We start from the raw sequence: 279,010 nt of genomic DNA, 5'->3' as shown, positions 1-279,010 counted from the left end.
ACAACAAAGTTTGGGGAACTCTGATTTAGGTGAAGAACGTTTTTTTTATAGTTCATATATGCCCTTGTTAGAATAATTAAAATTGAATCGTTATACATTTAATTATATTCAAATAAATCTCCGATAACTGTAGCGACTAAAATCAATATTTTAATAATGAAAAAATATTTCATACAAAGGCATACTTAATTAACTTAGAATTATTTCTTTAAATTTTGATAGCTTGGTTTTGTTTTCATTCCACTTTTCAGCCGATAGAAGCCTAAAGCTATGCAAAGGCTATCACCAAAGATCGCCACGATGCGTCTTGCGCTGCCATCATCTAGCGGCTTCCCGCGATCTTAATTACGTTCCATTGGGGGCCTACCTACGCCGCCACTCAAAATCCCTTCAGTCCAACGGCCTTTGTACTCTCGAGCGATACGCATCTCTTACTGCCATTTCAGACGAGCAATTCTTGAGATATGTCAGTAACCTTGTTGCTTCTGCGAATCACCCCATTTGTTTTGTTAATAAGTATTAATTTAAGAAGATTTAAGGAATAATTGTAAGCCTATTATCGAATGCATATATGTACGTCATTTATTTCTCATAAATAAGACTGCGTGAAATATAGCTATTGACGCCATTTTACTGAAAGATATTAAATCTAAAATTAATCTTTAAAATTAATTGGTTTACATTTTATTGCACAATACATGTTTCAGTTTACATGTAATTATTGTCCACATGTTTGTCGGGGCTCCAGCATTCACTAAAATAGAACTGCTGAACTAAATTCACCACCCCGTATACAGTTGATAAATATATTTAATATTCATTTAATTATGTAGCAATCTTGACTAGTCAAACAACTCGTGTAACATAACACTTTTTAACCATTTAAGGTAATTATACTTGTCTTAAAAGAAGAATAAAATATAACATAGATAAAGTAAAGACAATTAAGTCAATTCTTTTACCAATAGATAATAATTCGGAACATATATATTATAAATATAACGGTATACTGATTCTCTACTGTCGCATCTTGTTATCTCCCTTGCATAACAAAATCAAAATATCTTTCAATATTTAAAAGAAATCTTCCGATCCGTCGAATCAATTCCGGTATTTCATAGTCGCTTGAATGAACAGTAGGTACTCAATACGTAACAGGACTTACACGAAAACTTCGAAACTACAACGCGCACGTAAAATTATTACTAGTAATCATGTTTAAGAGAAAAAATAAAACTCTAGATTGAATTTCATCATTAAATAAGATGATAGTTTACGAAATACGCGTGACAGTTTCTATATGTCGCTCGCCGGTATCCGGGCCGAACTGGAACGACGAACTTCCGAATGCGGTGTGACTCTTCCTTTCCGCATGACCATAAGAGAAAACTACTCCTCTTTTCTTTGTACATACGATATATTCCGCATGATCGTTAGGAAAATCACTATGCGAATATAACGCCCGCTTATGGTTGGACATATTGCGCTATGCTTGCTGGTCTCTGGTCTGTGGTCTGGTCTGTGGTCTCGGACTCCAGAACGTTAAAGTCTCAGCGGCCATCTGTTCCACGCACGAAAATTTTTGAATATGAAATGGCGAACCTTTTATAATTGTCAGAATTGTTGATATGTACTAACAAGGATGAAACTCCAAACTAAAATTGAAGGTTATTTAAAAAAAACGTTAAGAATTTTTACGTGTTAATAAAGCCGTAATGTAGACGGACGTCTTTTTAAAATTAATTAATAAATGAATCATTATATCTAACAAAATATTGAACGTGATGTAAAAATAAATGATTTAATAACATGCTTTTACCATTGTATTAATAACATGTGCTTGATTTCGTAAGATTTAACAGTAGCTAATAAAAACCTATATTACAACGAACACTTCTATCGTGACGCACGCAGACTTATGGATAGTTTATGATACATATTACCAGCGAATCATAACTTTTACAGAAACCAGAAATAAATTTCCGTATATCGATATAAAACTGGCCGGACGCTATACGTTCACATTGATTTCAAGGTCAATAGAAATGATTAAAAATAATTGATTAGAAAAAGATTTTATTGTGTGTATTAAGACACATTATGTTTCACTCGTGTTCATGTACAGCGGCTCGACTATATTTGAGATTTTTTTATGTACTCACTTCAGCTGTCGACCGTTTGGAATCAAAATAAGCGTTTATAGCTGTAAACAAACAAAAATATCAGGTGCCAACATACAAATCCAATTATATGCATCAATGACATATTTTTTATTTAGGAATCTTGTATATAATATTGCATAAATCCGCAGTCCGGTCACATTCCATTATACATTTATATACCTGTCATAGGTAACTTCTATTAGATTTCAAATCAGTGGTAAATACCAATCATCTTATAATGGAATCTGACTGGATGAATGTGTCGAATTTTATATTCATATCTGAGCTAAAATAAAAAGAAAACACAAATCCGCTAAAATTAAAAAAATTCGTAACTATTTTTTAAGGTACGGCTAGAAAATCAGTAAACTTCTGGAAATTTTATTATCTTAACAACAAGTAGCATGCATTTCTACACGTGAGATAGTTCATAAATAATGTTTTGACTTAGCGATGTCCATTGCAAACCAATCCTTGCTTTCACGGGTAACGCGTATGGTTGGATCTTCATTTTTACTGAGGTATATTGAACGTGTATATGTTTCATAGTTTTCTCAACGATTCTCAGTCAAGTTGGATTTAACGATTAGTATCTTTCTTCAAATTGGTCTTACCCAGTTTTTGACATACTTTTTAGATTTCATTTTATTTTTAGTGTTCATAATAAATTATACATATCAATTATTTATATCGTATACTTTTAGATTTAAGGTTTAGAAAGGTACCTTTAAATGCTAGAAAAATAGCTAATGTGATTTTTTACGACATCGAACTCGGAATGACAGGGATCCATAGACCAACGAAAAGTAACAGAGAAAGCCAAGGGAATTGGCAAGTCGGTCAAAATAGATGGAGCCTAAAGGTTCTTAGGTGGAGACCACAGCTCGGCTAGCGCAGCGTAGGACGTTTACCCTCTTTTTTAGGTGAGGAACATTAGTTTTTAAACAAGCTTTATATATATTTTAATATTAGGGCCGGAAAAGTAATGCCGTTTCTGTCAATATACTTTACAGAAAAACCGATTGATTTTTACTGCACCAGCATTGAACATTTCTATACTAGACGAGAAAACCTTGATGATTGATGATTGTAACGTTGCATGTTCACAACGCGTCCTGTCAACTACCAGCGCTACTTGTTTCGACCTGCTGCCGCCTGAACACTCACGGGAGATCGAGCAGCTGTTTACCACCACCATCATTGGAGTACCGACCTGCGGTATGAAATCAGGCCTTCTTACCATTACCTTTTTGAATTAAATATATTTTTCTTCTGTTGCCGATTTCGCTGTTTTCTTTTACCTTCCTCACCTTAGGCAGGCTAAAAGATAGAACCGGTACATAATATATTGTTGATTATAAATAAAAACTTGTTGAAAATGTAGTCGTGTGAATTTAACTTAAGAAAGTGACATTACTTTGTGTTCCACTAATATATTTCCGCTTTGTATTCCCATTTATGTCCGCATGAAGAAATCGATTTAATGTTTATATTGTTAAAGAAGAATTAGCAAAGGAAATAACGTCAATAGAAAAGAAATAACGTGATTGAGCTGAATTAGTAATAAAATTAAACAAATAGGCATGATCCTTAACATTCCATTATTTTGATGTGCAATTCAATAAAGCCGCCTCGATGATGGAGCAATAAAATATTTTTACGAGCCTTGCCCAGTAAATCAAACGACGCCTGGACTGTTGCTAGTCGACTGTCGATAAAGTAATCAATACAGATTTTGCGAATTTAAATAGAAATACCTAATTCTTACTAAATTGGGTATCTATGTTACGTGATATATATAGTGTACCTTTTATTTATCTATTTTTGCACTCGGCCTCAAAGACGAAAGGACTGGTATATATTGAACTTTAACCGATTGAAAGCTCTACGATGTTCCTCCGTCGATGTATTACAGGACCGTGAAGCCTGGGCTGGTTGTTTAATTTCGTCCCTAGGCATACTTAATCACAATACATTCCTAATGAAAATTTCGCAGGAATCTTACCCTTCTTCGATTAGAAAATGTAATAATGTTATTATTGCCTTTCGATAGGCGCCCATTTATACGTGTCTGTTTTTGAGACATAAAAAAAAACACAATTAACAAACTATTAAAATGTTATAATTTAAAAAAAATGCAACGCAGACATTAAATTGTTTTAAGAATAATTTTAATGTTCTCAAACATGATATTAAGTTGCAGATATTTATTTGTAACTTAAAAATACACATAAATATTCTTTGATCAATTATCGAGAAAAAATTATGAAAACAAAATTAGTAACTCGAACGTGTGCCGAATTCCGTGTTTCAAACTTTTCACATTAAGAAAGTTTATAATAAGATTTGTTATAAATTTGCGTGACGGTAATGTGCTGATTTTTGTGAAATAATTTTTAAAATATTACGCAACAATATTTAGTGCAACGTGTTTTAGATATGGCTAGAGTATTTGGATTTTCTTTTGTATAGATAAATATTAACGTTACATTTTATTTATAAAAATGTAATATGTAATGTAATGTGTGTGTGATTGTACTAAATACAGAATTATGGGTAAAATATTTCATTGTAGCTAATATTGTAACAAACAGATAAACTGACTATGGCTCACTAACGCCTATTTTTGTGTAGGTAGTAGCATAATGGATCATAATAACAAATATTTAAATGTGTACGAATACAGAGAAAACAATTAATAATTAAAAAGAAAACGATAAATGAAAAGGAATAAAAATAAAAGTACAATTAACATGAGTGTTTTATTTACTAGAACTAATCCTGTAATTTTATTTATAAAAAGTAATAGTAAAAATGTATATATTTAGACTGAGAATTATTAGATTTAATAGCACAGCGGTAAAAGGCAGAGATTTTCGATCGTAGGTCGCGGGTTTGAATTTAATATACATTTTTCATTCACATTTTACTCATGAATCATATAGGATTGCCACTGCTCACAAGCTAGTTTGCGGCGGATGGGCAGCCGCGTTCTAAACGTACCGGAATACCGAACTGCCGATTAGTCTGCCAAGTGTGGCGATTATGGAAATTCAACCTATAGATATCTTTGAAGGAGATTTATGCTTCGCAATAGGCGTCTTAAGTATGAAATGACAAAAAAGTATAATAACAAAGTGTACAGTATGTATATATTTAGATTAACATAATCACTTATAAACACGAAAAAATAATTAAAAATTCTTTTACAGACAAAATTAATCTTCACCTTTTTCTTTTACTTATTGACAACTCCACATTGCCATCTATCTTAAAAGAATGCCAGATAATTGCATAAAAGAACGTACACATTAGTCACCCTCATCTCACAAACATTAGTAAATTTTAAAATCAATTATGTTTTACTGGTGACTCTTTACTTTGTAAAACACAAAGACAATTCATTTTAACAGAAATATATACAGTAAAAAATGAAAATATCATATGCTTTACTACGCGTTTGTCTTCGCGATCCTTCTATGATCCGAGAGGCTTAAATGTCAGTCATATACCGTAGAAACTTTTTCGTGTTAAAAATATTGTGTGGCAATACCGCTATATAGCCAAAATCATCTTAATAATAAACACTAGAGTTAATAAAAATAGTAGGTGGCATGATCGTACTCAAGATATTTATAAATTAATATTTTGATTACAATTTAACATCACCAAGGTAATGTTGCAATGGGACGGCCACGTAGCGCAGGAAGGCTTGCAGGTAGAGCCTTAATATTATGGTATCGAGAACACGGACCTCCTAGCACAGCGTTGGACATCTCATAAGACAGATAAATAACTTTATAAAGGTAGTCAGAGGAAGTTGGATTTAGACCGCTTCCAACCAGTTCTATTGCAGGTTTATGTCAAGCATTGGAAGTCCTACGTCTGAAATGATGATTATGATGATGGTGGTGGTGGTGGCGGTGATGATTATGATGGTGATGGTGATGATGGTGATGGTGATGATGATGATGATGATGACGATTCTGAACAAATTATCTTAAAACCTCCGAATAATAATATTCCAAGAAGCTGTTCAAATACAATTTTTTAAATGTAAATAATAGAATCATTTAATTTATAACGCTATAAAAATTATAATAAATATCCGTTTTTAAGTAATATCCTTTTACTCAAACAACTACTAATACATGTCTAACTATACTTTGCGAGACATCTGCAAACCCCAACAAGTGATTCGATTATGTATAACAAAAAAAGTTATTTTCGACTTTGTTGCTTTGTTTCAAGAGCCATTATGACTGCACAGTAAAACTTTTCCTTTTTATTATGCTTATTTTACATTTAACTTGGTCCGACAAAGTTGGAAAGCAATTTATTGAAGTTTTAAGTGGCAAGAGTTACAGAAACAAAAGGTTTCCTTAAATGCCTTAAATGTTTTACAATGAGTTGAAACATTTTGTTCTATCTGTCTCCAGCATTGTTCTTTATACAAGCATGTAAACAGTAACTCTCATGAAGTACTGAAAGTATCTCAACATTTCCAAGTTTCAAATTTTTGAAACGGGCCACTAATGCAAACTTGGCAGAACCATTTTAAAAATTTAAAAAACAGGGAGGGAATTCAGTTCGGTCTGGATGGACGATAAAGTATTGAAAGGTGGTATAATCTGTAAATCTGCTGCGCGGGCCGTCAGCCCCGAGAACTGTATTCGCTCTCTCGGCCTATAGCGCGGTGGACACGCATGGTACTTCATGGTAACCGTATTATATATATTTAAATTATGATAGAGTTAAATATTTATGTATGTGGCTATAGACAGAGATTATAAGATTATCTAAGTCCAAAAATGTTTTTTTGTCCTATTTTGTATTTACTATCTATTTAGGATTTTTTAATTAGAGTTTGTACAATCAATCACATTGAATATCAATCATTTATTTATTAAACATATATAACATAACTCATCACAATAAGATATCCTTATAAATTCTTCTGTAAAGACATAAAACAAAGCTACTTTTAGTTATATATTCAAAAGCTAATTACCTATTTCCTTAACATTGTTGAGCAGCAGAGAGCTAAGGAGATAGCTATTCGGATGCCCTTATGAAGGAGATTTAAGTAAACATAATAAAAAAAATGAAGATTTATTATAAATATTTGGAGACGTAAAACAAAGAATTTTCAACGAATATTTGCTCGTTTTATTTTAGCAGGCGTTCAAACAAAAACATTGATAATTGTTTATCTAATGCTATGTTAAAAATAAATATTCTTGCAAATTTTATTTTCTCGTTGCGAATTTCTCGAGAAAATAAACAATGTTTTTAAAAATAAATTCAGGACTAATTAATCAAAGAATTTCTATTTCAGGCGACGATATCCAAGACTTCTGTAGGAAAGAAAAACATTTTTATTTATCAACTATTTTTTAATTTGTTTTTGAATATTTATAACATAAATAGTAATAAAATATTTTTTTTTTATGTAATGGTATGTTTTTTATTACTAATAAACATGTTTATGTCATTGTTAAATGTAAATTTAAAACCGTGTATCTGTCTCATAAGTTATTAAGGACAAGCGTTCATATAATATCATCTTTCAAAACTTTATGGGTAGTTGGTTTTCCACAATGATCGTTGAATCTAATACAGATATTTATAGCGATTGTAATGTATACTGCAATTACAGGTCGGATGGATAAATTATGAGGTACGCAGTTTTTACTTAAAATATTGTAAGTTGCAATGAGTGTTGTATGTTTACACTGTTCTGTTTGGACCAAAGGCCTGCCTCGGAAAGAAGCTACGGTACTTAATGTTTTTGATGCTAATTGACTTATATATATTATATATATATTGAATTATACGTATACACAAATCATAATACGAGTGTGATGCAAGTATACAGAATGATTCGTTAGAGTTGAGAAAGATTTAAAGGGGTAGGTAAGTACGATAAAGGTGGTATAACTCATTTTCTGTATATGGTATATGGGGGAGGCATACGCGGTATTGGGCGTCTAACAGTTGACACAAATGAATTTATCTATGGCACACTTTATCTAAATATCAATGATTTCCTAAATAATATATAACGTAATGATAATGCAGTAAGAAAAAGCTTTTTCAAAATTAGAATAAATACGTATTAAAATTAACTATTGTTTAATATTTGTCTCTCCTTACTTTGTACTGTCAGAAGTTATTGGCCTGATGCATTACAATAGAAAAAAAAATATAACTAATCTGAGTTAGGAGTAAAATATTTAAAGATGTTTTGTGATAGAAGAGTTTAAACTACTTAAAGAGAGTTTTACCCTTTTAAATTTTAACACCTATAACAAATCAGCTCGTGTGTATACATGTATTGGTGCACTAATTCCTGATAGAGCTCAAGTCTTCGGTTAGTAAGAAGGTACAACACTTAATCTACATACAGCTAAATCTCTCTTTAGCACCAAGACGAACATTAGCTGATTGCAGGGACCGGCTGCGATAGCAGGATTGGTAGGTTCATTTAAAATTTGTTCGTGTAAAATGAGGAGGAGTCTGGTTGGCGGAGTTTGACGACAAAGTATTGTAAGACCTCCTTAAACCTAAGTAAGAAAAGGACCAATATTTAGCCACTTCCGCACATGTAGTGACAGTCATGCAACAAAGTGCACCGCCCGCCAGCCCAGATAAATGCGTATGTGGCAAACAATGCGAATCACACAACCGCCACCGCCAAATTACTCATTATATATTACATATTTGATGCCAAATATTGGTCTTTTTCTTACTTAGGATGGACTTCCGCAAGGTAACGATTGATTCCATTAAATACTCCTTAAATCTGTAACGATAATCGCTAGCGCCGAGCACTATACGTGGCCCCTTTTCTTTATGGAGAGTATGCCGGAAATATAATTTTTGCTCCATATTTTTTCAGCAGTCGCGGTATTATTCGTGTAACTCGTATAGAATGCACTACGTTCTATGCGGGTTCTCACACAAGCTTTTTAATAATTATTATTTATACATATCAATATTCATAAATGTAATTAGAATCGTAATGAATAAAAAGATCTCGTGATTTTTGAAACTGTATTCGATTTATTTTTAAAAATTGGCATGTTCGTTAATTAAGATTAAGAAAAAAAATCATTTTTTTTTCGCCGTCGTCATAAGCCCGCTACTATGCTCATGTTTATTCTGGCGTATACATAATTCGGCGATAATTGCAATCGTCGGTATTCCATTTCGCGTGACAATGATGCCGTGTAGGATACTTTCCACATCGTCTACTAACTAGACCGTCGATGGTTCGAAAGTGTTTTTTTTTTCTATTAAATTTTCTCCGCTGTAATGCCGATGTTAAATATTCATGTGCCATGTGTGGACGTATCGACTCTCCTTCATAATTACATTTATTTTTATTACGGTATGTATATTAAGATCTGTTTTATATTCTATTTTCAAATGACGTTGACATATGTGTACGCACGTTGTCTTTTTACATTTATAACAACTCTTTTTAAATACTGAATGTTTTTTTTTTAAATTGACGGAATTACCACATATTTTTTTCCTGCTAGTTTATTTTACTTTTCTTTAAAATTCATATAACGGTTAATGAACAGATAGTGCAATGTCTCAGTGTTACACTGCCAATAAATAAATATTTGTAGATAATAATACAGAGCACAATTATTATACACACTTCTTTCAGAGTAATATGCAGGTTGATTAATTTAAGGTGTAAAGGCTTCAAAGAGTTTAAAATACAGTTCAATTGTCAGAAAAAAGTTTTTGGCTTTTATATCTATTTCCAATTACACGTATATGTGAAATTAAGATGATAACACTTTTTCTAACTATATTATCTTATCATTACAAGTCATTTATTATTTCTAAAACCATTCATTTTCGGATAGGGGTACACCCTATGTACAATAATTGGCAGCAAATGAGTTATACATTCAGCACTTCAAACTTCTTTTACCCCGCGATAGATGACCGATACTTGCGAGCGTAGGTCGCAGGTTTGATTCTCGGGATAAAATTTTATATAATTCACATTTTGAGTATAAACTTTAAATGATTGCTACTGCTCGAAAACAAGTTTCCAGAAGACGCGTAGCAGCATTCTCTGTGAACAGTAATACCACACTGCGACCGCCAACCCATCTGCCAAGCGTGGCGATCATGGTAAATATCATAGATATCTTTGGAGAATGCTTTGCAGTGGGCGTCCATAGGTCGAAACGACGAATGTTTAACAATAATAAAAGTAATTTGTATTTCTTTTTAACATGGTTTTTGAGTATTAGCACGTAATAATTATTTGGTATATTATTATTTAAGTATATATTTCTTCACAAGAAATTCGTTTGTATATTACTTACAATATTATATTTATAATAAAAATAAAAGTAGTTTAATATGATTAGCAGTAGCGGTAAAATTAGTTTCACAAGATATGTTTTACGTTTTCGTATACCGATATTGGGAACACGTCTCTTCATATGAGGCTTGATTATAATAGTAATATATTTTTTTTATTAAAGCGAGAACAAAAGTAATTACAAGAAAAAAAATCGTTTTCTTTTTTATTGCACTTAAAATAAATTAAGTCTACTGCAAAAATTTGCTGTAAATGTTTTTTATATTTATAAAACATTGTTGTAATATTTTAAGCTGTTGCTTAAAACTAATTTTAATGATCTCATATTATTAAACAGTTATAATTTTGACTTTGACTTTTATGTAGCCAGGGGCATTCAACGACAATGCCGGTGAATACGGCTAAGTGCGTATACGAGAAGAAAACTCCCGATCATCCTAAGTAAAAGCCTTTCAGGAGTTCCTTAGTCACTTTATCTTCAAATGCAAGCACTTTTCAAATTACTATTGAGTGTCAGCCAAACGTGCAGTCCCTTTTTGGGTATTCTGCTATGCATGACTTTTATTTATACTTTAAACAGATATATATCTTGCAGATAAGTACACTACAATGCAGAGAAAAATATAAATAAATATATGTATTATTTTTTATACTTATTTATTAGAATAACCTTATGTTGCAGATATACAACACAATGCATTTACTGTACACTATTGTATTCAAAGTGGTATGTTGCAGTTTTTCATCATTATGCATTTAAGATTTAAAGATCTAAGACCTCGGGACCTTTTCTTTTTTTTTGGCCAGACTGTCACTGTTGCCCAAAGGCATTTGTAGATGGCAAAGATACTGTCTAGCCTATAACTCTTTTAAGGTAGAAAATTTTTAGGGCTCCCAGTGGCAGCGGCCTTTTAATCCAGTAATATTTTAGATAACATATGTAATGGTCCCAACCGAGGTTTCGGAGAAATCCTTTGAGCTAAGTTACATGTAAAAGCTTTCTATAAGAGCTTTCACTACTGGATTATTCCGAAAGAGTGTACGGTGGCACAAGGCATATATTCGCGTATCCGATTTTTCTACCTCTAATATTGCGACACGTACATTTTCTAAGCGTGGTAAACATTTTACTTTTAATAACATTACTTTTATTGGCATGAATAGAATCCTTGATTTCATTGACCGTTAACTTGGGTAATCGTTCATAGCTTAGCGATTAACGTAATACGCGGTTCCACCGTGTGTAATCAGATGTATGATCAAATGTTATTAAATGATAATTATCTCTAGGTGAAAACTCGCGAAAAAGTTCGTTTTATGTAAGTCATATTTAAAGTTGATATGCATAAAGGCTATAGATGTCCAATTTCACATGTCATTAAGTTGTATACCAGATATCTAACTTATGGTCTAAAAATATTTCAAGTATTATTAGGTTTTTTTACGTAACGTTTATTTTACACTAAATCTTCACATTTTTAATTTATTTTTCGACATTCTTTAATAATAAACATACGATGTATTATATATATTATTGACATCAATTACTGCCTTATAAACTGATCTGATGGTTAAGTCTATATTGTAATATAGGCGCCAAGAGGCTGACGAATATATCCCGAGACGTGATATTTTTTATGAAGACATTTAATAATGCTTAGTTAATATTTCCTATTATTTACTATATATATAAATGTTATTTACTGTATATAACATATATATACATGTGTGTATCTGTGTATATGTAATAAAAATGAGAGTAATATATTTTGTGCTATGAATGGCACAAAGCAGAGCAATATTTGAAGTTCATGAAAATTGTAATGAATCATTTGCACTCGATTCTTTGTTGTTTGAAAAAAAAACTTGTAAACTTGTATCGACAGAAGCCTGCTAAGTACACAGCACTAATGGTCCGTGAGTACTATAACACTTTAATATCGAGTGTTTGTATTATAAATGGCAATGTTGCGTTCTATTTTTAAATCTAAAGTGTAACCATAAAACAGTGACGCAGAATTTAAAAACACTGTTGAAAACACCACAACGCCAATTTGAATGTATTACATTTAACTTTTCTCAGTAAATATAACAAATGTACACGTATAAGATAGAAGATTTATTATGTAAAAATATGGAATGAACATTAATAACAAGTTTCTTGATACTTAAGCCGTTTTAGATGATTCTAATGTTAAACTTCACTGTCTTTCTATAATAAAGTTTATTAAGAATAGTTAGTATTTAAAACCATGAAAATCTTTCGAATACTACATTACTGTATTTCACTACTACTACTACATTTCAGTAGCGTTTCAACCCCTTATTATAAAGATGCGAGTAGCATTAGATCGCGCCCAGGGTCCAGAATATATGGCCAGAATAACTTTCTGCAACATCCATGTCTTTGTTTGCTGGTGAGAAGCTCTAACATTGTACCATGAAGTCCCTTATCTTAAAATGAAGCTATGACGGTGCCTTACGCGTCTTAATTTGAGTAGAGTATATAAATAACTAAGCGGAATTTTTATAGTCATCAATATAATTTGTACTTTATTTAAAGCAATTTACTACTGTGATCTTGTCATTTAAAACTCGCGGGCATTAGGAAGGCAGGTATATACCTTAGATTGCAGGTCTGTCTACAGCATTTGCCAAGCATCATTTTGTCAAAAGTTGGAATATCATTTGGGTCAGTTCAAAACATTTTGTATAAAGTTTTATGTGTCAAACGCATCAAGTTTCTATTGGTACCAAATTCGCAAACTTTTTTGAAAAGAATCGAGAAAAATTCGTCTCATATCGTTCAGTAACCACCGTATTTGTTTGATTAGTGACTTTTGGATATGCATTAAACTCAAAAGGACAATGCGGTGGCGCCATTTTGAAACGATGCAAGACATAAAAATGGAAACGAAGATCTCGAAGGCTGTACCGGAAAAAGACCATTCCGATTGATTTGATAGAAAAAAAACTTTCGCTAAAGTGCTTTTTCTTGGGCGGGGATTACTTGAAAAGGGATGGAATTGATATGGTAAATTAAAAAAAGAGTTTTCATTTTATGAACGTATTCACCTCATTATTTTATCATCGCTTACATAATCAAATGGAATTTTTAGTAATGTTTAAATTTTTGATTAATGTTTACTCATAAATGCTTTTCAGTATCTAACGTACTTGAGAAGACCCAGACTTTATTTTTAGTTTGTCTGCCTCTACCGTTATGGCTCACATACCTTAGTAGGTGACAGTCGTACTTCTATTAAAGCTATTTTACTTATTGTCGTCATATCAGCTATCCGATGCCCATTGCAAGGCCTCCTCCCCCAAAGATGTATAGTCCTACACCCCCCCATCAGACGACTTTCTGCGACTTTGGCTACATCATAGTGAATACGTGATTGGCACTTGTAAATCTTTCCGCCCCACCGATCATCGGTTGCACGAGAGATGTGCCCCGTCCAATGCTACTTTAAATGAGCAAATGAGCAATTCTTCGTCATTACGTCTTTGGTTTGAACATACTCATTTCTGACTCGATCCCGCATTAAAACCCCGATCAATGCTCATTATAATCGACTACTTCTCGCATCCGTAAGTCATCACTGGCAACACACACTCAAAGAATTTCATCTGTAGGCATTGCGGTATTATGGATGGGAATATGTTTCGGAGCTTTTTCGGAGTCCATCCGATTTGTATTCAGATTATTTATTAAAATAAAAACTACATGTTTATTCAGATCTTTTTTGCGCCAATGAGTGCCACAAAACAATAATTAGTTTATTAGTTATTACTGTGTTCTTTTATAAGGTATATATAGTAACATGGTTTTGAGCGCAAATGTAACCATGATTCAATCAGAGGGTTTCGTACCACAAACTTTTCTTAATTGCTGCGCACATGAGGTGATATCATCATTTCAATCGTAAGACATTCGCTGCAGAACATACGCCTCCGAAGATTTCCAGTAGGACCGGTAGGAAATAGCCTGGATCTAGTATTCTCCTACAGAATTTGTAGGAGTCAGTCGTCATAAAGTGACGTAAAAATAAATTATATCAAGAAACCGAAGACATCGTAACATAAACAATTTATCTTCGCACTGTTTCCACTGGTTTATGTTTATTGAAGCAAGGACGGGGTATAAAATTTTATGCCAGCAATTATGTCATTAGTTAGGGGGAATTACGGGTGCTTATGCAAGCTTTGGCTTCAAATTTATTTGTTTACAAGTTTTGTCCCTTAACCTAATTTGATTTCGCGCTTATAGAATGATGTTGTATACGAAAGCTCAATTGTCGCACAGGGATTCTTCTTTGTGCATTTACATGTAACACGAGAGGGAATTTAGGATTAGATTATTTTTTTTTTAATTCGTAATGGGCCTTTATGCAAAACAATACACGAGAAATAAATCACAAGAAAATTTTAATCCTTCTTTACGTTATATGATTAGTCTGTAGCATCAATCTTGTAAATTCATGTTTACCAAATGATCGATTGCAAATCGCCTGTGTCCGTGTTCAAGTATGAAGTATCAAATGCAAGTATCAACTTAGTTTTATTTTTTTTAAATCGCGAAATCCGAAAATCTCCCGCTGAAAGGCCATGTGCTAACGTCATCTAGCGACTTTCCGTGACAATCTGTAAAACTGTCGTCGGTCCATTTACTGGAACGCCTACCTACGAGACATCTAATGGCACTATATTACGAATATTTATCGTAAAGTCAGACATTTTCATATATCATATGACTCCTGCAGTATAGTAACATATATTTCAATGCGGATTGTTTCTTACATATCTAAGCTTAGCTTTTGGATATATGAAAATCGACCAGCACTTATTACTGGAATCTTATATTGACAAATAGCGAGAATTTGGTTGCGCTTTTACTAACTAATAGCTAAGCACGTTTGTCCATGCACGCGTTCCACGGGGTTTTATCTTTTCTTCTAGTGTTATCATGACCGCCGCGTTTCTACATCGATCAATATGAATTGTGTATTTTTTGTTTTTGATGTATTTGACCTCGTGATATTTTATATATGATATCAGTGCCCTTGTTAAATATAATTGAATAAACGTATAAAGCAATATTCGTAAGCAAGGTACTCAATGAGCCTAATGGAAAATTTAGAATTTTAAAATGTAAGCAATATGTTAAAGATTATAACTAATGGATTTTAAAAAAAATATGAAAGTATATAAAATCTAATAAGTAAGATAGACGAAAAGGAGAAAAATGCCAAATATATAAGAAATAAAAAACTGTACTGTGACATAAAGAAGTAACCTACTGTAATATTTAGAGAGCAGAAGAAAGGGAACGAAGGTGATGTGTTTATAAAGACATGTAAGCAAGGAGAATGTAAATATTGTGAAGACGAATGAATGAAATCGTGAAGAATACAAGGAGAGAAAAAAAATTAAAACATGTACGTGAAAAAATTATTTAATAGAATAAACGACTCTGTTTCTCCCAAGATTAGGATATACTACTAAACGAGTTTATTGGATAGCTAATGAAGTTTGCCTGTCCTTTTTTTTCAACAATAACTTCTCTTTTAAGGCTGCCAGTATTCCTACGGTGTGTCGTCAATTTGTGATTATACTTTTTTTGACTCAGTTAAACACTGCCTTTTGGAGAAACGTACATTTACCTTTTTGATGAATTTATTTATCGCATCGTCATCGTCGCCTATCAACATAAAAGCTTCTAGAAATTGTATATAACGTCAATAAATAATCTCTTTGAAAGTCATGCAGCCGGTTTAGGTCACTAGGTCCTTTAAACAGATCCCACTCATACAAACAAAGCTTTTTATTTGATCATTTATTTTGCTGACGACAATGAAACGAAATAATCGGCGTTATTGTTCCCAGCGTTAAGAGGGCATCTTCAAATGTAGTGAATAGGCTGGTCGCTGTAGTACTGATATGTTTCACGCACTAATACGTTAATCAATATAAAGATGTATCGAGATAAAGCTTTTAGGTGAAATATAAATATTAGTTATCTGAATTGAGTTTTGTCTTTAAAAGGTTAAACTATATGTAAACCTACAGACGTCCGAAGAACCATGGAGATGACCATGCTTCGAAATCGAACCAGAAATGTTGTAGATGAAGGTACATAATCGATACAGCCTTGCGGGTTAGCAAGTTGAAGTGGCAGTAGCCGCGAAGCCTATCGAGGCCGCTTTAGCTTTAAGGCTCTTTTTTCTGTATTTTTTTAGTACTCCTTCTTCTTAACTTTGATTGAGTCAGGGACGATGCAATGCGGGTGTATGGTGATGTATATATTTTTATTGGTTTTAATTTTAATTATTGCTCTTGTTTTGAAATATGGGTGGCGATTCTTTTCTGTTTCACTTTCTTGCCGATTTCAACCTCGAAATCAAGCTTTAAGGTGGAGAGCAGACCATGGACTAGTGAGCGCAGCATAGAAAGTCTAACCAAAAAATTGACAAAATACCCGTTTTCCACCAGTCTTATTGGAAATCAATATGACTTAGAGAGTCATCAACATAATGAAACCATATAAATATTTTGTTTCTTTTGCTCCATTTTGATTCTAGTCTTAAATTTAGTGCAGCTGATAAGTCTACCTATTTTTTATTATTTATTCATAGTTGTTAATGTCACCGCTATAAGTGATATGAAGAAATATTCTATGAGAGTTTTTGTATTATTTATTTATAAATAGTAAGTTAACTTTATCAGTATTTTTGGTTTCCGTTAAAATTCCGCGGATACCGTTGTGAAATTTAGGAAAAGTCATTCTAAAAGGAACAAAATAAAGAAACGGATAGCAAGAGGGAGCCGGGCCGTGCGGTGGACAGGATGTTAAAGCACCAGAAATGCAGAAGACTGTGTCACATAAAGAAAAGTCATAAAAGAAAATATATAGATATTCTACCGATTTAATGAAACAAGAGGATTTGAAGAGAAGAACTAGAAACTCTATTTTCTCGGCATATACAATCGAATATAGTTTTAAAACGTGTTTAGTGTAACTACACATTGAACTCGTTAAACTTGTACTATACTTACAAGATTGATTTATTAATACGCAGTTCAAATAGAAATCGATATCTCAATCACTATGAAATGAAAATTCTAGAGTAAAAACCATTCGATACTATAAAGAAAAGCAGGTGTGTAGCATATATTAAATAAGTACAACCCCACTGCGTGTTCAGTGAAGCGATGTCATATAAAACAGTAATACTCGATGCACTTCTGCATTTGCTATATACAACTTAAAGTGCGCCAGTTGTAGACCTGCGACGGTGTACGTAACTATAAAATCGATTAAGTGACAGCACTTTAGTGCTAGTGAAGTGATAGCGGACTTTATTATCGATAAAATGAAGAGCTCGATTCTAATATCGATTCTTTTAATCGGAATCGTATGTTCAAGTGAGGTCGATAATGAGGTGAGTGAATTTTCGCCCAGAATGCGAGAATTAAATCTTTTTTAAAATTAACTTTTTAATGCTAACAGACATGATAACGCATTGACGATGCAATGGATTTTTTACATATCATATGCTTACTTCCTGCTGTCTCAAATTACTAGTGAATATGAATTATTATTAAATAAAATAATCCAAATTTAGTATTCGCATTATTTTATTACTAACCGATGTAAATCTACGTTTTATGACAAAACTGCATTAACACGTACGAAATATAATTTCATGTTTAAAAGTTATTTCACAAAAGTTGTGTGTACGAAATAATTTTTTTTTAAAAACAATTTTATTAATTTGGACAATTTACCTTGTAGGTAATTTATTTTTCTACACTGTTGGATGCGATAGCCGTTTCTTAGTTTCTTTACAGAAATATCAATTGGAAATATAAAATATCCCTTGAATAGAAACAATATTAATTTAGCTACTTTGAAAAGATCCCGAGTTTTTTTTAAAAAAAAAACAACGTGACGAATGTATACTTGAAATAGCAATGGCCGTATTTTTATAATTTATTTGTCTACCTTTGGTACAACCACTTGGGTGCCTTGGTTTCTTCTACAATCATTCTCCATAGATCTTGGCAGTCTATGTGCAGGTGTAACTCTCTTCTCCTTTTCAGGGTTTCTTCCCTTCAGTTCCACAGCAATTTCGGCATTTTGTTGCTTGTATGTAAAAGTATCTACTTTGTTAATTATTTAAGCGCAGATAATATTAATTTTGAATAATATGAAATATGTTGTGAGTAATGTACTATATATATATATAGATATTACATGTAAATCAGTATTTTTTTAAAAGTTCTCGTGTAAAATGGTATAATAAGCCAACTGTCTATTTCTGGCTTAATATATCCTCCATTTAGATTTTGAAAAAATAAAAAAAATACTTTATCGCTTCGCTTAACAGTACAGATGCTCGTTCTTTAACTGCTTTTTATCCCGGCCTAAGGAGCTTAGAGTGAGCAGCTCTCAATAGATTGGCTTAAGTATGAAATTTCGCCTATATTGCCTTTAATAAATTACACTAAAATGTTCTTAGATTAGAAAAATATATACTCAAAGTTCATCCAGTGATAAATAACGCCAGATGTCTGCATATATCGCTTTCTTTGACAGAAAATAATGATCTAAACAAAAACAGAACGCATATTGGCTTTATCTCCATAAGAAGTACGATGCTAACCTATTTCTTACTTTTATATTCTTTTTAATACTATGAACTGTACTGACAATATCTAAGGTCAAACAGTGTTATCTCGTGAAAAATAATCTTACTGTTCCAAATGAAGACTCCTGAGTTGTACATATTCTATAGGAGCCAAATAATTTCTTACACGACAAAGCTGTGGCTATTGCAGATGGTCTTGCCTTTAGCAAACAGTAAATTGTTTAGACTTCAGCAAAATATAAGTAAAAACAAGGTGATTAAGGTAATCGAAATACGCTGGATGTAGATGCTTCCAACTCATCCTATACGTAATTCATAAGGGATCCGTATGTCAAGTAGTGGACATCTTGCGTCTGAAATCATGAAGTTGATAAAATTCCACCAATTTATAATTTTAATATGGCTTTTACTAAATGATTTAATCAACTGCACAGTAAATTATCCGTTATAAATAAATTGAGACATTTTTTAGTTCAAAACTCATTTGATTTTCCTATGGAAAGCTTAAATATTATATACATTGTAATTGTGAAATAGTTTGTGGAAGTCTCTTGGAATTTGAATTTATTTACCCCATCTTGAGAATATTTCTTAAAGTTATAGTTTAAAATTTCTTAACGCAAAGGTAAGACAACAACGCCTCCTTAATTAAACGAAACGAAAGCTGTCAGACATTCCTGGAATATTTCAGGAAGCTGATAAGTGGAGTAATGAAAGACAACAAAACGCAACAATAGTCAAAGTCAAGAAAAATCTGTGTAAGGAAATTAGCAATAAAAACTGTGATATAGACAGAAGTTGTAATAATAAAAAATATATAAAGCTGAAATGTAAGAAATACGGATAAAGAAATTAATACAAAAATGGTGAATTAAAAGTGGTGATATATGAATGGTAATGGAATGAAAAGGAATGAATGATTATGTGAGGGAAAAAAGAGAAACGAGTGAAAGAAATTGATAAGAACGAAAGAAAAGCGAGAAAATAAAATTAGAAAGTAAGTACATTATTTGGAAAAATTCCTCTAACTACCCAAGACAGGGCATGCACAAGAGGCCACCAATAACAAGAGCTACTCAAAAATAAACCCAAGTTAAGAGTCAGCGTTTTTTCAAGTAAGTATCTCATTCTGAGATTATGGTGACATTATATAAAAGATTAGGATTATAAGCATGAGCACACCCTCAAGGCTCGTGTCAATATAATTACTGAAATTTTGACTTAACTGAACTATCTAAAATATATTTACTTAACGAAAAAAGCGCTAAAAATATGAATTATCTAGTTCTTGGATAGAAACGACACCATTCTCTACTAGCGATATATACGTATTTAGGTAATAGCTGAAAAAGAATTTTTAAAGTTTGTAAAGTATTAAAAGTATGCTGTAGTAAGTTCCTAGAGTGTACTATTTAATTAAAACTCATTGTAATTTTGGTAATTACTAGTTCCTCACAAATCAAAAATCTTTAGAAGGAGTCAGTTATTGAAAATATATATTGAGTGTATAAAGATTCATGCATAACCTCTAGAATAAAAAGTAGGGTACACAAAAAACACCTAATAAGACATACTAATTAGTCGCTTTATCGACTAAAAAATATGTCTTATTTATTTATAAAGAGAATGCAGTTGGAACACCAGAGGCAAGGCAGTCGTCCAATTAAGTACTGCGACAACAATGCACTCGAACTTTATCTTTGATAATAAACTATGTCTTTAAGCGACCAATTAAACTGTGCTAGACATCTTTATTAAATAGATGATGTTTGACAATGTGATGTAAAATTTTATAGAAAAGATTTAAAGCCAGTAGATAAAGGAATTTGAAAAACACTTTGCAAACTTTACACGAATATTCTTCATGAAATCACTGAAAACTGAGAGTAATATAGATAAGACGTAAAGATTTAGGCGCGAGCTTAGTTTAGTGACTTAAGTAGAATTTCTGAACTTAGTAAGCCTATAAGTTTGGATAAGACGTAGTTGACTAATGTCCATGTCGTGCCTACTGAAGAAGCTGTTGGAGGTGCTATGCTCGAAATTGTAGATGGTTATATATACCTGGAACAAACCGTCTAGCTTGTGAGTCCAACTTCCAGAAAAATATTACTCGCCGAATTTAATCACAGCGTTCTGGAAGCTCTAGAAAATCTTTTAGTCGAAAATACCGCAATCTCTAACGAAGTCTTTGTACCATCGTATGTTGCCAGATATGACTTACGGAATCGTCACGTGGTTGCTTACAGTGGGCTTTATAAGATGGCTCAATATCACCCAGAGAGCAACGGAGAAGGCTATTTTTGAGATTTCCTTGTAAAAACAAATCATAAATGAGTCAGCGACGTATCTCGAAGAATCGCTGGTCTGTAGTGGCAGTACATGGAGCATATCTTTTCTACAATTGATAGCTGTTGGAGCCAAAAGGTTCTTGAGCGGCGGTCATGGGCATGGGTAGCTTCCCCGCTAAGTGGACCGACGACATAGTTTGGGTCGCAGGAAGTCACTGTGTGATGTCACCGTGACAATCTTTGGTTAAAGTCTTTGAGTGGGCTTGTATTGGCTGATAATATGATGATGGTGATGAAGTTACTAAAGTGATTTCTCTCATTGCGGTTTACATTGGCAAGCTCATAGTACACGAGCCATGGAGAGAGTAACAGGCAGGAATGAGGAATTCCGTAGACAAAGAAAGGTACTGACATAGCGTGTAGAATAGATCGCAGCTGGGGCCTTAAGATTCTAGAGTGAGGACGTAGAACATCCACCTAAAAGATGGACAGACGATCTTGATAACATTACACGCTGGATGCAGGCCGCTTTAAATTAGCCCTATTGGATACTTATGTGTGGAGCTTTTATCGAGTAGTGAATAAAATGATGATGATAATGAAGTGACTAAAGTATCTAATTGTAGAACATTTTTAAAAAATTCTCCGGAACACAATGTATAAGCAATCATGCACAGTGAAATCTTAATGTTGATGATTGATGTTCACGCATTCCTTGCCGCATGGAACCGTTGAAACGATTAAATTTATCACCTGTCTCAAATGAATAACGGCGCGATGTTAAACATGCGTATGCGCGAATTAATCTTCTTGTTCTTCATCCATCGTATCGTCGTGTGTTAATGAAGTGTTAACGTGATCTAAGACATGCGAAAATTTTATATACATTAATTTAGTGTGTAAATAAAATTTTATAGAAAAGATTTGTTAATTTAGAGCTATCATTTTTAAATAAATATATTAAAAAACTACGAAGGTAAACGAATATTAATGCTTCTGATTTAATTAATTTTTCTCACGATTGATATATCGATTTATTAGATTAGTTTCTATAAAACTTAGATTTTATCTTATATTTGTATGACGTTAGTGTTACGATCTTTTACTTAAATATTTATTTTTACATATGAAATGTTCAGAATTATATTTTCAATTTGGGTTTTTAAATTTACAATATTGTTTTTTTATCTGCTAATAGTTTTATTTTAGTTCTTTTAAAATATTTTTATTGATGGAGTTATTATAAATTATAATTTCGTGTGTGAATATATTTAGTAACAAAGCTACATTTCTAGTAATAGCTGGTTGGTTGTCTGAATGCAAGTCGCTTGGAACCGGTCTTATTTTAGATCTACGGAGGAGGGCAATATCTAACACCTCTTAAGTTTGAAATGATAATGACGATGAGGAATGCTTCCTAAGAAACTTTCGGAATGAATAAAATGTAAAAAACATTTATAATACCATTTGTCGAAATAATTAATTAAATAAAATTCATATTTGTTTTTACATACATAAATTTTGAAATAAACACACAAAATACTAAAAACGTGGAAAGGTTAGTTAGTTAGTTTATTTTTTAATCGAACTAATTTTGTGTAGATTGGTACGAAATAAATTTTCAGTACGCGAATCTCCTGTTTCCGCGGACTCGATTTCGATTAAGCTGTACAAAGCCTAAATCGGCGAGTAGCATAAATTCAAACACATCAAATGCAATGATACGAAAGACTTTTATTATGCAAACATATGGAATAATTAGTGTTGGTATCTACTACGTAAATACTTAATAAATCATGTAGATGTTTTAGTAATAATATACCAATATTATAAACAAATAATGTAAAAAAAAACCGTTAAATGTTTGTCGAATATAATACTGTTTACATGTTTATTATTTGTGGATATTTTTAATTTCATTAAAAATATGTGTTTGTTGATGTATATATGTAGATGTACGAGTATGTATTGTTTAGGTTGCTTTCTACTATTATCTTTGGATTTCATCGTCACAGCCCATAGACTCCCTCTAAAAAGCATAAGCCTCTTTCAAAGGTATCTATAGGAGCACGTATCCATGGAGGGCGAATTGGCGATCGTAGTATAGTGTTACGGTATGCAGAGGACGATGTTGCACATCCTCTGGAAACTTATTTGTGAGTTGTGGTAGTCCGGAAAACGTATTTTTACGTGCTTTACAGTGTGTTACCGGAGCGTTTTATTTTTTTTTAAATAATCATACAAAATATACTTAAGTTTAACACAAAAAAGTTTTGTTCGTGTAAATGAAGTGGTTTTCGATTTTTCTGAGTAATCAAATATCCGCACGCTTCACGGAAAAGCACATGCTTAGAGTTGATGCATAAAGAGTGAATTATATATTTTAACATTGCATCCAGTCTAACATTGCATCAAGTCTTAATCTTTTACTAGGCTAATACTACTATTTAGATTTAAATCTTTCATTTTAATTTGTGCATCTAATTAGATTGAATTTACTAGTGGGATCAGAAGTTAATGTCGCTTTCGTAAGTTAAATTCACACGACTGTATTATAACAAGTTTTATTTATTATCATCTATATATTCGCATTCATTATCAACAATCTTTTGCCATCTAGTATGCAATGCCGGAGCGATAAAAATCAATCGGATTTTCTGTAAAATAAGACGACAGAAATGACGTTACTGTTTCCCTAATATATATAACGAACATTGGTTTTATCACAACATACTTTCATCGTATAATAGATTAATATCGTTTAATAGACATGTGTGTTGCACTGTTGCTATAGCGGATCTTGTTAACAACTGTTAATTGTTTTTTATCGGTCCATTTGTTATATAGAACGCGATACCCCTCGGTAATTAGTAAGAAAGGTTTCTAATACAATGTTTTCTATTCTAATGGATTTTAGTAATTGTGTTGCTTTCACTTACATTTCCCGAACTTTGATACTAAAAAATATATTAGTTCGGTTATTCTTCAGGTATATTATTTGGTACATCATAATTACGTAAAATATGTCCACTAGTGACAATAGTGACTCTTAAAATAATCAAAACATGAAGAAGCATGCTTACATGATAAAAGATTATGAAAATAGACGCCAATTTTGTGCACACAACTTGTAAGTGTTTTAGGAAAGGACCAATATTAAGCTACTTCCGCCAATGCAGTAGTAGTCGTGCAATAAGTGCACCGCCCGCTAGCCCGCTGATAAATGCGCATGCGGCAAAAAATGCGAATTACACAACTACCACTGTTAAATCACTCAACACGTGTTTTACGCCTCCACGGGGCATCTTCAGGCGTAATGTTACACCGATTAGTGCCAAACACAGAGTCAAACTCACACTCACACTCTTTGTAAGTATTTGTTGTTAAATATAATAAGTACAGGATGGCATCGTCATTATAATTTTAGCAGTATAACTTCAACGTTCACGGCTGGACATCTCCTTCATAAATTTCTTTTACGACCGCTTCGAAGCGAGCTTCCGACAGCTTTATCAAGGTCTGTTTACTTTATTGATTCAAGTCCTACTCAAATCGGTACTCCAAAACTCTATGAACCCAGAGGGCATTTGTTCTGTTTGCTATGTGGCTTTCCTACTGCCGCTTAAATAAACCAATCTGCTGGGTCATATTGTTACTTTTGTACGTATATATTATTCTCATACCCGATTTCATCTCATAGGGAAATTCCAAGTAAGACCATCTCCATGATTCTGACTGTAAGTTTGCCATTGAGGCTTGTAAGAAATTGTATCTATGTCAATTTAACCGATTGTATAATTTTTTAGTTGAAGATCTCATTTAAACTAGAAATTAACTTATTTGTGCACCTGGTATTATATTTTACAATGTTAAGTGTCTTCATTTACTTTATCAGTTTTATACCTGTTTTATGTCTCTCGTTTATTGCTTAATATTCCTTAATTAATTTTTGTCTTCAAAAAAATTAATTCTTTGTATGAATTTGAAAAGATGCTGCTATAAGTTGCTATTTTATCGATAGTGTATATCGCCTTCCAGAGTTTCTCATATACCATCAACATATCTTATTGCTTCTGTTCTTTATAACTTAATATATCATTTTATTGTTCAAATATGTGAGATGTAGATAGTAATAATTTTTAATATAAAACAATTTTAACAATGAATGACAATTCCTTCGACCAAATTTCAATTTCGCAGTATCGTAACCACAAGCGAGCTATGAAATCCGTGACTAATGAGATTGTGTCCAAGTTAAAAGCGAAAATATTTATTTATATTTTTGATCATTTTTAATTCACATGGAATTTTATAGTCCTATAGGTCGTAACAATTATAAACAACCATAGTATAAGTAAGAAAAGGACCAATACTTAACCACTTCTGCCAGACTCTGTGTTTGGCACTAATCGGTGTAACCTGAAGTTACCTGAAGATGTCCGTGGAGGGGTGAAACACGTGTTGAGTAATTTGGCGGTGGCGGTTGTGTGATTTGAATTGTTTGCCGCATATGCATTTATTAGCGGGCTGGCGGGCGGTGCACTTTATTGCACGACTACCACTGCATGTTCGGAAGTGGTTAAATATTGGTCCTTTTCTTACTTAGGATGGACTTCCGCGAGGTAACGCCTGATTCCATTAAATAACCATAGTATAGAAACAGAATAAGGGTAGCCGACAAGTACTCCGCTCCGCAAACTCAGTACGGAGCTAAGCTCAGTAAGCTGTAAAAGCCTTAGGGCTGACATCATTAACATCATCAGAAAAAAAGCAAGCCGACAAGTACATTATATGAAACAGTATTCAATATTATTTTAATAGTAAAACCCATAGTACTAAAAATCAAACGTACTCTTATTAATATAATTGAAAATATATGTTGAAATTGTGTAAGTGATAACAATGAATAAATTACTGATGGCCGTTGGGGTTTTTGGGTTGTGGAGACCACCAGACTGGCAAAGACAGCGTAAGACGTCCACCACGTAGGTTAAGAGACGACATTATTCTTTCCAACTAGTCTAGTCTATTTGAAATCCATGGACAAGCCCATTTACAGCAAAGGATGACCTGTAGTGAAAATGATGATAATAGGAGTATATCTTTATAAGACAATTATAGAAAATCCTCAATTAAAGGATTAATATTATAGTTCTAGATAGGTAATCATGTCCAAATGGCTCAAACACTTCGCTCTCACTCTCCGAGTCTCTATCAAACGTATATATATAGTAGTAACACTAACATATTTGCTGATTTTTATACATTTTATACATATATACAAGAACTAAACCAATTATAAAAAATATTTATCACGATACATACAGAAGGATATCACGGTAAATTATAGTGAATCAATAAAGTCGTCGTTTCAGCCCACAGACTCCTACTCCAAGGGCCAAAAGGTCTCCCCCAAAGATATCTATGGGATGAAATACCATAAAAACCACGCTTGGCAGGCGGTTTGTTGATATCAGTATGGTATTATGGTACGCAGAGCACGCTGTTGCTCATCCTCTAAAAACTTGTTTGTTGATAGTGGCAATCCGTTTTAAATAAAGCACATGGTGTGAATTATATAGTACTATATTCTGGTAATCTAGCCCACGATCTGCGATCGCAAGACAGTCTTCTACCGCTTGGCTACCACTGCTCTGTTTTATATAAATTAATTAAGTAATTATAATTAAAACAAATGTACAGAGAGGGCCATGAAGTAGTTAATATTTTTTAAAATTCTTAAAATAAATAGTTGAATACATTTTAAGATTTGTTTATTTGCAGGAAAGGTAATTAGTTGGTATTAAATTTTAAAAAGGTATATGAAATAAATGTGGTAAAAAATAGATTATCTTATTTATTTCTTTGCTTATTGTGGTGTACTTTTTGTTTTTTTTTATACTTATATGTTGGGCGACACATGATAGTAGTAAACCTAATATAATGAAATATAAATCATATGTATGATATAAAAAGCCTTAAATACGTATATAATAGATCCGGTTGTAATAAAAGTAGGAGATAGCACTCTCTACCGTTTCTAATTTGGGTCATGCTGTCAATCTATACAAGGTATCAATTATACATGGAAAGTGGAAAACTGGTTCAACACCGACAATTCCCAGAGTGATTGGCTTCGCATCGTGTTAAGGCGGAGTTCTCACTCTATTAATCACGTTGACAAGTTAACTAAAACTGATTGTTTAAGGACCTTATTAATTAATAATCACATCATTATTATATACACAAGTTTTGACAATTTTTTTCAAAGCAATAGGTAAAATTATTGTGAAGGGATGTTATTATTTCTAAAATAAAGTTAGAAATTGTGCAGAAACTTCATAAAACTCCGAGAATATAATTACTATTGAAACTGTGAATTTGACAGTTCGACGTGAACTTCGTTTGACAGTTCACGTGCAATAAATTTATTTTATGGTTTAACAGCATCATCTATCAACATTAGCAATCACAGCATTAATTTATTTATTACACGCATTTAATTAATAAATAAAATGATCACGATAAGAATGCGACAGGGGAATTACTTAATATAGTTTGTCGGGGCAGCTAGTACAAACATAAAAATATTAATTTAAAGAGTTTTACTACACCTTTACAATTTAATTTACTCTTAATTCAACGTATTTAGGTAAACCGTTGCTAACTGTATTCAATATCTCTCTTTAATTAAATTTCCATTTCATAGATGCATCGTATTTAAGCTATACGTGAGAATTATTCAATAAATTCCGTTGTTGAAAATAGTACATATATATATATATATATATATATATATATATATATATATATATATATATATATATAAAAATATATATATACATATATATATTTATATATATAAATATATACATACATAGATATATACAAGCTTATATATAAAGTTTTAAGATTATCATGTGATCAATAATTTTTTTTAACTTTGATATTGGCTAAGCCTTAATATAAGTTGACAGTGAACGCCGCCACTTGTACAGCTTGTTATGATTTCTTGCCTTACCTTCACTTAATTTCCAACCTTGACATTGGCATCCCCATCCTCATATCATACATTGAACATTGAACTTTATGACTATTGCATAAAGTCAAGTTTATATAAATAGTTTATTTCATAGGTAAAAAAAAGACGTTACGCTCAGAAAGTGATTGTAATATGTATGTAGTTGTTTCATTCGTTGAAAGTGAGTTATGAATTCATTTCTATAGGTTCTGGAGAATTTTTATGTTCGTTTTTCCCACTCTCGCTTTCTTTTCTCCTTTTTTCTTTCTTGTTATGAATAGAACAAAAATTCACTTTCTTATTGATGTCGATCATTTATTACAGTTTTAAAATGAAATATAGACAATTATAAGTCGCTATGCTTGAAATTTTTTGCAATAAAATATTAAGTTGTATGTACAAAAGAATTAGTCATCGGATATTAATACGAATGGATCAAATCGCCATTAGTTGGTCATAGGTGCATTGGTAAAACCAGTTGCCAATGACACTATAAGAATAATATGACTGATACTCTTCCAGGGTTTCCGATTTTTTTGCATCGGTGAGCCATATTCCCAAGTCCTTTTAGGAAAACCACATGACTTTTTCTAAATATTTGTTCTTTCCAGCCATAAGCAGCTCTTTGAAAATTGTACCTTTCGATAAATCTACCGAAGTTCTCATGTGATTGTGTTATATTTTAAAAAATTTATATAATAAAAACATATTACATAATATTACATGTTAAAAAAGTATTATTAAGCCTTTTAAATATCTGTCAACAAATTTATGACTAAGATCAATGTTGTAAAAAAAAATTATTTAATGGCGTAATCATTTGATTCTGGACTGATGTTGAATTTGTGAGCTTTCGTAGAGTCAGAAAATTGAAATTGTGATATAGAACTAACGATTAGTATCACTATTGCTTTCATCTCATTCAAAAATATTTTTTGTGCAATAAACCATTTCATTACCTTTTCAATGTATTGCACACCGACGCGAAAATTCACAGGATATTTTTATTTTAACATGTATTTTTGTTTCCATTATGAAACATTCGTTGGACATCGACAGGTGTTTTAATTTACTAGTTGGTAGGTGTCGGAATATTTACTGTCGATAGAATTTACATTCCCAATCTGGTAGTAGTGTATGGAGGCAATAGGGATTAAAATATGTATGAATACATATTTAAAAGTGCATCATGTCTTGACTTTTCGAAGGTGTTTAGTAAATTTTATTTATTGTTTCATTGTCTATATAGATAGATGTTAATAGGTATTTTATAAGTTAAGTTTTTGGAAGAAATTATTAATAATATGTTTATATACAATTGTTTCAGATGCGATCCGAAGAATCGGTGAAACGTGTCCTAACCAACAAATGCGTGGCGAGAGAAACCTCATCATGTCTTGCCGTAGAACTAATGGGGTACACGGACAAAATTCTGAAGACTGCTTCGATTCAGTTAACAGACGAAGTGATGATCGTCGATGAAAGGTAGAGTAAATAAAAATATCCAGTTTATTTTATTAATAAATAAGACACTCATACTACGTAAGGAGACAACGAGGAAATTATGATGTCTCCGTTGAATATTCTTTCTTTCTAACATCTATTCTTGATTCCCGTCTATTTTTTTATCTCGAATATACTACTGCTTATGTGACATATGCAGCTTCCGATTCAACGGTGAAGGGCACAGATGGCATAAAGCCTAAATCTCTCTTATAAGTAGCAATATCCAGACATTTTTTTATGTACTATGCTACTGATCTCTTTGCTTCGGTGGCCGCTGTTTCGAGTGATCTAGAGCAAAGGCCAACGAATAAGTGAAGTCGGTCTGTTACTCTATACCCACTAAGCATTCCGATTTTATCGAACTCAAGAAGGTCGAACTTCAATTTAGTCGGTTGTTATTGCTTGGCCAACATTACTATACCTTTAAAAATAATATCAGGAGAAATGGCCGAAGAAAGTATAGCAATGCTTCTATCTAATATCTCCAGGCATTATGATTCAACATAGCCAACAAGGTAGCTAGGTTTACGAATAATCATCATTATGTCATTCAATAGACGTTCACTGCATGGCATAGGCCTTCCCCAAATATTACAACAACGGGTCCTGCACTGCCAGCATTTAGCGACTTTCCACAGCATTGTCTATGACGTTGTACTACCTAGGTGGAGGTAAGATTTTCGTACGACTGTGAAATATTTCGTACGTAGCTGGTCTACATCGCTAACTAATTAACTAATTAATAATTTAATTTTAAATAACCACAAACTAATAAACAGGAAAAAATGTCATACGTGTAATTTAGTGATTTTCTTTATTTTTATCATAGGTTGTGTAGGAGGCCTATTTGCTATATATATCGGAAGAAGTTAATTATAAACAACAAACCTTGTAGGATCGATATCGATGACGTAATATGATACTGTAAAATTAAATATTCTTGAACGACCACGAACCTTTATACGTAAATCAAACATTGTTACGAGTGTACCGTGCCCACACTTGCAAACGCTCTGTGGAAATTTCGAGAGTAAATTCGGTTAAATGATTTTGTGTGGCTTCAAAAAGGTGAAAATTTAATAAAATATCACAAGCACTCGGTTTTAGCTATTGATGGAGGAAAATTTATATAAAAATTTCGTTTAAAATGACTAACTTTTAAAATGACGTCTTGTTTAGGTTATAAATAACCGGAGGTTTTCTAAAGTTCTTTAAGTGTTTTCAACAAAAACGATAAAATTAAACATAATAACTTAACAAATTATTCGTACACGTGTTTTTCAATTAAGAGACCATAGCATGCACAATTTGTTTTGTAATATAAAATCTTAAAACGTTTTTACTTTATGAAAATCAAATATAGAACAATTACAAATCAACAACATATTCTTTTCATAACGTAATAGTATAATTTTATGTTACGTTATATATGTTAATGATATTTTGTACTACGTGTTTTTAAAGGCTCTATAATGATAAGTGTAATAATATAGGATAGTAATATTTATAACGCTTAATGCCGGCCATCAGCCAAGCGGAACTCATGCAAATTTATATTTTTGATATTATGAATTCGGTAATATTGCGTGGGACGAAACGATCTAAGTAGAGGGAGCCCTCAAGTTTTGTTATGTAAACGAGATTTAGGCTATGCACTTTTCACGTTCTGCCTCCTCACGCTCGCGGGATCTGTAAATATAATGTCTTTAGACAGTGTAGATATAACTTAAAAAATTGTTAAATATATAAAATTCTAGTCTAAAGACTATAGACATACAACATGTTATTTCATTCTATGTGATCACAGTAAATAATAAATAATAAATAAAATATTTGTTAATCACTTCATACAAAATTATTTAATGAAATTATTAATGTTACATTGTGTTTATAATTAAAGTTAGAAATACTCATAGTTAAATAAATATACAATTTAACTATATCCTTTTACTTAATAGATATCAATTAGAAAACCTTGTTTACAATAACCAGTTGAAATAAGTCATTCATAAAATAAGGGAGCGTCCTATGTAAATTTTAAAAACGTACCTTATCTATAATTTTTAATAGGTCTACAGTATATTTTTGGTATACCGGATCAATCTCTAAATGTTTCATCATCACTTATATGGTGCTGAGCATAAACATAAAAACCGTTGGACATAAGCATTTTCTCGCCCTGTGGAAGCGGCTTGCACCTAGCGTCTTCTGGGGACCTTTATAAGGTCGTCTGTTCATCTTGTAGGTGGACTCCCACGTTGCACTTGCCGATCCGTAATTGTCGCTGCAGAAATTTAGTTGTTCATTATTCTTTACAGCGATGGAGCGGCAGCGAAAATGCCGATAAAATCAGAATCTCTTGCGCGAGCTGGTACATCTCTTGAAGATAAAGCGCAGCAAATTATCATGGATAAACTGTGGTACTTTGCCACTACGAGATCACTAAGATACAGACTTCTGGACAATGCTGATGTTGTGATTTCTGGTAAACAAGAACAAGATGGAAGCTTAGGCGTTGGTAAGTAATAGCAATCTAGACATGTAGCGTTTGATATTATTAATATTCACAATTCCCTATAATACTCTTATTTATAAATTTCATTAGCTAATTACGGGTATTTATATGAGATTAAAGTAGAAAGAGAAGGTTGTCATCGTTTCAGTCCGTAAATACCTACTGCAAAGCTTAGGATTCCTAAAGATATATATAGGGACACTGAATAATCGCCACTCTTAGCAGACGGTTGGCGATCGAACTGTGTTATTATGGTACGGAAAAGAAGCTGTTGCCTATCCTCAGGATATTTGATTGTGGATGGAGGCACTCCTATGTAATATAACGGGTTGATTACCAGGATAAATTCTTATTATATGTGAATTATAAGATTTTATCCATAATCTTTATCATAATTCGTAATCAAACCCGCAACTTACGATCGCCAGTCTCAGTCTTTACCGCTGAGCTATCACTGCTCAAAAGCGATAAGTATAAAAGCCCATTTCTCTTAAACCTGTTGAAGAATTTATACTTGTGAGCGAACATAGTTATGACAATAACAAGCGCGTTACTGATCGTACAGAATAATAATTATTGTGCATACCGTCAGATAACGCATAGCTTTTATCCGATATAAAATTTAATTTGATTAAACTAAGCAAATAGATATACTTTGCATTTTGATCCTATTTATAAGTTCTCGTGTTAATAATTATGAGAAAGTAAAAATAAATTTCACTGTTATTTTGATTTTTATTTCTAGCGATAATTAAGTAAGCTTTTGATAATTAATGTTTGGATATAATAAGTAATTAGAAGCTTATTAAGGATTAAAATAAATCACGAAAAACATGGCAATTTATGTATCATAATTTTATATCTTATTTTTGAAACAGTTGCGCATGAGTTATGGGCCATAAATTTAAATTAAGAACTCACTGAAGGGTTTCTCCGAAGAGGCATTTTGTTTTTATTTAAGTCAAAATTATTCATTATATCCTGAAGCAATAGATCGATAGTACTTCATAGACTTAACTAAATGTAAACACAACATTCTTATGTCAAACATGATTTATGAAGAGGCGTTGAACATTCTCTTTTTGTTAAAACTACACAAGTTCTTTTTTTATACATGTTTAAAACTGTATAATAAGAATTGCTTGTATGTGAAAGTCAAGGATATTTTTATTGCATTTATATATAGCTCGTACCAGGCTTAACAAAATTATTCAATTTCAAATAAAAGAGTTTGGATAGAACAGAACAGTCACGGAAAGAATCAAATAGATATAGAAATTTACAACAAAACTACAAAATTCGTAAAAACAAAATTATACACGCAAAAGAAAACAAACCATAATCCATTAAGGTATGTGTCGTAATAAATAATTAAAAAAATACATCTTTCAGGTGTTTCAATGAAGGCTCCAAAACCAATGGAAACAGGAAGGGCGAGAAACAAGAATATGGGGCCGTTCTTGGCTGCAGCGGCTCTGAAGTTTGGACTCCTTGGAGCTCTGACATTTAAAGGCCTCTATTTAATGGTTGGAAAGGCACTTCTGGTTTCCAAGATAGCACTTCTGTTGGCTACAATAATTGGACTCAAAAAGTTATTCTCTCCTCAGGTGACCGACTAGATTTATTGATTTAATCTGCATGAATTGTTATTTATTTCAACTGATGAATGATTGAAATCTTTTCATAAAGATTTTATTTTTCATCAGTTTTTTGCATGAATGAATGCATGTGCATGAATAAATTTATTTCGTAATGCATGTTTTTTCTTTCCTTAATAAAAAAAAAAACTGTTAAACCAAACATTAATGTAAAAGTTCATCTGCTACTTACCCTAAAACTTTAAGAATTTATATCAATAACTAAAAAATAAAAAAATCTGAACGCGCTTGCAACTTTAATTTTAACTTGAAAATGCTAGAACATGTGATATTAAATAGTATAGATACAGTCAAGGAAGCAAAAACTGTAAATAGTAATGTACCTCATGATTCGGGTGTTTTAGTCGAAAGAGACCGAAAATATCACTGTCTCTCTTCATTAACCCACCATCCACGTGATGTGTATACAATAATTATACTTTTTATTTTACAAAAACTCTCACCCCATACCTTCTACTTAATGTCACGCACACTCACATTCACACATGATTCGTAACAAAAATCTATGCAAGTATTGACGCTCATCTATTCACATCTATTTACTTATATAAATGGTTTTCTAAGATGCAGGCTCCAGGTAATTTACAAAATTCTGGCAACGTATTTTTTTAATATTCATGTTTTTCCTAAAGCATTAAGAAAAAACTACACTCTTTTTTCACCTTTCGTCTCAGCAGTACAACTTCCACTGCTGGTAATAGGCCTCCTCCATAAATTTTCAATAGAATTGGTACTAAAAAAATACGTTTTTTGATAAACAGATGTCGCAACGGCTAATAGCAGACAGATACTAAGATAGATAATTGTAGAAAAAACTCCTATGAGGAACAAAGATAATATATTAGTTTTAATTTTCGAATCACGAAATTGAAATTATTTAGAGAGTAATTACGAACTGTTCTTAGTATTCTCTGCATCAATTTAAGAGAATCTTTTATAAATATATTTATTGACTCATGTATGTCAAATTTTTCTAAATATGACGATAAAGATATTTTAGATTTCTCTGAATATTTTTAGAGTACTTTTTCAAATACATCTCGAACAATACTGTAAGAAATTTTTATAGTTATATAATTATAAAGTTTTCAATGCCCTTAGGAGAGTTAAGGCTAGTTTTTGAGGGTTATATCTTCTTGGAACATTTCATTTCTTAACTATATTTGTGGTAATTTTTAAGATATTTTCGTATTCCTTGGTTATTTGTTTGCGAAGGCAATTACTATCGATTCGTTTTTTTCATTTTGCTATCATATTTAAGTATGTAAATTGTACAGTATGGTATATATATAATAAATATGTTGGCATTTGCATTGACATGGAACGCGCATATGGTTAGTTCATTATTTCACAAATTTCAAAAAATTCGGTTACAATTAAAGAAATGCAAAATAACAAACAAATCATCATTGCCTTAAAACATGGTAACAGTTATAATTATCAGTGTTATCTTATAGTTACGATGCAAATGAACTGAACTAATAGGTGTAGTGAGCTATCTTAGTCCGCTATTCGAGCCTCGCCTAGTCGTTTCTAATGAATAAAGAAGTCAAAGGTAGAAAAGTCAGTCAATGAGTAAAGGCATACTTTCGGCTTGTTTGAGTACGTGACACGGCCAAACCGACACACACTGATGATCACCCGAGGTTTTAAACTGAACCTTGTATGTTCGGTCTTTTGGTTTTCTCTTCTCCTGTTCTTGTTTATGAAGACGTGAAAGGGTATTTCTTGCTTCACCAACTTCTCAACGAATGTCTCAAAAGGTTTTTGGCAGTGCGTTTAGAAGTATGTAAATACAATGTAAAATATTTGGTCGTTTTATTTATTCTTTTACTGCTTCTATATATGAAAACGCGTTAAGGCATTTTTTTCCATCACCAACTTTTCAACGAATATCTCAAAAGGTTTCGGGCAGTACGAATAGAAATGCAAATGCATAGTAAATTATTTGTTCATTTAATTTAAACTTCTACTCGTCTTGTTTATGAAGATGCTTTAAACCATTTCCTTCCTCATCAACTTCTCAACGAAAGCTTTAAAAGGTTTCTGTTAGTACTTATAGAAGCATGTACATACATTGGAAAATATTTATTATGTTATTTATTCCTCTTCTGCTCCTGTATATGAAGAAGTGTGATGGTACTTCTTTTATCACTAATTGCTCAAAGATATTTAAAGTTTCTAGCAGTGCATATAGAAGTAGATGTATTGTAAGATATTTAAGGGATTTACCTACTCCTTCCAGAATGGCGTAGCTGTGACTGGGACGACTGTAGACAACCACTAGATTGGGATTTTGGAAACTTGTTAAACTAGAGGGTTGCTTTTTAAAATTCGAATTAAATTTGCAAACACTTTACAGGCTATCAACAAAAAGGACTAAACATTCGGGTGAATGAGACCTGATCGGAGATTGTGGCGAGTGGTTAGGATATTACCTCAACTTTCTTTAAAATAATCAGCAATTGACAAGAAACTGGTTTAATAAAAATTAACATACAATGAGGCGATTGACATAAAAATGTTTGTTATTCTTAATCAGTTTCTTGTCAATTTTGATGTTAATTTTTGGATTTTTAAACATGTAAATATAAAAAATATTTATTTATTTAATAAACATAGTTATGTACTCGACTTGTACAATATAAGATCTTTCGCATTTAACAATACGCTAAGTATTTGGGGATATGTTAATTTATATTGTTTAATTTTTTGCTTATCTGTACTAACATTTATTTATTGTTGATTAAATGATTAAAATCATAACAAACTAATCTTTATATTAACCTTTAACATGGATTTATTGATATAGTACCAACAAAACATACGCTACCGCATATTGTCGAAAAGGTTATTCTATTTTAGATTTTCAAAGTTTCTAGGTATAACAGCATCTACATCTAGTATATATATAAATATAATTTATATAAATATAATAAATAATAAAATCCACCTACCGTGATAATTCCGTCTGCTTGTCAAGCAACAGCTCCCGAACCTTCGCTTTAAATGCGCGACGATTCCTGATCATCCTAATATCAATATCGATGAGAGCGCATTGCAGAGAAGAATAGCTTGTATTAAAAAGAAGGAGAGTAAAGTCGGTACCATGGGGGGGAGGAGGGCATCTAAGTAGACGATTGTTCGAGGAGCGAAGTGTTTTTTCTTGTGTACTGGCTACGAACTGGAATTGAGATATTAAGTAGGCAGGTAAAGCGTGAGAAAAGAATAAAGAGAAAAGTATAGTTAGTGCACACAAAGAACGATGTTAATAGAACATCGTTAGAAAAAGCTCTTAATAATATTGAAATAATGCTCTTAAAAACTCCGGCTTAATCTGCACGAGGCGTTCAAAGATTTTTCTTTTTATACATGACTAATTATTTTACAGCTTTTCAATAATAAAAGGAAATTTCAATTAATTAATTCTGATTTAAATCTTTTCAATAAGAAAATAAAATTCATTATGAAATATTTTCAATCGAATGAAAGAAGGACTTGTAATCAATCAATACAGATTATATTTATTTATTTACATCAATATCAAATTTTAGGATCCAAATGGATATAACCTAGAATTAGATTCAGCTCTCCTATAATAGCATCCTTACGATTTTAAATTCATCCATAACAAAATATTTTTTTTTTTACAAATTTATGTTTAATAAATCTTAGTATATTACATAATTCAGGGTGATTGGTGGAAGTCTATTTTAATATCGTACTAAGTTACCCACAAAAGAGTTACTAATTTAATGAAACCTAAAGTAAGGTAACAAGCTTATCTTTATTTCTCTAAAACAATAAAGCCATGGTGTACGAAGCTCACAGATTAATGCTTGGTATTTATAACAAACAAATGCGGAAGAATTTTAAGCCTGTAGTGAAATTTTCGGCGGAGCGTACCGGAGCTTTTCTACTACGTTTAAGCACGTCCTAAAGTAGGATTAGTTATAGACGAAAATTAGCTGCTAAATATTCAAGCGCTTTCTCCAGCAAAAACGTAGACAAACAGCTAACGCTATTCATTTAATTTAGCCTTAATTAAAATGAAAAAAGAAATTAAAGTAATTTAAATAAGTTTTTGTTATTTTTAACACGTTCACTGCGGCTTGAGGTCGATTCAGCCTCATGGTAGACTTTGCACTGGTGCGGCGCGTAAAACTCGTGTTTTCTCTCTAGTGCGGCGGTTGTTTACACTCAACCGTATGAGGTATGACAAAGACAAATATAGATTTCTTTATGTCTGCGAAGCATTGACTCAATATTGATGAACATGAGGCAGAAAAGGCCTCAACCGCACTACTAGGAAGTTCAGCTTGAGGCTGATTCGACCTCAGCCGCACCAGCTGAAAGTTCTTCAAAATTGGGCCCTCAGTGAACGTGTTAACGAGAAATCTAGAGAGAAGTTATTGGCCTGTTGTATTCCAATAATAAAATTCATTCTTCTTCTTCTTGCAAGGTATAGACCTAAACCAATGACCACCGTAGGGATCGGTGTTCAGCTGCTCGCATCTAGCGACTTCTTCATTATATCTTAACTATTTTGTCGGTCCACTTCGTGAGGGCTTGCCCACGCCACGTTTACCGCCTCATAGTAGGCAACAGCCGTTGGTTGCATGAGCGATCTGTCCCGCCCACTCTCACCTCGACGAGCAATTATTAGACCTTCGTCGATGACTTTGGTGCTACGGGTCACCTAATTTCTGATTCAATATCACAGTGAAACTCAAAGCGCAGCCTTCTGCATTGCTCTCTGGGCGATCTTGAGCATTTATATGAGTAAGTGACCGTCTCAGATCTTTGAGTTATCACTGGCAACAGGCAATAATTAAAAACCTTTGTGTGTTGCTGGTGACAGCCTAATATGTGATATTCATTTAACCGGTCTAGATACCATATCAATTTATTTATTTAAAATGTAGCATCATCATAATTAAAACATGTAAATCTACCAAAAACTTTTATATTTTGTTCCCACAAATTTAAAAAAAACATAACATTAAAAGTAAATTTATTATAATTCTGTGATTAAATTTATTTATAATTAAGATTGTAAAAGTCTCAAATTTAGGGTTTTAACGTGAACATTTTGTTGCTATGAAATTTATTGAAAATAAATCTAAGCATGTAATTATACAACGAAGTTGTTAAAAGTGTAAAACAGGTGGGAGTTAACCATTAAAGTATTATATAATGAATTTATTTAACAATTATTGAATTTTTAATGTCTGTATAAACTATTTTAAATATTTCTTCAGCCGAAAGATGTCCACGTGGAAGTATTTACTGACGCAGATCAATATCAAGACTGGAACGACAGAACCTCGGAGGATTTAGTTGAATATGGTAATCATTATAAACATCGACATAATAAGTATTATGAATAAATAATTTTTGCCATGGTTTTATTTTATTTGTTTCATGTACTTCTTCTAGAAGTTAACGTTTTGGAATACAATACACTATGACGAATCGAAACGATAATTTTTGTATCTCATGCAAAGCGCAATTTTACATAATAATATCTTTAACAGTAATGAAGCGAAAACATGTCATGTAGACTCAAATGAATTTAGTCCTCTACTCTGCTCAATGTGATTGTTTGACATCTTTTAATTTTTCCCAATATTGAGATAATTAACAATGCAGGCTAGTTGACGTATAATTTTTTTTTGTCTGTTCGCCAAAAATTTATTTTTACGGGTAGTGTGATTATTTTTAACGTTTCCTTATCCGCGTTTATCAATCATTTGGTCTGATAGAAAGCGACGATGTGGTCAAAGACGAGGCACGTTGATTAAGTAGGTACTTATTCACTCTGATCCAGAAGAAATGTTGTATACAATGTAACCTTATACTTGACTTCATCGAGTTGGCAAATCTTTCAATAGAGAATTATAAATATATTTTTTTAATATGAATTCAGATAGTACGTTTAAAACTTCCATTGACTCATTTAAATAGATTATCGAGGACATCATACTGTATATGGCTTCGTAGAAGATATTTATTTATTTATTTCCCATTTTTGGTACACCATAGACAATAAATAGTGAAAAAAAAACAAGTCATAATGAGTCATCAAATTTCGAATCATAACTTCGTCACAAGATGACATCAAGCGCAAGACTGGCCATCTTAGCGATCTTTGGGGATGACAATGCCTTGCATTGGATGTCTATCAGCTAACATAATGATAATGATGAAGATAATTAAGCGTCCATATGATGTCAATTTTCTCATTATGATATATTTGAATGCTATTCACTAGGAAATTCGTTGACTCGCACGCTCCGTTGTGGCTTTGTGAAAGTTTGAGAGCAGACGATGTATCGCTTTGGCATGTGAATATTGCTTTCATGTATCAAACGCGCATCGCATGAAAATTGATACAAGTCGTATAAAGCTCCGAGCTATACGATCTTATGAATATCTGTGTTACATGTTTGTTATATTTTATACCGTTACCAAAGTTATATCAAATTCTCTTTTACCTTTATATATGCCTTAATATTAGGTGCCGAATAATGTATATATATTTATATATATCAAAAAAATGGAATGGAAAAGTTCAATCAACTTGGCTAAATTTTCTTTAAGCTCAAGGAAGATACTCATTCAAAGAAAACATATAAAAAAGGGAGTAAAGTTGCTAAGATTACTCTTTTTTCTCAGAATGCTCACAATATGATTTACAATAGTTCCTAGCTTACATAAAATTTTATTAATTTTTTTCGTACGACGTCCACTACTTGACTTATGCCTTCTCTTGCGTTTTCCAATAGGACTGGTTGGAAGCGGCTTGCATTAAACATTTGATGTGAGTTAAACCAAAAAAGGTATGTTTGAACAAGTCTTACATGGTACAAAAAAAAGGCTTTCTGCTTAATAATAATCGTATGACACGTAATTTTGTTAACAATGTGGCCCAGATGTAGGTAATAGCGATCCTGTTATCTGTGAGATAGAAGTGGGCGGCGCTAAGGTAGCAGACGACGATCGCTCTTTAGCTGCACTAGATAGCCAGTCTGATTTCAACCCTCATGATACAAAGTGTCCAGTAGCAGAACTCGCATTAAAATTAAAAATTTATTCATAATTGTTTGATAAGAGAGCAAAAATAAACACATACAGCTTTTTATTTGTGCGGGTGTATAAGTGTATTAAGTAATAAATCTGAAGTTCGTTACGGCACTTATTTTAAGAAAATTAATAAATTTTTTGGGCGGTACGAAGTTTGTCTTGAAGTACAGAGATTCATTAGTGGTGCTACTTAAAGACTTGGATGTGTACATTATACTTGGTACAGTACTATAATGTTTATGTATGTACATCGGATTTCCAATCTCTTCTACTATTTGATGACCGCTCGTTCTTTTTTTTCTTTACTATGTCCATCCAATAGTTATCTGGAAAAAGTTCGCGATTAAACCATTGTTCGCACTTCTTTGACTATATCTTTTTATATTATTATATTTTAATTAATAAAGAGTTAAATAATTTAAGATTTGAAAATCATTTTTATTTTCGTAAAACATTCGATTCTCAAATTAATAAAAAATATTTTGGCACACAATAAAAAACTGTTAAGATATTAAATAATATGTAAGAACGAATAGTGAATGCGGATGAGATAAATAAAACATTTCTTCCCTACAACTCGAGAACTTATTGTGATTTCAGGTTGTGTGTAAATATATCTGCACTTATGGCTCTTTACCGAGATATTTTACATTTGCGTGATGTGAATTCTTGTTAAGCGCTAATATGAGATTTGATGTCAATAGTTATAACCTTGGTGGTCGTAAGATGAAATGATAATTTTATAGCTACAATATATTTGTTGCGTCGTTATTGCTATAGAAATTATAAGGTTAACATAGGAATGTATCATTTTTATACTTCCAAAGATTTAAGTTTTTAATTCATTATCATCAACATTTTAACTGTACCACGTCCACTGCCTTCCCGTAGATTTTCAATAACACCTCTTGATAGCAGCCTGTATTTAACGTCTTCCGAAAAACTTATTCGATACCGATGTTATAAGATATTTTCGTATTTCAAATCACTAACAAAAATTTAGTTCTAGCACAGCTACACATCGCCTGCAATACAGAGACGTAAGTAAGTAAAAATAAACAAATATAATAAAACATAACATCAAGGTTCACAGCTTTCATTATTTTACTGCAGCTTAAAATTAATAGAAAAAGAATGGACTGGAATAGGGATTATATACACTGTAATCAAAAAGTAAAGTGAAATAGTCATTTAAAACTCCTGGGCATTAGTAAGGCAGGTATTTTGTTTTCCTAGGTTGGTAGGACTGTGTATAATATATGCCAACCGTGTGTTTGTCAAAAATTGAAATGGAAGGATGTTCTGTATCTCAAACGTATAAAGTCGCAAATTTTCTTGGAAAAAAAAGCGTCAAAAACCATATCATTTCGCAACTACCGTATTCATCTAATTTGGCTTCGTGTGACTGCTGGCTATTCAGCAAACTTAAAAGGCTTATGCGGGGATGCTATTTTGACACGATTGAGAAGATAAAAACAGAATCAACGGTGATCTTGAAGGCTATACTTAAAAGACTATTCCTGATGTTTAGAGGACTGGAAAAATCATCGGTGAAAGTGCGTTGTATGGGTCGGGGATTACTTTGAAGGGGGTGAAATTGATATGGGAAAATAAATAATGAATTTACATTTTATAAACAAATTCATTCTCATTTTTTGATCAAAATAGGCGAGTACATGATTTAAATATACATGTACACATTGTAACATAAAATTAATAAAAATCAGCGCTTTATAATAACTCTGTCGTTAGAAGTTTTGGAAATCGTAGAGAAGATAATCTTTATGTATAAAACTTCAGCAAAAAACCTATACCGGATTAATGATGGAAGCTTCGCTAAAACTCTGCCTACTAATTCAGTCTGCGATAACACTTTCCGAAGTGAAAGAGCTGTAGAAATTCCGTCTATTACTCGATAATAGCAACCGTCGAAGCAAGGCTCGAGCCTCTCTGTTAGCTAAGAATCTGAATGATAAATAAAATATAAGTGCCAGATCAAGTCAAGGTCGCTTATAAGGCCTGTTAACTCTGTATAACGTCTATTTATCTGAACTTCCATTTCGGAGAAATGAACAACGTTGCAGACCGTTGAGTTTAGTAAAGAGGTGTGTATATTAATTGCCGTCGGTGATCTTTCTCCTCAAAACTGATGAAATTATAAATTCCGGCATAGAAAACTAAAAAAAAATTAATAAAATGTAAGTCATTCGCAAAGTTAGTGCATATTAATGCCAATCTCAATCAATAAAACGGTGAATGGCGAATAATAAATTATGCAAGTTATACCATTCCGAAACGAAAAATTGATATTGTAACAGAACTTATGATATAGAATACAACGGAGTAATAAAGTCTTGATTGAAGTCCGGACATTGCGAAAAAGTAATTTATTTTACTCAGCAAACAGTCGTAAAAATATTTTACTGCCTACATACCGAGCCCGTTTTATTGCATACCACATCATTGTAACGAAACTTAAACATGATAAAACGTCTTTGTTTCCGATTCTATAAAGTAGTTTGTAATAATATTTGTTTATAGTCTCAGCGGTTGGTTTTTATGCGAAATTGAATTAGTCTACCTTAGAAATAGCGCATAAATATGTGGAGTAGTGTTAGTACAAGTTTTTTTTTTAATTATTAATGATCAAAAACGAAAATGTTAAAGAAAAAACTACACGATGGACGATAAGTGGTCTGAACCGATCATAACCTACCATAACTACAGAATTTAGTAATACAAAATACCGTCCAATATCTCACCTGGGCTTTTTTCTTAAATACAGAAGGCGGTACGATGTATTATGTATTATTATACGATGTATTCTTTTATTGATCGATTTAATACAAATTTTACATATCATAAAATATTAGTATGATCTTTTTTATGAAGTAAGGTTTTACATTTTTTAATTTATCCATTTCTCTTCCATAATTATACATCTGTTATACTCCAGAGCAATGTTTCACAACGTGGGGCCTGCGACCCACAGGGGCAAATCGATTATTAAGGGGGAATTTCGTTAGTGGACTCGACATGATTTTCCTATTCGTTTTAATTTTAAAAATATATGTATTACATTCCGGGTCGTAATAATTTTAAAAAGGCTAAAGTGTACAATACTGCTCTAGAGCATATTATTTTCTTTAAGTAAAAAAAAATATTGTCTTTCTGTTACTATAAGTAAGTACTTTAAATGTGTATAAGCTAAATAATTTTATAATCGATAAAAGTTCAAATTAAATTCAATTTACCCAGTCCCACTATCAACAAGGCTCCTGAAACGAAATTAAAAGTATTATATATCATTTAACATATAACAAATTTACAGTATAAGTTGAATAAAAGTTTGAATTTAAAAGTAAATCATGAACAAGGATGTTAATCTAGTTATTATTTGTGTGGTAACAATTAAAAAAAAATATGCAGTAGTATCGACGAAGTATCTTATTTATAGTAATTTTATTTATAAATTAAAATGTGTAATCTATGAGAAAGTGAGCTTTAAAATACATATGTTATATATTTTAAAGTTTTTAGTATGTTTTAAAATATATACCCCATAACAAATTTAGTATTGCATAGATAATAATCAAGTAATATTATTCACACGGCCGCTACCCTATACTGTAATATTTTTTTATAAATGTACAATATTTAGTTACTTTTATAACCTACTGGCTGAGCGGGTTTAGCTTTGAAAGATCAATTCCAAACGCAAAGCGAACTGTCAAACGCGTAAAATTTATGGCAACCTATTAAATGTACAAAGTTCAACAGTCACCTAATTTTCTAAAACATACTATTTATCTATAACAACGGTCCAAAAAGTATTAGAAAACTTTCAGTGGAGAACATAAAATAATTAAATTTATTTAGGTTTAAATTCTAATTTATACGGTAAAACATTATTTAATTCTGGCAACACAAATATTAGCAGCAACACTGACAACTGTCACTTCTCTAATTTTGCTTTGTAACGCAATGCATATATATTTAATAAATTTATATTTATTGTTAATAGCTAACAGAAGTTTTATTAAACCAAACTTATTAAAAAAGTTGAAAGAAATTAATTAAATGTTTCTCGGGTTATGTCGTCACTTAGAAATATGTTTATTTTTATACATAAAGATAACTTGAGTTGTTATTAATGTAAATTAATAGACTAATAATAAACTCACCGTTGTTTAACTTAAGTTTGTCTATTTTATACCTATCTCATCTCATATGGTTTCCTATTTCCCTCCACTTCCTTTATCGATAGAATCTGTAATTTTGTTCTTTTTATTTAGTCATGAATTATATACTCCTTTGACTATCTTTTGATCAACTTGTGAATGTTGGTGAGCTTTGTTATTGAAATTATTTTTGTCATTCCTATATTTAGATAGCGTTTAGTATAGTAGTTAAGCACTATAGATTATGATTGAACCTTTTAATAATAATTTAATTTATACACTCACAAAAAAGTGTATGATTGACAACACTGAATACAGACATTACATGATATACGTTTGACAAACATATGCCGTACATTTTATTAGAAAAAACGAGTAGGCAGGTTTGTGAATGTTAAAGTTAATAACACTTTTTAAAAAAAAATTAGTGCTTTTTACTTTTAGTGGTAATCATTCGTTTAAATTTAGGGGTAAGACCTTTTTGTTTTAACAGCGTCACCTAATTCACTGCTCTTCGATTTGAAATATACAGGCTAAAAGCCGTTAGTAAATAAATTTCATTGCTGACTTCAAAATCAATGTTACGTAAATATGTTCCCTTCAAAGACTCTCAAATCGGTGTCCTTTAATTGTGTTTGTATAAGAATAACCTGTTCAAGTTTAAACAGGACAAGGAGAATTTGCTATTTTCTGTAATATAGGGCACGGTTCATTTGAATAATCTGATAAACTTTCTTACTTGTACTATCTCATCAATATGATTATGGCCTACATTTTGATTGGTGTATACAGTTTGAAATCTCTTTGTTTGTGATAGAAAATATTATTAAGTTTCCTTTCATAATCTCCTATTAAATGTTAAAAGTTTCTTTTTTCTTGTTCAATTGTTGTTTCTATACTAATTAAACTTTTAGGTACGCAACTAAATTCTCGCTGGTTTTCTTTTTGTGGCTTCAGCAGTAAGTTTTGGTCGATTATTTCACATCTAAAACATTAAGAACCAAACTTAGACTTAGGGTAACAAAAGTTTCGAAGCGTTATGGATTTTATTGTAGTATACATTAAGTGTGACAATATCTGATTGTGTGCCCAATAAACGTCGTTTGCCAAAAGTGTCAATTTTTTATTTGATTCTAAGAAAAGACGCTTAAAGCGAATAGCGAGTTATAAAAAAGTTAACAGAAATATTGATCTTAGTGAAAAAATATACTTAAGAATTTTATTTAAGAAAGGAGTTCTTGTACTCGGTTAATTAGAAATATAAAATAAACTTGGTAAACCTTTACACACGTTGCTGTGCAGCATGCGTGCACCTTCTCACTTGCCAAAAACTTACATATCTGTCAGAGTCGATTAATACATAAGAAAATAACCGAATGACGTACAAAATCGTGCAAGAAATCTTCTTGTCTACCCTTTTTCTTCTTAAAAATAATAAACAAGGAAGAATAAAGGAAGTAGAAGTTATAGTGGGTAGATTTATCGTCTTAAGGTTTTAAAGTGGAGACATCGGATCGGCAGCGTAACCTAAACTGAACGGGCCGACCTTCTTAAGGTCGTCCAAAGATTATAGATACGGGCCGCTTCCAGCCGATGTTATTGAAAATCTATGAGGTAATCACATGTCCAATGGACACTGAAGCCGAAAATTCTCCAGCTGAAATGATGATAATCAGTTCCTTTTAGCTAAAATCGATGTTTTAGCTTAGATGACATGTCTACGTATACTTGTCTTTGCGACACTGCAGGTCTTATATGACACTTCCTTGCCTCCGAACGTGTAATACGAAACTTGCTCCGTCTTTAATATTTATGTCAGGTCACAAAAAGTCTTCATATATCCGCAACCACAACTGTGTAGTCTACCTATAAAGAAAGACAAAATGATTTCAAGGAAATATCTGCTAGAACATAATGAATATCACATCTCCGCCTTTGCACTTATTGTGGGCAACTGACTCTCTCAGACCTAGTGGTCAAGGGTACCAAAAGAATGATAACTCATGATTAAAACTTTCTCTTAGCTCACTAAATGTGGTCCATGAGTTGGCCGCCTAAAGCAGAGAGGCATATCGCAATACTGCCACTCCTCTCTTTCGCGACTCCACTCAGGAATTAGAGAAATAAAAAAGGTTCTCTTAACTCCAGACCTTTGTTGCATATCCCAACTGCTTGATTCCAAAATCTAGACTCATTTAGTACACTAGAAACGGCTGTCTCGGGCCAACCTTTCAGCATGGCTATTGCACCTCTATTACTATGTGACGAGAACTAATTCTGGGCAGAAGAGGTTTAGAGAGAATCCTGATTAATGGTTACAAAACTACATGTCATATGCGAGCGGGCTCTTGGTACATGATAATAAAGCTTAATGATCTAAATTTCCAAGAATATAAATCAAAAATTAAATCATTACATTTAATTGCAATTTTTCATTTAAATAAACTTATTTCATACTGAGTTAAATAGACGCAATTTAATATATTTGGAGAACGTCACGCGCGTGATGAAGCGATTTTACACGGCCACTATATCGTTTCTTGCATTTTTAATAACAGTCTACGATTTATAATTCTGGGCAATGTGTTCATAACATTTGTATAACTTTATGAAATTTTATTTATCAAGTTTTTCTAACCAAACAAACATACGTAACAGTTTCGATTTTTATTATCAGGTGATAATATGATAAAACCAATAACATACAAAAAAAAGTGAACGCTTTAAGGTATACTTGGTATCTACCTCGTGTTCGTCACGACAAAATGCTAGAAGAGTCCAATTTAATAGAAGTTAGAATCAGATTGAATTTTCCCATAAAAGTATATATCAAATTAAAGCTACAAATATTTTAAACTTGCTTTGTCCTGAGAACAGCCCCTAAAACTGATGGTTTTTAAATACCTGTAATATCTTTATGTCCTAAAATTATATTGTAACGCTGTGCACGGTTGTATATATATATATATATACATATATTTAAATTATCCCCATTTCTTAATCCTTGAAAATTTTCTCTGTTGCACAAAATTTGTATTAACTTCAGCAGCATCACGCTATAAAAGTAGAAAACCAACAATTGAATATAAGACGCGAAGATAAGCCAAAGTGGTTTGTAGAACGATAATATTTAAATCAATGGTTTCCTATTGACAGCTTCAAACATTTACATTTTAAAAAATTGCTCTAATTAATCGCCCTGTATATTGAACGATGAAATATCGAATTGGTAAATCAAGAATTTCTATATCTATTAGTCTTTATTAAATTTAATTAGTATACTAAAAGTTTAAGATATGACAGATCGGTGTTTTGTGATGCCATGACAATTTACAATACATTTAATGCTGTATATAGTATGAATATTTAAAAACGTTCTGTATACAATGAAATGTGACCAAATTTATTTAGGCCAAAGTAGTTATGTTTTATCGTCTAGAAGTTATTTATCCCAAGTGTACTTAGATAGAATTGTATTCTCTTTTACCTTAAGTAGTTTTACATAACGGAGCATTTCTTCCATTGTTAATGAAGACCCCGGGATAAAATGTTATTCTTATAAACGAAGGTCGACTTTGAATTCTTTTTGTAGGGTATTAGAATTAATGGTCTTTTATGAATGATTAAACGAGGATTATTCATCAGCTATCTATACATCAAAAATCATCATCACCATCATTTCAGTCATACGACGTCTGGTACAATTTCTCCCCTATAGGTTCCCGTGGTGGTTGAACGTCCCACGCTGTAAATGCCAGTTCCTCACCGCTACAGAACCTTAAAATCCCAGAGGTTATCTTGTTTGCGCACTGTGGCCTATTCACTACCACTTCATCTAAATCATTTCATCATTTTTTTGTTACTATAAAGATCGCAGGCTCTCGTAACATTAGATATTTCTCGAAGTTGAGAGTCTATCTTGTTCTGAAATCGCTTGAGCAGACGCTCATTCGACCGTAATTTGGCCGTGAAGAATCATTAGTCTTCACAAGAACACAGTAGCAACTTCCGTGTTGCGTTTAGTTGCAAATTGTAGAAAGAAAGGCATATCATAACACCATTACTCCTATATCTACGATTTAGCCTCAGCTGTGGGAACAATGGCGTTCAACCTCCGCTGCGCCTCTAAAGCGGCCTCCTCGAGTTCACGCAAAACTGCCATCTCGGGACAGACGGGCAGGTTGCTTTTACTTCATGGATGATAAGGCCTCAGATATTGAGCTCAACTCTACTGAGTTATTTATTATATTAAAATGACTTTGCAACTGACAGTAAGAAGATAAAAAAAGAATGTGATACATTACAAAAAGACATGTTTGGATTTAAATTTTTAATTTACTTACAATAATACAATAAATTAAATAATTTAATTAAACTAAAATAAATTATCAGTCAATAAATAGTTGTTAGTGATATCTTAAACATAATATTAACTTAATTTTGTTACATTCTTCATTTTTGGACGTCAATAAATATATGTTTATAAGTTAAAACTATGTAAATTTTTTGTTTGTTTAAATAAATCTAAAATTTATAGTTAACATTCTCACATTTATAAAAGAGACAAAAACCATAAATATCTTTTATACATTTTACAATAAAACTATTTCAAAAATACTTAAAAAATGCGGGTTCATTATGATGAACAATCAATATTTCACCAATCTTTAACTCTTTAATGTTTCTTCTCGAAACATTTATAATCTGTATGTAAGAAATATAATTTATATTAATTATAAGTAAATTAAATTTCGTTAACATATGAAAATAAAGATTAATTTTAGCCTGTACTTGTATTACCATAATTTAAATCAAAACTAATGTTTTTTCAAATGTACGTTACGTTCACATTTTAAATAACAAACGTAAAAGTTAAAGTTATATTACGTGATCTACGTAATAATTATATTTTAATAAAAACTTTGCCCTTTTCCATAAAATTAATTTGCTTTAAAATTCTTGCCTCTTTCTTACTTTAAATGTATTTTAAAAAGCCCCTTTCGAAGTTAATTACGTCAAATAAAACGAATTCCTAATTTCATTTTGAAGTTTTTACCTCTTTCTTCGGGTGATTTGATGAAAAATTTATTTTTTGACGTTGCCACTTGATTCTAACTCCTTAGATCGTCTGTTTTAAAAAGCAACGACATTATTATGATATGATCAATGCATTGCATTTTACAATAACAAGATTCCCCGTATCATCGACTACGAAACCCGCAATGTATACAATAAAAATAAAATTAAAACAATCAAGTCGAATTTGGTTACCCACTATGACCTTTATGTTTTACTTTGCAATTTATCAAATATACACATTTCTACTTACGTAATTAATTCATATATGTAAATGTTAAACGCAGCTTAATTACAAACATAGATAAAATTTTACAAAATGTTGTCTTAAGTGTGTAATATATATATAACAGTTTAGTAAATTTCCTTGAACTCTTCATATGTGTTAAATAGAGGTTCTCTAACCCGGTAAAGGAGGAAATTTTTTCTTATTTTTGGTTAACATTTTATAGTGTGGTCCAACATTTTCCTCTTTATATATTTTGTCCATATAGTAAAAAGAACCAGAGAATACATCAAAATTTTTATGTTAATATATTGATAAGTTCTATGAACATCAGTCCGTGTTGAGAATATAGTGAATTATAAATGTCCGATTATTTGAAATTTCTTTGAAATGTAACCATTTATGGAATTCTTATTATCAATAGAACTGGAATTAGTGCTTCTATACTCACAGGTGTAACGATTGAAACGGGGATTCTAATCAAACAGTATCTGATTTAAGATGTTCTTAAAACAAACCAATTGCTTTCAAATAAGTATACATAGCTAAGCGGTAGTGCCCGGTGCTGTTATGTACATTGGAGCAGGTGTTGGTCTGTGCTTCGGCAACAGGTAAGCCCTATTAGAAGCGTAGTCTTTCCCGTAACCTCCGCCTGCTGAGTACGCATAGCTACTGCCGTAGTCGGAGTTGAAGTCAGATGACCCGCCGTCGAAGTATGACGAGTAATGCGTCATTGGATGATGATGCTGTGAAAAAATAGGCAAGAATATTATAGTTGCTAATTTATCACACAATAGAAGTTTCTAGTAAGTTACAAGGTAAGTTGTAGTTACAAAATATCTAATGAACTTATTCTGCTTCCAGCGCATCAATCATTATTTTTCTATAATCATTGTTTAGTCATTAAAGTTCGATGGCTAAGACCACGGACCGGCCAGCTCAGTGTAGAAAGTCGAGTCATAATTGTCAGTAAAAGTTAAGCTAAATGAATTCGGCTTTCAACAAGTCCTATTGGAAATTTATGGTAGAGGCCTTTTTCCAGCTGTGGACGTCTTACAAATGAAATGATTATGATTAATATATTTTTTTTAATTATTAAATATTTTACTTTGAATCAGTTATACTGACGATTGGAGTATGTCAAGAAAAAAAGTACTTAATTTAATAGAAATTCGCATGAAAATAGTCTCCTCTGTAATGACATACCTCAACTTTAAATAAAGCTATGGGTTCCAAATGCATGCTGATGTGAAGAAGTTACTACAAATTCAACGAGAGTTTCTGTATCTTTTTTTCGTACCTTCTAAGTAAGCTAGTCATATGCGAATCTTTCATAAGCTATCTTAACAATCAAAAACTCGTTATGCGAACTCTTTGTGTTATATAACATTATTTTAAAACCAATATCCCAAATCTTATGTACTCCGGGTACATTAACGAGTATCTTTTTTTTAGAGGCTTAAAAGTAAGAAATCTCATACGGTGTTCGACCAAAATTATTTGAGTACTTTAGCTCAATAAAGACTTCATTAAGAAGAGACTCTTTCAATGTAGAACGATTGACACAAAATACAAAGGACGCCGTATATTAAAATGGACACACCAAATAATACCTCTCACCTCTAAATGTTTGTGTGCAAAATATATATCTAAATATGTGCCTCGATGGGAGAGAAATAGTGGAGACAGGAAAGAAATGACGCAAAACGCCCGAAAAATTCATAAATACTCTGTCAAGATTACACAACAAAGAAAAAGAAAGAAATGACATAATAATAATTAAATTAAATCATCATTTCAACTAGACGTCCATTGTAGGCCATATACCTCCGCAACCGTGGTCGTACCGGTGTATAGATCCAAACTCTATCTTTCCTTGGTTGCCGAAAGAGCCGGCTAAGGGAAAACCGTTCACGGACGATAGGCACCATAAATACTATTTCTTAAATCCAAAGCCTACCAATAGACGCAAGTATGTCAAGAAAATAAACGATGTTAACGTATAAATAAGTAAAATAAAAGTGTGTAGTAAAAATACCTACACGTAAGTCATAATATAAAATAAATTAATAAGACTTTTACAAACATTTCATAATTTCATGCAAAAAAATATAAAATCTAATTGACTGATACGTCACATTCTAATCTAATATATAAAATTCTCGTGTCACGGTGTTCGAACTTGAACTCCTCCGAAACGGCTCGACCGATTTTTACCAAATTTTATATTCGTATTCAGCAGGTCTGAGAATCGGCTACTATCTATTTTCTATATCCCTAAGTGATAAGAGTTGTTCACCTTAAAAAAATTTTTTTAATTTTTTGACGAATTTTTATTTTATTATTTATTTATCATACAGCATACAAAAATACATACAACCCTAAATTTTTACCCCTCTACGATAAACCGTTATTTTTTATTTGTTAATTAATTTTTTTTTTGCAAAACAACGTTTGCGGGATCAGCTAGTAATAATATATAAATAGAATGTGCGTAATAATAATTAAAAATTATAAACTAAACAATAGTAATTACCTATTAACTTTTTAAAATAGATTAAGGTATATAAGTAAACAGTAATAATATATTTAGGAATTTTTTTTTTTGTTTATCAGCCAGTTAACCGTTTGGGCGGTGCATAGATAAATTGACAAAGGTAGGTGAACTAGTTAATATCATAAAATACGACAAATAAAACAAAAAAAGTACATAAAAACCTTATATAAAAGCATATCATGTTTGTCTGTCATTAATATTGCAATCTAAGCTGTATTTTTAATTGCTTTATATTTGTAAAAAACAAAATATTGTTGGTAATAATTAATAAATAATATTCGTAAAATTTTATGTAATGTTTTATGTTTAGTAAGAGTAGTTGAATCCTTCAGAAATCATACAATGCGCCATCCACTCATCTACTACGACGAATACCGCTAAAGCTATCTGGGAATAAAACTTTCTGAGAACAAACTACAAAAGATAACAACCGACTCGAGTACACGTTCTATTCAAACTTAGTTTAACGCACTTTATATTCGTGGGTGCGCATTTATATATAAATAACATAAGAGCTACCCTTTTTAATACGTAATAGTTTTTGTTTCAAGTTTTATTTATATTGTCCGAAAACTTATCGACCAACCTTTAGAATTTAATCACCGTTACATCATGATTATCATATCGGCTTATAGACGTGCACTGCAAGACATTGGCCTCCCTCAAAAATTGCCACGAAGATCGTTCTTACGCATATGATGAGTATTGTTAACGAGCTATGGAGAGGGCTATACACGGGATTTCTTAATAACAGATTAAATCAGAGATAAAAAGCCCAGCTGATTGACGAATTGAAGTCGCGATAGGCAGACCACATGTTGTGTAAAATAGATGGCTGCTGGTGCCTTAAGTTTCTGGAATCAAGTCCACGGACTGGCAAGCGCAGCTAGGAGATACATCCACGAGATGGACAGATTCATTATTGGTGTGTGTTTATGTTAGCTTTTGTGTTTGCTGTTGAAATATATGTTTGTATATATGATAAATAATAAGTGTAAATATATATTAAGTATTAAAGTCGTCGAAAGACGGCGGTGACAGGCCGCTTCCAACCTAGCCTATGTCATGAAGTGGACATCCGTTTTTTTGATATTGGAAGGGATATCTGGATGGACACAAGATACCTTGCCGTCTGGGTGAAGGACAGGGTTATGTGGGATTTCTACTCAATAAAACCCCTGGTGGTCGTCTTCGGTATCCATAAAGGCCAGATCGTAAAATCACAGCCGCCCGTTAGTATTATGCCAAGGCACATCCCTGGAGGAAGCTGTGCTTCCCCCGGAATCCTCGCTGTACCGTAGCAACACGAGACCATTTCGCATTGCTGCTCTTCTTGGGTAGACATTGAGTGGACGATGAAGGCCATCACCTTCAAAGACCGCAAACCTGATGTCCTTATAGTCGCCTCTTATGACAGGCAGGGGATGCCTTAGCCCTATTCTAACTAACCTAGCTAAAATGGTGATGATGATGACTATACAAAATTATTTAAATATAATTTATGTTCTATATCGAGTAATGGAACTTAGAACCTCTTGAACTCGTTAGATTCGAGCTTTGTTATAAAATGGTTCTATTTTTGATTTCTATTTTACCAATGAAAATTATCTTGATAACGTTTCGATCACAATCAATAGAACTTACTCAACGTTACGTAGAGCATATTAATTTATGATGAGTGTAGTTACATAGTGCCCAATCCTAAACAAACACTTATCCTTTACCCACAATAGCTTCCAAGAAGTTACCTTTTAGGAAATCGAATTCTATTCAAACTTAATTCAACGTATTTGAAGTTAAACATAAACTATGTTTTAAATACGGGTTTTAGTTGTAATAAATTTTTTGAATATTTTCTAAATGAAATTTCGAATATTTTTTTCAAACAATTTAGAGTGAATTGCTATATAACAGAAAAATGTTATTTACGTGCCATTGCATTCTTTGTTTCAACATTTTTAGTCATATAAATTTCACGCAAGCTTTCTTCTGTTCGAAATTGTTGTACATGTAAAAAATACACTTAAAAAACTTTTAAGTTAAACGGTTTTTTGATACCCATATTGTGGTGGTTGTGGAAAAATAAACTATGTACCCAGTCCGCCATATTGGAACGGCGTCCATCTTGAATTTTAAATTTTGACATAATCATCGTGTTTTATTAGTGTAGCCCTTTCATTTGATACCCATATTGAGGGGGTTAAGGATAAATATGTAATCCGCCATTGTGTATCGGCAGCCATCTTAGATTTATAATGTTATTGATTTTATTATATTGTATTGTCATCTAAATTAAAAGTGTGTACCAAATTTCAGATCAATCTGACAACGGGAAGGTGCTTAAATTTCAATTTCTAATTTTGACCCAAATAAATAAACAAATAAATTCTGTACGGGTCGAACTAAATAAAACCGTTTAAAAATATTTAAAACTAACGCCATTGATACGACTTTATAGAAAAGTAATAGAGTATTTTTTTTAAGTATGTTTAATAGCACCAATTCTGAACGATCACCGTGTGGCCACCGCTTTCGATCTTACGTTGTGGGTTTGATTCCCGCCACACACATGTCATCTCTCTTCATTAACGGTTAAAGGTAACTTTATGATACCATCATATACTAGCACCAAATATTTGTCAGTAATGTTACAAAAGGAACTGTGTATTTTTGGACGCTGCTCTCCCGGGGCTGGGCTTATTAGACTAAACCTACTCTGCCTATAACAGTTGGGATATAATGCCTGACCTAGATATTTTCGGTGACCGAACTACATCAATTAGAAAAAACTCCAGTTGATATAAAATACCCTTAGTTTATTTATTGTCGCTTTTGCTGTTATTCTGTTTTTATATAATGTTTTTTGTTATTTATAAAAAACATTTTTTGTTATACCTGGTTTAAACATTAAATTCGTGAACACCTATTTATGCAGTTTGTAGTAGTTTTAAGATTTATTATTATGTTTTTGTATGTGTTTTTGTATAGTTACTCGATGTGTCCTATCTTTCAAAATCAGGAATTTGTGGTACACTTTTCAAATAAAAGATCTGATTAAAAATAAAAGTAGTTACTTACTTTACAAGACTTCAAAGTACTAAGGAGACTTGGTACTAGCAGAGCAGCTACCAGGAGAAGCTTCTTGATTAGTAGCACAGCGAGAAGAATTGGAATGAGAAGTAGCTTCGTCTTTAGAGTTGCCAGGAGATTGAGAAGTGGAATCATCACGGCTAGCTTTTTCTTTTTGCCGCGTGCTGAAAAAAAGTTTTTCTATGTTATTTTTTTTTGTTTTCATTTTTATTAGGATGCAGCATCCAGCAAAAGAAAGTTTCGGTTTTTGTTTGTTTATTCCAGAATTACAGAGGTAGACTGAGAATGCTTCATCATCACCATTTCAGCCACATGTGATCGACTGGACATAGGCCTGCCCAAAAAATACCATAAGTACCGGTTGGAAGGGGCCTGCATCAACCTTATTCCGACGACTTTAAAAAGGTTGTCTAACGATTCCACCCTGTGCTGCTGCATGAAAATAAAAATTCAATCAATAATACAAAATTTTTAAAACAAATAATTTAATTGTACACTATTGTACTTGTGTATAAAAAAATGAAATACCCAAATAATCAAATTTAAAATGTAAAAGACGCTGGTCTCTGGTATTGGTCTCTATCATGAACTGGTGAAATTAGAGACTTTAAATCTACAAACTATAACAAAGATTTTTTTCTACATTTAGTATCTTCCAAAAATACATTGTTTTATTACGTTTTGAAGTTTTTTAGGAACACTTTAAAATTCGTTTTTATTTCGTATCATTTTTTGATATCAAATCGTTTATAAATATGTTTTACACAGTTTGCATGTGTAGTATTTGTTGTGTCAATAAGCAAAACTTTCTAAGCATACATTGTTTTCAAATAAAGAACGATTGACTGTTAAGTAACCTTTATTACTTTATTAAAAATACAACCTGTAGAAGCTCATGAAAGGATTTCGTTCAATTTAATGTTCTTAAGAACATTAACACATTAACGGAAATGACGAAAGAGACAAAAAACCGTAAACTATTATGCAAATTGATAAATTATAAACTTCTAAGTTTCTAAACCTATAGTCTTAATACAAGGAAATCGCATTATAAAAAATGCATTAAGGATTATTTTTGGCTTAACAAATTTTGCTCATTACTAATGTAATATACTAAAGCGCTGCTGGTACCGCTGTACCGCGCCTTAAGTATCCGCGCGGAACCACAGAGGTGAGAGGGGGAGCAATCAACCGTCAGGAGTTGCGGCAGTAACTCTCATGTTCAATTTGCCCCGGACCCCACCTCGCCGCCTTTTTGTTAGGCGAGGGACAGCTATTTCGGTAGCACTGCATCCGATTTACATAGTAATATATTCTAATGAGAACGGTATGAAATTTCAGTTCGGTATGTTTTCAACACATAAAGGCTATTAGGGCCGCCTTGACTATTCAATCAAATATAAATTAGTTACGCAATTGCCCTATCTAGCCTTGACCGACCCGGAATCGAATCCCACGCTTTGCCCGATTTAATACAAACACGAAAGACGATCATAACAGTTTTAGTGGCACAGAATTCGTTAATCCATTAGTTGCAATTTTCATGGTCCAGTTTTATTTACTTGTTCCATAACCATTTATTTACGGGGTCACAGAATTAGTGGACCAAGTTAAGTCGAACATCAAATCGGAATGATGACGAATTTCGCTTTAATTAATGACAAACGATCGTTTCGCTAAATAAAATAAAAAATGTTTTATAAATTCTCTAAGACACTTAAATAGGAATAGTTTTAAAACCTGTATGAAAACATAAATAATAAGATATGAAGTATAAAAAATTAAAAATCTGTTCCACATCCAAGAAAGGAAAATTTTGATCTAAAATTATCTAAATAGTTTTACAAAACATTCTTAACGAAATTTAAACGATGTAATCTCAAGTTTTCTACTCATAGAGCGTTTTAAGTATCGGTAAAGTTCATTCAACATGTAAGGCGTTGTATAATCAAGTTAATATTATACAATTTCTAACTTTGACTTTAAATGGCATATTTCTTATGAATTAATACTTGTGCAAGATCGATACAAAATTGAGTAGATACGCAATAGAACCAATGTCAACGATGTAGATAGAGAAATTTCTCTTCTGAGGTGGTAATGGACAGGGCATATCACCCGTGGAACTGATGGTCGTAGGGACCGTCAGTAGAAGTAGTAGTCGGTAGATGCGACGAGAGGCCGACGACTCAACCAAAGTTTCGGGAAGTTTCTGGTTACAAGCAGCGTAAAACCGATCATCGTGATGATCTTTGGGGGAGACTTACGCCCTGCAGTGGGCAAAGGGCTAACATCATGATGATGATGATGTTCGGTTCGAAAGCTCCGTTATAAAAACACGATAATGCTCTTCTAGTGGTTCAACATGTTTACAGCATATATCAAAGAAAATAAAAAAATATTTTGGCCTTAACCAACTTCGTATTATCAATAGTTACAGCCCTATCTCATTCCAACATAAAATAATAAAAATATGGCCTATTGCAAACGTATCACATTTTTATTAATATTTTAATAACGAACAATGAATTAATATAATTTCTAAAATAAAATCATCAGTTATTCATTTTTCCATTCTTGTTATAGGATTCGATATGTTTTGATTGACATGAAATTTTGAAAAGTAGCCAAAAGTAGATTTTAGTTTAATACGATTTATATAGTAAAACAAAATATTTTTTTTATCTGCTTTTTTACTTTTTTTCTTTGTATAAGAACCTTATTTCTGCTTTTAAATCTGAAGAAAAAAATAGCTTATTAAGGCGAACCGTTCTGCAGTTTTGTGCTTAGTGTTTGACGATTCTTTATTTATACACTCGTAGGTAGTTTGTGTATTGCTAAATATGGTATAAAAGGAGCTGCAGTAACTAGTAGTGGAATAAATCAAGAAACGGAACGCCGAAAGCGACAGATAGTTGATCTAGTAACAAGACCAATCCCTGAATTTTGTCTTAAAACAGTCTTATGACACATTTTATTTTCTTTAGACACTAATCTATTGTCTCTTATACATATACATTATAGGTATACATTAATGTATTCTCTCCTAATGTTATTTACCTCAATGTCTCGTCGTTTACATAGTCTGAAGCTTTGTACAAAATGATGTGGAACGAGATAAATTGCGCGGTGTTAGCGGTGCCTCAGTTCGTAATTTGGTAATCCGGGGATTAACAGAAACCTCATGTGATATGTAGAGCGCGAATGACTAATTGCTTTCAACTAACTTCTGCTTGTCACTTCGTACATGTTAAATTTGTGTAGATAATCGTCCTTTTTTTTTCTTCTTTAGTCTCCTTGATTGTCATTTTACTGTTAGGCTTCTATTGTAATAAACAAGTAGGGTCGTCGTGTACATATCGACAAAGCATATATATATATATATATATATATATACACACAAACACACACACATATATATATATATATATATATATATATATATATATTTCACTATATATATTTATGTGTGTGTGTGTATTTATGTATAGTCTATATGTTTTAATAAATACGCTGTAATTTGATCCTTTTACTGCCTTTTAGTTTACTCCTTACTCTGCCAGAGTAGGTCTTTGAACACATTTTCTAAAACCATTTTAAAAAGTGTACCATAAATGACTAAAAATATAGTTTAAGACAAACTGCTGATGTACTGATCACGAATTTCGTAATGCGATTTAAAAACGAAATATATTAAATTTGTGGAATTCGCAAAATTACTCCGAATTATAAGAATTTCTCATTAATTATTTGCTTTACTGTACGTATAACGTCAGAATTTCTGCGAATAAAATCTGCTGTTATTTTACCTGGCACGGTATTACGCGGCTTAATTTGACATCACGCATATTAAAATTATTAAAATAACAAATTAACAAGTTTAAGGCAGAAATATAATAATACTCAGAGAATTCTAATTAACCACGACAAAGATGTGTGACCTTCTGTAAGGATTTTTTATTGATAAACAGAATTTAGAAGTTTTTTATTTAAGGCAATATAATAGGACAACATCTGCTTTAGCGGCCGTCTGTTCTGCGTGCTACGTGGCCTGATCGTTACAAGGTTCCTAATCCTCTGGGATATGTCGGTGACTTTCATTCATCTACAAATCATCTCATTTTGAATCATAATAATAGAGGAATTCCGTGAATAGTTGTTATACATTGCTTGCGGCATTAAGTGTATTTTATAAGCAAGATCTATCAAGGCGGAATTAACTCCAACAAATTTCACTATGTATGTTAATAAAGAGGATTGTTAAAATGTAACATTTTAAGACGAGGAGGGCAAAGATTAAAAATAGCTAATTATACACAAGTAACACGAAACGTGACGTTATGGCCCTGCTATAGTGATAATAAAACAAGGCTGTAATGTTTCTTTCACAAAAGCACTAGTCTCCCAATCGTTTTCCGAGTAAAATCCTTTAAACCAGTATTACTCCTCGTGTGACCCACGCCCCAAAGGGTGCCTCCTGTTATTTAATTACTAAGAGGGCAATTTTAAAGTCGATACGACACGAGTTTAACTCTATCGCTTTAACAAAGAAAACAAATAAGTTACATAGGGGGCGTAAGAATTTTAGAGAGGCTAAGAGGAGTCATGGTACGCAAAAAATTTAAAAATACTGTTGTAAATTGATTTTGAGTATATACGACAGGTGAATAGAGTGCAAAATAGATCATGTCCGGGAATAGGGAATGTTAAGTCAGGACGAAGGTCTATGTCAAGCAGAGGACGTCACACGTTTAAAATGATGATGATATCTCACTGAAACATTCAAAAAACTAAAAATTAAGGCAGTTATGACGTTTGAACAATTTGTTTTTCTAAATAGTTTTGTTGACATTCTATAATGCGATAGTGGGTAAAGAATCGAATTTTGAAATTATAACAGGCTAGTTATAAAAATTTTTAGTGTTAATAATGTACACTGTAACAATAGACATCATTATATACACCCGATAAAACAAATTACGTACCGGAGCTAAGTAACTATAAGTGAGATTTAGACTAGGCACTTTTCAAAGATATAGCTCTTTAAACAAATTGTCATTTGTCAGTGAGACTAAAAAGAACCTTTCTCCAAAAAAATCCGACGTGGAAATTAATGATTGTGACTTATATTTAGAACGCTAACATAATATCCCAAATTTTGCTTTATTTTAAGAAACAAGCTTCTATGTTAGATTAATATTTTGTTACAAAAATGATTATAAAGGAAATTGGAAAATTCATTATCTTCGTTAATTATTTTTGACAGCGGATTATAATTACGCATGAGATTTATAATTGTGGTTCATTATGGATTAAGGATTTCAATTTTAAACTAAACTAGAATTTAACTGCGGAAATTATTAAGCGTTTATTTTTAACATTTCTAATGTCTTCTTTTAATAAATTCGGTTTTTAAGATATTTATATAACTTTTTAATTGTATTTTCGATGTTGTTTGAATTGGTACATAAATATTAAAAACAAACGGAAGATATTAATGAGCAAGTACATGGTGAAAAATAAATTTTAGAAATATAGCTTTATTTGTAAAGTAAACGTGAATACATATATTTTTTGTTTGAACAAGCGATTCTTTAAACATTGAATGAATGTTAACGTTTGAATTTTTATTTCGTTTAACTCTCTTGATATTATTTTAATAGCAAACAATTTTAAATAATCCTAAATATTGTGTAATTTTTGTATAGTACAATCTACTCAAGTTTGGTCAAAATATCTGATTAAAATAAACTGTCATAATAGCGAATTTTATAATACAAAAGACCGCATTAGATCCCCATCGGACCTCCTGTTTGCGTGAACTCAATTCCGATGAAGCTGCACAAAGCCGCCGGCTTTGGCTTTGTGCAGCATATCATTACACAATTAACAAAGAAGAATCGATAACGACATAGTAATATTTATCTAGCAAAATATTTGCTACTTGATTATAATTTAAAGTTTTCATTTGAAATCATTGTGTATATTACCATTTAAATCTAAAATTAATTCTGCAGAAATGATTTTCATAATCAGTCTATTCACGTACAAAATTAGGTAGAAACTTGCATCAAATCGAGATGAACTATAATGACATCTTCGAGATACTATGACATTTCCTAATATTAAACAAAACGCCCGTAACAACATCGATTGGTTTTAGTGATATAACATTTCCTTTTACGCATTACTTAAAACGATAGTTATAATTCACAAAAACACTATCACAGGCAAACTATTCTACAGTATTACTGAACACATTAAAATATTAAGTGAATTTCTGTAGGAGCATATTTCATGAACTTTGACGAAATAAAAAGTGAAGATAAGAATATAAAAATGTTAACACGTACCTGGGATCAATAATAATAATTTAAATTTTTAATAATTATTTTTATGTTAAGTTACTTTATAAAAGGTGACGCAAAAGTAACGTCATAAGTGAAACTTAATTTTTAAATAGATACAGAGAGTCAGTTGTCATCAAGCAATGGAATATATCTATATATCTACATTCTAAATATCAAGGCAGTGATGTTAGGTGTCGCTAATAAAAACTAAGGCATGTTCACATTATGACATTACTTTTGGTAATATAGTAACACCTATAGCTTTGGTTCCATTTTTGAAATACCTAACGATTTTTTAAAAACTTATTACTTTTGTTTATTTTTAAAGAATTCGCTTCATTGTTTTTAATGAGAAATATATATTGCCTTCGTCGATAGTTACTTCCACATATGTACAATATAATTCTTCAGCATAAACAAAATCGCTAGAAGATATTTTCACCAATTGAGTCAAAACGAAAATAACTTGACCTTAATACAGAACTATCAAAATATAATATTATTTCTTACAGGATTATATTTTAAAATATAAAACTATTCAAGTCGTGCCGGTGACCGTACTCAGGCTATTCACATATTACAAAAGGCAAGGTGAACGCCCGAATATTAATACCATGGATAATATCGAACACCAATGGAGTATTAACAGATAAGCGAAGTTTATATCGAAAGGCAATTATTGAAGTAAACACGGTGCCGAAAGATAACGCTTTGTTTAAGAACTTCGGACAGAGATTAACCATAATGGAGTATATGAATAACTTAAAATGACAATCAACCGATTAAATGATTGATTTTCAGATATAAAATAAATCGTTGTCAAAGAGAAAATGTTCTAACATCGCAAACAAAAATCAAGTTAGTACAATACTATCGATAAACATAGAAACTTTCTATAATTTAATAAAGAATCGGTCATTAAACACAAATATAGTTTTATTTATTTTGTTATCATGTATACTGCCTGTTTATTTTGTAACGCAAAAACAAAGCAAATACTTAATAAAAGGTTTGTTACTCTGATCGCTTGGAAATTTGTCCCAATTTTTCATCTATTTTTGTAAGCCGGGCAAACATTTTGTATATAACAGAGTTCAAATATATTAAGTCACTTGTTAGTAACAATAAACAACTACACACCGACAATGACACCAAAGACTAAATTGCTTGGAATATTGGAGAATTAGACAAGATTTTCTAAAACTGTGATGTGCGATATGAAACGCAAATGAATATATAAGAGGGGTCAGTAAAACTGACAAAGGTCATATTTTTAACTGTTTACATTATGTTCACATTCAAAAAACCATAATGATAAAAGTAGGTTCATAACGGTTTAAACTCACCATCGTCATCTTCAGGCTCTTCAATTGTCCGCGCACCTTCAATCAGTTTCACCTTTAGACCTCTAGTTTTAAGAAATTGTTGTATTAATTGCTTCAAGTATTTAGTAAACTCAGCCCATTCGGATGATAAGCTTTTGGGCTCTGTCATTGATACTTCTACTTCTTCGTTATTCGTTGCTTCTTTAATCGTCTCATCGTCTAGATGTACAAAGCTTATCATTTTGTTAGCTCTGATTGTTTCATTTGAATTTAAATCCCCGAAGAATGTTTTTGTGGCAATTTTTAATGCTTTGTACTTCACGCAGGATAACGCCTCTCCTTTGATATAGCAGGCATCTTTGAGGTAACCTGGATATCCGTCTTCAATACTCTTCACTCGTTGAAGAGATAGCAGTAACAAAATGATTCGTGGTATTTGTGACATGACTTCTCGTAAGCGTTTATTCTAAAAAAGGAAATAAACTTTTTTAAATTTGAAATATGTCAAACGTATACATGTATGTAAAATGTAAATAAGTAAACGAAATATTTATAGTGAACATAGTGAAGTTATCACAAAATGATTTAGTATAGTTTTTAAGTAGACTCTATAGATTTCAATACATACATGCAGACACACGCACACACACACACACACATATATATATATATATATATATATATATATATATATATATGTTTACACAAACTTAACATAACACAGTCTTTACTTAACAAAGTCGTCTGTCCACCTTATTTGTTTTAAGTCAACATATTCTTTTATAATTAATTATGAAATTCTGAAGCTTTAAATGTATGTTATTGATATTATACGGAAATGCAGTAGAGCCATATGGCTCTGCTGAAAGTACATTTCCATATAATATCCAATATATATTGGAATATACTAATTCAGATCGATAAGTGGTAGCCCAGTGGTAGAGGAGTGAAACTTGCGATCATAGGTCGCGTGTTCGATTCCCGGGGTACAATCTTACATGGATCACATTTTGTGCATTCGTTACGTAGAATGGACACTGCTCACAAACAATTTTGCAGGGGTTGTGCAGCAGCAGTGCTACCTACCCATAATACCACAGTGCGATGTTTAATCCGCCCGCTAAAGTGGTGATTATAGTACATCCCCACATAGATATCTTTAGGGGTGGTATTTGCCTTGCAGTGGGTGTGTATGGACTTAAACGACGAGACTGGTTCATTCCGACTATATCCAATTTTTACACTTGATTTGGAATGCGAAACGCGTATTGGATGACAGTCAAAGCCGAGATACTTTTCCAGCCCTCTGTTCTAGTCAAATTTAAATTGACAGAATCTGAAAGTCTAATTCGGTGAAATATTTAATTAATCCGAGCTTACGTTTCTAGGATACCCCCGGACGTTAGATACTAATCAAAAGTTTACGAGGAAAGGTTAAGCGAAACTACACCTACACATTATTTCATAACATTTTGTCATAATAAAAAAGATCACCTATAATATATATTACGAACAACGAACACGTAATTAAAACATTTTTTAATATAACTGATTAAATAGATTAAAAAGAAGTCCTGTACAAAAATGCTTACTGTAACGCTACCGAAACCGCTGTACCGCGCCTTAGGTATATGCGGTGAGCAGCGGGGGAAACGCGAACAGCGCTCTTACTCTTTTCTTAGTCTTATTTACAAAATTTTCACGAAGTGAATATGAAATTTCACAAGTTGTCGACAAGCTGAGATAACATTTTTACATACATGCTTAAATAGATTATTCGTATATTAAAGTTAGCAAGAAAATCTTACAATAGTTTCCACTTTCCTACAAATTATAAATTAAATTTTAACTTATACATGCAAGGTGCATAGAAGTTCTACGGTAATGTCAACGCGTGAATGTTATTCGATGACAGTTCCGGGATTACGGAGCTTAATAAGTACCATGGCAGTTTAATTAAAAGTAAGAAAGCGGTACGTAGTTTCAGTTTAAAACTTAGGTCGTTAGCCCGGCACGACGCGTGCTATCAATAATAAACTTTACCTATCCCGGAACGTTGAGTGTTTCTTCGTTTTCATAACTTAATATCACTCTCTAATGTACATTTAATTACAGACAATTAATATAAATCCAACTATAATGATGTGTAGTCAACAGTACACAATGAGCTTATTGGGAAGCTTATAACTAAGGATATTGGTCTATCTCTTGCTTTTATAATATTAATCTAAAAACTAGTTTTTAATGCTGTCATATACCGCCACGTTTCTATGGTGTATCGCCATATTAACATTATACCAAATTATACACTGTGGAGAATCAAAAATAGTAATCTGTACATGCAAAAGTTATTGATCGTTTTAAAATCAGTGACATACTTATTATTCTTTTAATCCTGTTTGTTTTAATTATATAAGAATTTATTGTAAAAAAAACTCGATTCCTAAGAATTTGAATTTTGAGCCATTCGACTTAAACCGGAGCGCAATTTTGAGCAACTTACTTTTATTGAACTAATGCATGAAGTACAATAAAATACCTACTTTTGATATGACCATATTGTAGGGAGAAAAGAGCTCATAGTGTACATCCATGGCATCTTGTTCTGGTTCTTAGTTCTGGAAATTATTGAATAAAACCCGGGCCCTGGACATCAACTAGTGACTGAACATTAAACAGGTATGACGATAGGACTAGGCCTTAAATGATGCAAATGCGCCAATAGTGGAGACATTGTAATAAGAGATTTTCAAAAACAGGAACGTAAGGACACGGTAAAAGACATGGTGGCAGTATTACGTCATATTGTTACACATCTAAATAGATTCTTGTTAGAGACGCCACAATTAAATTCTGACTACCAAGATAACAGTAATAGACAGCTTATTTACATTTAGTTTCTCCAATAATTTAAGTTGCATTCGACAATTCGTATGATTACACTAAACGAGTTGCTCGAGTTTTCTATGTAAATATAGGTTCACGGTGATAGCAGTATTTATAAAATCGTATGTTTTAATGTATATTTAAATATGATAAATCACAAGTATCGTAGTATATTTCAAAGTGTCAATTGTCAAGAAAAAAAATAACAAACCCAACACCACAAAACCCAACCCCAAGAATTTCTCTCATCATCGAGCTATAGAAGCAAACTTTTGTATCTAGTTCATAGAAGGTACCAGGTATAGGAGAAAAAAGTTAAAAAACTAAAGATTTGTGCGCAATGTGATAAAAAGAACACGTAAAAAAAAACATTTCTTTTTATGAATGTTACTAAATTTTAAAATACGTGTCATAATTTTTTGTATTGTAATAAATTATGTGAATCTACTGGAAATATAGATGACCTTGTTAAAGTCATCCGAAAACACTAGACGCAGACTGGTGTCTAAAAGTCCAGTCCAGTAGGAAACCTTTGGGATTGACCCATGTCCACTAGTGGACGCCTTATGGCTAAATATTGATGACCATTATTTATATTTGTTATTCATCTTCATGTAATGATTTAATCAAAGTTTATGAAACTAAATATTTTAAATAGTACAATATTGACCACACTAATATCATGTTAATACAGGCATTCTATCAATACAGCATATTAATTACACTCTATTATCGACTGAAGGAATTTGCACAATACACTTAGGCTAGCCATTAATCACTCAATGCTGTACTTAACATGGTGATTAAAGACTACAACAGATCATGCCTCCCCCTTCCCTTTTTGATTTTTAAAATATTTTTGTATGAATGATATAATATTTACATTTCTTTAGAATAGTTAAAACAGAAGTATATTAGGTTCTACAACCCGATAATATACAAGCAGTTTTTCTACAAATTATTTATGGAAATGTCATTTGTTAGTTGAATGTTACTACAAATCTGTTTGAACTTCTTGACTACAAAAGACTTGTAAAGCGGTTGTGGAGCGCCCGCCGAAGCGGTCTAAGAGCTCGGCGACCTCCAAATCCGACAACTTAGTAGCATGTAGCGGTCCGAGCCGAGGCTTGAGCTTCATTACTTAAAAAAAGATCCTAGGCTTAGTGTGCATTGCCCCCTTCCGTCTTTATCCCGCGAAGTCTGCTAACGCCATTTGGTCGTTAGCGAGAGACTGGTTCAAAAAAAATTGTAAAGTAGCATTTTTTGTCAACGTCGTAGAATCTGTCTGCAGTGTTTCTGCTTTTGGGGTTTCGTCTTTATGTTGTAATATTTAGTAATTGTATATCAAAAAGTATTTTATTTCTATTAAATGCTAATTAATCCGGTAGAAGTTGTCATGTTTTAGCTATATAAAGTGAATTCGATTCTCAAAACATACAGCCAAACGCGCAAACTTTATAATGAAATGTGAAACGCGTAACGTTTCAATAGTCATTATAAATTCATCATTTTTTTTTGTCATAAAAACCTACACAAGTATTACAAAAGAAAATATGAAATTGATAAAGTAATATTCAAGTTCTTCTATTCATTCATTTATGTAAGCAAATAGACGCCCACTACAAGGCCTAGGCATTCTCCAAAGATCGCCACAATAATCACTCTTGCTCTGCCTGCATCTAATATTCCTCTTCCTGCATCAACCATTCCCGCAACCTTGTTTTAATCATCAGTCCATTTAGTGGGCAGCCTATAACCGCCGCTACTTGATCGTGGTCGTTTTCAAATTATGGCGTAACAATAGGAAAAGGGAATGTTTTTAAAATTAAAGAATACGATGTATATAATACATATTTGTTAATATTAAATGAGGTACAACATTACTTTATACATAGTATAATATTTCTTATTTAATATCACTCGATACGTTACTTTTGGACTTATAATATTTTCTAATCCATCGAAAAATCGATAGAAAATTGCGAAATGCGATAAAACTGCAAAGCAGTCTTTTCGGTTACAATATCTAATATATTAAAAACTATATTTTTGTAAGACTATGTTTAAGAGAGTATATTCAGAGCAACCGATTTAACTGTAACTTCTTAGCGTTCCACGGAATTACCGCGCGTGTGCCGGGTCTATTGAGTTGTAGTTAGAGGAGCCGTGTATCGTGCTCGACCCGTGAAGTAAGCTTGGTCACCTTGCAATGCATTCCTTATTCCACCTTCATTGTTCAGACTACTCTCTCCCTAATCAATATACATTCTTATTTTGCTACCATAGCCCGTTTCAGAAATGAGCTGATGCTTGTAGTCAAGGGCCTAAATTCTTTAAAACAGAATTATTGCAAAATATTCAAAATTAATGAGAGCATTAATGTATTTTTCACATTACGTATCACATATAATTACAAAAGAAAAATTAAATAGGCTATCAAACAAGCGATTAAAACTAATAACTCCTTCTTTGATATTATTACGTAAAAATTGAACTGGATAAATATTATTAATGGAAATATAAAAACACTTACATTTTCCTTTAAAGATTGATAATCACTTGTATACAATAACACTGGCTACTAATTAAACTGAACACTTTTAAATAAAAACAAAATTTTAATGCGCAGATGTCGATGTTTGACGGATCAATGTCAAGAACGCAGATCTGATTCGCTATTTAAATGATCCAGAAGCAAGCAGTGGAACATAGCTAATACGATCCGGATAATTTCCATGCCGTTACACTAGCTGTTTTCCTTCGACGCTGCTTATATTTAATGCATGATATATTTTAGTATATATACAGATAAACTAAGTAATCTTTCATATTTTAATTACGATTATAACTTTGCATGATATTTATTTTTTCAAATATCTTGTTAAGTGTAGGCGTTATTTTTTATACTATGGTATAATCTCAAAAAGGAATGAGGACATCATTAGGTATATTACGCTGACGATTATAAATGATTGTTACGATTTCATATAATAAAACTATTTTAACTTTGACTTTGATTGGAAAGGAACAAAAGTAACCTATAAAGTCCGGAGGATTGGTAGGACGTAATGGTAGCAGAACAGATGGCTCCTGGGCCTAAAGATCAAGGTCGTCTTCACTGATTTCCGCGGACCGGCAAGTGCAACGTGGAACATCCAACGACAGAGTGGATCAAAGACCTTGTTAAGGCCGTCGAAAGGCTTTGGGTGCAAGATGCTTGGTGCAACAGGTCCTGTTAGAAATTAATCGTAGAAGCCTATATCTAGTAAAGAAGAAGTTTGATAGAAACTTAAAACTCTCTACAAACTCAGACATTTTTGCTTGTGATACAATGATATCCTCTACACAGAATCACCCAATAAGAGTGTATTTCATTTAAAACATTAATAATGTACATACGTACAGAAATATGAAATATTATAACTCATTCCACATCGAAAGTGTAATATTATATACCCCGAGGTTTCCACCCTCTAGTTTAGATTTCACTTGCGTTTTCATTAGTCGTATCAAGTAACCGATCGTTAAAGGCAAACGCCCTTAGGTTGTTGGCATTCTCCCAATTTTTGCTTTCGAGAAATAATGAACCATATAATACTTTATCATAAATATTAAATTGAAATTCTTTTCAATCATATTAAAATATTTATAACATTATCTCGTGTGTTAACGTGTGAAATATGATTTATGGAAGATATTATTTCGTTTAGAGTCTCTATAGAATTACATTAGTGCTTCAATCATTTTAAGTGTTTTGATAACAGGTCTTTTGTAGTAGATATTTTTCGCAAAATACCACGTGTTTTTTGCATTATTTTATTTCAGTTTGTTAGATACATTCTTAGGTTATGACTTCAAGACTTGAATAGTTAAACGTAAATACGGAACTGCTCAAAATTAATCATTTCAAATATAAAAAAGTTTGGGAAAGAGCACATTGGTATAAAAAATGCATGTTATTTACTATAAAAAATACATTTTCTTACACTTTTATATCAATTTCTAAATATTTCGCCGTATTAAATATTTAGAAAAATCATTATCATTATATGTGCCGATAGAGGCCCTCTGCAAGGCTTAGTTCTCCCCCAAAAATCGCCACAATGACTGGTATAGCGCTGCCTGTATCCTGCGACTATCCTCAACCTTGACTATATTACCGGTTCACCAAAGGAGGAAAATAAACAAAAAATAGTGAGACCAAACTATTCTTTTACAAAATCAGCTTATAAAAACCATTATACATTATGCTATAATGCTAGGTTTCGTGACAACTTTTATTTGCGTGCTTCACATAGGTATAACAGCGGTAGTGATCAGCTAAAAATGGTTTTCATGTAAGAAGAATGGAGGAAGCATTCATAAAAAATGCACATATTGGAACTATAACTCATATAGGTATAAAATTGCCCGGAATTTTTTTTGGTTTTGTAAAAATTTTCTAACAAATTCACTCACAAAAGGCATTGCCATGCAAAGCGGGCGGGGGACAGATAATCATTAATACAACGTACATACATCAGTTTCAAAATTAACTTTATGAAAAGAATCTTTAACTTTATGTTTTCAATATAGGTTTTTACATAATAGGTAAAAAATATGGAAAAATTATCAATGCGTTTTATATGCAAATTGAAGATAAATTATTTTAAAAGGTTTATTTGACTGGAGTATTTGAATACCATTTTGTTAGATGATGTTTTAACATCTTGTAGGTACTGACATGATCTCGTTGTTATAATTTTTTTTAAACTTAGGATTAAAATGTTGTTTTGGTCCTCTGTTGTTGGTAATCTGTCATTAAAGAATTCTGAAAAGACCGGAACAATTGAAATTCTGAAGCTGTATACTGTCATACTACTCTACTGTATTAGTATTTCTTTCCACTTGCTTATTCTGTAGACTATTTTTAATAACGTCTTAGGTGCTTGTTATAAGTTACGCGTCACATCGCAAGCTACACGCATGTAACAATTTTCTTTCTCTTTCTCTGTTAAAAGCGTGTTTCTCGATAAATTATATTGATATACTAACATGTTTGCAAAATGCAAGCATATCTCCGTTTACAACAAGTTTTCTATAATTTGTGCGAAAGTGAGTACATTCAGTAAAAGTCACGTTGCGTTTAGTTTAATTGAGATGGAAATTAGTACAGTCATGCGGGAAAGTCATATTAACTTAATTTTGATTTCTTTTTTAATTGTGTACAATATAAACATATAACTACGTAGAGAAAATTAAACGAGGTTTTTGTCTTTTAAAGTTATATAACCAGCTATACTAATTTTAATATCAAGTGTTTAGATCGAAAAAATCGGTAATAGCATAAAAATAAAAACAGATTTTTAGTTTGTATTGTACTTAATAAAAAAGTTTAAAGTTAGGTTTAAAGAAAGTGTTCTAATAATATCGGGTGTTATTGATCACATACTTATAAAACGACAAATCTACATTGCTACATGTAAATTAATAAAATGGCATAAGAGTTTAGCTTTCTAATTGTAAAATAATCTCAATATTTCTTCAAATTATTGTCTACAACATTTTCCTCAACTTTTTGTATAAAAGCAATAAAGAAAGTTTTATGAATAAAGTTAAAAGTAATCTTTTTTGTATTCGATTGGCGTGACCTGCTACGGCAGGTCGATGCGACAGCAGATCGCAAATGGCGCGGCAAATAAAGCCTCGGTTTTGGTAGCAATGCTCCAGGGTTGCCTCAAGAATCTCGGATCTAGTCACAATATTTTACTTTATCTCCAAATTGGGAGGCAGAGCTTTTTGAGACTGTCACTCTCGGCGCTCGGGAGAGCTTTTCGCATTCACCATTTCTTCAACGGATATTCGTCATTTTGTTAATTTTTTTCTGACTGTACATTTAATAAAATTGTACTAAGTTAAAAGTTTTAAAATATTTCTATATATTTATTTCGCAAATCTCTTATTCACTCTTACGTAAGAAGTACTCTGAGGATTATAAAGAAGTAACGTATCGTATAATTAAGTTCATTTCATGATGTGCTTGATTGTACCTTCTTGTCTTATTATTTTTTTCAATCATTTATGCAATCGTAGACCGTTGAGATCTAAAGATTTTTGAGTGATGACCACGAGCTAGTAAACTTGGCGTGGGGAACCGACAATATAATAAAGGAAGTCGCAGCGGAAGACCGGTCACCTTCGCGATGTTTGGGGGAAGCATACGCCATGCAGTGGGCGGCTATAGGCTAAAAACTAGTAGAAGAAGAAGCAGTATCTGTTGGATGGTAAGACATTTAAGAATATAGACAACTAATCGATCATTTTATAAACTTGTAAATAAGGATTTATTTTAATGTTCGAAATCACTCAAGATTTGTACAAATTGAGTAAAATAAATGTAGACAATACCTTCTTTATTTTATTTGTACTCTATATTTCTGTATTTTATTATACACCACCTATAAATGGCTGGCTGGACCGGCAAGTGCAGCGCATGATGTTCACCATCAAGGTGAACAGAAGACCAGTTCATCAGAACACGGTGGAAAGAGGCCGCTACCAACCGGTTCTATTGGAAATCTATTAGGACGTGGATGCCCAGCAAACGATGTGCTGCGGTTGGAATTATAACGATGACCCATTAATGAAAATGTAAAAAGTAGTTTTATGTAAAAAGGTTGATATATAATCAAATCAGTACATTTTTACTCTAATCTACTCTCTCGTCATTTTGTAGAAAAAAGCAAAACTATGCTTTTAAAACTTTAAAATCACTTAAAACATATCACAGTAATTTAATTCTAAAAACAGTTCCATAGTGCGGACTTATTGTATAAGGTATAATGTCTCTAGAAAATAATGCTTTAACTTCATAGACAAGAAGATATTAAAAAGCTTTTACTTGTTATTAAACGTGAAAGAGCTTTGCTTCGTTTATGATACCATTCGATCGTTCCAGACTTAAATGTCGGAGTATCTCTTAAATAGATTTACAATTTAGTCCTGTTTATATTATGTAATTTTTGTTTATATTTTTATAAATTTGGAATAAGAGAACTTTGAAAAAATGGTATTGTGTGGTATTAGAATTCAGAGGTGCGCAACATTTTTAATCAAAGGTCCAATTTAAATTTTAAAAATTTTGTGGCAGGTCGCACGTAAAGTAACAATTAATAATAAGTTACAAAGCTTTCTTTGTAATAAACGTCAGAATAAAACAATATAAAAGCATAAGAAGTAAAAATTTTTCATACGAATTTTAATACACTCGTAAAATAAAAACAAAAAGAGAACACGAAAAACGAATTTACTTTAAATTTTTAAAAAGAAATTTGGGACAATTCTTTGATACAATGATCAACTTATATGAGCAACAATTGATGAGATAACTACACGTACGCGGTTTTCTAATCGCGCTTCTTTTAATATTGATCGCTGGTTGTTTTTGATTAACTTCAGGTTTAAAAGTAATCCTATGTGAACTTTTGCTTTGCATTTTGCGCCAAAAGCGAAAATTTCTTAGTACACACTTAAGATTTATTAAAATTTTCGATGTTTACTGGAAAAAATACCTTTTATTATCCGTATATATTAGTTTGACATAAAAAATGTTTCGGTTCAATAAGTACTGTATTTTATTATTATTAAATTTGTAACAATATATTGACGTGAGCAAGTCGATAAAATATATACAATTTGTAATAGAAATGCTTGGCGAGCCACATAAACGTGTTTAAAAGGCCGTCCTTTTTCGAACAGGGATTGACTGTCACATTTTTTTCAGATATTTCGTTATTCAGTTCTTAAGAAAAATATGCTTAACATGCTACTTATTTTTCGTGTCGTTTATTTTTGTTTATGTAGTGCTCTTGCTAAACATTCTTGGTCGAGAGTTCGACGAATTGCTTCCACATCTCTCTGTGATCTTCATTTCTGAGGGCATCCGGTATTATGAATTCCGTCATCACCCGCACGGAGTCGGTGATTGAATTGGTGATCGCCCTTTTGATTTGATTCCATCTACTTTTCCTACAACTAGCTTACGTGTAAATAATCAAAAAATATATAATTAGTTACAAAGCTCAATTAATTTTAAAATGTAAAGTAAATTTTAAACACACAAAAAATGAGAAAATAAATACTAAAAATAAAAATCTTAATCACAACTTGGTAACTATTTGATTCTTTTGAAGTTGAGTGAAATATTCTATGCAAATAAAGACTATCACTAAAAGATTTGCAAACACGATTAATGAAATTCTTTATGCAGTAGATACACCATATACATAAATTATTTTTGATTTAATTGATGAATCATGCACGTTTTATGCTTGTATGTCTTTTGTGCCTTTGAGATTCTGGAATGGATGGAATGGAGACCACGGATCGAGAAGCACAGTCTAGAACTTCCTCCCGCAAGGTAAACAAACGAACTTAATAAGGTCCCCGCAACACACGGGATACAGACCCCTTTCAATCGGTTCTATTGGAACTATATGGGAAGAAATATGCAGTAATGGGTGATACCCTGCGGCGGAAACAAAGTTAAATGATTTTATGTATAAACCTCTGATGGTTTACATCAAGTTTATAGTACTTGAATTTGAATTTATACTTTGCGGGATTAGCATCGGGAAATCAGTTAGATAGACCTAATCGCATATGTTTTTTCTGTAATGAATGGAGCAATATTCCGATATTACATTTCTTATTCTCTTGCGTTAATAAATATCTACTAAATAATTTCTTGCTATTTCAGTCAATGCTTGATGTTTCTCAGCCAATACTTGCGACCGGCATAAAGTTTCTTCGTTACTTTTTGCATCGTTAAAAGTTATTTTATAGATTTTATATTTTTAATACAATGGCTTACACGTTGAAGGTACTTGTGATTACATCATTTATATTCTGTTCAAAATGTAATGTAAAAAGTTTTAAATCTTAAATTTTCTTTTATTGACATGGAAGAGATTTTAAATTTTTCATACACATATTTTTTTTCTTTATGTTTTCATACATTTTACTTTATTCATACATTTAAAAAGGACCTTGCAACATAATTAGTTATTCTAACTACTGCAGTTAGGAACAATCATCAGTATAAAATTATTTTCATGTACATTTCTGTACCAAAAGAAGAAAATTTTCTTTATTTTAACCACAGTTTAACCTAATTTTACTCTACGAATACCTCAGGCAGATCTGTTCAATTCAAGTGCGACATTAATAGTCGTATATTCAATTTTATCTGACCCATAGATAACAGGTTGACCGGTAGAGATTGCTTATAAAACTTTCCTTACGCCATTACAAAAAATATAAAAACAGAAAATAAATTTGTAATATTTGGCAATGACGTATACTATTGATCTACAGGGTTATATAATAATAAATATATTAATAGGTGTAAAAGCGATAAAGGTATGAATGTATGAATCATTTGCTGTCAACTAATGTATAAATTCTATTCAAAAATCAATGTGAAAAAAAACGAAGAAAAAAAGGTTTTTACGAGGGTGAATCAAAAAATTCTTGGAATCAATATTAAAAAATGCAGAGATTTAAATAATAATATTTTATTTTTCTACATAATCTCCCTCCAATGCAATGCATTTAGAATAACGCGTTTCTAACTTCCTTATTCCTTGTGAAAAAAAAATTATTTTCTTGACTCTCGAAAAAGTCCTCTACGGCAGCTATTACCGCGTCATTATCGTGAAATTTTGTTCCACGAATTTCCTCTTTTAATTTTGGAAATAAGTGAAAATCACTTGGGGCTAAGTCCGGAGAATATGGTGGGTGGTCAAGGAGATTGAAGCCAGCACAGCGGATTGCGTTGAGTGCAACTTCCGATCGATAAGCAGGAGCGTTATCTTGAAGGAACAACACGCCCAACGACAGTTTTCCACGACGTTTTTCTTTAATCGCTTCATGCACTTTCGGGATTAAATTTGCATAATAGGGTCCAGTAATCGTCTGGCCTTTTGTCATGTAATCAATAAAAAGGATTCCTTCACTATCCCAGAACACAGAGGTCATAACTTTGCCAGCGGTAGGAGCAACTCGAAATTTCTTAATGGATGGAGAGGATGGTCGTTTCCAAGACATGCTTTGTCTTTTAGTTTCAGGATCAAAATGGTGGACCCACGTTTCATCCATGGTGACAAGACGACGGCAAAAATTATCCGAATCACGCTGAAACATTTCGAGATTACGCTTGGAAATTTCCAAACGTCGCTTTTTGTTTTCGTCGGTTAACATTCGTGGCATCCATCTTGCAGACACTTTTTTGAACCCCAGTGAATCAATTAAAATGGATTGAACGCTACCAAAAGATATCTTTAGGATCTCAGCTATATGTTTTATAGTCATTCTTCTGTCTTCCAAAACCAGATTCTCAACCTTTTTGACATTTTCTTCTGTAACGGAGGTTGAAGGCCGCCCAGAACGCGGGTCATCTTTACAGCTTGATCTACCTCTTTTAAATTCAGCCACCCAGTACGCAACCGTAGAATAGGGTACAGCATCACCCCCTAATGTCTGCTGAATGTCGAAAAAAATTTCCTTCGTAGACATTTTTTTCAAACTGAGATTTTTTATCACCGCACGTAACTCACTTTTATCCATAATTTTGACTTTTTAGCAACTCGTTGCACAAAAAAATTTATTACATGCGAACGAACTGACAAAAACAAGCGACAGTCTGCATAAATATAGTGTGATAGACACTCTTTAATTTGAATATCGAACTTGATCCAAAAAGGTTTCATATATATGCACTTCTAAGAACTTTTTGATTCACCCTGGTAAATTTCGCATTATGAGGTATAAAAAATGATTATTGTCTACCATCTGATCCAACAAAAGTACAGCCAAAAGTTATCAATCACTCGCATTATAATACTTGTAGACAAAATAAATTAATGTAACTTGTTTTAGACTAATATATTAGTTATAAAAACATTTATTGACAAATTATCCATACATTCCCCTTAAAAAATTTTATATCTTATAAACAATCACCTAGTGTAGCAAAATATGTATAAACTGATGAAGTAAGTCTAGACCGTAGAAGTACTGAGTATATCAGTTGTAAAGTTAAGACAAAATACGAATAAAAGACGTCACAGTGCGTTATTTACGTTTATGAACCTTAAAACAAGTTTTATACAAGAATTTTATGTAACTGCATAAAACAAAACACATAAATATGAGAAACCATATTTCACACTTTATTTTATGAAATTGTTTGGTAGTCTCGAGGGCGAAATAAATTTTCTTGAAAGATTGCATTTCACTTTGTTTTACCTTGACAATTTATACACCTTTATTGTAACGTATTTTGTTTTGTCACGGCTTTTAACAAAGGCTTGTCAGAAAATTAGTTGTTACTCTCTTTGACATACAATTTGAAAAAAAAAATAAGGTTAGAACCATACCAATTGAGATAATTTATACTGACTCTTTATGTACGTAATGACAAAAATGCAAGAAAAACAATAATTGATACAAACTACAATAGTTGAACTATCCTGTAATCTCATTATGACACGGATTAGTAAGTAAAGATAGCAGGAGGCGTGCCACAGAGTCCGCTAAACAAATGACCACTAGAGCCTTAAGGTTCCGCAAGTTGCAAAGAAAGAGCAAGTTGAGATCCTCGCAAGTCAATTCCAGTTGGTCCTATAGGAAATCTTTAAAGAAAGCCTATGCTGCATTCATACGGATAAAATCATAATGATAATGGTTTACTTTATTTTAAAGCTACAAACTGTATTTACAAGATTTATTTTCTTATAAAAATGATAGTACTACAAGATAAGTTTACTATGTTTTGTTTATAAGAAATTTCAAATTTCGTCGGTAAAGGTCATAATAGATGCACATTGCCTACCTCAATGGCATTTATGGAGCATATACCACAATCGCCCTTAGCAGTCAGGCTAGCGATTGCATTGTAGTATAATGGTATGCTGAACACGCTGCCGTCCATCCTTTAGAAATACGTGAGTGAGAAGTGGTAATCCTATATGTTTAATGCATAAAGTGTGAATTATATAGGATTGAGAATCGAATCCGTGACCTACGATCGTAAGTCTCAGTACCTGCCACTGGACTATCACAACTCATGAAAAAATCTAAATTTATTACTCAGTAATTCAGAGACATTGTACGGAAGTTTATTGTAAAACCTTACACAGTAGTTCACAATACAATTATTAATATTACGGTGCCCAGAGAAAGGATATCATTATTTCATACTTAACTTATGTACATATATAGTCAAGACTTTATACATATATGATATACAGGCATTGGATTTTTATATTTTTACGTATCCCTTATAATGTCTTTAGCCATTATGTTAAAAATTACAAAACAAATCTCTTCTGAAGTACAACAATCGTATCAAAATGAGCAGCATTAATGGCTTGTATGGGACATGTAACCCATATGATATAATGTTATGAAGCCCTGGCATAGCTACCTAAGCGTTTAGTGTACAAAACGATGCGGAACACTGCTTTCAATTTGAAACATGATACGACTAATACAGAAAAAATACAGAAAATTTATGTTTGGTACTTTGTCTATTTACTGTAATTGTGTAATGATATTTTATATAATCAGTTTTAAGTATAAAGCAATGTAAAAAAAAAAACAATAATAATATTTTTTTTTTAATTTTGCAACTCCATGTTTGTGCATAAACCATACCTTTAATGGCTTTGAAACCTAATACGCAAACTGCATCTTGCTTTACAGGAGTGACACAGGAAATTAACTGTCGTTTCAATTTTGCAAATTTATCGCCTAATATTTCACTCAATATTATAACAGTTGTAATACAAAACTATATTTACTTCCCTGTGATATATTTATAGTCGAATTTGTTTCGATAACTTCAATTTTATTTCCTTTAGCCGATTCTCAATAAAATTTATCGTGTTTATTGCCGACTTTTTGATGTAGTACTAGTTTGTTATTTCGACATCGGATTGTTAGAAACTTTTTTATTTACAGTTATGTGTCATATTAATGGTGGGTGCGTATTTGGAATTTATATATCCATATAGATAGGTTAAATATTTTATTATTATTTAAATCACATAGGTGAACGACACGACCTTGTTAAGGATGTTGGAAGATGTTGCAGACCGGTTGCAACAATAGGAAATCTATGGACAAAGTCTATGTTTAGCATTGGACACACTATGTCTGAATTGATAATGATGATATAATTGATAGAAATTATTGTTTCTTAGGAAACAAATACACCCAAGGACCGCACAATTAATTTGAAGAAGTACTACTATCGAACGATATATTAAAGACGGAAGAGTCAAAAGCTGGGAATAAAATTATAGTAAATTGGTCTGAGATGGAAATATGAATGAAACATAACAGAAATATCTGTGAAGTATCCTGTGAAGTATAAGTCAACAGCAAATATCGGCTAATGTTTTGAAACGTGATTCTAAAATAGCATTACTAGAATAACTTAAAATCTGATTAGGCGATGATAGGATAATCTATGAAATGGATTGATTGATAGTTAGCTGTATGTTAGAATTTGTTTTGTATATAAATTGAAATAACTATCGAAAGGTGAATAAGCGATGACTGAGCAGTTTTCTTAATTTATTTTTAATTTATTTTTTAATAAATAGCTTACAGACTAATAACAATATGACACTAAAAACAATTAAAATAGATTGCTATTAACAAGATTCTATTGTTTCTTGATGGTATGTTATAATGACGATCTTTTGCGGAGGCCTATGTCTTGCAATGGACGTATATCGGCTGAAAATAATAAAAAGATATTGTAATGAATTTAAATTTTCTGTTAAAGATTGTATAGTTCTTTTTTTTATAACCATTAAAGGCATAAGGGAATTATAATAAAAAAAATACTTTTTAGCAATAAACACTTCGTCAAAAATTACAGTTATATTTTTGTTGGGGCTAATGATGACGACAACGATATCAAAATACCGAAGACCGGTTATACAATACCCGAAAGACACACCGTTCTGGGCAACCGATTTCTTTGTAAAGGGATGTAGAAACTTTTTGGACGAATGCCCACCTACGTACAGGTTAGAAAATGTTTATTTTTTCTCTAGCTTTTTTTTCTTCTTTCTTTATTTCTCACTCTTAAGAAATATATATTTAATTTTGTCTTCATTTCTCTCCTCTTCATTATTCTTTCTTTTCTTTACTTCTTTCTCTCAGTTTTTTGGTTTTGCTATTTTTTATATCCATAATAACAATTTATATAATAATATGCATAATAAACAGCAAGGTAATGTAGGGTTTCTTTTGCTAATGATCATTTATCAAAGAGCTGAGGCATATTTTCAACAAAAACAACGGCGGGTGCACAAATACAAGTTGCAACACAGTTCTGCTCATGTCAATATGTTCTATTTATGACATATGCAATAACATATAGGTAAACTCACTTGAAGTTTATAAAAATCCTTAGTAATGATAAAAAAATATTTATCATTTACTTCAATTTCAGATATCAACATATTTGTGCAATAAGCTATAACGGAGATTTCCAAAACTTTAATAATTACTGTGAGATGCAGTATGAGAATTGCAACACTTGGCGGAGTAAGTAAAAACAAGATGATTTTAAAAGTTTTTATATACTTAAAAGAACTACTACATGATCCACAATTTATTTTCTAACTAGACGAAATATAGTTGTTAAATAATGGATCAGTAATAACATGGAATATGTTTAAATCTTTGATGCTACATTGTTTGTTTATAAGCAATAGGTGCTTTAATTACGTGGCGATTATTCAGCGCTTCCTTATTGTCTACATTCACAGAAAACACCATAAATCACAGAAATACTTCTATATTGATGTAGCTGTTACATAAAAATCACATTATATAAGCTGTACTATATTTGCAAAATAAAACAAACAAAAAAAACACAACTTCTCCGATTGCTTAGTCATTACAAGGATGCGTTTACAAGCGAGTAATATATCAGTCTACATTCGTCGTTTGCCCTATACGTATTCCTTTTCATGCTCTTACACTGATTGCTCTTGTTTCCCCTACTACATAGCTTGTTTTTAGAAAGATTTAACATGTTATTTGGCGTGTTATTGTTTTTTTAGTGTAATTACTAAGTTGTTGCATTTTTAGCACAATGGTAAGAATTGCTGGTCGAGAATTTATTATTAATACATTGATACGTAAACAGTGTACAATATAAATAGTGAGCAGTGGTTACCCGGCGGTAGAGAACTGAGACTTGCTATTGTAGATCGAGGGTTCAATTCCCGTAATACAGTCTTATGTAATTCACACTTTTATTTATGTGAAATTTCCAATGCCCCCAAACATGTTTCCAGAATAAGGCAGAACCTTCCCATGCGCACCATAATACCACACTGTGATCGCCAATTCGCCCTACAAGTATGGCGATTATGGTACTCGTAAATCCCCCTATAGATATCTTTGAATGGGGTCTATCTCTTGCGGTGAGTTTATAAGCTGAAAAGATAACGACGATGATGAAATAAATACAAACATTTTAACTTTTATATATGTTAGGTATATAAGGCGCAATTCAGCATAAAGACTCGATGTCTTCAAATTGTTAATAACACGTAATTAGAAATAAATAGCGGTTTATTTCTCTTCGAATTGTTAAAAAATGATGTAATTTGTTTTTACCTACTACATCGTCTCCCATGTTTCATTATCAAAGAAGAATTTATGCTTTTAAAAAACAATTCGTAACAAAACGAATAAAGTATTAAAACTTTTTTAATGTTTCAGACTGGCGAGTCTTCAAGCGTGAAAGATGTTGAAGACAAATCGTTGTGATACAATACTCACTTTGTAAACTGATGTAATGTTTCAAGTTAGGAATTTAACAAAAAAGTAATAAAAATTTATTAAAACTGTTTGTGTGCATTGTCTTAATGAAAGTTTCTTTTACTACTGTTGATTTTAAATCAGTTATCACATTATAGGAATGGGTTTCACTACACACATAGATCCATAGGGTGTTTATTAATTAATTTTTCAGTGTCAAATTTATTTGTAAATTACTCATAAACTAATTATTACCACCCTTAACGTAGAACAGGCTTAAATAACTAAACCGATAATATTTAAAGTATCGTGAATACCGTCATTGAAGCGGACAAATTTTCATGCAATGCATACAACGCTCGTAATGTACCTAATTTGCAAATGCTCGTTAAGCGCCCTCTAAAGCCCAAAACAAATGTGCAGCCCCGATTACTAACAGTCGCTAATGAGGATGAAGCGGCAATGGGCTATGTAGGCTGCAGATGCGATGTATAATGAGCAATGAAATAAACTACAATTACTGTATTTTAACCTTATTTTTTATTTTGTATTTGTACAGTTTGTTTATAGTTGGTTGTGCAATTTATTCTAAATTAGTTCGTTCGTTTTAACCCATAGATGCTCACTGCAAGGTATAGGCCCAAAGATATATTTAGAGGAACATACCATAATTGCCACGCTGTCAAGTCAGATTGGCGATCGCAGTATTTTATAGTACGCAGAGAACGCTATCGCTTATTCTCTCAAAACTTATCTATGAGAAGTGGCAATCCTATATAATTGATGCATAAAATTTGAATTATAAGATTGTATCCCGGGAAACGAACCTGTGACCTACGATTTCAAGTCTGAGTCCTCTATTGCTAGGCTATCACTGATCTATGTTTTTATCGTTATTGCAACTTAAAACTTATTTTTTTTTTATTTAGACGTCCAATTGCAACTTAAAACTTATTTTTTTTTATTTAGAAAAGTTAATTTATTAGTTAATCATAAGAAACTAAGGTTGCGTTTTCACGCGTTCTCTAGATATCTGAGTTAATTGTTTCTATTTGTCTAAGAATATGCGTATTTTTGTACCGATGAAAAATTTTAAAATTGTGCTGGATTTAATTCAACTGAGAAAACAAATGAAATTAAAAGATTTAGACTTTAATACTCACTTCTACAGTCTTTTTTAAAAAATCTCATATTATCCTTAAAATTACATACAAATACACGTTTTAACGGGCGCTTTGTTAACTCTATCTTACGAATAGAGCGTAGCTGTTTATCATGAGCAATTAAACCAAATTTCACTGTGAAGTCGACAATTTTCAAGTTACATTTATCAAGATGGCACAAGATTATGGGGATCGTGCCTTAGGGACATTCTTCAGCTCGAAATTGTCCGTTAAAATATGCGCCGCTCGAAACATTCCATTGTTAAGATCTGTAGTGAATACTTGATAAGAATACAAGGTTATAACCTTTGAATGTAAGTTGGTGCTCCTAGAGCTGAATGAGCTTTGTTTATTTTTTTTAGTAAAACATCGTTGTGTGAAATTCTTAAATTTTTAATCACAAAAAAGAGAACGAAACGCTTTGAAAGTTAAAAAAATGTATTTTTTTACAAGACGTTATGCCTTAAGAAAAACGAGAGTATTTTAAACTGTAATTTTAAATTAAGAATCAAGTTTTTTTGTCGTTTGACATCGTACGGATATAATACAGGAAAACATTTTACGGTCGCATAATCAAAATATAACAACTTATCGAATGGTCTTTTTAACAAAAATGTTTTACTATAAAAAATTATTCTTAAATAAGCGAATAATAAAAAACAATATTGAAGTTCTTGAGTTGCATTAAGGTCTGAAAAGTAAATATTTATTAATAAAATATCGACATAACTCACGTGGATGTTACGTCTATTGGTCAACTTTCTACCGGTCTTATTTTCATCAATACAATGTCAGGTTATTAATTGATTTACGTTGTTATTTCAAAAATTATTGCCTTTTCAACGTGGAAGCCAAACCATATTCCCGACCTCTAGCAAAAGAGATCTGTCATAAAATAGAAACATATTTAAATAAATACGCTTATTTTATGTCCTACAATATATCTTAAATTGCCATGTTCTTTGTATCAAGTAGTAGTCAAGTAAAACAAGTCATAAATAGTTTGTACACAAGTTAAGAATAATAAATAATTATTCATTTATTCACAATTTCTACAATCTTAGTAATGGCGAACTTATAGTGTTTAAGCATTCTCTACCAGTCAACCCAAGGTGATCCAAAAATAATTAGTAAGCCGGTTAATAAATGTTATAAAAAAATAATTAGTTGTACAAACATACGCGATTTGTATAAATACTATCTATACTAATTATAATTACTACACATATTGTTTTATGTATTTTAAAGTATTGGGAAACAGACTGATAATAACAAACATAAATACCACACACAAACAAAAAAACAAATACAAGATTATTTGTCACAAAACGAAGAAAAGTTTTAAAAAATAAATGAAACAGATATAAAAATGATCAACAAATTATTTCTATAAATTTCACAAAATTAACCAAAATCCAAAAATCATTCACCAGTATACAGTGATCATACCGAAAAAAAATCCAATTAAAATGCGACAGGCGAACAATTTCATGCAGTAACAATTTTGCAGAAACGGATAGTAAACAACCATTAATAATATATATTTTAATAATAATAAATTAATTAGTTTATAAAACGAATTTATAAAAAAACGTTTCTTCTTACCAAAATATTATTACGTTATTTATTATCTTGAATCTATTAATTTTTGGGTGAGGAATATACATTTATTGACAGCAAATTAGCCGTGAATTCACTTCCCTTTAAACCTTTTTTCCTATAACCAATCGCCTTATATAGATATATATATAAAATTATAGAAAGCTTTTTAAAAAAAATCTTTAAATTTTTAAGATACAAATATTTGACGTGGTACCTCATTTGCGCCTGTACTCAATTATATTTTTGCGGGTCGAATAACTCTATAAAAGTTACTTTTGGCAAATGAAACGAGGTTAACGAAGTCAAAATTTGGTTTGGTGCCAATCGTGTTAATGCTAACAGAGGGTTTCTTATAAAATAAAATACAGAATTAGTCTCCAAGTTTACGGAACCATTTATCTCAAGAATATGAACAACACGACTTAATTAGTTTTAGGCTCGTGAAGTCACTTGCTTTAGTAAATAAAAGGAAAAGTAATTTTTTAATCTAATTTACTATCTAGCCTTAATGAAATTAACATAAAACTTTACTTAGTTATAATTAAATGTTTATAATGTTTATTTACTTATGATCCTATTTCGCCGTGTGGCAAAAAGTGACCACAGACAATTTCCTCGTAGATTTATTTTGGGCTTCGCGCTTCACATAAACTTAGAAGATTTACAGGGTTTATCTATGATAGCCAAATGTAATTTAATATTCTTTACTGTTCACGCTAGAAGACATATAAATAGTTTCAAAATAATAAACAAAAAATTACAATGGGCGGTCTTATAACACGAGGCAATCTCTTCAAGAGCAATCATAATATGGAAACAGTAGAAGTATAAATAATGGGTTAAATACATTTTATGAATATAATACAATAGTAAATTAAACATCAGACTGACTTGGATCTCAGAAAGAATAAAGAAACAGAAAAAGAAATGAATTAGAGGATAAATAATCATAAAGTCAAGTCTAGTAAATAGTATTTAACTACATCCTTAAAAATAGGATGTGAGCCGGACTTCTATTCAGCTGTAAATCATTCCACAAGCGAACGGTCTATATGATAGAAGATTTGACCATAAACGAAGAAGAAGTTTAGTTACCCTAGAAAGTTTCTATCTAAGGCTTGCTTTGATGTATGGTTAGGAGATTTACGCAACGTGTGATCAATTTTACTTACGAAGTGTGATCTGTCATTCAACCTTGTATTCCCGGAATCCCTGAAGGACAGCTTTGAAGATATCACTATTTCAACATTTCCTAATAATTTGATTAGATTAAATTAATAATTCCTAATAATCATGGTATCATTTACTACGGATTATTTAAATAGCATAAAAATAGACCAGCGGTAGAGGACTGCGACTTGTGAATTAATTATAATGGATTGCAAATGCTCACAAACTAGTTTCCAGAGTATGAATTGCAGCGTTCTCTGCGTACCATAATACCACAATACGATCGTCAACCCGCCTGCCATGAGGCTCTGTAGGCTGTAAACTACGAAGCCAGATGAAAGAAATGGTGACATGGAACCAACTCGTTCGCTTTACCTATGAACATGCCTGAGCAAGCTCAAACTTCATTAATAAAAAAGACGACATAAAAGAAAAACTAATGACTTATGTAGATATATGGATGATTCTGTCATAGTTGTTGAGCAGTGATAATTATTTTTTGCTATAGTGTGTCCGCTTTTTAAGGCTTGAACTACTATACTGTGGCACTTTTCAAACATATTTCAGAAGATCCGTCTGAAAACACATTAAAACAAGCTAGAACGCTAATAACATTCAAACGATCATTTAGTCATCTAGTAGAATTTTGGTTAATAATTATCTTATAGATAATTTAAAATACCCAATTGAAAACTGGACTGGTAAATGCAGCGTAAGACTTTTAATACCGATAATCTGGATCTAGGCTTTTTCCAACCAGTCCTTTAGGAAATATGTGGGGGAGGCCTATGCTCTGCAGAGCACCTCCTACGACAGATGATAAATTAAATAATATATTGTTAATCAGATTTCTCAAAGACTAATAATTTTCCTCCTATTCTTATAAATAGAATATTAAATAACTTTTAGAATGTTTGATAATTAATTAACGTTATCACAAAATGATTCACTTAAATTATTCCTCACTGTCGTTTATTACTCCATCCAATTTAAGGTTTCGAAAACCGGGTTTATTATAGCGCAAGATAAATGATGGATTATGACAGATTTATCTACCCTCCAAATCGAATTAAATCAGGATAAGTATTGTGTATAATACAATATACATTAGATTTTCGTGGAAAGGAAACTTTCGTTAAAAATATCAAATTTCAGTTGTTTAGTAGGCGTAATATTGTAGAAGAGATACGTGACTGACGTCAGACGTATCTTTAATGTAAAAGTTTATTTCGTCCAAACTTTGCTTGAGTAAACTTTAACAAAGTTAAGAAATCATTATATTGTATAATTACGTATCTTCTTAATTTCCACATGTCTGAGAGTCATGGCCTGAGAATCATGTGAGTCTCCGATGCCATTTATTTCAAGGCTTTTTTAAGTTTCAATGTTACACACGGTGGTATTGTAAGCTTTTGTAACAGCGTTAGTCTAGCAAAAATATGACTGTCCTCTTGCGCTTTTATATACGTCATTGCAGACTTTAATGAACCTCAATTACACTAATAATAAAATTAAACCTTATTACTGATAACTTAAAAAACATTTTTGTTTAAAAATTATTAACATTATATGTCATTGTATTATTGCAAACCTACACTGGATATACGTCATTAAGTTTAGTCCAAATTTAACCTATTCTTAGGTTTAGTTCTCCATGCTTTTCAGGTGGCAGTGGATAAGGCATCGCTTGCAACCAATCACCGTTGATATCTAGAGACTCTCGAGTGGTGACAACGTACCGGTAGAAATGACGTAGGAAGGAGGAGACTTGACCGACGATATAGTCATGGTCACGGGAAGTCACTGGATACTGGTAACATAAGAGCGGAAGTAAGAAAAGGACCAATATTTAGCCACTTCCGTCAAACAAAGAGTCACTAATCGGTGTAACATAACTTCTGAAGATGCCCCGTAGAGGCGTGAAACACGTGTTGAGTGATTTAACGGTGGCAGTTGTGTAATAATTAGCATTGCTTGCCGCATACGCATTTATCAGCGGGCTGGCGGGCGGTGCACTTTGTTGCACGACTACCACTGCATGTGCGGAAGTGGTTAAATATTGGTCCTTTTCTTACTTAGGATGGACTTCCGCAAGGTAACGGCTGATTCTATTAAATGTATAAGAGCGGAAGACGCTTATGTAAAGTGCGTCTATCGTTTGACATGATGATCATGATGAAATTTCACAGTTCAACTACATTAATTATAAAAAAAAATTGTAGTTTGCTGTAGGCTATTCAAAAAAGCCTGTTTTAGCTGCATACATATTTTAAGCTGAGGGATGCTTTTGTAGATAAGGTCAATATGATCAATTTTTTATTGAGTCGGGTTCTTTAAACATTTTTGTCGTAAGTTAAAAAATTGTTTACTATAAAAAATCCAAAATATATAACAATAGAATAAATGAATATATTCGTCCAAAAGAATATTGATATATGTGTTTGATATTCTTGGCGCCGGAACCGCGAAACTTTCTTGGCTATCAATAAATAATATGAATCGAGTTCCACAGACCAAGTTCACACACATAAAGTTTTACTTGGCACATTAATTGTAAATTAACTTCCTTGTAGTTATAACATTTTTAGTTATTCTTACAAGGTAAAATTAAATATAAAATATTCGTCTAGAAAATACAGCCCATACGAAGTTTTTTTTATTGTTCTATTAAATTCATTATTTTAATAATATATTATTAAGCGTCGTAGTTCAAAATCTTATTTAAATATTAGTGATATGCACATGATAAATATAAGACAAAAATAAACTCGTAAATCTCGTTTTCAAAAACTTAACAAATGCTTCATGAATCTGAGTGTAGGCATATGTTATGTAATGAAGTTTCACGAAGATCTTCCAGGTCTAATATTTATAACGAACGAAAATAATCGTCATAAATGTTTTTAAAAGTATGTTATTAAATAATTATTATTACAACATTTAAGAGTTTTCATTGGTCGAAATGCATGGAACTTGATTGACATTTCCATGATCTATATTGTAACGTACACATAAAAAATTGTTTAATTTCATTTGAAGCAACAACTCTAGAGTTTCATGCCGGCTCTTCTCAAGAGATCAGCGTTCCGAGCCGGTGGTGGCTTACTATTTATGATGTTAAAATAATCGATGATTCAAAAGCGCATGTAAATTTCTATTTTCGTAAAGATTTTTGAATTTTGTATAACTTTCTTATCGTTAGGAGTTTAGAAGTGAGGTAAAGACTATCCGTGACAAATCTAAAAACTTGAAGATTACCAGATCATTAAAATATATTATATGACAGTGTGCTCTAAAGAAATATAAATATAAAAAAAATTTGATCATTGGTAAACCAGAGGTAGAGTAATGAGACTTGCGGTCGTAGATCGTGGGTTCGATTCCTGCTATATAATCTTATATTTGTTACACTTTGTATATTACGAGGGTCAAACTGAAAGTTCTTAGAAAATCAAAAACTAAGCATTCTAGCAAGTTATTAGTTTTATTATAACTTTTCAAAATAGCGTCCATTTACATCAATACATCGCTGCATTCGATGGAACCATTGAGAAAAGCACCTTGCCCACTCGGCCTTAGGGGTCTCTTCGACGGCGTTTTGAAACGCAGCCACTGCTTCTTCGGCGTCCATAAAATGTTTTCCTCGAAGTTTTTCTTTTATTTTCGGGAATAAATAAAAATCGCAGGGTGCGAGGTCGGGGCTATACGGCGGGTGACCCAGTAATTCCATGTCTGAGGTCGCCAAATAGTCGATCGTTTGCCTGGCGGTGTGCGACGAGGCATTGTCGTGATGAAGGAGGATCCTGCTGCGAGGTCGTTTCTCTCGAACTTTTTCCAAGACAAGTGGCAAACAGTTGTTAGTGTACCACTCTGCATTAACCGTTTTCTGATCTTCGGAAGGAAACACCCACTGAGCAGACTGTCTTTTGGTTTCCGGATCATAACAGTAAATCCAGCTTTCGTCACCCGTTAGTATGTCGAACACAGCATTTGAGTCACCTCCGTTAAATTTTTGGATCATTTCTCGGCACCAATCAACACGGCGGAGTTTTTGAGCCTCGGTCAAATTATGCGGTATCCAGCGGGCACAAAGCTTCCTGACCGCTAAATGTTCATGGAGGATTTTGTGCACTTGACTCATACCTATGCCTAGACATGTCCGAATCTGCTGATAGGTCACTCTTTTGTCAGTCTCTATCATACGCCGCACAACACTGATATTGTCTTCAGTCGTCGCTGTAGAAGGCCGTCCCTCACGCAAATCATCGGTGAGATTAGTTCGACCACGTTTGAATTCATTAAACCAGTTGTAAACTGTGGCACGAGATGGGGCTTCATCGTGAAAAGCCAATCGAAGTCTTCATAACTTTCTTGTTGGCTTATATGACATCGAAAGTCATAAAAAATCATTGCACGAAAATTTTCTCGGCTTAAATTCATTCTGACGTGCACAGACAATTTTCAATTTGCCGCCAAATCGTATTATATATTATTGGTAAAGAGTTCTATTTTCAAAATTTAAACTTATTTTTTTAATATAATGCTTTTAAGTTGCCAGTTCTAAAAACTTTCAGTTTGGCCCTCGTAATTATACAGGATTGCCACTGCTCACAAACAAGATTTCAGAGAATGAGTGGTAGTGTCTTCTGCATATTATAATAAAACACTGCGATCGCCAACCCACCTGCTTAGCGTGGCGATTATGGTACATGTCGTCTATACTCCATAGATATCTTTGGCGCAAGTTGTTTTACAGTGAGCGTTTATGGGCTGAAACGACAACTAGGGTATAGTTATTAGTTCCGCAGATACAGGTTGATCTTTTAATTTTTTAATTTTTCAATCTTAAATGATATTCACTTATTTATCTTTCACTTCGATTATTTTTCTTTGTATCGCTCAAAGGACTAATTGACAACGAATACCTCAGGCATTAAATTCACCATTATACTACGTATAATAAGTGTGAAAATAGACCTGAAATGTTTTTAATGACATTATAAATAAGAACACATCAAATTTCGATCAATCACTTTCAAATTAGCCTAAACAAAACACAGACGAAAAAAGAAATCTTATGAAAATTGTTTAAATTACAAAAGTGAAAGAAATAAAAATGTTACTAACTCTTCTTTAAATACGATTTCCCGGCACGAGGTACTTAACGCTCTAAAAGCTTTTATAGCTCCTTATTAATTGAATCCCGTAACAAGTCGCGTTCGCTGACTGTATTCCTACTGACGGAATTTTGAGATTTTAAATATAACCCATTCCATATTTAAAAACTTGAAATTTTCTTATTCATATAAGCAATGATTTTTCTATTGGATCTCTGGATATTTGGGGGCCTCTCAATCTTTCTTATCATATTCATGGGATAGAGCATTACAGTGCTATTAAATTTTTTTACAAAATCTTTCATTTGTTTGCACATCTTTCATTCGGCGTATCTTTCTTTTATTATTTTACGTTCTACAATTTTTCTAACATTTCATTGCATACTAATGTTCCTTTCAAAGGTCGCCTCTCTTTCATCACCGCATTCCTCTAACACCACAGATAGAGTTGTATATTATTTTTGTTTATATAATGCTTAAATATTCAATATCCTTCATTATTATACTTATTTAAATAACACATTTTATGACAGTTACACGATTTTTATTTATTTACATATTTTTCTGTTTTATTTAATTCTCTCTTTATTTTATTCCAGATTCGTGTTCTACTTTTCCTCCTTACACGAAGTTATAAGAAAAAAAAGCAGTAGTCAGAGAAGGCAAGTAAGATTCAAATACAGGGAATGATGTGAAAACAGAATTGAAATACATTAAAAATACTATTTAGAAGCATATGCAAATTGCGAAAAGATAGTCTAGCGTGCATCTGCCGTCAGCGAGTGGACTAACGAGTCAGCGGTGCAGCACCAGCATTGCGTGCGCATTAACTATTTTTACCTTATATGGTCATGTTTTCAAAAGAACGGATTAAGCGCGCCAAGCGTTAGTGTACTTCCCAGCTTCGTACAACAACGATCTAACTCGGGTTTGCTTATGAATGTTTTTAATTAACAATTAAAAATTATATAATTTGGACTAATCTGAAAAATACTACTAAGTCACTCGTAGAAAAAATATTTCAATAATTATCGTAGAAGTATCTAATATGCGATTCCCAAGTTATTCATTATTAAATGACTTCCTAGCAACCTTCGTGTTGTTCAAAATCCAAAGTAAAAATCGATCTAGCCATTTCAGAGATTAGCCGGAATAAAAAAAACAGGCATACAGACAAAAAATTAAAAATGTGGTTTCGGTATGTTTTCACATGCATTTAATAAAAAGCGGTTATTTTAATATTTCAAACAGACACTCCAATTTTATTTAATTGTATTGAAGGCTGATGTTAAAAATTGTGCATAATTTTACCGTGTTATATTACGTCACTTTCCCAAGTTTGTTGTTTATAGTAATTTGCTTCTTCCGATAAACAAATAAATGGGACATATAAATTTTCAAGTTACAATAATAATATAGAAAATATTTGCTTTACATATATTATTGTTTTTTCATTGTTTGACTATAAATCATTATATGTTCTCAGTGAGATAGTTATAAGGTAACAACTGTAACTAATTTTATATTTCTAAGCTTCTAAGTTTGAACTTTCTTAGTGCCTTTTGTTACTATCTCCAATAAAGTAAATAAAAAAATAAATATAGTATATTTTTGTGTTTTATTAGTTTGTGACAAGCGCAACGGTGGTCGTCCACCCACAAGATGGAAAAACTTAGTCGTTAATGTCGTTTGAATACCCTGGAAGCAGGCGTCTTTCAACCAGTCCTTTTGGAAATGTATGGCTGAACTTTATCACTAACAATAAACGTCCTGCGGCTGAAATGATTACGATGAAATGTTTAAATTTGTTGAATTATATTTCTTATGTACAAAAGAGTTTATCATAAAAGCGTACAGTGCAAAAATGCTTTGATAAAACAATGAATAACATATAACTAAATCAATGCTAGTGGCTTTGGGAATCGAGATGAAATGTGACATTAGCGTAATTAAAAAGCGTAAACAGGTACAGCCGCTTCATACTGAAATTATTTTGCAGAAAAATTTGTCCCGTAAAATCATAAACATAAATGTCATGAATAATTCGACGACACGAAAATAACTTGTAAAAATAAGTCTACCATTATTTATGCTTTAATTAAAAAAATAGCCTCAACTTAATATACGAAAACGTTAATAAATTGCTAAGAAAAATTCTACATTCCAATAAATTGCGCGTAAAAACGAAATTTGTCACTTGATTTATTGTGAAATTGCAATGGGCGGAAGGACAGGAAGGAAACCCAATTACCCTGTTTAAAATATAATTGGTTGTCCTTTTCGTCGCTTCATACGAGAGAAGTCTTTTAAAATAGACCTACTTAATCCTACTTATTGGTAGAGATATATCACAGTATTTGCTCTAAAGAGATTTATATTCTTACAGTTATGATTTACTTCACTTCAAATCTAAACAAAACCAAAAGTTTTTTTTTTTTTAAGTAATCAAAACCGTATTAAATAGCGACCACTGTGAATTATGTTAATATATATTTATTCGTATTATTTTTCACTTAAAAGCTCGAAAATAGAATCAACTTGAACTTCCCTATAATTGCATACTTCAACTTGCAAAGATATGAGGGTTCTTATTGTATATCGAGGCCGTCGGGGTTCGATGTGAGTCGTGTGTCCTGGGGTTGATACGGGGGAGCGGATATTATTTAAATTCCGCTTTAAGGGCGGCGAGTTATATAACTGTAAAACATAAACAAGTAATAAATGCAAACTGTACACAGTAAGAAGTTTATTTTATTTCTCCAAGAGTGGCGCTCACACCCTTATAACCCCTGTTCATTTTATAACTTCTCCATATTGTGATCTTGAGCTGCCCGATTTAAGTGATTTTTTTAACAAATTGATGATAAAGCAAAGTCTGTATAAGTGAGGCCGGGCAGTGGTAGCTCAGCAGGTACTGACTTTCACAATTATTGAAGACAGTTGCGTTTAGAGTTATACCCTAAAAACCTTCAAAGGAATTCTGATATCTCAACCTTCGAATTACTATATGTTTATTAACCCATGATAACTTATCTTAAAAGTGTTATTTTAAGCCACAATAAAATTACTGATTTATTAGTTAATTAACGATCATACAATTGCTACCATTTGTTATAATTAACCGCTATAAAACCATATAAATCTCTTTTGATGAAAATAAAAATATATCATCTAAAAATATTACGTTAGACAGTTTTACAAAAGGAGCTGTCAGTGCAATAAAAAGTGATTAAGTAGGCTGTCGGACCCTACTTCGAACGAAATTGTAGCATCGGTTTTATGTCTAACAATTCTTTCGTTATATTTTAAATAACATTTTTCATATTGAATTTACATTAATTCAATTTTACTCGGTACTTTTAAAATGTTGTTGATTATTACAGTTTATTATAAATGTCGCTTACATCTGCACATTGTGACACTTGTGTTAATTTTTTTTTTTTTTTATTTAACTGGTATTATTGAAAATATATGGCTGCTTGGTGGGTAAGCCAACATCAAGCAGTGGATGTTTTACAGCTGAAATCATCATGATGATGGTTAACGAATGATTTGACGACCGTTTAAAAATGCGTTAGTCATCCAGTTTTTATTTGATTGGTAGAAAGGTTTTCAGGAGTTTTATGCAGCTTCATTAATGTTATTTCTTTATAAGTCTATAGTCGCCTTATTACACATTTTAAATCATTATTATAACATTTTTTATACAAATTTAAACAAAAAAGATGGTTCCCTTACTTAGTTGCTATTCTAAAACATATTGTTTTTTATCACTCTTAACAGTTATCAACTACAATGGAGTCTAGACGAATTTAAAGAAATTGAAATGTTAATGAAACTATGTTGAGAACCTTTTAGAGTTGAAATTTTAAAGTTTTTTGTTTAACAAACTTGATTTGCAAAATATAAAATAAAATTATCTCCGAATATATTTCATATGTTCGTTATCGTGTATAATATATATATGAAATCCAGCAAATGGGCAGCAAGTTATATAATTTATACCACAATTTTGTAAAAGTAAACAATGCAATAACTACCATTGCAATTACGTGATGACATAACACAGAAAAAGAATACAAAAATGAAAAATTTCTTCTAGCAAAACATAAAGCGTTTATGTTATATACTATATGAATAAAACAAATGAAAGGCAACTCATATATATATACCAAGAAAACTACCGCCGATTTTGTAACAGACTCTGCAAAGGCCTTGTAAATCAATAAGTTACAAATTTTAAATTATTGTTTGTGTGAATTATAAGCTAAGTTATAAAATGTATATATGTCAAAGCGCAGGAGGGCCTTCATCAGAATCCATATCAGGAGGGCGTAGTAGTGGGAGTTAATGAAGATTTTAAAATTAAACTAATCTTACGATGATTCAAAATTATTCCAGTATTTTCTTTATAATCACTTTCTTTACACAATCAGATAATAATAAAGTAAGAAATATCCATGATTGATACAATATTGAGCGATTCGTCGCTGACGTGAGCTGGCAACCCTTCAATCAAAAACTGTCTGTTCGCTCGCTCCGCTAATAACTGACAATTCACTCTTGACGTTGACTTTGACAGCACGACGACGCGATTGCGCCGTCATGTGTATATTATATACATGATTTAAATAATACAACATTAGCAGTTTTACGATGACACCTTGAAGCATGTAAAAACTTATTTAATTGTGTAATGTGATTGAATTACATAGATAAAGAAGTAAACATTATATTTTAAATGTGTAATAATTTAAAATAATTCTTAAAAAAATCAATACCACCACGTAGTTGAAAGTAATTGAAGATAGCCATACCATTTTACGGTTATCATCCATCTTTTATTTTTAACCAAATATTGAAGGAAATGTTTTAGAAAAATAAAAACAATTAATTGTTATATATAAACAAAGACCATAACTTATTCATTTAAATGTTCTTTCATAAATATATTATTAAATCTAATATTTATGATTTGGCAGTGGCAGAAGCGAGTGGTATAGTAGCAAAATCCCAGTGCTGATGAAAGTTGAAACCATCAGTCGGACTTTGTCTCGAACGGGTTAATAGCCAACAAAAATAGCCAAGCATTAACAGAATAAATTAAAATTGGGTTAAGTACGGAGAGCAGAGTAATTAATGTAAGTAAACGGTAATGCATTGTAAGGTCTATCTAAATGCTACACGGGTCGACCTCCCCGAGCATTTTACCAGGAATGTATCCGAAAAACGCAATGGACCAGAAACTTCCATCCGGCAAGTCCATGAAATGCTAGGAAGTATATTTTACCTTTATTAGAACAGCAACCACTGCTTAATAGTTAGAGGCTGTAACCAAAGATTAAGAGACAGCATAAATTTTTGATCGGAGAACATTTTATGTGAATTTAACCTCACCTGCTTATAAGCTGTAAATAAAAATTTAGACAAAGTTACGGGCATAATTATTATTTAACAATAAGAAATATTTGTTACACTATTAGCCCACATTTGACTCGCGAGGACCATTCTTGATATACTTTCTTTAAAAGAACATTTAAATCACAATAGTGGGAAATTAAAAATATAGAATGATCATTCTAAATAGAATCGTTGCTGGTGTCTCTTCCACTACTTGTTTTCCCGGCAATAACGATTTTAAAATAGATAGTAGTTTTTATCGAATATAACAATGATAACGGATTAAGTCGCGATTCGGCCTGGTCGCACCTGAGCGGAAAGGTAGCTGACAGCTTATGTCGAAGTTCCCTTATGGGATCTATAGCACGTAGTAACTCTATAGAGAGCTTTCCTAAACGATTTAAAAGCTCAGCAGCCTCCCAATCTGGTGATAGCACATGTAATATAACAACCTGAGCCCTGGTTCCCGGGGGAGCACGTTATGTAGACTAGGTAGACGCCAGCAATCTGTAAATGCCAATAAGGCAACAGTGTGAATACATACTGAAATAAAAAAATGTGATTTTTCTATCAGTGTTATTTATATCAATAAAAATGTCAAAGCTTCTATCCAAAGACTATTGATAGCCACTAATCAAACATTTGCTTAGATTAATACGCAAACATACGTAAAGCAAATTAATGCAATTATACATAAACAGATTACACAAATAATGTACAAGTTAGTAATAAAAATACATTTAAAAAACTTTTAAGTTAAACGGTTTTTTGATACCCATATTGTGGTGGTTGTGAAAAAATATGTACCTAGTCCGCTATATTGGAACGGCATCCATCATGAATTTTAACTTTTGACATAATTATCGTGTTTTACTAGTGTAGCCCTTTCATTTGATACTCATATTGAGGGGGTTAAAGAAAAATACATAATCCGCCATTTTGTATCGGCGGCCATCTTAGATTTATAATGTTATTGATTTTATTATATTGTACTGTCATCTAAATTAAATGTGTGTTCCAAATTTCAGATCAAACTGACAACGGGAAGGTGCTTAAATTTCAATTTCTAATTTTGACCCAAACAAATAAACTCCGTAAGGGTCGAACTAAATAACACCGATTAAAAATAAAACAATCTCCGTATTTTATCCTTTATAAATAGACGAAATCGAAGAGAATCGATGCAAAAAATATGCCTTGCTGAATAACACTCACGATCACGAGTCGGACAGTCAATTAATGGTCCCTGTCACAGCGTCGGGGGATCTGTACTTCGTTAGAGTGGACAAGATATATCTGTCAAAAGATCTATCCAAAGTTGTAAAAAACCTAAGCGAAAAATATCTATACTCCCAATGGGAAATGTTTTTAGTTTTGTTTGTTAGGAAAAAGTTCGCGGAGTTGTGTTAATTCGCTAAAAGCAACGGTGTATTTTTGTTTGATTTCTTATTCTGTTACGTTTGTAACAAAACTGTTTGTATGATACTAAATGATCTGAAAGAGCCATAAATATAACTAACTGTAAATTAAGATAACATCTGGCGCGTCTGAAAATACGATTTCTATTATTTCTTTCGTAACTTTCACCTCCTAATCAATACTTGTTTCATAGTTTATTTATTCACATAGAAATTAAATCATAGGCTACGTTCAATAAGGATTGCTGATCGACGTTTCACATTCCAGGATAGTACAAGACTCTTGTTGTTGATGATTTTCATTTCAAGTAGCACATGTAATGTCTGCGTGGCGACAAAGCGCGGATTACGCTTAATCTAAACATCTTTTATAAGAAGCGAAGCTTAAAGACTCTTTTTAAGGCCTATATTTGGGTCCTCTCGTTCAATCCCTGTTATGGGTGGACTGGATCTTAATGTACGTAATAATTTTTTTACGTATTTACTTTTATTTCTATACTTATCTTTCGTCTCCCTCTTTCATTTTTTCCTCTAATTTTCTACACAATATCTTTCGTTTCTTTTCATATATCGCCTCACTTCCTTCGCCTTCCCCCAGGGTATTACAATTTTACATTTATTATTTTTATTTTTTAGTTTTCATAAAGTAGCTTTAACAATTTATTTATTCGTTATACTTATTTATTTTCGTATTATCTGAATTGCATTTAATTTACAATTCTATTATCGCAGCTATTTTCTCACTAACGTTTAATATTTTTATTATTCTTGTTCTCTTTTAATTTCTATTTATTTTTATTATTTTTTCCTATTACCTTTTCGCAGAACTCCAAAGGTCTTGCGTCATTGCTCCTTATACTTCTCTCTGCTAACGGAGATTCTCTCTCTGGTATTCTGCTCTTACTGCGAATAATACTCCACACATAATAGTCCACACCCGGATCTCAGATGCACGAAGGACCCTCTCTGTGTTTGTACCTACCAGGTACTTGGAGGATCCCCCTTGGTAGTTTATCTTCTGCAGGATATAGGCGTCTACCATAGATTTCAATAGGACCAGTTGGACAAATACTGCATTCATCATCCTCTGAAAGTATTAACAAGGTCCTCAGTCTACCTTATCCAACGAATCTGAACTTGCTTCATCAGCGGTCTCTACATCAGAACCTTAAGATCTGATCAGCTATCTGTTCTGGATGCTATGTAACCTGCTCACTGCCAACTGAACTAGCCAATCCGCTATGCTGATTCACATACTACGAATAAGCGTTATTATAAAACTATTCTACTATAAAATTGACATTGCAATTTCGCTAAGTTAATGGCACTCAATTTCACAGTAATGTACATTAATGAAGCATTGTTCAAATAAACAGAATATGACATATCGAATAGAGCAACGAGGAGGTCGTAACTACCTCTTGTTTTCAGTAACGAGATGCTAAATATTATAGTACCTGTGAATGCGTACGGTGGTAACATTGCATCGGAATATCAAATTTGACTTTTCGGTGGATTTATTGTGTATACTATAATGAAGCTTCAGAGTTTTTTTTTTAAAAAAAGCTGTCTTTAATCAGAGTAATTCCGACATCCCCTGCGATTTTCTTCGTCAACATCATCATTTCAGACCTAGGACACTCACTGTTGGATATAATCATCCCACATAGATTACCAATAGAAAAGTCCGAAAAAGGCATCCGGCTACGTCTAAGGACATGGTTTGTCCACCTTGTAAAATAGATGTCCTAACCTGTCTTTGCTGTGTTTTTTTACTAATAATTAATTCTTGTCATAAGTGTCATTCATAATGTTGTGCTAGAACATCGAGTGTCTGTGGTAAATTTTAGTTGAAAGTTTTGTAGAGGCTGATTATGTATGGGGCCTATTTGAAGTAGTTCTCTTAGATGAAAATTATATCGGTATTTGTTTTTGCCGTGATACCTTTTCTAAAGTATATCCAGAATGTAGTCGAGAGCTTTATTTTTTAATACATTTACTCTCCTAAACTACAAAAGAATTGGTATCATATTTCAGCAACTAAATATATCGTATACTGCAGGCCATTTTATAATTTAAAATTGTTTGGCGGACTTTAGATCAAGTACAAAACTATGTTAATAATAAACATTAGAATTAAAAATTTTAAAATTAAAAAAAGATTACTTCAATACAAAAGAAAATCGCGCAGACGCGTCGTCAATTTTTTCGACTGAAATTCAATTTTAAAATGCTAGGCGGGTCTCATAAACATGTTTAGGTTAGGGCTGCAAACGGCGCTCGGGCATTGTATCTCTCATCCACGGTATTACCATAAACTCTCAAGTTACGTCTCTGAATTATCAGAGAAGATTGTATTTCGGGAATCAAACCCGCGACTACCCGCTACTAATGCTAATTGATGGATGTCTAGTTCTCCTCGTGTAGGTCAACAGTTGTTCATTGGTCAAGAGATGTGAAATTGATCGCTGAACTTCTGGACACACACACAAATTAATGTTTGCAGTTTATCAAATAAAAACTTTAAAAAACTTTTTGGAATATTAAGGTCTTTTAACGTGATATTAATGCTCTGGAATTAAAAACAAAAACTGGCTTAGTTAATTAAAGGCTTTTCTGAAATCACGCTGCGTTTGGAACCCTCGTAGCTTTAAGTTAACAAATACCATTAGGGGAACTTAATAAAGTTTTAGTTTTTCTAACTGTGCCCTTTGGCAATCTTCCCATGACGTGACGTAAATATTAAGTTCTCCTACTTCGTGTTATTCTTAAATAGAATGTTATAAAAATAACTGTATCGTGCATTAAATTTTATGAAGTTTTTAAAACTCCCTTGTGAATGTAAGGGATGTATCGTACAATACAGATTTACTGCGCTTTGTATCTAAAAGGAAAATTGTGTTTCATTGTTCACCTTAAGCAGGATTTGTCTCCAAGTAAACGTCGTGAAGTCACAAATCTTTCATACTTTGTTATATTTTTAGAATTTCAATTTGTGAAAATCACAGTAAGGTATAGAACTATTAAAAATTTCACTGATTTCCACTTCAAAATAGTAGATTATGATAAACAAATTATAAGTGTATTTATATATATATATATGTCTATATATATATATATATATATATATATATATATATATATATATATATTTAATATGATTCGTTAGTCAGCGTTGATAGAGTATTTTATTTTAAAGATATGAAGATAATGGAGTTATATAGTTATGGTACCGACAACATTTTAAGGCGTTAATATTAACGTTTTTAAGTTCAAATTCACACGACTATATTTTTATCAAGTTTTTTTTTCTAATATCAATATTCACCTTCGTTATCAACAACCTTTTGCCATCCAGCGTACAAATTTTCAATTCCGGAGCGGTAAAAATGAATCAGTTTTTCTGTAAAACATGTCGACGGAAATCACATTATTTTCCGGTCCCTCTAATATTTGTGACACATTTTTAGATAAGTTTTCCGAAAATAATAAATAAGTTATCAGTAATATTTATTTATACATAATCAATGCCTTCTGTAAGTTTAAGATAGGCCAATGTATTTTTACTGATTAACCGAATCCATCCAATGGTTTTCTGAAAGAAATTTCCGTTCGCAATAAGACCGCCCTTTGTACTTAATTTTTTGCCTATCTCATCTGATTTCTTTTTATATCCAAGTGAAGTACAATAAACAGTATATAGATTAAAGAATTTAATAAAAAGGATGTATTTTCTTGTTTACAATAGGAGTCGATTACACTTTCAATATTTTTAAAAGTTAGCGAAAATGACGCTATTATAAACAAAAGAAGTATAATTTATTATAAAATTTCATAGCTTCTTAAGTTATGCAAATTGAAACAAATGTAGAGAAATTGAAAAAAAATAAAAGGTAAAATTTTAAATTTGAGCTTGTTTGCGGTTATTGAATGTCACCGTCCGCCGGTTTATCTGTTGTAAATATACATGCGATATTACTCACTGAAGGTTGAGCTTACAATAAATTGTCCTGGCCGTAGACAGAGATTTGAAATTTATTTAAATACATATAAATCGAGGATTTACTGTCGTGAGTTCTATATATTTTATAACATATGAAAACAATTTCATTGTATAATGATTTGTCCAACGTTTTTATGTATTAGTTATAATGTGTAAAACTTCTTAAATTTCTAGTAATTATTTGACAACGACTGTATTCTTTACGTTTTAGTTAAAAACTTGCAACTACATCTATCGTTGACGTTTCAACGCATAGTACCCACTGTAAGGCATATACTTCCCCCAAAGTTTTCTGCAAGGACATATCATAATCGCTTGGCCGGCAGGTTTGCGGTCTTAGCATGGTATACTTGTACTCTAGTGTCAGCTTGTTGGTAAACTGGTAATTCTATAAAATTAATGCAGAGTATGAATCCAACGCGCGACATACCGCTCATTCCATACCGCTGGGCTACCGGTGCACATTATATCAACATACGACTTAATTTAGGAAATGATTATAAAATCATTTTTTAATAACTGCTAGATGCTAGAGAATTAATATTTACTATCAAATATGTATTAATAATTATTTATTTTTATTAAATACAAACTCTTTGCTAATAATTTTTACACCTATTTGCAGTATCATATATGTATATTACTAAAATACTTTTATTTACTACATGCAAGAATTCTTCAGAGAGGCGTCAAGGACTTACTTCCAAGACGCCGTACACCACCTGAACCATCTGGTGGCCCTAGCGGCCGACTACGAGCCAGAAAAACAATAATCAACAACAAAGCGTAGACCACGCCACGCAGTGCCGGACAAGGACGCACGAACACCGAAAGGCATCAAAAGACGCCCCCTAAGAAGACCAAAGGGGGCCACTATCAAGAAAGTCACGCGCAAGGTGACAAGACACGCCCAAACAAGAGGGCGCACCGAATAGCAACTACCAGGAGGTAGTTGCGAGAAGAACAACGACATCAAGAAAAACATCGACGCCGACGCGAACTCCAACACCACCATCGAAGGAGAAAAGCAGCAGCAGCAACACAACAAGTCTCTCGCAGCGCACCGAAGCGCCGGGAGGCGCCGACTAGTATGAAGCAGTAGGCGGAAATTTTTTCCTTAGCTTGCGGGTCGAAGACCCGCGAGCCCTGAAATCGACGAAGTTGTAAAAGCCCCACAAGGCTAACAACAAGTGCAACAACCAGAATACAGAGATTTATTTACTCGTACACTTATTACTCTGTCTCGCACATATATACAAAAATACACATATACACACTGAAATTTTTTTATTATCCCTATAAAGCTAACTATATCTAATTTTACAAGAACTCCGCATCCAATGAAGATGACCATCGCAATTGACACGCACAGCGCTTACTTCTTAAGTTTCAGAAAATTAGAGAAAACTTTAATTGGTTTATGTTTAAATTAAATTCGTCATAATTCTTTAATTATGTATTGCTGTTAGTCTTTTCAATAAATAAATAAATGAATCGGCGTCAATTATATTAACATACATTTCGTGATAGATGGTTATAATTTGTATGGATCAGTTTTTCTACTAAATGTCGACACGAAAAATCCCATAAGAGTCCAATTAGCTACAAATTGGAATCAGATTAAGCAACCTTCTATGGCACTCTTAAATTGAACGCGTTCATATGTGAGTAGAATCCATTAAAAACACAGACGGGTACGTTTTACTTAACTTAAACTTTATACATGAAATTGCCGCAACTTAAGAATTTTTAATGATATTCTTTTAAATGTTTATATAATCAAAATTAAAGATTTCGAATACTAAACATTAAATTTTTCAATACGTCATGAGAGAGAATCGTGATAACTTGTTCAATGACTATCTTTTTCATGAATTTTTACGACCTATTACGGTTTTCTGCACTTCTAATCGCGACACAAAAAATATGTCTAGAATTTGGCCTGTCTATCGCTCGAGTGAGCTTTTGCTATTAATTTTTTTGCCTAGACGTGTGACTTTTTTTATAAACTACATACTTTTTCTAGGGGCTACTACAGTTAATTGTATTATTCTTATTAATAAAAACTTTCTCTTCATTTAATTATTTTTGTTAGCTATGGTTATCAACGATATTATACATTAAATTAAATATAAAAGTACATATTACTATACTAATCTAAATTCAAGTATAACGTCTTCTATTTGCACGATGAATGCAAAAATGTGCTTTTTTAAAATTCATGTCCAGTTAAACACGTAAAGATTAATATCAGTGCACAGACAACACTTGGCAACCTTAAATCGAAAGCTGACGCGTATTTTATAAGACAGTTGAAGCTAAGTTTCCCATTGAAGAGTTCTTATACTGGTTCATTTCTTGAACGTTTTTCCAAGCGATTTAAGACGATAGGTACCAATTCGGTGAGACATTCTTGGTTCAAGCTCAAGCTTCTTAAAAAGCACGATTTAAGTTATTAAAAACAGATAGAGACAAGTGTCTCTTCTTCTCTATCTACGGAAACTCCTAACGGAACTAAATTAACCAGTGACCTTTTTATTCTTTTCGGCTGAAAGACTCCCACTGCAAGGCGTAAGCTTTCCGTAAAGATCGCCACGATCGGTTTTGACCTGCCCTCAATCAGCGTCTACCCGCGGCTTTAACTATATTGTTGGTCCACATAGTAGAAAATTATGTACACAGTGTCAGCTTGTGGTCACAGCCCGTTGGCAATCGTTGGCACATGCGAAGTGTCCCACCCACTTTACTTCTGTCATTTCAGATGAGCAATTCTTACCCAAAACATTGACCTTGCATCAAGAAAAAAAAGTCATTTAAGAATTACTTACAATCTCATTTAAAATGCTACATGTAAAATAATACAGTTCTCTTAAATTTATAAATGTTAAATATTTCTTTTTAAAATTTCTAATTTTTCTTTGTGTGTATACTTTAGGAGAAAAACCGGAAAAGAAAATGGATGTCACAATAAACTACAATATTAGATTTTGGAATATCGAAGGTCGTAAAATTATTTTGTGATTAATCTAGCGTATCTCATTGCTTCAATATAAATCATTTCTGTATTTTTCTTTCAAGCTACAGACGATTGAGTTTAATGAGTTTCGTATCGTACAACCGAAACGATTCATTTGGCCGCTCTTCAACTTTGTCGGTTAATAATATATATGGTCTGTGTATTTTTTGTAATAAAATTTTCTTTTATTTATTATCATTGTCGTGAGAGAAAATGAAGTAAAAATGATCTTATTTACAATTTTCACTTTAAATAAATATTATTATTTTAAAAAATTAACACCGTCGCTTTTAAACTGCAGGGCAGATATTAACGTCCACCCACTCTAAACTAATGCATTAGTTTTGTAGTATACTAAGCATTTATTACACCCACTAATAGTACAAAGTTTTTATAATAAGAGGTTTAAAATAATGTGAAATGATATTTTTTGTTTCAGAGCTTTAGTCGATATTATTTTTTTTTAATTTCTATTATTTAACGTAAGAAACAACATAACATTATTATTTTTTAATCGTCACGAACTTAAATACATTTTTAAAGACTTACCACGATCTACTAACCGGTATTTAGTTAACAGCATAAAAATATGTTACATTATATTTTGGGCAGAGGTCAACGATTTCTTCTATCCAGTGTTCACAGGCGTATAAATATCTGACAAAATGCGGTTGATCGATTACGACAGGTCTATAGGCTGACCAAACTTATCGCATAGGATCGACTCGCCGAGAAAAACAGCGGGGCAGCAATATTAATCTAAAAAAGTATCAAGAACCTCTGTGATTTTATTTGAAAAACTGTAACAAGAGCGGAGTTAGTCTAGAGGTTTCGTGTAATCGTATGTGTCCGGCATAGTCCGACAGGTATACAATAGCAAGAACATTGAACTGTTCATTTACTCTTAATTATGTTAAGGTAATAATGTAACTTATACTATATAACTTATTCGTACATTTATTTTGATCCACTTGAAACCACTTCGATCACTCGGAGGGGACCTTTTCAAGCTTGTTATAGTTATAGTCCAAATTTTATTAAACAATATTAATAAATTTAATGCTATTTAAATTATAAGTAAATCTATAAATGTGTCTTAAAAAACCTAAAATAACAATCACATTAATTTAAGATTACTCGTCTCTCGTCTCTCGTCTCTCATCGTATTGTTTTGGTTTTGGTGGTTTTTAGTCGCTTGTATAGAGTCATAGATGTAAAAGCGTTAATGGTATTCGCTCTTAGTTGCTTTGCGGTGCGGTGCGGTTGCTGCTTAGTTGCTTTGTGGTGAGTACTAAGTAACTTGTTGAATTGACCACAACAATCTTGAGGGTTGGTAATATTTATTAATGCACTATGGCACATGACATTTTTGGGTGTATTTTTTCATTTCCCATTTTTTCTATTTTTTTTCCTATCTAGACTCGTACATTATATACTGTGCCTCCTAATGAAAGTTGATCTGAAAGGGAAAGTAAGCAGAACTTTAGAAAGGAAGAGAAAGATAATGAGACGAAAGGAAGAGCGCAAAAATAAACCTATTCAATGAACAATATATTAAAAAAAATTAAAGTCCTTATCCCATAAATAGGGGTACAAAAAAGACTGTGCCTCTTCTCGGAATTAATACAAAAATAAATAAACAAACTATGAACAAATTAAAACTATAAACAAGACTTTATACAAGATAACAGAAGAAGACATTAAATTATTAGACGTAGATTAAAAGCAGCTTTGTTTTAAATAGTACTATAAAAATATATGTATTTAAAAATCTCTATATACCTTTTATACATTCACACTTTCAAACTTTCCACCTGTCAATTGACTTCATCTTTTCCATTATGAGTCATCTCTACCTGTCACGATTTCATGCACATTTAGTCGCTTCGCAAAGAAACGTCTAAAAAAGTAGAAATTTTGTCTAGCCTCTGTTTGAATACACGACCTTTTCAATACTTTTTCGTCTGATAAGTGTAATTATTTATAAATTGCTGACAGGAATACGATGTATCCAAATTAATTTTTATTTTTAATAAAAACATTAGATTAATATTAAATTAATGAATACTAACAAAAATTGTAATGAAAATGGAATAACTTAATTGTTCCATTTTCAATATGATACTTATTTATTCAGGGATACCGGTACGAAGTAAATATACGATACGATTCATTAATGCAAATATTTGCGTGAAGTTCAAGCACGGACGATAACCATTAAATGTTACATTCCAATTACATGGAACACAACAAAACCGTAAGGTAATATTGTATAAAGGGTTTTAATATAATATTTAAATAGCCCGCATTGCTTTTCATACAATTAATGGAATCCTTATCTTCTTAATTTGGTGGTCCATTATCGTCATGATATCAGCTGACAGACGACATCTGGAAGACATATGCCTCCTCTAAAGATAACCACAATGGCTGGTCTTGTGCTGTCCATATCCAGTTACGTCCCGCGACCTTGACTAAGTCTTTAATGGAATCAGGCGTTACCTTGCGGAAGTCCATCCTAAGTAAGAAAAGGACCAATATTTAGCCACTTCCGCACATGCAGTGGTAGTCGTACAACAAAGTGCACCGCCCGCCAGCCCGCTGATAAATGCGTATGAGGCAAACAATGCGAATTACACAACTGCCACCGTTAAACCACTCAACACGTGTTTCACCCCTCCACGGGGCATCTACAGGAGTTATGTTACTAAGTACTTTGTTGCACGACTACTACTGCATGTGCGGAAGTGGCTAAATATTGGTCCTTTTCTTACTTGACTAAGTCTTCGATCCATCTAGTGGGGGCTTACCTATTCCGCTTCTACCAGCTCATGATCATCACTCGCACACTTTTCTTCTCCATCAGCCATCGGTTGCATGAAAACTGTGCCCCGACCTATCACTTGAAGCGAGCATTTTACAAGCTTCATCAGTAACTTTAATTCTTCTGCGTATCCCCTCATTTCTGAAAGAATCTCGTTTATAAAATATTTTAATATAAGATTAATTAAATTTGGTTTGTTAAATCTCGTTCATACTTCAATGAGGATATGAAATTTGAACCATTGCGTACAGAAAAGTCATAGAAGAATTGGAAAAGTCTTCTTTTATATCCAGAATGTTTTTAACGAATAAGTAAGTAGTAAGTCCTGTGACAAATCTTTTAAAATCGATATCTCCAGACCATCAAACAGCGAAAAGTTACGTATTTATGCTGTGTTTAGGTACAACAGATGCGAGTTCTTATAAAGTATAAAGATTAGACGAATAGATTAATTTTTTTATAACGAAAAGTGTATATGGTAGAAATTCTTGACTGTGGCCAGGACGTTTACAAAAATTAACAACAACAAATTAATGAAAATTCGGTCGAACAAGTCACTCGTTCGAAGTTCAAAAAAAGAAGGTGTCACGTGTATCCATGACGAAAACGCTTCAGGATAAATTAGGACCTGCCCGTGGCATTAAAACAGCCGCTATATCTGTTTTTATTACGTCATAACCCGTGGACCGTGAAAAAGGTTACATAAAAAAAGAGAAACAATGACGTCATAAAAGTACCACCTATGCCTAAATAAATAATTCAAATTAGTTTATATATATATTTTTTCGCAATGTTTATTTTTATGAAGATTTTTGAATGACAGCTTATGGAAGGATATCAATTGGTTCACTACTTGTAGTTAGATATAAAAAAACTTTTTTAATTCCTAAATGTAGTGCACATAGATAAATTATTATCAGATTGAGTAACGGATGTATTAATTTATTTCATTTTTTATATTATAATTCTATGTTCATTATGTACAATCATAAGATGAATGTCTGAACGCTGATGGTTCTAACGCCATATTAATGAATCTAGAAAAAAATGGAATTCCCCGTGAAATCCTTCAACTTTAAGAAACCAGGGTCTCAAATCCATTCTGATCTGAGGACAGACCGTAACAAACCATACGGGTTTTGTTATCATTTTTCAATGGTCGAAATGAATCAATGTACATATGCAACTCACACTCACACCATCCGTGTTACCATAACATTAAATTTTACCTATTAATAAAAAATAATCAAACAAAAAAAATCCAATTAAAACTTCTATAAAATGTTGTTGAATCCATTACGTGTTTAGTAAAATCAATGTAACCCCTTACTTTATCCGATATCCTTTAACATGTTTAAAGAAAAAAAAAGTATATGGGTTTATCTATATAGCTCGAGACGAAAACATTTTTCAGATTTAACGAGGAATTCGTTCACAAAAGATACGTGAAGATTTATCTGGTAATCGGATTAGGTTAATAATGCTTTTACCCTTAAAATGTTTTGTTATTTCATCTGAAAAAAAAAAAGATTTTATATGACTTGTCAACTAAATCCAATGCCCTTGTTTTACTGGATTCGTTTCTCCTCTCCACGTCATAATGATGGTTTTTGAGGATCTTGACTCTTTACGCTTGACCAACTTGCGTCATCGGGTTTTGTATAGTATGTATGACGTGTATAGTATTTTTTCCGTCTAAAGTATTATGGTCTCCCCGTGATCTTACCTTTGATCTTACCCGTAATGATGAGCTTTTAGAGATTTCCTCCGCATTTTTAGACAATGTGAACAGCGTACTAGAGAACTCCTTATAGGCAAGTATGATGAATGCACTAACTGTATTTAATGCGGTAGATAATAACAGCAAAAATGCTATAAACTAATATATAATATATTTCGCAACAACTATTTTTTCAACGATCATAATTTTAAAGAGTGTTTATTAAACTATTAATAAAATCCTAAAGTCTATGTCGCTCAAAATTTACATAAAAAATTAATACAAAATTTTAAATAAATTAGTTTTTTTTTATTCTGTAGAGAGGAAATCGAGTAATAATAATAATATTCAAATATTCTTTTTCCTTCTCTGCTCAGCCTCTTCTTGTATCATTACAGTGATCAACATCTAGACAGGGTTTTTTTTGTGAACAATTGCTGTTTTGCTGTAGGCTATAACAATAATAAAACAAATGGCTGCAGAAGCCTTTAGGTTCTGGAGTGGATCTTAAATCGCTTAATTTTTATTTTTAACACTCTTCCTAAAACTTTTTACAATGTTAGCACAATTATTAAAAATTAAAATTCTGTAGTTGTTTTAAAAAAATATTGCAATTTTCCCATTTATCTGCCTAAAAAATCTTGTACACACTATTGTAATTCATCTATTTTTAAAAATATTTGCGCTAAAACATGATTCTTATTTATCTTTTTTAAAGAAAACATTGCACGAACATACTAGTCCCATACATGTAATAAAAAAAACATTGTAATACTCGTAATACACTATTATCTTGACCTGAAACACATTATATTGAAAAATATAAACTTAAATAAAAACGCATTTAATGATCCAAATACATATCTATTTTTTTTCGTTTAAAAAATCGGAAATTGAAAATACATAATAACAGAATTTACTGGATATATTTATGCTATAAATTGAAATTAATGATCTAATTCTAAACTTCTTTCGTCATTGACTACAACGTTGACGAGTCAAAACATAGACCATTCTCTATTCAATAACGAGTATTTTGTGATATCAATATCCAAGCCTTTAGAATATAGTATCACGTATTATATTCACGCTTGATCTGAAGATGTAATGTACGACTTATTAATCTTGTGATTTACCAGCGTAGACGTAGAAGAAATAGCTATAAGGCACTTGTTACCGCGGTATACAAATTCGTCATTGGTTACAGTTGTATCATACATTTTGATACCGGAATCACAAACAGTTGTCTTAAAAATTTTTGCCAATTGGTACGATCGAAGTTAGTGCAAGTGTAAGTAAATTTATCGGAAATATTATCGCACGAACAATTATAAGTGAAGTGGAATTTGAAAAATCCGAAACATCGGTAATTAATGTCGATTTTGTAAACTTCAGTAACACGTACCTATACATTAGTTAATAATAATATTCTAATTTTCTTAAAAAAATATTGTGTGGAATATCAAAACATTATTATACAAGGAAAATACACGCATATGTAAATAATTTCCTTCATAGCGAGTGGAATCTTACAATATTATATTTATACCAAATAGCGCCAGACCCTTATGTATGATTGACATTAATTTGAAAAGGAACATCTGTCTATACGCCATTAGTGAAAATTTAGATTGTCGATAGAACAATCGATGTCATGTACGAAAAAACTATTTGCTTCATTTGTGGAACGACGACAGAGATATTTCATTAATAAATAAAATATGGTACAGTACTTTTTTTGTAATAGATTATAGATGAGAAAATAATGTATGAAAATATTGTATGAGCAATCGAATATAGGTATAATAAGTAAATAAAGTTCTAGATTTATATTTACACAACTACGGTGAATAAATACTACAACCTAGTGAACGAAATAACAAGGAATATATTAATTGTGAGTCTGTATAAAGAGGATGTAGAGGTAGGAACGAGAGGTACAACAGTGTAACCTGCACCTTTCCTGAAGTGCTTCGAAAACAGCAGTGGTGAGATACAAGATGATTCTCCTTCTTTTTGGTTGTTAGACGTTCATTGCAAGGCATTGGTCTCTCGAACCACTTGAGGACTTTTTAGCCCCAAGGGCCGGCGGCTTCACGAACAATATTCTCCGCCCACTGCTACTTCAGACAAGAAACTATTCGAGCTATAGGGTGATAATTTGACTTATATGCATGATTTTTGTTGTGATCGGATAGTTGTTACAAAACGAATACGTTCCAGCGCCATCTATTGGCGAAACACGAGTCAGCGTATATACTTTATACGTTTAAAAATATATATCACAAATTAAACATGTTTTTCGGTATGTATAGATGGACAATAATACTTCATTACGGTCAATTGATATATATGATATGTCATAAGGTGAATATCTAGTTCACCCTATAGCTAATTAAAATTCGTATTGTGTTATTGTGTTCATTTTAAAAAGGTTTAACATATTTTTATTTTTAGTCGCAGGCATAAATAATGTACCAGAGAATGATCTTCTTTATACAGGCGTGTTAAATAAAAATATGGTAATTGGACCCTAATCCGCTGAGGTCACAGACAATTGTATTTATTCAGAAAACATCAGCATATAAAATATTGTTTCAGCCAATTATTTACTTTCTCCTTTTCCATTCCTAACGAATAGCCATGGTTTATCTGCCTCTGAATGAAGACATGAAAGCAGTAAAATGTGTAATAAATATCTTTGTAATGAAATTTCGAAGCACAATCGTTGTAAGCCTGTCTTAAATTTTGTAGCAATGGGACTTTTTGTTCAATCTTTATTGATTGATGTTAAATAAATTATTTATATTCGATACATTACAGTTGCAAATAATTATTATAGATCTATCAATAAATGTGTGATTTACATCATAATACGACTATATTTTGTAAATAAGTACACGCATTGGTAAAAGCTCCCAGCCACTTAACGAGAGATTACTATGCGAGATCGAATCCGGAATGAGGAGATCCTTATAGATCCAAATAGTTCTGCAGTAACGTGTGCTGTAAACAAGGGGTGGGAAAACTTATTAATTTAGACTTGTATTTAAAAAAAATTGATTTGATTATATCTAAAGCCAGCAAAGCGCTTGGTTTAGTCAATAGAAATTGATCTAACTTTATAAATAATATAACTATAATATAAATAAAAATTATATTACACCGAGGACTTACTTATTACGTTATCATTTATATTTTTAATAAGGTCCTAAACGGTCTGCTATAATGTATAACAATTAATAACAAAAATCTTGAAAGCCTTTCACAGTCTATTTCGATCGCCCCGTTTTCAGTACAGGATTTTTTTACCACGTCGAGTATTTTCCAGCTATGAACAATTCTCCCTAAATTTTGTCTTTGATTAAAACATTTTGTAGTTTCTAAAAATTCTGAGAAATAGTGGTTGTTTCCATGCAGTATTCACGTACATCATCATTATTATAACTGATAGAAGCCCCCTGTAATGTATCGGTATCCCCCAAACATCGCCTCGACAATTGATCTTGCGCAGCCTGGAACCATCGACATACCTACCTTAACTATACCGTCGGTCCATCTAGCGTGGGGCTTACCTACGTCTTGTCTATCGCTGGGTCCTCTGTATATGGGCCAAAATAACATTTTTTTTATCGCAAACGCATCTTATCGATATAATTAATCATGTGAGCTATTAAAAAAAGATTTTAGCTTAGATAGATCATTTTTTATGATAGTGTAAAGGCATATATAATATTAATTTTAACGTACAAGGTTTGAAGATTAGTTAAATACTTAAACGCGGGAAATTCTCGTGCGTTTTTTTTATATATCGTTTGATCACCATAAAACATCTATTGAGGCCGAAATGATCAAAAGTGTGCTAGACCACGTCAAGTCCTTGAAACCGGTTAAATTTTATTATTGTCGCAAAGACATTAATAAACTTTATTTAAAAAACTGTTTTTAAGTTTTATGCAAATGTTCAAATTATACAAAGAAATATATATATATATATATAATATAATAGTAATACAGTGTTGTGGTAATCAAAAATATTATTTTATCATTTCACCAGCCAAAAAACGCCAACGGCATATTTTACATTTTTTTAAAAACAAATCTGTGACTTCTGAAATTAAAGTGTTTTTTTAGTAATCATATAGTCTGCAAAAATCAGGCTAGATTCTTAAAAGAAAAGGATAAATGCGATTTCAAAAATGACACGAAAATATTCTGCGTTACTCTTGTTTTACAAAATGTGTTGTCCCCGAGTTGTGGAATTAATCTATTTTATTACAGCAAAAGGTTGAAAGTATATTACTTATCAGTCTTCAATATTGTGAAGATAATTGGTACAAATAATTTATGCAATGAACAAATTGCAATGAAGGGGTCGAAAGAAGTAGCGAGCTGTATTTATGATAAAATTAAGTTAAAAAGTGGAGAATATTGTGACGATTTTAGATTTTAGTCAACATTTACGCCGGTCAAAACTGAAATACTCGTAGGATTATGTTTTTCATGTCTCTGTAAGCTGCTAAACACTCAGAACGAAGGCGACTCTATACACGCCGCTATTTTAAAACTCTTTAAAATACAAGAATATTTACATACTTTATGTCAAAGATATGTTCATGGTTCATAATATTATTTATAACAGAAAGAGGTAAAAAATACACACTTTAACAAGAATTAAAACTCAAAAGGAAATAAATTCTTTTTGGCAGAAAACAACATTGTTATGATCACCATGAATGCTCTGTCCATATAATCACCCCATAAGTTAAAAATATACTTATCTATACTCGTACTTGATTTTTACATAATGAAAAAAAAAATCAAGCATATTCCATAGAAAATGCGTAATACTCTTATAAAACGCAGTAACAGCAAAATGGTTGAAATGACTCGTATTAAAACGATTATAATTAAAAAAGTTATATAGAATTTTAAGACGTATTATTAAACCCGTATTATATTTCATTTAATAAATTTGAATTTTACTTATCTTGCAATAGAATCATCGACCTTTGTACCCCAATTAAAGAGTCAGGTCGTTGACATTTTGACTATCCACAAGGAAGCCATTAGGAGTCTGTCAAAAGATGACACAGATATAAAGAAGTTGTTATAGACAGGAAATAGATCTATTAGACTACAATTGTATATCCTAAATACGTTGACCTTTTGTACAACAATATTCTTTATTTAAAAATACATGTACAACGTATAAAAAGATATATAAATAAATAGTAACGCACAATGGGCAAAGTAATTGCATGTAGTGTTTTTTTCAGATAGGCTTTAGTTTGACATAGATTTTTAAATAAAGATGGTATAGGGATATAATATATACCTGTCTATATAAACACATGTCTTCGTATCTAAGAAATTTTTACACATGTAATTTATATGGTAGAAACCATTAGACTTAGAGATATGAAATTTGGTACTGGAATTTGGTGGTTTTGCCAAGCAAAGGCAAGCAAAGAACGGATTACGTAAAGTTCTACGTTGGGTGGGCGTCCATTAAAATATGCATATCTTCTTACTATAGTAGTTGTTGGTATAAAATGGTCACGTAAATTCGGCAGCCGGCAATTTTATATATAAACACACACATTCATTTATAAACGAAAAACCGAATTGACAGTATATTTCAATTTTTAAGTGTCACAATACAACATTTATTCATGATATCGTCTTGGACATAGACCTGTAAATTGCTAAGAGAGGTGAATGAAGGTGGTCTTCATTCAGCGTCTTCCGACGACCGTAAAAAGATCATTTATCTACCTTGTACTCCTATCTCAACATAACTTTACTATCTGCTTCGCTACGTCGGATAGTATTATACCTCTACGGATCTCCACAATTATGATTCAATCTCGTAGAGAAATAGAACAGCTTTCTCCATAGTTGATTCAGCAACTATGAGCTTACACAAAGAGGCCCATAGTGGGATACCACATTTCAGTGCCATATATATTACATTATTTTTTGGACACTATTGTGCCTGTAGGGGCGGGTGCGTGTGTTTGTAATCTGTGTGCGTGTTTGTGTATGGAAGGTGATGCGTGTGAATGTGTGTTAGTTTGAACATCAATTATATTTTATACTACAACCTCACTACTTATAAAAACTCAACTATAACTCAGTTGTTATTTACGGTTTGATCATAGTAAGACTTAATAAAAAGGTTAGTTTGTTCAAAGTATAAAAAAGTAACTTAACTCGCGTGTGATGTATTTAGGACTTTACCTCTGTTATATTAAAGACCATTTCACAATACAAACAAAGTTTCTCCGAATTCCTGCTGAAGAATTATTCTTTCTCGAATTTATTTAGATAATTTACCTTCCTTACACTGGGAACTCGTAATTAAACTTTTTTTCGTTGTTGTGTCTGTGGAGATAAATGTAATGAAGAAATTAAATACATCTCTAATATAAAGACGCGTGTTTCAGGAAATGAGAAAGTTGTTAAAGGAACAAGGATAAATGAGAACGGAAATGAAATTCCCGATGACTGTCTTAATATGTCAATAGGAACTATAACTTATTTTCTATTACTTATAATTGTGTCTGTATGTAATATTATTATCGTGTTGATATAAAGCATGTTTAACTGTTGGTGTAAAACCTTTAAAGGGGGAAATGTACAACACATTTGACATTAAACATTTAAAAAAATATATATTGGAAGCTATTACACGTATAACTCTGAACATATTATTATGATTGTATGTTTATTATTAGGGTGGTGTGTAATCATTTTGCTTTTATGTATTCTGAATACGGTTTAAATATCTAGCACTAAGGATACCGCTGGGAACAAAGGCCGAATTCTATGAACTATCCATTCATGTTTGCTAGAGCGAAATTAAAAAAGGTACAGGTGGGGCAATTAAGGCAATATAGTTATGCGAACACTACTGTGTGTGCTTCGCTTTATTGCATCTTTCACTGTAGCTAATTGGCGGAGAAATTAAATAAAGTACAAATATATAGGCTCGTCGATAAGGTGGCTTTAATGTTTCCTTACCTTATCTCCCAACTCCTCGTAGAACCATCTAGAAGTTACATACCTCAAGTATTTATCGACGAACTTCGTGGAAGGCGGAGATACTTTTGATCTGATGTCTCACGGCAACAACGAAGCAATAGTCGACACGTTACTATGAGTTGAAGTAGAGTTCGTGGCGTAAATACTAAGGGTGTCCTGGGATTTACTAGACTATTGGCTATTGTTACCTCATGTCCTCTGTGTTTGGCACTAATCGGTGTAACATAACTCCTGAAGATGCCCCGTGGAGAGATGAAACGCGTGTTGAGTGAATTAACGGTGGCAGTTGTGTAATTCGCATTGTTTGCCGCATACGCATTTATCAGCGGGCTGGCGGGCGGTGCACTTTGTTGCACGACGATCACTGCATGTGCACAAGTGGCTAAATATTCGTCCTTTTCTTACCTCATTTGCGTAAATTAATTTATCTTTTCGAGCCTTGTCCTGACGCGTATCAATATATTACTTTGCCAGAATATACATATCATTTTGTTTATATGTGTGTTATTATGGTTGCTATTTGCTCGTAACATTAATATAGCGAGTATGTTTATTTGTTATTTAAAGTCACATATTTTTATACCTTTATGTTCTGTATATCAGAACCAGTTTGTAAGCATTGATAACATTATTAAATCACGAAATATGCACACTAGATAATTAATCACGAATTGAATTTGCGTATGCAATTAGTTAACTAATATCCTACTGCTCCAATCGTACAAGTTTCAAATAATAGTAAAATAGATTAATCGTTTAATCGTGACTTCAATCAATTGTAATTTTTAAGGAACTAATAACTTTTTTATTTCATATGATAAGAATTATATTATAGAATTAGCGAGTTGACAACTGTTCAAAAAATCGCAAACCCAGAAGATTAAAATCGTACTCTATTCTTCTTAGTCGTATGTTTTTGAGGGAGCAGTCATGGTCGTGATGAGGTTAGTAATTTCACAGCCTCCCACCTCCTTAATTTTATCACTTTGCATACATAGTTTAATCACGATATCGTGAGGTTCCTAGTATGATATATTCTTGGTAGGCGTGCGACATTTGGATTTTGGGTGTGCCTCACTACCCTTGACAAGTCTGTTTGTCTAAAATATTACCGAGTGGTCTAGCTTGAGTTTGAACTTTGTAGATTGGAGGCATTATTGTAGCGCCAAGTCCCGAACATTCTCCACGTTTATTAATTTGTTTATGATGAAGACAGAGAAAAAAATCATTTAAAAATAGAACAAGTACAAACGGTATTCTTTTTGCAAGCGACAATTTTTTTGCTGCTGATCCCCAAGTTAGAGAAAGGGTTGGAAATCGGTTTTTTTATATACATATATATTAAAAACGAAATATTTATAATGCAAAATACAGCGTTAGATACACAAGCTGGAGATACAGCCTTGACACGTTTGTTGGAAAACGCTGGTTAAATATATAGGAAAGCTAACGTTCAGCAATGGACATCTTTCAGCTGAAATTACGATGATGATGTATAGTGATTGTATGCATATCATCATTTGTATAACCGATGTAAATGAAGACTTGTAATAAAAATAATCTAATTTAAATCAATAATTGCAATTAATATGTTTTACTGAATTTAATATTTGATCTATATTTATATAAAAACTAATTATATTACAGTAAAAGCTATTTTTGGATTATTATTATCAATTTGAATCAACATTTGCCGTCACCAAAAGATATTTTTGTACACGATAAACGAGCTTACTTAACCCTTGGCATTAAAAATTATTTACGCTCGTTGAAAACTTCTAAAAGAGTAGGTAACCTATTTATATATATGATAAAAATATTGAGTCATTATTTAATTTATACCCTTCATATAACTTTTAGTAAAATCGCGTCTTGTTAAAAATATTATATAATAGGTCAATAAATATCATAAAAATTATAGTTAAATGAAGCGTGTGTATGACATGGCGATTGTATTGATCCTGTGAAATAATATTTAAATGCAGTTAATTCATCTAAAGTGGTTTTTAGATGCACCTAAATATACACATTATTTGTTGATCGATTACAGGCGAATAAACTGTAAAGGGTTCCTTTACTTTTAAGAAATACATGGTTACAGTCTATCTAAAAACAAATGAATAGGAATAGGCATCAGAAATACAAATGGGGGTGTTAAAGAAAATGACAATTTTTCTAAAACATCTATAGTGTGTACTTCGTGTAAAAAATGGAGCGGACGGTCATCAAGTTATAAGAGTTCGAATTTCGATGGGTGCAATGTCCATGAAATTCGATATATATATATATATATATGTGGTTATCGTTTTAGCACATAAACGCACGGTCCTCCCCTACAGATATTTATGAGGGAATATTTCATAATTGCCACGCTTGGCAGGCGGGTTGGCGATCACAGTGTATTTTAGTACGCAGAGGTCGCTGCTGCTCATTATCTGGAAATTATTTTGTCAATTACTAACTCTTTTTTAAATTGCCAACCGATGGATTACTATAATGACATCGATTCACCTAGGTAGAGCGGCGAAATTAAATAAATATATAAATATATAGAAAAATAAAGTCCTCGAATGCATTTTTATCCTTCTTATGGAATATGTCGTTCTTGTAATTTAAAATTACATTTTAAGTTACCTTTCAGTCATTCGATGTAAAACTTAGCGGAGTGAACAAATACTAACATGTAAAGTAAAATCTATGCTAATAAACAACATGTGAATTTTATAAACTTTTAATCATTCCATGAGAAAAATGGCGGTAGGGAACAGTTCTTAAATTTTTTTTTGTTTAAATATAAAGGAAAGTCATCGTTCTTTATGAACAAATTGAATAAATACTGTCATTTGAGATTAAAAAAAAACATTAATACTTCATCGATTCTTCGAAAGCTCAGCGAAAATATTCAGAATAAAGTACATATTAAATTTAAGCAGAAAACGGCTTATTATTTTGGAACGTAGCTCTATATGTCTGTGTTTTTCGTACATTGTGATAAACGCGATAAACGCATCGGCCCAACCAACTGAAGCGGCGTGGAGTTTCTTGCCAGTCTCGTTTCAGGATTTGTAGCGAGCGCGCGCCTCCTCTGAAACGATCACAACTACGAATACTTACGAAAGTTTTGGTTTTATTTTATATTCAAATTTATTTATCAAATATTTTTATATGTATTCCTTTAATTTAAATAAATAGTTCTCTTTTTATTTTTCCTAAAAAAAGTTGATTTTAATACTTATTTTATATAGTGCGATGTGAAGTGTTTTTTTTTTCAATGGTTACAAAAGTGTTTAGTGGTCAAAATAGGTGGGATTAGGCATGATGGTCATCACCACCATGGCCAAAGATCTATTCAACCTCTTTGTAGCGGTTTTTACGTAAACTGGACGTTATGCTTTTATCACGTGCAGCGCATTTTAACCATCCTGATGCCTTTTTATGATGATATGGTAAGTTTTAACGCCCTTTAATTTTATTTAAATTAAAAATAAATTTTGTATTAAGATAACATTAATTATTATTTTTATAAAATTAGAATAAAACCAGTTATTGTTCAACGAAATTCGACGCCAGGTACAGTGGAGCGCATTAGGTTGAAAAAGAGTTTTGAACTGATATTGCGTTTACGTAAAAGTAATTAAAATTAATGTAGACATACACAAAACATTGTTCATGGTGCTTAGTCGTTCGGTGTCTTAGTAATACGTACTTGTTATTATATATTCCCTATTTATTTAAAAATAATTTAATTAAAATAGTATATAATTTAATCTTGTTACCAACAGAATAGTAAATATTATAAGTATGATTGTTTAAACGTATTTGAGAAATTAAAAGTCAAAAGATAAATAATAAAAATACACACAACCCTCTTTTATATAGAACTTATTAAATAATATTAAATGTGTATTAAGTTCTATTAATTATTTTTCATTATAATTTTAATTTATTTTAGCGTTGATAATTTATTTACAGAATGTTTGAAAAAATATAGTATATATAAGTATTATACACATTTTAACAATGAAATTTTAATTTTGAATGGCCTGACGCGTATTTAATGTGGATAGATTTCAGAAATATTTATTACGAGCATAATCATTATTTTATATAATTCTCTAAGTATTTGCATATATTTATAATACGATATTCTTATACATGATTGACGTAAGTTATCCAACCCTCGATCTATCATCCCATAACTTTGATATGTTTACGCAGATTTAACGCCCACAGCGCATACGGTACTCACACATTAAAACGTGTTTAACATATTTATTACCTTATTACAACATTCTAGAATTCATATACGAAAGTAACCGATATAGTCCAAGGTTTGGCAAGTAAAAGTGGCAATGGACAGTCTAAGTTCTGGAGCGTCCATCTATTAAGTGGACTGACAACCTGGATCCCGGACACTTCCTGCCAATCTCATTTGAAACCTGCAGGGATTGGTTGGAATAGGTCTCCTATTCCAAGCAGTGAAGGTCTACCAATCTATACCAAAGCTAGATGAAAATAGGAAAAAAGAGAGCACAGCGTAAAAATTGATTATAAAACAAAATAACCCTATAGAAAAAAGGTTAAATGGATTTAACAACTCTTAGATAATCTAAGCGCAAAACAAGTAACAACTAAAACAGTTTACCAATGCGTCAAGTCAACGCGAAGAACTGAATTTTAGAAATGTAAAGTATAGTAATTAAGTTAACAACAAAAAAAAGAAACAATGAACAGCAATGGAGAATGCCAGGGGAGATCTTTTTAGACTAACAAACGCACCTACAGAGAACAGGAATGTAGTACTAGAATTACTTTAATATAGCTGTGTTTGAATAAGGTTAAAACAATAATAATAATGTTAAAATAACTACTACTTTATTGTAAAAATTTAGTAATAACGTTTAATTTAAAGAGAACTAAAAATAATCATTAGGATATAATATAACGTTTACCCAGAGAGCATCGGAGAGAATTTCGGAGTTTCGCTGCGAGATCAAATCAGGAATGAAAAGATCCGCAGAAGAGCCAAGATCATCAACGTTGTTCCAAGAATTGCTCATCCGAAATGGTTAAAAGCAGCCTTTTTTCAGTGTCTTCCAATGGCTTTGACAGGAGCGTCTGTACACATTGTGGGTGGGAGTCCTATACTGCGCTTTTGTAATATATACCCTTTATATCATCAACTTTTTCATCATTTCAATCCTAAGACGTCCACTGATGGGCACATACCTCCCCTATATATCACCAATAGCCCCAGCAGGAAGCGGCCTGCCTCTAGCGCCAGCAGACGACCTTAACAAGGCCGATTTCCTATTAATTTAAAACTTAAACATTACTATTAACGTCAAAAATCTTACTTAACCAAAACTCATGTTAACACTTAGTACATATAATTTTATTCTATGAATGAATTCATAAAATCATTAAAATCGAATGAGTCATATACTTTTAAATATTATTAAAATCAGTCTTTCTTTAGCAATAGAGAAAATTCGTAAAATTCACCATATTAATGATAGAATAGTTAATTTATAGTATTTTTATTATATAACTTCTTTAGTTACCACGAAATCGCATTTAATGTTTGATGACTAAAGTTTTAATTACTTTTTTAATCATTAAATGATGTCCGGAATTTTCAACGATAATTTTTTTTTAAATTAACATGTTTTAACGGAATGTGTAAACAAATGCCCACTGTAAGGCCCTGGCCTCCCCTTAATATTGCTATGACGCGCTGTCAACATCTACATCATCATTTATCTAAAGAAAACTAAAGAAGGAAATAGCATTATTTGAGAAAATAAAGGAAAATAAAATTTATTACATGATACACACTTTGAGAACACTACCGCAATATACGATCTACGAACGTATATCGCAGTAGCCTACAACTAAAATGTCCCATCTGATATAAAGATTTATGAAACCTAAATAAACACTAAGAAGTACTAATATACCGCCTTAATAACGCCATCTCCGCGGGCATCGGTTGAACCGGAATAGCTCGGTGTTTTATTGGAAAACTTATGCAGTGTTTAACTTTCAAAAATTCTAACAGCCCGCACGGAATGCGAGCCATTATTTGTTTGGTTCTTAAACAAAATAAAAACGTGAAATGAAAAGATATTCATTTTATTTGACATTATTATATTTTCAGCCTAAGGACGTCCACTGCTGAACATAGAGCTAGCTTATAGAATTATCTGTTTAAATTTAAATAGTGAAATAATACAAATTATTCAAATTTAAACTATATATATATATATATATATACATTACAACTTGCTTACACTATATTTGTTACCTTGTTACTAATAAACAGATACTTGAATAGGACGATATTATATACACAAATTATATTTACACATATACATACATACTCTTCGAGTTTGAATCAGTAATGAGGAGATTGCTTTGCTAGGATAACATGACAATATCTCACTTATAACCCCTCTTTGAACATAAAATAACTATTATTCACTAATAATAATCGCAAATACTCAAAGAATTAGCTGAACAAAACACTTGTGGTAGGAAATCTCCGTATTTAAAATATTGAAACTATGTTGCTTCTCTAGTCAATTACATTTTAAAATGTTGCTAGTTAAATTTAATTTTCAGAAGTTATTTTAAATGAACCCTAGTTGCTTTAGCAAAAGTTTGAAAAAGTTTTCATGTGATTTTTTAATTCCGAAGTTTCTTAAAATTAATTTTACTATTTAACTTTGTTAAAAATTTTAACAATAACGCTTTTTTTTTAATTTATACTTTAACGATTACGGTCGATTACAGGCTGTGAAAGCCCGGTATTCAGCTTATTTAAAACAAAATATCAAGAGAGTAGGCGTAACAGTCACACTATATTATTAACTTCCTTGAAGGAAGCATGTATTTTCAAAAAAAAAAAGAAATTAAATTTTAAAATGACAAATTCTTAAAACTATTGAAATGGTGAAATGGATTGACAGGTCCTTAACCCCTGGACCACGTTTAATCTGTGGTGTTACATCTTGTATAATTGGTTCAGGAGTCGATTACGCAGAACTGACGGACGCATATTCTTAAGGTTTTGAAATGAAGACCACGGACTGAACGTTTGGATCTTTAATTTCAAATGCACCGCGGATTCTTTTTAAAATTAAATAGATGTTTTTTCTTAGTGGTATATGGATTTTCAGCATCCCTCTAACAACGTCCTGAAGCAGATTAAGCTGCTGCACGTCTTCTGCGCTCAGTAAGGTCAAACCCAGGGAAGCGTATAATATCAGCAAAGAGCTAATTAATGCCAAAAATACTTGCAGTGTATTATAAAGATATTTTTCCAAGTATATGCCGCAATAGAAACATTTAAATGCCTTTTACGGAGTATTCATGCGAGGAAAGGAATACTCGAAAATGTTTTGAACCAGAAGGAAACAGACCTTTGAGTTTCTACGCCTACGCCATACCAGTTAGGAGTTACAAATTGATATAATCGAATGCGTTGATTGTACAACGGAACACTTGTATTTTTAATTACATATATTTAAGATAACATTTTACATTTGTTTAAATACATGGTGTTAATTTATTTAATAATAATTTCAATGCTATTTTTAAGGTTCATTGAAAATTAACATTTTTTCAAACGCCCTTTATAATTAATGTTCATTCATAATATAGTCAAGGCATGTTTTATAAAATCGAAAATAAAATAAAGAAGAAATTAAAAAATCTAAATATATGGATATATAGTAAACATTAAAATTCCGAATCATATTCTCTTCCAACATACTGCAATTCCTGGAGACGAAGGTGTGTTTCGTATTGCTAATACGAATACGAAACGTGTGGATAATAAGGCTTAAGATCACCTAGAAAGCAATGGATAGACCAGACCTACGCTATGTTGAAATGAGGAGATCCGCAGAAGAATCCCGGTCATCGACGTAGCTCGAAGAATTGCATATCTGAAGTGGTAGTAGGCGGAGCACGTCGCTCATATGCGACCGATGGCCGTTGGTGCCGAAAGTATTCAAGTGGTGACCACGAATCGGTAGAAGCTGTGTGGGTACGCTCTCTATCAGGTGGACCGACGAGTACCGTACCGTACCGAGATGTAGGCAACGCAAGACGCTCATAGTGGTGATCATTGGGGAGGTCTATGCCGTGCAGTGGGCATCTATCGTGTGATATGATGATGAGTGTATTTTTTAAATTTATTTATTTTACAAATACATTTAAACTAAAGCAGTAGTTTATCGATCGATATTCCTTAAAAAGTAAAAGATATCAAATTTTAATTAATAATAACTGTTGCAACTGACGTATTCCATTATAATAATAAATCAATGTGCGTATACTGTATAAAGTTCCACGAGATATCGCAGACTTTCGCTTTCTTAGTTTTAAGGCCAAAATTAAATATATTATTAAATAAATCTTTTTAAAGCATTTAAAAGTTTTTAGTTGTTCTAAATGGGTAAAACTTGATTTATTTACATGGTTTGGTCATTATAATGTACACATCAAAAATTGGTAAGTTCCATTTAAAAAGAGTAGCTGTTGAGTTTCTGGTTGGCTCTTCACAGCAGATTAGCATTCTGAGCCGATGGTAGCTTAATAGTTTTTTATATTATATATAATGTTTAAGTAATCGATGATTCAAATCACGCAGCCCATTCGAATAAAGAAATATCGATTTCATTTTTTTGAAAATCAGCTATATTTATGAATTAAATGTAGGATTAAAAAACCGACAAACGCTGTATAGGACATCAGAAGATGCTGGATGAAGGGTGCTTCCTGGATGTGAACATCCTATGGTTGAAATGGTGACGAGGATCAAATGAGAAATGTATAAATAAATTTTGTGATCGACAATTGACCGCTGTAGTTGTTAGGGGTCAACATAAATTAACATCGCTTCAACGTTCTGACGTGAGTAGTAAAATTGTTAATTAATTTATTTTTAAACTCTTGCCATATATTATACGCTTCGTAGGCAACGCAAGACAACAAGAAAAGCCAATGTCATCTATAACCTTGAATTAATTAATCTATGTATGTATGCCGACATTGAATAATTATTGTGTTTACGTACAAGGAAATGTTAATTGAATGTACTGATTTAAATGGACTGAATCAATGCTTACCGGCTGGCCCTGGCCATCTGGAACTATTTAAATTTATTAGGCGCAATCGCAACAAGGAAGCGGAACGGTGGCCATATTTAAAACATTCATGTCACTTTCGCGCGTAAATGTCGCCATAAAAATACTGAAAAATTACATCTTCTGTTCTATATATTTAAAAAAAAAGAATTTTTGAATCAAATTTATTCTTGTCTGTGGTATGAAATTAGTTTGCGTTTTCTTAATATCTTGCGTAGGTTGACTATGTACAAATTTACTATTGATATTATTTTAATTTTAAAAGAATATGAATTCGTTATCATTTGTATGTTTAATAAGATAATAATTACTTTTTAATGTGACAAATATCTAAAGCAAAAGAAGAAAATATAGTTTTCTACGTTAGCAATAGGACACACAATTGTGTACATGCTGTAATATATTTTCCAGACAAAGTAAATACTAAGATATACTTACATAACCAATCTTATTAATTTGGTAGTATTGTGATAAGAGTGCATTTCCAGGGGAGCAAAATATCAGTCTATTACTGTTTCACACTGCTGATACACATATACTTTTCCTTATTCACCTTACGACTTTTATATGTGCAGACAGGATTCTATTTAAAATATAAAAAAAACAACATGGGAGTAGTTGCCAAAAATTAATATCTTCCATGATATGACTTGTTAATGTTATGACGACTAATTTATCTTTACAAATAAATAAAAATGGAGTATGTATGCATATGAATACATAAACGGTACATGTACCAAAATAACATTTCTTTAATTTCTCTCTATGTGTTTATTCTAACTAATCTCTGAAATTGTTAGACCGGTTTTAATTAGACTTATACTGGCAGGTGGCTGATGTAAAAAGGTACTTTATTTGCTTTATTTGCTACTTTTGTTTAAGAAAAATTCGTAAACGAAAAAATACACTAAATAATTTGCTTGTAAAATTCCTCGTGGATTAAGTCGCTGGTATATCTAGTTATAAATATAAAGATTACGGAGAGTAACAGATAATCATGAAATAACACATTTTTGAAAGGCAGACACGTGTAAACGATTATGTAAGTTGTTTTTAATTGTTCACGCCTACTGATTTGTTCTGTCCTTTTCATTTGCTTCCCAGGCTTAAGTGCGACTGAAAGAGTGCTATTATAACTATTCGGATTTAATAACATTGCCTCTATAATCTACTGCCTCTATAATCTACTATACATGGAGGTTTTGCCCCACATCCTGTAGTATTACCTTGATACGGGCAAGCCTTTTCAGTAATGATCAAACCAATCTCGTTATATTCTATTATCTTCTTCTCCTACCGTTCTTCCTTTTTTACCGAAAACAAGATTGCTTTTCATTCTCTATTTTAATAGACAATTTTTAAATCACGAAAAATTAAAGGAGGTAATTTAGCATTACAAAAGTTTAAAAAATATCACGATTTATCTAATTCAAATATAAGTCCTTTAGTACTATTGCAAAATTTATAGAAAATTGCTATGGGACTGAAGTAATTATTTGATCACAATCAATAACATACTCAAGTCTTGCAACAATATAATTTAAGTAATGGAAATTGACGGGTCGTAATGAACATAAGCGATAAAGATAGATGAACTGATGCATCGATACTTTGACAACCACTGCATCTGACATCGCAACTTGGAACTATTATCAATATTGCAATATTTTATTGACTCGCTTATCTTTTTTTTATCTTGACGTATTATCAAGTATCGATATATTGCGATATCGATATTTCATTCAGTAATATTCATTATCATAAAATTCGATCGATGTCCTAGAAAGTGATCCATCATTATATATCATTTCAAATTTAAACAACATTTATTTTAGAGTTTTAAAATTCGTATTTAAATAACTAGTAAATATAGGAGAACTGCATAATTAACTAGTGCTATAGTTTATGCTACAAATCGTGCTAACGATAATATAGGAAAGAATTTCATCATCCATAAAACTTCCCTTCAATGTACGAACTAAATGCCAACAATAAATATCTAATTAATAAAGTTAATTAATAAAACTAGAAAGGAAAATTAAATACAGTAATAAACAGTTTCATTAGAAGTTTATGTCCGGCTGTTATTAATGCTTTTATCATTTATTACTTGCCATGAAGTAATAAATTGCATCATCATATCTTTTGATATAACTTTATATATGCGAGGAAAAAAAATCGGTATTTTATCGTACTAATGTAGAGAAAACTATTGGAACTTTATATCGAACTGTAAATAACAAAATTTGGTAAAATGGAGTCTTTTGATTGAAATTCTATCTCTACGATAAATATTATTGAGGCTAACTTCATCTGGTCCTATTGGATATTCAGAGTCAAGAAAAGTGGATCTCTTTTCTCTCATATGGATACAAATGATCATGGAAAGTCATCCTTTCAAAAATTTAGAAACAACTACATCAAATATTTAATGTTTAATGGATTCAGGCGTTACATTGCGGAAGTCCATCCTGAATAAGAAAGGACCAATATCTAGCCACCTCCGCACCGAGTCTCTCGGTGTTTAGCACTAATCTGTGTAACAACTCCTGAAGATGCCCCGTGGAGGGGTGAAACACGTGTTGAGTGAATTTACGGTGGCGGTTGTGTAGTTGGCATTGTCTGTCGCATGCGCATTAACGAGCGGGCTGGCGGGCGGTGCACTTTCATGCACGACAACCACTGCATGTGCGGAGGTGGCTAGATATTGGTCCTTTCTTATTAACTACATCAAAGGTACATTCAAAGTTGCTTATAATTTAATTTAATATAATTTATTGTACTTGCTGGAAAATATGTAAAGACTTGCATAATAGTAAACAAAAAAGTACTATAGGCGGTCTTATCACACGAGGCAATTTCTTCTAGACAACCATAGTAGGAAATAGTAGAAGTATAAATAATAGGTAGATAACATGTATAAAACATACACATATACAAACATACATACGTATTTATATAGCATATATACCTATAATAAGTAAGGTATAGTACATAATATAAAAACTATGCTAAATATATAACACTGTATATACTAAATATTATAAAAATATTATAAATAAAAACGTCAAACTGATTTGAATCGCGCTTGCCTCAGAAAGAATAAAGAAATAGAGGAAGTATAAAAATGAATTTACGGAGAAATAATCACAGATCTAGTAAATAGTTTTTAACCATATTCTTAAATATAGTTAGCACCACTTATATTAAGCGGTAAATCATTCCACAATCGAACAGCTTGAGTAGTAAAGGATTTGGCCATAAGAAGAATACGCCGGCAATAGGTGACATAACGCTTAAAATGCTGTAAAACTGCATATATTCGCATCACCACGTTATGTAGAAAGCAGACTATCATACTACTATGAAATTCAAAACCACTGCTGAAAACCTAAGCGAGACTGATATGTGTAGTGATAAAGCAAAAGTAAAAATGCATCAGTTTTTTCTGGATATTATTCATCACATTACTTTAATCTTTTATATATCGATACTAATTCTCCGCCTATTTTACCTTTCTTAAAAACAAAAATCATTTCTCAAATATTGTTATTAAGTTGAGCGTAACAAAAGGTGATATTAATTAAGAAGCTTGCTGCATTGATAAGAACACAACGAAAGATCGACACAATTTATTGTAGAAATACTACCAATCAAGATTATTCTGATGTATGATATATCACATAATAAATATATGATATTCGGTAAACCATAATATCTAATGATCACACAACTATAATTGACAAGTACTACGATATAGTCAACGAATGATCAGGATTGCGCTGGAGGTATGACTAAAAGTTCAACAGCGATGTCTCTCTATAACCTGACATAGGATTTAAATCTAGTAAAAGCGAACATCAGATCATCTGAATCGGGTTTTTTAAATAGTGTTTCATTGTTTGAAATTTGATTAACTACCGGAAGGAGTCTGGTTGGTGAATGTGAACGACAATGCATTGCAACGAGATCTCCCTATACTCGCTATGAACCTGCATTGTAGACAGGGATTTAGGGTGAATACCTACCTTCTCAGTCTGCGTGCTTCATTTTCTACCACAAGGTCGCTTTCTATCAGGCGAGCTAGTGGATAAGCGTGAACAATTGATAAAAAAACCCGGCACCTGCACGGTGAACCTGTAAAATACTGAGAACTTATGTTTGTAACGACACTAGCTTATAAACTAGTTCATAGCGTTAATCAAACGACTAAGCTAATGAGAATATAGCGGCCTCGATATGTAGAGCCCTCGAGCTACGCTACCTTTAATGAGGTTGACTTAGCGCCGTTGGCACCCCCGGTATTACTTGGGCCATAGTGTAAAGCGAGGTTAAAAAAATTCAATAAATAAAAAAGTTTAAGGTATGCGCCTTTGATCTCTGCCGTCTATTGAATAATTAAACGTCACGGAGCAAACAGCATTAATCAATAACATAAGCAGATATACCAAACGTTGTTACAAATTAACACATTCTAAAACTTCATATTTTCGTTCATAAAATTTGCTACGTTGGGCGGCTATAACATGTAACTGTGACATAGGTACGTCGTGTGTACACCCTTTTCAGCCACACATGTCAAAAATATGCCGTGTTCGCCATTTGGAATTTTTTTGCAACAATTTTACTCACGTTTCGAAACCGTAATTGAATAATCTTCCACTTTCTATTTGCCTTTTCGTTTGTGATTTTTTTCTGAACATTAATTTTTATGTCTGTTAAATTTTCATTTGTTTAGTAAATTTTATATACAGGGCAAATTAATGTCCAATTTGCATTTTTAATTAACCGTACTATAAAAATATTAAACAGGTGTAAATGCGTTGCAAGACACAATTGTAATATGTATATAACATCAGGAATGCAGGACATCTATTTTTAAAAAAACTTGTTAGATAAATTCATCCAAAGGTTGTCTGGTAGAGATCGCCTCTATCGATAAGACCGCCTCTTGTACCTTGATATAAATTGTTTCGTTTTTTCGTTATTATCTATGGTGTACAATAAAGTGTAAATAATAAAATATTAAACAAAACAGTCAACTGTAATATTTTAAGGAAAAAATTTCGGACCTATAAGCAAAAAAAATTGTGTGAATATCACCAATAATTAATAAATTATATAGTACATAAACATGTCCAAATATTATATAAAATAAATATATAAAAAAATGTATATATGTATACATATATATACATAAATATGTATATATTTCTACCAAGATTTAAATCTGCACCTCACTTTCGTTGGTCTAGTTACAAAATCATACAAAGTTTACCCTTATGTTGCGAGATAACGTAATGGTTATACCACACTCCTATCGGCTAACACTCCAAGTTCTATTTTGAAAGTTTTTGTCAAAGCTAGGCAAAAGTTTTCACGTACTAGTTGTTTCAAAGACGTTGGCCGAATTCCGAAATGTTTTAATGTAGAATTGGAGGTTATCACACAGATGAGAGCAGAATTAGCTTTGCACGCCATTTTGGGACCATAAAATTCTGGAGCGATGTATCCCGAATGTACCAAGCTATGTTATGGGACTTGTCCAGGTTTTCGTCTACGGATGAGGAGCTCTGATGTAGAGATTACCTATAAAAACAAAAAGTCCTTTATTGCCATTGAAAATTATATACATAATTATATACTAACACTTCGAAAAATCATATAGTGAAGAGAAAACATTAATTGAAAATTTTTAAAATAAATTAAAAAAACAATTAGCGGATCTTTACTACCTGCGGTGACCAAGTTCAAGCGTTGAAACCAAATATCTAAAAAAAGTTTATGAATTATTTCGTCACGCAATTATTGTAATATCAAGAGTCTATTGTTAATAACACACGTTAAAGATCGAGATAAATTCTTTAACAGATGTCGCAATTCTAAAACAAAAATCATTTTAGATATAAAGTAGGTTTTCTATACGTCATGCTCTTCAGCCACCGACACGCTCATTTTTATGCGGGTAAACACGGCACTAGCTGGCAACAAAAGCAATTTAAAATGCAATGTATATGACAAGCAACGCTCTACTTCATCTCTCTAAAAATATCTTACTACAATTTGAATTACATCGAACTTAAAAATGTTTGTAAATAGTGACAAACATTTAGACGATCGTAACTTACATTTTATACACTTGCTAGACAATGACGGACTTAATGTTTTATAGGTATTCCTAAGCATCGAAAGTAGTATGGTGAAGAAATACCACAGAGCTTTTTATCTGGAGCCAAAAACCTGTACAAGGCACTTAACATAGCTTGGCGGTATTTAAGGTGATTTGTGGCAAGTATATTATAGGCCCTAAAAGAGCGTGCAAGCTAATTCTGCTAGCCTTTGCTTGAAAGCGGGTAAACCTACAGTTCTACACTTAGACGTTTAGGGACTCGGCCTATGTCTTTAAAACTATGGTAAAATGTCAAAACGTTTCCCTAGTTCGAAACTATAAAAAAAACTATCAAAAAAGTCCTTGTATTATATAAATATAAAAATATCTACGAAAGGATACGTGTTAACTATTGAAACTGCACATTTAACAGTCAGTTTCGAACTTTGCGTATTTGACAGTTCACTATGAACTTCGTGCGTTTGGCGAGTCATTCACTACAAATTTAAACTGTCATTTAACATGTCAGTATTTATTGATAATAAAATTATCACTTTAAAAATTGATAACAATATTTCTTGTTTCTATTGGAATTCCACAACTTAGTTAAAAAAATATATCACTCTAATTTCAATGTTTGACTAAAAAATATCAATAGCTAAATTGATTAATTTTTGTTTACAATAATAAAGGCTATCAAACACAATGTTTAACTGCAGCTAAATAATATGGCTCATCTATAATACAATCTCTCGCTTTGGGCTTCATTGGCAAGGTCACAGTTGTGCAACGAGCCAAAGCTGATTTAGGATTTCTCTTCGAGATATAATCAGGAATTAGGTAATCCGTAGATGAACAAAAATAACCGACAAAGCCCAGTAGATTTGCTAGATATGCGAAGTAGCATAAGGCAGGTGCAGAAAGATAGCCACGGGGGTTTGAAGAGAGGTAAGAGGTAACTATATACCGGCAAGTGCATCATGGGAAGCCCACCCATAAGTGGAATGCTTCTTAAAACCAGACTTTTCGGTTTCGAGTGATGATTATAAAAGAATGCTACATAAAATTTAGTAATACGATATCTTTACACAAACGAAATATCTCTCTCATCCACGAGCCATATCTTGCCGTCATACATCTTATCGTCCGATTTTACACGAAACATCAACATGCGGCGTAAAATATCATAAGCTATCAATTTTAAGTAACAACGCACTTTCGAGAGACTGCTTTATTGCTGTGTTCCCTTTATTCCTGATAAGGTTTTACACCCAAGCTTCCCATCTACTACTATCTATTTTTTTTCAGTTCGAACGTATTACTATTCATCAGATAAACTAACTCATAATATGTTACGAATAATAAACAAAAAAAAATTAAAATACACAAGTAGTGACGTTTAAAATATTAGCATCAGAAATAAAGATGGCCTAGTTATATCTTTTACTAGTGTATATTCTCCAGTATATATACTTTCTCTTTATAATTTTTTTTCTTTGAAACTTTCTTGTATCCAACTGTGTACGGTAATACAACACACTTACAAATAATGTCTTAATTATGTAATAATATGTAATGATTTGTAAAAAAATCTTGTTGAAGTAAAGATTTTTTAAAAAAAAGCAAAAGTTTTGGAATAAATTAAATCGATGAAATGATCATAGACACATATTAATTAATTAATAAATGTATTGTGTATATTTAACAAGTCCAATACTCTACAAAAGTGTTTTATTAGTAAAAGTTGTAGCCAAGTAGTACATAATAAACATACATTTATGTAAAGTGCATGTTTTATTAAACAATATTGAAAACGAAATTTCATAAGTCATATTTTGCTAGGTCTGTATATCTACGTTCAACATGTAAAATTCATAAAAAAATATATAGCAAGAATAAAGTTAAAACAAAAAACAATGAGTGGACTGGATACCCACATGTAAATAACTGTGTGCATAGTATGAGTGTCAATCACAAGGATCCATTCGTTAAAGTCAGCCGATAGACATCCACTGCAAAACATAGGCCTAAGATTGCTATGATGACCGGTCTTGCACTGTCCACATCCAGCCACTTCTCGCGACCTTGAATTATGTCGCCTGCTATAGAGGGAGCCTGCCCGAGCCGCGTCTGCGGACAAGTTTTCACCACTCGAGAATCTTGCAGCCCCAAAGGCAGTCGCTTGCACAAGTGATGTACCGAGCCAACTTTTTATATTCCCCCTACCGTGTTTGGGGCAGCGACTTTAGGTTATTGGTTAAATATTTTATTTAATGGAATCAGGCGTTATTTTGCGGAAGTCCATCCTAAGTAAGAAAAGGACCAATATTTAGCCACTTCCGCACATGCAGTCGTAGTAGTGCAACAGAGTGCACTACCACCGGGGCTTAACATAACTCCTGAAGATGCTCAGTGTAGGGTTCGCATTGTTTGCTGCATGCGCATTTATCAGCGGGCTGGCGGGCGGTGCATTTTGTTGCACGACTACGACAATGCATGTGCAGAAGTGGCTAAATATTGATCCTTTTCTTACTAAATATTTTATTTCAATATTTTGATTATTTTCAATTTCTTATAAACTTTCCTTCTGCCCTTCACAGTCTCTTTTTTTCTTTTTCTTTCATTACATGGCTTTCCTTGCTTCGTTCTGATTCTAGAAATAAGAATCATTGATTATGACAGTATCACAGTTAATTTGACTCGTATATAACTTTTATTTACATTTTGTTTTAATTTGTATTTCTAATAATTAATTTCTTTCCTATAACTCTCTGCTTGCATGCATAACTTACCGTAGATTTTATCAGACCTTCGAGTAAGTACTTTGTTCGAGCTACTTTTGTTCATTTATTCCATCTCGCTGCAAAACTCAATATATATTTACTTAATATTATATTTACAGCTATTTGACGTGAAATTAGGGCGAAGAAAAATGAGAAAAAGGGAATGGGCTCCTCTTGGCTCACAAAGACTGATAATAATGTATAAAAAGAGTTCGAGTCAGAATACACATTTCCTTGGCACATTAGCATAAATCCGATAGTTAATCTTTTCGATACATTACCTCTTTTAAGTAGTGGCTATTAATTTCGCTCTCTCGTTACTCGTATTAAAACAATAATTAATGAAGCCGTCAGCTGATATAAAATGTCGTAAACGCATGAAATGCTTTTCTAATTGTGACTTTTACGTCTTCTAGATATTAGTACGCGTATCGTTTACTACTGACCATAAACTTATTACAACCAGTTGTGATATATCACGAGTATAAAAGGTAAGTGTTACGGCAAACAATCGTCAGATAAAAAATGTGTTACAAAATTGTAAAACGTCTAAGTCATGAGAATGTATCTTGAACAGGATATGTAATATTTAATTAACATTTTTTGTTTATCAATTTTAGTAATCTCTCACGTTTAATCATCATCATTTCAGACCCAATTCGTTTGAAGCTTGGCGTAGGCTTTCCAGTAGATATCTAATGGATTCAGGCGTTATTTTGTGAAATTTCATCCTAAGTAAGAAAAGAACGAATATATAGTTACTTCCGCCATGCAGCAATATTCGTGTAATAAAGTGCACCGCCCGCATGCGGCAAACAATGCGAATTACACGACTACCACCGTTAAATCACTCAACGGTATTTCACCCCTCCACGGGGCATCTTCAGGATTAATGTTACACCGATTAGTGCTAAACACAGAGTGACTCACTCTGTACATATTCGTCTTTTTCTTACTTTCCAGTAGATATTTCTAAAAAGATCGATTGGGAGTGATCCGTTCTCATAGCCTTCTGACGACCTTTACAAAGTCATCCGTTTACCGTGTGAGTCTGCATCTTCACTCTACCAATCCGTCTATAGAAGAGGCTAGGTAGGACATTCAAGCCTAAAAAAAATCTAATATTTTCTGAGATCGTTTTTCAGCATGACATTGACACGGTTATTTGAAATTTACTTAGACACGGAGAAATATTTGTTAAGTGACGGTCAAATAATGAACAAGGTTACCAAATTAGTGCTTTCTAATGGTACGCTGAATAAATACTTAATTAACATATTTTTTTTCATTCTGAAAGTTGGGATGCATTCTTATTACATACTAGCTATGTCCGTGACTTCATCTGTGGGGAATTTAACAAAAACTTTTGAGTTTATTTTTTATTACCCTTATTACATCTGCTACCTGCCAGTATAAGTCCCGTCAAATGCGGTCTAGTTATTTCAGAGATTAACCAGAACAAACTGACAGACAGACGAAATAAAAAAAGAATATATGTACCGAATATATATTCATATGCATGTGTTAAAAAGCCATTATTTTAGTATTGCACGCAGTCATTTAAATTTTATTTAATTGACTTTCATCATTACTGTAGGTTTGTTCCTGGTAGATCCTCCTGACTTTATAAGTCTTTTTCGTTATATCTGTCTATTACAAGCGGTAGGAGGTTTTATTGGTAGTAAACTATAAGGCAACCTAGAAAAGTCATATACATTTGTTTATATTTTTGTAATTAAAAACTAAGTAAATAACAGCACCTTACCATAATGATCGTTTGCAAAGTCCAATTAAATAAATTAAAAACAAAACATTTTTATTATTGCTTACAACGATTAATGTGTCTTTATTTAAACCGTTAGTTTTTTTTTATTGGGTATAGGCAAGGCGTTTGACCTCTGTCTTGCCTGATGTTAATTAATAACGAGATCTACGATGATACAGGCTTCAATAAACCTATCCACTCTTGACTTGAAGACTCCCAAGTAAGTCTAGCAGAAAATTTTGTTAGTCGGCTATACCATTCCTTGACTGTTAACATTATAAAAGTAGTAGGAAAACGCTTAGTGTGTGTTGAAAGGATTTCAACTATGTATGAAAATCGTCAATTCATAACGCCTTGACGAGAGTTGGAAGAAAGAAGATAAGGGAAATAATTCATGTAATTCTGTTCTGATAAATTGTTCTGTTAATGTAATTCCGACCCACACTCTCTTAAATACGATATCAATTGTAGCGTTTATATATTTTAATTCATTAATGGGCCTAAAAATACACTTACAAATTAATATGACATTATCTAAAAATGCTTTCAATACCCTACCCACGTTATCTGTTCGCTAGCGTGTAGGGAAATGTTTACATTTTTATTTTATATTAGCGAACAAAGTGAACTTTGAAATTCTGCCTATAAATATAAAATGGTAATGGAGTGCTTTACACGTTTATTTAATTACACGGCTACGATGAATATTGATTTTACTTACTTTTCCTTTCGTGAAAAGTCAGAAATCGACTGAATAACTCTTTTCGGGTAATTTGTGTCGAAGAGAAAGTTTATGTTTTGTTAAGCTTGTTAAACTAATTCAACCTAAAGTTCATATTCAAATAGTATTTATTCGTAAGGAAAGGACCAATATTTAACCACTTCCGCACATGCAATGGTAGTCGTGCAACAACTTGCACCGCCCGCCAGCCCGCTGATAAATGCGTATGTCTCAAACAATGCGAATCACACAACTGCCACCGCCAAATCAACCAACACGTGCTTCACCCCTTACATAGTCTGTGTTTGGCACTAATCAGTGTGACATGGCTCCTGGGGGTGTCCCGTGAAAGGGTCTCAGCGGACTGGCGTGGAGTGCACTTTGTTGCACGACTACTACTGCATGTGCGGAAGTGGCTAAATATTGGCCCTTTTCGTACTTAGGATGGACTTCCGCAAGGTAACGCCTGATTCCATTAAATCATCACACCTCAACTCGCCAGTCCGCTAGAATATCTCCCGTAATACTCTTAATATAATACACGGTGCACCACTTTGTTGCACGACTACTGCTGCATGTGAGGAAGTGGCTAAATATTGGTCCTTTTCTTACTGAGGTGTGATGAGTTTAGACTACAGACCGGCACGCGCTGCACAGAACATCTACTCAAAGTAATACAGACGACTTTATAAGTGTCATCAAAAGAAAAATGATATGAACTGCTTCCAACTGGTCCTATTAGAAATATGGGGGAGACCTATATCGACTACAAGATTACGATGACAATGATACTGAATACTCTAATAAAAGCTATGCAATATTAAAAAAAAATATATCTAAACTATGAATGCTATTATTACCACAGTATCTTGTCAAAGAAATATAGTTAAACAAAACTATTTCATTTGTATCAGACGCACCATTTATAACATACGATCATCAATTTTGATAGTATCTTATCAAATTTATCTAAAACCGATATAATGCCTACTTGACCATGATCTTTACTATCGGTTACGAAACAATGAGATAATAATAGCAAGACCATCTAAAACACGCAGTCGATTACACATGTATATATATTAATTGTCCCCCACTTCGCGTCTGCAATAAATGTTGTGGGTGTTTTTTCATAAATTCCATTCTTGGTATATTTTGAACACGATAAAAACTATTCCGACTAAGTTTTATACACTTATAGTTTGAAAGCACCTCTAATAATATAACAATAAATGATGTTTCACCTCAAGCATTGAGAGTGAAGAGAAAATAAAACTTAGAGAAAATAAAATTTATCGTGATAAATTAACAAATATTAAATAAAAGATTATGTAAAAATAAATTTAAAATCAGAAACTACGTTAAAAGAAACAAGGAGAAAATTTAAAAATTGTGAACTAAATTATGACACTAAAAGAATGCGGCCAAAAAAAACAGACGATGTGTAACTGAAAGAAAGGAGTATACAAGGAAATTTAAAGAATAAATAAAACCTAAAAGAATGTAAAAGCATGTTTGAAGGATCACAGAAGAGAACCGTAATAAAAATGTACTTAAAATTATTTGAAATAAAGTCCCTGTTTTATTATATTTAAGATAGGAGAATTACATAAAAATGGGGTTCTTAAATTATGTAGACTACAGTTTTTCCGAGTGTCAAAATCGATTCAAAACTTAAATGAGAGCCTAACATTGAGGCTCTTGTACTGCAGAGTGGCTTAGTACTGTAGCTTATGCCGCTAGGAAGAAAATACGCTACTCTAATATTGATAATGCAAGGATAGTGTGTTTTAGTTATTTCTACAGCTGTATATCCTATGGATTAATGCTTTGGGGTGAAAGTGCGGAACTTAATAATATTTTTTTTTTTCAAAAGGGAGCCTTCCAAGCTATTTATGGCTTAGGGTCCCAAATCTCTTTGAAAAATCAGTTGTAAGAGGTCAATATGCTAACTGTGGCCTTACAATATACTTAAGGTAATATTTTGTACATTTAAAAAAGTTACAATGAAAAAAAATAAGAAACAGCCATAATTTATTTACAAAGCCCCGTGAAAAACCGAATGTACCAAAGTTATGACTACAGTCTCTAATACACTTGTAATAAACAGAATCATATTTTTTTAAAAAGTGTCACTAAACATTATTGGTGTACTATTAACAAAATGCGAAACTCATATAAAAATGAATTGACACTAAAAGCTTACTATTTAATAAACGAATATTTAAATAACACAAATTCTTCGCAGTGATATCGCCTAGTTATTTTGATTTTCATTAAGACTATCTGATAAAATTTATATGTACAAATCTGTGTTAAGCTTTATAAATATGTATTGTTGTGGAGTTTCTTCCTGCCTCTTCCCCACAACTATAACACATTGCGAAGCTGAGTATGGGTGTTGAATAGAGGAATTTTATCTTCATCTAATCTTATGAGGATATTTTTGTTGAAATGCGTTCAACCTCTTCTGTTGAGTAGAATTACGTAAACTGTTCTTAGGTCACCTTAGAACAGTAAAGGAAGTATTTCTACTAAACTTCAAATATCCAAGTCTTATGGTTCGAGAGATATCATGATGAGTCAACACATAAGTAATTACTCATGTATATTTGTATATAATCAAATCCTGCATTAAAGAACTACCTGTTAATCATTTAATTTTTAAACAAAGCCCTCAATTTGACAGGTCATCAATTTCACATGAATTCGTTGGCTGTTAAAATAAACTGAATTACGTCATCTATTTTTGGGAACAGAGATACCAGCTTAATCTCATGTGCAGATATGAGATCACGAACAAAACTGTACACTTGTATAAACATCAAAATATAGTGGACTTTTAAAGTATCTAGTAGATTATGATAGCCTGGTCACTTCTGTTATATATTTCAAGTCTATTCATTTGAAATCATCATGATATATAGTGATCATGGAGTTTAATAGTTTCCGAATTCGATCACCTACCAGTGCGACCACCTCCGATCCGAACAGTCTTCGCTCGACGCTTCAGCTCCCTTATGAAGTTTTACTTATATAATCAATTTTAAAATTTAAAAATACCATTACAAATCACCTGCCAAATTTTATAATATTTACATAGTGAAAACATCTGAAAATTTTATGAAAAACACCAACAATCTACATTATCGCCATTCTTAGTTTTTTTAATCTTCTTTCAATACTGTGTAACGTAGCACTTCAGCACTTTATTTCGAGCAAAAGGGATAGTCTGTGCTTAGTGAAGAGTAATTTATTATGCAGTAAGTTATTTTATAGTTTCGTATTGAAGAAAAAAAAAACATTTTTATTATAGCCATGAAAATAGAAAATCTAACCATCTCGTAAAAATGTCAAATTATGGGCACGGAATAAAATAACAAGAAGTAAATATTTATCACACCCATAGATTTTTGGGGGAGGCATATGCCTTGCAGTGGCCGTCTATAATCTGAAATGACGACTATTAGCATGAACATATCTAAGAGATTTCCACCTAAATTCCGATTCATCACAATATCGATTACGATTCGATTTTGATAAATAGATGTCAGCTAAATATCGATTTTACGAAATTCCACCCGGTCGAGGGTGCATTTAATAAAAAAATGCTTATGGCACTTAAAATTTTCTGGATATATTAAAGTCATAACAAATAGATTTTTTTAAACTAGATGCATAGCGAGCAAAGGACAGCTAGTAATATTTAATTTTCAATGATAAGCACAGTTAAAACCAGCTTTATCGAACTTACAGAGGAAACTGTCAAACTTACGAGACATTATTGATGATTACATAATGCATAACATTCATATGTCTATTATTAACCAAAAGTTGTAACTTCGTAACATAGCTTATAGTAATTTCTTTACACAAAGGTTATTTAGTATATAAAATTTTCCAAATCCTAACCCTTTCGAATCTACATTATTATTAATCCTTCGTATTAATATTTTTACCCGTGTATAGAATAAACGCGAAATCCTGATAAGATATCAGTGTCAAAACATAAACGAATTTTATTTCTGGCGTTCCGCCGTAAACAGAGTTATCTGAAATTCGAGCGGATTTCCATATGGTTTCCTGTTTTTGTTACACGATGATATCTTTACATCGTGCACATTCTATGTAAGTTAAACTTACAACAGAATTTTACTAAGGATTTCAAAATGGCACAAAGGATTTAATTAAAAATTAAATTCAATGTGTATTTAAAAATATAGTATTTGAAAAAATAGAGTTCTGCTTTAAAAATTGTTTATCTGAATAATTTTTAAATTTAATATAATCTTGACATGTTTAAATAATTATAATATGAACTACGCAATAAATTAACCAAACTATTTCATTATTTACACGGTACTCAATTATGCATACAGATGTCGGTTCTTTTATAAAATAACCATGTTGATAAATTTGAATTTGGCAAAATGATGATGCAACCTTAATATTTGGAACAACTTTCTTATACGAACCTTTTATTTCAAGAAAGTGTTGGTAGGACGTGACTGCGGCATTTTCGGTTTATTAAAATTATATTACAAAACTTTTTTCAAATCTTTAGAAACAGCTATCACCGATTCATAATTATCGATTAAATTTAATTTGATCGATAAGACACAGAAATATGGACCTTTAAAGTAAGCGGTACGAGATCGTGAGGATGCTCCAAAGATGCTGTGCTGAAGTAAGTTGATAGAAATACCGTGGTATGTATACCGCTCCAATGAGAATGTTCTGAGCGATCTTAAAATCAATACCTGGCTTTCTGCCATCTGCTTGCACGGGTCACTAGAATTTTTCAGCTATATAACCAGAAAGGATAGCCAAAACACTAAACAAGTTATGGTGAAAGGAAATGTCGGGTGTAAATCTTGAAGAGTTCTTAGTGCATCAGTTGGTCGAACAAAATATGTTTATTATTTAAAACCAATCTCAATACAGCTGTGCTAAATGTCAATAAAAGAAAAACGTAGAGTAACATAACAAAGAAGAAGATGAAATCGTATCCAGAGGATCACGACATTCAGCGACGAGAACAAGGATGCGAAGAGAAAAACAATAGCAAAGATAATTTGAACTTGGCTGCATCTTATACGTCAAAGTTATAAAATTGCAAGAATCTATGAAACTATATTTGACAACAGTATCAACTGCCGTACATTATATATAATAATGATTGCTTTGCATTGCCTCATTGCATAGTTATTTTTAAAGGGAAAATAAATTATATACTTCCCTGTCGCGATTTATCTCCATCTCCATTATCATCATTTCAGTTTAAGTACTTCAGGATGTTTACGGTATCCGTACAGAGTTGAAATTCCTTCAACCTATATAAAGTATTTTGCTAATGCTTTTTTTACTTTGCGAACAGCCAAGGAGTGGAACAACCTACGGGCGTCAATTTTTCCAGCCTATTATTACTTAGGCGTCTTCAAAATAAGAGTGAATAGGTTCTAGGCAAGCATGTACTGTCGTAGAGATCATCGCCTAACATCAGGTGAGACATAGATCTAATATTTCGCCTATGAAGGTTAAAAAATAAGCTTCTCTGAAGAGTTTTTCAATAGGATTGGTTGGAAGCATTTATGCAGCATCAACGAACTGATAACCTTCTAGTTAGACGTTCTACGCAAATAAAATATCATACCGACTTTTAATATAGTGAAATGCACCTTATATGTTTTTGTGGAATTATTAAAACTGAAGATATTTTTGGATGTAATGCTAGTGACACGAATAAACAAAACACAAATAACGTATTTCTTATTAAAAGTAGATTCTGGTTACTATCTGACGTCGCGAGTGTATGATACTCTTGCGAATTTACTGACTCTTACAATTTTCCTGCTCGTTATTTACGCGATATTTTTTATTGTACACATACTCTTAATGTTCATAAAGAATTCACGTCTGTTTATATTATGGAGCCATCTGGTATTTGTGAATATAGTACTGCTGAATGGTAATTTAAATATGGAAATATTTTGGAAACACTAAATTGATATTATTATGAAAAGAACGTATTATAGTTACGTCATAGTTCATAGGAAAAACTCAATAACACTTTAAAATGTTTTACTTCTGATCTTGCAAACTATGAAACTTATAGGCTTTCGTAGAGAAAAATTTTATGTAAAACTTATGACGATACATAGTCAATATATGAACAAAAATCTAGCCTGTTTGCATGCGAATAGTAATAAAAATAAACGGAAGAACAAGTTTCTCTAGGTTCCATAATAAATACCGTAATCTGAACTTCTGATAATATTCTAAATAACAATGGACTAAATTCGAAAGAATTTACACAAAAACTGGTAAAAAAAATACAGCTTAAACTATTTTTGTGTTATAATACAGCTAAACCGTTAGTAATGTATTTATATATCTATAACTGTTGTTTATATAACTACATTATTCACGACATTTTAGATAGTGATTACAAAAAAATACAATAGCTTGTTGCGTATTCATTTTAAATCAGAATGCATTTGGAACCTTGCATAATACAACTTGATAGATGGATATAAGAGAATTTAATATTATATTTTCATTCTTTCGTTATGAGATATTTTGGAATACATTTCATTATGTACACTCGCACACTTTGAACAGTTCAAAATGAAAAATAAAAAAAAACAATCTGGCTATTAACAGAGATAGTTAATGCACGTGCACAGAATGTTATTGTGTATATTAATAAAGATAGTAGAGTATGTACCCACAATTTTACATTCCATTATAAACATGGCCAGTTATGTACCAAACTATAGACATTCTATCTAATGACTCAAGCTATAGAATGCAAATAAGATATTTAAGATGTTGCATTTCAAAATCATACGACATTATATTACTTTATTATGAAAACTGCAATTTAAAAATTCATTTGCACTGGTGCCTCAAACGGAAATCTTGTTAAAAATATAGGCAAAGCTAAAATTGACCCGTTTTCATTTTGACATAGTAGTTATTAATTTTCTTTGATATATCCCCGGCGGGACAGAAGCAATTTTCTTGCGACAAATATTACAAGTTATGTTTTACAAATAATAAATATACTTTATACATGTTTATCATACTTTTATCACTTTATAGATTCCTAGCAACAGCCGTGTATTTATTTTATTGTCCAGTAAGCTTAAAGATTGAAAGAAATTGTGACATAATTTTGTATATTACATTATTCATAATTTAAATAAAAGAGAATTAATACAGCGGCTTCTTTATTTTACGCACAGGAAATGTATTCGCATGCCTGACAAAAACACCTACGGTCATGCTACTACTATAACGCTTGTTTGAACGTAGATTTGTAAGTAAGTGAAAAGGAGTGAAGAGATATATAACAGAGATAGAAAGTGTACTTGCCATAGCAAATCACGGATTAAACAGAAATAAATGCTAGCATACATATAATCACAGATCCATATATAGGTTAATAAAGATGGATGATGCATGTATGCCTAAACTGTGACCAATAACTAATCAAGAGATTTATTTAATTGTTTGTAAACGCATTCTTAGCTCGTTGGTGGTAACTAATAATATATTTTGTGGCGTTAGGTAAATATATACATTTAGTTTTTTATTCATATATATTTTACAGTCATGTTATAGTGCCATTCATAAGTATTAGTTTAGCATCTTCTTCTTTCAGTCGATGTGCGCCCACTGCTAAGCATAGGCCCTCCCAAAGATTGCCCTGACCACTGGTCCTGCGCTGCCCGCTATTAATTATGTAGTCGGTTTGTCTATTGGGGGCCTTCCTCAAAACTCCGAGCATAGCCCTCTCCATTGTTTCAACCTTCTTAGCTTGAAGCCCATCGTATGTGACCACGTCTCCGATCCGTGTCTTATTAGTATATGAATATTACGAATTACATACGAACTCTAAGAATAAGCTAAACAAATATTACTTCAAAAGGAAAATCAAATTGCAATCAAAACGACGCATAGGATTACACTGCAAATTTTAAGTTAGATGTAATCAAATTGTGTAATCAAACTTGCTTGTTACACTGTACAGAAGATCAAAGTCAGAAATACTAACTCGAAATCAAGACCCAATTTATCCACGAGCACTTTGACTAGCGATATTGTCTGGGAATGCTTTGACTCACTGACCTTATTATTTTAAGAGGCGTCGAAAGCAATTTCGGTATTGAATAACCAGAAAGAAGGTTCATTTGTTAATGAACACAAGCGATAGATAGAAGTTTAAAAATACTTCAACTACCTAAAATAAATGAAATTATCATTGGAACCAATTTAAAAGTATTTGATATATAAATATTTAAAGGGTACTTCCAGCTGTAGTGTAGTCACCTATATTAAACAATATTTACAGGCTGGATCTCTAACTGAAAATCAGCGCTTTAGTACTGGTAAAGTTGTTCGTAGTTGAGTAATAAATTCGTATTGTTGATACTCTCATGTGTATAATTGCCTGTATTAAATTTAATATAAGCCAACAAGCAATCTTTTTTATTTTGTCTCCTCTCTTACTAGTATCGTTATCCAAATTACGAGTAAATTTCTCTTGTTGCGAACAATATTTAGAATTTTTACCAGAGCTCATATTTGGAAAATCCTAAATAGAACGCTAGTACACAGCGGTGGTAACAAGAGATTTACGGACGTGTTTTGAAGTCAATTTTACCGCAGTTCAAACTATGCTAGCTAGTCCTTGGGCACTTACAGCAGAGCTGCAATTTCTGCTGACTATCATTACATCTAATTGACAACCAAACAAGATCACCAGAGAACAGATACTAGATTGTGAGGAACAAATACATGCACGGATGGTAGCTTATCTCCACCTGCCAATCGTAAGAACTCACACGCTAAACGCGTAAATTGGAGACCCTGTCGTCTTAATGGATTCTACATATAAAATGTGCACACTCATCTTTTAATATCTTTCCTTTAAGAAAAGTAAACAATCATTTCTCCCTCAAAAAAAAAAACAAAAGTATAATATCTCCAGACATAAAACCATCTCGTCTTCACTCCGCCAGAATTTCACAAGTATACTTTCAAAACTAGGCCTGTGCTCTTCAGAACTTTTATGAGTCTTTTATTTGCTTGTTTTTTGTTTTCGTTGTTGTTTAAGATAACATTTGTCTTAAATATTAAAATTGTAAAGCCTGTTACAAGTTTCAGTACATTTCTTTAACACATTAACCAAAAAAATATACACGATTATCAGAAAAACCCCAATGCACAACACAGTAAATACTTTTATTCCACTTTTAATACTCTTATATGCCAACTAGCATACTTTCCAGTAGACATCTCAATTCGATGGTTATCGAACGAGTGACCGAGCTCTCGACTCAATAATCAAAACGCTGTTTCAAACCCACCGCTCTCAATCCTTTTACCGGAAGTTGTCACAAAAGAGCGACGGTATCGAGTAATGTTGCCATTAAAGAAAAATAAAAATACCTTTTTTAAAATTGTAACACGAAAATAAAGATAGGTATTGTAATCTTCGTACACATAACAATAGGAAACATACTGACCCATTTATCAATTGATATAAAGTACCTACGACCATCAAATTATTGCAATAAGATGTAACTTAGAAAAAGTTTAAATTTTAGACGGATTCTTTCAATGGTAAATAATCATATGAGGAGAAAGCATTTATTTATTATTTTCCTCTTAGCATAAAAATCTAACAAAAAACTAAGTAGTTTTTTTGTTAAATTTTGATTTCTTATACACGATCATCTAAAAATATGCTATAAAAGAATAGATTAAAAAAATGATTATATTAAGTGCTTCTACATGCCTGCACAGTATTGATTGCGGCCTCAGGACAATATTTCAAAGAAACTTGTACAATTCTCTCAAAATTCATCCAGCTTTTGTAATATATTAACTAGGTTTAATATTTAGTATAACGTTATTATTTATTAAGTTCAGAGTCAGTAATATTTTAATGTTTCTCTCGGCATATGCTGAGTGTCGTGAAGAACGCCGAAGCTTAATGAGTGAAAAAGAGGTCGGTGACCATTCCAGACGGAAATAAAGTCATTTTTATAGTTCATAGCGTAACTCCAGTTATTTCCAAGCTGAGTAAGAAACAATGCTATGCATTTAAATATAATTTACTCACGGAAAATTCGTAATATTCTTTGCGTTATGAACAACTTTAACATTTATTAAGTTTGATACATTGTGTGAATACAACTTTGTACGGGAAATCACATAAATATACGTTTAATAGTTTAAATTCAACAGCTGATATTAACCACCGACATAGCCCAGCTGTGGGCTTATTACTTCGTGAAAAAGATGGCCCCTGGAGCCTTAAGATTCACGATTGAATACCATGAATTGGTAAGCGCAGCAGGACGTAGGAGGTCCAGACCCTAGGTTGATAAACGAACTTTGAAAGGTCGTCGGAAAACGCTAGACCCAGGCCACTTTCGACCTGTCTTATTGTAAGTCTATGGGAGAGGTCTATAACCAGCTATGAAACTTCAACGGCAGAAATGACGATGACAATGAACCATTTATTAATTTTATTAACGAAATGTAATTGATAAATGTATCTAGTTCCCTTGTCGTTGGCGATAGGTTCTATCATATTTTGTTCAGTTTGTAATTATTTTTAAGTCTTTCATTCATAACAATTATTCTCGACAACCTTTTATATATTTTGGAAATCCACAATCAGTTACTATTTTTTCTATCTACTGATAAATTCTTCTTTGACTGGTAAAGGTTTAAACTAGTGTCCACTTCTATTTAAGATAATATTTCTTATCTTAAGATGCTTTGCATTCTATGACCTGTTTGCCCTGCGACCTTAAAAACGTCCTTTTTTGTCCCGGTTGTTACTAGTATAAGTGTCTAGGGATATAACATTAGACAATTGAAAAGTACCTGAAATCAAGTTTTCTCGAATATAATACATTTTTGAATTTTACTCTGATTTACATACGGTGCATGCATTATTGTTTCTCCAATTTTCCAATCTTGTTAGGTTCGTCAATTTTATTCTTTCACGTATTTGCTTTTGTCCAGTTATTATTGTCTTTTATCATGCTACTCTTTGATTTTCTTTACTACTATGCTTTACATTTATTTTATGAAGTTTGGCGGGGCACCACTGCCACTTCAAACAAATCGCTCATGCAACCGATGGCCGTTGGGGCCAAAAGGTTTTTGAGTGGCGACTACCAGCGATAAGCCGCTGTAGACTCAGTAGACAGGCCACATCGTTAACATCGCGAGAAGTCGCTGTATGCGGGCAGTGCAAGACCGTCTATTGTGACTATATTTGGGGAAGGTAATATTAATTAGGATTTTGGGGAAGGGGATGCAATGGGCGTTTATCGGTTGAAAAGAGGAAACAGTCTTCTACGTGATCGTATTAATGATTTTCTATTAATCTCTTGTAATGTATTTAATTTGTAATAATTTTTGTTTTTGTCATTGAAATATCTTCATTCACTATTTTATTTAACATATATAACAAATTTACCTTTGATTTTTCCGTTAAAGTACTCACTCGATAATGTTTCCCATTACAACTGAACCATTTTTTTTTAATAAATGCCGGTTAGGTTTAATTGGCAGTCTTTCAAAGTATGCCATTGATCAAAAAGTCTAATATTGGTAAAATTGTCTGAAGTGATTTTAAATTACCTCTTATAAAAAAAAACATAACAAAGTATAATAAATATCACACTCAGAATTATCTTACTAAAAGCTGACCATATCATAGCGAAGAGGTGTCATCAAAGACCACTTCAGGTTTGAACGAAGACGATAGCCACTGGTCCGCTTTGACGGCAGAAAATTTTGACGAAAAAGCATTTTTGAATTGTAAATTTTTACTTCTTAAGTATAAGGCCGGTCAAGATATTACTCTAGATACCTTTTTAATTGGATGTTTTTCTTTACTTTATTATACAGGCTGTTTATTTATATGTATTAAATCTTTATCGAGTGAATGTAGAACTTATTTGCTGATAATTAATGTATGACACACCCTTTTTAAAAATAAATATTTTCCGAAATAATTAACAAAGTAATAAATAAAATAATACAGTAATAAAAAGTATTAACAAAAAAGATATTACCACATATGAAACTTAATTATTTTTTATTATACTGTTCCTACAGACTTTATGCTGCATGTCGTATTTTAATATAAAAAATAAGCTGATACATATTTCAAAGTGATAACTCCATACAGAGTTATGGTAAAAAGGTTTAAAAATTTAGAATCTTTTTGCTAACAAATAAGCTAAACATTCATACCTTCAAAAATCCAAGGAGCTTTTTTGTGTATATATATAAGGGTAATAAATTGTCGAAAGCACTGTGAACCCTTTTGCGTGTGAATGTATAGTTTATTTGCTGTCAATTGATGTATGATTCCTAGCTAAAAATCAAAGACATAAATAGTAAACAACGTAATAATAATAGAGCAATAAAAAACGTAACTGTGTAAAATTTGTGTAGCTAGAAATAACTGGCCTGTCGCATTGAAATGATAATAATCAATCAACTTGTTAAATAAAAGAAAGTCAATGTAGTAATAAAATCTCGGTAGAAGCTATGATTAATATTTTTTTCTTTTTAGGAATTTTAACTAGGGCCATTTGAAAAAATTAAATTGTAAAATATTTGCTACAAGCTTCGCATAAATATAAAAAATCGGATATCGCCTTTTTAGATGCCTGATAGTATAGAGGATTAATACTTTTTTACAAAACATTGGCACTTTTTTGCTGCAGTTGATTCATTATTTTCAGTTTTACATTATTTCACTATAAGTACTCTTCTCTACTTCTAAGAGGTACAGAATAAAGTATATTACAGTCCGTATTTTACGCAAACAAAATTCGAAATTGATACACTGAATAACACTGAAATACTGAATAAAACTGCTATACCGAATTTTACTTTAGTGGACCATATTATCTTACGTATAAATATAATATGGTTAGATGTTCGTATAAAAATCCATATTTTTTACTACAAGAACCCGTAGCTTTATACACTAAAAATTATTACTACAAATGATCGTAAAGAAATCGTTATTAATTTATTAATATCAGCCGATAGATGTCTACAGACGGCCTTCCTTAAAGATTGCCACCGATCGGTTAGGCGCTGCTCGCCGTCGACTGCAGGAAGGATGTACCACACTGCCACTTCAGATAAACCATTCTCTGAGCTTCATCGGTGTCTTTGGTTGTTCTGTGGTTCTCCACATTTCGAGATCGATATCTTTAACCTCAGTTCTGATGCCTTTTAAAACATATTAGCATAGATTTTAATTATTTATTATTTTTAAACAATATCATATACTAACTTAAATAATAAGTATTTTCTCTATTCCTCCATTGAAACATAGTTGGGAATACTTTTTAAATTCATCATTTATTTGCAATAAATTAAAAAAAAAACAACCTCATTTTTTACTTCATCTATACTCTGTTATATAATAGGAAAAAAATAAAAAACACAGAGTTAACTGATAGCCCCATACAGGACCGTACAAAAACGAGAGATGTTTCTTTTTATTTATATAGATTTTTATATAAGGGTTCTGACTGTAAGCTCTTTTGATTTTAAACCAAACAAATGGACCCTAAAGAAAAGAGTGGTAGAAAATGGCCTCTACACGTACTTTCCATATTTGCATTTGGGAAGTGGCTCATATTTACTGCTCTGTATTATTGTTTAAAGGGAACGATAAATATTAAAATTATTATCATAGTCAGCCGTATTATTTTAAATTATATAATATAATATATTTATATTAAAGTATAAAAATAATTCGCTTCTATTATTATTAGAGAAAGGACTTATAAGAAAATACAAAACTCAAAACTTTTATATACATAATAATCTCAAATCTATTGAAGTACAATATCAACACATCAATAAAAAATCATACCCAAAATAAAGCGTTAAACATAGCTTCCAACGTTATAATAAAGATAACTTTTTAACAAACATATTTAGCAGCACATCTCACAACATGTCAGAAAAATATAATGAAAACTTACCAATGTAAGTAATTAGTGAGTTTTCATACTTTTTTTTTTCATTCCGACATTTTTATTGCCTTATATCATTCGTTTCGTGCCAGTAACAAGTTGTACATTGAAATAAGTTAATTGCTTCTAAATTAAAAATAAAACAAATATTAAAACCTCATTTCAACTTTATGATGAATTTTATAAAGGTTCTAATTAATATCGTTTAATATTCGTAACGGTGGATTGCTTTGAGGTGAAAACTCAGAATTGAATAATTTATTTCCGTATCTCGCTCAAGTATTTCAAATTGAAAAAAAAAAGTTTCTTTATTATTAACTGTTAATGTTCACATACTTTTACTGTAAGCACGTTTGCACTTACAAAGGTGTATTATAGCTTACATACATCATACCTGTTCGGCTTAATCGACTCTGATGTGTTTATTGACGTCTAGGGAAATAACATCTTTCTTAACAGAATTCTTTACTGGAAGAAAGACTTTATTGGCAGTTTAATTTAGAAGTTCGTATTTTTATCTATAAAAAATCAGCAGCATTGGTAGTCCAGCGGTAAGAATGAGACTTGCCGTCGTAGATCGCGGGTTCGATTATGGGATACATTGTTATATCATTCACTCTTTGTGCATTAATTATATAGGATTGTAACTGCCCATAAGATTCCAGAGCTAGGTAATACCACACTGCGATCGCTTACGATCTGCCAAGTTTCTTAGAATAGCCAAAATCAAACTAAAACAGGTCGTTTTTGTTATCGCTTTAACAATTATTGTTAAAACCACAGACATATTACTTAACCATATTATTTATACTTTGTACATTAACTACATAGGATTGCCATTGATGACAAGAAAGTTTCCGGAGAAAGCCATCGCCCTTTGTGTTATGGTATTACGATGTTCAACCAGTTTTCCCAGCATAGCGATTTTGTTATAGTCTCCCTAAGGCAAGGCCAATGCCTTGCAGTGAAAGTATATGGCCTAAAATGACGAATCTTTAGATGGTTCGGCAGAGATTTAGAATATAATAGAAAGATGTCGACTGGTATAAAAAAATGGGTGATAAATCACAACATTGTACTTTCTAACGTAAAATTAGCTAGAGGCGCATAAAATATTTAATAATAAAATAGGTACAAAATATACAAGTCATCATATTTTCAGACGTATAACGTTCACAGCTGGTCATAAGTCTCGCCAATAGATTTCCGATAGGAGCGATGACGAAAGGGTCCCCATCAAACGACTTCCGGCCTTCCGATCTGCGTGGCATTTGACTTGCCTACTACCACTTACATCTCAATAGATTGTAAATATGTAGTACAGTAATAATCTATAGTGGATTAAAAATATCCCTTTTAATATTGAACAGCGTATCGTTTAATTGAATAAAAATATTCATAACACTACAAATATTTACCTACTCTCTTTACATTTTCCAATTCGTGGTACTGTTACATTTAATATGTTTTGTTTACTTCGTCGTGTACACTTTTAGATCCAATATTTTGAAACTCTTTAAGATCTCCCATTACCCGACACTTAATAACATGTTCCATTAAACGAAGACTGAGTACGTTCACGTTACGAAAATATGTACGTAAAAGTTAGTTGACTTATTACGTGGAATAATAATATTCTCTCTGTTTTCTTATTTGGATAATATTCATGTTACGTAAATGTTTACGAAATGTCTTAATACTTTTTTTATTTAGACCATGTTGATATTTATAAATTGTATTTTAGGCTATGTGTTTAATTACTGTATTATGTATTATATTTAAGAAATGCATTAAATTTTTATTTGTGGAATGATTTACAGTTGAGTATAATACGTGATAAATCACTATCTATTTATAAGAAAATGAAATATTTACTGAACCAATGAATATTTAATCTTTAATTTATTTTTTCTTTTGGCAAATACGATACAAGTCAGTTTGATTTTTTTATTTAATAACGTATTTATAAAATATATTATACTGTATTTATTATAAGTATATGTACGTATGTTTTGTACATGTTAACAATCCATTATTTGTAATTCTACTGTTTCCATATTATGTTTGTCTGGAAGAAATTGCCTCGTGTGATAAGATCGCCCATTGTACTTTTTCCTTTATATGCAAGTACTTATATATTTTCCAGGGTGTACAATAAAGAATATCAAATAAATGAACAAAAATTTTTAGAAATATCCTGTAATATTGTAAATTATTATTAAGTGACAACAAAGCTTGAAAATTCATTCAACTATTAAATTGAGTAAATTGTAAGAGTGACCACTGTACAAATCTTATGAGTTTGTTATAGGTTTTGTTTGTTATATGTTGTTATCAGTTCAGGGTGCGTTTGTAACCCTCGGAGTTTTAATTTAAATGATGATATTATAGGACAGATCAATCTGATTCTTATTGACATCAAATTCGACTATTTTGGCATTCTTCTCAGAACATATACAAGTGGTCACTGTAAACGATTCTTTATGGAAACTTTCACAAGTTTACTTTGTTGATTTGTATGATTCAAGATCATTTATTTATCTTAACCACTGCGCGTTACTCTCTTTTGTAGATACGAACTATTCATTTTATTCCTTTGAGTTCTTTCTATTTTGTCCTCAGAACGTTTCAAATTTCTTCACAAAAGATTAAGTTTGCACTTTACTGGTCAAAACCTTTAATAAAGTGATCAACAGATTTTAACTTAATATGTTTAATTACTTTTTTATATCAATTCTATTTACTGTTTTAAACAGGTATATTTTTGTGGCAGTTAAAAACTAATGTCAAAACATCTTATAATTTCAAAAATGGAACTCTTCACTTATCTTTTCACGTGCGTCTTTATGTCATTAATTTTAAGAAATTAGCGGCAACTTATAAAATTACGTGTAAGCATCCTAAGAACCAGTGAAAAAATTTCAGCTTATGTTTGTTTATGATTTTCTAAAGTATTATAGTCAGATAGCCTTATTCATAACTTGTTTAAAGAGTTCACATGTGTCGGACGTCTTTTATCAATGACTCTTAAGAACTTCCTTTGTAGTTGTGCGGAATGTAATGGTATATTCAAAATATTTTGCACAATCTTACAGAAATTAGGAAGTTTTGTGCTAGATCTATATGTCACGTTTTGACAGATGCTGAAAGCGTCATTGACATTGTCGTTGGTAAAGAAACTTAGATATATTGTTATGGTCCTGAAATTACGAAAACATTTTTACAGTATTTCCTTCAATGAAATGCCCTTGAAAATGAATATGAATATATGCCCTTGAATATGAATATAGGAGGAAGAGAAGGGGAAAATATGATTACCTCGTTCTTTGATATAGGAGACCGCAATTTAAAGAAAACGAGAAAACAGTAATAACAGAGCAATGTACTATTATTAAATCGGCATGCTCGTTGTTTTGGATAAAGATCGAAAACAATGTTTACGTAACTGAGTTCTCTTGATTAGGAGTATGAATCAGAGTACTCGGGTAAAGGAACAACTGTGTTTTTGGTTTGTAGAATTGTTGGGTCGCCCTTTTCTTTCGTACCTTTCGTCATGTAACTTTTGTTTATTTTCAAAGATACATGATGATACGTAATGATCATTTTTGCCTTAGGAATTTCACAGCTGGATACAAATTGAAAGCGGCCTACGTTCAATATCATTCTATGATCTTAACAAGGCCGCCTGTTCAGATTGTGGTGGACATTTTACATTGAGCCTATTGATACGTGATCTCTACTGCATAATCTTTAAATTTCACCGATCATCTACCGTCTATGTGGCTTGGCTACCGCGACAAATTTTAAATCTGCTGAACTACGACGGTTTATTTCCATCTTTCGATCTACGATCTTCCTCATTCCTTATTCGATGATTAACTAGTGAATTTCAAAAACAAGGTCTAAATTGAGTAATGAAAATGTATTTTTAATTAAAAAGTTTTTATTACTATTGCTACAGTATTTAAAACGAATAAAGGTCATTCCTGCTCGCAACCCACGCCAATTTCCTAGTATTTAATAGTATTCCGCAAAGAATGTTAATTTTCCTCCGTTAATATACGCAACTTCGTTATTGCCAACTACAACTTCTGAGATAAGGAAAATTATACAAATAATCCTGGCAAATAACTGTGGCCAGATTATTGGTCATTGGCACAAATTCTGAGAAAAAGTTTATTAGTGCTAAAATTACAAACGCTTCTGACTTTAGTCACAAAATAGATCAAAACATTTGTAATAACTAATAATAATTCAGATTATAACTGTAGTATTATTAACCATGGATCGGTAGCGCAGTAAAAGAAATCCACCCACAAGTTGGCAGACGATCCTGTTTGGGTAATCGGATGACGCTGGATGTAGCAGCTTGCTAGATGGTGTAGTAGTAGCCAACTTCATACTGGTCCTATTGGAAATCGGTAGGTAAATCTTGGTTCAGCAGTGGGCGTCCTACTTCTGAAACAATGATGAGTGGGATTCGGGTCGTGAATGTGACATAAAATATTTTATTTACTGGTGGATTTTTCAATAACTGAATGAAGTTAAAGATCATGAGCTTGCAGATGTATCAACAGGCTATATTTCCTCAATAATTACAAGTATAATGTAAGGGGCAACGGTTCAGTTACATCACGTAGGCGTACGTAGGTTCAACGTTTCAAAAAATAAAGATTTTTGACATAATCTAACCTGAACTGTTTCGTTGTGGCGAAATACTGCGAATACCCTCTGATAGTATGCATTCAATGCATAGAAAAATAACTGGACTAATAGTGTATCAACAGACTATATTTCCTCAATCATTACAAGTACAATGTAAGGGGCAACGGCAAAAAATATTGAAAATTATATGCCTGATAATTTAAAGTCCCTAAAATAGAGGCCATTAAAAAGAATTGTGAATCATTATCTTTCTTTAAATTCAGTCTGTTATTGTCATCTAGAATTAAATTACATTCGTCTCAAGAAAGAATCAATCTCCCCTTGCAGCACGGATACATTTTTTTACCTGCACAAGGTATTGCATAATGCTGCTTATGGTCGTGAGCATGGTACATCCTTGGTGCAACTGATGATCGTTGGAGACGAAAGGTTTTCGCTTAGCGATCACGAGTCATAGACCCCTGGCTAGGTCCCCCATTAGGGTCTGATGACATTAATCAAGGTTGCGAGAGGTCGCCAGCTTTTCTCGTATATAACATAACACAGACACAAGACCTGCCTTTTTAAGACGAATGATCGATTAATAAAATAAAAATATTTTTACTAATATTTCTAGCTGAAATTCGGGACGCATTGTGTTATGTGAAGCTGTCACTAAGCGACATACAACAGTAAATCGCGCTTTGATATTTGAGGTTAAAAGCTCTGGTTTTCCAGTAAAAGCTTTCGTTGACGTATGTTTTGTAAATCTCTCACGCGTTTACCTTAACACGTTCCCGCGGTTCTCAGTTGCGTTTGTGTTTTTTTTTTAACGCAAACAAACGGTACGTACTATTTTTGTCTGCCAGTTGTTCCAACATTTTCAAAATATTATTATCACATTATTTTGAAATCTTTTTTTTTTACTAGGTACTGTGTGAAATCCTTACCTTTTTTTAATAAATTCTATGCTACTTGCGGTCTAAAGATTTATAGATAATAAATAAATTTTGACACTGGACTTTAGGTTTTGACATTAGATTTAAATTAATTATAGGCTTGTGTCATAAATTTAATAATTATTGAATGAATGTATTTCGACGGTGCTTTACTTGCAAAACGAGAACGGTCGATAATCCTTACGAACTCGATACAAATTAGTGCAGTGTATTATATATTACATATATAATAGGTTGTCAAATATCTCCCTTCCGCCTTTTTGCCTTTTGAATTTCGCGGCTATGTACAAAGCGCTACAGAGCTCGTATCTGGCAATACTATACATAATTTGAAAGGTCTTAACATAACCTACAAAACGACGCTATGCATGATTAGTTTGGATATTGCGTTCAACAGTTATAGACTTGTAAACATGGAGTTCACTAACGCCGAAATTCGCGCTATTTTAAAGTTTTCCTTCGTTAAAGGCAAATCCGCTAGAGAAACGTTCCGTGAGATTAATGGTGTTTTGGGGGATGGTACTCTATCACTTCGAACTGCGGAGGAATGGTTTCGACGATTCAGAGCCGGCGAAAACGACACCATGGATAAGCCAGCCGGCGGAAGACCTGTGACGACAAATACCGATCAAATCATGGACTACATCGAGTTAGACCGGCATGTGGCATCTCGTGACATCGCCCAGGAGATGGGAGTTAGTCACCAAACCATCTGCAGAAGGCTGGATACAAAAAAGCTTGATGTTTGGGTGCCGCATGATTTGACGCAAAAAAACCTTCTGGACCGAATCAACGCCTGCGATATGCTGCTGAAACGGAACGAACTCGACCCATTCTTGAAGCGGATGGTGACTGGCGACAAAAAATGGATCACATACGACTATATCAAGCGAAAACGGTCGTGGTCGAAGGCCGGTGAATCGTCCCAAACAGTGGCCAAGCCGGGATTGACGGCCAGGAAGGTTTTGCTGTGTGTTTGGTGGGATTGGAAGGGAATCATCCACTATGAGCTGCTCCCATATGGCCAGACGCTTAATTCTACCATCTACTGCGAACAACTGGACCGCTTGAAGCAGGCGATCGACCAGAAGCGTCCAGAATTGGCCAACAGGAAGGGTGTAGTGTTCCACCAGGACAACGCCAGACCACACACTTCGTTGATGACTCGTCAGAAGCTACGGGAGCTCGGATGGGAGGTTTTATCACATCCACCATATAGCCCGGACATAGCGCCAAGTGATTACCACCTGTTCCTGTCCATGGCGAACGCCCTTGGTGGTGTAAAGTTGAACCCAAAAAAGGTTTATGAAAAGTGGCTGTCCGAGTTCTTCGCAAATAAGGAGGGGGGCTTCTACGAGGGAGGTATTATGAAGTTGCTGTCTAGATGGAAACAGATTATCGAACAAAACGGCGCATATTTGAACTAAATCCGATCACTGTAACACTTTTTATAAAGCATTGAATAAAGAGCAAAAAAGCGGAAGGGAGATATTTGACAACCTGTTATTTCATATTTTTCTTCTTTAGACTTGTTCTAAGACATACGAACAATTCTTTTGCCAGTGGAGAATCAATGCTGGTATGTACAGCCACAAACCACAAGCTCTTAACTTTTAGTCTAGATCACTACTAATTCCTAATGTTGTCGCTATAATAAATTGCTGTAATAGTAATTTTTCATAGAAATATTATGACATATTGACGTAATTACCTTATTAATAATTAATATTAATTTCTGTAAAATTAAAAAATATATCACATTTATTTATGTAATATAAAATTAAATGCATCGAAACTCGAGTTAAATATTATACAATATAAAATGCTGCTATTAAATTTTTTAAGTACAATCTTCAAAACTATAAAAATCAGTGTAATTTCAACCATCGCTGCAATCGATCTTTAAACTCTAAGAGATCCATAAATTCTACCATCCCAATATTTTACTTTCCAAACTGAACTGTATAAACGCCTCCGCGAAATAATAACCTACGTTACATAAACCAGACCACGATTTCTTAACAAAAACTCATTCTCGACAATGTGTTACGCGTCAATATTAAAATCTTTCGTAGGAGCGTTGACAGTTATATTAATGGGTTTTATAAAATGCAATTAATATTGATCTAAACAATAGCTATGTGGATGACGCAAACTGGAACAGTGTTCCAGTAAAAATAATTTATTTACATTAAAACTCTTGAATACATTTTTTTTTAATTTGTAGTCTCATTTATCTTGAACATATCTTAACCTTATTTTTTTAATAGCACAACCGTTAAACACAAATTTCTTATTGTTAGCCTTGTATCGTTTACGCTTTTGAAAATACAGTTAATTTTCTTATACATTAATCGAAGTATCACTGAGAATGTATTTATTAAAATTATTTTGGTGTGTTAATTAAAATATGAAATAAAATTGTTGACATTAAAATATTAAAGAATACAATGAATAATTGTAACGACGCAACTTTGTTCGTATATCCTTACAACAGATTTGTTAAATACTGTAATAAACTAATCAAAAAATTATAATAAAAAAATCCCCGATAATAATAATTTACTTAAATCGTTGTTTCAGCTTATAGACACCAACTGCAAGGCATTTTCCACTCCTATAGGTATCTATAGGCGTATATACCACATCCGCCACGTTAGGCAGGCATGTTGGTGATCGCATTGTGGTATTATGGTACGCAGATGACACTATTGCCCATCCTCTGGAAACATCATCGTCGTTATTTCAGTCCATGAGCTCACCGCAAGACAGTCCCACACCAAAGATATCTATGTGAATATTACCAAATTGTATAAGTCTGTCCGGAATCTAAATTCAATCCTCGATACTTAGTCTTTAATCACAAACAGGTACTTCTCAAATCCATTTTCTCTAATTTGTTATAATTACATATATGTAATTATTTTCTTCATAAAGCTTACTAATTTTTTTTTATGTAAAGTTTTCAAACTCAGCCTATTTTGTGTCGTGCTTGTTGTATGATGTGACCTGGTTAAGCATCCGGTGCCTGCAACGGATGTTCAGGCATCGTTGTAAATAGGAAAAGCAATTTCAGTTTCAAGTAGGCTTTCGATGAAATTCATATTTATATCTACCATACGAAATAGGTTTTATTCCTATTTGCGTGACGTTATTTTTATCGTACTACTGGGGCCAATGTACCGTGCTTTTAGTATAAGTTGAGTAATGGAGAACTTACACCACCATAATATACTTTCAAATTTCAAAATTCAAAAAAAAACTAAACTGTTGCTCGGTTTAAATGAAATTTACAATTTTTGACGTGTTCATTACTGTATTGACCACGTAAATAAGTTCCACGCTTTTCTATTACGTAAAACTCACGAATGCGATTTATTTAATAACACATATGATTTTTAAATAAAAGAAATAAAAAAAGGAAGTCCTATATTTCGTGTGGAGCTTTATTATATCTGTTCAGTTCCGACAGTTCTGTCAAGACTCGCTGTGCATTCATGCTATTTTCCTCGGCCCCACCTCGCTTAGGCCACCGGCCTTCTTAAGTCACCGTATATAGATGTCGATGTCACGTGGCGAACTCGGGTGTCTACGGAATTTCACGTTTCGAGTACAAATCCAAACCGACTCGGGTGTCCTAGTACCGGGTCATTGAGCGTCTGTTAGACTGAAAGCTTGGCACCTCTTTAATCTGGTGAATATATTGTAACGGTCCAGTCCAGGCTCTAAGGAGGTTCGTCTAGTTTAGGTACAGTAAAGTTTGGGCTGGATCTACTTCTTTAATCAATTTAAAAAAAAAAACTACACTTAAATTTAACTTTATCATTTTGCACTGCGATTGATTATAGGTGCACAGGTTTTATAAGGATAATTGTATAGCTACGACATAGTCAATTAATGTATGTTATACTCCATCCGCAAATCATCGGTTTTGAGAAATAATGAATACAGTAATATAACGTGATAATAAAGTACTAAAAAGCGGTTACAAAATTTAGATTATTAAATATTAAAATCAATTTATTGTTTTCTATGGCCCTGGAGACTTTGTACAGTAGTTTATTGGCACGTCGCATTCCTTTATAAATAATAAATAATGTTTGATATTTCAGAGTGATCACTTTACACAAGGTGATTGGATTGGTGATTGGTGGATAGGTGTAAAAGGTTTAAAGCTTTTTGTTTATCAATGAGCTATAAATTCACCCCTTTAAAGTTTTTACATCGACATCAAGTCATACTGTATACATTCCACGATCTTGTAATAATAATCAGGTCGATATCATTTTTATTACAATATATAAAAAATGCACATCCATCACTTTTTCTTAGACAATTCTTGCATTCGAATGAATTATTTCATTCCATGGTTTTTATACGCAAAATAACATATGTGATTTCAACAGAAGAGTAAAATTTCTGAAAAGATCGGAGCAACGCGAAAGTTAGAATAACACGTTCAATAACTTCGTGCTTCTTCGAAATCCTCGTTTCGATGATTTAACGTATTTTTTTAAATTCATTCAAGTATTTTATGTTTAAGATAAAATAAAAAATCTTCATCTTCAGTGATAGTCTGGCATTGGTATTTTATAATAATTTTTACAACATACCATAAAATATTAATTCCGTTATATCATCTGCAACCAACAAGCCTATCCTCGACTATGATCTCCTCGAGATTTTACAACGCGCAAGGACCTACAGATGACCTAAGCTTGCTTATAAATTAGGTTTATATTTATTAATTCAGAAATATTTTTTGTCATGAATCGATTTGAATGAAAAATGAATCAAAACATTCCATTTGCACAAATGTTACTTTTTTCTTTTTTTTTCGTTACAATGCAGGTGTAAACTATTTTTTCATTTTTAATGCTCTTTCTATCTAAATTTTTTCTCTGTTTTCCTCGCATGCTTCACTAAATCTTTCATTCTTCACGTTCTGATCTTCTTTCGCACGACGCATTTCCTTTCTCGTCTACATTTCTAATTACATTGGTTCTTATTTGAGAGTATATATTCATTTACTTTTCTTTATTTTTACTTGCAATTTTTTGTTTATTTATTTTGTTTATGTATTTTATACTTTTTATATATTTATTCAGTGACCTACTATTTTTATTTTTATAATCATTTACGTTTTGTTTTCTTTTAGTCGGCATTTACTTGCCCGTTTATTGTAATCCTTGATTCTGTTTCTAGCAATGGTCTACTCCTCGACTTCTCGCAGAACCTTATAAAAGCGCTGGGCTACGTTGGTGATACTTGATCATCTATTATCTCCTCATCTTTATGTTATCTTTGTATAACTCATGTAGTACAATATCTATAATATGATTCACAGCGTTGTTGTCACGTACATCGAACAATATCATCTAAGATAATGTTTTAAAATTACGTATATTTGATATGGTTATGCTTCAAGATATAAAAAAAATATATTGACCTGAAAAAAAAACGCTTCGCCAATGAGGCTAATTCACCATGGAACACGCAAGAATGCTAAACGCATATACGTCTTTACTGGGTTCAAATGAGCTACCGAAAACGTATTCGTTCCTTCTGAATTGGCGATAAAATTTGAATTATAACTGAATTATTTAACATAAGTATTATGGATAAAGTGGCCAGTACATCACTCCCCTACAGAGCAATAAACCCCCGCCCCACCTTCTGAATAAAAATTTTGACAACGTCATTTCGTTTGAACGACAAAAAACTAAAAATTTACATTGCATAACACAAACGGAATGAACAGTTAAGTTTACAATAGTAATAAAATCATTAATACATATACAAACTTAATAATTACAATTATTACGAGTAAATATAATAATTAAATTACTAAAAATATTATAAAATGAAAATTGGATAAAAAATTGACGATTGTCAACTGTCATGTAATGTCAATGCATAGTCACGTACACAGAGCGAGCCGCATTTAACGACTGACACAAGAAGCGACACGAGTACGATATTGTGACAGACGACGGTAATATGACATCATTAATATGACGTCATCAACATGACAATATTTATTACTTTACTCACAATTTCATGCTATTAATATTGACGAACTATTCACACACTGATTTAAAGTCATGTTACACTATTCCTTTCGTAACTCGGCGGAGCAAAAATATCTAGACGCCTGAATGCAACCGGGCCAGTATTGCTGAATGCACGAAGGGAAACCGACTGACCGGAAATAAGAAATTGCCACGACCTGTTCATGCGTGTGTCCATTCTGCACACGCATCTGCGCCGCTAGTTGAATGTTACTTGAAGAGGGTCAGATCACGTCAGTGCAGATTACGTCGATGTCATATTAGTTTACATGTGTTTAGCAGTTGAAGATGAGCTGACACCCAAGCATAGTTTTGTTTCTTATTTTTATTTAATGGAGCCGTGCCGACTAATCGGTGTAATAATGTATAACTCCTGCAGATGCCCCGTGGAGGGATGATTTGACGGTGGCAGTTGTGTAAATCGCATTGTTTGCCGCATACGCATTTATCAGCGGGCTGGCGGGCCGTGCACTTTGTTGCACGACTACTACTGCATGTGTGGAGGTGGCTAAATATTGGTCCTTTTATTACTTGTTTCTTAATGTACACGGTAATAGTTCTCAAGTGGCTACCATGAGCCAATAGATGCGGCTAAGGTAGGTCATAAGAAAAGTAGATGCGGGTAGTAATGAAACAGACATTTTGGCGCCTATCTGCTGAATTGAAGGAGAACAAGAACAAAGTATTGATTGGACACCCAGAGGGTGTATTCGAATATATACAGAGACTGTTTAAAATTAACGATTTCGACCTGATATATGAAATAAGAGATTTTTCTGTAAACACATAAATATATATATACATAAATCAATTTATACTACATAACAATTTAAATGACCTATATTTACTATAACCAAAAACAATTTTTTGAATAAATTACACACATTTCCTAAAATACAAACTAGTGAAAAACTAAGTGAAAAACTTATAAAAAGAACTTTCAACACTTATTACAGTTAATATTTTTCTTTGTTAAGAGTTTATACGAAACCTTAAAAGGAAAATTAATTAAAGTCAACTTTCAAAGCTCTCAAGAACGTACGATTAGTTCAGTAACTTTACTTGCTGTTTTTTTTTTATCTAGACTCTATTCTTACTTAGATTCATTGGAGCAAACGAGAATAAGTTTTTCTCCAACTACAAAATTGATTTGGAAAAGTTTAGTAAAGGTTTGATTAACTTTATAATAAAGTTAACCCTCTGATCTAATTTTTTTTAATAACTGATGTCTTACAGTTCTTGAGTTTCTGTTACATTTAAAAAATTTTCCTCTGTTTGAGCTAAAATTTAATTTAAACCTAAATACACAGTCACTGTGATTATAACACTCTACCAAGGAATACTAAGTTATTTTGCCCACATCGCCCACAAACGTGAAGATAATTTTGACTAACAGTTCATTGTTGATGGTGAAGAAACTACGTTGACAATCACCAACCCATTCGTCTGACCAAGACAATAACTGAACACCTTGTTAACACAGCCCTGAGGAAACAGAGGATAGAATGATATGAAGACAAAAGGCCATGAATTCCGTCGAGACTTTCAAAATGGACGCGACGATTGAGGAGATAAAAAATTGAAATTCTTCGCAGCCAAGAAGTCTTACCAAATTTAGAAATGGAACGAAGTAAATTTGATCGCAGAATATAAATCGAATTTCCACAGAAGTATATATCATAGGTATATATCATAATCAGAAGTATGTATCATAAGGGTGTCTATAAGTCTATAAGTCAAGTCATAAGTCAATACACAATACACTAGCCGTATGAAATTGAAATTGTTACGTAGACAATTGAAATTGTTACCTAATCACTATATCTGTAGTTCTTTCTTACTTGTAAAAATTCGGTAACGCAATGATCGTTGTATTAATTTGAACTATTACATCTTAGTCATATCAACATTCTGTTAAATTTTCACACTTTAATTTTTTATCTTTACTTTTAGAAGTATTTTTATGCACATTAAGTCTACCGGTATTATTTGGTGGCCCATTTCTAGTATCCACTAATAAATCGATTTTTTTATTAACCACGACTATATTCTTATCTAAGAAATTCCAAACAAATGTCTTACTTTTTTGTTACTCTTATGCCGACAAACGGTCACTGAAATACATCGACCTCCCACAATGACCGGTTTTGCGCTGTCTGCATCTAGTGACTTCTCGCGTCCTTGATTATGTCGTCGTCCCATCTCATGGGGGGTTTTCTATACCGCGTTTACCGGATCGTCACAACTCGAAAACCTTTCGACCCCAACGCCTGTCGGATACACAGGTGATGTGTGATGATGATGTGCCTCGCCTACTGCCATTTCAGACGAACAATTCTTTGGGCTACTTCGGTGTCTTTGATTATTCTGTGTTCTCCTCTTTTGACCTGCTGCGAAGTTCCGAGCATTGCCCACTCAATTGTTCTCTGGGTGACCTCGATCATCGTAAGCGACCATGTCGGATCCTTATATCATCACGGGCTACACACATTGATCAAAAACCTTAATCTTTCGACTTTATGGCATTTTGGACGCTAGTAGAGGTAATTACAGATATAATTTTATACTATATTATAGATAATAAAATTGTATTACACAATTGAGGCTATTTATGGCGAAAATAATTCTAGTCAATTAGTGGTATAAAATAAGTATGTAAAATTTTACCAAAAATTTGCATACATCTCGTAGACATAAATCAAAGCTCAGTAAAGCGTGTTTTTTTAAACGTTTATATGTAATTCTGTAGTTATGTATATAATAAAATATTATTTTAAAATGACGCCTTTTTTGCGAGCCTCTTGTTCCTCTGTCTTGAATATATGGCAGGTAATTATGTTTCAAATAATTTTCAGTACATTTTTTTATTAGCGTTCTCTTCTGTCATTCTTCACAAGTTCTTATACTGTATCTTCTTTCATTCTGTTTATTTTCTTATATACCATTTTATTAATTCACAATCTCTTATTACTATTGTATAATAGATTACCGCCAGTCCAGATATTCATTAACAAAAAAAAAATAAAGATATTTTTTAAAATATTTGATTTAATATAGATTGTTATTTTAATTAGTGGTAGTTCAGCAGTAGATGATTGACACTGAACATCGTATTTCGCAAGTTCGTTTACCTATATAAAATCTTCTCTAATAAATACTGCATTTGTTAATGTTTTTTGTTAATATTCTGTATTTACTGTTCGTATCATTCCTAATCCAATCTCATACATGAAACCCGAGCGTAGCCCTCTACATGTCTCGTTGAGCGATTGTGAGCTTGCCAACGAAGCCTGAAGTGAGAGACGTTTTAGCGCCATAAGTCAAAACCGGGGTTCCTTTCAACGAGTTCGACATAAGTGTTTTGATACTATTTCAGTCGTTAAACTTGTCTAGGAAAAAATATACAGCACGAATGTGAAAGTTTTAGTTTTAAAACATTAACTCTGTAAACTTTATATAGATCGATATTAAGACAGTATACACTGAACAAACGTATCTAATATTGCAACTGACAATGAATTACGTTCAAGTGTATACAAGGGTTTATCTTATCGACGTATGTATAGAGTACTTGATGTATGTCAACAAATATAACAACTGATAAAGTACTTTAGTTCTATATTTTGATACACATAAACTATAATTCGTTGTAACATTGCTATGTTACACTTGGATGTATCAAATTTCATTAATGGGTATGTCTGAGAATTGTTCTATTCAATAGAGTGCTTGGCTTAGCTATTGACATGATAGCTAGCCAGAAGCTAACATACTTAAATATATGTACAAACATTTAATTAAATCAGGCTTTATTTTACGGAAGTTCATCCTAAGTAAGAAAAGGACCAATATTTAGCCACTTCCGCACATGCAGTCGTAGTTGGCAACAAAGTGCACCGCCCACCAGCCCGCCGATAAATGCGTGAAACACGTGTTGAGTGATTTAACGGAGGTAGTTGTGTAATTCGCATTGTTTGCCGCATGCGCATTTATCAGCGGGCTGGCGGGCGGTGCACTTTGTTGCACGACATTAAGTGAACGTAATTGTTAATTAATGTTAATTGTGAAAAGTAATGTTTATCTGTATCAGCTTGTAAATTAAAATCTCTCATCAAAAGTGTGTTAAAGAGTAAGAAGCTCAATGTCGCTGCAGGAGCAAGTTGGCTATGCGCATTCACCTGTGGCCTTCGACTTTAGTCGATGCTTGTACCGTAGTAGTTAATACTATGTAATAATAGTATAATGTAATAATAAATATAAAGGGTAATATTATTCTATCGATCGTTAACTTCACTCAGAATATTCGATAATTAAAAAAAATTGGAAGTATTTATTGTAGAAATTTGTTTTAATAATGATAGTAATTTGATAAAAGTTTAGGTTGGTTTCAAAATACGAAAACTTAGCTTTCATCTATTAGACAGTTTAATTAAAACCGTAATCAAAGAATAAGGTTTCGGATTTCTAATTTTGCGAAAGGAAACAATCTCTTGTATAATCTCCGAGAGTATTTTATAACAACCTAACCATTATTAGAAACGGCTAGCACCGGGTGTATACAGAAACAAAGAAAAAATAAAGAATCTTATTTACCTAATTCGACCCTTCTTGGTTATTGTCGAAGACCATCGGGGCACGTGCTTGTAATGGTGTAGCTAATTCTTAGAACTCTTCTTATTTCATATAATGGTGACATAAAAATAAGTATAATGATATAAAATAATTGATTTTATTAAAAAATAATAATCGTCGAATCTATTGCTTAACTCAAAACTCTAGAATGACATTTTATATATATGTAATGTCATGCCAGTAAAAACAACGCTTATTTTTACAGAGAAATCATATATTACAAAGAAATAGTTAAAAGACCTGTGCCTCGAGCATAGCTCGGGAGACAGGTTTTTCGGGAACCTCTGCTCTTCCGTTACAATAAATTATTATCGAATTGGCAGGCTAACATACTTTAAGATCACTTGGGAGGACTTCATGAAGATGAGATGGCTCTCGAGAAGGGACCCCGGCGTAGGTAGTAGTCGGACTAAAGGGCGTTTGAGAAGATCGTACCTCGGTCGACTTAGTCGTTTGAGCCCATAGGCGCCCACTACAAGGCATGGCTAGCCAAGATGGATCGAGATAGTGTATTCACATATTTATAAAGAGTATTTACAATTTACACGATCCCAACACAACGGCAGCGACTAAATAACTCATGGCGTTCGAATTTAAATCAGCGTTCGAATTTAAAATCGAACGCGCAAGTATGATTTAATGTAAAAGTGTTGTGGTCGTTGTAGCTAACAATACGAAGCGTGAGCGCTATACAATCATTAAGTGAATGTTTGTTTGTGGCTGTGTCCAATTTTTTAGATATATTGAAAACAAAGTACTTATTTTCTTTAGTCTTTAATTCTTTATTTTTTAAAAAAGAATGTATGAAAATTTGAATTCATCAGAAACTAAAATGTTGCAGTTTCTTTATTTCACGAGAATAGCAGCAAAGAGTGCAACGTGCCATCAGTCATTAAGTGTGTTGGAATAAGTTATGCTATAAACTAAAATAAAAAAATTCTTATAAAAGCAGACTAAATCGCTGCATTTGCTTTACTAGTGATATCAGCTAACGAAAGTATAGCAGTGATTATAGATAAATTACTTACAATTGCATATGTACTAAACATTAACTAAGCAACCATTTAAAAAAGGCAAAGATGTTTTAATCCATTTTCTTTGTTGCAGAGAGTTGACCCCAGTATGAACTTGACGCTAAACGCATCAGCAAAATGGTTAATAGAAGCATCACGTGGCATAGAAAATCCTAACAACCTTCTCGAAAAATTCTCTTTGAATAGAAAAGTGGACGACCAAACCAGCGGTCTCCTTTTGACCTTCTATGGCATTTTAGTAATCATCGGAGCTGTCGGAAATGCCCTCGTTGTCATTTCGGTATGTAATTATGATAATAAAAACATTTATATAATTGTTATTAAAATTACTAGATTTTTACTTTAATTTACATATATGATAAAGAGTATTAAATAAAATTGTAATTAAATTTATTAGTTTAAAATATTCGTGAATTATCTCTCGCTCTAACTCTCTCTTTCTTAAATTACTGAACATAAATTATTTATTATTTTATTATAATTGAAGTGACTGTCAACCATTTGTTAGTTATTTCACATCCTGAATATATATTTCAAATACAGCCCTATGATAAAACAGTAAGTCATATTTAGAACGCTTGGAAACCAAAACTTTTCACTAAGATTAAGAACAGTTATAAATCTACATTGGTTTTGTAGATATTAAAAAAAATCAGTAAAACCATATACAACAATTCATTTTACAAAAGATCATCATTACTTTTGGATTACCGCTTCAGCAGTATTATTATGGAAACCTCAGTAGAGTTTAATTAAAAATCCCTAAAGTTAAAATTAATAAAACTGAAGCGCCATATAATTTATATAGACATTGAACAATGAAATTAAATTGAACTTTTATTTCAGGTAGCTAGAAAGCCTGTGATGAGGACAGCACGGAACATGTTTATCGTCAACTTAGCCGTGTCCGATGCTCTGGTTTGCTGCGTCGGCACACCTTTGACCCTTATGGAACTGCTCACCAAACATTGGCCCTTACCAGACTGGCCGAGCCTCTGCAAAGCCTGTGGTGCTATTCAAGCTATATCTATTTTCGTTTCGACTATCTCTATCACCGCTATTGCCCTGGATAGGTATCAGGTATGATATCTTCTTTTCTTGATACATGTTTGAAAGTTTCAAAGTCAACTGGAGTCGTTGTTAATTGCTAAGTCAACAGCCTGTTAGGCCATAGCATAAAAGATATCGCCATATTATAGCGTGAGGCAACGAACTTACAGCGTCATCTATCGTCACCATCTGATACCAGAGCGCCCGTAACTCCATCTTGTGTCTAGTATAATAAACTTTGCAAGATATATTCCTTTAACTATGGCCGTCAAAAGAATAGGTATGTCCAAATATTGCTACTTTATTCCTTTAGTAATAATAGCTTTATAAAATTAACCGAACTTAAATAAACCACATTTAAAAAAAGCGAGCTAAATCTGACAGCTAAATAATAATTCAGCTTAGTGTCAGTCTATTTACAACCTATTGACTGTTTTCTTAAAGCCACTTGTATCGTACTTCACCACATCGAGGCCAAAGTCTTTCTAAGGACTTTACTCGTATGTAAAACATAAAGAGTACTGCATTTTTGAATATACCACGAGCATCTTTCAAAATATGAAAATAAATGTTATAATCATCTCTTTATTTTAATAATAAATAATTATTAAAACTTAAAGTTACACTATTAATTTTCAGCATAAATAATAACGTATGGTAATAATAACATCAAGATAATAAAGTAAAAAAATAATGAATGTGGCTTTTGAGGTATAGAACTATATTACCTCCATTTGTAGGTCGCGAGTTTTGTTTTCGTAGCGCACAATACAAACTGTTAACAAACCAAAGATTCGTCAATAGACTGATCGTGTATTTAAAAATGTTCTTTTTGTAATTTCCGTAAATAAATTATATATATATTTTTTAAAAAATTGGAAATTAACAAAAGAATGATTTTTATTAATCATAGACTTTTCTCGCTATGCAACAAATAAAGTATTATATTAAGACAGATTTTTATAAACCCAAATATCTTTAGGGAAATAGAATAATTATTTTTAAATGAAAATAGATAATTATTAACAATCAATTTATCAAACATAGAGATCATATCAAACATAAAGGAATTATTAAAACTACATAAAAAAAGTCCCTGTTTCATATGTAGAGGTGAACGAGGAATACCCAAAAACGGAGGCCATTACAAAAATACAATCAATTGCATTCTTAAAAAGAAGCCTGTGATGCAATCCTGTCAAAATGTAGTTAACTTAAAAATAGATTTCGTGTTAAACTTATGTCTATTACGTTGTTACATTTCGCAATTGGCATAGCTTTATTTATTTAAATCAAAGTGAAATAATTTTCTTTTAAGCTGTTGATTTAATTTAATGTTCTGGACAAACGTAATCCACGTATATTAAAAAAATATTACAAAAAAGTTGCAAGAGTAAATATTTAGGGATTGTACTCTATCGTGATGTATTGTTCTTGACAAGTTTATGAGTGAAATAAAACACAAACGAATGACGAATGTATTAATTTTCGTGAAACTTGTAAAGTTAGCTTTGAACTCGATTCGATCACACTTTATTTGTGGCTCAGTGAACCCGCATCCCAGATAATTCACGCTACTTAAATAATGTAAACATATGCGTTAAACTGTTTACGCCTCTCTCAATATCTCTGGAAATAGGATTCGCTGCGTTGATTTTTGACGTCATATAACTGGATAGAAACGCTTGGTAAGCGATGATTGTCATTTAAGAAGAACTATAAAATTGTAAGGAATAATTTGTTTCTGCTCTACAAGTGTATAATAAGCAAAATACACACTACTCATGATTTATATTATGAAGTAATTAAAAAGAACAATCTGTGTCACTCACACAAGTAAAAATAAAAATGCGCTGATGATATATTTTGTTTTTAGACGGTTTTATTTAGTTCGACCCGTACAGGATTTGTTTATTTAGGTCAAAATTAGAAATTGAAATTTAAGCACCTTCCCGTTGTCAGATTGATCTGAAATTTGGTACACACATTTAATTTAGATTACAATACAATATAATAAAATCAATAACATTATAAATCTAAGATGGCCGCCGATACAAAATGGCGGATTACATATTTTTCCTTAACTCCCTTAATCTAGGTCTCAAATGAAAGGGCTACACGAGTAAAACTCGATGATTATGACAAAATTTAAAATTCAAGATGGACGCCGTTCCAGTATGGCGGATTAGGTACATATTTTTCCATAACCACCACAATATGGGTACCAAAAAACCGTTTAACTTAAAAGTTTTTTAAATGTATTTATTTATTCATATTACTGTATGTCCATATTAATATTTGCAGCACTTGCAAATCAAAGTTCCATAATTGTGATTTAGTATAAAAATATTCGATTCTATAAAATAATGAATCAAAAGGTCGTTTTCGATAGTTATAAATGTGAGAATTTATATGTAGAATCTTTATTTTTGCCATGTCTGTATTATGTATGTATATTACTTGAAATACCTTTATTAAGATTAGTCTCTCTACCAATAATTACCACGTGTTTTATTTTGTACATTTTTTGTATCATACAATGTGTGTAAAAACAAATGAATAGAGTATATGTTTAGCCATTAAACACTGAAATTGCAGCGATAACAGTTGAACCTAACGGGGTTAATACAACGATTAACATATCAAGCATGTCTCGAGTTATTGATTTTTTGTGAACTGCATTATTTATCGGTTCATCATTGAAGGGTCTAACGTAATAAACCAAATGACTAAGCAATAGATAATTGATAAGCATGTTTAATGTTATACGATAAGCAATATGCAATAAAAATGCATGATTTTGCAAGTCTTGTTCTGGTTCAAAATTGTTAAAGATTCTACTATTTATTAACTGTTTAATAAATATGTATATAAAATTATGTACGGGAAAAGTATGTTCGTAAATATTATTTATAAAATTGTTATATAATCTCTTTGACTATACTATTCGTATTTGGCTGGTTTTGACTATATATAAAAAAAGAAATAGTTTTGTGTAGTGAGCGATGAAAAATGTTATTTATTTTTCTTACTGTCCAAATGAGAGAGTCATGCTACTTACAAGATTGAAAACAAAATTTATACATAATCAAACTTTAAAAAAATATGTCTTGAATTTCTTATGAAATGCAAATAAACTTTTTTCGTCACCTGTTATAACCATCGATATCTGAAGGGAATCTGTGTAAACCAGTGTTTTAAAGAAACTTTCAGATGATTCGCATTTTAATGCTATTTTGAGTATATCTTGTATGAAAACGCCATCATTTCATACGATACAAACATATCGTACAATTATGATATACATAGCTTTCTTTATTAATGAAGAAAACTCGATAAAAAATATTAACATTAAAATATTTATTTATATTGCGTAAAAATCAGAAGTTAAACCTTAAGGAAAATTTTTAAATAATTATCTGATTTATAAAAGAGTCTACCAAATACAACCTACAATATAATGTAGGTAACAGGAACGTGCCAAGCACATTAACATTAAAAGGGTTACAAAGTGGTCTGCTCCTTATGTTATATTCTTTGATTGGGAATGTATAACGGACTAGGCCCACTAGGTCGTTCCGTCACCGAACAACATTGCCTGTTTCACGCATGAAGCGTATCATTATCGTTTCAACTGCACGACGTCTTCTAAGTAGGTGGTACGTTAGGAAGCGGTCTGTATTAAGAGAGTTACAACGAAGTTAGCAAAGTCATCTATTCAAGGCCGTAGTCTACGCTACATAACCATAAAGCTCCATCGCAACATGTTCTCTGCGCCATTACAGCCACTTCAACTTGTTAATCCGCTGTGCTTTGTGTATCAGTTATACTGAAATATATTTGTCAACATTTCGTTGTCCTTTCATCTTATGTGCATTGTTATTGAATAATTTACTGCTACACTACACAAAGAGTATTTTTTTACTTGATCCGTTCCTATTACGGCCACTATATGATACGTTGCAGTAGGGCAATTTTTTTACACATCTCACAACGTCGTACTCGGACTATATATAAATAAAATGAAACCAAAAATCTAGGTAGCAAACAAAGTAAACTATTTTTGATTCTCTACAAGACATCGAAAGCGTTGTCAATTATCATTTAAAACCATTTTCTTCACCCAAAATAAAAATAAATTATCAATTTTTTTTTAACTTCATTAATATTGTATGATATTTTATAGTTTTACGTAGGAGTAAGTTATGTAGGTAGATTCTTGTAAAAAATGAAATTTTGATTTTAATTAAACGTTTATTTACAATGCTAAGTATTGTGCAATATATGTAAATAAATAAAACCAACACTCAAACGTCAAAACCAGGGAAGATTGTAATATTTATAACAATGTTTGCGAAAATTAAAACATTTCGTTTTGTCTACAGTTGATCGTGTATCCGACGCGGCCTGGATTGCAAACAATGGGAGCACTCGTCACGATGCTGTTCATCTGGGTCACCGCTTTCTTTCTTGCCTCTCCTCTCTACATATTTAGAAGCCTGAAAACACATAACATAGGACTCAAGGATATGGACTCTTTAAGTTTCTGCATAGAAGACTGGCCCATGTCCAACGGAAGGGCGATTTACTCTCTATTTAGTCTTATCCTACAATATCTTCTTCCAGTTTTAGTTGTGGTCATCGCCCACGTACAGATTCATAGGAGACTTCGTGGAAGAAGACGGACGACGAGAAAAACACCTGCCATTTTAATAGCCATAGCTGTTACGTACGTGATCAGTTGGTTGCCTTTAAACGTTTTTAATCTAGCAGCTGATTTCAGCACGGAGCCGATATTAGACGAGAAATCGATGACAATAACTTACGCTATTTGCCACATGCTCGGAATGTCGAGTGCTGTCTCTAATCCTTTACTGTACGGTTGGTTAAATGATAACTTCCGGAAGGAGTTCGAAGAGATACTTTGTTGTTGCAAGAAGAGACCTACCACAAAGGACCCGCGCGTCAAAAATAGAAAAATGGATACGGAGTTGACGGCGTTGGCCCAGATAGAACACACAGTGACGGCCAACACAAAAACCTCTCAATGCTCGCAAATTTTCTGACTAAAGACTTGTTTCAAATAGCATGAGACTGTTGTTGAAATGCAAAGCATTTGAACTATATTCAACGTCAATTCACCGCGTGTTTGTGTTGTATTTTACAGTGAAAGTTACTTCATTACATACATTTAAACGTAATTAACAATAATGTACGGTTATTAGTGTAATTGTGATATAAATTTAATTGAATTGTCTATTTCTTTGTAAATATAGCATAGGTTATAGAGTAAACACTATTCATCTCTACGTTTTTCTGAGCCCAAAACGTATCGAATGAATATTGGCAATGATAATACTTGAGCATACTTAGTTGTTACACTCTCTTTTATAATAAAATATTTGAAAATACGTTGTTTATTTATTTTTTCCAAAAATCTTTATTCAAGTAGGCATTTACATGAGCTTTATATCGCGGATTATTTTAACACTTATTTAGTTAGCTAGCATCGGAACGCTGATCTGTTGAGAAGAGCCAGCCAGAAACTCAACAGTTGCCCTTTTTAAAGAAATTTAACAATGTTTATTAGTACATTATAACATCAATTATGTGGATTAGTCAATATGCAATTTTCACACATGTCTATCTATAAAAATTATTGAATGCATTGCATTTGCAAAAATTATTAAATTATTAGGAATTTAAAATAAATAAAAGAATGGTCTAAGATATCTTGTGAAACTTTATCGATATAATTGCACCTATTTTATTTATTACACCTACATTTCATATTTATCATGTGTCTGACTCTATGTTTCATGTAATATTTCAAGTTAAAGTTTTATTCATACCGATATTAACTAATTTGAATACTAGCTTATATAAAAAAAATGCATTCATATTTTTATAACGTTGTCAATTACGGCCGAATAACATTTTTTGTAATAATTCAGATAAATAAATAAATATATTTACATATGTATTGACACTTTCGATCGTTAGTCGTGGGTTCGGTTCCTGGGTTACAATCTTATATAATTCACACTTTGGGCATTAATTATGTAGGCCACACTCACTAACAAGTTTCTAAAGCATGGTTGCATAGACTTATTAAGACTATGGATCACTCGGGCAAATCATGAACTGATGGCGGGCCGGCCGCCAGAAGTATAGGTAATTAATTTTTTTTGGTTTTATTCTGAAACAGAATTCATTATTTTTCGAATGTACGAGAGAATTATTTTTGCTGTCGGCGGACCACCAGTATTCGACGGGCCGCGGTCTGTGCATCCATGTTCTAGAGGATGGGCAATAGCGTCGTCTGCGTACTATAATGCCACACTGCTGTCACCAATCTACCTGCCAAACGTGATGATTATGATACATCCCGCCATATGTACCTTTGGGGAGGTCTAGGCCATGCAACTGTCGTCTATGGGTTAAAACGAGGATATTTCCACATGTAAAACATAATTATATACATAAAAAATGTGAAGAATAAATTTATATGATCACGTCGAGTACCTTTGGCGTGACCATGCACAAGAGAAGCTTTTAAACTCTTTCGATTTAATAAAAACGATTTTTGACGCTTTAGGATATAAAAATACAAAAACAAGTTGATGCGGCAATTAATACAAAAAAGGATGCAAGGTTACCTATAATGTTTAGTGGTAATGGCGGAGTGAGCATATAAGTAATTAGCTAATACTAAATAGGTGATTTTTAGAAATAAGTAATGATTAATCCGATGCGCTATCTCTTCGTGTATACATCAAAATAAACTATGTGGTAGCCGAGGTTATATATAACAATGTTAATGTAACAGTTTATACGTTAATAAACTTCTCACTCGGCGATACTTAAATAATTAACGTCGAAAATCCACGTTAGCTTGCTCATGTTAATGTTATGCCATATTTAGTAATCATAAGACCGGAAAATTTGTTTCTCGTATAATACGTAACTTGCTAATTAGGCTTTTGGTAAGACTGTCTTTACTTATGTTAATAAAGATATATTATTAAGTTAGCTATTTTAAATAATGCTTTTATAAATAACCTTCTATTTTCTTAATTGTTTATGCTCATATTTGGAAATATAACTCTCAGTTATAAACAAGTACGATCAAGAGTGAAGCACATATATACGATAAATAAATAAATAATGCATTATAAATACAACATATAAAGCTTAAACATGAATTCCCGTGGTAAGCCTAGACAGAATTGATATTTCAGAATTTTTTCTATTTAATTTTACTAATAATAAAATTGTTGCTACAAATTTCAGATAAGGTCTGACTTGCACTATCACAATAGTCAAAACTATTGTTAATCATGAGGATTATTTGAAAATACTTTATAAAGATATTCCGACTATATGGATAGTACTTCATATATTGGAGTTAAATGTTCTTACCGCGGTAATGAGTGCATTTTACTCAATACTTTATATCTAGATCATTTGGAGGTTGAGAAAATCATTTGATATCATCTTTTTTACCGCTATCTTGATGTGTTTATAAATCACTCATTAAACCTAATTTACAATATTGCTATCGCCAACCGGTGGGCATTCAGCCTCCGCCGATTCTGCCCATAGTCGCCCACTGCAAGGCATAGGCTTCCCCGAAGGATATCTATAGGGGATATACCATAACCGCCATACTTGATAGGCGAGTTGACGGTCGCAGAATGGTATTATGGTACGCAAAGAACACCCATGCTGTGATTTTTTTTGAGCAATGGCGATCTCATATAATTAAAACAAAAAGTGTGCAGTATATAAGATTGTATCCCAGGAATCGAACCCGCGACCTACTATCGCAAGTCTGTCATTTACCGCTAGACTACCACTGCTTCTCTAGATCCTGCATTAATAACACGAAAACTTACCCCGATGCTGGCTGAGGAAGTGACCACAAGCTCTCGATGAAAACGTATACAAGACTTAAAAAGTTTTCTAAAAGCACAGGTCAGCGTCAATTTCGACCATCATAACAAAATATGCTTTGTAAAATATATAAAATTGCTCTGATTGCTTTATTCGTAATTATGAAAAGTCCATGATGGAACTGCATATTTAGACACTATTTGGAAAAGATTGTAAGAATAAGTGGATCAGTAACCTCCGATATAATGATGACGCCACGCTGTTCGCATCTTGTGAACGCGAAATAGCAACATGGTAGGACTTTCCATAAACGAAACAAAGACAAGAGGTAATTAATCGGGCCGGGAATCGTACTTCAGAGACAGCTCAGAGATCTAAAGGTCGTTAGCGAATTAGAATATCTAGGCTCAATTATCAGCTATCAGGGAAGCTGCGAAAAGATTCGGAAGCAAACACAAATGGGTTAAGTTCATCATTATTATGTCAGCGTATAGACGCCCACCGCAAGGCATAAGCCAAAGATGACTGTGCTTGCACTTAAGCTAAATTGCAATGAGTATAATAATATAGAGAATCTAGCAAGTCAAAAACATCTCTATCGCTACCAAAGTCAATCAGGTAAGAACGCTGATATTGTCGATATTGATATTGACAAAAATCGATTATTAGACGAGGGACAAACGTTAAGGACGTTTATGTTAAGAATAAGGCTTCTGAGTCTCGTTTTATAATACGTTATTCATGTGAAAAGTAAAAATGTCGGTAAAAAAATCAATAGAAAACAAAGACACCCGAATATCATGATCAGATTTGAAACAATAAATAATTCTGTGATCAAGTAAAGCGAAAAGATCAGCAAAAATTTTAGCATTCTTTCTGATCTGTGGTGATACTTGGTAACACTTCACATTGGCTCGACGAGTTCTCGACCTATTTTCACATTGGAAGTATAAAAGTACAACCGTAATCTATTTTCAATCTAGGCCTTGTTATACTATTGTATATCAGGTGGTGTGAATTCCGGTGTTTCGTGTATTGCCGTATCTAAACGGAATTTTCTACAGAAGTAATACTTACGCGTACAGCACGAAACAAGAATTGCTACTTAACTTTTTAATTTCTTGTAAATTTGATTTAATACAGAAAACATCTTTAGTAGTAGTAGTAAAATAGACAACATAGTAATTATGGACTACGATGCAGCTCTCAGAATCGATATCTGGTAAGCACGTCCTTTTTGTATATAACTTGGTCACTAGTGAACCATAAAAACGATTTGAATAAAAACTACATATCCATAAATTATAATACAATGGTATATATATATATATATATATATATATATATATATATATACATATATATATATATATATATAAATATATATATATATATATATATATATGTATTGTACATGTACTTCACTAATCTGCACTGTGTACTGAGCCCCTGACTTATTTTCGAAGAGTAGAGTTATGTCCCAGGAGTGGGAACAGTTACAAATAATCTTAATAATTTTAATAAAAAAAAAACCGATTCTAGCTTTGTATTTATCGGTTTAATAAAACATTAATAAATGATAATATTGTTCCATGCTAAAATGTTTCGACACGCATTCCTGGCCAACCGAAATTTTTTTGCATTAATCTTCTATATATATAAAAGAAAGTCGTATTAGTTACACCACTTATAACTCAAGAACAGCAGAACAGATTCGGCTGAAAATTGGTAGGGAGGTAGCTTAGAGCCAGGAGATGGACATAGGATACTTTTTATCCCGTTCGACAGCGTTCCCATGTAAAACGTGGTATAACAAAAAAGAATCAGACTTGGAATAACAAAACGCAAATGACAGCTATGTAATTGACGTAAAATGACAGCTATGTATTGACGTATGGATGACAATTTTATATTTGTAAGAAATCAATATTAAAACTATTTCTATTGAATAAATAATTAACAAGTGGATTGAAGTGAAGTGAAGTTTAATTAATAATGCCGCGACCAAGACGATCGAATCTTTCCCGACAAAGCCGTAGCCGCTTCTCAATCACGAGAGCAAAGTGAAGCAGCCCGTGAAACAGCTCGGTTGGCAATGCAGAATCGTCGAGCGAACAACAGAAGGCAACGAATAGATAATGTGCGACGCAGAACAAGATATTTAGCTGATTTGAATCGAGCAGCGTTTCGATACGATTGCAGCAATGATTACAGCTTGCATCCTAGCGTTTGCATTGGGCAAATGGACGTTGTTTGCGAGTATTGTGGTGCATTAAAGTTTTCCGGAGAAACGCCTGGATTATGCTGCCTTAATGGTAAAGTGAAATTGCCAGTGTTGACTCCGCCACATGAGCCATTGTATTCATTGCTTTGTGGCGAAACACAAGAATCACGCCACTTTCTTGCAAATACTCGAAAATACAATAGTTGTTTCCAAATGACGTCATTTGGGGCAGACATTATCGAAGAAGGAGGATTTAATCCGACATTTAAGGTATTTATTTTTGTACTTACTTAGAATGTAGTTAAAGAATAACTTACTTTATCTATTGGTATGTATTATATTTGCTAATACTGAACTCTACTCTCCCACAGAAAAAGTGTTTATAACCCAGTTAATACTGTCTGGTTTTTATTTTGTAGATACAAGGACAGATCCACCATCGAATTGGCCTGCCGCACGCACACATTCTTATTTAGTTAGTGGAAAGAATTCAGCCTGACCAAATAGATGATATCATATGTGCCGAGATTCCTGATCATGAAGTCGATCCAGACCTACATGATGTTGTTACTACTAATATGATTCATGGACCGTGTGGTGCCATCAATCCCCAATAACCTTGCATGGTCGATGGAAAGTGCTCTAAACGATATCCACGGAAATTAACGGCGGAGACTGTCACTGGCAACGATGGGTATCCGCTGTATCGGCGTCGATCATCAGATGACAACGGTCGAACTGTCACAACGAAAGTGAAAAGAATGGATTTCGTTGTCGACAACAGTTGGATTGTTCCATATTCGCCACTTATTTCTAAAACGTTCAAGACACATTGCAACGTTGAATACTGCAATTCAGTTAAGTCCATAAAATATATTTGCAAATATGTCACGAAAGGCAGTGATATGGCGGTTTTTGGATTGTAATCCTCAAATACCAACGATGAAATTTCACGCTATCAAGTTGGTCGTTATGTGAACTGTAATGAAGCGATTTGGCGTATATTCGCATTTCCAATTCACGAACGTCATCCTACTGTTATACATTTGGCGGTGCATCTGGAGAATGGTCAACGAGTATATTTCACGGCTTCGAATGCTACGCAACGTGCTGAAACACCTCCAGCAACTACATTGACCAGTTTTTTTGCAATCTGCCAAAGCGATCAGTTTGCACGAACTTTGCTTTACTCGGAGATGCCACGTTATTATACTTGGAATGCTTCATCCAAGAATTTTCAAAGACGGAAGCAAGGTGATGCGGTTCCTGGGTATCCAGATGTGCGTTCTACTGATGCTCTTAGTCGTATGTATACAGTTCATCCAAAGAATGATGAATGTTTCTATTTGCGGTTGTTGCTGGTAAATGTGCGTGGGCCAACTTCATTTGAGACACTACGAACTGTTAATGGTGTAATATTCCCAACATATCGTGCTGCATGTGAATAATTGAACTTATTAGAAAACGATACCCATTGGGATACGACAATCGCTGAAGCCATTATCTCTGCATCTCCAAGTCAGATACGCACATTATTCGCTATCATAATTTCGACATGTTTTCCATCAAACCCATGTAACCTGTGGCACAAATACAAGGATAGTATGTCAAAAGATATTTTACATCAAAGTCGTGTCAGTTCCAGAAATCACGATATTGAGATGAATGAGGAGATACATAATCGTGCTTTACTCTTGATCGAAGATATGTGTTACCTCATGTGCGGTAATTTATTAATCAGGTTAGGAATGCCAGCACCAAATCGTGAAATGAATGACGCATTTAATCGAGAATTGGAACGGGAACGTGAATATGATCACCAGGAATTAGATTTAGTAGTTCAAAGGAATGTACCACTGTTAAATTACCAACAAAAGGAAGTTTATGATACTTTAATGAAGGCAATCGCTGATGAAAATGGTGGTTTATATTTCCTAGATGCCCCTGGTGGAACTGACAAGACATTCCTTATGTCATTAGTTTTAGCAACTGTTCGGGCGAGATCCCACATAGCGGTTGCAGTTGCTTCTTCTGAAATAGCAGCCACATTGTTAGAAGGATGCCGTACGGCTCATTCAGCATTCAAATTACCGTTAAATCTTCAAACTATTGAAGAACCAACGTGTAATATTGCAAAACACTCAGCAATGGCCAAAGTTTTAACGGCATCGAAAATCATCATCTGGGACGAATGCACAATGGCGCATAAACGTGCATTAGAAGCACTTAACCGAACATTAAAAGATTTACGCAATGACTCGAGGTGTTTTGGAGGAGCAATGATTATACTGTCTGGCGATTTCCGCCAAATACTGCCAGTAATTCCAAGATCTACGGCTGCCGATGAAATAAACGCTTGCCTCAAATCGTCAAATCTATGGCGCTATGTGAAGAAACTGCAGCTGACAACAAACATGAGAGTTACATTGCATAATGATACATCTGCTGAAAATTTCTCGGAGCAATTGCTGACTATCGGTAATGGTCAAGTACCTGTCGATGAATCGAGCGGATTAATATCATTTCCAAATAATTTCTGTAATTTTGTCTCATCAAAAGACGAACTTATCAACAATGTATTTCCAAAAATTATTTCTAACTACAAAAATAATGAATGGTTGAGTGAGCGAGCAATTTTAGCGGCTAAGAATAAAGATGTAGATGACCTGAACTACATAATTCAAAATAAGATCATTGGAACAATGCATTCATTCAAATCTATTGACTGCGTCACAAATGAAGATGAAGCCACCAACTATCCAATTGAATTTTTAAACTCTTTGGACGTGCCTGGCTTACCACCGCACAATTTACGCCTCAAGGTTGGCTCCGTAGTAATCATGCTTCGAAACATAAACCAACCAAAACTGTGCAACGGTACGCGTTTGGTGGTTAGTAAATTGATGAACAATGTAATTTACGCTACGATAATGATAGGAAAATTCAAAGGTGAGGAAGTTCTCATTCCGAGGATCCCGATGATCCCAACCGATATGCCGTTTGAATTTAAAAGACTTCAATTTCCGATACGTCTTGCATTTGCCATGACCATCAACAAATCACAAGGCCAATCCTTAAAAGTTTGTGGTTTAAATCTAGAACATTCATGTTTTTCACATGGTCAATTATACGTGGCATGTTCACGGGTCGGAAGACCATCTGCGTTGTTTGTTTTTGCGCCTGATAATAAAACAAAAAATGTCGTGTATCACAAGGTACTTAAGTGAAGAGCAACCTATGTACTAAAATACAGAAATAATAATGAATGATTAATGTAGTTATTTAATTTTTTTTTGTATTTTTTCCAAAAAAAAAAAACACAATCTGCTTATTTATTGCCATTAAGGCGGAATAAAGTTCGCCGGGTCAGCTAGTTATTAATATAATCAAAAACTTATAAATAAATTACACAAGTTTGAACACTAATTAACACTTTTTTTTTCTTTATCATATTTATATTTTATCACATTGTTGTGACGACACACAACTACTTTTTGTCCTTTCCTTACATATTTTTTGACGACTACTGTTGCTCTACTGCATTTACAAATGCCGTAGATTTGATGACGCCGATATCGCTTAGCTTAAACCAATGTTTCAGGTAGGTAGGAGCGAGGGCTCCCTTAGAAGCCTAGACTCGTTTCGCTACATACTACATTAATACCGGAATAAGAAACCGGCGAGTTCTTAGATCGCTTGGGCCGCCGACGCACGATATTGTGACCTGAAAAGATCTCTAAACTATCTTTCGCGTTGTTTACCATTCCGGCTCAAGCGCGCATTGTTAATAGTAGTATGGCAAAAAATATATAGGAACTAATTGTGGTACATTAGAAAACATGTGATAGAACCGTGATATAGTGTTAAGAAAATAAAAAGTACGAAGAAGAAAGACATAAAATATATAAATTTTATAATAAAGCAAGTAGTTATTCGTTGAGGGAAGGCGACGTAAGTGAAGCGTATAAAAGAAAAACAAAGAATGAAATGGAATGAAATCAAGACGAATAAAAGAGGATTGAGTGGGTCACATTAAGATGAAAAGAATAAGAAGATGGAAATAAGAAAATTTAGTAACCGTTAAATCAGAGAGTCGCAGAGTACTGCAGCACAAGCACTATGCAGCATAAGCACTCTGTGTTTGGCACTAATCGGTGTAACATAACTCCTGAAGATACCCCGTGGAGGGGTGTAACACGTGTTGAGTGATTTAACGGTGGTAGTTGTGTAATTCGCATTGTTCGCCGCATGCGCTTTTATCAGCAGGCTGGCGGGCGGTGCACTTTGTTGCACGACTACGACTGCATGTGCGGAAGTGGCTAAATATTGGTCCTTTTTTTACTTAGGATGGACTTCCGCAAAATAACGCCTGATTCCATTAAATATTTAGTGAATAAATTACTATTGTAACTGTTATCCCTGTGTGTCCAAAACAGAGGAAGTACGGGAGGCCCCCAAAAGCAGGGTTAGTAAAAAAACTAGTAGAAACACCCGACCATGTCTTTCTATTCTTTACTTTCGTGTGGAACCTGTACTTTTATATCTTATTTATATATTTCCTCAATGGTGTTCATTCCGTCAATCACGCTTTATTAAAATAATTATTAATATGAGCAGTTGATGAAATCAAAATTAAAATAGCTTTATTATATGAGATTAAAATTATGGATAATCGTCATTTGTTATTTGATTATTATGTCAATATTTCTTTTTACTTAAAATTAGAACAATTCATATACAAAATTCTTCATCGTTAATAAACTCTGAAGTAGAGTAATATGCCTTTTGGCAGAGCCTGTGTTTAATAAATCTCCTTAATGTACAAAGAGATAAATTTCTCGAGCCGTTTGGTGATTTGTTATAAAATCCTATACATTGACCAATGAATGGCTGATACAATTTATTGAGCCTAATAATGTACTTTACAAGATATTAACGACCTTAACTTTATTGGTAAAAATTGAAACAAATAAGTAGTTATGTAACAGAGGTTTCTAATGAAGATAAAAAATAACAACAGTTTCAATAACAATATCTACTTTGTATAAACAATTGTGCTTTTATAAACACCAGGTAGGTAATTCAGTTCACACTATTAGATACGTTAAATGAAAAATAAGCCTTGATATTTAGTACATAGGTTTTAAATGGCCCAGTCAGTCTCCAATAACTTTGTTCAAAGTAATATTAGGAGGATTTATTTCAACAAGTTTGAACACGGGTAGATCTAGCACACCTCTAGAACATTAAGAACGATTATCTAAAAATCATTAGCAGGATTATCATTAATAACAACCTTCCACTACGTAAAGGCTTGCCTCATAAATGATACAAAATCTTGAATTGATTTGTTGTTAGACTTTGACATGCGAACTATCTGCCAAATATATAAGCCGGAACATACTCCATATTATAATAGCTATGTAAAAATCTTTCCAATTAATTACGCAAGCAATCGCATCGTTTTCAGAGCGAAAACTCGGGCACACGTATCAAGAATATTTTTCAACATTAATTTCTCAGCACAGATATCAAAAGGTAATTACAAAATGTTTCATATATTTTCCAGTAATGCTTCATAATTCCTGTGAAGTATTGATATTATCCATAATTAGATTTATTTATTATCCACTTGGACCTTAATTAAATCTACTTTCAAAAATGTATAAGCAAATTTTCGAAAAATACACGGCAGCTTTTACTACCATAGAAGCAACACCCACCCCATCGTCACACAAATTCACACTCTGATACACGCACGCGCGTCAGCTACATTAAACTTTACCTGGGTCAAAGTCAGGGGCACGGGTACTGCAAGCAGTACCTGCACCGTTTTAAAATAATTGATAATGAGACTTGCCCATGTGACGACTCCACAGACTTTTCACCACTTACTCAGACAGTGCTCCCGATTCGCATCCAAAAGACGTAACCACGTGACTTTATGTAGAAACCTTAATATACCTCCGTTCAACTTACCAGACCTTCTCAAGAAAAAATCTACTGCAGAATCTTTTGATGAGTTAGCCCGGCACATTGTCCTAAATGTCAAGGCATTTAACGGTCTGTAGCGCTTGGGCAGCGACTTGAAATAAAATAATGTACGAACTAATATATAATTGAGTAAAACTTTCAAATTGTATTGTTAATATGTATAAATTTTAGTTGTATTTACCCATAAGAGAAAATTGTGTAAGATAAATTGTAAAAAATTATAAAACGCTGTCGTGCCTCGCAGATGGGAGAAGAAAGATCCGTATCAAATAGCGGTAACACCCTCCCAACTGTCTGCGTTTAGTAGAAGCGAAAAAAAAAATGTTGTAAAAAAAACACTAGCGATACAAATTAGAATTAAATAAAGCTTTTATTACCAGAGAGGATAGGTTAAATAATAACTTCCACAAATTTTATAATTACTGTACTAGTGTTTGACAAATCGCATGGAAATAATGTCTGAAAATTTTGATTTTAACGTGAGAGTTTGATTTTGGAATAGATTAAGTATTTGTTGCTTACAATACATTTTATAAGCAGCAAGATGTAAAGACTGTATGACACGTGCTGATTTAAATTTAACAGATGTGGGACACTATGGTTTAAATGTCAGATATGGGTATCGCTGGGGGCGTATGGGAAGTGACCCTGTCACTGGCTGTACACGATTACCAGTCCGACATGGCCCCGCGTACCGCTAGCATTGCCTTATAGTGTAACTTTATTAAAGTGTCGTTTATATATTGTTGAAACGATTCATAATGCATACGCAGCACGTTAAATTATATATTTACCCTTTAAGGTCATCGTGTGAGGCAGTAAAAGGCGTATTTAGATTTATATACAATTGTTGGTGCCAACTACAATCAGAAGAGTATAAACCAAATGAAAAATATTTAAACGGGCTCCACCCATTTTTCTTACATTATTAAAATAATTTTATTTACTGAAATTAAATTTAAGACGAATCTATTATTTAAAAAAAATAAAGAATAGAACAGTCCACTCTTTGCTATAGATACTCGTTGAGTACGACCTCATTAAATTTCGAAATGTTCAAAATTCCCAGAAATGCGAGATCAAAGCGCTTATACGCTTTTGAGAGAAAAAGAGAATGTATTGGAATTGTATAAATGAGGACGATACCTATCGATGGCTAATTATGAAAAGGTTTCCGTTACGTATTTGATTTATTTCTGAACTAAATTATACCAAAAAGGGAATTTTAATAATATCGCCACCTTTTTCCTGCCTGTTTCAATGACCTACTTGACAAAAATTTATTTGGAAACATAATATTCATTTTCATTCGATTGTTTTCTTCTATATTTTTATAAAGTAGACAACTGCCGATATTAGTCAGTCATATAAGAGATATTGATATTTCTAAAAAATTCTATTTTTTTAATTTAACGATCTTAGTACATTCTTTATAGCCTTGCTATTTATACAGTCCCTTAACAGCAAAATAAAATTAAAACTGTATTACGGTTATGAACCCTAAATTATACAATTATTTAAAGTAGACATTGAAAGTACACATACGAATAACTGTTAGAAACATAGATAAATATACCTATTATATATAACATGAATTTGAAAAGTTTCATCAACCTTACAATTAGTAACGTTGTATATAAATAGCTATTTCAATGAATCGCCTCAAAGCCAAATAAGTACTTAATTAAAAGCTAGAATTTGATTTCAGTCAAATACCATAACGGAGTGTTAATTAAAATACAAGATTAATGGTTCAAACGAAATATTTAAACTTTCAGAAAGGAAGATTATATATACACACACACACACATATATATATATATATATATATATATATATATATATATATATATGTGTGTGTGTGTGTGTGTGTGTGTGTGTGTTTGTGGGGGTGTGTGTGATAAGTAATAGCTATAAGAATTATTACGTATGCTTTTTATATGATTCTCGGTCTTCTCAATTTGATTTTACTCTTTTTACTTTTATTTTTTGTGTTTTATGATATCATTGTTTTCTTTCTGCACCGCCCAAACGGTTACATGGTAGAGAAAGCCTTAGGCATTAAGTTGGCTGTTATACAAAAACGTATAATTTTTTTAAAGAAATAAATAGATGTTTGGAAGTAATGATTAAAAATGGTTGACAAAAACAGGTTTTTGTGTAACACGCCTTTTTTGTGTTTGGTTGACTTGATACGTACGCCGAAGCCAAATTTACTGTTGTGCATCGTACAGCAAACAATAAATAAAATAACAAACACACAACAGCAATAAATAAAATTATGTACGCTATGTTACGTATACTTTATTAACTACACATATACTTCAAATTGTTGTCCACTCAGATTTTCATAACATATTTTTTACCAAAGGCCCTTGATATTTGTCTAAATAACATTTTCATGGATTTACATATTAATATTATTACTTTGGTATTTTTTCCAACAAATTACTATAGATAAAATTCACTGCATATCTATTAAAAATATATATGTGAGGAATAAAATTAAAAAAACACAACAAATTTCATTAAGTAAAATATACGGTCGTGGTGTACATGAAAGCATAGTAAGGTCAATACAAACGTCTTTAAAATATCTTCATATTTTGGTAAACGGTTTGAATTACATTTCTTTTATATTTTTTAAGCTTGATAGCTGTATGTGTTAGGACACACTTTACAAATACTACTATATGTCATATAGGACCAAATGTGCCCGTTAATTTAAAATGGAATGAGATAATAATAAAACTATATATTTTATTGAACATTGGAATTTTTAACAGGACTCTTACTGATCGTAACATTTTTGTATTAAATCTATTTTATGGTTGACTCTACTCTGCTTCGCAAAAGTTTAATAATACCGATATATGCGCATACACTATTTGTCAGATATAGCATAAATTAAATAAAAATACTCAAGCGACATCATTGCCAAATACAAATACAGATATATTTTAGATTTTTGACGGCATACCCAGCAGATGATGCTGCAATAGCTACTTATAAGGCGCGTAAAAATATATGGCAAAAATCATTTAAATAAAAATATTGAGTTATTTTCCATCTTTAAAAACTATTTTCTCTGTAAATTAATTATATAAGAATAATATGAACTGTAATTTATCAAAAATAAAATTAATATTTCACAATGTTACGATTTAACTAATAAAATACAAGACAAAGATACAAAGTCTCGCTGTAGAGACCCCAACTTGTGGTTTTATTCAGAAGAGCAAGAAATGCAGATGAAAAATTCGTGAATAAACTAAGACGATAACATTAATCTAGTCTATTAAGAGATACTGAATTTACGTAAGTGTGTATTTTAATTTATATTATTTATGCAAAGCTTAAAAATCTTGTTCTTATATGTTTAATGTAAATCTAACATTTCAAGTAATTTATTGAACCATAACTAATGAAACAAAACGTAAACCAGAAAAGGACGGCCTTTCATTCAACCAGTAACCGCATTCACATCTCTAAATTCAATCGCATTTCACGAAAATGTTTTACAACGATCAAAAGATACTACTCTATTTTATATAGTTTTTATATCTGAACTGAAAAGTAAATTCAAAGCAAACGAAATTCAAGTAACGTAGTTTTACCGAAACTATAAAACCTCGAGTTCATTTTAATTGAAATCTACACAGTTTCAATTAAAACTTAGTTTAAGTGCTGTTAAAATCGTAACTAGTTTTAAATTTAACAATAAGTTCGTGTCTGTTATAGTAATTAAATTAGTAAGTAGTAGAAAATAAATAGATACTAACACGCATACACATGCAAATTTTCACGTACACATAAGTAAGCACGTGATTCTTATTATTAGGAATTTTATATTAAAGCCTCTGTGAATATGGTACTTATGTGTAATCCCTGGATGCAGAAAGGGCAAACTCCTTTATCGTTGTTATCTTTGGAGGCGCTCTACGCCTATCATAACTTTAAAAACCTCTTTTGCAAAATATCTTTATCTCTTTTCTATAATGTTTATTACTTATAATGAAAATTGAAATTATTGATAAATAATGACGTTGGCTTTTCATCAAAACATCATATTCGGTTCCTCCACTATTATGTATTTGGACGGCTTCGATCTGCCCGGCTATTTTTTTTTTAATTTTGTAAACGTGTATATATTTTCGTATTGAAATTGTTCTAAAACCGCATGATATTTAATCATTATTAATAGCGGAATATATACATATATATATATATATATATATAGGATATATATATATATAGGATATATATAGGATGCTTAACGGAAAAACACTCGAATTTTTTTCTAACACTAATTAATACGACTTTTTAACAAGACCTTATCACAGCAAAAACTCTGATCTGTCAAAATTTACTATACGTCATTAGAATTTTTTTTAATATTGCTGCTAAAACTAAATACTACCACATACATCTATCTGATATGATGTTGATAATACATTACATATTTTGTTAAAATCTAATAGCTAAAAAATCTTGTTTAAAGTAAACGTTAGTCTTGTATATGGGCCTTAGTAAAGACGCACTGATTTTACAAAGAATTGCCGCTTGTATCGCCACTGTTCATATCTTGTATAGATTTGGTACGGTGCAAATATAAAATAAGAAATATCTCCAAAATTTAGTTATATTTGAGGGAGTCGTAATCACAAGTTATATATTAAAAATGATATTTATAAATTAAATGATATTTATAAATATATTTATTGATATTTAACTATCGCTCTTTAAAAAAATATACTTAAGCTAAATAAAGATAAAACACGAACTTAATGAACGCTCCCTGAACCTCCTTGCGGATGGAATTTCTCAAAATCCGTTCCTGACTTACCTCTCTTTGGACTGAAGTACATGGGTGAAATTTTCTTTAAATTATTTCTATATCTATGTCAATAAATCACTTATCACGTAAATATACTGAAAACATTAAAAAATGTACAACACATTTTATTCGTGACCCCTGTTATTGGATCCTCTTGTACTCCTCAGTCTTATTTTGAAACAGAGCATTTAATTTTTATTCAATAATTCTTTTCACATAGTTTTTGTTACATATTTCTTATTTTATTTTTTACTATTTTTTTTTTACAATACAGTTTTAAATATAAAATCATGGTGTGGACAGAGAAGGCCGCAATGACTATTGGATAATTTAGCCAGGTTGTTTTAAATTCAAGGGGCGATCTTATTGAATGGATTGCCAATGAAGTGTTATTGAAAAAGAATCATTAAGGTGGCAGACAAAGTCGATTTAGTTCACAAAGTACCGCCTTGAATATAAATTTTCTGTTCCTTTATACAATGAGAAGAAGTGATGTTTAATAGCAGGGAATTATTATTTTTTTACAATATTAAATTGGCAGTGAACTGTAGCAATCAAGCGGTTAATAATAATCATTATTATCTCCGCCGATAAATCCCCAGTGCAGGCTTCCACAAAAGATCTCCTTGACCGCTCTTGACCATTCAGCGACTTTCCTTAAATTTAATTTTGTCGCCGAACCACCTAGTGGGTTCTCCCTAATCTGTATCTTCCGACTTGTGGTCGGCTTGTAATAATAGCATGAATAAATTAATATAAAAACCGTTGACTAAAACTTGGCTAATCAATTCCTTTTAACTCCTAACCGTCCGATTTAGTATTCTTTTTTTTAAAAACAGAAAACTCGTATTATTAAATTACTGAGGGCTTTCAAACACGAAGGAATATTGTCTTCTGTTTTCTAGCTAGATTCCCAAATAAGGAGTTATATCTGAGTAGCTGTAACATCTATGTTATAAAATGCGGATTAATTATCCAAAACGTTTCTTGCCTAAAATTAAAATATAAATATTCTTTGTTTAAGATAGCTGAAATTAAATATTTTCAAAATAAACTGCTTTTCTCGGTTACTATATAACTCTCATATCATCGTCCTTTTTGCTGAGGGTCGTTAAACCTTGGACTCGAAGTAATCTTCATCTTGATCATGTCGCACCTCTTGTCCCTATTTAGGGCATCGTGGAGTGCTAAATAAAGTTTGGTGTCGAGTAAAATGCGGAGATGGTCGGCCATCTAATGGGACAATGATCTCCCGTTTGCGTATGACTTTTCCAGTAACCTTCTGTTGTTCTGAGGTTATATCAACTCTTACTAGATATATGATTAAAAATACACTACTTACAAACGTTTTAGGCGTAACATTTTACCTCTATCTCGCCTGATATTAAGCGATGACCAGTTCTACTATTGTACACGCTTGCGTTAACTGGAAACTTTTCACCGATGCTCCAAGCAACGAAGTTTAGCGCCCACCAAAGGATTGTTACCAATCAGCCTCTTGGCTATGAAATCCAAAGCTTCGAGCTGGTACTCAACATATATATTAATAAAGGCTTTCTACTTTTTGTTTGGGCAATTAAATAGCTCTAGATTACTTTGTACTAAATATAAATAGTTTGTTAAATAAAAACTTGTGAAAAATCTTATCATAGTGAAAGATTTTTAGAAACGATAAATGAAAAGAGATGAAATTTGACCATAATTTTTATTATTTCTCTAAGTAATAATAATAAAAGTATATTGTTAGAGTGACCACTGAAAAAAACCTTTTGTGTTTATTGTGGATTCTTCTCAGATTAGGGTGTATTTCGATCCTTCGTAGCTTTATGTTGAAAGATGTCAATGTAAGGTAACTCAATTTGATTGTAACCTCTATTAAATAAGGTTATTTTGGTATTCTTCTTATGACATAGAAGTAGTTACTGTAAGCGATTTTCAAAAAATAATAATATGAATAAATTAATGAAAAAACGCCTGTCAAATTTTAATAGCAATTTAACTCGACTAAACAATTTTGCTTTTGTAACTGAACACCCTTGAAGCTTTAATGATTCTATTTAAATAAAAATTTTAATTTCGGAATATCTGAACTTTACTTGGAGCTCAAAGTGTATGACAAATTGTATATACAGTGCTTAAAATTAGACGACTATTATGAACGACGCCGTAGCAAGTACTTTGCTAATTTAATGAACTAACTTATACCCAAGGTTTTTTTAATGAGCTCTTACTGTTGCCCAAATATCATTCGCTGATTCTAATGGTAAGAGGTTGCAGGGAGCAGAGTGCGCCTAGGCTTTTAGTTCGAGGCCTACAGGAGGAGCCTCGGCTAGGACCGCTACATATTACTATTTTATTGAAATGGGTGGCCGCCGCGCTTTTAGGCCGTTTGGGTGAACGCTTCATGGAGTAACCAAGCTGGAGTGGCTCTACGAGAGAACCTCAGCCTTGGCGATTACTCGTCGATAATACCTGCTTAGCATTCCGAGACATGGTCGCCCGAGGGCCGAACCTTGGCTTGGTCGGTTGCTGTTGCCTGGCCAATATCATCATTACCACTTCGAAGAGCGTAAGCGACAGGAGTCTTTCACAGGGCGGTGAAATAATTCCAGTGCAACGCAACTTTTAAACATCAACATCCTCGATTAATAGTTTAATGCCATAAGTTGTCATACCGCTTAAGAATTCAAGACAGTCTAAAGTAAAAACTGAATTATATTCAATCAACCGGCAACGACAATCAGAAGATAACCAGTTCACTTTAAACGAAAAAAATCTTTTAGTTTTACCGGATGCTGAATTTTTTCTGATAAATGAGGTATAGATTCACCCGCTTCCACACTTTTTTTTAAAAAATCTCTTCCGGTTTTGGATAAACCTATAAGGGACTGCAAAAAGCTTTAAAACTTTTACACCTATTTCCAATCAACTGTATAAAGTGATTACTCCGGAATGTTACATTAAATATTTTTTTCTATTGGAATGTGATAGGCTATTAACTTTTGGCAATGATGCAAATGTTAAAGGACAGTATACGAGTATATTTGCAGCGCGTGAACTGTCAGACGCGTATAGCTCAAAACGAACTGTCAAACGCATTAAGTTCATAATGAAATGACAAATTCGTAATTTCAATGTTACGATTTTCTCTTAATTTTCAAGTTTGTACCGTAAAATAAGCAAGAGCCTATGAATAAAGTCGGTTACGTCATTCTGAACTTACGCGATGACACAGGGAAGTAGTTAAGTTGATGATTAAGTTAACATTTGCAAATAACTAATCGAGAAAGTCGTTGCTGGGTACCTTATACATATAGAAATTTTTTGAATAACTCTAAAAATATTTTACCGCGATCATAAGTACCTATATCGTTGCTAACTATGGAGGGATACCATAATCGCTACGCTTGGCAGGCGACTTGCCGATCGCAGTGTGGTATGGTATATGGAATCTTATTTCCTTAGTGCTGTATCAATTCTACATAATAAATGCATAAACTGTAAATTATGTAAGATTGTATCCCGGGAATCGAACCCGGGACCCACGATCGCAAGTCTTGGTCCTCTCCTGGGCTACCACTTCTCATCAAAATCTACATATGTGCATTTATTTAATTAAAAGTTGTTCATTGTACTAAAATTTCACTAATAACAATCATAGTATAAATTTATCTATGTATGTAATGTAAACAAAACGTATCCTAACGTGTACAATAAAGAATGTAAAATAAAATGAAATAGTATTTAAAATAATTGTACATGGAACACATGTTGATTTGATTATTTACTTGAAAATTCGTTTTCAATTCAGTACCTTTAAACGGAAACTCTCCTTTCTCGTTAATTCACCGAAAGTAATTCAGTGTAGTAGAAAGTAAACCAAGACGACCTTGTTCTTTTTCCGTTTTCACGTTGCTGCAAATCGGAGAATGGTCCGCGAAATGAAAAGTCTGTAGTGAATTTGCCGGCATTGTAAAACCGAGGGACTCAGTAAATGAAAAACAAATTTGAAAACTTCTTCGCTTTCATTAAGTTGTAAATATATTACATACATATTTATAAGTATACATGGATATTAGTTATACATGTAAAAGCATTATATTGTTGAATTTATAGCTTATTTGCCGTCAATCAATGTAAATAACGTAATGATAATATAGTAACAAAAAGCGTTATCGAAATTCGCATCAATATTATATCAATAATACGCATATCAGTAACACATTATATTAATTATTATTTACTATCTGTCTCTGCAGAGTGATTGGTGATTATTTAGGGATCATAAAGTTAAATCATTCGCATTACTTTAATTAATATTTCTGTTATCACCTTAACTTTGAAAATTGCCTCCATGAGAAATGTATTCTTATAACTGAAATGTATTGTTCTCTTTCACTTACAAGACTTCTCTCCCTATCGAACGAAATTTTAAACGATTTTTATAGTAATAAAAATATAAATTGTTATAAAAATCCAAAGTCGAAGATTGTGTTATGAATGAAATGATAAAGATTGATATAATTTATGATGTGTGATCATGCGAAGTATAAAACAATAAATAAATACAAACAAATTAGAAAAAACTTAATAAGAGATAATAATCTCTAACTTTAACAATAATAACAACTATAACATATAATACAGGCGATCGAAAGGCCTCCAAATAAAGAATACCACAAAAAATAATAAAAAGGTTTTACTAATGCTGATTTAGAAGGCCATTCAAGAAAGGAGTCTATAATCGCTTTTGATACTCCTAAATCCTTTAGTAGGTTATAGGGGGTTTCCACTGTTATACCTCTCTCACCTACCTCCACCATGACATAACAAAATAGTTCTCTTAACAATAAGTAAGAAAACTGCAATTAACCTACTTCAACTTCCAATAACAAGTATTTAATAACTTTCAGGGATGTAATTAGGAACTTTGCAAAAAGGCAGGCAGTTCTCTTATAACGAATGTTTCGTATGTGATACAAACTACAGGATCGAAGGGTAAAAAAACAATGATTTATATAAAACATTTACTACTCCATAGAGCCTAAATATCGTTTAGTACGTAGCTCTGTAGACCGACTCTGAACACACAGCTAGGGATGGTACTTCTAATGCAATTTATGGTACCCACAAAATAAGATACATTTTATAAAGAACAGTATATTTTTCAAACCAAAAAAAAAGATATACCATTATAATGAAATATAACATAAGCTTGCTGTGAACGTAGATTTTATATATTAAATATAATACAATATGTAGATTATTATGATACTATATAAAAATATACAAAGATATATATGTAAATGCATTTTTGAAAAAATTTTGCCAAACTTCCATCATTCGTTTATGTATATCCTTTATGAAATAAATCATTTTCACGATTAATAATGAAGATTGAATCGTAGAGAAACTTTCAGTAATTAATTTCAGTGAATTGAATACAGTTTACATTTTATCATTTATAACAACATTTATATTAATGGCACCTACCAAAACACAGATAACTCGTTGGTAAATTTTCGTTTCAACGTAGATCCAGTAATTAAGTTCTCGAAAAGGGCGAGAAATTGCAATTTCGCGGCTCAATTGACCACATATGAATTAACATCGCTCTATAGAATAGTCCCGAAATTCATGACCAAATATTTAACTAGAGATATCTATGAAGTATTATGCATTTTGGACTGTCACATCTTTAAAATGTATAAGATAATTTTTAGAAAACTTGGTTACTATATTATTATATGGGTATATAATTATTATGAATAACAATTATTGATTCACTAGATAGCTAGAGATGACTTTTATCATACGCATGATTATATCTTTATTAGGTCTTTAAAGTACTAAAAGGTATAGTAGATTTAAAAAAATGTAAAATGACTTCTAAACTGAAAAATGAGCACAAAATTCTAGAAATCTAGTAACAATTTTGCTGATAATTAATTCTATGTAAATTCATTTATTGGTGATTTTTTTTACCTCCACCTAAACCTTATTCTCAATATTTTTAACCAAGAAATGGACTAATATACTATATTCGTCCATTTCTTCCACTTGCGGAAGTAGATATATATATATATATATATATATATATATATATATATATATATATATATATATATATATATATTAGTCTCTTTCTTAGTGAGGATGGACTTCCACTAGTTAACGCCTGAATGTATTAGATACTTAATTTTTTTTAATAAAATTTTAACATAAATCTATTATATTACATACGTAGGCTTCTGGGCTTTAGTGTGTAAATATCTCTCACAACCCTATCTTTTCTAGTACATAAATTACCATTTATTAATACTCCTCATACGGAAAGACAGATACCATATCCTATGCTGGTATTATATTTAGGACTAAAATCTGCAATAATGTCCAAACATTTTATAAGTTTTAGTCTTCATGTACTGATTGTCTATTCTTCTTATCTATATTTTCAATTTTCGAAACATCAGTAAACACTTTTATAGGTATTGATCATCGTGAAGTGATTGTCTATTATTCTTCTTTTCGACCAAAAATTTGCACACTTCAAGGCATAGTTTTCCCCCAAACACGATCACGAAGACTGATTTTGCGTTGCCTGTATTCAGATATTATGTAGTTGTTTATTTGATTTTGTTAATCTATGGTTAATATACAGACACAGAGTGACAGATGACCTAATCATGGTCATCAGAAGATGCTGAATGGTGTCTGCTTTTAACCGGTCCTATTAGAAATCTCTGCAGAAGATCCACACCCAGAAGTGGATATACTAAGGTTCTAATGATGATGAGAATGATATGTAGGCACAAATGACATTCCGTTTGTTTTATACTTAATAGTTACTTCGTTGATTATATAATGAAGACCCCGGAATTTCTCTGTACAGAATTAAATGAATCCTATGATTTCTTTATAACTAAAGAAATTCGGATATCGTAACTTTGTTTGTAACTTCCAAAGACTCGAATGAGTGGGCAAAATATTTGTTCGAGTTCTGAATTTGACATTAACTTTAGAAATGTTTGGTGTAACATATTAATAATTGCAGTGGTATAATAATTTATAATCTGTTCATTTCATCACCTGATGGAATACAAATTAAACATTAGAGCTATAAGAAGATTTGGTGACAGCTTATATTCTTCTGTAGGGGAGCCATAAACGCACATCGTTAGTCTAATAATTTCACAAGGAACTTGAAGTATATTTAAATTTACCGACTACTATTTGACTCTAGAAATAGATACCCAACTAATAAGACTAAACAATAAAAAAATGCTTCAAAATAACCGTAGAAAATTTCTAATCAATTCAAAGATACTCACACAATATAATTGTGAAAAATCGATTATTTACACGTAAGTCGATAAATCTTCTTTTATTACTATTCTATTAAATTGTTTTAATCGCTTAACGTTAAGGATCATAGTGTAGGCGAGTTATGATTAGGGTAATGTGGAAATGTTTGACGCTAGTTCTTTTATATTGTTTAAGTAAGTATGTAATACTTTTTGTGATTTTAAACTATTAATTTCAAGATAGAATTAAGAATAAGAAGATCCGTAGACAAACGGAGCTAATCTACATAGTCGCCAGGCCTTGAGGTTCTAAATGAAGACCACTGACTAACAAATGCAGCGTGAGGTCTCAATAAGGTCGTCAAAAGATTCTATGTGCAGGCCGTGTCCAAACGGTCCTATGGGGAATCAGTATGTAAGGCTTATGCCCAGCAGTAGATGTACTACGGTTGCAATGATGATGATAATTAAGTTCACCAAAATTAGTCCATAGATCATAATCCTACACTTGACAACTTTCTGCTGTGGGGGCAACAAATCTAATACTTAAATAAAAAATTACTTAAATCATTATTTATGCGCTGTAATTAAAAACCTATAATAAAAAATAGTGACAGACGGGTGATGAACATAAAAATAAACTCGTAACGACTAAATTTCTTTTTCATAAATTTTAAAAGAATTCTATGGATCTTGGTGAACGCATTTATAAGAGACTTTCACAAAATATCATAGACCTTCCGAATCTTAATTTTAAATCTAAAATTAAAATTATGTTATTAAATAAATCTTATTCGTTTTTTGTTGATAGAAATGTGTGGAACTTGGTTTGTTGTCTCATTCACATGATTGAAAATATATGTGTATGTACATATGAAAAGTTTTTAAATTTAATTTCAAAAGAGCAACTGTTGAATTTCTGGCCAGCTTTTTTCAACAATTCAATTCCGAACCGATTGTAGCTTTACTACATATAGTGTTAAAATAATCGATTGAAAAACGCGTGGACATATATGCCTACTTAAATAAAATTAGTATGAAATTGAAAAAAAAAATGAATTCCCTTTACTGTAATTTTACTGATCTTGAGCCTAAACAACTTGTGGGCTCTTAGAATAGTACTTTCGACAGTTATTTTTAGTACCTAATAAGTACATTTTAGATGTTGTTAGTAAAAAAAGGACCAATATTTAGCCACTTCCACACATGCAGTGGTAGTCGTGCAACAAAGTGCACCGCCCGCCAGCCCACTGATAAATGCAACTCTGTGTTTGGCACTAATCGGTGTAACATAACTCCTGAAGATGCCCCGTGGAGGGGTGAAACACGTGTTGAGTGATTTGACGGTGGCAGTTGTGTAATTCGCATTTTTGCCGCGTACACATTAATCAGCGGGCTGGCGGGCGGTGCACTTTGTTGCACGACTACCACTGCATGTGCGTAAGTGGCTAAATATTGGTCCTTTTCTTACTTAGGATGGACTTCCGCAAGGTAACGCCTGATTCCTTTAATGATGTTGTTAGTGACATGTAACCAGAAGAATATTAAACCTTCTGCTATAACATTAGCTTTGTAGTACTCTGACAGTTGCGATGACTCTCCTTCCAGTTGAAAGAACTCGCTTGTTCTAAAAGAATTAGAAATCGCAGCATACCTACTAGACATGACGGAGTAATGACCATTTAAGTTGTTTTTTTTTTTCTATTATCTGTATGTCTAAAACTGCTCTTGCAAATATTTCTGTCTGTTACGGTAATATGCTTCACTGTGCTCGAAGTCTTTTAGAGTAGAACAGTTATAGCAGTGTTACATGATCAGGTGATTTGGCCACTGTTACAAAAGTACCGTTTCTCTAATATGCGTATTTAACCTTGAATAAATATTTTCAATGTTTTTTACAAATTGAAATGATTATTAATTTATCTCTTGTGTTCAGGTTCAGTCAATACGGCTATTTTGAATCCAGAAGAACAGTTCCAACATGCGATAGAGTTCTGGACTCTGCCGCCTGATTTACTAGAGTCTCCACGTGAATTTATGAAGTCCAAATGCTCCACCGAATTGATTCACTGTTATAAGATCACAGCTTTGTAAGTTCTGCTGAGTTAAAAATTAAATTCTTTACTATATTGCAAACGTCGGTCACAGATAAAATCAGATAAATCATAACTCATCTCATTCGTTTACAATGAAATGAAAATGGTAATAAGCCGAGGTTTCCTTAAAAAATACTACTCTGTTGTTAGACCGCCTTAAAGCAAAAAAATAAACCTCTTGTGACTGTGTTCAAACAAAAGGATAATTTTACGATAAGTGTTTAGAGAAATACTATGTATGATTTCTTTTGGACAAACAAAACTCCTGCTTATGCCAAAATATTACTAGCAGTCAATAGTAATAAGTCCAATGGAACTAATACAAGCTTATGTTAAGGACATCATTGTAAATATTAAAATCTTTAAATTACCTGAAATTAAAAATTGTCCCAAGTTTAATGGTGTAAAGGGGAAAAATTGTATCAAAAGTGTTGTGGAGGCATTAGAACTTGGACCTTGATTCATATAATAGTAACTATGGCTGAACTGACATCTTCTTTAATTATTTTAAAAGAACATATTTTTAACATGCGACCTTTTAAAAAGTTCCATGTGTAAATGCATCTTTAAATTTCATTATAATTATTTTCACCTGCTATAATCAAAGTAAGCAAACATAGGACAAAATAGTGTTAGTTACACCATTTATAGCTTAAAAATTTAAAAACTGCTCCACCAGACCAATTTTTGGTAATGATTATTCTTCATCCGGAATACGATAATAAAAAAAAAATAATTACATATGAATATAAACAGTTGTAATTTCAATTTTTTCACTACAAAACTGTAATATTTAAACACTATTTAAAGTTTCGCGTTGTATACACCACAATACATCAACCAATATGTTTGCTCTGATTTATTGATAAAATCATTTTTTGTAATAATAAGTTTTTCGTTTTAAAATACAGAAAAATTCCCGTATGTGCCGCCACATCTTCTCATCACGTCCACAAGGGTACCGGAATCAAATACTTCCCAACCATCTGTGACATGCATTACGTCAATTGCAAAGCGGACCAGAGTATGATAAAACTTGCTTTTCTATATTACAATAAAAGTCTTCACTTCTCCGAAGTAATAACTTAAAATGTACATTTAATGACAATTATTCTTATTAAAAATGCATAACCTACCAGATAGATTCTTAAACTGGATCCCATGAGCGGATGAATCGCGTCAATAGCCAGGGAAAATTGCCTTAAACTTTAGAAATAAACATGGCATAAAGGTACGGTTTTAATGTTCCTGCTGTTGCGTGTGCTGTTCTCTGAAACGCGCTCTGGATTATCTTGGTCATCCGAAGATCCCTCTATAGTAAGATGGTCAGGAATATTTGCCCAATCAAAGTCTAGGTTCGAATGCCTTTGCTTGACAAGCTGACTGAATCATATTTATCGGAATTATATGTTTTCTCCCTCCCGTACCGCATAGACTGCATTGCCTTTAGTGAGTGTAATCTTTAACATAGCAAAGCATAATTCTAGCTATAAGAGCTTAAGTGTAGAAATTTATATTTTGTATGAACGAACGATTTCGAAGTCTGTTCGGCGAAAGTAATATTCCGACTAATTTCAAGTCTCTAAGCTTTATGGTTCTAGAGATATCGTAATGAGACAATGAGTAAATGAAAATAAAAAATTATATATTCATACAGATTAAACTTTCTCCATTGCCATTCAAGAATAAATATTAAGAATATGATTCTTGAGATTGAAAAGTAGCCACGTATATTGCGCGTCTGTATTGTACCAAAAATTTTCGAAAATTATAATGGGATCTATAGAGATATTATACTAGTATCTATCATTTGTATAAAAGAAGTAATAGTTTTTTACTTTTAATCAACAACAAATTGAATTACAATACAAATACAATAGATATGATACAAAAGTCTCTTGGTAGCTATCACCTGAATAAATAAATATATTATTTTTGACCTATTGTCACTGTTGACCCAATAGCATTTACAGATTCCGAGGATTTGAAAGGACAAAGCGATGGCCCTTAAACCTCGTTTTAGGTAACAAATTTCGAGAAATTCTTCAGGGATCTAAGCTCGGGCGTTACCTCAGACGCTATTAACTCCTTTATTGTTCTTTTTCTTCCTCTTTTCAGCCGATAGACGCTCGTTGCAAAACTTAAGCCTCCCTCAAAGATCGCCACTATTACTGTCTTGTGCTGTCCGCATCCAGCGTGTTCTCACAACCCTATTTGTCTTCCGCCCAGTGGCAGACCTAACCACGTCGTGTCTACTGGTTTGTGGTCGCCATTCGAGAACCTTCCGTCTCCAACATTCATCGGTTGCACGAGCGATGCGTCCGACCCACTTCATACGAGCGATTATTTGAGCTATTAACTAGGTTCTTCTGCGGATTTTACACATTTTTAAATTCATGCATAGCTTTTTTTCTTTTTTTTTATTGCTATCTGTATGACTTCTTAGTTACTTTCTTACCTACTTGAAGAAATTGGAATAGAGACACACCCGCTACTTATATTTACACCGTCGTACAAATTAAAAAAATTATATTATAATAATATTATCGTCATCATTTAAGCCGTAGCACGTCCACTGTTAGACAAAGGCCGCCGCATACATTTCCAATACCACTGGTCATCATACGTCGAACTTAACAAGGTCGCCTTGCGGGTGTTCTTCCTACGGTGCGCTTATAATACTGTAAAGCTCGTGATATTCATTTAAAATACTATATATTTTACTATTTTTGATACTTCTAGCACAATGCTATCACATTAATCCTCGGCATATTTTACAATAAAAAATTGAAATGTGTTTTTATAATATAATTATATTTGTATATAATTTTAAATGTCTATTTTCAGGTGTATGGAACTACGTGAAAGACAGCGATGGAAAATGTTAATATGATACACACAGATATGTTCATCTGTATACAATATTTACTACTTCGTCGTAAAAACTACAAGAAAAATATGAAACACATTGTCAAACACACACAAATTACCCCTCTGCATGTTTATTTGACCGCCTTCAGAGGACTATACATGAATCATCGTAATCATTTCAGTCTAAGGATGTCCACAGCTGGACATTGGGCACCTCTAGTTAGAAGTTAGAAGCGACCCAGCGCCATGCGTTTTCAAAATTATTTAATGATGTTGTCCGACAATTCACATAGGAGACCACGGGGTCTCCATTCTAGAACCGTAAGGCCTGTACCATAGTATACTACGCACTATGTGGTCCAGCAATTAAACATTTTTTTAGGTAAAATAAAATCATATTAATATATTAATTGATCTAATACTTTGTGTAAGTTTAGGAGTAAACCATGATGTTTTATGTGCTGTGATTGTCAGAATTTCAGTTCAATCTACAAATCTTCACTAGGCTTTTTAAAATAGTAGTTGTATACATAGTGTTTGGTTAAATGTAGCTGTAATTTTTGATAGCGCGAGACTCATCATCCTGGCAATCTTTGGAGAAGGCCTATACTTCGTAGTTGCGTCTATCAGCTGACATGAATGAATGAATTATCTGTCCAAATTAGACAACGAGTTTTAATGGTGGTTATTATATATTTACTGTTATTTAATTTATTTATCAGTAGTAATATTAACATCTATCTTGTTTAACCATACTCCATTCTGTAAAAAACAAGAAACAATTTTAAATCACTAATATTTGCACTTACCATGAACGTATGTTTCATTACAATAGAAAATGTACTTAAAATTTTTAAAAATAATAACAATATTTCACTTACTTCTCCAGCTATTACAATTTTCGTATTCCATTTCGCAATAGTTAGTAAATGTCTTGAACTGTCCGTCGTAATGTCTCGCGCAAACCATCTTGTTTCTATATACGTAATATCATTAATGTATCCATTTATTACAGAGAGGTATACATACTTAAAGACTATATGTACATCTAAAACTTTGAATGTAAAACCCATGATCATGACATGTCTGCCGATAGACGTCTTCAGTTAGGCATAGGTCTCCCCCATAAATTGCCACAATGACTTGTCTCACGTTCCTCGCATTCAGAAACTATAAAAATAATTATCTCGAAATGCTATTTGTTTAAAAACAAAAAAATATAATTTATTGTCTTAAACATCCCTATAAATAATCGTAAATTATTTTTATACATATTGCAGTAAAAACAAGATTGTACAGTATGATTTTAATAAAATCGTTACATATGAGATAGATTTTTATATGGATAAAATTGTTTTATTACTTTATATAAATGAACATAAAACTTAAACGGAAATTGTATTTATGACTTTGTTTTATTAAGTTCAAACAATTGGTATCTACTAACCTAAGATATTTTTATAAATACCTAAAATATCCAAAAATGTCTTGAGAATATTCAAATTGAGCTCCTCTATCATACAATGGTATTCTTTCAATTAACATAGTTCCAAAAGCACCCTGATATGAGAACGGTCTACAAAAAACTTGGTCGGATTTTTTCTCGTGATCTTTTTGACAAATATCTATATTCCAATCATTGTTGTCGGCGTCAAGGCATCGGCTTCCCCCAAACATATCTATGGGAGATATACTATAATGGCCATGCTTGACGGATTGGCGACCGCAGTGTGGTGTTATAGTATGCAGAGGACGCTGCTGCCCATTCTCTGTCAACTTGTTCGTGAACAGTGGCAATTTTTATAATTAAAGCAACATCCTAAAAAGATAAGTATATCGTGAATCGAACCCGCGACCTACAATTGCAAGTTTTAATTTTCTACCTTTGGGCTACAACTGCTCAACTTGCTTCAGTAGTTCATAAAACATATTACAAAGCTTTATTATTACGCTCACACACTTTTTACACTAAAACGTAACATCTCAGTATTCCATGAATGTACCGATTTTAACTTTTCTCTATGGAAATAAGTAAATTTTAATTATCCCTAACAAAGCTGCTTTCAAAAGCTGTTCCAGAGATAACCTGATGTTCGCTCTTGACTAGCTTATATATTTCTTATAATTGTGCTATTAATATATCTATTAATGTGCTTAATTATAAGAAATATATAAATTTCTTATAATTAAGCACATTAAGAATTTTCTTAGTATTTTTTGTTTAATAAAGTTTTAATTTTTTTTGCACAATACCAATCCTTTTGAAGGCTTGTGAAAAATCGAGGACATTTTACTCTACGAGTACTAAAAACCGTTGCACCAATTTTGATAATCATTTACAATTAATTAACACAGATTAATATTTTGATAATAATTTATATCTTACTTGTAAAAATGTGGACATTCAGAAAGAAATACAGTGCATCCTTTATCGATGAGATCTGACTTCAAAAAAACCGTGTCTTTGGGAAAGAAACGGACGTTCTTCGGTTTCTTGTGACGTTTGTTAACATACTCTGACATCGTTGACATCACCACTATATAATAACAAAAATTTTACTTTAAATATTTTATGATAGTAACTGTTGCAAGATATTAATAGCAGTGTAAATAAGATTTTGTGAAGTAATATAGCAGTGTTAACGTGAAGTAACTGCGACTTTATTAAAATGAATTCTAATAATATCCTAAAATTAAAATCACATATATATAAATGGCTCAATACCCTCACCATTTTAGCCACAGAATGTCCACGGCTGGACTTACAATTAGATTTTCGTTTTTCCGACGACCTGAGTAAGATCTGTCAACTTTGCGGGCGGACGACTTACACTGCGGTTACAGATCCGTGGCTTCTCCAGAATTTTATATGGTGCTGTCGCTAACACATCCATTATCACTATAACTTACCAATCCTCATATCTATAGCTAAGTTGAAATAAGTCATCTATTCTACTGGTAATATAGGCAAATATTCCCACAAAATCAAAATAATTATACCTCATCTGAAATTAAGCCTTTGATCTCTTTTTTCACTGCGTGAAATTCTAAATACATAAACCCATACATCACTAGTGTGGCATTTGTAACGGGGATATACTGGATGTCCCATAAATCAACGTCAAGCTAAAATCGAATAATAGCTCAAGTAGTAAAAGCCTTATTAAAGTTAAAAAAACCTGTCACGTATTCTTTAAATTATTGCCATCTTATGATTAAATTTATGTAATCGTGTGACTTTCATTTCATTTTTATGACGGACGGAAGGATTTGTAATCCTTACGTCTCCAATTTTTTGACATGTTACCTTAGTCTCTCGTAATCTTCTATGACCGGCGCTTAAAAATGTTTACTACAATAGCTAAATTTTGAAATAAAATAAAATTTAAAAAAAAAACAAATTTTAATTTAAAAAAAAATATCACTACATCTAAAGCGATAGACGATAGCTATTTCCTAGCTAGACATTTATTTATGAGACACTCTGAATCAACACAAAGTCAGTACATACGTAAACCATATGTAAAAAGTTTATTTTACATACGTAATTCGTAATTGATGTAAAGGCTTTAAATGCGTGAGTTTATAGTTTAGTTGTCAGAAAAAAGCCATAAACTTTTTAAAACAATTTCCAACCCTGTACGAAGTGATTAATATTTAATATTTTTTTCTATTGAAATGTGATAGGCCATTATAATCTAGAAGTTAAGATTCTACAGGGACATTTAACAAGCAATAATCATTTAAAATATGGAATAATCCTAATTTTGGCATTCGCCTTTTCTTACAATATTATCATTACGTTATTATATTTTTCTGATACGATTTATTTTTGGATCGGGTGTACCATACATTAATTAAAACCAAATAAGCGACACATACATTCCTTTAAAACTCTCACACTTATTTGCCAATAAACTGATATAGTCTAGGTAAATATTTTGGCTTGCTTGTACCAGTATTATTGCTCAGTATTTTAATAAACAAAATGCTGCCCAACATCAAACTCGCGACCCTCGGTTTGAGACTAAATATACCTCTAACAAGAATAGCAATTTCATTATATAAATCACTTTTCTATTGAAACATGAGCCTCCAGCTAATATACTAATTTCTACTAAAAAAAATCTTATACATACGAAGGTAAATAAAAAACATCACAATATCCACGTTAAACCTCATGGAATAAAAGGTAAAACATAAATAAAAAAGTTATCGAATTAAAAAGCAATAGACCGGAATGCCTCGGGAGATAAAGTGCCTTAACAAGAATTATGATAAGAAGCTCTTTTATTACTCTCTGTAAGAACCCGAACATTTAATTACGCGGCGAAGATAAGGTACAGCTCTAACCCGGAGTCTGTTCTACTCGTAATGTAGAATACAAACATCTATATCTATGGTTAATTATTTCATGTTTATTTTAATGACTTATCTAAACATAGGTTATAACGTTTTAATCTTCTGAGCCTCATTTCATTTCAATTGATATCGATTAGCCTAATCCATTTTTATTTTAAGGGACAAGAACTGTCGCTTACTTAAAACTGGTTGTGGCCAAGTACATCAGTTTCTGCCACCATCTTTTTCCAGACTGTTACTCTATTTTTTTGCTGTTGACTATTCTGTGAAAGTTATATGGACGCCATGCACCCCGAACATCGAACAGCTGTCAATAAACCCGTCAACCTTCCTTGTGGGAGTCTATAATAACCTGAGGACATTAAAATAACCTCAAAGACTAGTATAGAAACAAAAAAAAAAGAAAAAAAGAAAGGTTTGTCTACTTTAAATGATATAAAACACTGTTATATGCAGTAAATTGAGTGACTGTTCTAAACAGAACGCTATTACGGAATGCCTGTATGATAAAAGTTACATAGCTATTTATACCAGCAGGAATAATATCGCGGAGGGTTCCCATAATCACGAGGCGCATGAGCTCTATGTGGCGAAGTTTGTCAACGCTTTCCTGTTCCACTTTAGGCATTACTCGAAGTCCGTATTTAGTCAACAAGGCTATTATTAGTTGAACTATAGTTCATTCGCGTCAAGAATACAATTAATGATCATTGTTCACTTTCATGTGGTCACTTTTGAGCGCAACGAATTTTAAAGGCGTGGTCAGGCTTCCAAATAAATTATGTATTTATGTATAAACGAACGTCAGTTCTGTGGCGTTAATAATACAGTAAATCATCATTGTCCGCTTTCAATTGTACTTTTCCAACTTCTAATTAGGACCGCGAATAGTGATGATTTATTAGATTCTTAACGCGGAAGAACTGTAGATCAAAACAGTTTTATGTTTTCATTTTTAGTTGGTTTTATAATTATTAATACAGTATATTTGTTTCTAGAAATGAATGTGTCGAGTAAGTTACAGATAACGTGCAATAACGTACTGAGTACCATTGTATTAATTCTATCAACATCGGATGTTCTCGGAGGCTATTTTTGAAAATTACAAGTAAGCGATTTGAATAATATGTGATGATAGTGATGGCAGTTCTCGATCAAACTCGTTGGCGGACATTCCTTACCAAGAGAGTCCCAAATTTGACTCATGCCAAAATTGTTCCTCAAACCAAAGGGACCGATATAGTTTTTTACTTTATTTTAAATAAAATGTAACGTATTTATAAAAAAAAGGTAAAGTCTGGATATTTCTAAATTTGACTATATCGTCAATAAATCTATTGATAACAATAGTCTTAAATAAAACTTTGTTTTGTATAATAAATTACCATTTTAATTATATTTATTGTTAAAATATGAATATTGATTCATGTTCTTATTAATTATGTACATATAATAATATATAAGAGCTTAACTTCTTATTATTGTACAAGTATCCAGAAATATTCACTATCCGGCAATTCCTATTATTTTTTCAGCAACTCCGACAGCCGGTCCTGCTTTTTCTAACGCTTTACCCACTTTTTTGCCAGCCTTTTCCTGGAATTGAACAATTGTTAATAACATTAATCGCCTGGAAAAAACTTTATATTATAAGAAGAATTTCATCTCCTTCAAAATAATCCCTGGCCGATAAAACACTTTTGTCAACGCTTTTTCCAGTGCTCGAAACGGTCGGAATTGTATTTTTCATGTATAGCTTTCAAAATCATCTTCGATTCGCTTTTTTTCGTAATCGTATCTAAACGTCGTTCTCGCATTAGCCTTTTGAGTTTGTTGAATAGCCAGAAGTCGCATGGAGCCAATTGATGCGAATACGGTTGTTAAGGAATAATAAGAGTCGAGTTTTTGTAGTTTTTTTTCTAAAAAAAATGAGCGGTTTTGGCAACGATGAGACTAGACGCGTTTAAAACAAATATACTTCAAAATTATTCGAGCTGAGCCAAATGATGTTCCATCTTTTGACAAATAAACACTTTGCAAATTTTAAAGACAGTCCTAGCAAACTAAGAAACATTACTTGCCTACCTCATGTCCGGAAGTTTTAAATAAATATTTCACCTTACTTTTCGATCACAGTATATTTCAGAGTGATTACTTTATTTATTGATGAAATGTGAAATAAATAAAATTTGTGATTAATATTTTTTTATTGTGGAGGAGTTTTCTACAATAATTCCGGCGTAAAGTGATGAAGCATCGTCATCATCATTTTGACCATAAGAAATCTACTATTATATATAGGCCAACCGCATAAATTACCAAGAGGAATGGTGAGAAACAGCAGCAGTATGTTATTATTTAAAAGTATTGTCTATTACCCATATATTTCGATAAAATATTTAAAAGATAAGTATAATATATAATAGTTTACTATTCTATTAAATTAAAAAATTTATATAATGGCACATTGGCAATAGGTCTCATGAAACTCGATTTTTTTCTTCAGTCACCTAAAAACCTCTACAGCCAGTTGGCAGAGATCTTTTATATTCATTTACATTTTTTATTGCTACTTTTATTTACATTTTCCTTACTGCTAATTCTTCATTATTTCATTCATATTATGACCGATACCTACTTACACTAATTACTTGTTATTTTTCTATATGTTTGTTATAAATATTTCTCTGTTTATATTAATTTTCTAATTTCATCTTCTGTTTTAAGCTTTCCTCAATTTATTAATATTTTTTTATTTTTTTGCAAATAATTAAAATTGGCGTCTCCGTTCGTAATATTTATATAACTTAGCTTTTTACTAGATGCATTTGAATATAAATATATGGTACATATACCAATATACCATATTTTTATCTATCTGTCTTGATTTTTCTGGCTTATCTCTGAAATGTCTGGACCGATGTTAACGGGACTTATACTGGCAGGTAGCTAATGTAATAAGAAGTAATTTAAGCTACCTTATATTATAGAAAAAATTTTAAACGAAAAAATAAACCTAAATATACCATTTTTTTTAATTCCACACCGACAAAGACGAGGGCACCGCTAGTATACAATATGTGTTTGTGCCATCTATTAATAAAATATGGATAGCAATGTGGAAAACTATTCACCTCTAATTTCGTTTATTTGTCCAAATGCATTGCATTTGGCACACTGTTAAATCTATCTACATTATTTATTACACAAAATATTTATGCAAAACTAAGCTGTTTCTGTTTAACTTAACTGTACACCTATTTTTACCCTCATTATTCGGTTTCGACCTGGTTGTAGTCGGCTCTGTGGTTACTGGAGGTGTATTACAGCGTTCCTAGCTAGAATCTCTATTTTTCAGCCTATTTATCGGCAAAATTCCATATAAATGTTTTGTATTACTGTTACTTCTATTTGAGAAACCTTATTTTTCTCAATAAGAGCAAAAAGTATTTATTGCGTTTGCAAATTACCACTTTCTTCCATCCATGCCATTTGGGATCCGGATCTCCGAACACTGCGTTAATTAACAGAACTATACCAAAAATTAAGTACACAAATGAAAATATTTTCATTTTATAAATACTTAATATTTTTATCACTATACAGTGTCCAAATCTCTACAATACCAACAAGAACGTGAATATTCTGTAAAAACTTTTTTTACAATGACTAGTCATTATCGATAATTATTTTAATGTGTACTTTAAAATACTTTAATATGTAATTCAGTGACGTTTTTATTTATATAATAAACGTTTATCTACAAATCGCAACAATAAAATAAATTATATCTATAAAAATACCGATAAATTGGGTGTTGTCGTGGTAAATGTGTCGTGGTGTCAATAACGCATTTTTAAATTTATTTTATTTTAAATCATGTGCAGAACTGAGTTTTGGATGTGGATGGTTTACTAAAATTTGGATTTAACAATTAAAATAATATTACTAGTAGTCTTGTGAAAAACGACTTAGAACCATATAAACAAAATTATCAATATAATGAATTTCTTATAAGTTATAATTAAATATAAATGTTTTAAAATCTGTTTTGTATATGTCTTAAATAATCTTTCTAAAATAATTAAAATATTAAATGGGTTATTCACTGAAAATTTTGGAGAGATATTAATAAGGAAATGCTTCGCAAGCGAAACATATCACGAGGATTTATATTCCGAACACGGTGTGGTTTTCATTTTATATTCCGTGCTATATCCGTGAAGTATTTGTTACATAAGTCGCCAGATCTATCACTTAGGCTATGCACAAAATGATACCATAGACCACTCATCGATCATTCTGGAAAGTTATTGAAAGGTCCGTTCAAAATGACTACAAAAATATCATATTAACCGATAACTAAATTTATCTTAGACCATATAATATAAGCGATAAGCCACGTCTTATAATAAAATCTCTACATAAATTATGATGATTTGGTTATAGGCTTTAAATGGATTAAGTTCTTTCAATGAATATACAAGGTGTGCTTATCCAAAAATCTATGGTTATGGAAGTATAAAAAACATAATACAGGAATAGTCAGCAAATATCTTTACGGAATTCAGAATACTACATTTTAAAATTGATTATAAATTTCTATTTGTACCTGCAGGTACAAACTTTATACTGCCTGAAATTACTGGCCTTTCGTTTTTTAATAGAAAAAAAAAAAACAAAAATGTAACATGTTTCAGAGTGACCACTTATATACTCAGATCACTCGATAAAGGGTGACTAAAAGTAGGTGTGTAAATATGTCTTTAAACTTTTTGTTTACAAATTAGCTATATATTCACCTATTAAAGGCACAACATTACAGCATGAACGACCAGAAGTAAACCAAGTAATTAAAAATGAAACTTTTTCCTTACCATCCAAACCATAAATTAATCAATCTTTCCCTAGTCGACGAACAATTAACGCCGATCGAAATGACAATAAAACAATTTTTCTATTTCCATCAAAATCTTACAGCCAATCAAAATAACTCTAATTAGCTGTCAAGCATCTGTCACCTGTCAAAATTATAAAAAAAGAACTTTTCTTTTCTCATACAAACTAGACAGCAAATTAAAAGACCTGTTCCTATATGTCAAACATTTATCGATCAAAACTAAAAAGAGACTTTTTAGGATGTAATCAAATAAATATCCAGTGTGATAAAGCATTACAAAACATGATGCCATTATTACTAAAATCTCATGGTGTGTGAAATAAGAAACCTAATAATCATTTATTTTTAGGAAAGTAACTCATCAATCAAGAAAACAATACGGTATTTTAAGAGGAATAAATGTTTCTTTTAGCGTGTTAAAGAAAATTAAAAAAATAATACATAATTTAAAATCTCGTAAAAAATTTCACAGAAATATCTATGTAAATATACTGTTAAATTAAAGTTAGATATTTTAAAACGTGTTATGACAAACAGAAATGTGCCCAAATTATTTGGAATCCGTATATAAACTTATACATAAATGCCGAAATAAAGTGAAAAAATGAATGAATGTCTTAAAAATACCTTGCTATATGTATTTAAATTTAGTGAGATTTAAAATTAATTGCTTCTTACATGCTATAAATAAAATTACGTAAATTCGAATTAATACAAATAGAAAGATGGACAAGTTGCTTACTGTGCCCGTATTGTTTTATTACATACTCTGTAAACATAAATTATAAATTAATTAACATATTCTAACTACATCGAATGCTATCCAAAAAGTAATTAAATAATAAGTACTATTTGTTTTTTCTTTAGAAAATCATTAGAACACGAACCCGCATGTAAATATTCATTAATTAGAATACGCAGAATTTTAAAATCCTCCGCATTTTCCTGTCCGATTTCAAATGTATAAGGAAAGATATAAATTGGAGCTTTATGAATAAATTTCAAATGGTTGTATTTAATATAACAGTTGTAGTTTGGCTCGATCGGGGATTCACTGCTAACGTTCGTTCTGGGAGTTACCTCACCCCCTCTATGTATCCTCATTAACATAGTTGTTGCAGATATGCAGTTACTAACCGTTTATATTGTACAAATGGAACTTAGTAGCCTATACAATAGAGTTTATTTTTCAACTAGACTTACTTTGTAAACTGCAAAATGATATTGTTTAAGTGATATGTATAAAAGCACTCCTGCCTACAGGAATATCATTGAATTAGGAACGCTTACCTGATAGCTTGTGGCTTGTTACTTATAAATAAAACATTTAAAATGAATTTCAACTGGATTTTAAGTTTCGTTTTCGTTCTATTCGTTGCTCTAAGCAACGTGAGTGGTGCACCGGAGCCTAGATGGAATCCTTTTAAGAAATTGGTAAGTTACTTGAGAAATTTTCTCTATAAATCTTCAGCGCGAGAAAACCTCGAAACGTTATGCATGCTTAAGCAAAGTGTTTATTAAATTACCCAAATAAAAGTCTGTTTTGTCAGTTATAAATTTTATTATATTTTATAAATTTTATTATTATATTTTACTATGAACTATTCATTTGTTTTGTATTGTTGGGGCCGAAAGATTTACGAGTGATGACGCAACGTGAGTAGGCTCTGCACTAGATGCAACGACGTCATAATTAGACCAGTCATTGTGGCGAAGTTTGCGGAAGATCTATACCTTATAGTATGAATCTACAGCTTGATATGCTGGTGATGATAAAAAAATATTACTCAGATAATTTGTTCTTCATAACATCGATTTTACGATAACTTTGTCGGGGAACGTGGTATTGCCTTCTTTCTGCCTCTTGGCACCTTCATCTGTAAACAATTTAAATTCTATTATTAATGTTACAGTTGTAAAAACACGCTAATATAACCAATATCTAAAAAATCTCTCTCTAAAGAAATCATAATTTCTATACGGATATTGGTATTTTTAGCTAAGGCACTAATAATTTACAAAAGATGTACTTCTGATGTAGATAAAATTTTTAAACTGATTATAAATGTAACTTCTCAGCATTCAATGGATTTTGCGGTTGAAGGTAAAATCGCGTTGCACAGAGAGGGGCGGGTTTAAGTAAGGTTTTTAGACCTCCATGCAATGTGTTAACGTTCACTATTACCAACCAGACCCCCTTCCCTGTTTAACGAAATTTAATATGATCTTACCAACGCTGCTCTAGAATCCAGTTCCGAAAATGAGTTGATGTTGGCTCTTGACTAGCCTTGATACTTCAATAGATTTGGAGAAATTTTCAAGTTATACCTGTTCTTTTACTTCCATTGTAAACCAATTCACTATGAATTTACTCCTAATTGTAGACAATAGACTATATCGTAGCCATGTCTTTAAGTATTCGAGAAATCTGCTTATAATATTTTTAGGTGAAATCGTAGTGTGATATTACATGATAGTTAAGCAAATAATAATAAAACAATAGAGAATTAACGCATATTTCGTAAGTCTTGTTAGGGATTAATAACAATGCCACGACGTAACAGGGAACCACCTTTTGGGGAAACTTACAGCTATACGTAACGGCCCGGGAGGGACCGAAAGGGATACCGAAGGAGGACTCGAGCTTAGCTACATAAATCGAGGTTGAGATAGCGAAATCTTGAAATGGAGAGAGTAGTTTCTCCAATCTCCAAAACATTAAACTGGTCGAAGTCGAAATAAAAAAGAATTGTATATGTGACATATTTATTTTATGAAACAACGCTGAAACCATGCTTTATAAACGCTCCTAGAACCTCCGCCAACATTTTGAAATAAACCTTTCTATATAAATTTGTTAATATTACAATTCGCAACTATTGTAAAAGTTTAAATTAAAATTGCATGTGTCTCATATTCACAATTTGATTCTAGAAACTCATTTTTAATTACGTATAACGTTTAGAATATAATCACGGATAGGTATAACTATATCCCTAAAAATCTCTTATAATATATTAACATTATATTGTATCAGTAAAAATACATATACTACCATTTACATAGATATACTTGTGCCTATTAGTTATTTTCAATACAATTTTTTTAATTGTAATATTATATGCATTGCTCGTATCAAATCGACAGGCGTTTTTATTTCTCTCTGCAAATAGTGTACAGTTCACATTAATTATTAAAAACATATTTATAAATAAAGCGCAAAAGTTATTGTATATCAGGTATTAATTTAAATCCTAACAACTTAAGGTGTTATTCCTTATGAAAGTAAGGTGTACCATTTGGTACGAGAAAATTATTTTATAGTATAAACCATTGGTATACAAGAGGCATTAAGAATTTTTCGTAAAGGAAAATTTCTGACTTCAAGTGGAAAAAGTACCTTATTGTGTTAACTTTTTTTCTTGTTTCAGGAGAAAGTTGGTCAGAATATACGTGACGGTATTATTAAGGCCGGCCCCGCTGTGGGTGTGATAGGCCAGGCGGCGTCCATCGTGAAACCCGGAAAGTAATTGTTAATGGAAAAAAACACTTAATTTGATCACAGTAAAATTAAGAATCGTTAATTTAATAAATCTTCATCAAATGAGGCTGTTATTTCGACTGCAAATTTAATACTTAATTTTTTTAATATTTTTATCATGTAATAATAACCATAATAAATAAATTATTTGAATCAACTTTTATTCTCATTATTAACCGCCTACCCTAAACCTAATTTTTTGTAACGAAGTCCCATGTTTTCCTAAAAAGTCTGGTCTCAGGACCACATACAAACTAACAATTAATAGTCAAAAAAATATGCAGTTGATTATTATAGTTGTAATTGACTACGTCATACTTTATTTTGAGTTTGTACTATATTGTGATTATACATCGAACTATGAACACCTCAGACGTCTCCAATGAGAATATAGTTTCCCCCTAAGCTCTCTTATTCAACTATTATGGGGCAGGAGTAATTTTTTACCAGTACACTAAAGCAGTAATCCGCAATCTTTTCTCATCTACGGTGCACTAAAATCTTTTCTAGAATTTCACGGCACACTGAACGCTAAATTGGAGAGACGAGTGAACGTAACGTGCCAATGTCTCTAATATAAAATATGTATAATGAAAAGTTTTAAAATTTTATTTTATTAATTTTACCTACGGTACACCAGTGTGCCACGGCACACCGGTTGCGAAGCACTGCACTAAAGTGATCATGTTGCGCTTGGTTTATTTCAATAAAAGGAGTTACTGAAAGACCAAAGTCGAAGTTATATCTCTCATAATTATTTTAACCCTTAGTAGGCTGATTTACGAAAGTGATTTTTCTTTTAATATTACTGTGTTTGCTTGAGTGTTTAGATAAAGGGAAAAATTTTTTTTTTTTTAATTTCGTTGGAAAGAATATTATACAACAGGAAAATGCGTACAGCCAGCCTATAAAAAAACTAATAGTAATGTGAACATTGGGTTTAAAATATTGGTATCAAAATTGAAACTCTAGGTTATTAAGGGTTAAGTTTGATGCAGTTGAGTTGACATTATTAAACAGAGATATATCTTCAATATACTACATAATAAGTAATTACGTTTATATTATTTAAATCATTAAAAAACACATACGAGCTCTGCAAATGGATTCCATAGTCGTCGACCGGCAGACGCGTTGCTCAATGCTAAAGCGACAACGAAAACTAATAGAAATATTTTATGTATTTTCATTTTGTACAAATTTTTACAAAACGTAATTTATAACATTGATTTACACTTCATGCTCTCGTATATATACCATATAACACAGAGTTATATTTACAGTTGATCAATCAAAATATACATAACAATGTCCCGTATTACAATTATTAAAGATTACATTTAAATACATGCACAAAAACCAAAGTAATGACTTCAAAAGATAAATAAAGAAACGTAGATATATTTAGACATGGGAAATCCCTGCTAGTTGTTTTATTTAACGTCACCTATCATATTAAAATGACCAGCCATGACCAATATTATAGTGTTAATAGTAATATCTGGTTTTAAATTAATATTAATGTAGAAAATTAATACCATCTTTTTATGTATTGTTTGTTCTTTTTTTCTGTATTTCAAACTGTACACTCAAAATTATATTCATATAAATTTAATAAAACATATTTTTATGTTGCATTACGAACATAACTATAGATAACAATATACAGCATTCTATAGATAAGCGAATATCGAGTCTTCAAGAAGACATGCGAGGAAGTTAACAAGTTTGTTGTAAATCTGAAGGTTATGGACATTTAGCCTTCTGTAGATCTACATTTATGATAAGAATATAATTTATATTAATAAAAATATGTTTCTTTTTCGCATGACTACGCAATTATTCAAGTATCTCATTCATGTTTACTTATAGGTTTTCTAAATACTGTAGTATTCTATACATAGAAGATTCTTCGTCATTGTAACATAAGTCGATAGACGCCCACTGCGAAGCCTTCTCCAAACATAAGAACCATGACCACTTTTGCGCGCATCCAGCGACTCTCGTCAGTCAACCTATTATAGAACCTACCCATGCCACGTCTTGTTAAGGATCTTTCGGCCGCAATAGCCGTTGGTTGCATGGATAACGTATATCACCAACTGCAATTCAAATGAGCAATTATTCGAGCTACGTCTGTGACTTTGGTTCTTTTGCGTATCCCCTTTCAAATAATGAAAATAAAATCCATATTTTTCGCATGGTCAATTACACGTAACCTTATGCTGTAGCTAAAATACGGGCTACCTGTTCTTTAAAAGGTAAAACCTTACGTTTTTACGCACATGAACACATAAATAACGGTTTTTTCGTATTATTGTTATAAAAGTGTTACTATGAAAACTTTGATTTCCACATGTCTTCTTGTCTTATAAGGAGAGGACGAATAAAATAAAAAAAAATCGTGAATTAAAGAGGCTTTTTCATAAATATAATTTACCTTTAGATCCGCTAACATCGCGACGTAAAGACCCAGTGTTCTTTAAAAACCGATATAAGTCCTTTTGTTTGTAGTTTGTAAAAATCATATATATTTTTACTATCCTCATATAACACACGAGAACACTAGTAGAGGACTAAGACTTGTGATCGTAGATCGCGGGTTCGATCCGCGATTCCCAATCTTATATATAATTGACAACCCACTATTTGAGTCCCTCATCTGTTAAATTTAACAAATTGGGTCAACCAAGATAAGCAGTACCACAGATTATATGATTAAAATTTATAAAGACCAACAAATTTTATCTATTATTTACAATGTAAATAATAAATAATTTTTACGCTTTTCTATGTGTTTACTCTACTTATTGATTAAATTTCTTTCATTAATGATTGATAATGAGTAATAAACAAAGAATATTCACAAATATAACTTTACTATTTTGTACACTTGAAGACTTTAATAAGTATATATTATTATATATATTAAATACAGTATATATATATATTAAATACATTATAATCAAATAAATAACAACTTTTAAAAGTTGTTTGTCTAATTATTATTTTAGAATATTTTATTTTAATGTTATTTAAATAAAGATTTGATAATTTTTTGGGAATGTGGAGCATTTTTGACCACTGAGACATTTTTTGTTTCGTCGTTATCTGATAGCAGTCTTTTTTTTCCGGGTTATTATTTATTAATAATTTTATAAATAATAATTCATTTAGGTAAAATAGGTGGCATTTAGCACATTTTTAATAACATCATTAATTGACTAATCTTATAATTATATCTTTATTTTTATTTTACTAGTCTTTTAAGTAGGTATAATTTATCCATTTTTTTATTTTTGTCACAACCAATTTTATAATAACTTAATTTTTTTTCTGTGTCATTCGTTATATTCATTTACGAGTTTTGTCACATGTTATTTAACCTTAAATAAATTACATGAGATACTGACCCCACTGTAATATTTTACATTTTAGGAAAGTTTGGCGAGGTGTGGGTTTAGGAAAAAGAGAGTGTGTGGACTGATGAAACATAGCTGCCGATTCAGCCCTCGTCTCTCCGCGCACATGCCTAAAGCGCAGCACAACAGTTTCGGTGCTATTACAATTTTGTTTCTTCAGTGCGGTTAGAGATCTTAAAAACCTATATTAAGTTAAGAACATGCAGTAATGTATTCATCTCTTTCATTCTTCTTCTCTTCTTTAGGTCTTTCATCTCAAATATGGGAATTACACCTTATCAGGCCTTTTTAGTTATCATTGCAATCAACTTTCTGACAGCAAGTGACAAGTCTTTTATATGCTCCGTATTTATGAACAAAAAAAATATAAATTTTAATATTTTTCTCACAATTTTTCTTAACTTTTTATGACATAACTAAAATAAGCAATAAAAATAGGCAAATCGGTTTCATCCCTAGCGATATGGCCAAGGGTCTGCGATCTTTTAAGTAGGAGAATGAAAGTATACAATTTACAAAAACTTTTTGGAGTGAGGTAAAAATTCTACTTGCTGTCAATTAATGTGGTTTAAATATTTTTTGTTAAAAAAACGAATCTACTCTATGAATATATGAGAAAATACCTATTTATTCACATGTAAATAGGGTTTTTTTTTGTAAAAAAAATCTGTAATGTAATGTCATTAGATAAATTCTTATTGCTTAAGCCAAAGATTAAATTAATTAAACCTTTATATACAACACTAACTTGTACTTCAATAAGGAACAATTGATCTTAAAAAATCACAAATAACGAAGCCTGCAATATCATTCAAATAGATAATTTAAACTTTACTCAACAATGTAATTTGTACGTAAAAAAAAAAAAAAACAAAATAATAACATACATCAGAGCGATTAAATTCAACAACCTCTGGATCTGGACAACAATCTCTGGATAAATATGGTTAATAATTATAAATTATTGGTTAGCTTATGTGTATATTGAACCAAAAAGCCGCTGCTTTACATCCTGGGAGCCACATGTTGCAAACCCCTGAACACGTCTATTCCTTTATGAATTATATTCGCGGTGAGATATCAAAGAAATTTGTAGACAATAGTATATCACCGTTGTAACAACGAGAAGGCGTATTTGATTTAATTAGTCTTTACCATATTCCTTACTTAAAATTCGAGAACATCAAGGTTCATGAAATAAAAAATTATAAACATAACAAAATTAATTTATTTACAAAATACAAGCCGATAAATAAAATATGTATTAATACAGAATAAGCCTTATTTGTAGTCAATACATTCGTCTACTGATTTACTTCCCGGGCCGAACGATGGAGGTAGCTTCACCCACGACGCTCACCGCTGGGCCTGCTTTGATGATCCCGTCACGTATGTTTTGCCCAACCTTTTCCTGAAACAATCAATATTAATTTTATTCCAAATTCGCAACCTTCGTGAAAACTTATTAACAATCTTATACCAGTTATAAAACGTCAATTTTCATCATATAATTTAGCAGGACCTTTTAATTTGATTACTTTCTATGTTAAAATATATGTTAGTAGTATTTATTGACTATATTATACGAAGAAAGTTTAAAATCAACCAATTTATTTTTATATCTTAGAAGAAAATTTTATCATAAAAACTTACCAATTTCTTAAAAGGATTCCATCTAGGCTCTGGCGCACCATTTACTCCGTTAAGAGCCACAAACAGGACAGCCACAAAGCTCAAAATCCACTTGAAATTCATTTTAGAGTATCTAAGTTTACTTTCGGTAAGTGATGCCACAAGTTACCTGGTCAGCGACTAAAGTACAATGATGCTCCATCAAACGAACATGCTTATATAGTTATAATAAAACAAATAGAATTTTACACTTAAATATTTAACTCTTTAGCTATATTAAACTCTATTGTGTAAGACATAAGGATGCATACAGAAGTTAACGACGCGCATTGCAGTCAGTGCATGTAACGGTGTTAGTGGACGGAGGCAAGGTACCTCCCTACGTTCATGTTCGGAGGGACTCCCCGTAGCCGAAAGAAAACCTTTAACTCACGTGTTATTTTCTTGTAACACTTATAGAGTTCTAAATCAAAAAATAACTAATGCATAGTGGTAGCCTAAAGGTAGTGGAATAAAACTAGCGATTGTAGGTCACGAGTTCGATTCCCAGCATACAATTTTAAATGATCACACATTGTGCATTAAATTATATAGTATTGCCACTGCTCACAAACAAGTTTCTAGAGGATGGATAGCAGCGACCTTTGCGTACCGTAACACCATTCTGCAATTGCTTACCCGCTCGCTATGCATGACAATTATCGTATATCCCTCTATTTATTAATAAAGTAATGCAAAGATGATAAAAACAGTGGTATCGTAAAATTTTTGCAGTGGTATTCCAGCGATAGATTGAGACTAGCGATCGTAGGTCACGGGTTCCATTCAAGAGATACAATTTTGAATAATTCACACTCCGTGCATTAATTATATTCGATTTCCACTTCTCACAAACAAGTTACCACAACGTACCACACTGGGTGATCGCATCAACCTGCCTGCAAAGTTATTATGGCATATCCCCCTATAGATATCTTTGAGAGTGACATATGCCTTGCAGTGATCGTCTGTGGGCTAAAACTATTTATAGTATACCTTCGAAAATATATACACATTTATCACTAAAATCAATTTCTTTCAGACGACATTAGTATGGAAAAAGAAGAAGAAGTAGCGGGTAGTCCACGGGTTTCGACATACAAACATATACACAAATATTTATTCATATATACTTATGATAAATAAATAAAAATTCATATTATCTTATATCGCACTTGAATCAGAAAGAATAAAGAAACAGAGAGAGAAAAAAATATTGAATTAGAGTATAAGTTTTCAATGGCCGAGTAAATTTTTTTAGGTATTTTCTGAAAATAAGTGTTATGGTATTATATTCTTCTATATAACTTGAAAATGATACAAATCCCGAACGAAAACTTTGTTATTGACTATAAAATTCCCTTTTCGTGCTAGGGTTGTAGTTTTGGTGCCACTTATAGATAGTGATCTAGGTTTAAATATCTCTCGTGTTCAAGTAAACTAAATTTTCGAACACACGCACGCGATAGAATCTGATAACCAATGTCAAATAAAAAGGTCATTTAATTTCACAGAGTTATGGTTTCCTTATCTGTCTTATAATTATTCATAGAATAGCGAGTAAGAATTAAAACTGTCTGCAGTATCGATCTCGAATGGCACGGGGATAATACAAATATAATAATTGTTTACGTCATAGGGCAGAAAAATACCAACCCACAAACCTGCGGTGTTAGTTCAACATAGTACTCGGTACTTACCATTTAAGACGACTAATCTAAAACCATTAATGCTGTTACATTCATAATCGTATCTTTTCAGCTGACAGTTGCCCACTACAAGGCACAGGCCTCCTCCAACGAACGCAACGGTGATGGGTTTGTGCTACATCTAGCGATATATATAATATTATACATGGAAATAAACGACACCATGTCTAGGCGAGTAATCTTAGGTTAATTTAATTATAATCTCAGGTATACCAAAATAATAATACCAAATTCAAAAGTAATGGAGGAAGATTTCAGAGAGCTTATTAAATAGAAAAATAAAAAAAAACTACGCAGAAACGATTCTTACCGTCCAGTCTGACCAGTAAACAAAAATGTTCCAATTTTGAATTTTAATTTTTGAAAATCTGCTTATCGACAATTGACAGTTCTTTTCATAATATAAGTAGAGACTTGGATCAGTCACTCTGTGACGGTTAAGATTATAAAAAAAAATATTTCTTACCGAGGCACCTTCACTTATACAGTTAGCTATGTTTATTAATTTATTTCATAATGTAAAACTCTACAGGTACTGCGTTCAGTACTAATATGTTTACTGTTTCATATTGGAATACTTATTGGCAGTGCACATAGGTAATTTATTAGTACTGAGAACTTTCAACATGCTAATGCGCTGCGCTGTCGGTTGTGTTTGCTCGCAGTCAAATCTACGGCTGCATGTTACAAACTTAATCAACTACCAAGCCACAACTACTCATCTATTTGCGATCTATTCGAAATAGACAGATCTGTTTTATTTAAATGAGAATTCTTAATACTAAATTAAAAACTAAATGTGTTTCTGAGTTATTAGCTTACATACAATAGTACAACAAAGCTTATTGTAACAAATTAATTTATAGTATTCTTAAAGTATTTTAAATTGATAAAATTTTAAAAGCGACAATACGAATAAAATGTGTATTCCACGCGATGGGTCCCCTTTTTGAGGTTATGGCTTAGAAATCGCCTGTTAAGGTCGGCGAAAGACGTCGATTGTAAGTCGCTTTTAACTGTTCCTCTGGAAATCGCTAGAAAAGTCTATATCCAATGCTGGACGACAAAGATAATTTGATCTCGCAATCTTCGCAATATCATTGAGAGGTAATGTTACAAAACAAAAGACAGTAATGATATATGAAAATGTTAAGTACACACTTAACGGCTCACTTCATACATATTAGGAGACGAACGTTGACGACGATTAATTTATCGTTTATTAGAGCCAAAGATCTTATTAATATGACAAGCTATATCTGATAGAGATAACTTCTCAGTATTTCAAGGAATCACCGCGCAGATGACGGGTCCATCGCCTTGTAGGTAGAGTGGGGTATGATGCTCAGGGCGGATGACCCAAGTAATAGGTTTAAACAGTTCTTCTTGTTATACATTTGCGTTCATCTTAACAGACAGATTACTTATTCCTAACTAATCACATTTTACATCAGTCAGAGAAATTAGCTAAAGTTACTCCTGTACTAATTCAGCGAGTTAGAAAGGGATTTTGGTTTTATCGCCCTCAGTCCTACTAGTATCCAACCTTTAGCTGTAAATAGAAAATCCTTTGTTTTTAACGCAATATTAAAAACCATTATGCCAGCGGTGTATGAATAGATGGCATTTCCTTATCGTTTGTGGTTGAGTCACAATATGCTATTATTGTCTGAACTCAGATCAGACACGTACAAAAACGAATTTCATATTCGCTGCGTAATTTTATAAGTAAGCAAAGAATATTTCTCAAATAAACAACCTTTTAGAATACGAGATTTTCATAAGTTCTGTCCAAGTACAGATAAAAGAAAAACATTTAATATAACTACGATTTCCATTGTAGTAAATAAACTCAACCGCTTGATTATTTAAAAAAAAAACATTACCTAATTTTTAACGTGACAAAAAATAATTTGGCTAAGCTAACACTTATAACAGCACTAGTTTAAACTATAGTAAAGAGATAAAAAATAGCACTAGTTTTAAATTAACTTTTTTTAATGAACGCCCCTCATACTCATATTGCAGGTATAATATATTAAAACTAGTTCTAAGCTGATATTTACTTAATCAAAAAAACATTACTACGAAATTTCAAGTCTCTATGCCTTATAGTTAAAGAGGTTTCGTGATGAGTCGGTACATTGGTGGAAACTTTTATATAGTTATACATATAAAAATATAGATTAATAATGTATAACATAGAAGGCGTGTAAATAGGTGAAAAGAATAAAAGAGTCTTTAAATAAATAATAATATAATACATAATTTATTCATCCTCTTCTGGTTCTCCATTTATCACCCTTTGGGCCTTAGCTAGCACGTCAACTGCGGGACCTGCGCTTATGATGGCATCTCTGATGTTCTGCCCGGCTTTTTCCTAAAAGAGAAAGAGATATTTAACATGTTTTTATATTAAATACAATATCACCTTTAAATTACTTAGGTAATTGTTAATTTATGTGAAACAGTTCTAAGCTAATACATATATTAGCAAACGTTTGTATTAATTGTTCTACTTTTAAGACATAAAAATTCCTATTAAAAGAAATATTTAATTAAAGAAAATTTAAAATATATTGTTATACATACATCATATGTGTAATAAACGCTTTTAATACTAATAAAGAGAAACAAATTGTAAATTTCGTTGATTTGTTCGATTACAAAACTAACAGATATACAGGATGATTATATATAGGTGTAAAAGCTTTGAAATAGTTTAAGTGTGGGAGTGTTAATGTATAACCTAATTTTCAGTAAAAATCTTTAAAGCCTTAACAGTTTATTCCAATCGCACTGTATAATTGTGCTAACTGTGGTAACTGAAATATTTTAAATTAATTTTTTTTATTGGAATGCGACAGGCCATTAATTTCTGGCAATATTAAGTCTTAAGGGACGGATAATAAATAATAATTCATTTTAAAATGCAGTAATGCGATGTTACAATTATTTTTGAAAACATTTTTGTTTGGATAGGATGTACCACGTATTAATTGACAGCAAATGAATTATAAATTCACCCCTTTAAAGTTCTTAGACCAACACCCTGTTATAATGTTTAAGATAGTCTTGATATGATAAAGAAATATAACATACCAACTCCTTGAAAGGATTCCATGGACTAGGCGCCGAGGACACGTACGCCACAGCCATGAAAGCGACGAAAACAAAGAGAAGTACTGTTGTGTATTTCATTTTAAAAGTTTATTAAACTTGATTACTCCACAAAGCTCGCTGAAGGCAATGTGTCTTGTAACGGTGAGTTGAGGTATATATGTCTGGACATACCAACATATGTTTGCGTTCGATAAAATTAATATTTCAAAATAATGATCCTTATGTTCAACGCTTTAAGGATATATTTGTTATTAGCAAAACTCTGTGTATTTACTACGTAAATGTATAAGAAGATGGTTTAACGAGGAAAGTACCGGGAGATGTTTCATTCATCGCATTATAGTTAAAGATGCCATAAAATATATTTACTACATTTTAATTAATCCACTATCACGTATATTTCACACTGATTTACTTTAGTAATTTATGTATATAAAAGTAAAAGTGTATTTGTCTGTGCTTGATAGATTCAAAAACCATACATCCAATCGCCTTTTTTTAAATTAATTGGTATATCCCCGGGAAGATTTTTGAAAATATTTTTGTCTATTTATGTCTGAATTAAATATGCAGCCATTTTGTTAACATATTTAATTACATGAACATTTTTATATACAGCAACGTGTATACGGTTACACCTAGTTCATAAAAAAATCTGTACTACATACGAATAGTAAACTTTTTTAAACCAAAAGTCCAGGACTACGTAATAACATGCCAATCTTATAGATAATAACTTTTTACACGTGATTTTAATTTTTTTAAATACCTTTATTCAAGTGGGCATTTATATGCACTGTGGATCGTCTATATTTTAACATTATTAGTAAGTTAACACCAGCTCGTAATCTGCTGCGATAAGCCGGCCAGAAACGTAATACGTAGTTGCTCTTTTTAAATGAAATTTAATAATTTTTAAGCGTACATTAAAACATCATTATAACAACTATGTATTAGTCAACAAACCTAGTTCCACGCATTTCGATCAAGCTTCAATTTTAGATTTAAAATTTAAAAAAGGAAGATGTAAACATGTTGTGGAACTTTATTATATATAGTAACACACAGACCTATGAACAATTTGTTGACCTTTTCAAGACGAAATTTACGCGTATAAGTTCTTCTACTCAAAAGCGATCGTTCGTACTCTTAATAACGAGTCTAAAGAAGACCAGCACGCGACGGCTCCGCTATCCAGTGGTGACAAATGAAAGAATTAAGGAATAAGTGCCCTTACACACACACACAAACACACGGATACTATACCAATGTTGATTCTAGAACATTACATTGTATTATTATTGTATATATTTATAATAGCATTGCCATTGTACGTCTTCTTTTAAAATAAAGGTTTCATTGCCGCTGCCATGTGTGGGTTAGGGACATGTAATTTAGGTAAATAAGTTTTTCAGATCTTTTATTTTTGTTCTACATTCTCCTTGCATCGCTTTCATTCTCTCGTCTACATTCCCAGATTACAGCTATTTACATTGGTTATCATAGATTGATTGACTTATTTTAAAAACTTAAACTCATTTTGTTACTAATTTGTCAGTAAACACTTTATTGTTATTTGACTTCATTACATATGGAAACATTAGGGCATATAAACTGATTTTCCATGGTGTCACTTTGTCGCGGGGTGTCTTGATATACATTTAACATTCTTTTAGTGGGTCCTATCTCGGTTTAATTATAATACGTTATATTGAAAACGACACTTTTTAAACGTAAAGAAGCAGCATACTTTAGTATAAAATTTTAATCAAAAAACTATTTTTCAAATTTATCTCATGGCGGAATGCACTTTATACCACACTCTGCTTTATTAAATGTTCAAAATTAACATTATCATGTTACTGCTCAAATATTAGGTCGGAGAAAAGGTCTTCTCGCAAACATTGTGTATAAACTAGTAAATAAATGTCTTGGATTGTGCTATTTGTGCCTGGCTGGTTATAATGGCATTATCTAAAGTGATATTTAAAAAAAATAAACAAGTTAATACAATTTTGTTTCAAACCTTTTTCATTTGTTTTTCTGTCAATCTAACTAAGAGTAAAAGAAGACATTAAAACATTAATCATGTTATAAACTACAATGAATTAACAAAAGTAAAATTACAAACAAAAGAGATTTTTCAGAATGAGGTAGTCCAGTCTTGGAAAATGTCAAGGTGAAGCGGCCTGTGCCAACTGTTATTGATGGAAGAAACCTTGGCCAAGGGAGAATCGCTTCCGAAATTTCGACTCTCTGAATTATTGCCATATCGCTTGATCAATTTTTATCGTCAAATGATTACATTTAATTTACCTATTCATATTTGTTTAATAACATATATGCGGTTGTACAAGTGAAAGCTTAATGATGTTTAATAAATTCAATTTTAAATAAATAATTAAAAATGGTAGGGGCCCAGCACATCCCCTGTTGAACCGACGGTCTCTGGGACCGAAAGGATTTCGTATGGTGACCACAATATACAAATAGTTAAGACTAATAGACAATATAGTTAAGATCATGGGAAGCCGCTGGCTGCAGGCAGCTCAAAACTGGTCGTGGTGACAATGTTTGGGGGAGTGGAATGTCTTAATAATATCGTTTCATATCCTAAATTTATATATTTTTTATTTACAATTTACATAACTCATTGACGTTAAGCTAAGACCTATGCGAAATTTTAATCCTTTAGATTCGAGAAAAATAGGTGAAAACTATGATATAGCCTGTGGAACAGCATCCCTAGGTGTGCTATCTTGTATGAAATTCACAGTGTAATAAGCCTTATCATACAAACGTTCTTTAAAATTTTATTAAATCTAGCAATGGCGTTTTAACCTTATCTATGATCATATCTAAAAGCGTATGCATCGCCCATAGTAAGGTTTGATAACTCAATGAAGTCAAGTCTTAGGTACACAAAATATTTTTTTTCATATATTTCAAATAATCATTAAAAGTAACAATTATGAAGTCACATTAACACGATATTGAAACTTAAGGACATTAGGAATTGAATTATTATAATATTGCGTGTAAACTAATCTATTAAAGTCCTTGAAATTATTTTTTAACCCTTAATAGCCTAGAGTTTCAATTTTGATACCAATCTTTTAAATCGAATGTTCACATTACTATTAGTTTTTTTTTAAGTTTGGCCGTATGTATTTTACTGTTGTATAATATTCTTTCCAACGAAATTAAAAAAAAAACATTTTTCCCTTCATTTAGACCCTCAAGCAAACACAGTAATATTAAAAAAAATCTCTTTCGTAAATCAGGCTATTAAGGGTTAAGTGTTAATAACCAAAAAATGGCTGTTCCATGTTGCTTATAATCTATTATACTTATTTTACTTTGCCCAATTGATACCTGACCCAATTTAGTTCTATGCCAAAACCAATATTTGTACAGCACGAATAGGTGTGAATTTTAATTAATGTAACATTATAATTGCATGTAATCTTTATTAACTGTAATATTATTTAAGAATTTTAATTAAAGGTTATAAAGAAAAATTTCAACGAGCTCGGATCGGGCGTCTGAGAAGCTCTGAAACATTTTCCAAAGAGCTACGATCAGAGTTTCAATTTGAGATCAAAATGAGGAGATCCATAGGAGAACCTAATTTGACCTCATAGCTCGGCATAGATGAGGCGTCGGTTGGACTCTCCTAGGTCGACTGACGACAGAGTTGAGGTCACGGGAAATCGCTCCCCTATTATGGAGGTCACACTGTCACTCTCCACCTTCCTTTCCAACTCTATTTCCATCTCCGTTCGGATAGCACTGAATAAGGTACCCGTGTACGTGCATAGGATTGGTCCACCGCTGGGTTACAGAGGTACATGGGACCGAGAAATGAGTTAGCTAAGTGACTAAATAATTCACAATAGAACAGTTATTCAAGCGTTGTAAGTAGAATCAATTAGCACGACACTGCGGGGACATAACATAAATGTGGCGGATTTACCTGAATCTTACTACACAAGATTTTTTTTTTTTGTTGATATACAACAAAGAGGATAAAAAAATGTTGTATCTTAATTGCGTGATTATTAAAAATTCGACGATTTCTGTTTTGAGTAGCAAATAAAATATTATTTTAATACGAACAAACATACGTTACCTATTTTAATATATATTTATAAAATTACTAATTTCGTTTCAAGCCATAGACGACCACTAATAGGATATATGGATATCTATGGGGGGTTACCCAAAATCGCCACCTTTGGCAGCCGGGTTGAAGGTCGTATTGTGGTATTAGGGTACGCAAAGGACGCTGATGAACATCCTCTGAAAACTTGTGAACAATGATAATTTCGCACTATGCGAATTAAATTTGTATGATTGGATCCCGAGAATCGAACCCATTACCTGCGATCGCAAATCTTTTTCTTTTTCTCTACCACTGGTCTACCACTTCTATTTAACTTTAATTGTTAAATTTAATTGTTTGTAATAAATAAAACCGGAAATTGAAATAAAAAGATAACCCAATGCCAAGTTCAAGTTTCAACTCGAAGGAAAAGGTTCATTACCGCAAGCGAATCTCCGAGGGGATTCACTTTCAGACAGGTCCGATAGCGGGTTGACCTCCGGTGACCCCTTATCGGAACTCTGCGTCATTGCACATATGAACGCTTAGTGCCAGGGACGTATTCATTGCATCGGTAAATTAAAAATATCGTTTCGGTTTGTTCTGTGACATTAACCATTATTTAAAAATATATAGAGAAATATATTAGGCGAGACCAAACACGAGTGTTCTTTTAAATAAAACAATCACTATCTATAATGTTTATGGATATTATTATTCACATAGAATCACTGGTAGCGACCACACATGTACGCTATGAGAAGATTGCCATAAGCCGCAGAAAGCCCATTGCTGCTAATATGCCTCCCCCATTAAGTCAACAAAAAGGAAAAGACCAGTGGCCGTTTTGGGCACGATCTCCCGACTACTATAATAAGACGGTTGGCGGTCATGGTCAAATAATAAAAAAAACAAATATTGATTATATTTTATTTTTTTAAGTACGACTCTGTTGGCTCATACATCCATTACTTATGTAGGCTAATTAAAACATGGTTATAAAATTGATAACTAAACGTAAACATTCATTTGTCGAAAGTCTATAAATATCGAGAGGTGATTTACCAGAATTTTTACAAGTTAGTTAATTAAATAATATTGACATTACAGACGGTCTTAAATTTTAGTATGCAATGAAAAAAAATTACACAACTTATTGGCGTGAGCTTTGTGTGAAAGATTTGCAATATTAACGTAAGTTATATGTTTCATTAAAAACACATAAAAAGTGAAGAACACAAGTTCATTTACTTCTTCCTTTATAACGGTTACTTTTTTATACTGGTTTATTAAATTCTATATACAAATATTTTAACATTTACATTAAGAAAATCATGTATATTTTAAGCTACGAAGTATTCCTACACGAACGAAAATAACCGAACTTATCTATCGTATTGGCTAGTTGATGTGGTAGGTAGGTAGACAGGGCCTTTGATGCACTTAAGGTTCCTATTTTACTTTATTGGAGATAAACAGTAACAAAAAACAGGAAGAAATTACAAACATAGAAATACAAAATTCGTTACAATTGTTACCTTGAAACTATCTCACTAAGAACATTTAATGAATTAAAGCCAAACAATAATAAAACAAAACAAAAGCATTACTAAACAGGGATCAAGCGCATTCTGCAGAACAGACAGTAATAATTACGAGTCACGGCAAGCCGTCATATTCCAATAAGGATTAAATGTATTGTGTATATCCAATAATTTCGAATGAAATTGTCTTTTAAAAGATACAAGAGAGCACGACAATATATCAATATCACTAATATATGAATTGTGGAGGTCACACATCCTAAATAAAGGGCACGTTTACCGATATTTGTCTTAACGGTTGATAAAAAGAAAATAGATTTAGAACGCGTTCTAGCTGCAGGAATTCACAAATAGGCAAGCGCAGCTGACGAAGTTCAAACACAAGATGGACAAACGACGTTGTTCAGATCGTCGGAATATTCTGATACAAGCCGATTCAAATCTGGCATTGTTAGAAACCTATCGAAGAGACCTATGTCCAACAGTGGACCTTCTACGGCTGAAATAATAATGACAAAGAATTTGAATGTATCTCGGACGTGTGTAGTGCGGTAATATAATCAATTATATGAGCACATCACTAGTATATATTTTTAAAATCTATAGATTAATGTTACTATAAAACCATAATATTGTTTCATTTGCTGAACTATTCCCTCACCGTTCATAAGCTATCCACGCCGCAAAATTGATAATTACTATCGACGTCGCTTGAAGGTTTCTCATCACATTACTTCGGAATCTATTTACGTCAAGAAATTGGATCCAAGGCGACGCCCGGTCCACTAAAAGGGGCCACGTTTCTAACACTACGGTGCTCGAGAATTTAATTAACTTTAAGAGTGGAACATCCGCTTTAAGATTTAAAATCAAGCTGTTGCATATTTGCTGGTTTCTTGGGCTAATGTTTAATTCTACGAAAATTATTATGACTGCGATATGTATTATTTCAATAATGTTTCAGAAACGAGCAAGAAGACAGAGAGAGACCTAGATATTGGAGAAGGATATATCAACCTACATTTTTGACATTCACATCGAATTCCCGAGTGATCTGTCGCAGACATGTATGTAAAGCCTTTCAGACGCATGTAATAAATCTATTAACGTATTTTTTGACAAGTATAATATTGAAATAACGGCGTCTAAAGCATACCGAAAGGTTTTAGGGAGTTGAACAACGATAAAGTTAAAAGATTTCTCTACTAAAAAGTTTATCGAAGGATTTATATGACAAAAAGAATGTGGTTTTTGACAACTATTCGTGAACATATTTTATTCTCATTTTAAGAACGATAGGCAGTGAAATTACTAAACCAATGCAATAAAGCATGTGAAGTTTAAAATTCTAGTCGACACCATGATTTAGGCAGTAAGTTAACAATTACGTCAATCCAATAATTAAAACCTATATGATCGCGATTTTAGAGATACAATAAATGTATTATTAATGCTATATTTGATGTCAATAACTTGTACATGTGTTCTTTACAATTAATGTTATATTATTACATAGAAGTTTTTTTTTTAGTCATGGGTATACGTTTGTATGTTGGCATAAAAAGTTACACTGAATTCGTGGTGGCGTAACTTTGAATTGAATATGTTGTCTTAGCCTCTTAATCGAAAGTTCGCTCGAGAGCTCTTTCAGGTAGTGATGTTATGATATCCGTATGGATAAAGCAAAGTTGTGTATTATTTTAAAATGTGATTCAAATTAAGAAACCAAGCACTCATTGAAAGAGATTTCACTAATTTTTATTTGAAATATTTAAAGTGGTCAAATTTTTTTAATTAACACTACATTATTTATTTAAAAAACTTTTTAATACATTTTATGTATAACGGCAAACTTTATTCTGAAGATATTCTCTAACTATTAAACTTTAGGCGACGCAGAGATAAATTAATAAAGGTAGGTGAAACAAGTTGATGTTATAAAAGACCAAAAATTAAATAAAAAAGTAAAATCAAATTGACAGGGAAAATAATCACAAGTAAATACCGTATAATTACATAGCTTACATTAGTTACATAGTTTACATAGTGTACATTAGTATAATTATACTTATAGATTTCCTAATAAAGTAACTTAATAACTTCTTTAAATGCTGCTACACCTTTAAAACTGATTTTGCTACACTTTAAAATGGTCGGCCTCGATGCACAAATCTTTCACCACTCACATACATATGACTCGGCGGCCGCGTCCGCCTAACTCCCGTTCAAGGGAGGGCGGTCCGGAGAGGCCCGTGTCACTCCCGACCGCCGAGTAGTCCTTGCTTCGTCCTACATACACCACACCTCATTAACTACACTATACACGTACGGTGCTGTAATTCTCCGCTTATGCACATCTTCGTTGTAACTGGGGTACGATCGCCAGTGTTAATTTTTTAGTCCGTGGATCTCTATTTCCTCGGGCTCAATTTCGATGAAGCTGCACAATGCCTAGATCGGATAGCAGCATAACTTCAAATACATCAAATGCAAACACACAAAGTCACACGCAAATTAATGTCCCTGGAAATTTAAAGACCTATTGTTTTTTTTACGATAAACCTCCTTTTGTACATAAAGGGTGATCATTGACTGAAATTGATTTTTTAATAGAATAATTTAATTCCCATTTGGTAAGAAAATAAATGACTGCAGATTATTTTTTAAATTACAATTTCATATGCAACTTGCTTCTGCAATATCAACAAATAAATCACAAGACCAGTCATTGACTGTTTGTGCCATCAATCTTAAAAATTCATATTTTTTAAGTGGGCCATTTGTACGTCGCCCGTTGCCGTTTTGGAAAAGCACCGATTACACTTTATTTATGATGCTTTAGAAAATAGGTCTATCGAGGTTCTATATGACAAAATGAATTACAATAGACACTTACTTATAGCTAAGACAAGGACGTCTGGCTAGCCAGTTAGTTGCAAAATAAAATAGATAATAAAATAAAAGAAACGTTTATTGTAAGTTGCTTAACCTATTTATAAATACAATTTGGCAGTGTTTCCTTATATTCTATTGTAAACATTATGGCACTTAATTTAAGGTCTATTACTATCTATCCCTGTCTATAAATCGAGGAAGCCTGTCCGACCACTTGGACTGCGGGCCCTGCTTTAATTATTCCGTTTCGAATGTTGCGGCCAACTTTTTCCTGAAAAAATTTTAAATTTAAAAACATTATTGTGAATAAGTAAATTTAAAAGAAGTTTTCGAATGAAGATTAAAATTGTGAATTTAATACAACAAAATTGTAGTACAACAACAACAAAACTATACAAAACAACAAAACTATAGTTATAGTTTTGTTGTTTTGTAAAGTTTTGTATAACAACTACAAAATTATAGTGGCTAAAATTATACTTACAATCTTTTTAAAAATCTTCCATCTTGGATTTGCCGACGTCACACTGACAGCTGCAAAGCAAGCCATGACGAACACAAGGATCTTTACGAAATTCATTTTCAAATTTTAATTTGAAGGATTTGTTTCTTAAGCTTTAGTTCGTGAAGTTAGAGTTGTGAATGAATTTTACAACTATATCCCAGTCATTATATATTCAAATTTACGGCCAAATTATTTTTGCAGCTCCGAAATGATCGTTAAAGGAAAATAAACATTATAATTGTACGGGAAGGTTGAGATTTAAATGAGTAATTGAGAGCGAGTTTAGTGATAACGGGTCAAAACATTTTAACGATAGCAAAAAGTACCACAGTTTATGAAAGAAGTGAATCCCCGGTTATTTTAGGAATTTCTGACATGATTTGAAATAAGAGATATTTTTTTGAAACTTTCTGCCCAGACAGACTTCATAGATGCCCACTGCTAGACATAGGCCTTCCCCAAAAATGTCTATGGGGAATATACCATAATCGCCACACGTGGCAGGCAGGTTAGCGATCACAGTGTAGTATTATAGTTCGCAGCAGTCATTGCTATATTATATACTCATTCTATGGAAACTTGTTTATGAGCAGTTACAGTCGAACCTATGACTTACGATTGCAAGTATTAGTCCTCTACCGCTGGGCTACCATTACTAGAATGTTGAAAGTAATTGGTCAAAAATTAAATTAAATAAAACCTGTTTTACAGTAAAAACTTTTTGATTTAATGTTTTAACTTTTAAACTGTTACTAATAAAAACAATCTTTTCCCTAAATCAATGTAATCTACATATATAAAAATGTTTATACATTTTTGTCTATTCTCTTGTCCCGCTTTAACTTGCGAATTACTTTTCTAATTTAATTCTTCTTTTTAAAAGTTTAATTTAAATGTAAAGTATCGTTTTTGCCGCTGGCAATAGAAAACAATTTTATTTATTTAATCCAAACAAAATTTTAGTTTTAGATAGCTCCTCCAAAAATAGTTTAGAAGTTAGCTGGGATTTATAATCACGTTCACGTAAAAACTAAATACGGGGTTAAACCTTCAATGCTTACGGGCAATACGTGATTCCTCTTCATAGGATTTATTTTTTCGAAAAAAAAATTCACACTGAAGAGGCGTATTTTACGTACTTTTTTACTCAAGCCTTTATAACCTATATTTTATCCTACCGGCTTTCAGATTAAAATTATCTTTATTCAAGTAGGCGTTTGCATGCATTTTTAGACGTCGATTATTTTAATATTACAGGTAGCGAACTATTAACTGCTCGGAATGCTGATTTGCCGAAAAGAACAGATTAAAAACTCAACAGTTACACGTTTTAAATAGTTTTACAATATTTTATGTGTATATTATAATACCAATCACATAAATGTGCCAACAAACCAAGTTCCACACCTTTCGATCAACTAAAAACCATTGAATTCTGTAATAAGGTTTCTTTAATAGTATATATTAATAATTTTAGATTTAAAACTAAAAAGTTCTAAGGTATATTATAGAACTTTATTATGTAAGCGTATAGTAGTACCCATGAAGTATTTGTTAACTTTCAGAAGACAAAATTTTGTCGTTATTTTATGTCTAGTATTTATCAAGTATTTTTTTTCAATTGGATTTTAATTATTTATATATTTAACTCATATAACATACATTTTTATACAATAAATATATAATTAATATCGGCGGTACTACCCCTTAATAATATACTGTAAAGACAGAACGCTATGAAAATACCGAAGAAAAATAGATGTCGAGATCGAAACGGAACTAAAAATATCGAAAACAAATGTAAGCTTTCTTTTGAAACTGCTTTCATTTTTAAAATAAAAGCAACGTATGGTTATGTGAAACACCACAGTTACTTTGTAAGGACAGAGTTTCCTAGTAAAATTTAGGAAAACTTTGCGTAAACTGTAATAGAAGCGTCAATAAAGGATTTTTGTTCACATCCTGGGTACTTATAAATGTTAAAGGGGTGAATGTACAGGTAATTAGTAGTCAATTAAAGTATGGCACACCTTTTACAAAATGAATGGTTTAAAAAAATTATTATTAAGGTAATGATAATATAAAAAGAAAAGACTTAAACATGTAAACTATATATTAAAATTAGCTATGGTTCACTCCTAGACGTAATCTGCTTTTGTTGACTTTTCACTTGTCAGAATAGGCCTTTTGCGTTCTAACAGAATAAATAAATAAATGTAACATATTTCATAGCGATCATTTTATACAGGGTGATAAGAAATAGGTGTAGAAGCTTTAAAGATTTTTGCTGACAAATAAGCTACACATTCACGTCTTTAAATCACTCTGTATGTGCTGGGAGTACGTTACTTAACGACTTTTGTATATTGTACGAAAAATCTTATGCGTTGTTTTAATTTTTTCACAATAATATTTCAGAAAGAAGCAGGAGAGATAGATAGAGAGAAAAATTAGATCTACATCCGCAGAGAACTAGATGTTAAACAAACCTCTATAACTATGGTTTTGGCTCCGCATCAACGAGTGAATTATCGCAGGTATGTAAAAAGCCTCTTTGATGCATGAAACAATTCCTTTCGTATATTATTTAGATAAGGCTTATGCTATTAAAACATCAGTATCTAGAGTGTGTCACAGGATTTTGGTTAGAAATTGGATATAACTTTCGAAGGATTTCTCTACCCGAAAAAAATGCATTCTGGATTTAGATTATAAAAGCAATGCTTATTTTTATCGCCTTGTAACATATTAAACTTACACCATGTATATGATATCACACGCTTGCGATATACGAATATCCAAATCTTGGAATTTCTTTTGGACAGACTATCCATGTAAGAGATTCCTTTGTTTACGATTTTAGAGATACAATTAAACGAGCAAAAATACTGCAACACGGCAACGACTTGACATACGCCAGTTATCTAACTTATTATTATTTAATTCAATAATATGTCAGCCCAACTGAAGAGTGCCTAGACGTGAGCGTTGGTCCCGGGTTCGGTTCTTGAGATATAAATTTATATAATTCACACTTTACATCAATTACAAAGGATTGCCACTGTTAATATGCAAATTTCTAGAAGAAGGGCAGCTACGTCCTCTGCCAAGCCTGTCGATTATTTTATCTCTCCATAGATATCTTTGCCATGTACTACATGCGTCTATAGACTGAAACAACGATTACCTTAAGTTTTTCAATTCTTTAATCGTAATAATGCTTCATAACTTACATACGATTTTTGGATATAACTTAGGTTACGCCCTGTACCTACTATACCTATAAATAGTTGTTCTTGTAATAATTAAGGTGAAATAATGAATTTGATTTTTTTCAATACGAGTTCATTTGTAATGTGATTTACAACTTGATCTTCAAATTAAATTTCACCAGATCGCGCTTAAAACTTTCCGTCCCGTTCGTCAAGGAAAGCTTTGCTTTAGTTTCTGACAACTTTTTGGTACCTAACTTGAAAAATTTAATGAAGTACAACAAAGAAAATAGTTTAAACAAGACGGGGTAACCTCGAACATTCAATAACCATCATTAAACCTCAACAGGAAATTTAATATTTTGAGACATCTGCTATATAGATAAAAACCTACACTACTAAGAATTAGAAAAGTACTTAAAAGTGTATGAACTGAAACATACGAGTATTTTAGGTAACGAAAACATTCAATTTCGCATGTCTTTGTCAAATAAATTATGCGAATTAGGAATTGGTACTCGTATACGTTGTCTAATATAAGTGCGATAATTTAAAATGTATACAAGTTACTAAAAGTTTATTATTACAAATATGTATCAAATAAATTGTCGTCTTTGAAATACTCACAACCAAGGACCAAGAAAATCTTTAATAAATGCCCACGCTCAGAAAAAAATCTTTTTGGTTGAAAATAAAAAATTATTACGGATTTATTACGACTACTTCCAAAAACACTTTTTTTTTCCCTATACCACCATGATGTACGGAAACGCCAAATGTCACGCAAACGACTTCGATAGAATTTCAAGGAAGATTAAAAAAGTTTATAAAATTGTAATTATATGAATAATTTTAAATAACGTAAAAACTCTAATGCTATCCTACATACAATGGTTTAGTTAGTATTGTCAATGTCACAATAATTTATAACGTTTCATTTCAGTATAGTTTTTTATAATCACATTTTTTCTATGACAGTTTTTTATTATACAATAGTCACAAATTAGAATAAAAAAGGGGAATTACTTTTTATCGTTTGCAATGCATAAGGAACTTCATATTTTTTTTTACTCATGGCTCAATTAAAAGAAATATTATATCTGCATAACTCAATGACTCAGTTGACTCATTTTAGCATATTTTTCCGAGAAGATAAAAGTTCATAACAAAACATGTATTACCTGTGCTAGCATTAACCAGGCCTGTACATCGCGTTATAGGAATCGGTGCTCGGGATGATGACCGGCGCAATAGGTTTACGGAAGACTGATTGCAATACATTGGCGTTCACCTTCTCCTACCAGATTCTTCCACCTACTTATCTAATTTTAAATGATCCTATCAATGCGGCTTCAGAAGCCTCTCAGAAATAAGCCGATTTTCACCCAAATTCCTCAGCAGGCTATAGATGGATATCGCTATTATACCTCTCGCTCCCACCTCCACAACAAACCAGCTCACTCCTTGTTATTTCATTAACTAGTTCGACGTATTTGTTCACCATATTTAAAACTAAAAAATCAACTCGAAGTCTTTCGAACAAACAGATATCATGGCAAAAATGACTAACGCTTAAGTTCAGCTTCGATAACAATGATAAATATATGGAACGAATTGTAAGTCTTTCTCTAAAAATCAACTTAGTTGATAAAGTCGTTTTAAATAAACAACTAACTTTGAAAAATCAAATGAGATAGCGATGTTTTTAGATAATAAAATTTAGAAAAAATTCTTGATTAATGAAACTTAATTAATGAATATTCACTTTATTTGTCGAAAAGTTTACTTTAACACCACATTTATTTTATCTCGCGAATTATGGGTAAATTTTACTTATGACCCAATAAAAAAGGTTGGCGGGTCAAAATAAAAATGGTTTCATGTATTAAACAACAGTTTTTTTGTATTACTCGAATAAAAAGTGTGTCTGATATTATGTACTGTATATATTATCAATTATTCTTAAGTAATATAATATATGAATTTGAAAGTGTTTCGCAGTGGAAGTATTTTAATTTAATTTCTACGAGAAAAAAACATATATTTATTGTAAATTCTCATAGACTTTTTTGACTAAGATAATTTATTCCATATGGGTTATACAGTATAGCGCATCTATCAGAAAAATATTTAAACCTTTTCAACAATTTCAATCACCCATATGTAGTGATCAATCTAAAATATGTCACAATAATTTATTATTTCTCTTGAAATGCGACATTTCAATGACTCTTGGCAATGCAGTCTGCAAGGATTGATGATGATAATAATCAATAACTAATTTTAATATGTATGTAACCGAATTTTGAAACTGCTTTTTTTACTATTATTACTAAATATATATTTAATTATATTTTTTTTACTAAATATTTTTAAAATCATTTATTTTAGAATAGAATGTGCCATACATTTCTCAATAGCAAATTGTCTTTACGATCACCCCTTATAACACCTATAAACCGATCATTCTGTATGCTGTATATACAATGTATATGAAATACCTATTTTTCAGGGTCACACTATTGCTTGGAAGCAACTTTAAATGTTTTATTCGCCTATTTTAATAAGTTAAACCTTAAAGTTGCAGGTTTCTAATAATGAAAAATAAATCAAAAAGTCTATTGCTAAGTGTTGTTCACATCAATCTCGAAAATCGATGTTTTTCACATGAACAATTGTGTTTTCCCTTTTTTTTGTTTCCGTTTTGAAAGCATCATTAACAAATTATTTTTATACGCTTCAGAATCAAAAAGCATTACACTACGGTTTGTAATGAGTCAATACATTATATTTATAAAGTTTCGAATTGATGATAAGTGATAGCTAACATAGGACAGTATCTATCGGGTCAGCTGGTTTGTCAACAAAACAGACTTTATATTTTAACGTTTATTGTAAATTACTTAACCTATTTTTATAAATACAATTTGGCAGTTGTTCGTTACATTCTATTGTTAGCCTTATATTAATGGATTTAAGATCTATTTTTATTCATCCCTGTTTGTAAATCGATGAAGCCTGTCCGACCACTTGGACTGCGGGCCCTGCTTTGATTATTCCATCCCGAATGTTGCGGCCAGCTTTTTCCTGAAATTATAGAGAAATAATAAATAGTTATTTTAAAAACACATTTTTATAATAAGCAGGATAAATAACATTTTTTGAATTATAATGAATTGTAAATTATACTATACTGTTATTAAAATGTCAAAAGAATATAGAAATTGTGTGTTTAGTATCAAATTAGTAAAAAAATGTACTTACAATCTTTTTGAAAATCTTCCATCTTGGGCTGGCTGATGTCAGACTGAGGGCTGCGAAGCAAGCCATAACGAAGAAAAGAATCTTGGCGAAATTCATTTTTAGAATTTTAATTTTTAAAAGGTATCGTTTATTAAGCTTTGGCTCGTGAAGCTCAAAATATGAATGAATTAAACAACGATATCCAAGGCATTATATATTCAAATTTATTGCAAATTTATTTCTGCAGTTATGTATCAAACATTAAAGGATAATGAGCATTATTACAGTAGCGTAAGGTTTATATTGAATGTGGAGTTGTGAAGTTGAGTTAGTGATAACGGGTCAAAACATCTGTATCTATACTGAGAAGTATCACAGACGTGGAATGAAGTAAATCCCCGTTTATTATAATATGTAATAAACCGAAGAATTTCTGAGATCATTTGAAATTAGAAGTAATTTTTGTTCTTGGCAGACTTTTTTTTAAAACTTGTTACACGGTACGAAATATAAGTTGATATAATGTATTTAATTTTAAAAACGATTGTTTACAAAAATACTTCTTAAAAGTACTTCTTATCTACAGATAATAAATAAAAACATCAAATTAGCCTGGATCGAACTTGCATGAGAGAGAATAAAGAAATAGAGTAAGAAAAAAGTACTAAACTAATGAATTTATAACTTATGGTCGAGTAAATACTTCTTAACTATATTTTTTTAAGAATATATAACAACTTAAAACTTATTGAATTCACTGGTAACGTATTCTTTAATCGAACGAACGGAATCGAATTAAACGGAACATTATAGACTAGATAAAGGATGCCGCGAAATTTGGAAATGTGACCATATTTTATGTATTATATAAATTAATGTATGTTTATTCATTTTCAACAACTATAGCTTTTTGACCGATCGCTTTATTTTTCTTTATTGTATTCTGGAAGAAATAGCATTTTGCGAATAGACCATCAATTGTTCTTCACTTATTTTTGGCCTATTACTCGTAATTTTTTTTTATTTTTGTTGGTGTACTACGCCTATTTATCGAAAAACATTTTGAATATTTCTTGAATGCTTTGTAATCCAACTTTATTATGTTCAACATGTTTTCAACTTTAAAGATTTTCGTTGAATTAAAATGTTCTTTAACTACAACAGACTAATGAATCTGTTAATGGGTAAACTGTGTTCCCGAAGTGCTGACTCATGGCATTGAGAGGCCCTGCGGGGTTTTTGTCGTTTGCGGGGTCTTTAAAAGTCCCGTCAAACTATTTCGCTGACCACGCCCAGTATAAGCCTTCGTAATGAATTTGAATTGTAACTAAAATAGGCTATTTCTTCCTGAAAGCGCGGTGGAAAAGTTATTTCTCATTATTTATTTACAATATTTATCTGCGAGTTCTAATCAAGTATGTGGAACAGAAAGCGAACGTGGCAGAGTAAGATGTCCACTCATAAGGTGGATAAAAGACTTTGTAAAGGTCGGCATCTACGGGAAGAGTGATGTCTAGCATTGGATGTCCTACGTTTGAGTTATGCTGTTGATAATAAATTAACACCTTCGAAAATTTGGAGAATTCTGTTTTTTTAGTACAGTCGACACGCTTAAAAAATTACATAAGTCGTTTATTAAATAAAACCCGGAAATGTTACGTATTGTACGTAATAAAAAAAAATAATATAAATAATTTATTTACGAGTTATAAGAACATTTTAAATCTTTGAGTCGTTTACAACTTTTCAGTTTACTTAAGGCATTCAAAAATGATACTTGTTAAAACCTATCAAATCTTTTATGTCAATATTTTTAACCAAAAAACACGATAAGATAGAGTACACTAAAACAGATGCCTAAGAAATAAGTCTGACATCGTTATAAGAAACAAAGAGATCAGTGCGTACGTTTTTCCATAATCCCAGATGCTTAAGCCTCATGTAATTTAGACAAGCTCTAAGAAGATAACCCAAATAACTGTTTGTTTATAGATTTTTATTTATCTAGTTAAAGTATTAAGAAAACTCGCAAATAATATTAATTTCAAATTAACTAGAAGAAAACTAATAGTTATGCTTCCAAATGACGTATTGTTAAAGGATAGTTATTTGAATTATTATGAAGTATTTTATCTTTAGTAACACACACGTAATGCAATATATGTTTTAAACTTTCTCTTACTAACAGTACGTATTTGAGTTGATTCGACCATAATCACACTGGATGGTTTACAAAATTGTCACAGTGGTCTAAATGATAAGAAATGTCATCTGATATAATTCTTGAAATATCTTACTTATTCATAACTTATTGTTAGCTTGAAATTTATTAAGAATTTATGTATTCTAGCTAACTAACAACCGCTATAGCACTCATAATTAAAAACCCTCATAATATCTAATTAAGTAATATCACAAGAATTAGAACCCAAAACCTAATATCAATCAATACAGTATACATAACTCCTAGCCTACAAGCAAAAATTTATAGCTTCTAGCCTACTGATAATGCAGTATTCGTAGCTTTTTGCCTAATAATAATAACTTTAAACTTAAAAGCACTTAAACAAGAATAATAACTCCCTCCTAGGTGGACTGACAACTTAACTAACATCATGTCAACTTAGTAAAGGTCACGGGAAGTTTGTGAATGCGTGCATCGTAAGACTGGTTGTCCTAGTGATCTTTGTGAAAGGCCTATGCCTTGTATTGGGTGTCCATAGGCTGAAATAAATAATAGCCCCAAACTTACCTGTAAACAAATAAGTAATAAGATTCCTGATCTAACAGCAATCAAAAACCACAGTAATTGGTTAAATGTACTTATTACTTCTACATAAATTGTACATAATGATCGTCTATTGTTGTAGCTAAAATTAACATGGTAATATTTGTTAATAAACCAAAGGACGACATAATTTTAGCAGAAAGCCTTTGAGACAGACAATTAAAACGGATTTTTTTTTCGAGGACAAATCGTAGTAGCCTTTTGGAGTAATAAAAAACCTAAAAAGCAAGTAAAAAGTTATCCATGTTCAACGTCATTAGCAAAGCTATACTATGTCTACAAAAAAAAGCTGATAAGCGAATCGTTGCACATGTCAAAGCCCTGATGGCCATTATAATGGAATTGATATTATTGACACCAGCTCAACTATTTCGTTTCGTCCGTTATATAAAGATGATAAAATACTGGCTGGCAATAAAAAACAAACATTTCCTTATGACTTATAAAAGTCGTTTAACGCAAATCATAAATTCGACAAGGGTTAAATTAAAGATGTTCATAATTTTAGAGTATTTCTTTTCTTTTGTTTCAAACGTTAAAAACGAATTAAAACGGGGATTCACTTACAATTCCGGAGTTCGGATGTTCCCCTCTGAATGTTTACAGTACGCGTTATCAATGAACATACGTCATTTGCGACCCGCGTTACTAAATATGGTCCTTTTTCTTAACATAATAGAAGTTAATTTAGCATGATTTATTGTTTTATAAATGAAATCTTAACATTGGTGAATTTTGTATTATAAAACGGGATGCGTGCTCATGCATTCATCATTCTATAACAGGCTTTCGTAGCTTCCGCATATACAAAATATTTAAAAAGTATATTAATAAACATGAACTTTGCGAAGATCTTGTTTTTCGTGATGGCTTGCTTGGCGGCCCTCAGCGTCACCTCAGCGAGTCCTAGGTGGAAGATTTTCAAGAAAATCGTAAGTTGAACATTTTATTCCGGTTATTGGTAATTAGTGCTGTTCGATATTCAAAGACCAAGATTACTAATTGAAAAGGAGATATTGCATAATCTATGCTATAACACCAAGTCAAGTCATGATCTATTTATTCATTAATGATTTCTTTAAATTGCGATCTCTTTTGAGATTACATTTTATTTTATTATTTATTACTATGATATAAAGTTTATTTTTCGATTAGAAAAACTTTTATTTTATACTTTGTTCTCACTACCATTCCAAAGTTTTTTTTTTCTGAACCATATTAACTTTTTTATAGTTATATGCATACATACTTTTTAAATTATTTTCTTATTATATATTTAATTGTGATTTTAATTTTGAGGTATTATTTGAACAAAAGTCAAAATTTAAAAAACAAATTCATTTATTCATTTAGTATTTAATAAGCGTAATATTGTTTTTACATTTTACAGGAGAAAGTCGGCAGAAATGTTCGTGACGGTATAATCAAAGCAGGACCGGCAGTTGCAGTCGTCGGACAAGCCACCTCTGTTATCAAAGGATAAATCTTAAAACTATAAGTAATGATAGCAATATTATTTAAGCCTAGGTTAAGTTTACATTGTAAATACTGCCAATAAATTATTTTATACATTACTAAATCTTTTCAAATACTCTCCTCATAAAAAGTCAAAATAAATGAAAAGTGAAAATTTGGAAGAAGTATTTGTATATTACTTCTATTACCAACATAGCGACGTTGATGGTATAAAGTACTATGAAAGCTTTAGTATGACATAAATAATAACCAAATTAATTAAAATTAATCTTAAACCAAAAAATCATCTCAAATAGACATTTACACGCATTTATAAATGGTCGATTATTTTAACATTATAAGTAGCAAGCATTCCTTCCAGCGGCTAGTAATGCTGATCTGCCGAAAAGAGTTGGCTCAACAGTTGCTCTTTTTAAATGAAATTTATCATGATTTTATTTAATAAGGTACTTAAAATTGAAATTAAAAAAATTGAAGATATGAAATATCATGCGGAACTTTTACAACTGTGTATATGTAAACTCAGCTTATTCTTATTCGTGGTTGATGTTGATGTTGTTAGCACGGGGTTTTTCATCGGAACTGAATTCACGGAGCAGAAGGACCCGTGAACTTAAAAATAAAAGCTAGACAGTCGCGTTCCAGTTGCACAAGGTCGTTCACACATTGTAACCCGCTCTACCTGGGTAGAGATGTGTAATGTTAATGTTGTGTATATGCGGCTTAGGACGGCAGTGTGGACTATAGGCGAGGCGAAGAGGGATCCGGATCCAACCACGGTCCGCCCCCGCTGTTCGCGGTTAAGGAGCGGGCGGTCGTTCACTAAAAACGAGTGTTGTCATACTCTCAGACTCACTAAGAATTTGTTAACTTTTTAAACGGTTTTATTTAGTTCGACCCGTACGGAATTTATTTGGGTCAAAATTAGAAATTGAAATTTAAACACCTTTCCGTTGTCAGATTGATCTGAAATTTTGTACACACATTTAATTTAGATGACAATACAATATAATAAAATCAGTAACATGATATATGATAACATCAAAGATGGCCGCCGATACAAAATGGAGGATTACATATTTTTCCTTAACCCCCTCAATATGGGTATCAAATGAAAGGGCTACACTAGTAAAACACGATGATTATGTCAAAATTTAAAATTCAAGATGGACGCTGTTTCAATATGGCGGACTAGGTACACATTTTTCCACAACCACCACAATATGGGTATTAAAAAACCGTTTAACTTAAAACTTTTTTAAATGTATTTATTGAAGATAAAATTTACGCGGTACGAGTTTATTATTATTTCTTGCAGTTTGGCGCGTAAATAATATTTTATTAATGAGGTAATGAGAAACAACCATTTGAATACCAATTTATTTAAAACCATTCTTTTGGGAATCTCTGACTTTTTAGTTGTTAAAAGCCCGTACAAGTCTTTTTTATAAAATCAATATAATGCTAATATCGTAAGTATATAATAAATAAAATATCGTATGACAAAATACTATGAAAATAACTAAAATATACACAATATATAACAAAAAAACAATAAAATGTTAACAAAATATGTGTAAAACTATATACTTTTAATGTATACAGCTAATATCGAAGGATACACAACATAAATAACGTAAAAAATTAGATAGTCGTAAAAAATAAACGATGCTTCGATGTTAGAAAATAATGTATAAAATTTTTCACTACAACAATTAAAAATAAATTTCTGATATTAAATAATAAAACTATGATGAACACCAACACGCAATATGTAAATCCCGATACTTACCACAATACGTTGTTTAATTTTTTAGAATGTATTGAAGTTAATGTCCTACACGTGAAGTACAAAATGCTCTTTGTTAATTTGACTTTATCTTGCCGAAATATCTTACTAAGCGACTCTTTGATCATGCTTAAGATTTTTTATTATAATCACTTATTCAAAGTATGTTTTTCTCTATTTTCTTACTAGTTACATATTATTCTCTTATATATCTAATATATAAAATTCAAATTCTTCTTCGACTTAGATATTTAGATAATTTTATAACCGTGATGTAGTCTTCATTCTTCTATCTCTAGGGTATTCTTTAAAAGCGTTTTATTTTTTGACAATACTTGTTTTCTTGCTATCCTTGCCTTTATAAAATTAATTACTAATATCTAACATAGAGACTAGCAAAATGCAGTATCATTTATTTTACTAAATAAAGAAGTTGAACTGACGCTTGTCCGTCAATATGATTATCACGAAGCGGTTATTTTGGAAGAAGCTGGTCAATGACCTTTAAAACAGCAACGCTAGCAACAATAATATAAAACGTTTTAACTGTCAATTTCAGAGCGAAACGTATGTATAAAAATTAAAATAGATGTTTTCGTACATTGTTAAAGTATTTATTTACTTTTCAAATTACTCCTGACATCGTTCTAGATAATAATCTGTAAATTATAAAAAAGATAGCATACATAGTAGCAACTGTAATCAATAATATACGGCTCGTCAATAAGATGCCATGTTATTGTTACATTATTAAGGATTACCTTATAAATATATAATAAATGAGCAGCGTAGTACAAGGTGGACAAATGACGTCCCATGAATGAAATAATGATAATGGTATCACAAACACAAGAACAGGATGCTTATTTTCTACTAGCTGCTCCAACAGACTTCTTTCTGTCGAAAGTTATAAACCTATCGCTCTGTCCTAATAAAAATCCAAATAAATAGTATTCCAGAGATTGATTTATTGATTTAATATTATAATAGTTTTTTATATCATATCGTACACTAAAATTACTTAATATGTGATTATATTATTATAATAATGCTTAATTCATATATATATGTAGTCATTTACTACAAGCATTATTGTACAAAATTGGTATTGCACATAAACAAATTTCCAGAAGACGGGCAACAGCGTCCTCTGTGTACCATAATAACACACTGCGATCGCCAACCCGTCTGCCAAGCGTGACGATTTTGGTTTATCCCCCTATAGATATCTTAAGGAGGCCTATGCCCGGCAGTGGGTGTCTAGGAGCTGAAACGACGTCGATGACAAAAGTCAGCTATGAGTTCGGGCAAATTGTAAAAGAGGCTATCGCTTTTTCCCTCTAATATAAAATTATTACAACAGCAGTAGTGCAACCAGCCAACGTCAATCAGCTGCGGTTTGGTTAGATTATATATTATTATTTTTATTATTATTTCATTTATTATTATTAGCACGCCGTTGTTGGCTGAGTCGACCGTTGTTTATTTTTGCCATTCACCACAATTGAGTATTCACATGAAATATACATTTTTTTTAATGTAACGTTACAGAGTTTTATACATTTCGTCTTATACAATATGTTAGTTATATCCATTTTATCTGTGTTCGCAAGCATCAAAATAACTAATAATTTTTTATCGTCATTTTAGCGTTAAGGACGTCCACTGTTGGACATCTACATCCCACATAGGTTTTTTTTTTTGATTTTGATTGAGACTGAATGAAGGCAGCCTGCATTAACCATCTTTCGACAACCTTAATAACAACGTTTATTCACCTTTTGGGTCATCTTAGTAAGTGGGTGAGTCTATAACAAAAGAGTCTTAAATATTTGTATACATAGATAGCGGCATTATAAAAATAAAACGTAATTGTTTTGCATTTGTAAACCAAGGCGAAGGTCAATCCCCTACTACGTTTACACACATGTAATTCTCGATATCGATTATTCATTCATTAACGGAAACAGGAAAAATATTGATGGTCGCAAAAGCGGTTAGATTATGCGTTTCTAGTAGTTGGGTGTATGACTAATGATATAATTATGCCTGGGTGAAGAACCTCGTAGACGTCGACAAACTGGTTCTTTAATGCGCTGTTCCTCAATAGCAATGCAATAAATAATTGATTTCTAAATTGTTGAACAATAACTAGCGTAGTTAAAAAAATATATTTATTTTAAGTTTAATATACATTGATTATATTTTTTAATATCATTACCATTGTTTCGACCATAAAAGGTCAACTGCTGCACAGGGTCTTCCTCATAGATTTCCCAAGAGACTGGTCTAAAGCGGCCTACATCCAGGGATATGAATGAGATCATCTGCCTATCTTGTAGCTGGACATCTTACGCTACGCTTACCGCAGTCTCCTTTCCAGAAACTTAAAGCCCCCACAGCTATTTCTTCCAGCCTGCTCCTACGTCAAACCGCTGGCGTGTTGGTCTTGATTTAACTTTCTTTCGTCTATGGATCTCCACGTTCCTGACTCGATTTCTATCGTTACATTTTTAAAGTCGTCTCACCCGCTTATGAGAGACTGACCTAAGCCGCGCTTCTTGTTCCGTAATTTCTATACCAGAGCCATAAGTCTCTCTCAGCCATCTGCTTGTACACTTTCATTTGAATTAAATACTAGGATTAACCTCGTTCTTATTCGAAAGATTAATAGCACAGTATCATGGCAATTAATAAAATGTCATAAATGAGGTCAGGGAGATATCAACGAATTAGGTTTAACATTAAAGTCGAATGTTCACTAATTAAAAGAAGTTATAAATTTTATTACTTGTAGATTTATTTTACAGTGAATATATATGACCAGACTGCATAACGCGCAAAAGAGATGGCCACTGTGGCCTCAACTCTCTTAAGTTGAGACCACGTATCGAAGAACATCCACCCATAAGGTGAAACAACCATATTACGATTTATTTACAGAGAGTTGTATTTTATCAACGTTCATATAAACAAAGGTCCTTTCACCAAACCATCTATTAGTTTGACTTTTATAAGAAATTATATAAAAATATATACATTATATGTCATTTTCTTAAAAGTAGAATACGATTTTATTTACGACGCCCCCGTCGTCGTCTTTTTTAGTAAAAATAACGGTTGAATGAAAGCATTTAGTCTTGCTTTGGACATGGTGACGACGCTTTTATAGCCTGTCAAATACAATTTGGTTCCAGGTACAAAGTACAAGATAACATGGCCGTAGTCGGCCTAAAGATATCAGACGACATCTCTTAATTTATATAATATCTCTAATTGTGATCCCTTTAAGAGCACAGCTAACGAGATAAACTATCTCGTCTCAAGTAGACTTTCGTCTCAAGTAGAATTTCTTTAAACTGCCACTTTTTGGTATATGAACCTTAAAATTTACTTGCAGATTAGAGTCTGTGATTTGAGAATTCCGAAGAATAGACTAAAGAAACATTAGTTATGTAATAATATAACTGTGAGTAATATTTATAATGTAACTATATAGCCTAGTACACACATTGCAAGCTCAGCGCTTGGAGCGTTCGGACGTGTCTATCGACTTTCCCGCCTCCCGTATTGCTGACTTGCAATAGAGTTTGCTGCCTTACACCCCGGTGCAAGGAATTTATGCGCACTCTTATGCGCATAGCATTTTTGCATTGCTCACGAGCAACCGAAACCTTCCAAACCCCAAACCGGGTCCCTTTCGCCTGCGGAGGAACTCAAAGCCCTCGCACAATACCTAGCCAATGTAGACCTCAACGAGGTCTGCATTCTCGTCGCTCTTAAAGCGGAATTTAAATTATATCAGCTCCCCTGTATCAACGCCAAGACACGCCTCACCCCGGCGATCTCGATGAACATGTCATACACTACTCATCTACACATGACACGTGGGCTGCGTCCGCCTAACCCGCGTTCAAGCGAAGGCGGTCCGGAGAGGCCCGTGTCTCTCCCGACCGCCGAGTAGTCCTCGCTTCGTGCTACATACTCAACACCCCACTCACTACACTATACATTTACACGGTTATAGTTCTCCGCATGTAGATGTTTTCGTCGTAACGGAGGTACGATCCCCTGCGTAAATATTTTTTGTCTGTGGACCTCTGTTTCCACGGGCTCAATTTCGATGAAGCTGTGCAAAGCCTGGACCGGCTAACCGACATTTGGAATATGTAATCTAAAACAGATTAATTGATTTAAATGTCAAAATTAAATATCATCAAAAATATCTTTATTACTAAGACAATTAATTTTAAATTAACTTGTAATCATATCCTTATAGTTAAACATACCAAATGGAGTTCGTAATTAAAATATTGTTTATATTTTTAATATTAAACGCTTATATAGTAATTTACAAGTAACTCGCAATTAATTAATTTTCTAAATAGTATTTTCAAAAATATTTGGAAACTTAAAAAGGTTGCTATTAAAACTGAATTTATAACAAAAAGAGTAAGTAACAATATATTAAACGCAGTGCAATTGTGTAATGTTCGTATGCGTGATAGCTTGCAGACCATGTACAGCAAAATGAATGACCGCCCAAGCCTTATGATTGCGGAATCATAGTTCACTCATAATGTTGACAGATGATATTATTAAGACGATGGATACGTCGCTTCTATTCAATAAAATCTATAGGGGAGGTCTATAGTCAGAGGATAGTCCCACAGCAGAAATGATATGGGATATATGATCAAACGCAGCAAATTTTAAACAACTGACAACAGATGTAACTACTTCTGTTCTTCTTAGCTTTTGTTCGCCTCTGTTTGGCTTTACAGCTCGTACTATTTATTGTTCTCTGAAACTCCTGATTTATACTCGAAATCAATTGCTCTATTTCAATTAAAAATAAATATATAAAACGCTTCTTTATATTCATTAAAAACTGCTATCATTTCCCAAATACACACACATATGTGTGACCTATAATAAATTACGTACCACTCTTATTACAATCCCATAAGGTTGCAAAAGCAATTTTTATTCTTACGACGGATTATATCTGGTTAAACCTATACCGTATATATACGGTTTTTTTGCATGTTATAGTTATAGCTTTCGCCATTGTGGTACATTTTGTATAGGTCATGAATTTTACTAATATTTTTTTATTCGTTATATCAATTTTTATTACGTTTTCTGTTACATCGGCGAAGTGGAAAGTGCTTAAGAAAGTTGTACGTATATTTTCTTTATAACTAAAATAGGCGTTTAATGTTGATTATAATTTTATGGATTATTTAAAATACACCCGTCTTGTGTTACAAGAACAGTACTTTACTTATTTTATCTCGTTTGGTGTTATCAGTCAACTTAGTAAGAACCTGGGCTAAAAATCAACTCAAATATTACTTTTATAAGTTTATCTTTCTACTTTTTCATTACAGTCTTGATCAAATTGATCTTTTCACTATTTACAACTTCGCTCCTATTGTAAATTCATGCGCAGAGTTTAATTTATAGTATAAATTTAATTAATATTTCCTAAGAAATAAATAATGGTTAATGCAGTCGTCGGAAAAAAAAATTTGATCATTAGTTATAAGGTTATAGGTTGTTATCGAAATGCTAAACGGATATTATCGACGTGTGACAACTCAGCCGAGGTCCTTTCAAGGAAGCTTTTGAGCCTAATCAATCTATAGGGAGTCCGCTGTATCGATCTAAGATCTCAGCGGTCTTCCTACAAGTTGAAATTGTACGTAGCGGCCCGAACCGAGGTTTCTTAGGTACCCTTTAAGCTTTACTACATTAAACTAACCATTTGGGCAGCAGTGATAATGTGATTCAAAAAAAAAATATAATGGTTGATAATGATTGAAGTATTGTTGAACGGAACTACGGTACCTCAATGTATATGAGCGATCGTCAGTAATCGCTCGGTTATCACAAACGTCACGTATTCAAATTAGACGCATTAGGTCCTCCTATCTAGTTTGCACTTAATGGAATACTAATTATAGTTTTTTTTTATTGGGCTAACTAAAATAGTCAATTACACATAATAAAAACTATAAATAAAGTTTGCGTAACAAAAATAAACCCGGTGTAAGACCTTCTGGAAGTGACCACTGCACGCATAAAGAGTAAAATTGGGACTAAGTTACAGTTAGTTGTTATTATTTTTCGCTTCTTAATTTGAATTATTTTAATATTAAAACAATATATTTCTTTAAACATCTTATTATGTTATAATATTTCCCTGTAATTTAGACGGCTTTTGGAACGTGATTTAGCAAAGTTAAGTTTAGCAAATCAAAGCTGTTAATTTATTTTTGTAAAAAAATGCCCCTGTTTTATTTATTTTTTATCTATTATGTACAAAGCATTACCCCTCTCTCTCGCCTGAATTGTGATGACTAGGTCTATGATGCTACATGCTTGTCTATAACTAACCGATTCACTCTTGACTTCAAGACTCCCATGTTAAAGACCTCCAGCTTCTTCTATATGTCTCTACCCTTATTTAAATCTAACAAAATGTACCCTGTTATATTGGTAACGTCATCAACCTACCTTTGCATTTGTCTTACAACGGCCCTTTTTCTACCAGACGTTTCCACCGTTTGGTTTCTATTGTCTACCATTCGTCTGTAATAGTAAGATGTATTCAACCCACTTTCATTTTAGTGTAAGTGCATGGTAAAAATCACTACCATCCACTCTTTTACATTTAGTGTCCTAAAATTTACCAATAAATTTGTAAAGGCGATTACAAGTATATTCTTCCATTTACATTTCAAATATCAGTTTTTTGTCAGTCCTTGCTGACAAATTTTTATTCTCTATGTATAATTTTGGCATAAACGAACGGATTATGTCCAATCTTCTTTGACTTTCAGTGTTCAATAATTTCGGCTGCTTACGGAGGTTTAAGATATCGCAAAAGGTTTCCATAAGCCAAACTGCATATGGATAAGCTTTTCTCGAATTAATCATTACTTGTATGACTGTCTTTAAAAAAAAATTTTTCACTTTTATTTTTTTTTCTGTTATCTTTCTTCTTTAATATTTATGTCGACAACTTGTAAGACTCATAGAGACTGGCGTCGTGGCTCCCATTTATCCAGGCCTTTTCAATGTTTGGCTGATCTGTCTGAATGAGGATATCATGATGATGTAGAGGTTTTAACTGCCTCTCGTATTTGTTAAGCTTATTGTCTCCTTTATTCTGTAATTGTCGTTTTATCCCAATGACCACCATCGCAATTTATAGGCGTCTTCCAAAGATATCTATGGGGTTAAAAATAAGAATTACGCTTGGCAGGCGGGTTGGCAATTTTATAGAACTAATGCCCAAAGTGTCATTTATGTAAGATTGTATCCTGGGAATCGAACCGGCGACCTTACAATCGCAAGTCTCAGTCCTCTGCCACCTGACTACCACTCCTTGTTACAGGAAAACTCGAAATCTTTTTCAAGCCCCACACTTCAAAGGCATCTAATATACTTTAAATATATCCGAAGCGAGGAAAACCTTTAAGATGTTTTTCCTTTCGCTTTTCTTTGAAACACAATTAATGACAAGACGATTAGCGCCTTACTTAATCCAGTTTGAGTTTGTTTTGTTGAGCTTTTTTCTCCTCGTTTGTTTTTGTTGTGCAACATATATATATATATAGCATTAATTATTAATAATTATGCATTACGTTTATATATATATATATATATATATATATATATATATATATATATATATATATAATTAAAAATTGTTGCAGAAGGAAACGCGCGTGAATGGATTCGAAATAAATTTTAAGAAATAAGTTTTATTACACAGCGTGAATACTAATGCGTATAAAAACTTCAAAGCGGTCATATACATATCCCTTTTTGCAAAGTACACTCTATCCACATAAAAATGGTTTCAGAAATAATAAATAGCGTTATGATAATATGGTAAGAAAAAAAGTTTTCAAAATTCGGATAAATGGATATGAAAATTAATAAGTTTTAACAAACTGTCCCTAGAGACTTTGTATTACCAGAGGTTATTGGTCTATTATCCGATAGAGTTTCAGAGTGATCACTTTATACAAGATGATTAGATACGAGTATAGGTGAAAAGTTTAAAATGCTTTGGTTTTTCAAAGCTTTTCCACCTAGAACTAATAACCCTGTACAGTGTAGTCTTGTTTTAAATCCTTAAAATTTTTCATTGTTATTATATTTGTATGATTATTGAGGCTTGAATATTACCTATGAGGAAGTCGTTACTATTTTTAACTATCTTAGCACTAATAAAAATACAATCTCTTACAAAATATATACATGCAGTGACTTCGATAGTTGACAATCTTTACTAAATTATTCTATTCCTTTATCTAATACACTTTTTTTTTTCTTCTTCCAGGAAAAAGTCGGACAGAATATACGTGATGGAATCGTTAAAGCGGGTCCTGCAGTTGGAGTTATTGGTCAGGCTACATCCGTTGCAAAAGGATAATTAATTTCAAACTTATTCACCTTAAGTTATTATTAACTGGCTGACATGGCAGATTTTACTATTAAAAACTAAAGCAGTAACAACAATTTCTAATAATAAAAATAATTTATTATGCATTTGAGACTCAATTAAATGTAATCCTAATTCACTACTACTACGCACATTCACATATACACACACAAGCACATAAACATGCATGTGCGCGGATACACAGCCCGCACGCAAACATCGACGTGTCTTACATATAAATATATGATTAAAAGTCACACATATTTATTATAATAAACAAAACATAGTTCTATCGTTTTATTTTAACATTATTTTTGTCTTTGGTTATTCATAGTTTTTTTTTTTTTTTTACACGTTTAATTCTTATTTACTAATGAGGATACTGATCTGTGTAACACAGGTCTACACCTAGCATAGAAGGCAGGGGTATAAAGAAATTATATATCATTTTTCTCTGCTATTATTTATTATATTTGCGCAAAACAATGACCTTGGGAAGCCCTAAAACAGCCGCTGCCTTACACACTGACGACACGGATTATCGTTCAAATTATTCGCAACGAGGTCCATGTTTTCATTTGTCCTTGACGCTCGGCTACGACTCGGTCGCGGGTTGTTTGTTATTGAACCTGTTGCACGGGATCTCCGCGCCCTCGAACGAATTAGATCTTCACTTGAAGCATCACGAACCGTCGAATTTGTCTCGCGTTTGAATACGCTTTGATTGCGAACGCGCTATGTTTTTTTGTCTAATTCGACTGCGATTGAAAAAGTCACACGAATAACGAAGCTAGCGTTGCCTTCACTGTTCTCCGTTTAACGGTCACGGGAAAAATTTTAGATTTAAATCCAAATGCTGTCACCGGGCAATATTACTTTTTTACTGAAAGTATATACTGAGTTTAGTTATAAATTAAATTATTAGTTATATTATCGTATTGCTTCACGGTTTGGTACCTTACACTTTATATGTTTGATTTAATAAAAATATGTTGTCGATTACTAAATGTACAAAAACTATATATATATATATATATATATATATATATATATATATATATATATATATATATATATATATATATATATATATATATACTTGCTAGAGTAAAAATGTTTAGCTCGGACGTCTTACTTCCGCGAATTCAATTTCGTTGAAGCTGCATAAAGCCAAAACGGCTAACAGTTTAACCTAAAACATAATTATTAGGGTTCTATCTACATACGGTTTGCATTCATTAGTGACTACAGTTGTATCAATCCACGTGGCTTTACTATGGACATATCAATAATCAATCAAGTCGGAAGAAGTCCACCACCACGGTGTCATTTTACTTGAACTGGGTCCTAATATTATGCGTCTAAAGTCGTATCAATGTTATGGTAGATTTTTCTGAAGTTGAAAAATATCAAGCTTTTGGAAGAGTTATTTTCACCTTAGTCTTAAAGTATAAGAGAGGCTCTGGAATATATTATCATCTTTATTGTCATTTCAGCCGTCGACTGTCACCTGCTGGCAAATTACTTCCTCCATAGATTTACAATGATCGGCTGCAAGCGGTCTAGATTGAACTTCGTACATTGCTCTTGCGAGTCTGTGGTATCCATTAAAAAATTAAAAAGACCCAGCGGCTTTTTCATGTGTCTATGGGTCTCCTCATTCCTGATTCGATACCATAGAGAAATCTGGAGCATAACCCTCTCCATAGCTTGTTTAGCGACTGTGAAAATCTCTATGAAGTTCAAAGTGACAGACGATGTCCCATTGTTCTATATTAAATAATAATTTAACTCCTAAAATTAAATTGCGGCAATTCTGTAGATCTTATTAAATGATCGATAAGACGATCAGTAGGATCCGATCCAATTTCGCGTAAAATTATTTAATGTAAATTTATGATACGAACTATTCACTTGTTATAAGAAGAATATTAAAAGCCAAGTCGCAACATGCTGAAATAATAATGTCTCCAAGTACCGAAAACAATTTAAATTGGCTCTATTTTTATTACCCATTGTACAAGAACTCACAGCCGGAAAATGTGAATGTTTGAAACAATATTATCTCTTCCGTTCACAGGAAATTTCCTCTATGAATTTATATTAAAAGACAACAAAACCAGCGAAATAACCCGGACTGTATAAGACGGTATAATGTTATCTGAAAATCAACTAAAATAAGTACCTATACATTAGGTATTTTTTACAACATATTATGCGATGCTGTGTATCGACGTTTTTTTTTAAATCATAAAATATAATTCACAAATTTGGTTTTAAATTAGATGTATAATAAACTATTTTTTTTTTAAATTGTATGTCCATATCTATTATAGTCGATCGTCTTTTTTTCTTACATATAAGGCTAAGCTTATGTTTCGTTGCGAATCAGAAATGAAAAGATCCTAAGAGCCAAAGTCACATAGCTCGCATAATCGCGCGTCTGAAATGGCAGTGGGTAGGGAAAATTGCTTGTGTATTGATGGCCGTTGGGGCTGAAAGGTTCTCGAGTGTCGTCCGTGAGCCTATAGACGCGATAAGTAAGCCCGCCACTTGACGGACCGCCGACATAAGGATGCGAAAAGTCGCTTGAAGCGGACAATTCAAACCGGTCATTGTGGCTGTTTTTAATGATAGCATGTGTACCTAGTAGTTGGTTTATATGAATTAATGAATGGAACTTAATTTTAGCTGGTATAGAGATCACGGAATCGATAAATGATTTTGTTAAGGTCTCTGGATAAAGCTGAGCGTAAGCCGCTTCCTACTGGCCACTGTCTAGTAGTGGACCTTCTTGAAGCTTAAAACTATTAAAATCCATCTTAAAAATTAAATATTATATCTTTAAGTACACTATCGAAACTAAAGTTGTTTATTATACAATGTTTTTATAGACCTCAATCTAACAATTTTCTTATATAAATTAAGAGGGCGGTAAATAACATTAGAAGTGTGAATATATTTGTCGTATTATATAGAAAAAGACTTCAAAGAGTCATCCTGTAATGTGGACTTTTTTAGTTTTAATATGTACTAAGGTAGAGTCGAATTTTCCGACAAGTTTTAGTTATTTCTTTTTTCTTTTAGACTAAAATAGTTTTCGTCATTGTTTCAGCACATAGACGTTCGCTGCAAGTCATATACAGGCTTCCCCTAGAGATACCTAGGGGGGGGATATACCTTAATCTATTGGAAGGCGGGTTGACAATCGCAACTAGTTTTTGTGCAGTGTAATCCTGTATAATAAAAGCAAAAAGTATGAATAACATAAGATTTTATTTCGGGAATCAATTCCACGACCTACGATCGCAAGTCTCAGTTCACTATCGCAGAGCTACTACTGCACTATAGAGGCAGACAGTACAAATAAGTGTTCAACACTTATTAAGAAGTATTCGTTATCAAAATTGTGAAAAATAAATGAAATATTTGCTATAACATATCAAGTGGTTCTTAACCTATATTGCGTAATTCATTTATTTTAGACTTTATTACACATTGCCTTAAGGACTACAATTAAATGACCTAAATGCAAAATGATACTTGTAATTTAACAGTTCGGATAGTATAAAATAACTTCACTGATTTTTATTCTCATATTCCATTCAACACCTCTTTCTTATTACGTTAATATTACCAGATTTAGAAATATGAATTTCAAAAGGTTTTTATTCGCTTTTCTCTTTTGTTTACTATCCGCTTCATTAGTCGGAGCATCGCCTAGATGGAAGTTTTTCAAGAAAATTGTAAGTATATTTCTTCATATTAATTCTCAATGTTTTCTTCGACAGTTTCAGCCGTAGGATGTCCATAGTGGGACACATGCTTCCGTCTAGGTTTTCCAATAAGACTGGTTGGTAGTGACCTGCATCTAGCATCTTAGAATAACCTTCACAAGGTCGTCTGTCCACTTTGTGAGTACAGCGGCTGCCTGTTTTGCGCACTTGGTAGCCTACCTACTGCCACTTTACCATGCCAACCCGCTTGTCTATTCAGGCAAGTTTTGTTGCTCTACGGATCTCCTCATTCTTGATTCGATCTACATCTAGATTGGCTCTATCAAAAAGCAGTTATTATTTACGCGGTTAGATTTTTAAATTTTGGTTTAAGTTTCAAAAATGTAAGCCGCGAATGACTTGCTATATGCTATATAAGGAAATATTTATTTTTGATAGAAGTTATAAAATAATCGAGCTAAAAGACGGTTTATGTAGCAAACTTTTTTGCATAGACAGAGATTATATGTTAAAATTTAAGCCAACAGTTTTTAATCCATTTACGTTAATCTGTTTACAATAATGTTTCTTGGCATCATGACTGCTACTTGAATTTAGACTATAATTATTTTTTAAGAACAATTTTTTTCAGTTGAATTGCTAATAGTTTCTAAAATCATATAGATTGATAATGAAAATTAGTTACACTTTTATCAAATATGTTAACAATAAAAAATATCACTTCAACCTTCTGTTTAATACCACAAAGTTCATTACTGGAAAAATGTCGAAGTTTTGAACCAAACCCCAAAGGTTTTATCCTAGAGCGCTAACAAGTATTTGTTAAGTAAGAGAAGTTTAATATTTAAGGTATTTAATGGTTTTCGGTGTTCTCACGATTGACCTAACTTGCATGATGCTGCGACAATCGGCATATCCTAAGTAAAGAATAAAAGCATCACTTGTCGGCAATCATTCGCTATTAAAATATCTCTATTCAAAATATTACCACGAGTAAGAATTTTCATCGTCGTCTTTATGTCACTCTGGAGGAACTTGTTGAAGGTAGAGTAAATGGTTTGAAATCTAGAGTTCGCCCTTGCGGTTTATCATTACAATGGACGGACAGGTAGAGAAGGGCGCGAGGGAATCGCCCCAAAGTCTATGCGGGCGAATTCCTCAGAGAGAGGGAGATGGCAAATAATATCTCAATTACCGAGTAATATATTTAATAGTTTAATTAAAGAAAAACTTATAAAAGTACAATATATAGTGCAAACAGATTACTTAAGTTAAAATAAAGCTTGAGAATGAATTGCTCTGCTATTACAGTAGGAGCATTGCGAAAATTCCGTCTCAGTTTATCGTTGGATCTTCTCGTATCACAGCACGTTAAGACTTCTCAAAGCTTTATCCTTTAGGGATATAGTTTAATATAATTGTAGGGGAATTAAATTTGATTCCAGTTTCTATAGAATTAGGCTCTTGTTGTTTTTGTCTAGTGATTTACACATGTGATAATATAAATATTTGAATACTTATCAGGGCATGTGCAACGTTAATCATGGTCACGATTTCTCTGGCAATAGCAAATAACTAAGTACATGCAAAATTACAAAACTGATTATCATACCATTAAACATAATTCTAAGCATATTATAAGAAGATATAATTGACATTTGAATTCGGAATTCAAAAGTAGGACACTATTCTAATAAGGATAAAGTGTGTGTCAAATTTGTCGATGTTTTGATGTGTGAAACCTGTTTTCCAGGAGAGGATGGGTCAGCACATTCGTGATGGAATCATCAATGCAGGGCCTGCTGTTGCTGTTGTAGGACAAGCGGCAAATTTAGGCTAAATAATAATTAAACAACTCAATGATGATATTTATTAAACAATTTATAAAATATTTTGTTTATTATTTTTTGCCATACCAATATATTTTGTTATAAACCCATTGAAGTGCTCTACTGTTTTTTCGTGCGCAGCCACCTTGAGTTGAGTACGCTTATCAAGTATGAAATCCTCAGTACGAAGTATACAAATCTCGTATTGAGTCTGTACAGAGGAAATTCATGCGGTACTTGGATTTAAAAAAAAAAAAAACAATTTTCAATTGATTACGATCAACGTTGTAAGCGATACCATTTTTTGCCATTGGAAACAAGACGTAATATTAGTGATATTTGTATTCTAGTAAACATCGCAAACAGCTCAATTAACTGTCCCGATTTAATTTCCAAAATATATGCGAAATAATCAAAATAACCTAAGAAAACGACCACTACTACACGCACCAACTGCATCTACAAACTACAGGCGCAACGCTTTCAGCATACGCGCAGTAAAAGCTTACAACGATTTACCATTACACTTAGATATTGATCTATTTAACACCAGCGCACGTCAAATTATAAATACCCTAAGTAGAGAATATTTTGCTGATGATGGGAGAGAGGCAACAGGTGCAACAATATAGCACGGCTTAGCATGGATCATTCGTTTTATTGTGGTTTTTTTTCCATGTTTTTGTATGTTTAACAGCAATCAATATAAACGTTAATGATATCACATAAGTAGAAGCTTTTAATAAGCAATTGTCACAAGCAATTGTCGTATCTTAAAATTTGTTATTAGTTTGTAAGCTTTCTGTAAAATAAAGTAAATAAATATCTGCGTTCGAATAGTACAGCGTAATGATATTTTAAAGTATGATGATATCGCAGCTGCAATCACTGCGCGTATTAAGTATACCTTTTATTCTTTCTTTACCATTACCATTGACCTAGGTTATAAGTATATTAACGAAGAAACAAGGATCACCAGCACTGTTCCATCCCCCATTCCCCAGCGTTATTCCCCAGCGTCTCTTTGAATTCAATTCACTCACCAATTTTTTCTCTTTGAGCTCATTGCGTTTAGCGGTATTTGCAAAGTTATTCTTTTCATTTCAAATAGTTCAAGATACTACTGAGCATAGTGGCCGTGTTTACTCTAAGTAATTACGTAAATTTACGCGTCATTTAATTACATAGTTTTTAGTATTTGCTATTATATCTCTATGCAAAATTTTATAATTATTTTAATCGGCCATTATGACGGGTGACGTATATATATTTCATTTCATTTTGAGGACAAAAACTGCTATTCAAAATAGTCAATAGTGGTATTTTCAAACGTTAGACGCAGGCTGTTTCCAACCGGTACTATTATAAATCTGTGGAGAATGCCTTTGTGCAGCAGTAAGTGATGGTATGGAATGACATACCTTGAAGGGTAGCGGACCCTTGGGAGGCGGGCTCGCGGTCGCAGTGTGGTATTATGGTACACGGAGGACACTGCTGCCCATGCTACTGAGCTCTTATTGCTACTGAGCAATTGCAATTCTATATAATTAATCCGCAAAGTATGAATTATATATCGGAAACTCGGAAACGAATCCGCGTTCGTCGATCGCTAGTCACAGTCCTTACCGCTGAGCTGCCACTGCTTATGTAAAAATTTATTTCAAAATTATTTGAAATAAAAATAAAGTTATCAAAACACGTTTTATGTAGATGTGCACAGATTTGTACAAAGTATAATATTAGATTCTGTTTAACACGGAATGGTTATACGTAGTATTTAGATATTTCTTATTGTACATTAACAAAAGAAATAAAATGAAATCGGATGAAATAAACAAAAGATGGAATGAGTTCAAATAGCGGTGTTATCGCTCACAGCGATTCTTTCCAGACAACCATTGGAAGATTTGTTATTGCGCAAAATTGGAGAGTGCGGTCATCATGAGATATAAGAAGTTAGAAATGGATGTACACAGGGTGATTGGTTATTGGTATATAGGTGCTTTAAAGGAGAGAACGTATGGCTTATTTCACTTATTGGAAAAGATCGTTTATATATTCTGAAACTCTATTGGAATGCAATGAGCCAATAACTTTAGGGTTTTAAAGTATGAAGTGACAAAAAGTAAACAATAATTATTTTTAATATATGGAATACCAAATATAAAAAAAGCTTTCTATAACTATCTTAATATTACGTTATCTATTGCTTCTAAAAACATTGATTTGGTAGGATGTAGCAACGATTCGAGACAGCTGTAAAAATTTAAAAGCTCTATGCTGACATGTCAACTATATATTACATTGGTTCATGTAAGCAGCTTTTGTTATAGTAACAACGGCAACCCTGAGACTAGTGCTGTTCCTTTATTAAAAATATTATCCTTTCTGGACTGAAGGGATCGAATTGTAGATGTGGCGGCTGAGGGGCTGTGAATCATTAAACACGTATGAATTATGATAGCTGAACAAAATTCCAGGATCCATTGCACTGGGTTGAGCTGAACTTTATATTTGGAAATGGTTTTTTCCTTTCGCTGTTCCTGAATGAGCGGGAGGGATATGTTTACCGCATTAAAAGTGTGTATGTAATCTAATTAATTCTTGCCGTAATTCTGAGGAGTTTATTTTTTATTTAAGTTCGCGCAGACAGAAGGGTCCAGAAGTTGGCTAATCACGTTCACATAAAGATAAACTAACTATACTCGTGTAAATGTGTGTAAGAAAAATATGTTCGTTTTTTATTGCTGAATCAATAACGCATTTGTGTATATGATATACTGCTTTGACAAACACTCGAACATAAAAATATCGCAATATTAAAGTTAGCGTATTTACTCAGTTTAATGTTGGCAACACAGCAAGACTAGGTCATGCTGTTCCCAAATATCATACACTGAGGAGGTCTTTACTTTTTATTACTGCTTTAAAATTTAAAAAATTATGGTACCTGTACTTAATAATGTTACTTCATCTGTTTAATTCTAGTATATCTTACAGTATCACGAGCTATTTTTGTTTAGTTATTTAGATGTAAATTATATTTTCTCTTTTAATAAATTGCTTAAAAAAATAAAGAATAAAACATTTCAGCGTAGCAGCTTGGAATAAACTAACACCAAAGTGAAAACTAAATAAAAGCTTGAAGAAAAATATCTTAAATTTCACTGCAAATGAGAAAAATTGCGATAAAATTATTAATTAATTTTATTATAAATTAATTAATTTTATTATTCTCGTGCATGCAGTCCTTAGCAGTAAAGATTACTAAACAGTTAGTTATTAAACAGCTGTTTGTAATAATAAACTTTATAGTGCCCAGGATTTTAAAGAATAATCTTAAATTTGAACTTAATATGTATTAAAAATATTTTCAATTCTCTATATTAAGTGTCACTTAAATATTTTCCAAGCAATGCTTTTCAAGTCGAAATTGTTTCGTAATTTTGATAACGAGACATATTAAGGGACCCCATGGAGTCTCGAAAGTCATGAATAACTTTGGCATATTTATAACAACATTCCTTTATGATAACCTTTTACGTAGGATTATTTAAATATATGACCATGATGATAAAAATATTTATGACTAAAGAATTTATTAAACAAATTTAAGAAGTTGAAATAAAAATTAAGACTGTATTAGTCGTTTGTAAAGAGTTTTTTTTATGTATAACAACTTTATGAGAATACATCATGCGGATGCTTTAATATTATTCTGATACTTAAGAAATATTGATTACAGAATAAGTTAGTGTTTAATATTAAGCGAAAATATTGAAAGAGAGTATTCGTATTTGGAAAAAATGTTTTATTATAATATTATAAATAAATGTTGCACTCTTCTTTAAGCATAATCGAATATTAAATAAATAATATTATTTACGTAATGCATTTCTAATTAACGTTAGAAAAGTTATTGTATTGATTATTTGTAAGATGAAAAGGTGGCTGTGTGTTTGTTATAAAAAGTAAGTATCGGATGGCTTCTGGGTGAAAATGTTCTGGTTGTACAAGATATCTTGCCTCTAGGGGAAGACGGGGCTACGAAGATTCTTACCCACTAAAATCCACTTAACAGTCGCCCTCAGCGGAGAGTGAGAGGCTTCGCTAATTCCATTAACAGTTATTTTAAAACTCTCACATTACCTCGCGGTGTTCTACTCTGAAAAAAACCGTCCCAGAGTATGCGTTGTTCATGCCTCCCCTGACACTGGCGGTCGATAGTTCGAGACCAAGTTAATATATCTATATACGAGACTATTTTAAATTTAAATGAATCTCCGATATGTAAAAATACAAGATATTTCTAATGAAGTTTTATTTCACCATTTGTGAAGGCGATAATTATTCATTATATGCCCCATATCGGTTTTAAAATATAAATATGTTTGTTTTCACTATACCTTAGTACAGAAATCTTTAGAAGCAAGACACTAAGCGCTTGGCGATCATTCTGGATAGAAACGTTATTGCAGTTTCTTCTCGCAAATGTTTGCGAGGTGATGGCAACCGATAAAGTCGAAGTTCAACCTTCTCACCCTTGACTCAGAAGGCTAAAGGGGTAGTATTGACGAGTGACAGCCTTAAAAATAGTCCTCTGGAAGAGGCTCTTGAACTACTATTCAATAAATGGAACGTCTATGTAAGTTATCTAACAACTCGGTAGCCTCCTAATCCATAGAAACTTTAAGATGTAGCCATCTGTGCCGAGGCGCCTTAAAAATTTTTCTTTGTAGCTTCGCTTAGTGAACTGAGGTTTTAGACCATGTACCCTCTACGCTATGCTCCTTCAAACTTGCGGAATATGTAAATACTTAGGTAGCAGTGTAAGCTAGGTCAAAAAAAATATTACGACAAGTAATCTTTCTAAAAAATTTACTTGATCTTGATTAACTTTATTTTTTTTTATTTGATCTCATTTAAGAATAAAGGAAACTCGTTATACGATACGACACAAAATAATTCTAATAAGCCTTAATATTACAGTCTTCAAGTTTATTATAAATGGAACCTCAAAAGTGAAGCGATTACCGGGTCCTTTTATTCTAATGGACGTAAAATTAAGCTCTCATTATGCTCGGGGTCCAAGTAATGCCACAAAATTAAATTTTAACCTTTTATTGTATAACTTACAGAATTTGGGAAAAGATTATTATTACGGTATCTTTCTTACATTATATCTCGTTACATATCGTATTTATTTACCTAAATGAAACAACTTTGTAGTTAGAATAGAATTTACAGATTAAATTTTTTAATAAACAGTGGGTGTAAAGATAAGATGTACAAAACAGAGGTTCCATAGATTTGCTTCTAAGACTTGATACAACAGTATACTAAAGATTACACGTATGGTCTAGTTATAAATATATAAATGTGTTTTTATGCGTTTATATATTTATCTACGCATAGATATAAATAAATATATACGTGGACATATTCATGCATGTTTATATTATTATTATTAATACTCAATTTAGTTGTAAGTTCTGGAATACGGTAATTTAGTCAATATGTGTAATATTCATAAGCGTTTGCAAAACTCTTTAACATTTTAATATGGTTTTGTTAATTTAAACTTAATTCTTTTAACGTTAATTTTTCTTTTTAGATAATCACAATTGTCGTATTTGCACTTCAATTTGACCGCGACGAAGCGACCCAATTTGAACTCTCAATTTGGGTCGCTGCATACTACATTATTACATCGGTTTTATCTTAAGATAGAAATAGATTCTCACAAGGAGTTAGTAGCATAAATCGTATATCGATTCAAACTACTAGATATCGAGCTTTTATAAACATATAATAAATTCTTTTGTGAATGATTCGTAAGCTATAGCTCCATCATCATCATTATTTCAATTGTAGGAGGTATACCGCTGAACATGGGTCACCCCCACGAATTTCCTATACGACTAGCTAAAAGCGGCTTGCATGCAGTGTCTGCAGATAATGAAATTAGTTCATTAATTACACAGGAGCATTCCTATTAATTTTTTTTAAAGTGTGTAAGCCTGTAAAACGGTTAAAATGTTACCAATTTATTTAGTTAATCCATTATCTGCTTAGAAACTGTATCATAAAATGATCCAAAGATAATTGGCTTCTCTAAGAATTTTCTAATTACATCAAAAGACGCCTTTGAACATTTTAGAAACAATAGAGAAATGAGGTTAGTTATCTGCGTCAAACAGGCACTCCTGAAATATTTTTTTCTTACATTTTTTAATTCTTGCTGTTTAATCGTCGGGAAATCAAATATTATTTTATTTTTCAAAAAGCCTTTAAACATAAATTCTCAATAAAAAGATCCGTGTTTATAACAAACATTTTATAATTTATAAATCAATTTAAAGGAAGTATAAATTAACTTTGTTTTCTTATTTGATACGTAATAATTTGTTTCAAACATTTGATTGAAACTTAAATACATTTAAACTAAGGATAATGCATGAACGAATGTATTATGAAGATATATTTCTAATTCTTTAATGTGCTAACTAATGCAATAAGCACTTTTAAGTTTTTTAATTGTAAATAATCAATTCGTGTCTTTATAAACATTAAAACAATATTTTTAATAGTGTTCATTGTAAAGCTTTTTGATACACAATGTAAGTTATTTCTACTATCTGTTGTGTAGAGTATGTCTAAGCAAGTAAAGCGAATAGGCTGCTTATCGAGTTCCTTAAAACAGATAGCGTCACAAGTCACGGTCTCATGATGCACCTTGTCTTCGCCGATGTTGTGACAATTCAAACATTACATTTCCCAGCGTCCATATGTCGTATTACAAAAAAAGAGGTTATTGTGTTTTCTTATGATTTTTTGTGATATATGCATTAAATTTTTTATTATAAATTTATAACAATAGGTGTTTGTATAGTTATACGTAGTTACGTAAACATGTTTTGAAGTTTTAATCAAAAAATCATTTACACTGACCCGGTTGATTTAAATGAAGCTAGGTTAGGTTTTTGCGAAAAAGGTGCTTTGGGCAAAGGGAATACGCTACCCGTTATTATTAGTTTCAGGATGATGTTTAAATACACACGTAAAACAATCCAAGCTAAAAATATTTTTCACTGTGAACAGAAATTTTTCTTTTTTTAAAAAAGAAAACAAATTATTATGTAAAAAAAAGAACAAATTTAAAATAAACTGTTCGCATGGAGTATGACGACATACAATATGATACTTTATACAGACTTAAAAAACGTTGGGCTGATTAACACAAGAAGAATATTTAGGTTGGCAACATGTTTTTCAGATTGACACGTACTGATTTTTAAATGTTGGAATTTGATTATGTAGAAAAACAAATTTAAACTATCGTTCTAAAATTTAAAAATATGTAAAGATTGGTTTTCAGGGATTAAAAAACGACATACTGGGATTATGTCACGTTCATCAGAACCTTTTATAGCGCGAATGCATATACATGCGACTAGATCCAATGCTCTGCTGTTTCGTCTGTGGAAATGAAGCCTGCAAATACACAATGACTGTCTTCCAAATTATCAATCATTTTATTTGTTATTGCACAATAAAATGAACTTCTAGTGGCCAGCCGACATTACCTTAATTCTCTGAATTGGTTGCTCCAGTTAAGAGCCTACTTAAGTAGAAACTCGTGTACTTGAGTTTGTATGAATACTTTATTATAAAATACTTCAAAATACTTGAACTTTTCATATTTCGAGGAAAGGACTTAATATCTGTGAACATTACGTCGCAGACGCGACATTTTTTTAGTAAATTCGTAACAGCTGCTGGTAAAATCAACGTGGCGTGTTCCCGTGGTACTTTGAAATTGAATATTAAATACTCCTTAGCATTCATGACTCCAATTTAGTTTCTTCATGCTTGTGAATAACTCGGTGATTTAAACTTTGATTTTATGATTTTTGGAGCATTTAATGTTTGTCTTGAATATTTTAATAGAACACAATGCTAGTTTTACAAAGACTGTTATATACTTCTTGAAATGAAATTCTGCCTTAGGACATCAACTGCTGGATATGTCCAGGTCTTCCCCATGATATAATAAACGAGGCTGTAAACGGCGTACTTGTAGCGTCTAAAACCTTGTCGTGGACATTTGTCCATCTTGTGAATGGAGGCCCAGCGCTGCGATTACCGATCCTTAGCTACTCTAGAACCTTAATACCCAAGTCACCGTCTCCAGCGCATGTTGGAGAATATCAAATATCTCTAGCGATTGGATCTAGGACATGTTGATTTTCTTTATTTTTTACAGCTCATCAACGTGAACAGCAGAAGAAAGAGACTGTAAATGAATTTATGTCATTGAAATGTGATGTTAGAGAATACGGCTGGGGAAAAAAGCGGGAGATATCATTGACTTACTGCCGCACGAATAAGTACTAAATTAAATTTCCATTAGCTTAAAACAACGTTTCTCAGCAAATATCCACTCTTAAATTTTAATACGCTCAGCAATGTTCCCGGCATAAACATTGTACTGAACGACGATGAACAATATGACATGGAACAGTAATTGATCCATGTTTCTTTTATTAAAAAAGAAATTGTAAAACTACAAAAATTACACCTAACATACACAAATATTTCATATTTTATTTTCCTAAGGTAACTGTTTAATTTAATATGCAAAGTAAAACGTCTGAATTTTTATAGTAAGGTACAAAGGTACTTGTTTAAAATTTAAGAAGTTGTTCATCATTTTATACAAATTTACTAAGTAACGTTATATTTGTCCATTAGATAGGTAATGAAAAATATCCTGTTAGAAATTATTCTCTTAAAAACCAAACTAAATTACTTGCTATTTTTATTTTAAAGGCGTTTAACAGATATATATTGCAAATTCTGGAATCACTTCCCTGACTTTCCTTAAGTTAAATCATAGCATATAATACAATACATTGTTATAGTGATTGATTTTAATAAAATGTTTGTACGCTAGGGTAAACATTTAAATTCCTCTTACATTTTCCCGTCTTGTTTTCGGCTTCCGCTGATAGATGGCGGGTCGTCTCCTAAAGATTCGGCTGACGGACCTAATCTTAACAACTTATCCTACATTGCAAAACTTTTGTCCACTGATCCGTTTATAATGAGTATACAGATTACTCGAAGGGAAACACTACAAGTTTCACATACTCAGGGTCCGCACACAGCTTTTGTACGTCACAAACGAGTTACCTTTTAGTTTTCAATGTAGATTACTTTGTGGGCTTTCGCGGTAATATTATTTTTTAGTATCCTTTTATCATACCTAGATACATTTATTTACCTGTGAATTTGAACTGATATTTTAGTTTCATGGTTAATTAAATCCAAATAAAGAAATAAATAATAATTTTTTAAACACAAAATGATAGGCTTTAGATATAAAAGCTTTACAGGGCTTTATATTTTGCATTCGTCGTACCTATACCCAACCAAACCTGTACAAAGTGATCGTACCGAAATGTGTTACATTAATTGATTTTTTCTATTGGATTGTGAAGGGCTACTTTCGGACAGTAAAGTCTGCAGAGGCATATAGTGAACAATATTTTATTTATATATTATCTAAATTTTGAATGCTTTTTATTCTAATATTATCTTTACGTATTTATTTTATTTCTGAGGCCATCGAGTTTTGGATACCATAGTGTACCATTCATTAATGGAGAGCAAATGTAATTAAAAATACTTTCACCCTTTTGAAGCTTTTACACCAATTAGCAACCACTCCATTTGACTTTAGAATTAAGTTCACAGATTCATATTTTGTTTCATAAAATTAAGTTATTTTTTAATAATGTATACTGCTCTTTATTTAATATTATATTTAAAGCAATCTGACCTGACAGACATTGCCCATAATATAAGCTCATGTTTCCTATAGAACTTTAAAGTAAAAGAATAACAAAATTTTAAGGACAAAAATTCATATTTTTAATTCATGTAAACGCATTTTTAACTATGTTTCAACTAAGCACTAAGTTAATTTCTGTGATTTCTGGCATTTACTCAGTCTAGCGAACAGAATATAATATCAATGTAATACAATTCAAATGGTAACAATACTTAAAAATACCAACGTATTATTTGGTGCGAACACTTCTTTGCTCTGAGCACTAGAATTGACACTGCGAAACACTTCTTTTGAAAACGAGGTATATCCACAACAAAGAGATCTGAAATACAATTTCGTACATTACAAGGAATTGAACGTAAATGCAATCCTACATTTGAATACTTGTTTCATAATATTGTGTGTTCCTGTAGATATTCTCACGTTATATAATAAATTTCTGCACTAAAGTTAAACTTAAAAAATTCATAAATTGACTTATTTAATTTGAAAATGTTAATTTTTTTACTAGACGACTTGATACACATTTGACCTTGTTTAAATACATTTCTTTGCTTCATAAATATGGTAGCGGTTTCTCACTTTTTCTCTTGAATTTTTTTTTTATATTTTTCTTGCACCCCTTAATAGGGTAAGTAGTCCCCCGCTTGTTCCACAAAGCTAAAGACTGCCCCCTTTACGGATGGAATTTCATAAAATTGTTTCATAGATGACGTCTACTCGTGAGAGTAGTTATCGATGCTAGAGATATCGTGATGAGTCAGAATATAGGTGAAAAATGAGATATTTATACTAGCTGATCCCGCAAACGTGGTTTTGCAAAAAAATATTTTTAATTTTCAATTTAAAAATAAGGGTTGATCGTAGAGGGGTGAAAATTAAATGTTATATGTATTTTTGTATGTTGTATCTTAAAAAAATTAAAACAAAAAATTTCGTCAAAAAAATTAAAAAAAAATTTAAGGGTGAACAACCCTTATAACTTAGGTGTATGAAAAATAGATATTAGCCGATTCTCAGACCTACTAAATACGCATATAAAATTTGGTAAAAATCGGTCAAGCCGTTTCAGAGGAGTTCAAGTTCGAACACCGTGACACGAGAATTTTATATATTAGATATATATGTAATAGCTAACATAAAATTACAGCAGTGAAGCCCTGCGACAGCGGACCGTGTCTTGTAATTTTAGGTCGCAGGTTTGATACCCGGGATACAATTTTATAATTCACACTTTGTGCATTAATTATTTAGAATTGCCACTGGTCAGAAGCAAGTTCCCAGAGGATGGGCAGCGGCGTCTTCTGCATACCATAATATCACACTTCGATCGCCAAACTAGCTTCCAAGCGTGTATTATGGTATATTCCCGCTGTAGATATGTTTGGTCGAGGCCTATTCCTTGCAGTGGGCGTCAATGGGCTGAAACGACGACAATATGTAATTATATATTTGCTTGACTTAATTACCTCACTAGCTACGTATTTATGATATCTTAACTCTAATTACTATAAATTAATTTGTGTATAATATGCTTACAATTATACTAACAAAGAATCACATTCTTCTAAAACATTACTTTTTGCTTGGTATTTTAAAAATAATTATTCAGCTTTTTTATGGATTAATCACGCGGCAAAAATAAGATTCATAAGAAACGATTCATTTTTATTTGGTAAACAAAGAATAATAAAGCCACTACGAAACATTTGGTGACATTTGCGAACAATTGGATGGATTTAGTTCCGTGGTTTATTACATACAAACATCGTGAAACTAAATTTATACATATACAGAGAGAGTATCCTTTGTAAATATTCTTAATCAACTTTTATTTAAGTTGATTAGGAACTAGTTTAGGTACGATTTAAATAGAATATGCTTCAATTTCAACTTATTTTTAATAAATATATATTAAAAAAAACTTTCTTTTATTAAAACTGTCGCAACCAAGCGCTATGTTTAATGTACATCATTACTGAAAATGACATAAACCGCCAAACGAAACGGGAATAATAAATAATGATATTTTTTTTTCTCCTAAAACGTTTTTATGAAGCCTTTGAATTGCATATTAAAATTAAAAAAAAAATATGATTAATCGCCAACATTCATATTCTTAATGACTTTTTTTAATTATTTCTTTGCTTCCTTTGGTAAAAAGTTTTAAACAAAATTGTCTAGTTATTTCCATAAAGTAAGTCTTGTTTTCCCTAGGAATTTTGTCGTTTCTGTAATAAGAGCCGTACAATAAACCCTGTTGTACCAGTGTAAATGTCATCTAATTCTTGAATATTTAATTATAATGTTACGTACTGTGGGTTATGAGTCGAAATGAAACACCACTGGTTCACAAGGAGTTCTTTATTCACAAATCAGAAGGTCACCCTTTTTTAACACAAAGTATACTTTTGCTTAGTCCAAACTATGCTTTCATATCGCTCAAGAAATCACTGTCCAAATAACTTACTAAATAGTCACTTTATATCTCTGATCGCAGATCTTAATCTTATAACTCGGAAAACAACACTGCACCGTCGACATGAGGACTACACCTATTTACACTACGGAGAAGGTTCTAGTCAGTTGGCGATAGGTTAGAATTTCCGAGAACCGTACACAAAAATCTATTAATAACTTCAAGGTCATGCGTGTATACGGCACTTCTTGATCCTAGGGTTCCGTGATTATTGTTTAGAGGGTTCTGTAACTCGTGCTTTGTAACCGATATTTGAATTTAGTAAAGCCCTAAACTATAGTCTGATTGAATACCTCGCAGTACGTCCTTGATAAAGGCATCCCGCATACTTTTTCCAATAAGACTTTTTGAAAGCAACGTATACATAGCGTCTTCCGATGACCTGAATAACGTCGTCTATCTACCTTATCTGAGAGGATATCTAACCTTGGGCTTGCTAATCTGTGGTCTTGACTCCAGAACCTCAAGGTCCAAGCGGCCATCTGTTCTGCGTGTTGTCCTGCCTACTGTTACTTCAATATGCCGAATCTCTCGGCTTCGAATGTCAGCTTATAATATGTTATAACGAGTATAAGATATACCAAGCTATCGATGTTCATTTATTTACGACCTTTAAAAGAGATCTATTTCATTTAAACGAGAATTCTCGGTTTTATAGTTACAAGTCAGAACGTATTTCTCAGTAAAGAGTTCCTTCGCTATTTTAGTACATATGAAAATTCGAAACACATTTTTTGTTCATTTATATTTAAGTAAAGTCTAGGTGCCTTTTATTGATACGTAATTGCGATTTCGTAGGTTTTGGAGATATTTTAGGACTTCTGACAAAAAAACGCAACTAGTAGTTTTGGCATTCCTTTCATCATGCTAAGCTACAGAACCCTGTCCGAGTCAAATGGCAGATACATTATTACCTACTAGATAAGCTTTGTTACGTATTGCAGTATGGCTGAATATGTGTAGTCTCGCGTTATCATGATTGAAGATCACAACCCTTTTATTGATCAATTTCGATCGTTTTCGCGAAACTTCTTGTTTTAATATTCTTAATTATTGGCAGAAGGGATTCGAATCGATAGTTCTCTTCGGTGGTAAAAGCAAATAATGAACAATATTATCCCAAAACTACCACAATAAAAAACCGCCTATAACCATTATTTTTAAATAACTAACATAAAATAATTTAAAAGTCGAACATTTTATACGTTTTGTAAGGAAACCACATAAAAAATATATTTTTATTTTCTTTTGGCCCTCAAACATGATACAGTTACATCCCATAGACGCTCACTGCAAGACATATGCGTCCCCCAAAGATAACTATGGGGGAATATACCATAAACGTCACGTTTGGCAGGCGGGTTGGGGTAATAAAGGGGTTGCGATCGCAGTGTGATATTTTGGTATGCAAAGTGTGCTGCTACTTACCATCTAGAAACTTGTTTGTGAGTAGTGGCAATTATATATAATTAATTCAGAATATGTGAATTATATAAGATTCAATCCCGGGAAATCAACCAGCTATCTACGATCGTAAATCTCAGTTTCTTACCGCCGGGAAACCATTGCACTGTTATATTATTATTCCTTCTAAATATGTATATAGCAATATAAATAATTTCTTTTAGATTTAGATATGTTTACCTCTATATTTAGATCTATATCCTGTACGAATAATATTATGATGTTTAAATTTCGAAAGTCAAATCGGCGTGAGTTATTTATTATTGATAGAAAGTGGAACTGTGGGCTGGTAATGTGTACACAAATGAATTGGTTTGCGAGCGATAATGGCAAGTTCGTGGTCACCGGTGTGTTACGGTCGTCCACCAGGCTTGCATACATCAGAGCGTGTCGAGTTAAATGCGACCAACCAACTGTCTGTATCGATTGTATTTATTACGTGATCATAAAGCGTTCACAATTGGTTTATTATAACTGAACAAAGAAAACCTCTATAATTTCATAAATTAATACTTCAAACCTCATTCATACCCTCAAAATTTTATCACTTATTGCATATGAATTGACTAAGTCCTACCATCGACAGCTTGCTAACCATCTAAACCAGTTGGCTGCCCAAATTCTTATATTGTAAAATTATGCTTAAAACTTAAATATACGTAACATTCTGACACTTCCTGAACGGAAGTAACTCTGTGTGATGAAAAAGTTGCATAGCAGTTACCATCTACACAAAACATCCACTTATAGTTACCGGACAAGCGTGGAGTAACAAAATGTCTTTTTAAAAGAACTGTTAAAACCATCTATAGCTGTGCTTCAGCTATTTTACTCACAGTGCATAATTTATAGTGAAATTAAGTTTCTATAAAAAAAATTCCAATGAAATTCAATATGCTTCGTATTTTATTCCGATTTAAAATGGACTTTGTCTGACTGGATCAAATAAAAAAAAATTGGGGCTTCAAAATTTTCTATTTCAAAACTCTGATTCATTCCATAATCGTCAAAAAAGAAATGTAAGTTATTAATAAGGTTTAGGTGATCGCTCGTGCAAGGGATGGTCGGTGGAAGGTTCTGGAGTAGGGACAACAAGACGGTGGACGCGACGAGGGTAAGCTCCCCTACTAGTTGGACCGACAACAGAGTTAAGATTGCGGGCAGCGCAGGACCAGTCATCGTGTTGATCTTTGGGGAAGGCGAATGCCTTGCAGCGGGCGTCCACTGGCCGGTAAAGAAGAACAGTTTCTCTGTGGGATGATATGGAATGCGAAGAAAAAGTATTAAAATGTAAAGAATACTAAAAAAGTATTGAGTATGGAACATAGAAAGATATTTAAATTAAAAACTCAACCACATCAGGAGCAACAAAATCATCAAAGAAGATAAAATTTTACAAATAGTATTTTACTTTATTGCCAAAGACGGAAGCTGTCGAAAGTTTGTTGCGATGGTTTAGCAAATGACCTGTCAATTTCGTCCGGTCCCGTCGCCACTGTCACAAGTTGTAACAGTAACATGCCAAGTTGCTGATATATGGGATTTATTCTTTAATTATAAACCGCTGATATAAGTATAATAACGTATTGTTTTAATAGAACCTTGACACATGTCATCTTTACTTAAATATATTATACTAGTAACTAATTTCCTAATTACGCAAAAAGGAGTTTTAGTTTAGTATTAAATTATGGGCCTTTGAATAACTTTCTCTTCTTTTTTTCTTAATTTTCACATAGATACCTTTAATTTGTTACAACAAATGTGAAAATTTACAAGAAAATGCGAATGAAAATACGGAACAATGTGAATTGAAAAACAATTTTTTTATTTTTTTTTTACGCTATTTTTATAGCGATTAATTCTAAAAACATTTACTATTAATAACATCTGTATTTGACTTAAAAGATCCAACAAATTGGCAATGCCAAATAATATTAAAGTTTGCCCTTAAAAGATTATTTCTAGATTTTTTTATTTATGAAACCTCTAAATTACACTTGCTATAAATTATAAAACCTTGATACTTACTGAACTTAAGTGTTATTAATGAAAATAAGCGAAATTATAGGGCACAACCAATCATACTCAATCACGAACAAAATCAAAAAGGGGAAACGATACTAAACAAAGTGGTAGTACGTACATTGGGGTGGTGTTACAGAACACGCAAACATTATTTACTACTACTACATTCTGATAACATCGGAAAATCAACAGCGAATGTAACGAAACGATTACAATCAATGTGAAATGATTTTGTTGTTAATTTCGAGTGGGTTGTTCACGGTCATCGTATAAATTTATGATAAATCTAACCTTCATATTTTCGAACAAACTAATGACCACTAAATTTGGTTTATTAGTTGAAATTGACCCTTACAGTCATGCAATAATGATTATTTATACAATGATACGTACATACGACTATGTCATAAGCTATAGTTCATTGTAGTTGTTTCTAGCTCGTTGGGGAGGAAAAAACGATCACGAGTGCCACGGCGGCTACTCCTTCCTGCCACGCCACGCGCCACACGCGCATGTCAATATAAAGATAGCAGGGTAACTGAACCCAGAGATAGTCATTTCTTATATGGACTGCTTTGTACGGTAATACAATATATTCCTATATAATATTTCTTAATAATCTTGCAGTAAGAAAATATTAAAAAAAAACACTTAAAAAACGAAAAGGCCTTACGAGGGTGAATCAAAAAATTCTTGGAATCAATATTAAAAAATGTAAAGATTTAAATAATAATATTTTATTTTTCTACATAATCTCACTCCAATGTAATGCATTTAGAATAACGCGTTTCTAACTTCCTTATTCCTTGTGAAAAAAAAATTATTTTCTTGACTCTCGAAAAAGTCCTCTACGGCAGCTATAACCGCGTCATTATCGTGAAATTTTGTTCCACGAATTTCCTCTTTTAATTTTGGAAATAAGTGAAAATCACTTGGGGCTAAGTCCGGAGAATATGGTGGGTGGTCAAGGAGATTGAAGCCAGCACAGCGGATTGCGTTGAGCGCAACTTCCGATCGATGAGCAGGAGCGTTATCTTGAAGGAACAACACGCCCAACGACAGTTTTCCACGACGTTTTTCTTTAATCGCTTCACGCACTTTCGGTATTAAATTTGCATAATAGGGTCCAGTAATCGTCTGGCCTTTTGGCATGTAATCAATAAAAAGGATTCCTTCACTATCCCAGAACACAGAGGCCATAACTTTGCCAGCGGTAGGAGCAACTCGAAATTTCTTAATGGATGGAGAGGATGGTCGTTTCCAAGACATGCTTTGTCTTTTAGTTTCAGGATCAAAATGGTGGACCCTCGTTTCATCCATGGTGACAAGACGACGGCAAAAATTATCCGAATCACGCTGGAACATTTCGAGATTACGCTTGGAAATTTCCAAACGTCGCTTTTTGTTTTCGTCGGTTAACATTCATGGCACCCATC

The 279,010-nt window shown here is 32.2% G+C and overlaps 7 protein-coding genes across 8 annotated transcripts; 5 read left to right on the top strand and 2 right to left on the bottom strand.

Moving 5' to 3' along the window:
- Positions 1-6,052: 6,052 nt before the first annotated feature.
- On the top strand, positions 6,053-41,265 carry Osi3 (Osiris 3). The gene is made up of 6 exons (XM_068769292.1): positions 6,053-6,121; positions 29,812-29,969; positions 32,309-32,508; positions 33,898-34,112; positions 39,425-39,512; positions 41,099-41,265. Exons 1-6 carry the CDS (start codon positions 6,053-6,055, stop codon positions 41,263-41,265), a joined length of 897 nt encoding a protein of 298 aa, XP_068625393.1.
- A 10,012-nt stretch (positions 41,266-51,277) lies between these two features.
- Osi1 (Osiris 1) lies at positions 51,278-64,499 on the bottom strand. The gene is made up of 3 exons (XM_068769257.1): positions 64,076-64,499; positions 56,368-56,543; positions 51,278-51,478 (listed from the first exon to the last, which is right to left on the bottom strand). Exons 1-3 carry the CDS (start codon positions 64,497-64,499, stop codon positions 51,278-51,280), a joined length of 801 nt encoding a protein of 266 aa, XP_068625358.1.
- A 16,370-nt stretch (positions 64,500-80,869) lies between these two features.
- Positions 80,870-82,851, top strand: LOC137926077 (uncharacterized). The gene is made up of 3 exons (XM_068769619.1): positions 80,870-81,021; positions 81,450-81,544; positions 82,733-82,851. Exons 1-3 carry the CDS (start codon positions 80,891-80,893, stop codon positions 82,762-82,764), a joined length of 258 nt encoding a protein of 85 aa, XP_068625720.1. The 5' UTR covers positions 80,870-80,890; the 3' UTR covers positions 82,765-82,851.
- Positions 82,852-120,508: 37,657 nt separating this feature from the next.
- Positions 120,509-175,571, top strand: NPFR (Neuropeptide F receptor). The gene is made up of 4 exons (XM_068769433.1): positions 120,509-120,697; positions 169,237-169,443; positions 170,010-170,243; positions 174,599-175,571. Exons 1-4 carry the CDS (start codon positions 120,677-120,679, stop codon positions 175,277-175,279), a joined length of 1,143 nt encoding a protein of 380 aa, XP_068625534.1. The 5' UTR covers positions 120,509-120,676; the 3' UTR covers positions 175,280-175,571.
- A 6,423-nt stretch (positions 175,572-181,994) lies between these two features.
- On the top strand, positions 181,995-216,227 carry LOC137925831 (ATP-dependent DNA helicase pif1-like). The gene is made up of 3 exons (XM_068769291.1): positions 181,995-182,871; positions 183,076-183,224; positions 216,129-216,227. Exons 1-3 carry the CDS (start codon positions 181,995-181,997, stop codon positions 216,225-216,227), a joined length of 1,125 nt encoding a protein of 374 aa, XP_068625392.1.
- A 9,053-nt stretch (positions 216,228-225,280) lies between these two features.
- Positions 225,281-235,328, bottom strand: LOC137926085 (cecropin-like). 2 transcript variants are annotated; one of them, XR_011107690.1, is made up of 2 exons: positions 226,143-226,278; positions 225,281-225,420 (listed from the first exon to the last, which is right to left on the bottom strand). XR_011107690.1 is itself a non-coding variant. In XM_068769629.1 (2 exons), the coding sequence occupies exons 1-2, from the start codon at positions 235,285-235,287 to the stop codon at positions 225,310-225,312; spliced, it is 207 nt and encodes a 68-aa protein (XP_068625730.1). In that variant the 5' UTR covers positions 235,288-235,328; the 3' UTR covers positions 225,281-225,309. The 2 variants fall into 2 exon arrangements, 1 of the variants encoding a protein (XP_068625730.1); XM_068769629.1 differs by lacking the exon at positions 226,143-226,278 and adding an exon at positions 235,192-235,328.
- Positions 235,329-245,245: 9,917 nt separating this feature from the next.
- On the top strand, positions 245,246-246,002 carry LOC137925909 (cecropin). The gene is made up of 2 exons (XM_068769394.1): positions 245,246-245,387; positions 245,846-246,002. The coding sequence occupies exons 1-2, from the start codon at positions 245,292-245,294 to the stop codon at positions 245,936-245,938; spliced, it is 189 nt and encodes a 62-aa protein (XP_068625495.1). The 5' UTR covers positions 245,246-245,291; the 3' UTR covers positions 245,939-246,002.
- Positions 246,003-279,010: the final 33,008 nt, after the last annotated feature.

The sequence above is a fragment of the Battus philenor genome, unplaced genomic scaffold (genome assembly GCF_028537555.1).
Source record: "Battus philenor isolate CCGP_79_NKW_IND1 unplaced genomic scaffold, ilBatPhil1.0.hap1 SCAF_28, whole genome shotgun sequence".
NCBI classification, from domain to species: domain Eukaryota; kingdom Metazoa; phylum Arthropoda; class Insecta; order Lepidoptera; family Papilionidae; genus Battus; species Battus philenor.
This window is presented reverse-complemented; position numbering and strand designations above follow the sequence as displayed.

Bases quoted from the DNA above. Each gene is read 5' to 3' on its own strand.
- Osi3 (XM_068769292.1), top strand. From the start codon at position 6,053: ATGATGATTATGATGATGGTGGTGGTGGTGGCGGTGATGATTATGATG. The intron at 34,113-39,424 runs GTGACCGACTAG...ATATTTCTTCAG, and splicing joins AAAAGTTATTCTCTCCTCAG to CCGAAAGATGTCCACGTGGA. The intron at 39,513-41,098 runs GTAATCATTATA...AATGTGGCCCAG, and splicing joins GGAGGATTTAGTTGAATATG to ATGTAGGTAATAGCGATCCT.
- Osi1 (XM_068769257.1), bottom strand. From the start codon at position 64,499: ATGTCACAAATACCACGAATCATTTTGTTACTGCTATCTCTTCAACGA. The intron at 56,544-64,075 runs GTGAGTTTAAAC...ACTTTTTTTCAG, and splicing joins AGAGCCTGAAGATGACGATG to CACGCGGCAAAAAGAAAAAG. The intron at 51,479-56,367 runs GTAAGTAACTAC...ATTTTTTCACAG, and splicing joins GTACTTTGAAGTCTTGTAAA to CATCATCATCCAATGACGCA.
- LOC137926077 (XM_068769619.1), top strand. From the start codon at position 80,891: ATGATGACGACAACGATATCAAAATACCGAAGACCGGTTATACAATAC. The intron at 81,022-81,449 runs GTTAGAAAATGT...CTTCAATTTCAG, and splicing joins GAATGCCCACCTACGTACAG to ATATCAACATATTTGTGCAA. The intron at 81,545-82,732 runs GTAAGTAAAAAC...TTAATGTTTCAG, and splicing joins GAATTGCAACACTTGGCGGA to ACTGGCGAGTCTTCAAGCGT.
- NPFR (XM_068769433.1), top strand. From the start codon at position 120,677: ATGCCTTTTTATGATGATATG. The intron at 120,698-169,236 runs GTAAGTTTTAAC...TCTTTGTTGCAG, and splicing joins TGCCTTTTTATGATGATATG to AGAGTTGACCCCAGTATGAA. The intron at 169,444-170,009 runs GTATGTAATTAT...CTTTTATTTCAG, and splicing joins ATGCCCTCGTTGTCATTTCG to GTAGCTAGAAAGCCTGTGAT.
- LOC137925831 (XM_068769291.1), top strand. From the start codon at position 181,995: ATGAATGAGGAGATACATAATCGTGCTTTACTCTTGATCGAAGATATG. The intron at 182,872-183,075 runs GTAATTTTGTCT...TCACAAATGAAG, and splicing joins ATCATTTCCAAATAATTTCT to ATGAAGCCACCAACTATCCA. The intron at 183,225-216,128 runs GTTAGTAAATTG...TTCTTGTTTCAG, and splicing joins GCAACGGTACGCGTTTGGTG to GAGAAAGTTGGTCAGAATAT.
- LOC137926085 (XM_068769629.1), bottom strand. From the start codon at position 235,287: ATGAATTTCGTAAAGATCCTTGTGTTCGTCATGGCTTGCTTTGCAGCT. The intron at 225,421-235,191 runs GTAAGTATAATT...TTTCTCTTTTAG, and splicing joins GGAAGATTTTTAAAAAGATT to GAAAAAGCCGGGCAGAACAT.
- LOC137925909 (XM_068769394.1), top strand. From the start codon at position 245,292: ATGAACTTTGCGAAGATCTTGTTTTTCGTGATGGCTTGCTTGGCGGCC. The intron at 245,388-245,845 runs GTAAGTTGAACA...TACATTTTACAG, and splicing joins GGAAGATTTTCAAGAAAATC to GAGAAAGTCGGCAGAAATGT.